We start from the raw sequence: 288358 nt of genomic DNA, 5'->3' as shown, positions 1-288358 counted from the left end.
GGTGGTTCAGAGTTTTTCTTGCTTAATCAAATCCAACTCCACTGTTTTTGCAAACTTTGCAGTTGGCCGTCAAACCACATTTTTTCACTGAACACTTTTGTGCCACAAGTTAAAAACACTCTACACAAATTATCCCATTCAATCGATCGCCTTTAGAGAAATTGTAGCCCCAATTCAACCAAAATGACACTGAGAGTTCCACTCCTTCGGATACACTGCATGAATGCTTATAGCCCTTTTTTTTTTTTACCTAACTACTGGATAGTATAAGGGGGACTCTATTTTTAGTGACACAAGGTTTTCTGTTTCAGCAGGGTCACAAAGATCATTACTGTGTAAGCATTCATTCCATAACGTCCCTATCCTCTTTCCATAAGATTAATAGAAAAATGTTTGCCGAACTGCACAATGCACGATGGCATGGATAGTTACACCAGGACAAGAAGAAAAGTAATTGGCTGCACGTCAGCTGACTGACCGGATGGAGAGCCCTTGCTGAGGGTGACTCACTTCTCCTCTGAGGTACTCCTACTGCCACTATTCCTACTGTCCTTTCCTTTCCTCTCCACTCCACCTACCCTAACTGCCGCCGCTACCACTACTGCTGCTTCCACCTTTCGGATTGCTATATTTGTGACTGTGCCCATTGATGTGGAAAAAGCCATCATCTGGGCCAGTAGATCTGGAAATAGAGTACTCGTCGAGGTCGGCCAGAGACAAGCCTTGTTCCTTGAGATCTCACCCAGCCAAGGGTGTAGGGGGCAATGAGTTCCAGCTTGGGAGAGCCGGAGGTCTCTGCTGGCTATTTTCTCGACATTCACTCTGGGGCCTGTAGTGTTCTGAAGCTAAGACAACACTTCCCACTGACTGAGGGCTGTTCGTGCCTTTAGGTGCCTGCGTCGCTGCACTGCTGTGAGACACGCTCAGAAACACAGCATGTTAGATGCTGCCTTCTGCCTGAAAATTTGAATTTCTAAATGATTAGGTGCAGTAGAAGCTGGAGGCTTGAATCAATAAAGCTGGCTGGATACAGGGCAGCCCAGCCAATTAGGCCAACTGGGATTTTTGACAAATAATATGAAGGCTTAAAAGGAAACAGAATGAGAAAGGTATGGGTGGTGGTGTGCTTTATTGGTTAGTGTGCTGTATTTGACGCGACCTAATGAAAATTGCAGTTCTCACTATTATTAAATCTCCCAAGCCTTTTCTTCTGCTCTCTTTGTAGTAATAAAATAAGGTCATGACCTCAATATACAGTATTTGAAACGTTTACAGCATATTAAACAGCAAGTATGACTCAAGAGGCAATAGAAACCAACAATCAAGTTCTCATTTTAAAAGCTATGGATGTGGTGAAACCTAATATTTTAAGAAGCAACATTAAATAACTGTTTTTGGACATGACAAATCAGCTAAGTAAATCATCTATCAGAGAGACAACTTTAGTTGCAGTTGCATCCAGTTTTTTAGATCAGAAAAATAGTTTAGCAGAGGGTCTCAACTTATAAGCCCTTATAAGATAAAAAATATAGTCATCCCTATTTTTCTACACTTCTCCTTATGTGAAAGAAGAACATGAAAAGTGTATTAGAAAGATATTATGTCAACACAGAATAGGCCTCATCATAACATACAGCATTTTAGCCTCAGATCCATTTTATTGAAGCCATATTGTAAGTGCTCCTCGTGGTACTTCTGTAGTTTGACCACCTCGACACCAGTACTGTAAATAAGAGTTGTTCTTAAAGACGTGCCATGCCTGGTTAAATAAATGTAAATATACAAGTTAAATAAAAAGAGATGGGTGACGTGTGTGACGCATGCTTGACTGGTGGGAGGAAGATTTATATATACATTTCCTACAAGAGTTCTTGGTAGAATGTAAACCATAAACTACTTAGATTTAAATATTATTTGTTGAGCTAAGAACCTTTTGTAAATAAAATAAAATACATATGTATTTTTTTTTATATTATGATAATTGAATTTATCTGAAAACTTTTCACGGACCCCCTGGCAGAGTTCAATGGACCCCAGTGACCCATAATTGAGAACCAATGATATATTTAAATGAATGTAATATTTTCAAATGCTACTACCAGGGATTTGCTTTTGGAGGTCCCTGCAGACAAAAGTGGTAGCATTTCCACCACCATAACTGCAAATTAGAAGATTAAAAATAAAATGATCCAAATAATATTCTTCTTTTTCCTGCTGTAACTTTGCCTGGAAAAACGTAAAAACAGGTTTGTTTCATCTGATTTCACAGAGACTCTGACGAGGTGGCAGACATTAGGAACAACTCCTCAGAACTCCTTAGAAACATGTAGGTCATGCAAAAGCATCAGTATTAAATTGAGAGTGTTTCATAACCAGTTGAAAACTCCTTGTTGTGGCTTTAAAACACATTGCATATTTTTCCTGCAATATAAATACACCATCATTGTCTAAACACCAGATTTTTTTCCATTTTCATAATTACAGGTATGTTTTAACCCAAGAGATTCATGGGATCACAGCACTTAGCTCATGGGGGAGTGAGCTAACCTCTCTCCTTCAACCCACTCTAAAATGGCCCTTAGGCCTATACTGTGGCATAGTTAATGGAGTGCGCCTACATGAATTATTAACAGTGCTTACGTTCCCTTTATACTTGCCATCCTATCGATATTCAACCCTTAGCATACCCATGGGTATGTGGGCGAATTTTTACACATTAGGATGAATTGCCCTTTTCACATACATGCTGGCCCCTCTCAGATAATGTGAATAAAACTATGTTGAATAAAACATCTAAACTGCAGAAAATAAAGTAAAAGAGAAAAAATACATCCTTCCCACAGTAACAGTCAACAGATCTGAATTTAAAGCGCCGGTGACAACAGTGAATTGTGGCAATGCACCGCTCTCAGTCCTCCACTTCTTTGGGTTTACACTGAAGGGACACCTTGAGGTGTACATTATTAAAGCATACTTGGATTTATAACATCATCTTCCATGGGGAGTAATCCAAGAGGTAAAATCAATGGCCAAAAAAAAACAGCATCCACAAACTATAAAACAGCTCCTCTCTTGCAAAGTGCTTGTAAACCTTTTCCGGCTATCATTGCAGGACTCGATGGGATAGCTCTGGGGAAATTCACATTAAGCAAAGAAAAAGAGGGGAAAAGCAACCTCCTTGAATTCTTATAAGGGACATGGGGGAGTCATAAGGGAGCTATTACATTGACTTTCCCTCCTGGTATGGATGACTAGATTGTTCCCAATGCAATGTAGTGCACTGGGATCTGGACCCAAATTCTAGGAGGGTCTTCCCAACGGTTAATAATGTTGGTAGCTCAACTATTGATTGTATGAGTGTGTGTGTGGAAGGGGTTGTTTGTGCACTTGAAAGATATAGAGACTCCAAAGCAGATGGCAACTCATTTACCACAGGCAAACTAGAGAGAAAGCCCTTAAGCTATTTCATGTAAACAGACAGTAAACAGCCATGAATTAATGCATTTGTGAAGGTGCAGTGTAGGGGTTTCAGTCTTTTATATCAGGTCTTGTTCTGTTCAGTCTGAATTTCCACCAGTTTGAAGCAACGCCACTTTGAGAGAACTAGGATGTAAGCAACATTAAAATAAATAAATCTCTACAAAGATAAGAAAATGTATGCACAGCAAACTTCAAGGAAGCAAGAGAGAAATGAGCACAAATGTATTCCCATATGTAATAATGGAAATTTGGTGATAATTGCAAAGGATTTTTTTCCCCCACATGTAACATTGTGATTGTGGTTGTTTGTGCACAGGGTAGATAGCATGGTGATAAAGTATGCTAACTATCCTGGCTTTAATAGCAGCTCCAAAATGATGAATGTGTGAAAATGTAAAATTAGTTAAAGCAGTTTCTCGTTCTCCCACAGCAGTCTCATTTTCTTCTCCACTTTTTTTTTCTCTCTGTTTCCTCCATTCGTTTTATCTCTTCATTTCTCCCTTTCCTTCACCCCACTCTTGCCCTTTCCTCCTGCCTTTCCAAACAGTCGTCTCTTTGTGCTGTCAGCCAATGTTTTCTCTCTCTTTCTGACTCAGTCGGCTCATCTCCCCCCTGAGGGCTCTGGGCATGCAGGTCCTCAGTCTCCTTAGCCTCTGTGGTTCCCTGTCTGACTGTATGAAAATGAATTTCTATGGCTTGTTAATGGACTGCCCACTCCTATACATCTCATCACTCTCTGCCATCATGAGCTGATTGCCCACAGTGACCACATTGGTCTTCAGTAACCCCTTCAGCAAAAGATCCCTTTTCTTCCTCATCAATTCTAACACCCCCTGACTCGAGGCACACAGGTTATTGGAAAGCCTATTGTTTCTCCAGGCACTCTTATACACATCTATCAATGATTCCATCCACAGTTTGGCTTACAAGCTCAGATAAAAGGGTTTACACTTGCAGGCATCTCTTTCTAAAATGCATTGTTATTATTATTGCTGTGCATTATTACTGGGATGCACTTCATTTTACAGTACATAACAAGAGGTTACAAGCTTTACTTAGTGTTGTAAATTACACAGAAAGTAGAAAATATGTTCTTTATTAGTCAGTAAATAAAAAACACAGCTATACCCTAATAAGACACCATATATAATGGTAGACAAATGAGACATACCAGGGGGTACTATGAATCAAATTAGACAAAAACTAGAAATAATATGTTCTAATTGGACAGCGTTAAACCTTTTATTAGACCCTTTCCAGACTTTGTTTGAGAATAAATCCTTACACATCACAACAGAACTGTACTGTAATGTTGTACTGTTCATTTGAGGGTAATTAGGAACACATTAGAACAGAAACTAAAGTGAATTAAAGTAAAGTGAGTGGAGCAAAACAGGACAAGGCTTTCTTCCTCAGATCAGTATAAACCCTAGGAAACAGGTAAGAAAAGCCACCTGGTGGAACAAAGCTGGAGACTGCTTTAGCTGTGTGTCAGGAGATTACAGAAGTATGTGGGGAGTTTAGCGAGCATGGCCTTGTACACAAAAATATACAAATGAAATTGTCTGCATAGATCATCATCACCAAACAAGCTAAAACGAGCCTTATTTCAAAAGTAAAAACCTATTGTTTCAGCTTCTTCGTAGTTTTCAATGTGTTCCAAATACTTAAGCACTTATATGATGATGCTTTTTCAACTGAGTCTCCATTTAAAATGAAAATATATATTTGTGTTAGCTGAGGATTAGATGCAGCTCACAAAAAAGTTCTGAATTTTGTTTTTACAGTACTATCTTTGCTATCTGAGGCTCATTTATCACTAATCTCAGAGAACGAACAACTGAGTAGGCCACTGTAAAGGTACAATTTAGCAATTTACAAGTCCATCCCAATGTTATCTGTAAATATTGAAAATATAATGGGTTCTGTATTCCAACCTTGAAAGACATTGTTGGAAATGTCTAAAAAAAAAAAAAAAAAAAGATTTAAGGCCATCTGTAAAAATAAAAAGAACATTGTGTGGTTTCTGTAAGATAATTCCTGAACCATTTTATACCTGTGTCCCCTATTCCAATACCACTTAATCTATTTAGCAATAATTCATGGTCTACAGAATCAAAGGCTTCTGGCAAATCCACAAATAATGCAGCACAGTAGCTACACAGGAGTCATTGGGTAACTTGCTGAGTTTATGACCTCTAGTGCAGTTAGAGGACAGTGTTAATAAACTAGATGATAGGTCAGGAGGCTCTGGACATATGGCACTCAGTGCTTAATCACTGTGATCTAACATTGCGTCCTCAGGGTTTTCTTTTTGCACTGCACACTTCATGAGCCCCTCTTTAATTACAGTCTTATACACAAGACTTGTGTTTGTAGTCCTTTACTGTTTAAATAACTGTACCAAATGAATGGTAATAATATGCATGGTGGAGAAAATGTGATACCATGCACTGCTATTAACATACTTCATCTTGATGAGCCATTAGAATATAAAAATCTATTTTGGTTACTGCGAAGTGCAGGAGGGGGATGGTTTTAACTGTGAAATTCATTGTAGCATTGCAATGATTTTCTTTTTCATTAGAAGAAAACGTGTGGCTTTCCCCTTTCTCATGAGTATAAACTGAGGTTTGGGCCCAAACTATTCTTAACCCTGGACCCAGCAGGGCACATTTGAGCTATTTCTGTTCTTATGCTAATTTGCCAGTAATTGTTGGAGCCACACACCGACATAGTAATTCAAGTGTCCATATTAATGTGCCCTTACAGTAACAATTTCTATTTCCAGCGTGTCAGCACCTCTTGGCAGAGATGGTATCTTTAAAAAGACCCTCTCACACTCATTATGGCACACAGAGAAGCTGAAATTGAACTTTTTTTTTTTGTTTTTTTGTTAAGCCAAAAGCCAAAAGCAACAGACCTACTAACAATGTTATTTGTCTTTGATGAAATATTGACACATTGTGTATAAAACTGTACTGCAAAGTAAACAGCTTTTGTCCAGCACACTCTGAATGGATCTTGACTTTCAGCAGATTTGAAAATGAGATTACATTGAGCGAGTATGACAAAAGACTTCAAACTTTTAAGCCCCAAGTTGTAAATTCAAGGTCAGCTGAAACTTACTACAATTACAATTAGAAACTTTATGACATTAGAAACCTCTTAAGTCCCACAGTGGTAATATCAGCTATAACAAAATGAGCTCTGTGTGAACTTTGGCACAGCACAATCTCAGGAGGACAGGCACATATTCTCTTTTTTACAGTGACAGGAAAGTTGCAATTGCAATTCAGTAAATATTCCACTCCTATCTTTGTATCCTCTCTTACAAAACCCACGTCAAACTTCTGCAAGGTGACTTAAATGTCCAACTACCATTGTCCTGAGGCAAGATAGTCAGTCAGCTGCTGATGCCTTAGATAGGCTTTCACCAGCTATGTCCATGTGGTCATTTTCAAAGTGATAGCATACACTGCAAATGATGTATGACTCATTACTTGGGTGAATGATGGGGGCAAGTTTGGGGCCCATAGGAATCATACTGCAAGCACTGGTACACTCACATAACGTACTGTAATGTTAGTGGTTTCGGAGCCTCCCTATGCACATCTGCACTGACACTGTGTATTTAAAGGTGCTGTGTGTGATATTTTCCTCCTTTTGGAGGTTGTAGTAGATCACCATTATCTCAGACCAAAAGAAATGCATCCTTCATTTCCTCATAAAGTTGGGGGGGGTTGTAATCTATACACAGACTACACACAAAACTCAGATCAAATTATCAAACTAGGCAGTGCTGATGAAATATGGATAAGCATTGTATCACTGTGTTGCTTTTTTTGTGCCTAAAATGTTCTCAGAAGCATATTTTAGTGCAATGTTTATCTGGAATACAGGAAATACTATAACCAGACGGCCGCCACTTTCACTCTGGTTTCTACCAAACTCCCAGTTGAACTGTGAAACCAGGCAGTGCTGATCAAATATGGATCAAGATTATGTTCTTGCCTATTTCTCACTTAAAATGTTTTCAGAAACTTATTTTAGTCCACTATTTAGCTGTAATATGAGATATTGTGGCCAGGTGGCTGACATTTTGGCTCTGGTTTCCAGCAAACACTCCTGAAACTCAGATCAACCTGTCAAACTAAGCAGTGTTGATCATAGATGAGTGAAGATTCTAATACAGTGTCGCTTATTTCTCTCTCAAAATGCTTCAGAATATTTCAGCACCATTTAGAGAAAGTTATTCATTAAGCTGCCATGTTAAGAATGGTCGAGTGTGAGACAGAGAGGGATTCGCATGTACATGAACATGAAAATGCACAGGAGGCTGTCCCAGATAAACAGACCAGCTTGGATAAAAACACATGTGCAGGGAATGTGGCTTTATTGTCCAGCCATGATGCTGTTACTCAGGCCTTTTCTGGGAGCAAAGTGCACAAGTTCTTTCTTACATTACAGTCCTGACAAAGTAATATGAACAAACTATGCAGCTTGGTTGCAAGTCTTTGTAGCACCGGCACTGAAGTTCTACCTATCAGTCAAAAAGCTGAGAATTAACTGTGCACAATGTCTGAATCCTATGACCTATCAACAGCACTCAGGGGGTACTTGGGATAGAGCCTTTATCTTTTTTTATCATCTATTAAAGTTGCTGCAGTGTTACATTTTGGTTTTGTTCACTATCTTTTAAAACGTTACATGACTGTAAAGCAAGGTACACCTTTTCAAATTCCCCAGCTTTTTTAACAGATTAAAGGCATCAAAGGATGCTTCAAACTTCATAACTCCAAAATTTGTTTGATTTTAGATCTTCGCTTGAGAACTGACAAAGGTGTTCGGTTGTCAAAGTGACCACTATTGCTTTTGGAGGACAAAGGCAGGAGAAAATGAATCAAAATTCTTATTCAATAACTGCATAGAAAGATGTGTGTTAATTTGATGATTTTCTTTGTGTGATATTTAATTTTCTCTCATGGTCAGGTCAGTTGTTACACACTGAAGTGCTAATAACAAACTGGAATAACATGCAGGGATGTAATCTAATTCATAGTTAAAAAAATGTAATTAAAAAAAGTTTTTGTTACATGAACATGTGTGAGAATTTAAGTTTAATTTTAAATTTAATTTCCAACTGTTGAAGCAGTATTCCTACAAATTAGTCAAAGTCAAAAAGTTTAATATAAAAAGTGGCAAAGACTTTACTGCTCTGTTGGATTTGTCCATCTTCTTCTTGTTACAGATTTACGACAGCACTTGCAGGCAGTAATATGCTGAAGTACGGTGGGATTTTCATCTCTATTTCTTTTATTCATACATAATTTTTGCTGATTGAGGATGCGGTCCTTCATGATGCTTGATGGTCTCTGTGTTTCAAATAAAACTGTTTTAGCCCCACAGTGGCATTGTTTCATAGGTAAGTTGTTTTCACACAAATGAAGCAATCATATTTCTTTTTGCCTGCGCTCTGTACACAACACAGTCTTGTTGATGCCACACCCGATCGTTTTTCAGATTTTTTCAATTTCCTGATCAGACATCAAACAGTACTTCTTGGAAGGTAAGAGGTCGATGAGTATGTAGTATGCATTTGTGTGTGTAAGTGTCAGGATGTGAAGATTTCATTGCAGCGTGTAAATTGTTGCTGCTGCTAATTACATAGAATGGTCTGTTCTGTGCTGCGAGAATCGGGGGAGGAATGTTTGCCAAGAGTTTTGTTTTACAGCTACAAAAATCTTGGAGGCCTGTTTTAACAAGGCACACCGTCATACACAGTATACCAAAGGTCTCCAGCATCCCACATTTTTTTTTACTTTTGTAAAAAGGAAAAATAATTGGGTAGCAAGTTCATTCCTCACAGCTTCCCGTAACTTGTCCAAAGCATTAAACAGTAACATGTAGACAAATGTAAAGCCTAATGAAACAGGTAGAGTTGGTCAAGCCACAGAAAGGCCATATTTGCACACATTGTTTATAATACTATGCTGACAGTTAGACAATTCATGGATGTTATTAGTAGCAGAGGTGTAGTGGAATTTTTTTAGGTAATAGAGAGCAAATATGAAAGTACATGCATGCGCATGTGTTACACCCTGAGAAAGGGATGAAATAATCACAAGAGTTATAAGAACAATGTTTTTACTGGAATGAACACATAAACTTTTCAAAAACACATCTACAGGTAATTAGATGGGTAGACAGTACACACCCTATTCAAGCCACAGTAATATTCACAGTATTTACCTGAGATTTATCTCACTATTCCTCATATTACCTCCAAGCAAAAGACAGTTTAACTTAGTTAAACCCTCTCACAATTTACCCAAAACTCATTTAAGTGCATTAAACATGTTAGTGCAAAAGGTATTACAACAAGTACATGTGAATTCAATTCAATATCAATACAAGGTGATGTATGAGCTCTGAAAGACGACAGGCTGCTTTGTTTCAGCATAATGGCACAATCTCAAATACACAGACTTAAATACTCTCCGCAAAGCTTCAGTAAGACTTTTTATAACCCACAACACATCTGAAAAAGGGATGAGAAAATCACGAGCGTCATAAGAGCAGTGTTTCCTCACAGAGCGTTTTTACTAGAATGACGAACGGATCGCGGCTTCCCCTGGGCAGTGGGTGGAGTCAAAAGCAATCAGAGTACCAGATTGAGACCACTGTGTAGATAACAAATCAACATCATTTCAGCTCAATAAGAGTAAAGGCAAACAATGTAAAATGATCTTTTATCGTTTTAACACTTTTTTTTAAGCCATGCAGCAGATTTAAACTGTTTTCAATGATTTTTACAGTTCTGATCACTCCTCATGAATTCTTGTGAATCCTTTTTATCCTCGCCACAGATTTAAACATTATGACAGAACATGATTTTGCAACTTTTTTAACTGTTGTGGCTTGTTTCAGGTTATATAACCACCATTCCTATGTGGCAAGTTTGCATACATTAGGCCGTATTCAGACACAATCAGGCATTGCAGTGAAAACGCCGGTTCATTCAGGCGGCAGTAGGGGACTTCTGAGGATGCTGACAAAACTTTTCAGCTTTTGGAGAAATGCAACCCAATGTCATGCTGTGGTGACCAATCACATGAGCCAATGATCAGACTGGTCAACTGTCAGCCTTCAGTATCACTGAGATCAGGGACCAAACAGTGATACTCTCCCAGGTGTGTCCTCACTTGGTTTATTTTGTGTACCCAGCTGCCACCTCTTCACCTGGCTTGCAGTTTATGCTGCAAAATAGTGATACCAAGAGGCTTCCTTTAGTTCTTGTCTATTTGTTTGAGAGTGAGCCCAGTGATGGTCAAGAGAGTTAGAGACTGAATGAAGCGATGGTAGCAAGAAAGCTGTAAAATCTGAGAAATAAATAATCTAGCCAGGGATGCTGGAAGTTAGTCACAGTTGGGGGTTCTGAGAGAAAGTCAGTCTATATAATAATGTCATATTAAATGGTGCACAATAGTAATGTTTTTTAAATTAATTTGATGAGCCATGATATCTTACGCATAACAGTTATTAACAACATCAACAACATCATAGTTTAAATAATGTAGCACAGCAGGGATACAGATGTTTCATAGAGGATACAACTTTATGTAAAATTGATCTGTCTTTTCCTAATGGGAACGGACAGATCGATCCACGTGACTCTAGTCTGCAGTGTAGTTCATACACTTTAAGATAAACTAGATTAAAATTAGGCTTTGTGATGAAAGAAAGTTTTTCTCTTTCTTTATCTCTCTCTCTGCTGAGAGTGTGAGTCTGCATCCCACTTTTTTATCAATTAAATGTCAAATGACAAGTTTGTTTTTATTGGCTCTCTCGCATGACAAATACTTAGTAATGATTAGATCTCCAAGGCAAGTGCTAAAACAATTGATTATAAAAACTGCAAATATTCTATTTCCCCACTTGGAGAAAACAATTGGCAAGGAATTGTTCCAGTGCACTCTGGGAGTGCTACAGGTCTATAGTTAATAGCTTTTGACTCACACTGGATCCTTTAAATTGCTGCTACTGCACTCCGTGATTGTTTGAGAAATCTCAAGGCTTACTTATGACTAATAGTTTGATCATTTTAGTATGCAGGGTTTAGATTCACTCCTAACCCCATCAGCTCACAATCTTCTGTCAGTGCTATTTTAGAACAAAAGTTATGACTTAAATGCTCTTAAAAATAGTTTTTGACAGGAAAAAGAAGCTTATTCACTTTCTTGAAGTTTAGCAAAAAGCCTGGAAACAGCTAGATTGGCTCTGTCCAGATGTAATAAAATCATTCTACCAGCACCTTTATCTCTCATTAGGATGTTATATCTTGCTTCCTTAACCTGTTAAAAAACTGGAGCGTCACTTAATGAGCTCTCATTATCACCTTGAGGTTGCCAAGCAGCCAACAGAGACTCCAGGAAGTGACTGTACCCAGCCAAGAAATATCCAGCATACAAGCACTATGTGTTGTTTTCACTCTTAAGTTTTTGGTGGCTTTCGTCACGGCCGGCCAAAGCTAGGTTTACTGTTTCCCCTGTTTCCAGTCTTTGCGCTAAGCTAAGCTAACCTGCTGTTGCTTCATATTTATTGTACAGACACGAGAGTGATATCAACCTAACTCTCAGCAAGAAAGCAACTTTTTCTTTAATTGGCCCGTCCTAAGTCCCACCTCTTTTTGTTCTGTTCACCATTAACAATTGAGCAATCTTGATACATCAGTCAGTGTTCTCCTGTTACTGTAAAGCAACACAGTACCAAATCTTAAGTGAGATAATGTTTGTAATACTTTGCAACAAGCTATGTTAATTGGCATGCTACCAAAATGCTAACTAACTAGCTAGATGATGATTGAAGTAGTTAAGCTTACTAGTTATCTAGTGTTTTACTAACGTTTAGATGCTAAATACTTACTTAAGACATGAATATATGTCACTTTTCCAGGTCCACCGATCCTCCAAGATTGGTGTTCTTTTCAACATAGACAGGCCAAGCACTTAAATACAGGAAACAAGAAATTAGAAAGTTGACCGAAATTCCAAGCTTGCTCAACTGTCATTGGAGCACAGAGCAAAAAGGGGTACTTGAGAAGGTCCAATGGCTTGTGTCTAAAATGTAGTTATACTAAAAATCGCCCTTGCCCTTCAGTAACTTAAGTTTTTCTCTTCCATGTTCTGTTATGCTTTGTTTCTCTGATTATTTTATAAATAATGTTCCAGGTAAAACTGCACTGAGTTGAGGATAGTGAGGATGAATTTTTAACAAAATGAAGACTTTTTTTTTGCTCACACCAGATAAGAAAAGAAGGCTATGTCTTCTGCTCACTGCTGACCGTTGTAAGCCCTTGAAAACAGATAAGACATAGGGACTGAAAAAACCTTCACAGAGATATTGCCCTTCAGACTGGTTATAAGCCTCTTTTAGCTGATAGCTCCTGAGGTGAACACTGTTTGAAATGCCCCTTCAGAAACTATCTCGATCTGAAAAGGGCACTGTGTGTAAAAGGGCAGACTTCTATCCCACCCTCACCAAATTACAACAATAATTCATAAAGAATACACTCATAAAAGGGAATGGGTTATTAATCAGCACCACCCACCCCCATCCCCCACCACCCCCACCGGAGTAGTACCTGCAGAAATTTTATTAACTTTATTTTGAGCACATTACTCTTCGATCACCTCTTTGGAATACACCATATTCAGAGGTACAACTTAATTGCCTCCATATTTCTACTTTGCCACAGAAAGACATTGATGAGGGGGTTTTAGTGGGTCTCTTAATAGAACACTTTCTTCTGTGCACTGCCATTTCCAGAGATTAACAGATTGGTTTGATACATTCATTACCTTACTGGCTCAGAGAAACACCGAACCTGCTATAGTGTTTTGCATGACAACCACACCAGACAAGTCTTTGGATACCATTGAAAACATTTAACTGGGGGAAATTGATGCTGTAAGCAGAGCCACTGTTGCCAGATGGCAATAGGGGAATGAAAAGCAGGTAGTAAAAGCCTCGGGTCATGATTAAGCGGACTGCTGGATAAAGCACACTGCTGCAAATGCATGTTGCATAGTGATCAACAAATGCCAGGCAGCTCAGGAAGCATCCGTTCCTTCCCAACAGGTTTCAGGTTAGTGTAGATAAATACTGAGGATTTGTAAGACATAATACATGTGTATTTGATGACTGCTGCAACCTAAGAGAAACAGGCTTTAAAGACAGCCTAGTAAATTCTGTAAGTACACATGCCAGTAATCTTTACCTTTGACCAGTGTGCTGGTAGATGCACTGAAGCTTTATCTCGCTTGGTAAAACACAAACACAGCTTGGCCTAGAGCAAACTGGAGTCATCCACTGCGAAGATACATTTCTAACATCTTCTAAGATGCAGAGCCTATTTCAGGCAGATGAATGACTGAGCACGAATGAAAGGAGACAGATTTCCAAACTAAGACAGAGTTTTCTTCTGCAAATATGTCATGCAGGTCAGCGCGGCTGCGACTCGTATTCCAATTGTTGCCAGGGAGCAAAAGAATACTTAGAAAGAGAAACAAGGGAGGTATTCTAATAGAAGCAGCAGAACTGCCCTTTGGGATACGGTGAGGTATGTCAAGTAATACATAACTCATAAATTATCACCATTCCTTAGACTGGAGTATGTGTGCGCCAGTATGTGTCTGGGCATGTGTGTTTGTGTGTGTGTGTGTGTGTGTGTGTGTGTGTGTGTGTGTGTGCACTGATGTTTGGATGACTCTGACTTTGGAATACAAGGGAGGAGAAAAAAAACCTGCTGGTCTCCTCCCATTCCTCGCCCTCCCTGCCCACACCAGCCCCCTGAGGAGGTGATCGGACGCGTCTGTTTCCCGGAGATAAAGGGCTGCTCACCACATCCCCAGAGCTGGGAGAAGTTGGCACTGAGCGCGCTGGCAGTCTGCTCATGTAACAGACCCTGTCAGTGACACTGAGAGAGAGACAGAGAGTGAGGGTGAGGGTGAGACGGACAGAGGGGTGGGTGAAAGGGGATGAATTAGAGTAGAAATCATAGGTGAGATGTTAAAAATGCGCAATTTGGCTCTGCACCCCCCCGCCCAAAAAAGACCCAAAATAAATAAAAATTATGGAAACAAAAATCAAACAAAACGCAGAATTTTCACACTGAAATTCCAATGGAAAAAGTGTTTTTCAAAAGGTATAAACTAGAACCAGAGTTCTTCAGCTTGTCCCCACAGGAGAACCCTTTTTGGTTCCTGGTACAACATCTTATTAAGTTTTCACCCGGAACCCAAAACAAAGGGTTATACCTAGAGCCATTTGTGATAGGGTCCATCTGGAATCTTCTGCAGAGAACCCTTCTGTGGCGTAACGGTTCAACCTAAAACCCTCTCCTGGGGTCCTTTTTTCAACCTTTCCACCTTCTATGGGTGCTAACAAGGCCCCACTGAGGGGGTTGTGCCAAGAACCCTTTTATATTCCAAGGGTTTCATACAGAACCCACTCACAATAAATTTTATAAGGGTTTCACCTATAACCCTTGTGCCTACCAAAGGTTCTGTGAAGAACCCTATTGCATTCTAAAGATGAGACAAAAAACATCGTCTGTCTTTTTAACAACCTATGTTACAATAACCAGTGTTTACATTGAGAAAACATCTGTCAACAAACCTTGAAGAGCTCTCTCAAATGGGTTATTAAGGCAACCCTTGGTCTCACTATGAACCTTGAATAAATTGAATCAAAAAAGTGTTCTTCAGAACCAAATAGTTCTGCACAGAACCTCGGCCCTTCAGGAAGAACCCTTTTGGAACCCTTATTTCTAAGAGTGTACTCAGAAATGTATATGCATGCTCTGTTGTACATATAAATAGCCTGTTTATGTGGACCACAGCCTGCAGGTACAAAATCAATGTGCCTTCAACGATAAAGTGTTTCCACTAGAGAAAGTTGAAGTTGTCATCCTGAATCGATTCCAACCCTTACAACGTCCATTAACTGTCATTTCAGATAATTCACTAAATTTGACAACACAGGGAAAGCTCAATAGCCTAACAAGTCCTCTTACCTCAACAACAAAATGGATGTCTGTCAGTGCCCCACAAAACAATCCATATGATTCACAAGACTTCCTTCACTGAAGTGCCACCTCCATGGTTAAGTTACTGTAAATTTCTATTTATTTCTATTTTATTTCGACCTCTTAGGAAATACACTTATTTGCTTTCTTGGTAAGAGATAGATGAGGCGACTGATACCGCTCTCATATCTGTACAATTTCAAATAATACCGCAACAGTCGCTACTCTGTAAAAGCACGCCTTGAAAAAGGCAGCGCTCCCAAACTAGCCACCCATCAGTCTCGTCTGCCTCATCTCTGAGTCACAAGCAAGACAGCGCAGTCTTTTGGGAAGGTCTAGGGAAATGATTATTAGTCCCACCTACTGTAAATCAAAATTTGATTGGTTAGTTCACCACTTTCAAAACAAACACACAGGCTGTGGCCTTCTGTCCCAGTGAGGAAGTCCTAACCAAATGAGTGAGCCAGATCTAATCTTTCTCTGCCTAGAAACTACAACAAAAAATCTGACTGGGTAACTTTGCTACTGTTTTCAGGACAGTAACCCTTTCACTTTAGAAGCAAACTTGATAGAAAATTAGGTTAAAATTAATATTAGAGGAGAATAGCCTAATGATTAGAAGGAGGAAATTAAATATAATTTATTTAGATTTAACATTTGAAATGCTGATATGTTTGGCCTTGTTTGGCCTAAAAGGCCCTCAGGATTCCCCTCTGCATTGGATTATTTATTGTGTGGTTGTATGAAGAAATTGAAAGTCAGTGCTTTATCTACAGCAGATGCCGGTCGACATACATCCTGTTAGCAGAGAGGAGCACCAGCACGGAAGCTAAGCAATGTACTGCTGTGGACGGAGTCAGCAACAAAAGATGTTTTATCCACTTAAGAAAAGGTCCACCAAATAAAATAGATATCAGTTTGTCGTGTAGGGTCTGCTGAATTTAATTTTACCTCTTTACCTTGCCATCCAAAAAGGCTTTGGGAAACTTCCAGCACATGAGCCAAATATTGCAAACCAACCAAAAGTCTGTGGGTGAAATCAGTGATTTTACTCTGCAGTCTGTTAGTTTGTTTGCATTATTGTGTGATTTTGGTGCTTTAAAAGAAAAGTTTGGATTCACCAACGTTACACAATACAAGATAGTACGTTTTGTGTGAAACTCCAGCATTTTTTTGCAGACTAACAAAATAAACCTGACCCTCAATCAGCAAGAGGGTGACTAGGTAATGACTGAATTTTCATCTTTGGATGAACTATTTCTTTAAGGTCAGGGAAACGTCTCCGTCATGGAAAAAAAATCAATATTAACTGCTGATAGGGAGAAAGACCAGTAACTATAGTCTGCACAAGGCTCGTATTTTAAATGTTTGAAAAAAAAAGTGCTTCTGGTGAAGAACGTCAGCAATAGACAATACTCAATGCAAAATTCAATAATAATTACTAAAATAAACTCTAGAAGGTTTAGCTTCAGCTTAATTTCAATGCATACTTAGTATTACACAAAATGTAATAGCATGAATCTTTTACTTAGTCTCTCATTTAAAGGCTTCTTAAATTACCTTGGATCTATCTTTAATACCTGCTTTCTAATTAATCCTTAGGTGAGCAATCTTTCCCATCTCTTCACACATCAATGCATGCTGCAGGCACATGCATCAAAATACAGGTGTACCTATGCCCTTGTGGCTTTTCACACAAACACACACAAGCACAAACCCACTGAGATCAAGCTCAATATCAGTGTGTGTACCAGCTTTCCACTACAGCTTCTCTGCTTTCATTTTCCCAAATGTAGGCTGTCCTATATGCTCCACCACAGGGAATATCAATAGACCAGCCATAGTATTCAAAGAGATCAATACAGTATAACATTGTCTTTCTCTCTGTCTTTGTCTCTTTCTTTCTCCTCAGTTCATTGGAGCTTTTTATATAGTGTCGCTGTGACATAAATTCTGCATGCTGCTTTTCCCCAAAACACTAAATTAGAAGTTTGGTGAGCAATGGTCTGTGTGACCCAAATAAGAAAGATGCCCTTGTATTTGGGTTGAGGCGGTTAGAGTTTGCAGATGAATGAAAAATGAATCCTCTTTGCAGTTGTGTACTGAGTGGCAATGGCTTACAAATCTTTTTAAGTAATTTGAGAGTTTGATTGTAGTTTTTAACTTTCTGATTCTGAGTGATTGGGTCCCATAACTGATCAGGTATTTAGAGGGAGAGACAAAATATGAGCTAATGATATGCTAATCAAAGCTACACAATAGTAGGACAATTTCTTATTTTAGTTGTCTTTTAGAAATGTCTTACCAGTTTGCACATAGAGGAGGCCTGTTTAATGTTTAACACTACATTAAGAAATATACAGCGTATTTTTGGAACAATTTGTGCATTTATTACAGCTTTTGTACACTGCTTACACACTTTATGCAGAATATGGCTCATTATGTCAAAACTCCACACACAAGCCAAATAAGACACAACACAATTAAAACCTAACAGTTCTTTTTCAAAATGGCATTTTTGCTGCAAAATTTTACACACAGGCACGATTTGAAGTGCTCTTTCAAAATAGCAGCAACACTCTGATGTGCTTTGTGCAAAACACTCCTGTCTTTAGGATTTTGCACATTGTTTTAATTTTCTCATACAGGCTTCTGTGAAAGATTGTCCCAGTGCATCTACTTAGATTTCAATGAACACAAGAATGGAAAGGCCATTTTTTGCCATTGCAGATTTTTACAATAACAAAAAATGCATATAAAAATGCTACTGCGGACTCAGGAACAAAAATAAATACAGTAAAATTACATCGTAAACAAACAAATGTGTTGTTTTCCAGCACAATACTGACGGTCAGTTCCTGTTTATGGATGAACAGACGCTGCCTTCCACCCTCAGGAGGTCATCTGTAGAAATTAAGAACATGATGTCAATGGTTCAATTTAATTTACATGCTGTAGACAGTAACATTCAAATTATATTACTATATTTACTACCTGGCACTGAGGAGCACAGACATACTGTAGGGACTACATTGTAACACACTGTGATACAGAAAGATGTGCAACAGTTACAGGTTCAGTTCTCCAGTGTACATTGCTTAGACAAAACCATCAAAACCCTAGACTTTTGTAATCATGTCTTAAACACAGACACCAAAAGTACAAACACATTTTCTGCTTTGCACTTTCCAAAACACTATACACTGTTCCTCACTTTAGACACTTTGAGACACTTCAAGACTGACATGTCTCAGTCATTAGGAAAACACCTCTATTCAAAATAGAATAAAATGCAAAACACACCTAAAACTGGCAACACACACACAGAAATTTCCATGCACTAATGCATTAATCGGTCTGAGTTTCCAAACAGACAAATAGACCTCAAGTAAGCTCACCTCTTTTGTGTGAACTTGGAGGCAGTGAGAGTGAGAAGCAGAGGAAGCAGAGGGGGGAGGAGGATGAGGACATCAGAAAAGAAAAGGACCAGGCAATAGAAGGAAATATGTAACAAACCTGACGATGAGCAGCAGCCATACTGCAGCGCAGACATTTAGACTGGAGACCAGGTATGTGTTCAACGTTCTGCATGAGACTGTACCATCACTCTGCATCACAGCACAATACAGTGCAGTCCTGCAGCTGGTCTGTGCTCCTCAGTGCTGTGAAGCACAAGTAACACAGTTTTGATGTGTACAGTGTGACAGTACAGCATGTACAAAGAACCTCATGTTCTTGTATTTTCTACAGAACTGTCAGGTGAGGGTGGAGGCAGCATCTACCCATGAAAAGGAACTGCACATTGTCAATATAGTGTCAGTAAAGTGTTTATTTGCCATGACACTGTATTTTTTTCTGTATTTATTTTGTTTCTGTGAGTTTACATATTGTAATGATTACAGTACAGTAATGGCAAAAAAAATGCATATTTTTTATGAAGCCTTTCTGGTTTCGTCTTTGTTGAAATGTGAGTAGATGTACTGCACTGCAACAGTCTTTCACAGATGAGAAAATAAAAAAAGGAATACAAAGGAGTAAAGATAGCGGTGTTTTGTGTGAAGAACATCGGTGTGATGTTCCTGCTTTGTGAATGAAAATCACATAGTGCATGTGTGTATCATTATGCTGCAAAAAAAGCAATTTTGAAAAAGGATTGTTGGGATTGTTGTTTTGATTTTAGAGTTTCATTTTGACGTAGAAGTGAGGTGTTTGTCTACAAGTGGTGCGGCATCTTATGTGGCTTTTGTGTCGAGTTTTGACACAGTGAGACAAATTCTGCTACAAATGTGTAAGCAATGAGTTAAAACTGTAATTTTCTAATCTTTGAAAGACGTACAGTAAATCTTGCATTTCAGTGAATCCCAAAACAGAAAGGCCTCAGAACAAAATATAGGAAAGGAAAGGAAATGAAAAACAAAGACAAGTAGAATTAAAATACAGTAATCAATACAGTATGCTACTGTGTAAAACAAAAATAATTCCAGCAAAATGACAGCGACATTGTAAAAAGAAAGGGTGTTGTTGGTTTATATTGGCAATACTGACAACTTCCAGCTCCTGTTCATGAGTAGATGTTTCCTTCCATCCTCAGGAGGATTTTGTTTGTTGTTCACTGAGGAATATACAGTAGATCTGCTCTAGGACTACATTTTACTGCGATGATGATGGTACAGTCTGGTGCAGAAAGTCAAAAAAATACCTGTTCTCAGCCTAAATGTCTGTTTTATTGATGCTATCATGTCACAACTCTCTGCTCATCCTCCTTCATCACCAGGCCATGATATAGTATGACATGATACACCATAGTGGCTCTGATGTCATCAATATGTGACTCCATCTATTGTTTGGTCCCCTTCTTTGTTTGTTTCCTTGTCATCTTTCTACTCTTCTTTCTCTTCCTCTTTACAATATGTTACTCTCACTGCCTCCAAGTTCTCACAAAAGAGGTGAGCCTCTCTGGTCTATTTGTAATGCCGCTGTAAGATGTACACTGATAGGTGCATAAGTGCAGAATTATTCTCATGTGTGTGTTTGTTGGCGTTCTCAGGTACGTTTTGCATTTGAGGCGTTTTCCCGATGATTGCAAGAGATTTCATTCTTGAACAAAGCGTCTAGTGTCAGGAACACTGAGTAGTGTGATGCAGATTGCAAACAAAGTGCAAAGCAGAAAATGTGTTTGTACTTTTGTCACAAAGGATGCTATACAGGGTTGATACAGTATAAATACACAATTTAAATTCTGTGTATGGCAGTGTGCACGAGGTCAACGAGAGTAACTTTGATATTTTTCAACCTGGACCCTATTTTACTATTTTGTGTCTAAGTAACTAATGAGGACAACAGAAACAAAACTAATACAGCGTAAACCCTCTGGGCAACTTTGCTCTGTCAAAGTATGTCCACTAAAAATGCTCAGATTGTTATTTTAAGTGTCTGACAACATTATGGAAAGGATCACTGAAGTGACAGATGTTTTATTAACAGTAAAATTCATCATGTTTAACCAGTATTTTTACTGCTCTCGCCAAACTAACCGTCTCCTTTTTCAAAATTCAAGTTTTAACACTGTCATCATCATCTTCATTCACACCTGTCACAAACAATAAAACTTACTAACAACATCTTGGCTTGTCTTTCGAAATACACAACGAATTCGCCGCATAAGATGTGAAAATATCAGGAGAGGAGTGTGAGTTAGGTCAGACATCAGAGATGCAGCGGGAACAAATAGATCCAGTATGTTTTTACATCTAACTTGGTGAATAAAGGGTTTATTTCTACCAAACCAGAGTTAGTGATTGTTGGAACAGTGGAAAGATGAACCAAGATGGTTTTGATGAGTTTTATTTTGCGTCTTGTCAGTAATGTTTTCATACACATATATTACCAATCTGAGCCTGTCTGTGGATGTACTTTGATGGTACACACTGTTGCCCAGACAGGTTAATCTGTAGCTTAGTTTTGCTTCTGTCAGCTGCAGCTCTCTTTCTCACTGTAATACTGGCCCAGTTTTAAAATGTGTTGTCCCCATTAGTCACTTTTATAAAAATTCAAATACAGACTGAACTCTGGAAGAAATCCACTACATAATCAGCAGAATAGCTGACAGGAGTGTTGTTTTTCTTTTTTTAAAAATATAATTTTAGCAGTACATATTTTTTCATGGTACTGTAATTTGTTCCAGTTATCTGAAACTAGAAAATATAGAAAACTATATTATTACTATACTATTATATTATATTGTTCTCATGTGACAAATGGACAAATTCTGTGTCCACTTTGTCCGGTGATCACATAATCTCATAATCCAGAGTGTTTTCTAATCCATATGTTCACATAATTCACCATATGGAATGTATGTCCTCCTTAAAATCACTAACGACCTCCTTCTCTCCTCTGACACCGGAAACCTCACCATCCTCATCCTCCTCGACCTCAGTGCTGCCTTCGACACCATCAACCACTCCATCCTTCTCACCCGACTTGAAACAGTCTTCAACATCACTAGCACTGCCCTAAAGTGGTTTAAGTCATATCTCTCTGACGGACTTCAATTCATCTCCATCAACAACTGCAAATCCCCCACTGCTCCCATCCCCCAAGGTGTCCCCCAAGGTTCCGTTCTCGGCCCCCTCCTCTTCATTCTGTACCCGTTCCCCCTTGGTCACATTATCTGTCGCCATAGTCTCCAGTTCCACTGCTTCGCCAATGATATCCAGCTCCTCATCTCCACCAAGACAGTCTCCACTGCCACCCATTCTACCCTGTTTAACTGCATCACTGAAATAAAATCCTGGCTTCAAATCAACTCCCTCAAGCTAAACTACGACAAATCCAAAATGATCATTATTGGATCAAAAGCACTCACCAAATACACCCATAACTTCACTCTCAACATTGACAGCTCCTCAGTACCATCCTCCCCTCACATCCATAATCTTGGCGTCATTTTTGATCAAACCCTCTCCTTCAACCAGCACATTAAACAAATCACCAAAACACCTTTCTTTCACCTCAAGAACATCACCGGTCTCCGTCCATCCCTCTCCTCCACAGCTGCAGAAACCTTCGTCCATACCTTCATCGCCTCCCGTCTGGACTACTGCAACAGTCTCCTCTATGGCTCACCGTCAAAAACCCTCAATAAGCTCCAGTACATCCAGAACTCTGCCGCCCGACTTCTCACCCACACCCGCACCCGTGACCACATCACCCCCATCCTCCACAAACTCCACTGGCTCCCCATCCCCCAGAGAATTCATTTCATAATCCTCCTCATCACATACAAAATCCTATATAACCTGGCTCCACCCTACCTGTCTGAACTTCTTCACCGACACACTCCCACCCGTGCTCTCCGCTCTGCTGATGCTAATCTCCTGTCCCCACCCATCCAGACCAAGTACAAATCCTGGGGGGGACAGGGCCTTCTCCATCGCTGCTCCCACCCTCTGGAAGTTACTCCCCAAAGCCATCCGAGACTCGCTCTCTCTCCCCATATTCAAAAAGTCGCTCAAGACTCACCCGTTCAACACTGCTTTCAAACATTGACAGTTTCTTCTCCTCATCCCTTGCTTGTTTGTTTTTCTTTTTGTTGTTTGCTATATTGCTGTATGTTGTTTCTACCTTTCTCTTTTCTTATTTTTGTCAAGCGTCTTTGAGTATTTTGAAAAGCGCTATATAAGTATAATGAATTATTATTATTATTATTATTATTATTATTATTATTATTATTATTATTATTATTATGTTTTAAATCTTGTTTGTTAGGTTAGAAATAAATGCATGAGATTACACTACGCATGTTTCAATCACCAAATGATATAATTACATCACTTGAATATTCAGCCATAAAGCCTAAATTAACTAAAACTGATGCAGTAACTAAACAATAAATAAATAAACATGTTAATTGTTAATTGAAATAAAAATGAAACTAATATTCATGTAAATTGTCATCTCTGGTATTTGGTCTGTAATCTGTGTACAATTAATTTTGAGAGTAATCATTCAATACACGGCAGATCAAAGGATCTCCGTGACGCCTCTGATACAAGGGATACACATCTCCCAGCTAATTATTGATTGGTTACAGCACTCTCTGTAAGCGCTTGTTGTTTGTGCAGAACAGCGATGATAGGCAAAGCATTGTTATCAGTGTGCAGTCATGCCCAGTTAATGACTTTGTTATGATATTTTTTTTGAGTTTGTTTGCTTCTTTTTTGTTTCCCTTCTTAAAATGTTCTTTCTAATGATGGGGCTAGTGTGCCAATCAGCCTTTAATCTGTCATGTCACAACTTCTAATTCAACTGGTTCCGATCAATACCTCATTATTTGAAGTTCATTAGGAACCTATTATTGTTTGACAGTACTCTCATTAAAATTGTGACCTGGGTGGCTAACTGAATGACATGCTTCTTACAAGCGATGTATGGAATCATATCTGTTTATTAATTCATGTTCCATAGCTGTGCTTGACGAAGGTTTTTAGAATATTATCAATGAGAACTTTTTGCTGTATTAATTTAAAAGTAGAAATTGAGCCACATTCCTATTGAGAATTGCTTTAGTTTTGTTATATTAGTATAACTTGAGGCTTTAAGAATTAAGACAAGATTTGTATTTATTTAACCACAGATGGGGAGATAATCAATTTCAGAGCCTCCACATTTGAGAATTACATGGTTTTAAATAGTTCCTAATGCCTTATGCTAATTATTCTTTATAACAAATGCTCCACATGTTTCTTTTCTCTCATTTTATTATATAGCCTTGTCTTGCTTGTTTTTTTTTTTTTAAAGTTGGAAACGCTTTTCTGTTTTTTAAAAATTACAATTACAAATTACAAATACAGTAATTGATAAATTCATGTACAATGTATGTTAAAAAATAAAAATGAATTAAAAAAAATGAGCAGCTTCCTCTATCTCATCTTAATCCGAGGACCTCAGGCAACTAGCGGTTAGTCTGGAAAGCGCTGTCCCTCCAGGACGTCTTGGGTCAGTCCCGGAGTCTCTTCACAGTCAGTCATGCCTGGAACACCTTCAAGGGAAGGTGCCCAGGGGTGCATCCTTCTCTGTCAATGTGAAGAAGCAACAGCTCCCCACCCTTGAATCTGCGCCTGTTGAATCTACAGTCTTTTTCAGACAGACAGCATCTGAATGAAGATCAACTTTGCTATGACTCAGCTATTTCCAGTTGACACCTGTTGTGACATAACTCGTCGAAAAAGAAATCCACCCGGATCAGCTGGGGTAGAGTCTTGTGCTAAATTACAAAAATGACATTTGTAGTTTTATTTTTCATTTTATATGTGATACAACATGTGAAAAATTCTGGCTTCACTAAAACTAGTACTTCGGTAACATTTTAATTCAAGAAATGTCGGTAAGACTCATTATACTGTCATAATCATGTAGTCATGAACATGAAGGAGCCTTTATGAATGTTTTTACTTGTTATTAAGTATCACTTGGTCAATTATGTCATTTCTAATGTACACTGAGTTTTCCGTGTTATGACATTAATCAAGCCAATAACATCCTTGATATGACATTAGTAGTGAGTAAACCAGCTGACCACTATCTGCCCATCAGCTAACTCTTTATGTTAAACACCTTGGTACTGTACTCTATTGTCGAGCTGACCTTATAACATATAATACCATCTTTATGACAAGTCAGAATGGTACCAGTGTAGTTGAAGTCCAGGGAATGATTAAAGATACTGTAATAAAACAACAGTTTCAACAACATAATACAACAGTAACCAAGTAATGTGACTGGACAAGAGATATTTCATGAGCAACAAAGTCATCTCAAAAATATTAACTTTGCATTAAAAAAGACATAATTGAACAAATGACACAGAATGTCAGCAGTCGTAAACATTCATTGAGACTCCCTCATGTTCATGATAGGTGTCATGACATGGTTATGACAGTGCAATGACTAATCTTGAGAACAGCCCTTCAAATAAAGAGGTACAGAGAAATTATGGACAATGGAAAACTTCTTTCCAATCACATAAGTGGTCTTATTGCTTGATATGCAGACTTAATGGCCGTTTTTATTACCACTCCTGTGTCAGTCAAATATTCCATAACCCTCCCTGCTCTCTGACTAATCACTCTTGATTGAAATATCTGGCTTCTCTGACATCACTTTTATAGGACACAGTTTGAGGATCCAGTTGAGTTATGAGGTTTAGTCACAAGCTCTTTTTAAATATTTTCTAAATGGTTAAATATTTTTAAAACCCACAGGCAGATGTAAAGGATGACCTATAGCACTGATTTACTTTTTATTTGACATCTCAAAGCAGGAAGAACACAGATGAACCAAATTTTCTTAACAATGCCTCACAACCCTTAAAGGTGCAGTTAACATTTGTGGAGAAATATAGTTGATTGTTGATTGGCCATCAAAGTACAGATGCTAATAAAATGCTAGAGCAAAGAGGAAGGGCAGAAGTCTAGTTCTCTCAGACGGCTTAAACTGCATTATGATTATAGGATATTATGAAACCTTTGCACAATGACATGAGCTATGACAGTGAGCCAGCATGCACAACAGAAGAGACTCACTTAAATGGAATCAAGTCATGTTTAATGTTATAAATTACAGCTGTGCTTTTTCTGCTATTTAAACTAAAATATCTGCTGCTTATATTGTATAATAAACTCACCTTTCATAAAGAAAAAGTGGATCAAGGTCCTTTTTCATTCGCATTCATTGTAATATCAAATGCAGTTTGTGATTATTAATTTGGAGCAGTGATTCATATGTTGACCGAAACTATTTTTAGATGTTCCAGCCTGTCTGACTTGGACAGCATTTGGAAAAGTAAAAATAACATTAGTCCTGCCCACATAGGCACTGATTGGCTGTGACTCCAACACAGCACAGCCATTCACAAGAGCAACAAGCAAACTATTTTAATCACTCAATAAAATTTAAATGTGGGGGTGATTCAGAGAAGCGGTGGCTGGTTTCACGTAGAGATTTCAGAAACATGATATATGCTGAACGTGGACAGGCTTTACTTAGATTTGGCTGGCTACATGTGTGCTGCACATCTTTACTGTACACACAAAGTACTTCTGAAGCAGACTGACATTTCCTCAGAAATCTTCCTAGAACTAATCAGTTCAAATCACACTGATTGCTCTCAGCAGAAAATTAATCTAATTTTCTGTCAAAGCGGCTGCCAGTTACTTAAGATCTGATCTCTTTCATTCTTTCTCTCTCTCATTTCTGCCCTCCCTCACTTTCCCACTCTCTTTAAGCCTTGGTTAATTAAAATGGAAAGGAAAGGATTTGCAGTCAGTAATTCAACTTATAGTGGAAGTTAATTATAGAGCCCAGTGAATCATATAAAGAACATTTTCAACTAGTGGCGAAAAAAAATCAAAAACCTGTTAGACGGACCAAAAACAACTAGACACATGTTCAAGCGCTTACAGCAGATGTTTAATATGTAGACACATTTAACTGACCAAATCTCAACAGTTCAACTGATTCTTCTACTTTTAATCATGTTTGGAAAATGTTGAGTAAAATATGCATGGTTTTTGAGCCCACAGAAATGTTGATAGATAGTTCCCTCTTGTCAAGCTTTCCATTCTCACACTGCACATACCCTGCAGTTTATTCAGTTCAGTTCATTTCTAGCTGACTACCGTGGATCTTGTCAGCTAAAATGATGACTGTCATGGGCAGAGGTATGGCTAGATAATGTAAGCTAATGATAATGCTTGATCTCCTTGAGTCAGGTGAGAAGTATGTTTCCAGCTGACACTTTGTTACTTATGGGCTGCACACATGTTATAAGTTAACATTAGTGCTAAAAGACTGAGGCTAAAACTACATACTAGCAAACATTGGTCGGATGGTGAAATACGACACGTATATGCATGCGATAGATGACAGAAATACGCACATTAATGTCGGAAAAGGTAGTGTCCAGACAGACCAAAAGAACAGTGATTGCTCCAGGAGTAGAGCCGGGATAAGGGGTAAGCTAACCTGGCTTAGACCTAAGAGAGCAAACCAGAGAGGGATGCATCATTTGTTGCTCACTTTAATTGTGCACTAGCCCACATCCTCCTCCTCAAATACCCCTCATGACAAATCCCAATGTAACCGCTGGGAATAAGCCACAAGTCCAATGCAGTGGTATCATCCAAAAGTTTGGCTGGGGGTCACATTAATGCAGCTACTAAGCCAGCTTTAGTTAGCCGGACTTCTTAATGTTCACAGCTTACATCAGAGTAAACAAGTTTAATCCATTCCTCACATGTGTGCTCTTGCATTTTACATTTTTGACTGGAAAAACAGACGCCACCATCTAAACTCAACAAACACAGCATCAACATGAACAGAAAAACAAAGCTTGACAGGGCTGCAGTTACCTAGTTACAGCTGCTGATCCATGATTTGACAGGTGGTTTTCACAGGAGGGGATTAGTGAAGGGTCAGTTCCTGAGACTTTCAAACCTCCCAACTCTACCCCACCCCCCAACATACAGCACCTCCACATTAACCATGAAGCTTTTTTGTTGCTAGGAGGCAGATATTACATTATTTTAATCAATAGAAAGCATAATGCATTTATAATTGGTTTAAATCCCAGTTCAATAGCAACAGATGATGAGTAATAGACGATAATGAAATCATGTCAATATAATTAGAAATGTTATATTCCCAGTGGAAACTTGTCTATATGATCAAGTCTGTGTTACTGATCTGTAGTCTGTGTGACTATACTGTTTTATCCTTACTGTGTGTGCTGTATGTATACATGTCTGTATAGTTATTTTTAAAGTTCCAGTAAAAATAATGATTTTATTTTCTATGCCAAAGACAGAAGTAAAAATCTGATTAAAAATGTTTTGTGGCTTGGTAAGTTACAATAATGTCCATGGGACTACCAAGCTATTTTACATTTAAAAGCAAAAAAAAAAAAAAAAACAGAAATGCAGGTAAAACACAAATTTACATTTTTCAAGGGAATATTAGTCAATTACAATTAACATCAACACATTTGACTATTTGGGAGCTTTCCAGAGTTTAGAAGCTATTTTCTGTTTTAATGATGCACAAGATAAAAGCAAAAACAACTACAAAATCCTAATTAAACCATAATAAAGGAGTCTACTTCTCTCCATGGACTTTTCAATCTCACTGGAGACAACTCAGAGACCGCCATTATCAAAACATGTTATTTTCATGAACTTCCACATTATACACCATTTTCAGTCAAACCAAAGTCAGGTGCATCTGAATTTATTTAAATACAACTGAGATAACCATTAACCTTAATTGTAGATCATCCAGTTCAAGTGCCTGGACCAGATCAGTTAGACAGTGACAAAGTAACCTAACTTGACAAAAGTCATGCTTTAGGGAAAACTATCCAACATTTACTGAACTGTCTGGGAATGAGACAGACAAAGACAGATTTGTTATTTGGAAGTAGCCAAAATATGGAACATCTAGCCAAAGTGAGCTCTGCAACATAGATCTCAGTCAGACACAGCAGAGTTTCTTACAAAAATCATAATAGTCATTATTATAAGCAAATTAGTTTGTAAAAAAAAAAAAAAAAAGGTCTGCCCTCGGAGCAGAGAATGGAGAAATATAGTGGCTGTAATGCATAGAGTCAAGAAACAGTAGATTAATGAGAGACATTGACTTGGTGCTACTGCGTATTTAGGCCAAACCCAAGACTTGGGTCTTATTGAAATTCTGTGAAGTTGTATTAAAGGCTCACACAACTTGGCAAAGATTAAGGAAGGAAAAATGTCCTAAAATCCCAAGCTCATAGCTCATGCAGATGCTACATTCATAAGGATTTGGCTCACATAAGTGCAATTAGTCAATGTTTATTGCACAGTGGCACCAAATGGCCATAAAGATATTATTACAATATTATTACACACAAAATAAAATTTCTTAATTTCAGAAAAATTTTGTTTTTTTTAGTGTTTTGGTGATGGTGTTTTTTAACACAGTGTTCCAAAATTTGCCTTACTGTGGATGTTCATCTGGACTGAAACCTTGTGACTGTCATATTGAAACATGACGGTTTGATATGTGATGGATCACACTTACTGAGAAAAAAACTGTAGGAAAAGGCTGTAGGCAAGAATTTCTGAGTATGCACGGCAAACTTATTGGACAAAGTCAATGACAGCAGGTGAACATGAAGCAGGAAATAATCAGGACCCTGGAGGACAAGTTACCACTGAGAGGAAAAATGAAGCCGCTCACATACTGCATATAATGTACTGTAAATATAAATATTGAACACTTATTTAACATTCGATCATTTTAATTTACTTGAAAATATCACCAGAAAATGTAACATTGTGTGGAAGAGGTTGTTGATTTACATTTGTGATAATAAATTTTCAGTCACCAGTAGCCCAGACTGGTTATGTAATGATGTCAGTCATGTGATGCAGAGAAGACGTATTGCTCGTGTGAGTGTGAGCAGTCAGTTGCAGCACATTGATTGAGTATCTAGTATGCAGCACAGAATGCCATTTCAAACACAGCATTGATCAGCTTCACAACATCAACAGCACTTCCTGACCTGTTTTGGCACATTTCTCATATGTGACTGAACTAACCAATCAGAAGCTAGGACTTGGACTTGGGTAAATATAATAGAACTGGAGGGTTGGATTTCACAGATTTATGTAACTGTTTTTTAAGGATGCAGATGTAAATATTTAAACATGTAAATATGTACATAATAACTGTGTTAATTTGTAAATAGTTAACTGTGTAAGCATTGTACATTAACATTTTAGGGGTGGCAGTAACTCAGTCTGTAAGGGCTTGGCTTGAGAACCAAAGGGTCACCGGTTCAAATCCCGCACAGAACAAAGTACGGAGCATGAACTGGGAGCTGCCAGTTCCACTGGCACTCACTGTTACCACTCATCGCTGTTGAGGTGCCCTTGAGCAAGGCACTGAGCCCTTAACTGCTCAGGGCACCTGACTATAAGTACATATATATATGTGTGTGTGCAGCCCCTTCACACTGACATCTCTCCGATGCAGGTCTATTGGTCCTGTTTGTGCATGTGTGTGTATTTCGGGTGTATGCCTACATCACTCAGAGAGTTGATGACGATGTTCCTGCCTCCAAAAGAATTATTGAATCGCCTATTTAGTTAGAAATCTACAATTTTATGTTTGAATACAAAGTCAAAATTTTCCACAGTGCCTTTTTTTTTTGCTCACTTTTTTTTCTTCTTCTATCACTACCATTTTGTTTGGCTGTCTTTAAATGTTTTTTTTTTTTTTTAAATCTAATCAAACAATGGGAATACAGAGACAAATGGTTATCATGCCTTCCAATGAGCATGAACTATTGTTAGCATATCACTGCAAATTTATGCCATTTCATGCTTCTTTTAGTAGACCTAGCCCTTAATCCCATTGTTCGCAGAACAAAATCCAATTTGCACCAATTTCATACACTGTTGCGCTGAATTTACACCAATCTACAGTATCTACCTTATTCATTTGAATAAAAGCTAACTGTATGTCCTACACCTTATACAGGAAGTCCTGTGGGCATTTTTTGTCTTTATTTTTTTAATCTATGTACATACTGTACAATTTTCACAGTTATCACACATGTATTTCTGATGAGTGTCTAAACCCAACCTGACAATGAGTGTTAATATTTCATTTGTCAGCTCAACATCCACATAAATTGGTCGCCTAACCACATTTTCATAATATGACATTGCACTGCTTTTTCCAATTATCAGAGCAACATAAGAGAATCAGATTGAATGTGAGAGCACGGAAAGAGAGAGGGAAAATATTAACACAGAAATATAATTAAATGCCAGTCACACAGACAAAAAAATAATATAACCACATAATTGTTACTGCAGAGAATCCAGTGGAGGAGCTGGTTTCAGATAGATTTATATGGCAGCAGCACTGACAAAAGATGATGTGTATCATCCAAATCATTCAAAGAGGCCTAATGAGTTTCCTTATTATTTCTGCATGCCACTGTTTCAACTTCTGTGCACTTGCATTATTGATGCGGCTGAAGTTATTCAGTAGATCATGTCTATGTGACATTTCATTATTTGATAACCCAAAAGCATTTGAATATTCTTTGTGCTACCATTCAGATAATCAGTGCAACCAACAAGCTTTATTGCCTTCTCTATGAGCTGCTGATACTAGCCCCAAATAGCAACATGGAAGTCAAGTATGAAAGATAAGCAGATGTGTGCGTCTCAAATAGAGGGGAAATAAATGTAAAAACATGTTTAACATTCATTCAGTCATTTGTGCGCTGGGATGAATGCTTGTTCCAATCCGATGACGCACTCTTTCAGCTTTCATTGATTCATTGAAGAAACTACTTCTGGATGCAGTCGGGGTCCATTAACTGTGATACTTTTCCAGGATGCTCGTTGTGTGGACCATTATTAAACCCAGTTAACAGCTGCCAAACAGAGCCAAACAGAGATTCTTTGTTCATGACACACTCCCATATCCCAGCACAGCAAGAGCACTAAGAGACTTTCTGCCATTGTGAGACATCTGCTTTCAAACATTAACAATGCTTCATAGCCTCTAATGGAGTCTCCAGGGTACATATGTCCATTTCTGAGAGGTGTTACATGCTAACTTCTCTAGATTTTATTCATTCTTTATTTTTGCTTTATTTTAGAGAATCTAAATACTTAGATTTTTTTGTATGTGCATGCTGTTGATGCTGGCTTATAGACTTTGTTTAAAAGGTAAAACACCAGCAACGCTAATTTTGAATAACTTTATTTACAGACCAGTTTGTTTTGGCCTTTCATTGGTGTCATCGTGTAGAGACAGAGAAACTTGTCAGGTACATAAAATTGTGTCCATCTCTTGTTTTTTGTTGCTCATGTGGCTTTCATTTAGCGAGTCGCTTCAGTAACATCACACGATGTATCTAATGTAACATAATTATTGTAACCCCAAACACTGTTGTAACCTAAATCTGCCCAGCCTACTCAAACTGTGAACTTCAGCGTGTGTCAAATTATTGGTTGGTCATGAGTTCGGATGAGAATACGTTAGGGGCATGTGGTGGCGCAGCTTCAAGCCAATCAGCGTCCCGAAATAGCAGAGAGGAAATGGGAGTGGCATGTAAATAGGGACACTGCAAAAAACCCTTTTTTTTGTTTGTTTTCTCACTCCATGTAGATCTCAAACCCTTAAATATAAAAGGACTTGTTGAAACTGGTTGAGAAATAAGTTATGCTTTTCATAAAAAAAAAAACGCAGCTCCCTTATTTTACGTGTATATGTTCACAGGTCAGCCTGACTAATATGGTGGCAACATTTACGTATCACACTAACAAACCGATAAACTGTCAATGTGCAATCAAAGGGTGGTACCAAATTTGTACAGGAGAGGCATTAACACAAAATGTGTCTATTGAATGTAGCATACTTCAGAAAAACAAGACAAAAAAAACCCATAAATTTACTAACTTATAAATTCTTGTACACAGTAGAGAAAGAGTAATGAGATATATCATAAAAGAATATATATATCTCAAATATACATGTACATACATATATATATTATACCCTTTTCCCCATCCATATACACTTTGGGAGCAGGTGAAGTGCCAGAAACCTTTACTCTGCTTATAAAGTTTGAGCAACAACATGAGGACAAAATACTGACGACAAAATGCTGATCATCTATCTGTCTTGAACTGTAATCCTTAACCAAAATGTGGAGTGACTACCAGTTTCTTCTGAGTATGATTTTCATTCTCCACTGTCAGATTCTGTTTTTCTCTCACAGTGCGCTTCAGACAAAAATACAATATTTCAATAATAAGGCAATATGTGCAATCATTTATATATCCACCAGCTCTGCCAGCAGTAAAAATCAATATTATCATGGCAGTACTGTGTTATCAGAACACATGTACAGAATCGCTCCCCATCTTATGGCTCCCTTTATTGCACGACCAGCACATGCTGAATCTCCCTGCAGTTACTAATACGGGATTTTTCTCATTACAGGCTTTGTGATCACAAGACAGAAGCGGGAGCTGTAAGTGGAAGAGGAAGAAAAACAGATGCAACACAGCAGATAAGGTGGTGTTGATCAATGGCTTCACATTCTAATAAGATTGACCCCCTTGGCAAATTGCATTGATCTGAAAAAAAAAAAAGATGCCAGAAATAAATGAGTGGACACAAGGCAGTGGTTACCCTCTGCATTAATGTTCCCTTCTAAGCAAAGGAATCATTTTGCATGGGAATGGGCGGAGATTCAGATTCAGATTGATTTTACTACACAGGATTCCTTCTGTATGACATGTCAAATATGTGGCATTACAAAGGCTATCAGGAGTGATAAAAGCATTCAACGAGGCCTAAAATTATCTTGTAAAATGAGGATTATATTGAGCATAATGCAATATTTGCAACAACTGATGTTCCTATAGCTTCCCTGAAGCACCATACTAGTATAATCAAACATTAAATAATGAGCAAAAGTCAGTCACTCCTTAGTAGGGGAGAGACCAGAGATGGTAGTGAGATTATTTGAGATTATTTGAGCATCAAACTCAAACGCCTACCCCATAAAATCACGTGAGATTGTGCTCTCTATCTGGTAGATAATCTGATATTATAGCGTAGTGTTTGATGTGCCACTATTTTGAAATCTTGTAGTATGTGTATATTTGAGATTAGAGAAAAGAGAATCTATGAAGTGTCTCCTGTGTGAAATGCAACCAGGTTTCCAAATTGGTGAGGATTTTAAAACACCAAGTAGTGTGGGGCTTAACCCGTTATGGAAACACTCCTTGGTCTCCCCTAAATTAAATACCAAATGCTACACACAAATCACCCCTGATTCATGTTTGCCCAACACATTTATAGAGTGTTTAAGAGTATAAAAGAAGCAGATGGAGTCATAGCTGTATGCAAATAAACAGATAGAACATGCTTTTATGACCTCTGTAACATTTCTTTTTTTCTAATTCAACAGGAAAAACTGCATGCACGCTCTAGATGAGGGAATTATGCATCAGTCAAATTCAGTGGATACATTTTGAGACTAACCTTTAAAGTCACCCTGTTCTGCACAGTTAATTACAGAGCTGGCAAACTCCAGTAGGGCCAATAATTCTCAAGATCAGGCCACAGGTCATTGGCTTCAAATAGTTGAGCCAGTGTACTTGATCATCACTTTATGGCTGACCTGTTAAGCTGCAGATGAATATGTTGCTCAGATCAGAAACTTTAAAGGCATGGAAAACAGGAAACTGAAGACACGGACATAAACACTCACAACCTCTGAAACCTCCTATATTATACAGCTTCAATTTATTTGTGTGGATGGATTGTTGGATGAAATGCCAGACTTGCTTGTTTACTGAGCAAAGGCATGAGACAGTGCTGTTTATTTCTTTCACTTCAAGTCTGGCCATCAGTTATAAATATTGTTCCTTACAGAGTGTTGAAAGTCATTTCTTGCAGCACAATGACCTGGTGTGACATATCGACGGATTGAAGTCAAGGAGTCAGACTGAAGATGAGCTTTAAACCATCTCTCTCCATTCTTTTGCCAGTGTTACATATAGACCTATATTGAAAAGCTTTCATTTAAAACAGCAGTGTTTTTCTTTATAAGATTGGCTTTATCTATCTGCCTCCTTGTGCTTTCTTTTTCTCTGTTATTTCAAGAAACCTTTCAACATCCTCTTGCACAAAAAGATAATACAACACCAATACATCGAGCCTGCCATAACGCTTTGTTCAACATTAATGTACCATAGTCTTTTAGTCTAACATGACCATATCATTTAATTGTATGCAGTATATAATCTATTCTAAATAGTTGCAATAAAACACAAGTATTCAAAGGTGTAAAGTGCCCCAGTCCTTGACAAGACAAGATACAACATTTAGACAACACATAAAACTCGGTGGAGCACTGGCTCGCTTTATAGTCTTCTCCTGAAAGCACCTCTGAGTGCAGTGGTGCCATAAACAATGACCATTATTTGAGCGAAAAGAAAGGATGGCATGGAAAAAGCAATGTCTCTCAGTGGCTGTGCGCACTTGGCTCATTTATGAATTTATTTTAGTATAGACGAAAGCCCTGGGGAGCAGAATGTTTTAAAAACCCATGATTAATGAAACATTAATCATGAATTTTGTAGGGGAACAGGAAGAGTTGTCACTCTCTATTTGGGCCCATTAGGAGTTGGATGGAAGGAGGAGACAGGCAAAGGGAATAAGGGTGGCAGATCTTGTGGTGGAAGAAGATGATTTGGGGGTGGATGTCAAGGAGTGGGAGGAGGGAGGGGGACCAGCGAATAAAAATGATGAGGAAAAGCTCTTTGGAATTCAACAGATGTCGACATAGAAAGAAGCCGTCGACGATCTTATAGGGTTGGACGCAGATCTCAGGGGGTGAGGTGGACAGACGTGAAGTTGTGCCCCCAGATAAATCATTTCTAAATACACTATGTAATTGAAAATATATATTTAATAGAAGCTGACTCCACTATTAAAATAAATAAACACAGAAACAAAACACTTTTTAAAGGTTTATTTCCCCCCATCTACCCTGGTCAGTGGTATGAACCATATACATCCTTTCTGGGGATGTTCTGGTGACTCTTAGACAAGTCAACTGGTCTTAAAGTAAGAAGACACTGAGACAGCCAGTTAAAATTGAGCATAATTGATTAAATCATAATGTTAAACACTGTCTGAAGAAAATGTTGCATGTATTAAGAGCCTTTTAAAGATGTTAATTACATTCTTCAATAACCAAGATGCATTTTAAATGCTGCTGAAATGCATGGCACATTGTTCCACGCATTATGAAAATTGCAAATTATCCTATAAAACATGACAACAACTCACAGTGTCTGCAGGTAAATGACGTTGTTTACCTGGAGCTGACATTGGCTGCCACGCAGTGTGGTTAACGTTAGCACCGGCAGCCTGCTCTCTCACAGGTTAACGTCCACTTGTCTGTCCTGAATGTGGTTACACATTGTTCCAGTGGAGTGGTTATATGCCAGTTTGTTCTGACACAGCTTACATTTAACCTTGTTTTAATTTCGAGATCAAGATACTGACAATGTTCACAAGGTGTCACCTGTCCCACTTTGCTGATCACCATCCATAGAAGGGGGGGGCTACAATGGCAAGTGGCTGTGTAATATCTTAGAGGCAACAGCTAACCGGTGTTGTACATCAATAAAACACTGACAAATAGTTTAAGCGACTAGTATTTCTGGTGCCGACTAGTAAGGGTGGTAACATTCAATCATTTAGCCGACTAATCACATACATCCCTAGTCCTTTCCTGTCATGGGCTGAAAACAAGAGCTGTAAAAGTATCAGACCAGTAAATTTGTGTACGTCTATGGCAAACAAATCATCACAAGTTAGATAATGGATATGCCCAATTTTCAGCACTGTAATGAGATCCTTGGCTGTAGGCCTTTATTTAAGCCCACATATATATTTGGGAGTAATATTAAGTGTACAAACAGCATACAAAAGTGCCAGATTTACCTTTGGACCACTGATGATGATTCAAGTTGATACAGTAAAAAAAAAAAAGAAAAAAAATCAATTTTGAATCCAATTAACTAACTGAATTATTGTTATTATACCATGTCACATCTCAATCTGGTGCCCATGCTGTTTCAAAACAATGAGGCACAAGGTCATAGTCTACATGGTAAAAATCAACTTGCTCTTACCCCAGAAAAAAAAAAACAAAAATACAAAAAACACTACACTTTAAATCACTTGTGTCAGCCTCTTCCTAAAATGAATTCGTTTTGGCATCCATGCCTTTGTGCTCTGTGTGTAATATATCCTCCCATGTGTATGTAAATCATGAGGCTTATAGAACTACAATAGCACTTGTCAATATTTGTGCCAGGTACAACAATCCCCTCTTGCCTAACCTTCCACAGAATGCTAAGTGCCCAAATCGAAGTGAGAGACAGCAGAAACAGACTTTTCAACAGTGATGCCTTTGAGGCAAACATTTCTGTGTAGAATAGATGGGTAGGGATGGGTGGAGTGAAGGGATACAATGAAATAAACATGGCAGCTGCTTCTGTTGTGAACTTCCAGTGATTTCACAGCTCTTGGAGTTTGACAGTGGCGGCACCATTGAGTGACTACTGATAACAGTGGTGGGGGCTTTGAGTGAACAACAAAACTCAGAGGTGTTAACCCTGCATACTAATTCAGCCTGCAGACAGCACGTTAGATCTTACTGAGGACTGGATGTAGATGATGCACTGTTTATGACACATTTAAACTGTATTTAAGAACTATCAAAAAGATTAGCTTATTATGTGGACAATATAACCATTAAAAAACACTTAACTCTAAAGTGGGTTATATTTAAACACAATAAAAGAGGTCTGACAGGCATCACTTTGGTAAATGAGTTTCCAAGCAACACAAGTCAAATAGAAAAAACATCATTAGCAAGTAACCTACAGGAATTTAATTGGCATGTAACATAACATTTTTGTAGCAGTGTTTGGTAAAATAGGTAATTTAAAGAGAAATATATAATATAAATCATGAAAAAAGAAGACATTAAGGAAGCATGCAAAGTTGAAACACTTGGCAATACTATGACAACAGTGTTACAGCCAGTATGTCCTCCTTGAAAAAATTTTTTGGTACTGTGTGGAACATCTGTTTTTGTGTTGGCCTGTGTGTTTCTAACCTGTTCTCGTCCCTATTTATCAAATACTGACATTTTGTCACACCCCTTCTGTGTCTCATACATCCACATAAGGTACCCTTAAGCATCTGTATGAGGCACACTGAGCGCCTCGTACAGATGCTTCAATATTAACCTGTTCTCATTCCAGCCCCTCAACTACTGACGCTGCTTTGTCAAGCCCTTCGCCGTCTCTTACAGATGCATAAGGTGCCCTTTAGTGGCTATGTGGAACCTTTATAGCCTTTTAAACAAGCTGTTAATGTTGTTGTAGTTTGGGTAAGGTTAGGTACAAAAACTACTTCAGGAGGTCAAGGAAACAAAAATATTTAAGCAGGCCGTGTTGGGAGTTACAATAAATAATATATGTTAAGTTACATACATCACATGACGTCACTGAAGTGACTTGCAAGACGAAAGTCCCCACCTGCTCTGCATGTGGTCTCTTAATACTATGTTGACAGCCTGGTGCGTCTCATACAGCTGTAGATGGGTTTACGCTGAAGCCACTAACAGGTACCATGCATCTGTATGAGTCACCAAGGGATGTGTGACAATACGTGGGAGTTGGGAATGAGACAGGCTGGTGATTCCACACACCGCCTGTTTCACATTTATTCACTTCACATGGAGCTAAGATAAATACTAAACAATGTTTAATGTTTTCTGAATGAGTAAGTGTCTGTTTATGGGTTGTATAAAATCATTAATAATCTTTTAGAGGGAGTAAATTTTTTCTAATGGTCAAATTAAGCAATATGTTAATGGCGTCTGGAAGGAAGTAAATCAGGCAGTCACTGTACTCCAACTCCAGTGGGCTTTTGTTTTCCAGATGATGGCTTGGCTTTACATTGACAGACAAAAGCTGGTCACACGCCACAGATGCCTACTAGTTCTGTTTATCCTTCTTTTTTTGAGTCCAATTGGTGGTCAGTGTTCCTGCAACCTGCCTGAGCTTCGACTCTGCGGAGGAGAAGGCAGGGAGAAAGAACTTGCTTCAATATTTCGAATATAGACTGCAGTACCATTTTTGAACACTACAATGTTACATTATTTATCTTTATGCTTTAGCTATTCCACATTGAAGGCCTTTTATGAATGTATACACGATTCTGTGTACCACCTGTACACAAAAATATACACATATCAAGGACAATGCGAGGATCAACAAGACAAGGAAATCAATGAACTGACAGATACCACATCACATAATTTATTGTTTAAAACATCAAATCAAAAATAGATAGCCATGTCTTATTACATTCAAATCATATTCAGAGTGACTCTAACAAATACACACACACACACACATATGGCCAATATCACCCTAGAAACGTGTTGTTTAGGGCCTCCACCTCATATCTGGTATGAAATTCAAATGTGTGAAAGTAGTCCTGATCTTGCAAATGAGAACGGGATAAGGTCCTGATTCATTACTTTCCTCTGACTGAGCTCAGCAGTGGTGTTGGGTGAAGGAGAGGACATGCCGGGCAACAGCGTGGATGGAACTAAAGGTGATCTAATGGTCTCGGGTAGCAATCAGGAGGTGCAGAAAGCCTTATGGAGGAAGGGATAGATGGGTGGTTGGTGGCATCTACCAGAGCAGAGTTTTTCTTTCTGTATTCCTGCCATCACTTGCCCTGGGGGACAGGGTACAAAGACGTACTGGGGCCAAGAGAGTCAAGTCATTTCCTCCCTCTGCACCAATCCAGCCCTTTGGCATAGCTCACGCCTGACACTGATCCCACATCTGTCAGAGGCTAAAACCTGCCTGGCTTTTGATAGCAAACCTCTCACACTCTTTGGCCTACCCCTGACTGCAGCTCCGGCCATCTGGGCCACGCATAGCTGAGCAACATCAAAGACACGACCAGACCAGTCCCCTCTACCAAACCCTAAAAGGAGTCAAATTATGAGCTGGCATGATTGTGGGTACGTTCTGTAAATACTTAATGTGATTTAACACTGATGTAGTTTTGAAGTTAATGTATCAGAAGTTAATAATCATAAATATAAACATTCGCGGACAGGAAAATGTCAGAGTGCTTGATCCATGATATATAGCAACTGAAGTGTTGTGCTGGTGTATCAAAGGCCTTCCTCATGTTTTATTAGAGGTGTTCACAGTCAGATGTGTGCCCCCTGTTCCCCCCCGCTCTCACTTTGCTCCATTTATCAAAAGCTGAAATAATGTGGCAGGGATTTATTAACTTATTCAGGAGCCAGGCTTCATTTGCACAACAGAGGCCACAATCCTCAATCTGGCATTGATTTCTTTTGATTTATGTGGAACAAGCGGTGTTAGGAGTGCATGTTCATTGAGCCTGGTGCCCCTCTAGTCTCCTTTGTTTACAGTGACACTGATATGGACGATGATGAAACATGGAAGCAAATCAACATAACTAGCTTTCCTGTGGATGAGCATTTAGGAATTATGTGACTCAATATAATTTTTTGGCACATTGCAAGCTCTACATGGTACACTACTTGAAAGTAGTATTGTGTATATGAATCTGCGTATTGGTATGTCACTATCAAAATGAGCATGTATCTGGGTGTATATCTCTGATACTGATGATGATGTACTTAAAATCATCCATATCAGCAGGTATAGGCTAGTGACAAAAAATGACTTGAAAAAGTTGTATTTATGTATATAAGATATCAATGTGCATGAACTGCAATTTTTTTTCAAATACTTGTGGAGACAGCAGAGCGACGGCTGCAGTTACACGGCAGAAAGGGCTGTCAGACGGCGAAGGAAAGTGGTGAAAATGTTCTAAATATAGCGTACGCTTAAACTGATATTGATTTGTGCGAGGTAAAATTACTGTTTGTGTCAAAGGATTCAGGAGCAACATAACAGCTTCAGCTCCTCGTTGCTGAATTTGCTTAGACTCAGGAGAAGCAGACGAAGCCAGTGGGAGAAGATAAGTTTTGTTTCACATGTTTGAGTGGCGTGACTCAGCAACTTGGATTTTTTTTATGATTGGTTCATGGAATTAATTGCATATTTTTCAGGAAAGGGAACAAAAACTTAAATTACTATATTTTAAATTTGGATTAAAAATAATTTCTAGCACTTTTGGTTTTATGTATATGAGACTCTAAATTGCACGTTAGAATTTTATTAATGATTGGAGTTACCAGGCTTTAACTAAAAAACAAAACAAACAAACAAAATTGTTAGTGTTTTAAATGCTCCAAAACAAGATAAATTTCATAAATATATACAATACACTATAAAGGCAAAAAATAAACAATAGAAAATATTAAGCCTGATGTTATATTGAGCAACAGTGAACTGGAATTGAATGCTCTTATTATAAAAAAAAAAAAAACACATTTACATAATGTCCTTATATTATGCATATCTTTAAATACACTATAAGTAAATATTATGTTGTGATAGAATTCAGCAAAAAGAAATTCAACAGTCTGACATATACATACTACATTATACATGACAACTATTTGATAAACGTCTTTTTCTTCTAACAAATGTGTGTATTTTATAGTAACGTCCTTTAAATAGTTCACTTTGTCCATAGAGATGTTAGCAGGTTTTTGTGGCTGGTATACTAACATGCTCACAATGACAATTCTAATATTCTGATGCAAATCAGGTAACGTGTTAAATATATTCTCTATCTATCAATCTATCTATCTATCTATTTGGTGTGTTAGCATGGTAGCAATTTCTAATTAGCATTAAACACAAAGTATTGTTGAGGAGGATGGGAACACAATATTTTACAAGTTTTGATGGTGGTGTTATATATTAGTGCAGCAGCAAGGTGGATGGCAAAAATAAATTAAAGTATCAGTAACAAACAAACAAACAAACAAACAAACAAAAAAAAGGAAGTGGTCAGGAAGTGATGTCAGAAGATAGGCAGCCTCACTCAGCCAACAGATGATTCATGCCACTGTAGAGGACAGTTAGAGTCCCACAGGCGCTCAAAATGGAACATACCATTATGTTCCATTATTAGTGTTAGTGCAGGCCAGGCAGCTCAGTCATTCTGCTCTCTGGAAGGATAAGCAATGTGATTTGGCCTTCTGTCTCAACTGATCTGAGGCATTACACAACTCACTTTGTGATTAAAACTAGATGTAGCAAGACTTCTTTGGGAAAATGTTTTTTGATGCGTATTGATCAAAATGGTTTTCCCTGATAAACAAGACTGTGTGATGTGAATATATTATGTGACATAACTAAAGTGTACATATTATGATTTCTAAGGTTGTCCTGAGTAAAAGGAAAAAAAATGTGCATTAGAGGGTTAAGATTATACAAACATTATTACACATTATACATTTCTAACATATCAAAAGTAATATCATCATAATATCTCACTGAGGTCCAGGTTAAAAATAATTTATCTATCTCTTCTTCTTCATGTCCACACAAATAGTTCAGTGTTTTCCACAATCAACCAGAGACTGTTTTACACGAGACACTGAGTTGAATTCAGTACAATGAATGTGCAAAACTAAATTCTTAACCCGTAGATGCATAAGTGAGTCAAAATGACCTGGCATGTCCATTGCCTTGCAGTATCTTTGCAATAAAAAGTAAAAAGTTTTACTGAAAAGCTAATATGTTTCAGTTTATGTTGATCATTGCCAACATTTATGTGGATTAGTGCCAATATGTCAGTCACAAATATCTTGAAAGAAATACAAAAGTGCTGTTTTAACTGATGTGAATGGTGAATTTATACCACCTTGCGTACAAATATACTAATATTGTGGAATTGATTTACATTTAGAAACACTTTCACCCACCACTTGGATCTCTTACAACTTTTAAATGTTATGGAGGAAACTTTTATTAGTAATAAGTATTTGTCCGATTTTCTGTTGTAAGGGTTCCTTCCTTTTTTATTGCCCATAATGTCTGAATTAAACAAGGCATTTTTGGTAGGATCAATTTTCAAAACTTTTCCCTTCAGTGATTCCAGAAGAGTTTTTTTTTTTTCTCTGTTATTCAGAACATATTGAGGACACAAAATCCGCTGAGTTTGTTTATGTTGCAATTTGAGGTTAACCCACACTTTTGGGTAAATTGCCTGTACTATTAGACCCCCGTGGAGGTGAAGTGAGGAGAGAGAAGAAATAGATAGCTGCACACAAACAAAGTGGTTAAATAGAGATGTGCAGGGCCTTTTCTGTTTTGGCAGAAATTCTAAAAACTTCCATCATTTAATGAATACAAGAAAGACCCTTTTTCCCTTCTACCTTAACACAACCCTGTAGCTGTCAAATGGATATTCAGAGGACAGCCTTCCAGCAGGGGCTCTAAATGTGGCTGATCGTAGTAACAACAGTGTCTCTATAACACCGGTGAACTGAATGCAACCGATCAGAAGAGGCAATTCTTCTCCCTTCTCGGTTTAATTTGAGGGTGTTTACATCTGCATTCAGTGAACCATGCAGAAATTGCTGCCCTTTTTGACAAACATACTCCCCAAGGGTAAAAAAAAAGGTCTGCAGCTCCTGCACTGTTCACCCAGAATGGATGTGAGCACCTGCTGAAAGTCAGCACTTTATCCTCACAGTCATTGTTTCACTTAAAATCCAGTGTGGTGGGAGAGAGCCAAAACAATGAAAAACGTATTACTGAACTGCAAAATGAATTGCATTGTATACGCCTAAAACCCTCTCTTCACTCTCATTGGATTTAGAATATTCAATAAAATCTCCATATATGCTATGCGAAACATATTAACTATAATATAAATTATCCCTTACAAACATATTTTGTCTTGCTTACTGTAATGCAGTATCAGTGGAAAAAAACAGCTTGGCTGTCAGCAGCAATAGTGTTTGTGTAGCTGATTTCTTCCCTTTTTTGTAAAACAGACTTCAGCGTGTGCGCCTATTAAAGCTTGTGAAGTCAGGGGTTAGAATAACAGGAGACGATTCTATAACTTGAACAATTGCTTTTGCTTGTTGAAGTCTGACTCTATTTGGATCTGGTAATCCTCTTGGTGCATGAGTGGGCGATGAGAAGTTGTTACACCTCATGTGAAGTGATGGGTAATCAAAGTTTGGACCAACTTGTTTTTTTCCTTGCAGGTCAAGAAGGTTTCTCTTACCCCATTGCCTTCCTCCTACTCTCCTCCACAGCAACAGCTGCGTCTATACTTGAGAGATCATACTGTACACATCCGTTAGTGGTAAATGTAATTTGATGCACTACTCACTCAGCATGACTTGTTAGTGTGTTGTTGACAATCGTATGCAGATTTAGACGCTATGTGTGGGGTTTGAATACAAAATTCATTAATTATACTGTAAGATAATCAATGATATACAGAGGGGATGTTGGAAGCAACTGCACACAGATCTTGAATCAAGACTATTGAACTTTTTATTGATTTGTGCTGATGCTGGTGGAGGCAAGCTGTTGAGGGCCATGTCTTTAATGGCTGTGTTTTCTTTTTTGTTGTTGTTTTTTTTTTGCCGTTGATTGAAATGCTAATATGTGTGGGCGGTGTTACTGTATATCAGTAAGTTGTAGAGTTAATGAGGTCAAAAAACAAAAATAGAAAAAAAATCTTTGCCTGCACAGTTTGACTTTTTATGATAGCTCATGATGCAAGAAGATTGCCAACTCGATATTGATCGCAGACCACATTTCCATTGTGCAATATGTAATGCAACAGCTGTTTACCATGCTGTAAAATAAGTTGTGAAAGATGGCATTAATTTGTCCCACCTCCGGCAGGTCATTGTTGATTGCAGTGCCAGATCTTAAGACAAGCCTATATAATTCCCTCACAGAGAAGATAGTGGACGTAGTGGACAAAGTACCTTAAAAACACCTTGAGGGAATTTCTTCAAACTTGGTGCAACTGACCACTTGGATTCAAATATGAACTGATCAGATTTTGGTTGTCAAAAACATTTTCGATCATTATTTAAGATTTGATATGATAATGATGACAAAATTTCACACACATATCTAATAATATAAAAAGATGTGGTGATATTATTTTATAGCATAGCACATTTCTCACTGGAAATTCACTAGGATGTATTATAATAACTACTATAACATTTGGCCAATAAATACACATAATATCTTATTAAATGAATAAACTGTTTCTTGACTGATTGGCAGAGGAATACAGCTGCTAGGAAGTAATTTTATTTTTTTTAATGGTCTGTTTGACAGCTGACTTCTAACTATTCTTAACTGGCTGCTAGGGGCTGCAAATGATCAACAACTGCTTCAGTTTGAAATCTTGTTTCAGGTGGTTATATTGATGTTGGCAGAACTTCTCCACTGGTTGGCAATTGTTATGGCAATTGCATTGCAGTAGGTGTTGCCTGGTAGGGATCTGCACCCTCCTGATTGCACTCTTTTAGTTTCTTTAAGATTTTAATTAAAAATAAGGCACTCTGCTGTTACTTTTACAGCAAGTACATGACAAAATAGTGATGTAGGCAGTGTGGCATGTCGTCAAAGGATCACCAGAATCAAAATATTTCTTCCACTTAAGAATCTAAATTTCTGCACCTTTTTGATCTGATTATTCCCACACAAGCATCTATTGATTTATAATTTTATCCATTTTATATATCCGTCTTACCTGTTCAGGTTTGCCGGAGGGCAATGGAATCCATCCCAGCATGATTTTGGCGAGAGGCAGGGAAACACCCTGGTGCACAGCAAATTTCATGGTAATGACAAACCAAGTGGCAATAGAGTCGAAGACCAGAGAACTGGGGCTTCATTTTTTAGATAAAGTGGAGCATCTGGCTGTATGTCTTAATATTATATCTTTTTCAGCCACACTTTTTCACCGGATGACGCAGTAATGGACATAGTTGTTTGTAAACCAAAAGAGAATAAGACATTTAATTGTGTTTCCGTTGTTTTGGGTTTTAAGTGGGCATTTTACTAAATAATAAGAGAAAAACTGGAGTAGCAAGATTTCATATTTGAATCTACTTTTTAAAAAAAGCATCCACAATTGTGTCGGTATAGCCTCATCCTCTAACCTCACACCACAGTTAATGTACTGGACCAGTCAGCCTAATTTTCATGCACATTCATGACTATCATGCTGAAGGACCTCTGTGATTCACACAATCTGAAAAACTGTGAAAAACTTTCTTTTTTTTTCAACTCCACATGGGCAACAGCCGTGGTCAGAGGCATTGAATTTTTGGTTCATCCCATTCTTTTGAAAAAAGAAATTTTCTCCTAACTTGGCACATGTGTCCACTTGGACTTAAGGATGAACTGCTTGGTATTTGGTGGTCAAAGGTCACTGAAACCTCACAAAACACTACTTGTTAACATGTAAAACTGTAACAGCAAACCCTCTTGATTTAAAGCTGCTGTAGGCAAAACCCGTACAAACCCATCTCTCTGAAAGACAATGATGCTGGGATGGTGTATTTTCATCGTCATCCCAGAAGCTAGCATTGCTCTGGTTCCCTCCACAAAAAACAGTGGGATTTTTCAGTTGGATTTTGGATTAATTTATAAAATAAGCTATGTGGCGAACAAAAGTTTACTTCCTATTTTTTTTCTGCAAGATAATCCTCACAAATGAACAATGAATAATGTTTGTAGAGACGATGTTTAAGGTCACCGACAACCTCTGCAGTTTTTTTTAGCCACTTGTTAGCAACCACCTTTCTTAAGACATGAAAAGCTTCAACGTTCATGAGTGTCATATTTACTGGCTTATTTCTCATTGTAGAAATTAAACCTCTTACGCTTGTGTTAACCACAGATCTTATTTCAGGGATCTGACCAAAAACCCATTCAGAAAAACCCACTGACTTCAAGATGGAAGTGCTAATATGCTGTTTCGCTATGCTAGTTATGCATTTTCGGGTTTTATGACTCTTTCCTACAGCAGTCCAGTTTCCCGTAACTTAACATATAAATTGTAGAAGTAAGACACACCATCTAACCTTTTTCTTGTTATATTTATATTCTGGAGTTGTTTTGTAGGTTATTTAAAATATATTAAACAATTAACTTAGTCAGGATCACTTGAATGTTCTGTGCTGTGTCGTTTGAAAAAGACTTCTCTATAATTACCACCCACATCTTTCCAGTGATATCACCCGGGTGCCTAAAGACACCACAGTGAATGCTATCTACCTGAGTATAAAGACTTGACATTTACAACTCCTCCCTTTCACTGCTGCGCACATAACAGATAAAAGAAGGTATTAAATTCACTGTGTCTTGCAATGTGGAGGCGAACCTAAAAGAGATTGTGTGAACTCCCTGCCACACCTCCCAATTCTATTCCTCCTCCTCCCCTATCTTCAAAGAAGGAACGAAACTACCAAGAACAGGGTTTAGGTCCCAGGAGACACTCAAAGAATGGGATTCTCTGACTGCTGCATGTAATATTTCACAATTTAACCTCCTCGGATGATAGTTGAAGGTGGATTAGAGCACATCATTATTAGAAAGATAGTGATTTTCGATTTAAATGTAAATCAGTCTCTTTTTTCAATTATTATTGTGCTGAATAACTTTAGGTGTGGGAGTGAGAATTGATAGGTCTCAAACTTAGAAAGGACTCCTGAAAAATTAAGATCAGTCTGTAAAGGATCATGTTGGGGATTCACTGACAACTTGTACTGATTAATGAGTCAGGATTTGCTGTACTGTAATCCTCAACTGACTTCTACACAGGCAGGGAAAAAAACTTAAAGATTATCAGTCATTTTTGCAACAAAAGTTGGACGCAGCAACAAGCACTCATAAAATCAAAAGATAGCAGTAACAAGCACTCATAAAATCAAAAGATATACTGATTCAGCACTAACGATCGAGTGTGGGTTTTTCAGAACACAATAAACTATCCAAACTTCTGTAAAACTAAATAAAGTCCACCATAGAGGATCAAACCTTCTGACAAGTTTCAGAGGTCTTGATGGGGAACTTAAAAAAGAGTTTTCTTGGCAATCTTCCTCCAATCAGTTCTGTTATCACATAGATGATTTTTCAGTGGAACTTCGATTGCTGTGCCAGGCAAGCAAGCCACTATTGTTGTGATGAACAATTCTGAGATGTTATCTTTGAATTGCCCACAGCGAAGCAGAGCCTGCTTGAGATGTGGTGGCCATTATACATATGGGAGCATCTGTCAGGAGTCAGAGTGTTCAGTGATGGAAGAGGTCCAAAAATACTTCATACTTGTTTTATGATTTCACAGCAGCAGTATAAAGTGGTTTGCTGTAGGGATCACCTGAAAATTCAATCAGACTTGTGTAAACACTGGCCAACACATTTTTGACTTCCCAGTCAGTAGAGGAAACGTATCTGTTCCAGTTTGCTCAATTGAGTTAACACAAACGGACTCCCTACCGCTCCCTGATGGTCCAGCCATATAACAAATCAGGCTTGATAGGGAAGGACTAATTGGACACACACACACACACACACACACACACACACACACACACACACACACACATACACACACATTTACCCAGTGTTTACACACACATGCACATCACTCAGTCAGACTGGGAGGGGGTTAGAGAGTATGATGAGGTGAGGAGTAGGAACTGATATTTTCCCCAAAATTATACATTTTCTATCCTGGGAACAGAAGCACACTTTCCTGATTATTATTGTTATTATTAATTACTGAAGCAGAAGAACGTCATTTCAACATTAATCAACATTATAATTAACATAATATAAACTGCTCATGCTGCATGCAGCCTGATCTTCGCTGCGGCTGCATGTGAGGATGAAATGCGAAGTTCAGCCTGTGATCTGTCACTGTCTAACTGAACAGGCTCATGGAGGTGATATTTTACGATTCTTCATACTTTAAACTAACTAAAAGTCATTAAAACAAGTCCTTTGGTCTTTTTACAGTCATGATATTGAGCTGAGACAGTTTCCCCGTTCCATTCGCGTTCGGAGGCTGCTGCTGCTGCTGAGCGTAGCAGATGGCTCACACCGTGAGCACTTCAACGTTCAACATAGTAGGCTTAATAAAGTTAATGATCACTTAAAGTTAAAAAGTAAAACTCTAAAAAAAGCCCTCGCTCACTTGGGGTGAGGCTTCGGATGGATTCTCTGGGAGGTTTTGGCATCTTTCTTCAGTTTGCCACAGCTAACTGTTTAAGGTAAATCCATCATATGTTACCTCATTTCACCCAGAACCATTCTGGATAAAGTATGAATCCAGTGTTCTTGAAGCTTAGTCCAGTGCGTTTTATCCCTCCAGTACAGCGCATAATTTACATCTTTTATTTGCACTTATTTATATTGACAGTACATGATGTTGTCTTATTTCATTCTTTTATTATTTATATTGACTTGACAACATCATGTCATGTCTCTGTAATCTCCCTTTATTTAATCCCTTTATTCTTAATGTCACATTTTTCTAGTTTTACTGTTCTTATCTTTTTTACTGTGTTATTATTATTATTATTATTATTATTATTATTATTATTACAGTTTAATATTTTGAAGGCATTACTGATCAGAGGTGTTTGAATTCAGTTTGTGCACTCGGTGTGTGCGGCTGGTAACATACAAGAGCTCCAACCTCAATTTTTTGGGGGCCCTGTAGATGACACCTATGCATAAGATGTACCAAAGAGATCTTTAAGCAATAGCTTATAACTTCAGTGAAGAAGACTTTATTATTTTAAAATATATACTGTATATTTCTTTAAATCAGCAACGACGTTATTAGTGAGTAAAATGTATAATCTGCACTTAAATGTGCTGTTAAAATGTTTTATGTGTCTAAATTTACGGATAGGTCACGTGTTTCCGGCTTGGGGCGCAATTCATGTGAATGCTGCTGGTTTACACATCGTCAACCTCTGGGTGGCAGCGGCGAGCGACTGGCTCGATCTACGTCTGATAATTAATACAGTAGAGTGAGATGCGTTGCTCGACTGAGGAGTTTAGCGCGTCAGCTGCTACAACGGAGACACACAATCCGCGAAGTCACGATAAACGACGTGTTTTGAGAGGAGAACGTTAGAAGAGAAGCTGCGAAAGAACCTGGTCATTCTGACATTATAAAGTAACAACAATCAGAGGAAGATGATGGTATCTGAGGAGAACATGGCGACAGTGGAACTCAGCCTCACTCTGGGACCAGGTGATCTTCAGACAGGTGAGCTGTGCTGGAGAAAGTATTCAAATCATTTACTTCAGTAAAAACACCAATACCACACTGTGAAAATACTCCACTACAAGTAAAAGTTCTGCATTTAGAACCTTACTCAAGTAAGGTTAAATGTTTTAAAAACTTTTACTTCACTTTACTTTTTTTTTTTTAAGTATGTAAACATTATCAGCTGTTATCAGTATGAAAAGTAAAAGTACTCACTGTACAGTAAAATGTTCCCTGTCGGTAACTAGTAACTGTACCTGTCAGGTAAATGTAGTGGAGTAAAAAAGTTACATACAACTAAAAAGTAATATAATATGGATGTAATTTGAAATTGGACTGAGGTAAAGTACTTGAGTAAATGTACTTAGTTACATTCCTCCACTGCAGATGACAGAAGTTGAATGTGTGGTGTTGGTCTTTTATAAACTTTTAAATAGTTGCTGTTTTATGCAGAAAAGTGTGACACACCTTAAAGTAGGTACTTTATATAAACCTGTCAAAGACATTTAACCACAGAGTCACTGAGACATTTACATCTCTCAGGGAGAATTTATGTACAGAAAGTCAATTTTAAGCCACAAGATGGCAATTTTTAATTAATTAATTAATTTATTTATTTTTAAATCTTGTTATTTTCTAATAGGTTTTAGTGTGTTTCTCATTTTTCCTCCTTTGAGGAGGAAAGGTTTGTGGTATCAGATTTCTGTCATACTTATTGAGGTACTTTTTGCTTACTTTAGTCTTTCAGCATAAATTGTAAAATAAAATATAATTATGATAAAGGATTAGCTATAGCCCCCCGCCCCCCCCCAGAGAAAAATTCACCATGATTTAAATATGAATTATTCTTGTGGCATATATCTGACCACAACTGATGGAAATGAAGTATTCTCATTCAGCAGATTCCCATGTACAAGTGAACAGAAGACAGAGATTGTAATATTCCTGCAGTACAATGTTGAGTTGAACTCATTTAAGTCTTTAAGTTTAAACGTCCAGGTTTAAATAAATGATAGTGTTTTATGTAAACATGTTAACATGAACAGTTATCCAATTAATTATGTTGTGAAAACTATTGACAGCCTTAGTTCTGCAGCAACTGCCACCTGCAGTGAAAACGGTTACACATGCTCAGATCACTTTTCAATGGGCGGGAGTCAAATCTCTACGCCAGAAATGAAGATTAGCTTTTCAAAAATACATCAAAACCGTAGACCTTTGTCACAGCAGCCATTTTGACATAAAATAAACACAGATGTTACCAAAGATACTAATATAGAGGTGAAGTCAATATGAATGGTAATTAATTTTTTTGAATCGTGCCTTGAATTACACATATGATATTTATTGATTTAATAACAATATAATCTTTTACATGTTAAAAATGTCACATTTTGTGGCAGGTTTGTCATAGTTTAGTCTTGTGTAAAACTGCAACAAGTTATCTTACCTTAAGTGTTTTATCCAACGACTCCTGGCCCTTTTATCACCTAGGAAGAGAAAGAACGAGCACATGTGAAGTTTTTCTAATACATTCACAGTCTGGTCTGCCTGCAGCGGCGAGACCTCACCTATTTAGTGGAGTCTGTTTTTGACAGATGCTGCGCTAATTTACACGGAGCAGATTGAGCTCGCAAGTCAGACACAGAATCAGCATGGAGAATCTGGTCATTTTCAAAATAAAAGACCCTATGCACACTCAGAGTCCTAAAAACCTACTCACACGTGGATGAAGGACAAAAAGCAAGGAAACAGAGCCAAATCAACAAAATCTGAGCAAATATTCACTACCAGACTGTTTCCCTGTGTTTGAGAAACCCACATATTAACACCAAGTTTCACTGCTGGACCTCACAGACTCATTTTTAAGAGGTTGTCATGAGCTTTGCTTTTCACTGAGAGAAAACTACTTACTCACGAGATCAACAGTTAGTAGGAGCAAAGTAAAATAAATAAATAAAATAGTTTTAAACTGTTTTCGATGTGATGTCATGTATCAAAATGAACACTTTAAGTGGACTAATTCATTACTATCAGTAAATTATTTAAAAAAATACATTTTGATTCTGTCCTGATACAGCTTGTTGTGTAACCAGGATCAGCATATGCGGTTTTCACCGCACTAACTCAATATTTTGAGATGCTATCTCATTAGTTTAAGAAAGTTTCTCGTTATTTTAAGATAGGCAGCTAATTATTTTCTGATACTAACTTATTATTTGAGATACTAACTCAATGTTTTGAGACAGAGAGATAATCAAGGTGTTCCTCTCAATCTGCAACAGGATGGTAAATCTTTTCCTTGCTGTCTGGCTGTTGAAACTGAAGTGAGCAGTAACTGGCAGACTGATTATAAATGACAGACAGTTGGGAATCATTCGCTTGTGGCAGGTGAACAAAAGAGCCGGGCTACTCTCCTCTCATCACTGGCACTGCAAATGCTAAATCTTATTGCGCTCTAGTTTATATAGCGTTAGGATACATATGGCCACAGTGCGTCAATGAGCTATGATTTCAGTCCCCCCCCCCCCGAAAAATCACAGAAACAGTCTCAATTCCACAATTCAGCACCACATAGTTCATTTTTTTCAAATGTTTTCAAACATGTATAATATGTGTAATGTGTTGAGAAGAAAATTTCCTTTACTTTAATTAGTACCAATGCTAACACCTCTGTTTACCCTGCTATTTTATTTCGGTATGGCTGCTGTGAAAAAGGTCTGTTTGACACGATTCAGTGTGCTATTTTCAAATCACGTTTAGAAACACAACAATTTAAAGAGTGCAAACTACATTCATCACTACCTCTTTATGACAAATTATGTCTGCATGCTGGCAAAAGCAGCACCGTTTCTGCTGCTTCTTACTGGCTGGTATGCACACAGCGGTTAAGTAAGTATTTCTTGCAGGCTGGTCAAGTATTGCCCGACATTTAGTTCAGACTAAATGGCCGGTCTGTTCACGCTAGTAGACAGAACAAAGACTGGCGTGTCAAATGAAAATGAGGGATCACACACAACCTGATTCTGTCACTCAAAACAACTCTCCCATTGTTCCAGAGCAGTTCACTGAACAAACTGTTACAATATGGAGCTTAATTGCGCTGAACATTTACAGTACAGTCACATTACCCTACAGAAACATTTTAAAGTGGCCATATCAGTATAACTTTCACTTAATCTTTAACTAGAAGCTAATGTTGATTTATAATGGCTTTAATATTCATTGGTACAAGTGGAAGCATGTTCAGTAGCAGGCGCTAATAGTGAGGCAAGTGGAGCAGGAATTCTTGCTGAGGAAAGCTGTCTGCATTAGTGGGCATTGTTGTTAAAGGTGACTTCTCTTACTTTGTTTCACTACTTTTACATCTTGTACATCTAAAATTATATGACAAATTTCTTATATACTGCTTATAATAAATCAGAAAATGACTGTGATATGTCATCAGGAATTAAGGAAACAAGCTAAGTTGAAATTCTGGTCTGACAACAACATTACAGCTGCGTTGTCCTCCTTTTAAGTTTCCATGCCGGGCTGGAATGGCCCCCATTTCATGTTAATTAGAGTCAAAATTAATATCTCATGTTTGCCAAATTAGTAAGCGTCTATTCATGAGTTGTAAGAAGTCATCAGTACCATTTTAGATGGAATAGTTGTTTGTAAAAGTTAAATTGATCAACATATTAATGAAGTCTGACAGACAGTAACTTCACATTAACAGGCATTTGACAGTTATGAACAGCTGATCAGCTTACAGTATTGGTTGATATAATGTTGCTCGTCTTGCACTAGTGTTCTGCAGCCTGCCCGAGCTTCAGGGCGGGGGGGGTAACTGCTCGCTATAACCATACATCGTATATTTAGTATGATTTTTTTGCTATTTGGACTGCAGGATTCATTTTGATGCACAAAATGTTACATATTGCTCCTTTAAATGCCTATTGACGGTTGCCAGTGTCACACTTTTCTGCCCAGATCTGCTTCGAACTACAAGATTTGGCCCGACAGAATCAAACATGTTTGAAAAAGCTGTGCTCGGCCAAACAGCTTTGAGTTTACAGTCTTGAGCAGAATCACACTGCAGCGTAATATGGTACAACAAACACTGAGCCCGGATTCGACAGCAACAATTATTGTAACACATTCTGAACAGCGCTCTGATTCACATGAGTGTGAATATGTGGCAACATTTAATCTTGTATTAGCTGTTTCTGTTATCCAAATTATGTTTGTCGCATACAATACAATATTTTTTCTTTAAACAAAGCCCCCTCCTAAAATGGTGCTTCAGCCTGTAGACCACAAGCCAATCATGGAGATCCTCTTTTCCGGTGTCGACATAAATTGTTAGATAATTTCGACGAATCTCTGGTTGTCTGATTACACTGTCATAACGCTGTGCCTACGTAATTTGGTTATCTGGGTCCACAGCGGCATCGCACTGAAGAGCACTGAATGGAATAGATGAGGGCCCCTGCGAGGGGCCTGGCAATTGAAGAAAGAGATGAACAAAATTAGAGGGCACATAAAGTGTTTCTGACACTGGAGAATCAGTTTTCCTCAGCAATTACAGCCAGATAGCTTTTATTTCATCCGGGGAGGGCAAGGAGGGGGGTGCAGCACTATACGGCTGTCAGCAAATACAAGCAAAATCTACAGCCTACAGTAAATCTGTTGGGTTTTTGAGGATATTTTAATGACCTGCCTTGTCCTTTACACGGCTCACAATCTGATTACTAGTAGTGGAGGACAAGAGGCTAATTGAATTGTGTCACTCAGCACTCAAGTGTCTTTCTTTTACCTTTTTGTGCTGAGAGAGGAGAATCATCTATTTGAATAAGTCATCAGCACTTGAAATATAGAGCTGGCCATTGATTATTTCCTAAAGGTGCATTCATAAAAAAAAAAAAAAAAAGATATACTCGAAAGCCGAACAGAGGGAACAACCGTCATGAATAAAAGGTGAAGAAGCACTGGAGTACTGGATAAAATCCATATTTCTGTGAAGGCCTATATTTTTTTCTTCTAATTATTTCAGCTTGAAAGGATAGCTCAGATTATTTGATGTTGGCTTGTATGAGGTATTTATCAGTCAGTGTATTATGGCTGTCAGGGTGCCCCCAGTCAGAAATAGCAACACAGAGAGGCTACGCGATGAACTGCTGTGGACAGGCTGAGCAGCAGAAGTCAGCTGAAAAAGGCCCACTTAAACAAAACAATATCAACGTGCACGCTATGTTTAAAATATTGCCACTGCTTCACTTTGCCGTCAGACAGCCTTTTCTGATGGGAAAACCTGTGTGTGTGTATATATAAACTCCACACGTGAAATAACAATAACAAGCTAACGGATCAGTGCAGCAGTAGATAATCAACTGCAACATGTTCTGCAAAATAGAAATACTGATTTTCACCTATAGAGTTTGGTTGGTTTGAAGAGAGTGATATTGGATTTCTATAATGGCAGATTCCTGTCAGAAAAGGCTGTCTGACAGCAAAGTAGAATGGTGAAAAAATTCTAAATATAGCATATTGATTTTTTTTTTTTTTGGTGGACCTTCATTAAGTGGTTAAAATACCTTTTGCTGCTGACCCTGTCCACAGCAGTTATCTTCCACACTGGTACTCCTCTCTGCTTTTCAAAGAGGTTGAATGCCTGACTGGCATCTACTGTAGCTAATTCACTGATGTTTTAATGTTCTTTTAACGTTTTATTTTACTGTATTTCCTTTCTTTTCTTGCTCTGGCTGTCAATAAGTACCTCATACAACCCCACATCAAATTATCTAAACTCAACCTGCACTTCACAATAGGTTTAACCAAAATGTAAAAATGTAAATAGCTGCTGCCTTTAAAAGGAAGTGTTAAAAAGTACCCTCACTCAATGCAAGCAAATCACCGGTATACATTACATAGATTTATTCAGCATTTCTATCCAACTAAAAACATTTTAGTGCCTTGTATGTTCAAGAGTGATCACCTATCATGCCATTTAGATGAAAAGACTTTTATTTGTGAGCTGTTAAGAAACAATAATTGCATTTATCAAACAATAAAGCCAACACTTTTTTCAAACATTGTTTATCATTATTATTATTATTATTATTATCAATAGGGGGTGGATATAGCGGGAGTAAAATAATGAACTGATTTTGTTCGGTCTCTGACAACGATGAACACCTTCTGTCTGGGGTCAGTGTGACACTCTCTGCGCCATTAATCAAGACTGCAGCAGAACAGCGGTGTTCAGAGGTTGTCAAAGGAAAACACATCTGACCCACATAAAGCTCTCATTCAACAAAAATAGCCCCATTATCGCCCTTAGGATTTGAATAAAGAAAAAAGTAACTGTTAAAAACTTAAGGTTGCAACTACTATAGTAACACAGACAATAATATGAAGTATACATCCCAATTGCTATTTATATAGTTGCATTTATTTTTGTTATAAAGACGAAGTAGCACTTAGTTTTGCAGCATAAGACACTGAAGAAATTGTCAGTACCAGTTATTGTTTGTATGACAAGTTGTTTGCTATTACATAAGTTAATCATTACCACATTAGGGCCAAAATGCTGGAAAATTATGCATCTTGTATGAATGACAATATTATTTATAGTATTTCTTTCCCTTATATTACTGTTGCACAGATAACCTCCTATGGACCAGTATCCAAACACCAGAGAAACCAATTACATTTTACGCATGAGCAGAAATGAATACTATTTACAATTTAGGCCATTGCCTCCCTCTCCCTCCCTTCAGTGCTGCTTAGTACATGGCTAAAGAGCAGCGATTTCAGTGTTGCCTTTCCTTAACTCCTGCATATTTTATTACACTGTTCAGGCATCTTTTCGGTGTTTTAGCATGCTTTATTGCAACTGGTTGAAAAAGTCAGCTGCAGGCTGCTCACTGTTTTTGTGCACTGCTGTACTGCGTTCTATTTATTCTATGCTATGAGGGCTGCTACAGCATAGAGTTTGCATACTGTCCGAATACTGTTAGCTGCTACAACTGACAATTTACCTTGGAGAATGAATACTTTTACTTTTTAAAAAGTGTGCACTGTGTGTGCCTGTATACCATTGAAAAATAAATGTTAAACAGCTGGATTTAGCCTGTTCTGAAGGGAAACTAATATACACGGCACTGGATGTATATGGACTCAGAGATAGCTCCAGATTGCTCTTTCCTTGTGCTTAAATCTTCTTGGCAGAAAAGCTTCATACTGGAAGCTGTACAAACAAAAGATAGATTTACTGGAAAAAGAGGTTAAGGTGTAACACAAACACCATCTCTAACAGGATTGTCCACACCTGCCAAAGAAACCTTTGGCATCCTTCAAACTGGAGAGAATGCCTTTACTTTGAAAATATGATTAACACAGTCACAGCATCAACAAAGACTTAAGCCAAAGCATAAGGACTTTTAAGTTTAAAAGCAAATACACTCGACTGCAGTTTTAGTGAGCAACTCTTAACATGAGCGAATGTAGGAATATAAACATAATTATGTGATTGTTAAAGAGTTTGCCAAGTTGGGACATTGTTGTGCAAAGTTCGCCCGTGGTGCATCACGTGCTTGTTTTAATTACTGTGAGAATTAAAGGCTTCCAATATTTTGAATCGTGTCCTGTACTAATTTATCTGCAGGGCTATTGATCTATTGTGGCGAGAGGGATTCAGACAGCCTCTCTAGTATGATCAAAACTTAGTTCAAATGCAGCTTTCAACCAACAGAAGCACTTAAAAAAATGTTCTCTCGTCATGAGTGGCAACCCTGTGCTGTCAAGAGGGGTGTAGTTATAGTGATGACTGAAGAAGCCTTCATTTCTTAACCATGCTGTTTTGGTATTGTTAGATTGTTTCGCCGACCAAACATCATGTGCTGTCAAGTGATTTGCAGTGTTGTAAGGGCATTTATATAGTCTTTTGCACAAATGTGTTATTCGATGTAAGTGTAATGTGATTTGTTGTCTGTTTTTCACTACATAGGACAACAGTTTACAAAATGAACAGAATTCTGAATTTAGGAAGAATTGAAACAAGTGATTGAGACCATAAACTCATTAGGAAACCATTTACTGAACTAATAAATCAAGTTAGAGTCATTTTTTCTCTCTCTGTACAATCTGACTTCTTTTTGCAACTAGTGGAGTCACCCCCTGCTGTCGACCATTAGTAAGAATCCAGGTTTAGAGCGCTTCTTCGTTGGCTTCTCTCAGACCCTGAGGCTACAGCCGCTTATTTTATCCAGTCTATGTGAGCATTTGAAGTCCTGTTCTGATGTTTCTTCCTTATAGTTTCAGAAAACCTGAATGGATATCGGTGCAGCCTCTGAGAAGGAGGAGTGAGAGTTTCTAGTGTAGGCCTATTTGTTGGACAGGTAAGCTAAAGTTTGCTGTTGATGCAACATAGCAAACAAGAATGATATTGCTTTTTCAAACATTCAGTGCTGCTTTTGTTGTTGTCCTTTGTGTTGCTGTTAGCATTTTTTCTCACGGATGTTGGCACGATTAATAAAGTTGCATCTGTGAAACGTATTAGGGAGAGCGTTTGCTAATTGGCAATACGTTGCAGAGGCATTGGCATTTGGTCAAAGATGCCCTCCAGACGATGTTTGGATGATGGATCAAAACTGTACAGCGCAGCCTCTCTACTGCTTCGATGACCTGTATATATTGGTTCATTCAGTCAGCAAATATCTCACTACCCATGGTCAAAATTAACGTGTATTTACCTAAAATGTGATAGGAATATGGCACTATGACAATAAAAAAACAACAAAATAGCTTCCTAATTTGGTGTGTGGATAAAATAAAGGCACACGTACGATTCCAGTTAACAATCATACGTTTATTTCGGGCTGCATCGTCAGAGGAGCTCCAGCACAGAAAAGATAAACAGAACAGAGACGGAACAGAAATGGAACAGAAAATGTGCAGGCGGCGGGTCAGGAGATGAACACGGGTAGGGTTGCTGGATTGCTGGGAGACTCACCAGCCTGCAAACATCACTGTGCCTTTTCTCTGGCCGTTCTGTCTGACCTTACAGACCCACCGTAGTTTATAAGGCATGTATAGCTAATAATATTAGCCCTGTGCTCTTTAGCTATTGAATGTGTTAAAAAAGCACCACAATAAGACCTCCATATAACCCACGCTTCATGCAGTGTCACAGGCAACAATGTTTTAAGCGCCGGTAGAAAGCATGAGTTGAAAACATGAACCGTGAAAAGTTTGTGTGTGTTGCTTTGCAGAGACGTGGTGCGGCCTGAAAGGACCGGCTTGACCGCAGATAGCTGCTGAACTGCGGCCAGCTCTTGAGGAGAGGCGGAGGCAGAGTGGAGCTTTTCGGTGAATATACACCACGAGTCACGATCCTGTTTGTATCCGATGTTCATTACGCACAGATGTACGGAGATGAAGCTGCGTGGAATATAGACTGGAGGGAGATGACAGAAACAACTGGAGGATGTGAAAACTTGCCAATTTAACATGCATAATTGTTGGTTGTAAAATATTAAATATGAATCAGGTTCATGGAGTTATGCTGGTGCATATTAATGCTAGTTTCAGAAACCTGAATAAGGCCTTATTGGTTTTGAGAATCCAGTTTTCAAGCTGGTTCGCTGTGATAAAAACCTGATTACACACGTATGTAACACCTTATCTGGGTTTTATTGTCTGCCATGAACACAAATGTATCCTCAGTCACATAGACGTTTGCTGTTCAATAAAACAATAAATAATTAGTTAATGCTAAGATGACCTGCAGTCATTAATGCTAATCTGGGAAATGAACCACAGACAGCTGAGAACTAACCGTGTGACCTGTTATGTCTGCACAGAAGTAAGAGCATATCTTTTCTTAGATGGCATGAGAATTTACAGTTTACAGTTGCTTTGTGGTTATTATTAGCCTTTAATAGCTCTATATGAATTTCATTGCACTAGTGTAATATTAGTTTTCGGTGTGCATGCTTTGTACGTCTGTACAACTAATTAAGAACCTTTTTGTTTAGACGTTAATGACCTCCTGTCAAGAGTGTACGTCTACATAACATCGTTGATTAAGACTTGAAAGTGCTGGTTTATAAGGTTGTGGAGTGTGCTGTGTTATCTGTATGCTAATGACTGATTATTGTGTGAATTTGTTGTTGGATCAGATGAACTTGTCTGTCTGAAATGATGATGTGTGAATGCTGGTAATTGGCCACAGCAAGTGACATCCCCACCACCCCAACTGTTGAGCATAGAGACCCCCCAGGAAGCCAGCTGGTGTGTAGTTCAGATACATGTCTTTCCTGTTCATTTACCAAGTCAGCGCAGTATTATTTGTGAGGCCCTTGGTCACCGTCTTATTGTTTGCCTCAAGAGAATCACTTTATTATGCCTCTGAAAACCCACCTGTGATGTCGTGCTGCAGTTTGAAATACATTTAAATTTAAAGCAACACTCCCTGTATATCATTTTCTTGTGGGTTTCACATTTTCTTAAGAGTAATTTGTGTTTGGTGATAAAGGCTTGGCTTTGGGCGTCTGGGATGCTCAGACGCTCAGGCTCATTCTGCAGTTAAGACCACTGGCAAAACACTTAGAGTAGGTTAACTGAATATTATTTGTGTAGGCTGGTAACGGGCTGAATCAGCATGTTATGCCGTGTTTTTTTTTTTCTGCATAACATCAGCATTTTACTTCCTTTTTGAAGAAATGCTCCATTCCCATGTTTGTGTTATCCCAGTTCAGCGCAACATATCCTCCATGGGGATGCTTCCGCTGGAGATTTACCTCAAGGCAAGTTAAATGTCTGCCTGGAATTAAAAAAAAAGGAAAATCATTCATTTGCAGGTTAGAGTCTGAGAAAACAAACATGGCCATGTTTTAACTTAAAAAAACATTTAAAAGAAGACATTTTAAATGAGATTTTTTAGGAATAATTCCAAATAGAATGTGAAGGATTAAGTTATTATGATTATTATTCATTTTATATTGTGTTTTATTTTATTCAAATTATTTTGTCCTGCGTCTGATTAATTTTCCTAAGTTACTTGTTTCCAAAATTGGACCTTTTAATCCTGGAGTTAGGACTACAGTGTCTTCCATTCATCATAGGAAGAACATTAATTACCTCTGTTCATAAATACAGACTGGTCTACAAAATGTGACTGGAATAACATACAAAGGTTTCGTTCTTTGGCTGATATTTTCCCTGCCGCTGATGTATTCAGTTCTCTTCAACTGACATATGCAGAGTCCTCCTCAAGCCCGAGGGCAAATCCATAGTTCAACACACTGCTTTTATTTACCGTGCACCATGTCAGGGAAGAGAAGCAGCAGGGGTAATGCATGCAATGAAGATGTCGATGGTCGATCTGTCAGATGTAAAACAACATGTACCCATTTCCTTCTCAAGAAGGGAATCCTTGACTTATGCAAAGCCCTGTGACCCCTGACAAGCTTTCTTGAGGTGCGTACTGCTGACCATTGCTCTTTACCTATCTCCAGATGAGCGCAGAAAACAAATCTATACCGCTACTTTGCATACCATGTAAAAACCTCAATTCCACGGTGCAATGAAAATGAAATTCAAATGGGGGAGAGTCAAATGACCTGGCCGCCCTGCAGCAGTGTGAACTTGACTGAGTCAGAGAAGAGCTGCGGGCTTTAGAAGGCTGTAGACTTGCTTTGGAAACAAAATTTGCTCAGTTTGCATGAACAAAAGGACATGTTTGCAAAGAAATGCTGCATTGACTTTGACGCGAACAGGCTTGCAAACTGTGACATGATGGGAGTCCTAGCACACCAAGTCCCAGTTTATGAACAAAATGTGTCAAACGTGTAGTCTAAAATACAGTGTGACCCACTCATAGTGATCACGTCTGTCAGAGTTAATTAGATCTATATAAACAGATGATTATTATACTTTCTCTTCTTAATCATGTAGTTTGCCATCTAATTTACATTTCTATATTTATAAAATGCAAACAAGTAATGAAACAGACAGCTTCACTATTTAATGAATTTTATTGTCTGACTGACAGTCCGGTTGTTTTAAATGCTTTTCAGATTACTCTACAAATTGATTTACTGTACTGTGTATAATTCAAATGCACTACTGCATCCATTCCCAAACTTGAGAATGCCACGGACCAATTTGAAATATGAAAATCTTCTATAACTCTCAGCTCTGAACAACACATGAGGTTAATCACACCAGTGACAAGATATGAGATATATTCCAGTGTTAATGTGACAGGTCACTACATACAGTGTTAACACCTGTTAAAATAGGTCAAATAAAAAAAAAAAAAAAAGTAGCTCTCTCACTTTCTTTTATTAGTTCGGATTACTTTTTTAAAATTAATCATGAATATTTTTTGGTAATATTTTTTTTCCTCATGTCCTCTCAAGGCCAGGGCTTTCACAGACCATCAGCGGACCATGGCCCACATTTTTGGAATTATTGCACTATAATACAGTCCAGCACTTTGTCTAAAATATAGCTTACTGTAGTTTTTCTGCTGCATCTCGTTGGCTCATTTTGGAAGTCTGTCATATGATTCGAGGAGGCTATGTCTTCATGTAACGTTGTAAAGGACTGGATGACATCTAAGTTTATTTATTCAGACATTTATTTATTCAGACATTGTTTGGAGTTTGATTATATCCATGATGGTGTTAATGCAGCAAGAGGAATAACACTGAACCTTATTGCCACACAAATGCCTCCCACAGAGAAGCCATAGAAACAAAAGAAGAAAAATTTAGTGCATGGTAGCATTTTAGTAGTATTTAGGAATTAAGAGGCTGATTAATAGAGATCAAATTGCAATTTATGTACATTTTTTTTATTCAGCAACCCATGTTAGTTTGATTAATTGTTGAGAAAGTCTGTAGCCCCAGCTTAGTTGTGCTCTTGCTCTTCTCTTGAACCCTGCAGTTTTCCTCTTTTAGTTCTTGCTGTGTAGCTTGAATTTCACTTCATTTCAGCGAATAATTATGTCTTGAGTTTATATCAGCAAAGTCAGCAGAGTGTCGTCCCAAGGAGGGCAAGTGATGTTGCATGTAGGTGAGACATCAGTAAAGCAAAAGCATTCAGATAAAGGAGCACAGTGCAGCAAATAGAACCATCCCTGAGGTTTTTATCTTGGCTTTATAAATGAAAACAGTACAAACTAGAAGTGTCAGGCAATGGATGGTGAAGCACCTACTGCAATGCTACCACAGCTGGCAGATGCGGTAGAGATCTGCAAAGTTGTGCCAATGCAAACATGACCTCCACATACATTGTCCCGAGCTGAAACAAGAGTTAAAGCCGGAGCATTTGCTGATTACTTGCAGCCCCTAGCAGGCGGTTAGGAAGAGCGAGTATTGAACAGATCAGTCAAAAAATAGAATTACTGCCTCGCAGTTATATGCCTTTGCCAACCAGGCAGGATACCATTTACATCCATGTCTGTCCAGACCAATATATCATATGTAGCGAAGACTTGGAAGGAATTCAAGATGTAAGTTACCACTGTATTGGCCTGTAACTATGACGGAATAATTATACATGTGTGATTCCAGGGAATATTTCCAGTGGGAAACATGCTTCACTTAGAGGCTATTTTTGCAAATTACCCTTAAGAAAATGCGAAATCCATAAGAAAGTGATATACAGGGAGTGTTGCTTTAAATTTTAATGTATTTCAAATTGCAGCACAACATCACAGGTGGTTTTCAGATGCATAATAAAGTGAGTCTCTTGAGGTAAACAATGAGATGGCGACTGAGGGCCTCACAAATAATACTGAACTGACTTAGTGAATGAACAGCAAAGACGTGTATCTCAACTATACGCTGGTGTTCCAGGAGTTCTCTGTGTTCAGAGGAGTACAGAAGACTGATAGAGAGCTGAACATTGGGATGGAGACGACCTTTAACCTTCTGGATATAAAATATCATCACCTTATCCAGTTAGATATTTGTGTGCAATTTTGCTGTAATTAGCGTATAAATTCTTGAGTTATGGCCAAAAATATGTTTAGTAAGGTCACTGTGACCTTGACCTATGACCTTTGACTACCAAAATCTAATCAGTTCATTCTTGAATCCAAGTGGCCATTTGTACCAAGTTTGAAGAAAGTCCCTCAAGGTGTTCTTGAGATATTGCCCTCACAGAATGGTATTTCCTGAAAACATAAAGGATCTGACCGTGGTTGTCACCACTGTGGAGGTATTAAAAAGGTTTGTGAAGGTTTTTCAAAAATTGTGAATCACAGAGGTCCTTCAGCATATAGTCATGAATGTTCACAAACAAAATCAGGCTGATCAGTCTGGCAGTATTTGAGATTAGCTGCGGACAAGCTGGTGGTCCACTGATCATGCATGTGTGCACACACAGAAGCGATCACATGATAATCATGTTGTCTATTGTTGTTGTTTTTTCTTTTTTTTAAAGGTGAGTGGCAGCCATCATTATTTTGATAGTCAGGGTCAGATCTTGTGAAGGAAGAAGCCTTAATTAGAAATCTAAATGTTAATCTATACCATAAATAAATTGAGATTACATAACGACAAATACATTCACATGGTTTTTTACTTAATACTAAATAAAATGTAAATGAAGAGCATGTCTCCATCACCCTGTTTCTCCCAACAAGGGAGAAAGTGCAGAGGATGAAAATGAGATATCGCCTCTTTCCCAGCTTCCTTCCAACACCTCGCCATACTGTTTAATTCCATTCATTTAGAGCCTCTGCTCTGCCACTTTGCAGACTTGATTAGAATGAGAATCTGAGGCATCGGGGCCAGACATACAGCATCTCTGGGGAATCATCTGACTGACAAAGATTGAGTGGATGTCCTTCATTGAAAGACAACTGGCTGATTTGCTAATTTCAAAATACAGATTGATTGTAGCACACATTTAACACACACATGCACACTGGGACACACACACGTCCACAGATAGCTGTGTTTCAGACCTTTCGGTGCCTCAACGGCGGATATGCAGGCCCAAGAGAAATAAACAGATATGTCACTTTCCATTTAGCTCAAAAACAGAGTGCCTGTCCATCAACTTAATGTGTCACTTTTTGTGTGTGAGAATGAGACTTTGCATTTCATCTTGTGAAGGAATGGGGAGGAGGCAAAAGATTTCACGGGTGCATGGAACAAGAAAGGCAAGCAGCGCAGCAGCTTCGACACTTCAAAAGTCTTTTTTTCCCCCCATGTCAGCCATATTGTTACAAAAGTTAGAATTTAATTCATTATTATTATTAGTTTGTTTTACTCTGTTTGGAGTATTAAATTCAACATAAACAATTTGACATTCAGTGTCATGAAGCATTACTCACGTCCTCCAAATTGCATTTCTTTTTCTCCCAGCTCTTAGTTTTGGATTGATTATCAATCTGTTCTTGGTCATTTTTAAGGCTTCAAGTTTCAAAGGTCACTTTGTAACCCAACCTAATTAATTAAATTAGTCGGGAGCCGCTGTTTTGCTGTGCAGTGCATGATGTGCTCCTTGAGCTTTGACATGCAGGGTTGAGAAAGTACTGAATAAATAAGATTTATTGCCATTTCTCACTTGAAGAAAAAACGCTGGCTGCCATGAATAATCTTGTGTTGTGAAAGTCAGACTAACATGAAAATCAATCTCTAATCCCCATGTCAGGACCCTCTGGCATACAGTAAGTATGATTATTTTAATAGACATGTATGTCTTTGTTGCACAGCTACATTAAATGATAAGGCATGGCTTGAAGGCTTTGGCTGCAAGTTAATGGAATAGTGGCTTTGTGCCTTATTAAATCCTGTAAAAACACTAAATATACAACATAGGGCTGTCTAGTATCTGTGCAAAGCAAACACACACATTTTTATTTTGTTTCTCAAGCAATGCTTCTTTTCCTCTCAGTTCTTGCCTTGTTTGTTTGTCATAAGTTTACAGGTCATGACACCCTAAAATGAATTTACACCGACCAGACCTCTGTAGTCCTCTCATAATCTCTGCTTGAAGAGAAAGGCTATTTAGCCGCTGCTAGCATAACACACCTAAAGCTGGTTAAGGTTGACTTGCATTGTGGGTAATGTAGGCACCAGGTTTTGACATAACTAGTGTGTGTTCTTATCTCAGCTCCTCACATACTGAGGATTTGTCACAACCTCTGATACTGAATCACAAGGTATTCTGCTATTAGAAAGATTTTTTTTAATCATGTGATCAACAAAGTGAAATACTGTCAGTTTGGGTAGGTTTATGTATCAAAAGTACCTGTTTAGGTTTATGATAATATCATGTTTGGGGTTACAGTAACTATGTTGCTACATAAGTTATGTGACGTCACTGAAGCCACATGAAGCTCACTCTGCTGGGTGAAAGTCCTGTGTTTGTTTGAGCCATTCATCCATCCCGTCTCCACCTGACACGGATTTCTCCCTCTTTATACTATGTCAGCAGCCTCGGGCGTCGCTAACAGGTACCGTGTGTCTGTATGAGTCGCTCAGGGGTGGTGACAAATCGTCGTAATATGACGAGTTGGCAATAAGACTGGGCTGACTAGGGATGCACCTGAATCTGAATACGTTTTTTGGAAGAGCACAAATAATGCTTTGGAAACATTTTTTCCATCTGAAGTTGCTTGTTATTATTTTGGGGGAAAAAAAATCTCCAAAACGTGATATTGAGAGTACTACTTTTGAATTTTATCTAAGTACATTTTTGCATGTTATATTAACATTCTAATTTTATAATAGTATAATAGTATTATAGTACAGTAAACTGCAACTGAAATTTACACTTCAACAAACATGAACATGATATCAAGGCAATTTATAATTACTCCCTTCAACTGAAGAATATTTGTCATAAATCATCTTGATGATTTGAAAGCAAAACACAAAAACACTGCCAATGAATATTAAGTTAGAAAACACATTTTCCCATTTGATGTGACTTCTAATGAAAACCATGCCCACTTCTGGTCTTCCATTCAAATACAGATCCAGAGATGGTTGAACAGACACAGATACAGATAATGAAATTTCAGCGCACTTTTAGTGTACATATCAGACAATTTGCCAAGAAATGTCAGCTGTGGATTTTGTATTATTTTTTTTATTCTTGGCCATTTCCCCATACGGGGTAGTGAATCTAGGAAGGAGGATACAGTATTTCTTATCAAACCAAATGTGTTCAAACTTAATGATCACAACGGAAGCCCAAAGCAGATAAAATTTAAATGTGCTTCTCCAGTCTTTAAAAGCAATACCCGTTACTAAATATAGCACGGGATGTATCTATGACACAGTTATCAATATGAGGGGAGAGCATCCTTGCGAAAGCAGCTTTTCTTGTGAATACATATGAATTACACATAAAGCGTGTTAAATCAACCATCAGTGCAGGATAGAATGACCAGGAGCTAACATTTATAACACCTCACTTCTGTAGAGATAACCTGAAAGAGTCAGTGCTGACCGATTAATGTTATATCTTCATCTTGTTTTAGGTCACTTTCACTTTCTTCTGAGCATGTCTTTTTTTTGCTGTGGATTATGGTCATAGCTTGGTATAAAGAGGCTCTTAAACTCACAGAAGAAGAGTTCCCTGTCTCCCGAGTCATTTAAGATTATGCCCCCTGTGGGTGCACTGTGGGTTTAACAGTGTATGAGCCCTTTACTAGACTTCCCATCTCTTAATGTTTCCCCACTGCCCGTGTAAGGACATTATAACACAATACATGTTGCTTTTTTTTTTTTTTTTTTTTTTTTTTTTTTCTTTTTCGGAGTGGTTGGAATTTGTGTGTTTGGTTTCTTGGAATTTGGCACTCACAATTCAGCTCATCATCCTCAAATGTGTCCAAATATTTCAGACATTAAGAAAAAAAATGTAATCCAGGCTAAGGGTTTAAGTAGAGGATTGTGGGTTGTGGACATATAAATTTGTTTGCCTGTTTACCTCGTTTACCCCCATTGCTCAACCTTCAAGCACATAAGCTCCATTGTTATTCTTTGCCCCTGCTCATCATGTTCTTAGGCAGAATGCAAATCTGTTATCCTCTGGTTCGGCCACAGCGGGGTTGTTTTTGTGTGTAGTTGTTAGTTGCACTGATGAAAAGACCACCTGTCATCCTCTGGCCCTTTGATTAGATTAGGAAGTCAAAGGGATGGATTAAATTGATAGGACGTAGACTAGGCCCTCATGCAGTGCTTACTGTGTCATTATCAGAGCTCTGATCTGGAGGTACTGGGCATTACTGTACATCTTGCATTAATAGAGGGTCTGTCCCTCTAGTGCAGGATTTGAATGCCAATCATTATTTACAAGAAAGAGAGAATTCTATTTATTTAGAAACTGGATATGTTAATGAAGTAACCTGGGTACTAGAATGTATAGATGTACTATGTCAAAGTGGAACTGTGCTGTTTGATCATGAAGATATTTTGACAGTAATTTATGAGGTTTTATATGTTCTAGATATTAAGAAGAAAAAGACAAATCCAGGTCTGATATATGATTTTCCCAAAATGGTGTAAAAGATGAGATGAAAATTTAAAATAATAATAATAATAATGAAGATAATAATAGTTATAACAAACATTCAAGAGTTTTCATTCACACAATGTTGTAAGCACATCAAACAGTGCTGTGAGCTAAATGCTTATGTCAGCATGCTAACATGCTCACAAAGGCAATGCTAATATGCTGATGTTTAGCAGGTATAATGTTTACAAATGTGCTGAAAAAATACAAATTTTGACCTAATGGTAGTGCTATATTAAAAGATAAAGAGAAAACTAACCACCTTTAATGTGAACGTCTGATCAGTTTTGATGGTAAATGTAGTCAACTGAAGCAATGAATTCCTCAGTGCAGGCGACATTGACCAAGACACCTGAGTCCTCCTTCTCATGGAGCCCTGCAGGTAATGCCTACATGTACCAGGATGCATTGCGCACAAGCTTCTGATGCATATGCCCATGTTGCTGTGTTATCACCAATAGCCAAGACTGTCACGGTATTAGATTTTCGCTGCAGCGAAGCTATTACTGCGATACTGATTGAGAATTTGGAGGAAAAAACAAAAAACAAAAACAGACAAACAATAACAAAAATCAGTCAAATTCAACTTTGGCTTTGCTTAGCTTTTTTGGCAAATTAATTAGGCTATATTCAAATTATGAGCGTAGGGAGGTGGAGAGAGTTTGTAACTACAAATGTACAAAAGCGCATGTAAACTGCAGTTGAAACCAAAGTGAAATACTGTGTGTTTGTGTGAGTGAAGGTGGGTTTAAGAGGCACCGGATTATTTACATGATATTATCATTTGTGTATTATTAACATTATATCAATACTCAATTTATATCAGGACTTCTGAACCTTTAGTTATTACTTTGTTGGCCAAAACATAGCATTATGTGACAAAAATACCAATCAAGTTCACCCCTCCTTCCACATACTGAGGGGTGGAGACTAGAAATCCAAGCTGATCCAAGTTTCCATAACACCACCTTCATCACTGTGACATCACTGTAACATCACTGGCTGTAGAAAGAACAACAGAGAACTCAACTTTCTCTGTCAATATAGCAAGCACTGAGGATTTGTTTGCTTCAATTAACTACCTTTACCATCAACACTTAGTGGACATTGGTATTTTCCCTTTAAAGAGTTGTTACAATTCAGCCAGAACAGGGCAAGAATGTCTGAACCAAACTTCATGGCAATCCATGGATAAGTTATCAAGACATGTGGATTTCACGGTGGCACAATAGAGAAAAAAGTTAGAGGATCATGAAACTCGGTGGGATTCCTCCTCTGGGGATTATGATCATTGCATCATCACAATCCATTCATCTATTGTTGAGATATTTTAGTCTGGATCAAAGTAGTGGTTCAACCAATTGTGCCATGCATGAAGTCATTCTGCTAGCATGACTAAAGCATTGAGCTGGACATTAGAAATTATTTTTGTTAATTTGATTTAAAAGAAGAAAAATCCCTGAAAATAAGAAGAGGAAAGTGTAATCAATAATAACAATTACAATATTAACCAAAAAATATAATATTTCAAAAATTATAAAATTGCAGATCTGGATTGTGTGTCTCATGTCATGAGGACAATTAAGGAGCTCCATAGCCACAACCTGAGACTTAATATGCTGTAATATGTAACAATATAACGTAATATGTATACATAATGTAATATGTGACATTTCCATATTAAATGTCAAGAAACACTAAGCATATGTTGCATATTTTGTTGAGCTGTGTACTTAGATTATTCCAAATTTTTCCAACAATGTTCAAACGCACAGAAATCCATAATTTAATCAAGGTGACGGTGCGTTTCCTACGAGCTGCTAGTTCCTATAACTTCTGGGACTAATTCACATTGTCATCTAACTGCGCCTTTCGTTATTGTTTCAAATTCTGAGATGGCCCCCTTGTGGCAAAACTTATATTGTGTTTAATTTATTAATGCTACAGTGATTTCAAGCTATTAATCTGGAAAAACAAATAAAAAGCTTTAGGCTAAAGTGTTCATTCAGAATTATGTAAGTGAGTAGATCCACTAACTTAATGGTACAAATTTTTAATTTGAGGTATTAATTATTAAGTTGTGTGCTTAAAGTATTAAATTAAATAGTAAATTTGCTCCCTTGAAACCTGCTGGACCCTTTGATTTCCTTAATGTACAGAAGAGCATATTGTTCTTATAGCACTAGACATGTGACACTTTCTTATAGGTGGACCTAGTCTGCCCTGGAGCATAACAGTGGGAAGAAATGCCCCTTTTTAAATATTTAACAGGCATAACCAGGAAAACTTGTTCGTAAGTATGCAGTGCATTTAGGCATTTTATGACATCTTGCATCATGGCTCCTTGAGTGAGTGACTATGAATCTAATTCAGCCCTGATCAAAATTGGATACGAATGAATACTACAGCTTTGGTTCTGAATGCTAATGTGGTCTTTATCCATTCTCAGGGAAGGCGGCTCACGGTTTTTCCTAAATTCACTGCCGTCCATAGAATTAAAAAAAAGGCAGCTAGGGGTCTTAACTAGGAGGAGGAGGAGGAGGAGGAGGAGGAGGAGGAGGGGGGTGAAATTGCACTTTTTGTTTTGTGGATGTCTGTGTTATTTGTAGCCGTGGAGGCCAAGTCGCTGCCATTCTCATTCTAATTGGAACTGCACCCTCTCTGTTTTCTCCCATGGCAGCTCTCGTTCCCAGAGTGAGGACCCGAGTCTCCCAGCCTCGCACTCCCAGCCACAGCCACCCAGACAGTCAGGCTGAGAGAGGGAGAGAGAGGGATGGAGGGGAGACGGAGGGAGAGGGAGGAGCTCTATCCCCTGACTGTGTCTGCTACGTGAGTGGTAGAGCAAGAGAGAGCATGAGAGAGAAAGAGAAGGAGGAGGAGGAGGGGGGCAAGTGAGGGCTGAAGAGACTGAGAATGGATGGGCGACGAGGAGCCGAGTGAGCGTGTGTGTGTGTGTGCGCTCAGAGTCAGCAGCGAAGACGCAGAAAGTCTCCAAGCTCACATCAACAAGAGAGCGTGTGTGAGGCGGCAGAGCTGTCCACCGGCAACTCCGAGAGAAGAGTGACACAGAGGGGGACAGAGACACAGGAAGAGCCAACAGAAGACAAGACTAGCAGCCTTCCACTGGTAAAAGGAGACACCACTGAATGAGGGACTGTAGCATCCGTCCCCCCCAGCAGCAGCACAGAGGAGCACTGTCTCATCTCGTGCATGTGTTTGTGCCTGCCAACTTCAATTTCACACTCGCCCACTGTTTTCTGTAGGTTTTGCCCTCTGCACTCCCCCAGTTATGATCCCTTGGGTCCTTCTTCTCCTGTGGATCTCCGGACATGGTAAGTTTTCCACGTTAAGTTGCTTATTCATCACATCTTGCGTGCTTGTGACTGCTATGTGACTTGCTGGCTGGGAAATGTGTCTCTGGATTCATCTTGCTGTGATGTGATGGCTGAGCTTGTCCTCCCATCTGTGTTTTTAAACGCTTATGATCTAGCACTCCCATGTGCGCTGTTATGTCTGATGTAAAAGGAGAAAAAGGAGGGTATGAGAGGGAAAAGTGTGTGCGTCTCTCCTGGACGTTAAGGAGCTACGGGTAGTTATAAGCCGGCACTTTTCTCCATCGGTCGTTTGTCATAGGTTTCATGACGGACAAGTTAAATACTTCCTATGCAGGGCTTGATATTCCTGTCACACGCAGATGCACACAAACAAAAACCCTCTAACCCCAGTCCAGTTCAGTCAAGCGTTCACTCCCGAGTCACATTGTTTTGAACTGACAGCCCTTCCCCATTGAGTGCAACTACGGGGGGTCTGCTGTGAAGGAAAGCGAGAGAAAAAGTTAACGGTGAAGTGTTTCAGAAGGCAGACTCATGAGTATAGCTTTTGGACAGTGTCTGCTGGTGTTATTTTTATTCCTAGACAGTCTGTTTGTGGACAGAATGAGGATGGATTAGTTGTTTCCCCTGCTTGCCACCAGGTGGTTGTCTTTGGAAAACAATAGAGGTTAAGAAAGTACAACACAACTCTACCTCTGTGGTGTCTGTGTGATGTGCGAACGCACATGGGGCTGAAGCAGACGGTGGATGTTTGTCAGCTCTTAGCAGCGTGCCCGGCCCACGGCGAGCGCCCCGGTTTACGCTCCGTGGGGTTGGGGTCAATAACATGACCAGGACCTCTTTTCAAAGTTTGACCCCGTCACATCAGAGGACATTCTAAGGAGGGCGCTGAGAAGAATGTGTGTGTTTGTGCCTCTATGTGTGTACAGTTGTTTCCCAGAGAGAGATGCAAGCTTTTGTTGTGAAACTGCAAAGAAAAGGCTAAATCCAGTCTCCTCCAATCTGAGATCTCAGCTTGTTCACGCGTTGTGCTGAAATTGACAGCTCAAAGTCGGTAACATGCTGCTGACGCAGCGGCAAACAAATGAAACTTGATAAACAAGATCATTTTCTACAGCACTGAATTCAGCTGTTCCACATGTTGATTTATAGCCTCAACAGAACAAGAAAAGGCACAAAAAACAGTGCTCATCAAATACAGCAATTTGCTGTGATTATACTTTTCTGACATCTCATTTTTCATGTAGAAGTGGGTAAAAAAAAATACTGATATTAGGGCAGAACAATTTGAAACTGAGCGGAGTGACGAAGCTTCTGATTCTCTCTTCTGGTATAGATCCCTTCCAGCGTGGGTGTCAGCTTTATCAGCGTATGTTTTCTTTATGACTGCATATGACATCTGCACCATCTGTGCTCACTGTGATGCAGAAATACATGATCAGGCATTTGTCTCTTCACCTCCACAACTGACTTCTGCTGTTTCTCTCCTTTCCTGTATTCTATTTATATTTCTTTCAGGTTGTGGAGCATGAATAACATCAGAATTATATTACATTAAAAATGCAGAGAGGCTTCGCTTTATTGACATGCAGCTCACTTTGTTTTGGACTTTTTATTCTGTTACCACCACATTTTCATTCACATACCATCACAGGCTTAGCCACAGTTCTAGGAACAACCAGCACCATATCTCAGATAGTAGCAGCTGGAATGGGGCGATTGCTTCAACTGGAATGAGATGGGATTGCTGTGCATTTCAGCACAGTTGGTTATTACCATAATATAAAATACTGCTTTCCCTGCCAGGTAAACAGGGGATAACAACCTACCTTCTCTATGCATGCCTCTGGGGAGAAAAAAGTGCTTCCCTGTAGCTTACTGTTGTTGTACAAATTACGGCTCTGTTTATGTGCCGAGCCGGTGTCAGCAGAAAGCTGCGGAAAACAATCTCGTTTTTATGAACAGGGGGACAGAGGGGAGTTGTGGCCGTAGCAGTCATATAGTTAGACACAGATATCCTGCGAGACAGCGGTAAAGAAAGAGAGCATGAAAATGAGAGAAGCCGAGAGAATAGTCAGTCCATATGCAGAGGCACCGAGCACCGAGTTTTTTTCTTCCTCTCAACTTTGAGAAATAAATGGTCCAGAGCGAGGAGGCTAGAGAGGCAGAATAAGGAGAAGGAAAGCTGCTGCGAGATGCTCTCCATCCTGACTGTGCTGTTGGCGCATGTAGGGCACCTTTTCTTTCGCTGTCACCTCTCCTGCCAGTGACAGATGACACAGCACCAGTCAGGAGGATTTGGGAGACAGTCTCCAGGAACACATTCACCTCAGGCCAAACTTGTCGAGGACCTCGTCCATCTCCTCGCACCACCTCCTCCTTCCTCCCATCCAATCTATACAGTGTCCAACGTCTCGCACATTGGTCTCTTGATTTCACTCCTCACCTTGCAGCGGCACATTTCTCCCTCTCTGACTAACCGTCCCTCTCTTCTTCTGTTTTTTTTTTTTTTTTTTTTTTTTTTTTTTTTAATTCTCTTCGCTGTGAGACACGGTGTGATTGAGAACCCTTGCCTCTGTTGGGGAAAGGGTGAAATATGTGAGAGCATGATGTCCTGATGGAGGAGGGGCAGTTTAAGAATAGTCTTGTACTGGATGTGCCAGGCTCTGAAGAAAATGTGCGAGAGAAAAATCACACATCCTCACTGTTAAGTGTACGGGCTCTGTCCCCTCCTCTCCCCCTCTGTCTCTTTGTCTCTTAATCTCTGTTTTTCTGTGAATGACACCTTGTGATATTGCTCGGTTTTTAGGCCACTTTCTCAGTAAAATTACATTTTCTTTTTGGGCTCTCCTTGCCTCACGGTTTTCCCACTAGGGGCAGTGCTGCTGCACAGGAATGAAATCCCAATCTTCTTAAAAAATCTCTGGCCCCTTCCTTCCCTCCCTCCAATCGCCTTCATTATCTCCCACCCCCCTCATATATCTCGTGTCAGAACTCCTGATTTCAGCACCCAGCCAGACTAAGCTGTTTCTTAGTCCTGGAAAGCATGTCTTAGTACCCCCAACAGCCCCTATTTCATTTACTGCTGTCTATTAACTGCTGTCTGACGACTCTAAATCCGCTTTTCATGGGCGGCAGGCTTTGATACATATTTCTCAACCAAAGTATAATTAAATGTCTTTCCAATGTCATGTCTGGATGTGTGGATTTTTTATAGACGAAGAAATCATTCTCCCTTCTCCAAAGAGGAGGGAAAAAAGAGAGAGAAATACAGCCCATTACATTGCACAACACTACTCAAACAGAAATACCAATTTTCAGCCTCATTATTATGAATAGTTATTTGTAAGCAAGACACACTGCTGTCTAATGCACGGATTATGACCATAATAACTCAGAGGTAATTAATTGATTTATCCCCATTCTATCGGAATGCTAAAACCAATATGCATTTTTCTTGCATGTTGTCATAAGCTTTGCTGCTCCAGAAGTCATATTTTAACACAAATAACTTGACTAACAACCGCAAAGCAGAATTTGCTGTGAGCTTTGTCTGTATTGTGATGTGAGTCTACTTAATATGCCTGATAAGAAACACAGACGCGTCCTTGTCCTGTTTGGATGACTTACCCGGCCACCATACATGACAGTTGGCTTGAGTAATGCTAACCCTGTCTGGATCATGCCATGCAAACAGGAGTGAGTGACAGATGATGTCATCAGTTTCTGATGGCGCCCAGTGGCATGCAGTTTGTTTTCTTGTTTGTGCTGCGTGTCCCATCAAGGCTAGCCAGCTTAAGTCACCTCAGCCGCTGTGACCCCTGCTCATTTCTGTGCCACGATAGATTAAGACCACTGTAATCCCTCTGAGCTGAGAGCCCTGTTGGATATTTATGGTAATAAGTAAACATATGAATAAATAATCTAAGAGGCTGCCGCTGGACAGCTGGAACTTGTAAGTCCCAGGGTTTGGTGGTGGTTGGGGTATTAACAGGAGATGCTATTCCAAGAAAAAAAAATCAGTTTTGGTTAAGTCCTGTATTTGGTTGTTATCCTGTAAGAAAGATTGAGTGTGATGGATGATGTGTTTAAACATCAGATAAACTGGCATATCAAGAATCCAAAAAACACAGAGATAAAGATAATATTACAGTGATACGCATGTATTTATCTAAAATTGCAAATGTTGCTGTTTCCAAGATAAATGAGTTTTGGCTAATATTTGTATTTAGTTGATATTCTATAGAAAAACATACAGATAAATATATTGAATTAATAGGCATGTGTTCATCTAAGAATGTCACTGTTTTCAGTTTTCGATAATATTTGTATTTGGTTGGTACCCTGTAAGAACAGTTGGAGTTTGATGGATGACTGTTCAAAGACTAAATAAATGTATCAACTAAACAAAAAGCAAAGAGATGGAAAAAATATTGAAGTGATAGGCATGTGTTTATCTAAGAATTTCTCAGATGTTGCTGTGTACAAGAAAATCAGTTTTGGCTAATATTTGTATTTGGTTGATATTCTGCTATTTAAAAGTTTGGTGGACAACTTCTCAAACAAATGATAAATATCAACCAAGCAAAAAACATTGAGATAGAGATAATATTAAAGTGATAGGCATGTGTTCCTCTGTGAATGTTGCAAATATCAGTTTTTCCAAGAAAAATCTGTTTTGGCTAAGACTTGTATTTGGTTGATATAAAAAAATGAGTTTGATGGATGACTGTTAAAACACCAAATAAGTATATCAACCAACCAAAAAGCATAGAGATAGAAAAAATATTGAAGTGATAGGCACGTGTTTATCTAAGAATGTCAAAAAATGTTGCTGTTTCCAAGAAAAATCTGTTTTGGCTAGGACCTGTATTTGGTTGATATCCTGTAAGAAAAGATGAAATTTGTTGGACAACTGTTCAAACACTAGTTAAATTAATATATCAACCAAAAACATAGAAATAGATATAATATTACAGTCACTGGGATGTGTTTGTCTAAGATTGTTGCAAATGTACCTGTTTCCAAGAAAAATCAGTTTTGGCTAAGACTTGTATTTGGTTTATATCCCATAAGTATTTAAGTGTTTACACACTAGATAAATATACAAAAACGTAGAGATAGAGATAATTTTAAAGTGATAGGCATGTATTCATCTTAGAACATGCAAATGTTCCCGCTGTTGGCAGTACCAAGATAAAAATGTGGAATGTAAGTAAGTGCAGAATATCCAATGACTGCAGTTTGGATGAAATCCTCATTTTGAATCTGTCAGGATTCAGGTCAGCCAGGGAAGGGAATATGATTAGTTTGGAGTGTTCTTGGAAAACCAGGCAATGATCTGCTTCCTCTCATGCAGTCAGTCAGCCAGTCAACAAAATCAAGCTGTTTACTGTTGGGCTTCATTATCCATCCAGAAGACTCTCTTCCCAGCCCCAACAGTTTTCTTTAGCACCAACCAATCAACTCCCAAGCCCCTCATCTCCTCTCCCCTCTCCCTGAGACGACTCTGCTGCCGCTGGATCTCATTCCTCGGGGATGAATTCATCCAGATTGGAGCACTCAGCAAAAGGGCATTATCCCGGATTACATGTCTGTTGGGCGGCAGTGTTAAGTAATTCAACCAGATGCTGTTGTGATCACGAGGTCACCTGTGAAGGCAGGGTTAGCATCTGCACTTCATCATTTAGCTCTTTTGTTGTTGCATCTCCATCCATCTGAGACTTTGTCCTGGAGGACAAGAAGAGCGATAGCTGGAGTTGGGTGATTTTTTTTTTTTTTTTTTTTCAAGAGCTTCATGCAATAATACTGTGAAATGTAGAGAAGTGTGTGGAAGCCCTCGCTAACCCCAGTCAGGATTTTATTTGGTGACAGATTATGGGATGGATTAATGGCTTCTAAATTGCAGTTTAATGCACAGGGAACAACAGGCTATGTTTTTCCCGCTAAAGCAACTAAAGGCAGCTCCTCAGGGCTGTGTGTGTGTTCAGTTGTGGTAGATCACACTGTGTTATTTTTTCCTTGGTGAGGAAAAAGCATCACTACAGCGCTGTGTCTTTGCACTGCTAATCCTTTCTTTACCTGGCAGAGGTTTTGATATATTATTTTTTAAACTTGCCACTGGGATCTGTGATTGCTTTTAGAAGATAGGTGGGTTCAAACAATGTGATAATACAAAGTTCATTCCCCTTTTTTTTGTTAAAATCCTGCATTCTAAATCTGAGGCATTAATAAGACTTTTGTTTAAGACATCCACACACTTATACTATAAATTTGTGTCACGTGAAGTCTTAACATACATGAATATTTTTTTTCCCCTTCCTTAGCTGAATGAAAGTTCTCACCACAGGGACGAGTGAACTCCCTCAAATACAGTTTTAGCTGGTACACTGAATGGAGCATTTAGTTGAGAAAACACAGGAAAGAGATCCATAAATTCAGAGTTTTAAGAAATACAGCGCACCTTGTTTACAGTGCCTGGGTGACACTACTGTGCTTGACTCAACATCTGTCATGGAAACAGGGGAGCAAAACAAGAACACAAGGTTGTGTGGGTGAAAATTTAAATGTGTGAACAAAAGAATGGTGAAAAGAATTGTCCTTTATCTGTTGCCTTATGCAAATAATTTCTTTTCTCATCTGTAGTTATTTTCTGTTCAGATTTACATTTCTGCTGGTACAGGTAACAGGCCAAAACTGTGTTTATAAGTTAAAATCTAAACTAAAGCTAAGAGATGTAATATGGGGCTGAGCAATATACTGATATAATCCATATAATGATACGAGACAAGATATTGTTTTCGAATTTGGACATTGTTATATGATATGGTGTAATTGTTGTCTTTTCGTGGTTTTAAAGGCTGTTGTGTTTATTCTATTATTTGCGTTTACCCACTTATGTAGTTATGATTGTTTAGCAAAAATGTCGTGTTAATATTTGCGACAACACATTTTCCCTACAAGTGAGTTATTTGGTGAAAAATGTCGAGATATTTGATTTTTTCCATATCACCAAGCCCTGCTGTAATGTAATCTACAACAATATGGTGCCTTTTGTGTTTGTAATAAATATAACCTTTGTATATCAGTTTGTATGGTTGTGTGTGGGCAGTTGAAGATGCTCCCCGTGAAAAGTTTCAATCAAGTTTGTGCGGTCAAACTTGTTAGCTTGTCATTACCAGATGACAAACTAAATACAATGGTGTTTTCATTGCATAGCAACAACAGGAAGGTGCAATTACCTGCTCTGGCATCTGTTATAACTAATCTCTTATGTATGTGCGGAAAGTTACAGATAGCGGCTTTAATATGACAGTTTAAGTAGACAAAAAGTCAGGTTTTGCTAATAATGCAAAATGCTTTAATTATTTAGTGTCGTATCGAATATATGCTGCCTAATTAAAATTGACAGCTGGGGCAGTGCAGTTTTAAGTCCAAAGGTTAAAGTTAAATTTATACATATGCATGTAGAGTGTTGTTGCTGAGTAGCTGAGTAGTATGCTGAGTGCATGTACACCTTATCTCATTTTGAAATACAGCCACTTACTATGTTGTTACATCTAAGAGGCTGATGCATGTTCAGTAATGTGCATGTAACCTATGCAGAGAGCTTTTGTGACCTACAAAAACCCGCATGCCATGCCAGGCAGACTAATTTGTATGTGAAAAATTATATATATAAATTGAGCGTGCTAGCCTGAATCCTGAAGTCTGTCCCATTTTTTTCTTTACGATGGTGCTGTCTGTGCAGATATACAGCTATAAGCTGAAATAAAGTAAATCACATGCAAGCGTCTGCACCCTGTGTCACACACGAAACTTTTGTGAGCAAACCAGCCAGCCAATGCATCGATGTGATTGTGAAAGGCTGTGTTAGGAAAGAGCCAAGAAGATGCATGTGGTGCTTCAGCACAGGAGGCACTTGAGGAATTGGGTTGCTGATCTGATAACGACTTCCCAGTGTTGGCGGGAAGTTTCTGGGACAGCTCAATATTACACCTGGATGAACTCACCCCTCTCTCCTCTAGCCTGTTTTCTCCCCGTCTCTCCCTCTCTGCCTCTCAGTGCTCCAACGTTCTCCTGCCAAAGATTCAGAACACAAAAGCTTATCATACTGTTCACGTCACATGCATTCTGTGTGCACGTATGTATGTGAGGTGCACACTCTTAAAGATGAAGCTGCTAACTAGAACTGTAACAGGTTCATTTATACTGGTTCCACTTGGAACCCTTTCAGAGACTTCTACCTAGAACACAACACAAAGAATTATACCTTGAACCATCTGTGAAAAGTTCAACCCAGAACCTCCTATGAGAGGTTCTAAAGGAGAACACTTCTAAGATGGAATGGTTTTACTGCAAACACTTTTATATTCCGTGGGTTTTATGTAGAGCCCATCCACTGAGAACCCTTTTAATTTGAAAGGGTTTTCCTCGAACCCACCCGGGTGAGAACTGTTCTATAATATGGTCCAAAGAACCCTTGATGAAAGAACGTTGTCTTCCAAAAAGGTTCTTCCTGGATCCCTTAGTCTTACAGTAAACCATTTATGAACCCTTTCTTCAAAAACAGGTTCTTCAGAAGAAAATGGTTCTGGGTAGAACCTCAACCCTTCCGGAAGAACCCTTTTGGAACCCTTACTTTTAAGAGCGTACATGGTGGTGTCTGTTCATTTGCTACTGTGCCACGACAATTACAGCTGCACGCCTTGAATGGCAATATAAATGCAAATCAGCCTTTTAACTTGTACAAGCTGAATCTGGGGATGGAGAAGCTTCTCACCTGTGGATGAATGTGGATGTATCTGTGTCTGCCATTACAGCCGCTGTGCATGTATTGAAAACGACAATGGCAATAGATAGCATGTACAGTGCCTTCATTTGTAAGCAAACCTTTAGGCTGTTGTATGTGTCTGGACTCCAGTATGATAACGTCCACTCTTGGGAACGGTTGTAAAACACCATGGTGTGGGACAGACACACGTGGTGCTGAGCCTCTGGCGGTACCTCCCTACTTGTGTGCTTCCATTTTAGTGGATACATCTAAATTGTGCTCAGTGGTGTTAAATGGAAGGGCTCGGTAGCTTCTATTTATTAAATGGATAGGAAAACAGCTCTCTCTGTGGTACCAAACACCAATGGTGAGAGGCATGGCTTTTTGAAAGGCTATTTGATCTGGCACTGATACCAAAAGATGTTTTATTCAACAAAGCACATCAGACACAAAAGCAGCACAAACTTGTTCTTGATCCAAGCCAAAACTTTTGAAATCTGCCAAGGGGGGATATGCAGCTTCGAGAATGAAAAATGTCTAATGCTGTCACCCTCCCCCAACACTCCCATGCACTGTGTAGATGTGCGTGTTTTGTTTTTTTCACCAGATGCCAAATGAGGCTCCGAGCCACCTGCCTGTCCCACTAAGACAATTAAGCAATTGGGAAGAAAGGGCCATTCACTAGTGGGGATCGCAATGTTAGCATCGGAGCCAGAAACTGCCCCGCATACCACCCCTTCCCCCACAAAAACTCTTTCAGCACCACTAACGTTGGCGCTGTGCCAACTCGGTTCCTATTTGTGTATTTGTTGAGGGAAATCCAGGAGCATTTGACACCAGTCTGAGGAAATCTGTGACACGGGATGCTCGGTTTGCATGTTGATAGAAAATCCCTCTATTGGTCTCCAGGCGAATTCAGTGTGAGGCCTGTGGCTCTTAGTCATTATAGTTGTTTACGAGGCAAAGCTTCATCTGGCACATCCATCCTACAGAAAGAGATGCAGTGAAAGACACACACACACACATACACACACACACACACACACTCTCACTTGCATTACCAAAGAGCAATCTGCCAGAGCACAATAATGGATGAGAAACCTTGGAGCATATGAGCACTGAGGGTTGAACAGTATTGGTGTGCTCTGGAACATGCTATAAATAAAGTTTTGTATTGATCCTCAAACGTTAATATATCCTAATATAAGAAAATAACTGTATTGATTGTAAGCTGGTGCCTCTGATGTTTCTTTAATATGGTGCTGCTGGGATTCAGTCTGCCCACTGTAATACGTGGCCTATTTTTATATGCCATAATAATGTGGTGTCACAAGCAGGATTTGCTAAAGGCAGTCCTTAGATATATTTGACTACTCTGGGTCTCTGCCACATAACACCTTTCAGCGCCTTTCATATTGTAAGTGCCTTCTTTATCAGCTTGGTTCTACAAGTGGATATCAGAAAGCTGATGGAGTAAACAAAGTGAATTAAAGTATAATTAATTTTTTAGAGGTCACTCCAGTATTCACTTCGCAGATTCAGGAGTTGAAGAGCTCTTGTCGCACTCTCTTTTTTTTATTTTATTTTATCAAGTGCAATTTAATATTGTGGGAGTCTGGCCCGGGCACTGAAAAAATGCTAATGCACGTTGGGGAGTTTAAATGATTTGCTATCCTTTCAAATCTGTTGGCAGGGGTTTCAATCTGGCTGGCGTCCTGGGGGAATTCACAGTGGTCATTGCTCAATCCCTGGGGGACATTAGTGCAAATCACAAAGGAGCACAGAAGTCATTTCAGTTTTCCTCTTTCCTTTGGCCACTGCCCAATGCTAAATGGCAGAGCACTGGGCTCACAATACCGGGCAGTGCAACCCCCTTTGCCTCTTCCGTCTCTTAACCTTTTAAACCTGATTTAATCAAATCAAAATACCACGGTGCAGACCCATTTGAGACAACCTGAAGACAAACCGTTGCGAAGGAACCTGAAGGCCTTGGGGTGAACCAAGGGCAAGGCCATCCATTACTTCCCTGTGCAACCGAGAGCACAGGGACACAGAAAATGCCTGCGGTGCGCGATGATGAACAGACTCCACATCAGAGATTGGATTAGAGTGGCAGGAGAGAGAACCCTAAAAGCCATGCACAGTTTATTGAAGCCTTATCTAAAGCGATAATGTTACCAGAGAAAGGCACATGTAATGACGGATGAGTGGACGACGCCCTGTAAGGAACTAACGTAGGGCGAAATGGGTATGGTGGATAGGCAGGTCCACCATGGTCAACTCATCTTCTTTTAAGAGCAGGAAGTAGGACCAGTGGATAGTTACTACAAAATGGACTGTCAATTGCTGGCACCCTGGTTACCCTGCAGTGTCATCATCACAGGCGTATCTAGTTTAGAGAGGCTCAGTGCTCAGGTTCACTGCAATTTAGGTCCCATTTCATCACTGATACCCATGAGGCATTTTGGGGAAAATGATAGCAGTGTTATTGCCGAGATTTGTAGTCTCCCTGAAAGCACTGCTGTCTGCACCAGTTGGGTTTGTGATATATGAAATCTATGTTTGACCATACGCTGTCTTTATATGTAAAATTATTTGTCTGAGGGGAATGGTCACCACTGACACAGAGAAAATAGATAAAGTAAGCTGAAAATAGAAAGTACATCTGAAGGATTTCATTGGGAGAAAGCAAAGTAGCATTTAGATAAAAGTCCTGTTCTCATTTTTTTTCAGGACGACCAGAGGATTTTCTTCCTGCTGGAAGGCAATGTTATCTAATAGTAGACGGATGATGGTAATGACAATACAATGCCTCCCAAGGTAAACAAATATATCCAGCGCTTGGGAATGGAAGTGAAAGGAGAAGAAAGGACAACAATAGGAAGAAAAAGAAAAAAAGAAATCTCAAAAGGAAGAGCATTCTTGTCACAAATTAAAACATATCTGCGTCTTGCAGCCCTAATCCTTAATGCCAGTGTATTTGTTGTCTGAGTAGAGTATTTGTGCGTATGTGCAAACAAGCGCCAAATGTGATTATTCCTCGCTTTCGTTGTATGCTAATTTTATTACTTCACATTGTTTGCCTATCTTGCTCTAAACAGCTTGGTTCAAACTACTTGTCAGTGTTTTTTTTTCTAAAGGACATCATGCTGTTTGTTTCCAGCAGAAACATAAGAGATTTATATTATTATTTTTAAAAATACCCTTGTGTGACTTTTAGCTTATGTTTCACTGTGATCTGCTTGGGAAAAGTCAATGTCTCTGTCCCAATCCGGTGTGACACTGGCACAGCAGGACATTAAAAATGCAGAAGGGCATCTAAAGATGATCGTGGCAGCACACAGTGGGATGTTCAGGGGTGTCACCAATCCCCCCGTCACCTCCAGTTCATGGCCCCTAAACTTTCCCCCAGGTTATGAGCGTAAATTATTAACAGGGCTTTCATAAAAAAAAATGCAATTTGCCCAGGGCCAGCTGCACAAACTCCAACACAGCCTTTTTTGAAATGTGCAGAAACTATCTCATAAATTTATGTTGGATCTCCTGCAGCCCAAAGAGTCTCCTCCAGATGGGTGTGCTCCACACTGAGTGGAGAGTTAATGGCTTGGAGTCTGATGTCAGTCCTTATCTGCGGGCTCTCTGTAACTGCTGCATGCTTTGATATTTTTGTTCAGTTTTTTCTTTGTGTCTTGAGATGTGTAGAATTAGTTAAAGGATTAATTAAATACAGTGTTTTATCGTGTATACATTGGACCTGATATATTTAGAAAACACCAAATGTAGCAGAAAGAGGCAGCTATAGTATATGTATATACACACACACACACACACACACATAGACAAACACATCTTGACAGCTCTTTGCCTTTACCCACTTAGTCATTATATCCTCATTGCCGATTATTATTTCTCAGAAATATTTCATGAAAGCACTAATAGTCATTCCTGCAATATTGTCACAATATTAATATTGTGTTTGGTCTGTATCGAGATTAGGCCCTGGCCGATATTGGGTTTTTGGGCGATACCAATATTAGGGAGTAAAAACATTCAGATATCAATATGTCGGCTGATATTCTCTGTTCATAATATCATATATAGAATATATAACAGATCATTAAAAACACATTTTTTTTGCAATGTTCCCTCAAAAGTGGTTTACACTTGTGAATATGATATGTACTGGTGACAAGATATTTTTCAGTTTAACAATGCTCTTATATCTTAATGTTCAGTGGTATTTTTAACAATTATAAATAAATTTAAATAAAAAAACAAATACAGAAAATCATGTATATATCAATCATCACAGCACAACAAAACATATATAACCTTATCAATAAAGACCAATATAGCTGTGATCAGCCAATATCAAGTTAACTGTTGTATCATATGGTTCTAATCGAGATATACTGTATATCGCTGAATGTCCTAAAAATATCTGGATATTATTTTTAACCCATATTGCCCCGCCCTTTGTTGAAACCTTTTAAGATGATCAGTATCTAAGGCATTTTCAAATACAGCAATAGTGATACCGTATGTCTGCTCTCTGGCATTAGCTGAAGGACAATCCTTAAAAGAGCCTTGTGTAGGTCTGGGGATTGGTATTGTTGTTGTTTACTCCAAAGCAGACATCTTTTTGCTTCTCCCTCAGCTCTGATCCTTTTGATCATCACCTCCATATTGGATATAACATGGAGAATGAACAGCTCTGCAATACAAGTGACTTTCAGAGTTGTGTGACTCTTTGAAGGCTGCCAAACAAGTGTCTTTCATCTCCAAAACCAGCAGCCGCCTTGCACAAAAGGAGAGCAGGACAAAATGAGAGAGAAAGGCAGTATCCAGGGCTTGGAAATGAAAAAGTGAAGATTGTGAGGTCTCTTTGTGATCGTATTTCCTCTAAGGCCTCCTGTGAAGGAAATGACATGTACTTCATACTTGCACTGATAGTCGGGCATCTGTCAAACATCCCGAGCCTGAGGAAGAAGTGTGAGGACAAGAGAAAACACTCCATTTAGCAGGCCATGCAGATTATTTGTTAATTCTCTCTATCGGTAATGAGGTGACAAACCAAGAATGTGTTGATGCGTGAATGGGCCTCAACAGTTAATGCAGAGTGAATCTCAGAGACATACTGATGCTATTGAAAGTCTGTCTCTAATTTGATTTATCTCCCTTTTTTGCTAAGAGCCGTGAAAGCCTCCTTTTACGTCAATATACAAGTGGTTTTTCAGCTTTGAAGTTTCTGGTATTGTTGGGTCGCTAATGCATGACATGCATCAGGTTGATTCGAACAACAATGATCCAGACCGTCTCTATGGAGAGCTGAATGGGGCCTGAACTGAAAAGAGAGAAGACGAACAAATGACTGAATTAGTAAGTTTTGTTGTGGAGCAGCTATATAATGGAAAAAAAAGAAAAAAGAGGCTAATACTTCCAGAATCTGTTATCCTTGAATTAATGATGGAACAGGAGCAGTAGCGTTCCCCCACTGAGACATGAACCAGATTTCAACCCAGAGCTCCCTGGAGGTGAGGGCCGGCATCTTTCTGACAGGACATCTGGTCCCTGAGCATGGCCACCAGGGGGTCGATGTCGCCACCTTAATTGTAATGTCTCCCTCTTCCTCCCCGTAAAAAACTAGGGCAGCTCTCCATAAAAGGAGAAGAGGAAGGGGGGAGCCACTATTTACTGGGCTGTGTCGGCATGCCACATCATTTAAGCTGACAGCTCTAATAAATTACAGCAACAGATCGCTGTGAACAAACAAAGCTTAATGGAAATAAAGTGAGAATTATCAGCCAAGAAATAAAAGGAAAAAAGAATTAAATTAGTGCAAAGACGGTGGATGAAAAGATGTCAGGCCCGCATAACACAGGCATTAAATGGGCAAATTGCCACTTTGAGAGATAGGAAATGTTTCGTTCTCATCATTGCTTCTGCTGAAAATGGAGAATAATGAGAGAATCCGTGAGCAGACCTAACACATGTCCTTTATCTGACTCCTCAAAATCTCCCCCCTCTATTGCTTTTCTCCTCCCTCTCTCCTTGTTTTGCCTTCCAGAAAAAAAAGGTCTGCAGATTGTTCTGCTCCGTAGGACCCTTGCTCCCTCCATCAATTCAGCCAGGCCAGAGAAAGCCTGGAAGCCTATGTCGTTAAAATGCTTAGGCATGTGGAAGAGAACGACAAGAGATGGGAGGAGGGTGAGGTGGTATGTCAGGGGAAATGTTTGTCAGGTGCTATCAGTATGAAAGCTGTCCATCTAGAGACCCTCGAAAGACAAGCAGGTCAGAGAGGCTCCAGATGGACTACTCCAACTTTATGACTGTGTAAGAAAACAAACTTTCTAGTAACCATCATTAATAAATGGTGAATTTCATCCAAAGAGTTTATTAAACTTTATTAAACTTTAGTTAGTAGTTATTTCACTACTACCAAACAATATCAAGTATGTGTTTATGTTTACCAAATAATTTGGAAATCTGTAAAAAAATAATTACATTGAGATGAAGCAGATATTTGTAACACCTTGTTAATGGTTAATGATTAGTGTGTAAACTTATAAAAATTATTTGGATGGCTATTATAAAGTCATAACTGATCATGTATATCAGTCATATATATATATAATAATGTATTAAAATAAACATACTCAAATAGTTTTGTTTCCTAAACCTAAGAAGGAAGTTGTTTTCTTGCATAAACCTACTAAAGTAGTTTTTGTGTGTGTATTTTGAACGTCTACCAAGAAAGTACATATTTGTTACTGATAACTTAACTGTGAAGTCCTGCACATGGCAAGCTGACACTAAAGCGTTATCTACAGTAAATAGTTAGGACACTAACCTATCTGCTGTATTTCACAAGTTGGAAGGGAGAACATAAACATTATCTGGATGGTTATTAAGTTGTGACTGATGTTTCTAAAACTTTAAAATTGCTTAATAAATGGTTTATAAAGAATATACACATACTTGAATGTTTGTTAACAGTAAAATAACTATTCACTAAGTAAAATTAACTATCAACTTATCATTTAGTAATTATGATTATTATAAAGTGTTACCAAAAAAAAAAAAAGAGCCAAGCACAAAAGTTAAGTACAACCAGCCAAAATGTAAAAGGCAAAAGAGCCCCAAAGTATGTAATGGCCCCATCAGAACATGAGCTGTCAGGTGCACAGTGAGTGTTGTTATACTTAATTTTAAATAATGAAAGCACCCAGCCTGGGCAAGTGAACACACTGCCTCTGAGAAAAGACAGGGATCAGAGTCACATCCCTGTGCTTTTTTCATTCACCGATGTTAGAGTCCCCTGTGACATGAGATTCAGGCTTCTTAAATCTTTAAAAATTTAAGTTTATTACATTGTATTACTAACATTTACATTAGTTTTAATTTTTTAAAAAGCTATCCTCAGCTGTGGAAACAATATCTGGCCTTTCCACAAAGGTTTTCTGTCTAATCAGCTCCCAGAAGATGACAGACTGAGGTGCTGAGATTGCCATTCGGCTTTTTCAGAAAATAGAAATCTTTTTTTAGTATTCAGCTTAAGTGGAGTGGTTGAAGATGCCACGGGGGTGCTGTTGTGTTGCTGAATTAAATAGAGAAACATCTGAGCCCTGCGGGGAGGTCCTTAACCATGGGCTGAAGTTTTCTCCAGCCCACTTTGTTAGCCAGAATGTATTGGACCTGAGCCAAGGTTAGCCGGCACCACGGACGTAGAATCCCATTGCTTTTATAATGAGCTCTGAAAAACAACTCAAGAGGTCAGACACCACGAGACTCTGATGAAAACTAATTGAGAATGTCACTCAACAACAATAAACCAATAAGCAGAACTGCTTCCTCTTTATGCATGGGAGCCGTTTGAATAAGCACTTAAAGTGGAATGAGGAGGGTAACTAGGGGAGAGGGGTGTGAGGCATAATACACGGGCCTGGGGAATACCGTGCATCCCGCTTTCAAGCCACATTTTGTGTGTATTCATTTCCTTGCATACTCTTGTGTCCGTGAGCGTTCCTGCACGCACCTGTGTGTGCGTCTGTGTGTGTGGCATGTTCTCGACAGAGTTTGTGCACTCAGGCCTCGTGTGTACGCTTGTGCGCGAGTGTGAAGAGACCACGGAGGGCCTTCCAACAGAGAGCACTGCATTTCGAAAGGTGCCAGAATGAGTTTGTCACAGAGAGCGTAAACTTGAGGAGAAAAGGGACTGCGGAGAGAGAGAGACTTTCCCCAGGCACCCCGAGTCTGTCAGACTGATTAAGTCACACGGCTGGAGTGAGAGTTGGGAAACCGAACCAGAGCATGCTAGGGGAGCGTGGGTATGACAGCAAAGAAATAAAGAAATAAATAGCAACATGTAAGTATTAACATGACTGCATGTCACATGTGCACTTACTTACACCTGACCCCAGAGACTCATGCTGGGGCGCTGCACACCAGCCTGCCTCCCATCATCCCACCCCGCAGCTTCCTCTTACCCTCTGGCGACATAAAGCAGGTCAGGGGCATCTTAAAGTTCAGGAAATGCAACATGACAGGACAACTCTAACATATGCCTGTGTGACAGTGGAGCAAATAGATGACTGATGGCAGAGCGCTGTGTCTTAAGGGGAAGAGAAAAAACACAGTATAAGGAACACTGACTTTATCCGTCTCTCATGTAAACCCCCCCTTACCCCCTTTCTGCTTTGAGTTTCTTCTCACGCACACAGAGGACAAAATGGGCCAAAGGATTCAAGTTTACATTTAGAATGTATGGGTCCACAGGTGGACTTGGGGGACGATTGTCATTGCCCCCTTTGGTGCACCCATGTTGGAAAATGCAGCAAAAGTGCCCCTTTGGATGCCTGTTTGGTAGCTAAAACATGATAAATGCTCTCTCGAGTGGCCCAATGTCCAAGACAATGTGATAAAGTGCCCTCTACAGTGCCCTTCAGTGGAGAAAATGCAGTGAAGTGCCCTCTAGAGTGCCCTTCGAGTGGACAAAACATGACATTGTGCTGTCTAGAGTGGCCTAATGTCCATGACAAATGATAAAGTGCCTTCTAGGGTATCTTCTAGTGGACAAAATGTAAGTACATCATGACTCCACACTCCACCACATACCGCTAGTGCTTTTTTTTTTTTTGCTCCTGCTCCTAGCTTCAGTCCTCCGCTGTATGGATCTATACTTATTTCTGAAAAATAAATGCACAAAAAACACCAGCCTACTCACAGGTTTGACCTGTCTGTCATCGCTGCTGTATATGTCAGAAATGCCGAGAACCTCCGAACCCTTTTAGAAGGAATGGCAGACTAACATACCATGTGGCCCTATCATCCACCAGACTAACAGATGAGCTCTTGTTCTTTGTTCCAGGGACCCTGGCTGCTCTGAAGTGCCCTACTTGGTCTCTATCTCTCGCTATCTGTCTCTCTGTGCCACACAGAGTAGCGCTGCAGACTTGTTGGTATATAGCAGAAGGGCAGCATCATTAACAATACTGAAGGCTACCCACATAGAAAACTTTGGCATGAAGTGCAAATGAGACAAGAGATAGAGAATCACTTCCAGTAATGCCCTCAGTAATGCCAGGTACATGGTGGATATTGCTCACTAGCTGGAAATGTAAAAAAGGCTGCCATCTCAACTTTGTCCTCCCACGACTGGCCACCCCCATACTGAAATTAACATCACTCGTCCTCTCCTCCACAGGCTCTACAGTCCCACTGCTATGCCAAAGCACAATCTATAGCACCTCTAGCATCGAATGCTAATTGCTCAGTGTTCGAAGAGAGAAAAGGGCTCCCTGAATTAAGAGTCATTTAGCAAGAGACTGAGTTCAGCGCAGCGCTGTGATGCCTACGAGCTAATGTCTCTGCAATCTTGCATAAAGCTCTAAAAGTGTAGTGCCGAGTGAAAACGCACTCTCTTCACATTATAATGCAAATTCAAACCTGTGCTTAGCTTCACCAGTAATTACTATGGCAGAACAAAACAGCGCAGTTAATAGGTTCAAAGTATTCCATCAAACAAGAAATAGGAAAACTACCTTTGTGAGAAAATATGGCTTTTGTCTGTGTTCAGGGCCCCAAAATCAATGTGTACTAAACAGCACTTTGGTCTTTGCACAGATTTTAATTTGTCAGACAAGAACTTGATTCGACTGTGTTTCTTTCAAAGGGAATTGAAACAAATAGATTTCTCGGTATTGAGGAGCACCGCAGGAAGTATTTTCCCCCCATACACTGGTGCAAACAATGGGGGCAGTGTGTGCCTTTGATCAAGGGCATGTCTATGTTGATGACAATGAGGAATCTGCAGGCTGTCCCAAGAGTGTTGTAACCCTACCTTCAAAGTACACTTGTTTTTCCTTCCCAACATCCTCTTTTCTGCAGCTGTCTTCACTGCGTTGAGTAAATCTTTTATTTGTCGAGATCAGTCGGCAACACCAACAAAGCATCACAGAACTGAAACTGCTGATTATAAATTTTGATGGCCCCTTGGACATGAAATGCAAATAAAAATAAACAGGTGAAAAAATCATTTGTTAAATATTCATACATGTTCTTTAATTATGTATCCCTAAAGAACTTTACAATAGCTTAATTCCTGTAATACAGTCACATAGTCTACTTCAACTACATTTGTCCTGTTATTATTTAACATTTTCTCTCTCTTACAAAATTATATCCTGATTCCCAGGAAATATGAATCGACTTTAAACACTGCACACTATCGTACAGTTGCACAGCTATTGTGCATGTTGTATCTGTAGATACTGGTGGTAATGGTAAATGTAGTTTGATGCTGTATTTCATAGAATTCTGGAGGCTGCAAAACAAACTACTGTCACTTTAATAAAGAGGGCAATAATTGTCCTTTGTCTATCATTCGGTAAGCAACTGTAATCTGACTTAATGCTGCACATGGCATGAGTCTGTGAATAGCCATTGAGTACCCAGGATAGTGAAAGGAGTTTGTTACCTTGCTGAAAAATTATTTGGAAGTGTGCAGCCTGTCACTTCCAGTTCTTCATCTAACAGCTAACTGTGGCTGTCCTGTGATTGTTTCATTACTCCTTACATTATTTATAACTATTCAGCTGTCAAACAATGACAAAAATGACTAATTTTGTTAATGCATTTTTGGTGAACGATAGCCGTAAGTGTGAAGCTCTCTGACGAACACACCATATTTCCTGTGACTATCTCAAAAGAAAAGTCATCTTGTGCTTCACCTGATGAATACTTTTAATATGAGGCGGCAACAATAGAAAATGTTCAGTTTGCATTAGCAATATATAAATACAGACACTTCTTCAGTGAATTTTGTAATACTGCAATGCTGAAATGCTGCAAATATATAAATATTGTAATACAGTGCCCATTCTGTGGGCTGCATGGTGAGCTTTGATGGGCCACATGTGGCCTGTGGGCCGCCAGTTGATGGTCGCTGGTCTACATAGTGTCATTTTCAATATTTCACGGCGAGTGTGTGCGTGGGTGTGTTTTTGGAGGAAATGCGATCAGCGTGAGAGGCCAGTTCCTCTTTCTGGACTATCCCCAGTTTTCTTGGGGCCATCAACTGACACTTCATTGTGCCCTGTGTCTGAGCTGGATCACCAAGATGGGCATAAAGACCAATCCTCTATGACTGAGACCGGCCACAGTGCTGTGGCTGGGTCAAGGTCTGGGCCACTGACAGCAGCTGGGTCCCTCTGCCACTTGTGATACACGCTCGGATAGCATCATACAACTACAGACAGCACATTGGGGTCATAGTGACAGACACTTGAAGACCACTGTGATGCTATCACAGTGCTCTCTGGACTCTCTATCTCCCTATCTGTCTTTGTGACTTTGTACCTAATTGGAAATCACCTCTAAGTGACGATAGCCTGATCACTCTAATTAGGCAGATAATGTGTATTGGTGTACTTGTCTTACAACCGAGCCTTGTGTTTTTAACATATAGAGGCTTAATTAGGAACCTTTCCAATGTGCCTGCCTTAAATAAGGCTTTAATTAGGACTCGCATTAGGCTCTAAGAGGTTGCAAATTAGTAGATACTCAAATATAAGGATATAGGTATTTGGACACTCAGACTTCATCGTGGCAGGCAAATATCATCACACGCAAGTTGTTTATTTGCACTACTGCATGAAAAATTATCGTACCAAGAAATTGACCAGAAAAATCTTTAACACACTTAACACCTACAGTACCCAGAGACAGCTATAAATGAGATGAAGTGATAATTAAGAGCTCTAGTTTGTTTACAAGCGACACTAAGTCTGGGCTCTTGTTGGAATGGATCGAACAACAAACTGATGATTGGACAGAGACAATCAAAATGGTTTTCCTTGTTTTGAGCATGAATGCGCTTCACCAACCCTTTCTCATCCCAAGATTAGAGATGGGGATTTGTGCCTAGGTAAGAAACTACTTGGGCAGGTGTAGGATAAGACTGGTTAAAAAAAAGTACATCACATTTCATATGTCATTTGATAACACTGAAGTAATTAGCAAGACAAAAGTCACATGATGAAAGTCACATGACGTTACCTTCCTAATTTTTATAATGATTAAGGACTGCTCTTTCTTACCACGTTGACAGCCCAGTGCGTCTCAAACGGCCGTGGATGGGTTTAGAATAAATAACTTAAAGCATGATGCATCACTTTCAGCTGCTAACAGGTACCGTGTGTGTCAGTATGAGTTGCCACGAGGTGCTGACAAATTGTATTTGACGAGCTAGGTCGGCTTCACATTGATGGAAATTTGCCTACTAGATTATGCAATCCATTAACTTGCTGGCTTAAAATTCTGGTTTAAGAAATGGTTGAAGAAAAGTCTAGGAGACATCAAAAACAGCAACTTGACAGTAGCTGTTGATGTACAGCGTATTGCTTTGGAACGATCAGACAGAAAAACTCACTGAAAAAACCAACAGAAAAACATTACTATTCTTTGCCTGGGGCAGAAGCAGTAGATGATGTTAGTACCAACCACATCTGAGGTCTTAAAACAGAAAGTCTAAATTCACAGATGACCATTGCTTATTCACATTTTGTAATTCTTAGGTATTTAAACTAAATTCTCAGTTAGGTTACTTGACAATTTCGATGTAGCATGCTAAAGAAAGAAAACCTCTGTCAGGCACGGTGCTGTATATTTACATGTTCAGTCTCACTGTCGGCTGGTCAATAAAACAATAAAACACAGCAGTGTAATGAAAAGAATATGCCCACTGAGCCAGACACGGAGCCACAGAGCCAGCTCAACTCTTTAATCCAGGCACCCCTTTTTCTTTCGCTTCTCCTTGCAGAGTGCTCTGAACCAGCTGCGAAATTGAATTTTCCACCCCTGCGTGTACGTGAACCAGCCAAGCACTGCATTGTCAGAGTACTCAATTAGCTCCCAAGGCGGAAGCCAAAATGTTTTCCAACAGCAAATGTATTCTTCACAGGGCAAGCTCTCATTAGCATAATGCTTCTATTCCTATATAGAGACAGAGTTAGAGTGCCTTCCCAAGGTTGAAAACAAAACCGGCAAAAACACCCTGAAGCTTTAATATCAGTGTCCCTCCATGCCATATCGTATCATACTTGGCTAGTGTAGCCTTCAGTGAAGGGAAATGTTAACCTCTGCTTAAAATGTCTCATTAGCATCAGTAAATATCCTGCCTGCTGTGTGCAGCACCTAGCAGAGGCATTCTAAAGGGCCTTCATTTCTTCCTCTGCTTCTCATGCTAAGGGTTTTATCTGAATTCACATGTTAAAGAGACCGCCCCTCCGAGTCTCTTATAACTCATGAAAACAGATGTTGAAATGCTCTTGTCCTAATTTGTCATCCGGAGGAGCAGAGAATGCAGAACACGGGTCCTGCAGATCTGCAGAACAAAAGAGATTCAAGCCTTTAAGACCTTATAATGCTCACTGAAAGTTGTTGTAAGTTTGCAGAAAATGAATCACGTTGTTTACGGAATGTGCTGACATTGAAACAGTTGGCTGAAGCATTAGAAATAATCTGCGCTGACAAGTAAGCTAAACAGTTCCCTGACAAAGTGACATTGAAGTCACAAAACTATGCACACTTTTTTTTTTCCTTTTTTTCCAGTTGAATGCCTGAAAGGAGGCAATAGAAAAGAAAGATGTGCAGACAAAAGGCAGACTATGCGAGACACTCTGTAGCAATTGCAACTACTCTTACTTTGATTCCATGCACTCACTTTTTGTTTGACTAAAGTGGCACTGTGGCAGTGGTACAGCGGATGCAGCACAGGTGGCCATACAGTTGGGGGGTTGTAATCTTGCCTGCCAGTGCCCTATAGTGCCAGCTCACTCTCATTATTAAGGTGCCACCGACACCAAATTTAGAGCCCCTGTGTTTGTCACCTGCCCTGGGCCTTGTATATCAGCCCTGACATACACACACACACACGCACACATACACACACACTTAACAGCTCCCATCACACAGACGGGGCATGGATATCAAATGGGATGTGGGGCTTTTTTGTTAATGGTTTGTGGTGGTGGGAGTCTCGCTCACACCCCTCACTGGTGTAAATGTGCCAGTGGGCTTTCTCATAGACGCTCCTGTCACAAAGATTGGGTAGATATCAAAAGTGAGACGGAGTGTCACTTCTGCCAAAGCAGCTTAATGTAAGTGGGACTGCAGGCAAGGCAAGGTGACATGGGTAATGGCGTTTCATGTGATTTTTTTTTTTTTTTTCTAATTTTCCCTTTTTAATTGAACCTTATCTTTCACTCACATAATTATTTAAATGTATTTGAAGGGAATCTAATAATGAACCTGCCAGTGGTTATAAAATGAGGAATCAGTTTTATTTTTCATGTACACGTGATGGCTGATGAAATTATCTGATGTGGTTACCACAAAAAAGTGTGGAGCAGACTGAAAAAAAAAAACATTTTTAATGATTTAAATTGATTTACTTCACAGTCCTGTAGCTATTCAATTTGAAGATGAAGTAATTAGAGGGAGGAAGGGATAAAAAAATGAATAAAACTGGCTGCTTTGGTCGTCGATGGATGGAAGGCAGAGTTGTAAGAACATGCATCAACCGAAATTTTAAGCAGAAAGAATGAAATTAGGAAAACGGACACAGGTGTAAGTGCACGTCTGTGTGTAGGCGCACACGTGTGTAGGCATGTCTTTCGAAGTGGGCATTTGTGTCTGCTGTAAAGCTTCTAAGTTAACCTTCCCAAGGCTTTTAATGGAGCACTTAGATTAGTGTGCCCTCTATAAGGCAGAGACAGCACCAGGATTAACCTTGTTTTAAATGTGCCGTTTGAGAAAGATTGGTTGACCTTACCGTGACCTAGGCTTTGGACAAACCATCGCACTTGATAGAAACTGGCTGTTAATGGACTTCACAGTGCCAAGAAACACCCTGACGACATATGCTCATGTTTGAGATTAATATCGTTTGCCTTCCAACGCTCACTACTTGCTATAGCTTCAAATTAATTTCCTTCTTTGGCAAGTCGTTTTGGCCCCTGTCCCTTGGCAGACCTCCTCTCAAGCAGATATTTTTTTTTTCTCTCAGAATGACTATGATCTAATTTTGTGATTTGCTCTGATCTCACCTGCCGTAGCCGGGAGTGGTTTAAATCTCTAGAGCCGGGAGTCGAAAGTTTCTACACCACTTGTGTCAAGTGTTTTCGATTCTATTTTAATAAGTGATGTATGTAGAGGTAAACAAATCCGATGAGACAAGTACAAGAGGTTTGCATGTCACAATGCGGCCATGAATAATGACTCCTGGACTGAAGATGGTTCTCGTCAGGTCATGAGAGGAAACGGAGGCACTGCAGAAACAGGGGAAGAGGTACCATTAATCCCTCCCCATTAACATAGTCCATTGCCTGGGATTGGGGCAGTTGGATTCTCTGTCTGAGATGAGCTGCACTTCCTGAGAAAATGAAACAGGATGATGGAGATCAGTGACAATACCGGCTGGATAATCGTGCCCAAATCACAGCAATCTGCTCTCAATCTCCACCCCGATCTACACGCACTACCGTCAATCCCTCCCCGCCAAATCCCTAAATCCCGACAATCTGTAGCACTCAGCTTAGAACCTCTGTTAATCCACCTAGCAAACCCACATTACTGGACAGGAAGGTACCAGATCCCCTCGGACCCTTCCTCCCTCTAGAAACCAAATTTGGTCCTTTTTGTCCTACTTCTGTGCTCCGCATCACTGATCCATTGCTGTTTACACCTCCTCTTAAAGTGAGGAGGTGTAAACTCATTCTTATGGGCTCATATCTACCCCAAAACATTAACAACAGAATATGTAAAGTCAGTTTTAGTCTCGAGTATCTATTTTTTCAACAACAACTGGAATATTAATTAAAATAGCAGCAATGCAGGCTGGAAATGCAAAATGAGAGGACTTACTGATAACTAGGAGATGCCTTGACAGCAAGCCTGATGTGGGTGGAATATGTTAGGTTTATGAAAAGATGCGTGTTTTTGGATGGTGTGATTCAAATACATATTGCCACCGGAGGGAAGGGAATGCTGTATTGCTACAACATAAACTACTGGTTTTTTTTTACCAGTAGCAGACAAAGTACAACCAATAATGTTGAGCCACAGTGAGTGAATGTGTTGCTTGTGCACTATTGGAAACAAAGGGTCTTAGCCTAGTGGTTAAAGGGCAATTTCAGGGACCTGAAATACCAATTGGCCCACTGTTGAGTTTGATAGGATGAGAAATCTTGATAAATGAAATGTACCTTGACTTTTCCTGATGAATCCACTGGGCTGCAAACCTCAAACCCAGAATCTATTACTGCCTGGAATCCCACTGTTTGTGACTCGTGTGACCGCCAGAGAGGTCAGCAAGCAATAATTTTCTGAGCATCAATACAGACGATGTTGGAAAGCAAACGATGTACTCGGAACTCTTGAAAAATAATGACGAAGGCTGACGCTGTTTCACCTTGACACAGAGCGTTAATTCTGATCTACAAACAAGAAACTACTTTCCACTGACTATTATTTCTTTGTACAGAAAAATGATGGAAAAAAAACACTTGTTTTGTATTTTTTGGTGATTTTCTGACAAGTAAATTTTTAATCTCTGTAATTTGGCACTTGTTTTTGCTGACCTTTCTTATTATGTTTTTTTTTTTTTTTTTATGCTTTTGCTTCAGTTGTGAATCATGCTCATGTAACAAGAGGCTGACTGCAGCATTCTGTAACTTTATCTTTCCTCCTGTGACCATGCGAAGGTCTTTCAGGCCGTATACATGCCATGGCAAGGGAAGAATTTCTTTTTACTCTCAATATATCTTTATTTTTTATCATTTTGTTAAGTATAGCACTGGGCAATATCGACAAAATCAAATATCACAATATTTTTAATCAAATGGCTTGATATTGATATTTATTGATATTGTGACAATATTTTAAGAGTGACTCTTGGTGGTTTCAAAGAATACTAACACCATGTGATTTTTGATAAATAATCAGCACTGACTTAAGGCCACTTAAGACCACCCTGAAAACTGCCAACCTTCATGAGCCTTTCCCTAAAATGCAAAGCGTTTTTAAAGGCGGTTGCTGCAGCTGCTTCGGTAAATGTCATATGTTGGTACAACCCATCCAAAAGTCCACAACTGGTATACTGGTTTGCTGTTTTTCTCCTGGTTGTTATCATAAATGGTTAGCGCTGTGTTGTAATGCTCCAGGTATTCAGATACCAGCATTATGAGCTTCTCTATACCTGCTGATTCTGTTTTGTTTTTGGGTTCTAGATAATATTTTCTTCCTCCTCTCTTGTCTAGTAATTGTTGTATTCTAGAGATTCTGACAGTTGTTTTGAAAAGCTTCATGTTGTCACATGTGGTCCAATGAGAGGCGATGAGTTTGCGAAACATTTTCACTCGATTTTCAAACGAGGGTCATTACAGCTTTTAAACATTGATCATAATTGAGTTAAATAGCATCTGTTTGAAACCACACTGTCAAGTGCCTCGGTTTTTCCCTTCACCAAATACTTAATATAAATTCATTATTGATTTGACATAGATGTATTATACATGTTTTAGTTTCATCATAATTTAATGCTTAGCCACAAGGAAAATGATGACCTCGTATAAAAAAACGTTCTCAGTTGAAACGTGAAGTTCTGATTTAGAGAGGTTTTGATCTGCATCCACAACTTCTTCTCTCTCCTTGGGGATCTCTATTTCATTTACACTTATAAACAGTTTGTGTATCAGCTTCATTTGATTTATTGCCTTGTTTATTCAGCTTAACTTCAAACATGCACACAGCTGAGCTGTGCCGACTGCAGACCTGCAGAAGATAGACGAGTTCTCGTCCTTGCTGAACAAAAGGACTGACCGTCTCATTGAGGCGAGCTTATATTCTTCACATCTTCTTTTGAGGCGGTGGAGTCTCAAAGAAACTGGCAAGCACCTCTGGTTTCCTTTCCAACAAAAGTACCCCAAGAGCATTGAACTTAAGTAGGATTAGACTTCAGAATGCAGTCATATTTGTTTATGTAAGTCATCTCGCTTTGTTCTGAATGGAAGTGTGCGTCCACCAGTGAAAGTCAAGGAAAGAGCTTCAAGGTCCTTTTGTCGCTGAATACATTCATTGCCATTTGACTTTCCTCACTGCTCGTATATTGGAATTTAATAAAAAAATCTGACATATGTATAACATATCCTTGGTATTTACCAACATTTTCAGCAAGCACTTGTGTAAACAGACGATCATTTGACCGTTTTGTAAGTCTTTTACTTTTTTCTGTTTTTCTTCCAAAATCTGAGAAAGACCATTTTATATTTCTGTCTTTTATGAGGTTCTTAATCTATTAAAAATATGGATAAAATTGTTCCTCCAGTATCAGTCTTGCAACAAAGGAATGCCATCATCCAAAAGGACTCCTTTAAATGTAACTCATTAAAAAAAAAAAAAGTCATGTTTATGAATCTTATTGTGTTTGCAAAGATGTTACTATCATTTTTCACCAGTGACCTATACAATAACTAATATCATATTCAAATATCACAAAATTTTAACTAAATAAATAAATAAACAAATAAATAAAAACCTAACCCAAGAATTTTGTAACTGACCAAGGACCCTGATCAACAAAGACTGGGTAGCCTGAGAAGTGAAACTCAATGAAAAGTTTTTCTACATTGGTCTTGAAACAGATTCACCATCTGAGTGACAGCAGGGATGAGTCAGTGATAACTCTGGAAGAAATCTTTTTAATGTGAGCCTGCCCTCAGACAAAGCTTTTTCACAATGCATTTTTAGTCTTTGTCTTGTCAACTTGCACTCTGTTACTCAAGTGGAAATCTGAAATGCTGCCATTTAATGTCCCCATCACTCTTTTTGAATTTGCCCAACTGTAACTCAGCTTTGAGTTCCGCAGTGCTAACCTGAGATGACAACCCGAGTTACCTCGTATCTTTTGTCAGTTTGTCCCTGCATGTTAGCTCCGCTTTTGATCATTCACTGTACATTTTTTTTCCCAGTTTAAAGTCTGTCATGAGTGTGCCCAAAAATACCATCTGCAACATCTGCACCGTATGTAAACAAACAGCAGCTGCCAACAACTGTGAAGGATTAGCCTTTGAAACACCCCAAATGCTATGTGACATAGCGCCGATTTTTAAGCTTCATAACTATTTGAGAAAATGACCACAGATGTCATATTTATCTAACCCTTTGTATTGAATAGAGAGGAGATGAAAAAGGAGATTTTTCCCCTCACATTAGTTATTGCTAGCTGCAGTTATACTGCTGTATGCAGCTTGAGGCTTTGCAGCCTTCACAACTGCATCTGGCAACAAGAGACAACTGGAGCTTGGTGTCTACACTATGTTTTAGGAATTATCTGGATAAATTCTTGCTTTTGCTCAGTAGATTGTCATACGCTTGTAGGGAGGATATGGAACCAAATAGCCTGGACTGAGAGACTTAAATGCGCAGACACAAAATCTTCACTGTGGGTTGGGAGTGCTTATAAATTGCTATGGCAATAAGTGAAGCAGGCATGTTGTTGGGGGAATTCAATGTGGGGCGCGATATGGATGACTAACATGCTGTGCTCAACCAGCTTTGTAGATGCAGAGATCATATCTTTATGCAAGATTGAGCCTCTTTCCATTTAGCGTGAGCTGGATTAGATGGGTGCACATACGTTCCCATTTGATGGCACTCGGGGGACGTTACATGGAACACTTTTTAAAAAAGCTGACAGCAAAACTATCTAATTCAGTTGTTTCCACTCAAGATTAATTGCTGTAGGTTTTATTTGCCAATTTTCACTGAAAAGTTTTTTTAGATTTTTAACGGGGGCAGATCGGTTTTAACCGCAGTTGTCTTACCTCCGGTAGTAGAAAGGGAAGATAAAAATGTGCTAAAAATGCTAATGAGTTAGTAAGTAAAATACTTTTGGGCTGGATTTTTCACTTGGACTATTCATTTGATTTCTTAAAATTGTTTGTTAATTTAGAAATGCACACATTTATCTAAAGCATGCCTCCCTTATGCATAATTTCAAAACCACCAAGAACACAATAAAGCTGAATAGCTTACTTACATTGATTAAAAGGAAAGTTATCATTGCACATTAAAGCCACTATAAGATGTTTTGAACTGGTTATGAGAGTCTCAGTTAAACAGCGATGCCTCCATATTACCCACATTAACAAATAAGACCATCCACAAGAGGATATGTCTGTATAGTTACTCTTAATGTCTGCCACTGGGTCGCATTCTCTGTTTCCCAGCCAAAGTTAAAGTGAGTAGTACCATAGCCAGTTAACATTAACAGCATTGATGGCAGTTTAAGCAAAAGCTGCATTCAATCACTTTTGCATCTAAATGAATTGCAAAAATATTTAATTTTCTTATCCTGTTCTTCTGGTGACAAGCCCAAGTATTTCTGACAAAAGTACAGAATGCTCTTGTTTCATAAATTGACTTTCATATTTACTGTTACGTGCAACATGCATTACATCATAGTTACAAAGGCAAGGTGAGCATTTGAAGTAGTGGGAACACCAACGACTGTTCTTGGGTGAAGATTATCTACAGCCGGCCCAAGAGCCATCCATTTAAGTGACTTTATCATTACCAGGCGCAGAGTATGGATCCACAGAGCGAAATGGAATAGCTGGGAAACTAATGGCACTTGACAGATACTGGTGTGAGATAGCATGCTTATCTTTGTATTATGTGAAAAGAAAGCATTTTCCCACATCACAGTGTGTGTGTGGTGGAATGTGGGGGTGGTGGGTTGGGGGAAGTTGTGGTGGGTGGCGGGCGTGGGGGTGGTGGAAGGAGGGGGTTGGTGAGGAGAAGGATATAACATTACGGAGCAACCCACTTTGTCACTTTCAAACTAGTAATTTGTAATGTCTGGTTAAATGTTATACTCGCTATCTGTTCTCAAGCTTCTCATGGAGGGAACACGAAACACACCAAAAATATGAGTTTTTGCTTCAGAAAATTGCACCAAATCATCTTTGTTACATTTCTCTCTTTCTCCAACACCTCGTCACTTGAAAGCAATCAAACCACCACTATGGTGCCCCACAGACCAGTAGATTTGTCTTTGTAATGCCGTGGGCGTGAACATGCCCGAATACCTTTAAAAATGGACAAAAAACATTTAAAGGAGGAATGTGTAATATATTCGCTGTACTAAATCATAAAATGCATGATATCTCACCACAGATCAAGGAAACATGCATAGTTGAAATACTGCCACAGCCAGCATGTTCTCCTTGGTCTTGGACGTTGTTATTTTTTGTTTCATGTTTACTGGAGCTCAAATTAATGCCGAATGTTCACTGAGTAAGTGTGCGTTTATGAGTGGTAAAAAACCCCATTAATAATGTTTTAGAAACAGTAGATGTTTACAATGGTTAAATTGAGAAGTATGTTAGTCTGGCAGTGTGTATTTTCAGGGCAGTGGGCTTTTGTTTTCAGGATAACAGGCTTAGCTTTACATCAAAAGACAATTGACAGGTATACACAGCTGATCAACTTATAGTGCAGGACTCATCGTTGCTTGCCATTGTCCAAGTATAATGTTTGACTTGTCTTGTGCTTGTGTAGATGCTTGCTTCAACCATAGATTGTATATAACAAAGGGATTCACCCTATTTAATATCGTTTATAGCCCCAACTTGCTATTTAGACTGCAGTACTCATTTTTGAACACTAGGGTCTTACATAATGCCCCTTTAAGGTAGATCACAGTTTCGGGGATTAGCAGACACTGCATTGTCTTAGGAATGGTGTCTACAGCCGCTGATTGCAGCTGATTTTATATGGGATGTGTCTTTGTTCCCAGAGCAATAAGTAACCGTATGCCTTATTAATTCCGCTACATGCATAAGGTGATTGATTCATTTTCCCTCTGAAGCCGGGCCTCTCGATTGACAAGCAGTAAAAGTGACAGCAGGGTTGTGAGCCTCCCCAACGATAGACGTACTGCTCTCTACAAGGTGGGTGGTTCCACCCTCTGATTGCTAATTACAATTAGTTACGATTCAATTACACAAGGTCAGTGACTAAATCAATCTTTGGCAGGCACAGTTCTGTGTCGGCCTATTGACTGAGGCGCACTACTCAACTCGCGCAGACCTGTAATTTTAATATTTCCTTGGTGTCTGAATCACCACATGAAAAAACTCACGCAACTGTCATAAATAGAAGTAGGAAGAAGGCAGTAATGCAGGCTCTGCTTTCCTCTCAGCGTCACCTCATGGGGCAGCCACTTTGTCATGAGTGATGGACGGGGGGAATGGCGGGGTGTGCCGCTCTCTCTCGCTGTCTCTCTCTCTTTTTTTTCCTCCGATCTGAGACTTGAGTGAGCAGCACCGGAGATTGCATTACCTCCCCATTGGCTGTTTACAAAGCCTAAGTGATAAGAGAAATGACTTCGTAAATAACTAAGACGTCCCTGTAAGCTCTCTTCTTCTGTGTGGGGGTGTGTGTTTGTGTGTGTGTGTTTGATACACTCATCTGCTAAACTGCTCTCAATTAACTAGGTGATTGTTTTCACCAGATTGGCCCCAGTGATTAGGCAGTGTGTCCCGAGCCCGAGTGTATTTGTGTGTGATTGTGTGTGTGTTTTTTAACAGTTTGAAGGCTGCTCTGATCAAGGTCATGCTGGAGGAGAGCTTGATTAGGCTTGTATAAGACGATATATAACATATCAGTATCTCTCCCCCCCGATGCTGTCAGTGTTGTCTACTGAACGCTGCCATTAAGGGGAAATCTGCTTGTTTTGATTCAATAAACTGTTTACTGAGGCATACTGATCTTACTTGGATATTGCTGATTATACACTGAAAAAGCTCATAAATCTTACATCGGTGTATGAGATGAGGTCATTTAAATGCATGGCAGGACATACTGCTAAACATCCCTATAGAAAATTCAGGCTCTCAATGTGTGTGATGCATAATGCAATTTCCACTACTACTGAAACCGCATGTTATTGGTTCTCTAATTTGAAGCTACCAACACTGACCATGGGTATCCAGAGAACATTTTTTTGACATTTGTTTAACTTGACAGAATAAATTTATTACATTTACAGTAATTATCATCCATTGCTTGTCTTTTTGCTACTACTGCAATGGCTTAAAGCAGTGGTCATCAACTGGCAGCCGTTGAGCCACATACAGTCCGCCAAAGCTGCACATCTGGCTGCAGAGTGGCCACTGATACTGCAGTAGTTATATATTTGAAGTATTACATTATTACAATATTCCTGGTAAGAAATTCTGTATTAAGAGACAGCTAATGCAAACCAAACATTTTTTATTGCTGCAGTTTCACATTAAAAGCATTTACCTGGTGTAAAATGAGATGACTTTTATTTTGAAGTAGTTAGAGTTTTCTTTGTCAGTGAGCTTTAGCACTTACCACTATCATTCATCAAAAATGCATATACAAAATCAGACAATGGTAATTTTTGTTATTGTTTGACAGCAGATCAGTTTTAAATATTGGAGGAAGTGATGAAACAAGAAGGGGGCAGTCACAGTTAGCTGTTAGACGAAGAGCTGCAAGCAACAGACCGCACATGTGCACGTAACTTCTCAGCAAGGTATCCAACTCCTTTCATTGTGTGCTGCTGATTACAAATTCATGCCATGTGCAACATAATATCAGATCATGGTTGCGCACTAAATGATGGAAAAAGTCCAATTATTGCAACAATATTTTGTTTTACTACCAGTGAATACAGGTGTCACATACACAGTAACACCAAAATCAGTTTAAGATGATTAATATTGCTTGCTAATCAGGGCTATATTCTCCACTTAACTTTCTAGAATTATAGGTTTTAACCATCACTCCTGAATGAACTGCCTCAATGATTTTTATCATCATGTGTCTCTTGACATTAATATAGGATAATAAAAATAATTATTTTGTAAGAAAGTGAAAATATTAAACAGTAATATGCTTATTGGGCCTAAATATCTAATTACCTTATTTATTTATTTATTCTTGAAAGTCCACCCCCCCAGTGTTCACTCCAAAACATGTGGCCCTTGGAAAAATGTAATTGATGATGCTTTAAAGTATCATAACTTGTATACAGCTGTAGTTTTGTTTACACCTGAATGTGATAGAGGAGTCCCACCCATCATTTTCCAATTCCACCTCTTCTGTTTCTTTTGCATTTAACAAGCAGCGCGGTAACACAGCCCCAAATCAAAGCTCACCCATTTCTCCTTGCTGCACAGATTAATCTGAGGCACTCAGCATGAAATTAAGAATTGATTATTGTAAGACGATTCTGCTTGGTTAACTCGATTCAGTGGCATTCGCTCATACAAACTGACACGCCATCCTGTCCCCCGGGTCCTGGCATTAATTCTCTTAAGTCTGTGCAGGTGACCTCACTGTTTAAAGATTTACTCTGGTGAGACTTTGCTCCCAGTGTCCTTGGCAATGACTGCCTCGGAGCTGGCGACTGACAGCCTTGGCTCTTTTGTTGCCATAACATATAAAGAACAGAGGAATCCGCCGTGCAGGCTCTCATACTTCTCTTCCACAATTACGGGTATGTACGCTGAGATGCACTGCTCTGTGGTGGCAGGCAGCCAATCAGTGACAGGTATGACAGCGATGTTCTCACAAGTAAAATTTTTAGGACAAAGCTGTTGTATCATTGATGAGTTGCGGTTCTTCCCTCGCCGCTGTGGCTCAAGCTCAGAATTTCTCAATAAAGCAGATGCCTCTGCCGTGATGAATTACTGCAATCAATGCAGCTTTTTTTTCCCCCCAAAAGCACAGCCAAACTTTGCCTGCCTATAAAGTACACCATGTCAGTGTGAATCTGCATGGGAACGTCTCTGATGCTGCAGCCCAAAAAAAACAGCAAATATCTCAGCATTGATAAGCCGTGGCTCTGTGTGTATGTGAGGCTGTGTGTGCATCCCGGTGTCCCTGACCTCATATGTCTATAGGAAAAAGATCATCCTCACACCTTGGTCGTAATCCGACACGACGTGTGGTCCAGACAGGGGCTAAAATCTTGAGATAAGTCTTTGGGGTTTATGGACATATACAGAGATCCATCCGGGGAGCCTGACTGGTATCCTTCTACTGCCTCTGTCCCCATTTCCTTATCCAACGTAGCCTTTCCTTAAATAGCCGTCTTTGAACTAATCTAAAGAAAATCTGTCCTGTGGATGATGATAATCAGGTTCTTCTCTTTCATAAGGCGAAGCAAATAAGTGCTGTCATGTTCATTATAAGACCTAAGAGGGTAGAGGGTACACTCAGGGACAAAAAGGTTTGCTGACAGCTATGTTTCCTCTTCTTAACTATGCTCCAGTTCAGTTGGGTAACATTATATAAAAATCATATAAAATAATCATTAATAAATGATAAAGTGATTTGTTTGTTAATTGTTATGTCACTGTTAACAAATATAGTAATAGAGTAATATACTATTTAATAATGTTAGAATTCATGTTATTTTGAGATTAGTTTGTCTGATAAAAAGTAAGTTTAGAAATTATATTTTTTTGACATAGCAAATTAGAGACAGTCACAAGTAATATTTAATTTTATCAGTAATTAATATTAAATATTTGTCAAGAATTATCAACTGATTTGTCAGCATTTAAGTGATGGTGCAGATATTTCTAATACTTTGTGTATTGATTAATGATTGTTAAACTGTCTATAAACATTATTGGGATGGCTATTAGGCTATAGAGTTGCAAGGCATTACTTAGGTTAACTTACATAAGTAACTACCACTACTTGTACCACTAGTCCTAACTTTGACCCAAAGCATGATCTTTTTCTAAACCTAAGCAAGTGGTTTTGTGGATGTTTTTAAAAGTCTATCATTATGTTGCATATGTATTATTGCTGTTGCAAACTGATGCTGGAGGAACACCCACAGTGGCATAGTTTGTCATGTAGAGCCACTGACCAAGCTGCTATATTTGATGAGTTGGGAGCGAGAAAGTCTATAAACATCATCTGGATGGTTATTGTAAAGTTTCAACTGATGTTTATAATAGTCTGTAAATGGTAAATAGATACTGTGTAGTGCATTTATAAATATTATTTGGATGGCCATATATAAAGTTGCAACTGATGTTTATAAATCTAAAGCATATGTACGCTATTAACTTACGTTTGATAAAGTATCAATTTGCTGGTTAATGCTGGTTCTTAAAAAATGTTCATTTATCCATTCAGACAAAGTTGCCTCAGTCCTAGTTTAGGTTGTTTTTAACATTCTGATCCAATGCTGTACCAAACTTAAACTATTTCATTGCAAAAAGTCATATCTAGGGGATAGCGTATCACTGACTAGGTGATTTTACCTCAAAGCATTCAAAGTTTGCCGCAGGTACACTAACTTTGCACACTTTCCACACCTACATGCTGTCAACCAATATCCAGCAGAAATGAAAGAAAGGAGGGTTTTGACACTTTAGACTTTCTCTTTCTAACGTAAGGCACTGCTTGCAGGGTCTAAGAGGGATTCAACCCACGATTTTCTTTTAGTCCTCATGTTTTTCTTGTCTTTTCTTTTCTTTTTTTTTTTTTTCCTAAGGTGAATAGTGGGTGGGGGGTTAGGGGGTCTCCCCGTGGATTCACAGATAATCAATAGCAGCTACAAATGGGTAGCTCATTGATGCTCTGTTTGCTCTTTACCGTCTCCTGCACCACATGATGGAAATCTCTGCTGATACTTTTTTTCATGTCTATTCCCTGTCTGATTTTTGCTCTGTCTGTCCCTGTGTCTGTATCATCTGTAGCCCCCACCTCCCAACCGCCTCTCTTTGTGTCTGTCTACTCTCCTCTGGCTCCACAGCTCAGCTCCACATTCAGGTGCAGATTTGCCTGTCGCCAAATGACCACCCGCTCACTATGCACCATGATACAATAATTCCACCCCATGCACCGGCCTGATATTTGTCAGCTTAAGGGCTATGAGGGGGCTCTGTCTATCATTTAGCATGACAGCAGTGCATACTTATTTGCCATTCTATTTTGAGGCTTGATTGACGGGCTGGCAGCCTTGACATTCTTGCAGGCGTTGTGGAGCCTGTTATTATGCATACATTAACATTCTGATAAACACATGGTTGGCCATTGAGGAAATAATTACATGCCATCACTCTACTGTCTGGAAAGAGTGCGCTTTGTTGTGTGCGTGTGTGTTTGTGTGTGTGTGTGTGTGTGTGTGTGTGTGTGTGCGCGCATGTGCGTGCGTGTGTGTGTGTGTGTGTGTGTGCGTGTGTGCGTGCATGTACACACATTTATCTGCCTGTTTCATCCCATAAATATGATCTCTGTTCTTCTTGTTCCTCCCCGTCCATTAATGAGTTCAACAGCAGCACCTCTCATTTGGAAAGCACTCTGCTGAAACTCATCGTGCACCGCATCTCTCAGAACCCACGCAAAAACTCTGATAGTTTTTTTGCATGGTAAACATACTTCCCAGCAAGATTTAAGATTTTATCTACGCAAATCACTCACTCTGTCATGTCTGATGCCCTTTGTATCTTTAACAGAGCAGTGGAGAAACAGCATGCCGGGTTGTTTGTAATACTTTACTGTGTGTCTCCAACAGTTTAGTTAAAGAGAAAAATTCGCATCCAAGTTTATGTATAGATTGTGTCTTGAGTAAATGTGCCATGAGTGTTTATGAATTCAGTCTTATGATAACCCTGAAAAGTTTTTCACCTACCAGAGTACAAAAGGTACAACATTTACAAAGTTTTAATGACTTAAAAATATTTCACATGAATAGACCATTTTCTCAAAAAGCCAGCAATCACAATGACTTGAACAGTGCTGCCATCAGTAAAACACATGATCTGAGTGAGAAATACTGCCCCACTTTGTGGAGGCAACCAAGTCTGGCCTCCACATCGTCCATTAATTCCTAACTGTGGACACCTCACAGGGCATTATCCTACATATGGCAAGGCCACCTGCCAAAGAAAGAAACATATGACCATAACTTAATATTTTCATGTTCTGCAATCAAAATCTAAACTTTGCCACAAGCTGTAACACTGTTATCGTAGTAACACCTGAGGGTTGGGCTAATACCTGGAACAATCATTACCATCCCATAAGGTTCTTTTGCAATTGAAATGTTTTTCATTACTCCAGTAAATTGAACGAATCTGGGTGGAAGGCAGATAATCCTATTCTGATTCTTTGGTAAATATAATTTGACAGTATATTTAGCAAGACTAGCTAGTGAGCCAGCCACCTCACTGTCTCCAAATCAAAATGATCCAAATCTCAATATTTTCATGAACAAATGTTGGAGCACGTGGTACTTTTGTCTGGAGATAGCAGCCTGAAGTAGTGAGTTCACTGGCAAACGAGTTGTGAGATGTTTGTTTATGTGTCAATATGTACCAAAGTATCATAATGTCAATTCAGGAGGTGGGGGAGAAAAAAAAATCTCCCTTTCTTTTAAATTTCTCTTTCTTCAGCTGCATCCCAGTCATCAGAGTTGTCATATTTTCCAAATAATTTAAGGTTAAAAGACGTGCTGAACTCAGTCATTGTTGTAAGTAGATGTAGCTTGTTAACACGTTGCATCATATTGTTGGCTAAATGAAGGCTTTGACTGCATCTCTGTAGCTTCAAACTTCTTAGCTGGTGTCCATTATCAGGAATTAAAGGACACCCTGAAGCCAATCAGAATCGAGTATTCACACAGGCCATGGTTTAATTTTTTAAAATGTCATGAAGTTGAATATTTTCTTGTCTATAACATATATAATACGCTATGACACCTTTGTCAAACCAGCACTTTTCAAATCTGACATTCACATTAAAGTTGACAATTGACTCACAATGTTACCTTGCCCCAGCACAAAGGACCCACTGGGCTAATTATAGTTTGGCAAGCAACATATTGACTAACTTCCCAGAGGCCCTCAGTCACCACCTAAATCGAATTCTGTTCACAGCACAATGACACAAAGTATCAATCAAGCAGCCTGTATCTCCCGACACCTCAGATCTGATTGATGGGTCATGGCAGTGAATGATCATCAGTGAGTGTCAGTGGGTTGTCCTGCCTAATCTGCAGAACTCTGACGTTGACTTCTGAATGTGAGCATATAAACAACTCATTTCATATAAACAAGAGCGGCATTGCAGTGCTTTGCAGTGCATTAGTCTTAAGACTAATATTATGTGTCGTGGTTATTACAGCCCCCCTCCTCTCCTCGCACCTTGATCTGCAGCCCTGACACTTTGTGAAATATACATGTGTCAGCAAATGCAGTATATGCAGCTCCCGCAGCTCTCCTAAAATACCTTTATAAAACCATGAAGCAAACAATAAAAAAAGGCTAAGAGTTGCAAGTCTGGCAGAAGGTGTCAGATTATGCTATAGTCAGCCAAGCTAATTTAGCGGTAACTCCTGAATTTTTTTGTGCACTTGCACCTGGTTCCATGTATGTGTGTACTGTATGTGTGGATGTTAAAAGGGATAGTTTGGATTATTTGATGTAGGGTTGCATGAGGTACCTATCCATAGTCACCTACAGCAGCAAGCATAATATTGCTCTTTCCAGACCAACACAACGCCATGGGCAAAATCAGAAAGTTTACCTTGCGGGAGTTACTGGTGTACCGCTGCCTTGATCTCTTAGATTGTTTGGGTCATTTTGTAACATCAGTGTTTCAAAAGGACAGTTTGAATTCACTAAAGTCACACAATAACACAAACAACAGATCAAGGCGACGATAGACCAGCAGCTCCTGTGTCCTGCAAGGACTGATTTTGCCTGTGAAGTCTGGTTGTTTTTTTTAGGACAGGAATATTTGGGTTGTTTAACAGTGGTTTCCAGTCTGGCTGTGCCGCTCTCTGCTTTTCCAAACTGGGAGCATGTTGATCTACTGTAGGTAACCATCGGTAAGTACCCCATACAACCCTATTTTATAAATACAGCTGTGTGTAGTTAGTGTGTTTGAGGGCCTTTTTGGTTTGGCTACAACTTGGGGTCAGATGACCCTCAGACCCAGCGTTTGTATTCTTGTGAAACCTGCAATACCAGTGGATTCTCACTTCATCTTCTTGCTGCTTCTGTCTTAGAAGAGAGCCCTCTAGAGGCCCCACAGGGAGGAAAACCCCCTTGGTAAAAGTGCAAATGGCAACATGAAGTATGTCAAGCTGACAAGTAGGACCCGCAGGTCCTGTGGGAGACTTGTCGGTTAACTGCTGTCTACTAAGCCCAGTATTTGGTGCAGTTTGACTCCCAAGCTCCTTTTATCTTATGGGGCCCCCATCAGTAAATCAAAGACTGCAAACACTATCTCCCCTTTGTACCTTGAATAGAGCTCAGGCACTCATGGGAGAAACTGAGCTTGCGTGAAAGAATACCTAATGCCTGTGTGCCAACGGGGGCTGCCCAGCACTAGAGCGGAAACCGACTGGAAAAGTGAAAGCAATGTGATGTGATCGTCAGGCTCTTTTAACACATAGTCCTAGCGAGAGTGGGGCTTTCAATTATTCAACCTTTTTCTTTGCCCTTGAAGTGTACATTAGTCTTGTTTCATTCCATGTGTGTTAACAAGTGATGTCTGGCCTGCTTCGGCAAGGATGTGGCTGTCACCACCATTTCACTTCATTGCTTTTTTGGGAGGGGTGGATAAAAGGCCAAAGTAGTGTTGCCGTCAGACATCAGCTAAAAGCAGCTGTGGTGACAAATAAATGGAACTGCAGTTTTTTATAACATGGTCTTCCAAATCATAATAACAGACACCTGAGTATACACACTCTTGAGGATGGAGACCATGGCCATGTGCTGTGATAATGGATTTAGCAGGCAGAGTGTGTGCACAGATGTAAATCTCTGCTAATGTACACCAACGTGGCGACTGAGGGTTTCTACACTGTTGGATTTTGAATTTGTAATAAACTGAACTGCCTCATTTTTCAGAAAAGTGAAGTGAAAAATTCTTCATATTCTGTTACAAAGGTGTTGCATCACTATGAAAAATGCACGTTTGTTGTTGTAGCCATTTTACACTTTCAAATCAAATTGATTTCTAAAACAAAGTCATTACTGAGCAGTGTCTTAATGTTGTTCATTACACTTAGAGCTTGCAGTCAGTCATTACTAAACACTCAAAGGACTTGAAAGGTTCAGTGGAAATTCTAAGGATTTAGTCTGAACCATGTCATTCTACTCTGTGCAGACATTTTGCTCTTATGATGTAAATGAAATTCACCTAAAACAGAAAATACAGTGACTATCAAAATGAGGAATTAAAAAAAGCTAAAGTACAGTAGAGCAAGCTGGCAAGAGATTACTCATAATATCCACACCACATGCTAGTCGAACAAATTGTCAGCTATTACATCAGATGAATTCTACATGTAGCCAAGAACTGCACTGCCAGTTTTCTTCATAATTTAATTATTTCAAACAAATAGGAAAAAAAGCTGGCAGTCTTGAAAAGTAATTCTGCGCCTAGGGCTCTATCCGATTCAGAATTTTATCAGTCGAATTGGATTTAGCTGTTCAATATGAAGATTCAGTGATTCTTTTCTTTTTGTTAGTTCAGTGTGCCACCCTAAATTCCTAAATCAGCCTACATGAGTATGTTTTTCCAGTAACACTTGCATGTGTTAATGTCTTTCTTCATCATCTGTGAAATGAAAACATCATATTTTCACACGGAGAAAGTCAGAGAAAGTAAAGTGAGCGTCCTCCTGCACATATTTCAGATATTAATTCCCAGCGCACCACAGATCAGCCACTGCAGTGCGTCACCTGCACTGCATGCACCGTGGGGCGATGGAGCGGCTGACAGCGCATCACCTGTGCTCTGTTTCTGTCTTTCTTCTCCACTGACATCACAGTTAGTTTTGTGGTTTGTGGAGAATTTAGAGGCTTGATTTGTAAAGCTTACATCACGCCATGGCTCTGTTTACAATGATGCAGCTAAAAAAGAACAGCGGAGACTTGTTTACCAACCACTTGTTTCTTTCATCAGTTAACCACCAGTGCATGTAACAGTATATTTAGAATTCTTTATGTACTTGGATTTCTTCTATCTATAATGCACACTAACTGAAAAAATGAGGAAAGAAAAAAAAGAAGAATCTCAGTCAACTGAGGGGTCTCTGACTAATAATTTGAATCTTTGACTTTAGGAGAACAGAACCTTGCTGTGAGTTTATTTATTACATTTTTGTATGCACATGAAATACCATATAGCAGTAACATACAGTTTTAACTACTGTTCAAAACAGCTTAGAGCTTACAGCAAAGTGATCTCCCCCTGACCTGGATTTCAACATTGTCTCAAGACTGGGTCTTCAACATGTGCCAGCCAGCACAGCTTGAGTGCTTATATTTAGACAGGACTGCCGTCTGCCCCAAAATTACTCATGCTGTGGCTCCCCTGGGATTCCTGTTAGCTCATCCACTGCTCCTTTCTTCAAAAAGGCAAAGGGGCTCTGACCTTTCCCTGCTGCCTGTGGTGTTTGTCCTTTGCATGGTGCCATACCTTGACCTTTTCAGTCCTTTTAGATTGCAGCAGGTAATCAATTAGCTGCTACTTAGATTATCACAGTCAAAGGTGAGTAAGGCCGCGGCGGTGTGCATTGTATGAAATATTGTTTTTAATGATTTCTCAGCTTCCCAAGTCTCTCGGGTATGTAAGGTGCATTGAGGTATGAAGTGCCTGTAACTTTCTTGTTGTGTGCGGAGAGTAGGTATGGTGTTGTGATGGGATTTGTCCTTGAAGACAATGGAAGGACATGGGAAAATATCTAGGGTGGTTTTTAGATTGTTAACGCTCAGACTCGGTTCTGTTTGTCTTTGCTAAGGGTTTAGGGAATGCAGGCAACAGGCAAAAGAGTCTGTAAAAATGATGGACCTTTCTTGATCTATGCAATGTTAATTAACTACACTATCAAAGTCTGATAATTCAGTGTGTCAGGCCTTATCTAATGAGCCCAGTTTTCCTCCCTGCGTAGAAAAACTAGCTTTGGACTTTTTAAAAAAAAAACACTTGATTGGACTGTTTTTCTATTTCTCCCCCTGACAATCTATCTCTTAATGAGTTTGTGGTGTGTCTTTAAAAAGATTTTAGGGTAAAGACCTTTAGCTTTTCCGCAGGATTAAAGCACGCCCTCCGATTGGGGATGTGAGCCTCCCTGGTGACCACAAAGCCTGTTTGGTGGAGCATCGACCTTCAACCTGTAAAAGGAGCCCAGTACTCTGCTGGGACGACGAAGCAGAAGCTCATGGCTGCCTCCTCTTGAGTGGGTGGGCTGGGTTAAGGATTTGCCAATGTTTGTCAAGTATGAAAGTTATTTGGCATCAATAACGGTATGTGTATACTTGATGCGAAGCTTGGAGGAGGAGGAAGCTCTGGGTGAGTCATAAACATTCAGGTTTGGCAGGAGGTAAAACAAAAGCTCTGCTGGAATCGATCGGATATGACAGGTAGGTGGAGACGTCAAGAGGGAACCAGCCTGTTCCTGTCTGAAATCATACAGATAAAATGGGCAGCCATTTCAGCTGACGCCTGTTGAGAGGCGTGATGACAGTGGGGTGGAAGGAAATGGCCTGGGCCGCTCAAGTCAGCAGCTATGTGATGGATATCCATGAAATTCTGTACAGACACATGGTTCCTCGAGGATGAACCCCAGAAAGCGACTTGCAAGGGGTTGAGGGGGCGCTTTTACCTGACTGAGGTTTATGCAAGTTAGAATCTGTGTCCTCGATCATGGATCTGAAGTATCGGTGTAGTATTCATAAATCCACGCCTCTCTCTGTGGTCCTGAAGTACAGATTTGTAATTGCAACTTTTTTCTGACTAGCACTTTTCTGTCAGTTCCGTCTTGAATCTGTAATATTCTTTAAACTGTATAGAACCAGCCACCATTCATGAGTCATTTCACTAGTCAGGTGAACAAAATGAACAAATCGCCCACTGATAAACCCAACTGATGATGCTGGTACTATTTGATTGCCATGAAATCATCTATCATGTACCCCTCAGGATGAATTGTACTGACATCAGTGATTCCCCTCTTCATGTATCATTATCATCAGGTCTGAATTATGTGTTTATTTTGTCCTTTGGTTCATTGGTAATTTGGTTTAGTTTATCGGTTTATAATACCTGCAAAACTGATGACATTCCCATCAAATGCAGCTTAGCATTCAGTAGCAGGTTTGCATGCTAACACCTTATGAAAACAAAACATTATACCTGCATAATGTCAACCTCTTAGCAGTGCTGCTCCTGTGCACCTTTTATGCCTTAGGTCAGGGGGTCCTCACTGTTTTTCAGGCCATGCATCCTTAGCTGTAAAGAGCAGGGACCACTACCTACTACAAATATTGCATTTAATATTTTTGGATCCTCTATCATTACCTTCTCACTTACCTGTAGCTGCTAAATGGGCAGCAGTCGTAGCATGGTGTTAGGTGTGTTAGCCTCACCCTCTACAGTTTGACCAGTGGTTTCCGAGGTTGAGGGTACGTTATAGTTTCCTCCTCATGAAGTTATAAAATGATCTATAAGAGTGTCTGTAGGCTTGGGATTAAAAATGCAGCTAACTGATTTAGTAGGTTAGCTAGCACACATGATTGCATGAGGATTGGTGCATGTCTTTATTTGTTTGTTTTGTTTTGTTTTTCTTGAATAGCTTGATTTATCTTTGCTAATAATATGTTGGATTCGTGTTGATTTGTATTTTCAGACATATTTTAAAAGAAAAATGATCAAACAGTCATTTAGCAGAATCCCTGCAGTGACTCTGAGGACCCCCTTGAAGACCCACACTCCAGGTATTAAAACTTGAACATGTTTATCAAATATTTTTTGCTGTTTTGTTTGTTTGGTTGTTTTTTTTTTTTTTTTTAATCATTAATAATAATTGAAAAGCATTTGTTTTCTCCTTAGCCTTTCATAACATGGTAACAGCACACACGACCATCACTATTAGACTCAATGTGCTGGCAAGAAGCAAAGGCTGAGTTTACACTTAAGTTCCCCTAACACTCATTCGTTCACTGCACACTGTTATTGATTGGATGCTCCCGACAAACACAAGCTTTGAGTTTCAAGGTTCAACACAAACAACACAATCCCTCACGTCCATACACAAACACACACTGCTCACATGCCTGGCTCCTCTTTCCCTCCCATTTCATTTTCTTTTTCTGTCTGTCTGTCCCTCTCCTTCTGTCTCTGCTTCTCTGCTCTCTCACATTTTCCTTCCCAAGGCTTCCCTTAAGGTGTACACACCCCACTTTATCACGCTGATGAATCTGGTGGGCTTCTCAAGGAGAGGCCGTCCGCCCGTAATGCAAAGACAAATGCCCCCTGTCCTCCGTCAGCCGCTTCTTATGTTTAAGGTGATGCAGAGAGACAGGTTGATTAAAAGAAGGTTAAGAGATGCGCTGGGGCCGTCACTCAGCCATCATGACGGATTGGTGACAAGCGGGTCAAGGGTGTTGCAGCCCAGACACGGAGGTAGAAGAATGAAAATGGTCCCCCAAGAACTCCCCCTCGCCTACATACACGCGCACACACACAAACCCTCCTCTCCTTCTCTCTCCGCTTGCTCTCGCTGTGCCACCACAGTTCAACTGGATTTACGATCGTACAGGTGTTCACTGAGAGACGTCTCCGCCGTGTTTTAATTAAGCCAGACATTTACTCAGGAACGGTGGCAAAGTCACCTAGAGGGGAATGGGACCTGAAGGGATGAAGATGTTGACCTTTTCTCGGTTTGTCTTACTGAATGATTCAAATTCACTGTGCTCCATAATTCATGCTAAATCATTTAGTGTGCAGCCTTTGCCTGCAGTTTGAGGATTTCGTGTGTCAGAGAAAAACTTAAAAAGATGTTTTTGTTTATGCAAGCTTGTGCAATCAGTGCGCAGACAACAAGAACACAGCATGTAGGAAAATTAGAAAATTATTAGAAACTGGTAATGAGATGCTTTATTATTATGCTGAAAAGTATGACTGCTTTCCAAGGTAGTTTGTTTGACCTTGAACATACCATAGCTGTGAAAAATAGCCTCAGTAAGAGAGAAAGGGAGAGGGAGAGTAATTCTCCCTGCAGCCATTCAACCATATCTGGACCAGGGATCCACGCTGTCGCTACAGAATTACGTGTGATGAGAGTCATACATGTGCACACAAACTTGTGTACCATATGAACATTTACTCGCTCATTCATATACATAACCGTCAGCAGCCGAGACAATTAAGAGCAGGATGACTGTCTGCTGAAGTGCCATATCTCAAATGGGCATAGTCTGAAACCCTGAGAAAATAAATTGGGTTGTGATTATTTTCAGGAAAGTGATTAAATATCAGGTTCAATTATGCTCAACTTGACTAAAACCAGACTAAGTAAAGAAACATCTAAAATTAATCTTTTTCTTCTTTTTTTTTCAAACAACTTGATGAAGCCATTGGAATATTAAGCAGCTTAAAGCCTCTGGAAATTTGGCTTGAAAAAGTAAAAATGCATATATGATATCAAAGTCGAGTATCTCATTAAGCATTCAGGAAATTCTGAGTGAAAATAAGTGTTCATAACTATTAGAAAACATAGCTCATAAAACAGCTCATTTTGATTTGTTTAGACCAGATTTCTCAAGACTGTGTGGGCACGGCAGGTCATATTTTGATTGACATCTCCCTGAAGAGTAACAACACAGAAGCTAAGCAATGTGCTACTGTGTTTTAACACATTGGTTTTGAGCCAGTTAACCAACTAACGTTACTGACTGTGGGTCGAGGCATCAGACCATAAACTCCCATGTTCTGCAAGGTGAAACAGCTGTTTTTGTCAAAGGAGTTTGGCACGACACAACAGCTTCAGTTCTTTGCTGTTGAGTTAGCTTTGACTCAAGGAGGCAAAAAAATGGGTCTTTGCAGCACCAAGCCAGGCTTTGCTGTGCTGATAGGCATTTCCATTACCACTTTTAAAACATAGAATCAAGCCCGAGATGGATCCTTGAAATCTCCTTTATTTTCGGTGTTTCATGTTCACTTTCAGCCATCAAGTTGAGTTATTGCTGATGAAAGCCAACATTTTGTTTGATTTTGCTGCTTCATAATAATAACATTCAAATAACAAAATAACAGGACTTATACTGTGAAACATTCATAGGAAATAAGGTGTTTAAAATGCCATTTCACAGCTGTTCCACTCAAGCTAAGCTTGTCTTCAGTTAAAGGACGCACTTTCAAGCAGTTAGCCCTCTTTAACAAAGATGTTGATTCCCCGCTGCGCTGTGCGAGTCAAGCCAAGCCGGGAGGTTGTAAGGAAAAAGGGGAATGGTGTGAGTAAAGATGTTTTTGTGCACCTGCTTGGGTGGGACAAATGATATGGATTATTGTATGGTTGGTTTGCAGAATTAACTGTGGAATTTATGTAATGAATGTGCAGAAGCACGCCCAATTCAAACCCAGTATCAGGAACATGTACAAAAACCTCCACTGTTGTGAATTGTGGTTTAACTTTATTGTCTATATGATATGATGAGTATATGGTAACTGGGAGTAACTGTGGCACTGGTACTGCAAGACATTCTCTGCTAATTTTTACAGTGTTTAACATAGTTTTGTCTCATATACACATGTACTGTAACTGGCTGAGATGCAGTGGGCAGATGCTGGCAGTCTGTAAAGGAAAATACTAGAAAAGCTCCAGTATGCAAAGTTAAACACTAAACTAAGGCTACTGTCACTGTGTTGTTTTTCCTTGCCGAAGCTAATGTTATTATTGTTGCTGATGTTCTGCAGCTGTCTCCTTCCAGCCTTCATAATGCATGAGCTAGACTGTGGGCCTGTTATTATTTCGGAAGCGTTGGCCTTGCAACATCAAACAGAGCGACTTAAGGGAGGAAGCAGGCAGTACATCCAACTAGTATAATCTTAGCAGCCATCTGTCTGTCACAGGGCCTTGGGGGGGGGGGGGGGGGGGGGAATCAAACCAGACAAAGATGGATTGTTACTTTTCTGGATTCCAATTCAGGTCTGTGCCGGTGCGCACACTCACATCCTTGTTTAGCACCTGAGAATTACACAGCAAAGCCGGCTTGTTGACTGAGAGGAGTTTATCTCAGATTTCCATCGCTTTTTTTTTCCCACTCTAATTTTATTTGCTTCTGAGTCTTGCTCAGGGATAATGCCTGAAGTTAAATTCTGAGGGAAGCTTCGAGTCTTTTGAAAAGTTGTATATGTGAGTGAGATTAAGGAGGCACCAGTCTGGCTCTCTCCGCCCCGTCTCGAATGACCACAACATCATTCGTTCCATGAGCCTGGCTCTGGCACCGGTAACGTGGAACAGACTGTCTGTGGATTTCCATGTATTACTCTGGGAGAAGTTCTCTCTTCATTTCAGTCTGAAATAAGGAAAGATGAGGAGAAGATCCATCTCTATTTTTTTCCCCTACCTTTCCCAGTGGCATCTGTGGTATGCTTATCTGAAGCAGCAGATGCACAGAGCTCATGGGACCTCATCAGAAAGGCTCTGTGAAGGCATACCTGCTGCCGGTGAACCGTTACCTCCATTCCTTCTCCATCCTTTTGAGCCCCCTAACCCCTTGCCTTCTGGGCTGAGGGACAGGCACACCAATTACTTAAACCAGGGAAGAAGCTAATGTCATATGTAGTGAAGTGACAACTTACCTCGCATGGGAAAGGGCCCATCTAGCCTCAATAAGTTTTTCCTCAAGAGCAAATGCATAGCAAGTGGTGCCTCGAGAGAACAGCAGCAGAATATACTAGGTGCTGATGAGCAGTGGAGATACTGAATGGTGCTGTGGAGCGCTGCTCCAGGTAGTGATTGCTTATACCAGCCACTTGTATACAACCCAAAACTCTCAATTAGGAGGAATCTTTTTGAAGGGTTTCAGGGTGGTAAATATTTTTTGTTCAAGTGTGATGTTTTTGGTACCACTTTTAATAAGATTACCCTTACAAATTATTTATAAATGGTTCATAATTAGGTTACTAATTATGTTGTAAACACTTCGTAAATCATGAATAAGCAGTTACAACACATTAAATTAAAAGTCCTCAAATCTGAGCCTACATTTTCTGTACTGGTAAGCCTCAAATCTTAATCAAAATCAGTTAAACCTTAATAGTCAGAAAGTGTCGTTTGGGATACCAAATGAACATACCAGACTCGTACTCTAAGGCACTGACAATATTGTTAACTGTTTTCAGCTCGCTACCAGCAGCCTTACTCCTTATTGTCACAGGTGTTGTTATGACATAAATCATTACAGTTTTCCTTGTTCACTTTGGCTCAGTTCCTGAATAAATTGAAATCACTGAAGAATTTGTTTGTTCACAGCAGGATTGAATTTCTCGTTCATTCGAGCAAATTGCACGTTTTGGCACGTGTGCAAGAGAGTAAGTGCAGTTATCTACAATTTCCATATGGCCACCTGATCAAAACGAGATGAGTTGTTTCTCAATGAAATTGTTCATTGTTTAAGCCATCACATTCAAAATGATCCATTCAATTATCAAAGCCTGCCAGACATACATATATATATTTAAAATGTGTATGTAAAATATATATATATATATATATATATATATATATATACAGTCATGGAAAAAATTATTAGACCACCCTTGTTTTCTTCAATTTCTTGTTAATTTTAATGCCTGGGTCAACTAAAGGTACATTTGTTTGGACAATTATAATGATAACAACAAAAATAGCTCATGAGAGTTTAATTTAAGAACTAAGAACTATTCATTTTCCATGGTTTTCTTGATAATAACCAAAATTACTTAAATTCTTACATCAATAGCTATGGCATTGTACCGCCCAAAACACTACTTTTAAGCATTCCATGTTTTCTTTTCTGTTTGCTTTAAACACATGATACACACAAGAGTTAATACTTGATTGCATAACCATTGTTTTTGATGACTGCAGCCATACGTCTTGGCATGCTCTCCACCAGCTTCTGACATTGTTCTGCTGTCACAGCAGCCCATTCCTGTTGGACAAATTCAAACAAATTTTCTTTGTTTTTGGGCTTGTGGTTCTCCATTTTGAGTTTGCCGATTTTCCACAGGTTTTCAATTGGATTAAGATCTGGTGATTGAGCAGGCCAAGGCATGGTGCGAATGTTGTGGTTCTCCATCCAGGCTTTAACTGACCTTGCCGTGTGGCAAGGGGCATTGTCTTGTTGGAAAATCCAGTCATTCGAGGCAGGAAAGAGTTTTCCAGCTGATGGAAGAAGACTGTGTGACTTCAAACCAGCTTCAACAAGTCGGTTTCGAACTGTCCTTGCCGAACAAGTCACATTTCTCGACAGTGCCCACTCATTTTTAAGGTCCCTGGAGGTCTGACGACGATTCCTGACACAGGAACGGATGAGTGCACGGTCATCTCGTGGGGTAGAAAGACGTTTCCTGCCACGGCCAGGTAGCACTTTGGTAGTGCCATGTTCAGCTTGTTTTTTTTTTGTTGTAATGAACGGCTGTCTTGGAGATCTTCAGTTTTTTCGCTACCTGTCTCTTACTCATGCCAATTTCCAGCAGTGCCAAGATGGCTGCCTTTGTGGCTTCACATAATTCTTTTGTTTTAGGCATTATGTGAGAGCTGACAACTTCTGAGTTGTGCTACGGATTGAATGTAAGCAGGAAACCACTCTAGGCCTTTGCATGTGCAGTGCTGCTTGTGACATGAAATGGCCTCTTATATACCCTGGGAATCAATTAAGCTTAAGAATGTCAAATAGGACATAAAGTATTATGTGACCAGCTGCATTTTTTGTTGTGTTCATTGTATTATACGTTTAGTGGTACCAGATATTAGCATTGAACAAGAAATTGAAGAAAACAAGGGTGGTCTAATAATTTTTTCCATGACTGTATATATATATATATATATACATATATATATATATATTTTAAAAAAAAGCATATATACACCGTGGATGAGTTTGCATTAAAGATCAGGGGTGAACTTACAATGCATGTAAGACAGTGCCATGCTGTGAACTTCTGTGTATATCCATTTTCTGTGTACTATAGTGCTGTACACTATTGATTTTTCCCAGTAAACTTTTACCTGCTATTGAAATCTGAATGTCAGTGTAGCATTCAACTTGACCAAAACTGACATTCTTGTACAGTGCAGTCAGCAGTCAGTGTCAACAAACAGAGATTTGTATAGAAAAAAACATGTCCAGGGTTGACATGGTGAAAAACATAAATAAATAAATAAAAAAAATAACATTTCAACATTGAGCAGTACAGCTCACATAATAAAAAAAAAAAAACAAGTTTTCATTTTGGTAGCAGTGGCCAATTTACAAATGTTTTGGATGAAATGTGCTGGGTGAGTTACTACCTTTTACAGACATACAATAGAGTTGTTATGACCCATTCAACAGTTGTTACAGTTGCACTTTCAGTTTAGAGAATATTAGGACTGTTCCGAAAAATGAGCCAAAGCGATCATGGATTTTACACTTTACAGTAAGGTTGCATTTTGCTAGATGTAAATGTTAGTAGCTCATTCATCAGATTAAAACGTGTTAAGCAGTTATTGGATTTTGCCAAAATAGTGAGCCTTTATCAATGTCTATAACTTGTTTATTTATGATTTATAAATTAATAACCTAATTATATGATAATTATTAATCATTTATGGGGGTGGTCTTACTGAAAAGTGGTACCTTTTTTGTATCACAGTAGAAATCACTCGGATCATGGTCTGTGTCAGTGGGAGACACCTGCGTTCACATTTGATCCTGAGCCAAAGTGCTCATTTAACTTGTGCAGTGTATCAAAAATGCATTCTAATGGGAAATGCAGATGTAGAATTTGTAATGCATTAAGAACTGCAATTATTTTTAAATGCACACTCCTCCATCTTATCGAATTAGGCTTAAACTAAACCCCCAAAATGGGTTAAAATGGTCTAGTAGGCATGTTGTTACATGCTGCTGAATTCTAGTGCCAGGGAGGTCATGGCTAAATTAGAGCACCAATCTGCTCAGAAACACAGCTTTAAGGGCGTAATCAGTTATTTCTTTCCAAGGAGAAACTTTGGAACATTCACCAACTACAAGATCCAGTATAAACTCGACATGTCAGGGACAAGCTTTATTATTTGCGCAGGATTATTTGATGGCCTTGAAATGACATTGCACCACACTCAAAACAGTAGATTAATGCGTTAGTTGGTGGTGTGTGTGCATTAATTGTTTATGTTTGGGTGCTGCTTTACAGAGGACAGATCTTCTGTGTAAATTGTGTTATATGACCATTGACCGTGAAGAGGACCAGGGGACTCCCAAGGTTAATTTTAGCCTTCATGGGTACAGGGATCACACACACATCAGCTCTAACTGGATTCTGTAAATTGCACTGTGTGTGAGAGAGAAAGCTTGTTTTTGTGTGTAACTGTCCTTGGCCATGTGTGCATGTATTGTACCTTTGTTTTATGTTTAATTCCTTAACTATTTTACATGCTAAGCATGTACTGAAATAACTCTCCGAATGGCCAGTGTGTAGGATTTCGCGGCATCTTGTGGTGAACTTGCAGATTGCAAATACCTCACATCACTCTCTGCTTCCCAAGCTGTTGTTGGTGGCTGCACAAGTTTCACAAAATGTGAAAGGCTGTATCTAAAGCCAGTGTTTGGTTTGTCTGTTGACATCCAACTAATAACAAGATCCTGACCATAAAACATTTGATTCAGACTAAAAAAAAAAAGATTGAAAAGTGGAAAAAAATGTACGATACTGTGTCCATAATTATTTTAAGAGTGAAGGAACTAGTTATCCCATAAACCATTGCGAACAACACAACTTCCTCTTAAATTCAAGTTTTGTCACTATTATAGTGTTTATATTGTCAGTAACAGTGTTATATTTTAGAGTTTGTGTTGTATGTTGTGCGCAGCATAACATCTTTATTAGAGCGATTCATGTAAGGTAATGTTAGCCACCTACCTAGCCAGTCTGCTAGCAGAACAACCTGTTCACGGTTTCAGTTAACATTTCCATGGTGACAGTGCCACGCTGTCGCACTTCTCCATGACATCACAAACAAAGTTGATGTCATACAGACTTCTGGTTTCTACAGGAGCATATAACATCATTTCACAGTCTCATAGCTTGTGGTAAATCTGACGTTATGGCTAATAATCTAAATCCTCTGTTCAGAATATGAATGGGATTTTCACTTCCAGAACCATTTCCCAGTAAATCTTATACAGTGGACCTTTAACTCTCTAAAAGCTCTGCACAGAAGGATATCATTTTCATTTCACCTGCCTTTCAACGGCCTCCTGTCTATCTTTCCTTTTTGGGTTTGCATTTTTAATTAACAAATCAAACAAGATCTCCAGATTATGACACTGCTTATATCACCCCACCAGGTTCTGTTGTGATGGGGAAACAGCGGCTTTTCCTCTTACTGCCATTATCACACTGGGAGCCGCTGTGTTCAGTAAATCTCTGAAATCTCTTTTCCCTTTATCAGGAAACTGCAGGTATACAGTTCACACCGTATGTCAGTACAGGCCTGAGAGTCTCTGAATGCTTGGGGGTGAAAACAATGTGTTTGCTGCAATTATCCAGCGTTTCTGCAGGACTTGTCCGCTCCGCAGCCCACAGCTACTGTAGGCGCAGCATGATAGCGATTGTTTAAAGGAAACTAACCTTTCCATTACCTTGAATCAAGGTGTTTTATAACAAAATCTGCCACATGTGAACAGAGATAATGGATCTGAAAACCAGGCATTATAAAATAAAGTGCGGGAAAATGACATTTTCATGATGTCACAGGAAGTGACCTTGGTTATTCATTTAGTGTACCACTGGAGCTAACGGTAACTGGAGCAAAAATCAGGTTTAAAAATCATCATGTGTTTGGAGATGTCCAGTATTATTTATAGATTTTTTTTTTTGTAGCAGAGAGAGCCGTTCCTACCTGCCGAGTGAGCATCCACTTTTCAGCAAAGGCTTACATTTATACCAGTTAAACACAGTCTGATTTGTCAGGTCTATCGTAGGTCAGCGAGTAGCTTTACCTGAGCAGTTCAGGGTTAAGTGCCCTGCTCCTGCTTTTCGCTACAAGTTACAGTTATTTTTTGAATAAGTCCAGTGTTTCTGAGTGTTACCGATTCACCTTCCCTGCCTAGTTTTCCCTCTTTCTCACTTGTAGAATTTGAAGCAGTGGCATTTATGATATAAACCAAACCGAAATGAAGGTTCTTATGAATGGTGTGTGTGTGTGTGTGTGTGTGTGTGTGTGTGTGTGTGTGTGTGTGTGTGTGTGTGTGTGTGTGTGTGTTGTGTGTGTGTGTGTTAAAAAGCTAACCAAGACAAGTAACAACACAACAGTCTCATTGGGACCCGAAGATGAAGTGAAAACAAGGGAATGCCAAGGCCGATTTCCAACCTTTAGACACTTGATTAGAATTGATCCCAGCGAGGTCTACAGTTGAAACATCTGCACTAGTAATTGTTTCCCTTCGTTTGTGTATGTGTTTGCGTATGTGTAAGTGTTCCCTGAAGGGCCATTTCCACTTAGTACAAGCAAGATTCTTAATTGCTGAAAATGTGGTGCTGCACTGAACAGGACTTGTTAAGACACTCTGCTTCTGGCAGGTGCTAATTGATCACTCTTTGAATGATTTTTGACTCCAAAGAAAGAAAAACTCATTACTGTTTGAAGCACAAACTTCTTTTAATTAAAATGTAACTTTTCTGGAACTTTGCCTTCATTAAGAGCAAATGGTGCTAAATTAGGAGTGCTAAATAATGGCATCCAATGCTTTTGTTGAGTTGAAGTGTCGATGGATTTTTTTTTCCCCAGCCTGAAACAGGCAATTTGACTACATTGAACCCCTGGGGAGTAAAGGCATGCAGAAGTAAGGAGCTATAGAAATGCACAGAATGTCATTCATTATTTTGTACAATGTAACAAAAAACTCTATTTATTCTACCTTGAGTAATAAAAGAAAAGCTTAGAAATACCATTTGCACTGGACGCGGATGCTGGAAGGGACAGAGGGGATGTTTGCCAACTTTCAGTGGAATTAACTAATCTTTTCTCATTAACATAACATAAATGTACAAGTTTTATTTATTCTAGTTAATTAAACTTAAGATTTCTTGTATTTATTTTCAGAACACTTCAGAACTCATAAAGGCAACTTGAAGTCTTTCGACTTGAAATGACCACAATAATGAACGTACTGTGCAGATTTTGATCAACTCATTAAATATAGTTTCTAAAGAGACGTGATCAGCATTCATTGTTTGAGAGTTGAAACTCTCCTTTGACCCATCTTTTTATAGTTTGAAGAAAACATATATGATGAAAACTTACTGTTTGAGTTATTGGTTCAACTTTAAATCATTACAAAATTACCCTAATTCAGTCAACTTAAAATTTTAAGGCAGCCAAGGAACTAACTTTTTAAAGTTAAAACAAATTGCTTATTATTACAGTGCAATAAATTATTTCTAAATAAATTTTAGAATTGAACTTAAATATTTAATGTAACCTGACTCCACTTTTGAAATAATTAACACATAACCGCAATATTTCACATATGCCACATATGTCACATTTCTGTCGGGTCAAAACCAGTGCTGTAAAAGTACCAGGCGAGTCAATATGTGTTTGTCTGTGCCTGTAGATGGAAGTAAATCGGAAAAGAGTCTTAGTGATGGTGTAACTAAAGGTTTTACTGCGAAACACCTGCTTTGGTTTAACAGTCTGTCCACTCGCCAGGAGCAGAGGCTATTTTAACATTAATAATTCACATAAATTGAACTGAACTACCTTTTCACAATGAACACTGTAAACAGCACAAAGTAACACAGGAGCTAAAATGGGCCTGTTTTGTTCTTCTCTCAGCTCCTAGTACAAGGTGGATTGATAAGCTCAAACTGCTATCAAAATAGAGACAGGGAGGATTTTGAAACAAATATAGGAGGGGTCTGTGGCTCCTCCACCACAAGAATTTGAGAAACAGGATTTCTTCTATTCAGTACTTCTGAAATTTGCAGGAAACAACATTTGGTGTAGCTGTAGCTTGTTGTCCAGGAGGAAACAGCTGACTTTTAGAGTTGTTGGGCTTACACACAGTGTACAGATGTCAGAAACAGGTTGTCATAACGAAAAGAAAAAAAGTGAAAATTTGACATAAATCAGGAGAATTGTGACTCTGGGAGGAAACTGGAGGAGGGTAATGAAAAATCCAGTTTAGTCCAATCTAGTCTCCACCACAGCTAAGTTATGATGACATCAGCACCCTTGTTATTTGCCTATTGGTTACCCAACATCTTAAGACAAGAAGCTGTCTCGCATCTTTAGTGAATGTGTTGATTTCTTCTCAATGATTTGTCCAACCTTACAGGTCACTTGACTCGACAACCTTTTGGGCCTGAAATTGTGACCCTCTGACTGTCGTTGCCTCCATTTAATCCAGCATGGAGTACATATTTTCGGAAACAACCAGGGGAATAACAAATCCAGCGCCTGCAAAGCCCTTGGAAGGTGGACCCGCAGAAGGTGAAGCTTAATGGAAGCTGGGGAAGGGGAAGTGGGAAAGCTGTACTTGAGATAGGGCCAAGGAGGAGTTGTCAGCTTTGATTTATTAAGTGCAGCTCCTGCTCTGACTGCTGGTAACTTGTCAGTCCCCACATAATGGATGGGGCTCACAGCTCACTGCTCAGTGATTGGCTTTTTTTTCCCCGGACCCTGTCCGTCGGGCCTCTCATCCATCGCTATCTTGCTCCCATTTCTAATTAATTTGTTATTCACAACCTCCACTACTTTTCCTGTTTGCCCTGGTACGGAGGAGCCAGCAGGCTGCTCTTTTTCTCACTTTCTCTACCCCCCTACACATCCCTCATTCAATATTCTCACTCGTGTTTGACAATGCTTCCCCGTGGTGTCAAAGTTGGCAAATGACTACTTCCCTCCCAATCCCATTCTTCTAACATGGTGTCAGTCCACAGCAATACAACTGCGCTCATCATTCACTCACCGGAGAAGCTTGGAAGCTTTTGTCTCTATCCTTCACCAGGGATTCAGAGTGATATCATAGGCTTAAAGCCACACAGAGCCCCTCTTACCAACCTTATCCTGTGAAGGTACGTTAGTCCAAAAAATGTGACAAGCTTCTTTAGCTCTTTTCTGCTCTAAATGTGCCCGGAGTGAATCGAATCCTTGGCCATTATCCCAAGAGCTCTCTATAATTTTCAAACGTGGACCTGAGGAATGAAATTCATATTGATGCTGAAGTACAAGAGAAGCATGGTGGCGGAAAAGGTAGAGGAAAAGAGATGATTGCATTGAAATAGCTTGGGTCCTTTCCAATTCCAGAGCCGGGCAATTCAGACAAGAACAGGCTTGAGTTTAGCCTTTCATACAAAATATAGCATGCAATGAACTAGTCATTGGCATGCTCATGGTCACAAGTCTTGTCAAGTCACATAACGGATGTTCATGAACATATATAAGTCATGTAAAAGGATGAGACAATGTAGCCCACTTTATTTGGAACAACATGAAACTGGAGCGATAGCAGCAACTGTTGAGGATGACTAACGTTGTTTGTCTTTTAAACAGTCAGCCACAGAAAATGGGCAAAAATATCTTTCATGCTTGGCAAAGCAATCGCAGCTCGGGGTGGTTTCAGCTTTTAAGGCAAACACCAATTCACCCTTCCACATACACAACAAAAAAAGACAAGCCACACGCACAAGATATAGAGTTTGAGGTAAGCCTGTGTGATGTTTGCGCCATGACCCCCGCACTGAGCTCATGATCAAAGCTGCACGCACACACATTTGCACACACAAACATCACGCCCAGCATGAGCCTAGCTGCCCCGCAGTGGGCCCATCCCCTGCCATCCCTCACATCGCCGTCCTCCGCGATTAGCTTTGTCTTTGGCCAGATGCAGTGCAGCGGGCCTGGAGGATCTAACACAGTGTGTGGAGCTATTACTCAAAAACAATCAGTCACAACCCACTCTGATTTTGTGTTTTTTTTTTTTCTCTCTCTATTCTTTGTACTTCAACCACTTCTCGAGATCTGAGCGCAGCAGGGTGGTTTCCTTTGAATCTACACGTTTTTTTCCCCCAACATAAAGACTAATTTGTTATTCTAAATGTCATGCTTTGGACCATTTATCAACTCCTGCTGACAGTTTAAGACAATGAGGCTTTTGCAGCAGTAAGCATCCTAGCCTCCGGTGCATTCATACTTTTTTGGGGGTATTTTACATTGAGATGACCAAACTAACACTGTCATGTCTGCGCACAAATGGCAAATGAAGCTCACAATTCAAGTTCTTGGCCTCACTGGTAAAGCAACCACTCATCCCAAAATCAAAAACACATTTTTCCTCTAACCTGTAGAAATATTTATCCATCTGGATAGTTTTGTGTGAACTGCTGAGTTTCGGAGATACCAGCATTATGATGTCGGCCTTCTCTCAAATATAATGGAACTAGAGGGTACTTGGCTTGTGATGCTCACAGTGCCCAAAAAAAACAAAAAAAAAAAACAACGAAAAACTACAGCAACAGCAATGTATCTTTGCAGAAATCATGAACTGATAAATCAAGATAATCCACAGACCTTGATGTGAGCAGTTCCAAGTAGGAACTATTTTCTTTCTGTGCAGAGGGAAGAATGCATCTCAGGGCTCACAATCAGGATTTCTGATTGGCTTGGGGCAAGTAAAATGCCATGTCGGGCTAGTACATTTAGCAACTAACTTGCCTGACCGGGCATGTGGTAAAAAAAAACAATTTTTACTGTCAATTAATTTTTAAAGGAATTTTTCACACAAAAATGTCAGACATGTTTTCAAAAATGGAATTTTCTGCTTTACTCTGTTTATTATTGTATTAAACTAAATATTTTTCATTATGGACCAACAAAATAAAACATCTGAAGAGACTTGGACTTTGGGAAACTGTATTGTTTATGACAGTTACCTTTGGTCTTTGTTGTTATTTGATAACCAGTAATAAGTAAGCCAGTTTATACAAGGACAAACAAAATTTGCCTTCCTGACCCACTTCTCTGACCAGACAAGAGAAAAAACATTAATTAAACATTAGTGTTGAACCCTGCATCTACTCATGAATGAGAGGTTACAGCTCAGTTGATGAGGACGCCACTAATGTTCACATGATACAGTTGGTATTTGTGAGAAAGAAAATAGTTTCAAGATTAAACTGGTCACTGGCAAGGTCTGTGGATTATCTTCAGTAACCGGGTCATGGTTTCTGAAAAGAGACTGCTGCTGAGTTTTTCAAACTAGAAGTATTTTCATAACTGATTTTACTTGATTAATTGCTGTGTCTATGTGTCTATGAGTTGTCAGAAAAAAAAAGTGAAAAATACAAGGTGTTGTTTTCACATTGGTTGTTTTAGCTGATTAATTTTATATTAATATCAAACAGCAAAAAGGTCATGTTGCACCTTTGATTTTTAAAAATGTTGATTAATTTCTGTCAATCACCTTAATTAATTACTTCAGCACTAAAAATATTGGATTTACAAAAACTGCAGTGAAAAAAGATACAGTTAACGAAATGGTTCAGCACTACAGCATTTGATGTTGCTTTCAAAGACCAAACAGCAGCCTCAGAGTTCAATGAGTCATGCACTTTCAGTCATTTGTAGCACACATGTACAGGGAAGGGTTCACAGCAGATATATGGAAGAGGGGGGGAAGTGTGATTAGAAAGTGACAAGGTAAACAAATAGAGGTGTCATTATCTGACAGGTCCGGACCTCAAGGGAAGGAGGTGGATTTCTTTTTACAAGACAGCGTTATTGATTTGAATAAGTCTACCCTACAACTAATGGGGTGCGTCATTTGGCGCTACCCCTGCGGCATCCACAATCCATCTCTTATCTGTCAAGCGTGGCATAGTGGTGCACACCATTATTTGTGTGATTTATGAAGAATTTCATGGAAGGGGCAGTTTGTCATTCACAAGCGTCCAGGATTCGCTACGTCGATAGATCGGCGGTGGCTTAAGTGGGAGAGGATGGGAGATGAAAGAGAGAATAGGAATGAGGGATGTTTGCGGAGAGAAAGTTCTGAGATGCCGACAAGGAAGCGAAAATCAATACTTTTTAATGCTGTCAGAGATGAAGGGCAAGTTAAAATGTAATGATTTTAAGTTAGCCCAGTAATGATTCAATCCACATGATTATTTTATCACTCACAGCTCACAGAAATCCACTTTTCCTAATTTAAATGACAAAAACAATTTCATTTCCTCCCCTCGCTCTCCGATCGGACTTTGTTTTTGTCAGAGTATGTTTAATAGTCAATGACAGCTGAAACCTAAGAAAAATAAACAAAAACACACCATGAATTTTCTCTGCCTCTCAGAGACACACACACACAGTGCAAGTGGAGCAGTGTTATTCTCTCTGATGTATGCCTATTTGACATGTGAAGGTCAATACACGAATTGCAAATCACACACTGGTTAGCAGCTTTTGAGGGCTGCCAGTAACTTGTTTGTTTGCTTTCTTTCATCCCCTGCAAAAAAAAAAAATAACTTCCTGTGAGCACACACGCAGAAACACACTCTCCAGCTTAGATAAGCTGGATTGTCAGTGTGTGTGTAGGTATTGCAAGGAAGCTGGTTGAACCAAAATTTTGTTCTCTCAAACAGCAGTAAGAGCATTCACCTTGACAGAATGGCAGTCACCGAGGGCATGTCTGCTTTTGACACCAATAAGCCTGCTGGCGTATGTTCAATTAGCACAAAAACACCTGTCGATGAACCTGTGGAATTTTGTTTTCCTGCTTCTTGTCTAATTAAATGCATGGCTGTAATGGATGCTTCATCCTCTTTGAGTGAATTCTACAAGATCAGGCATACAGTCAGTTTGCATTTGTCTAATATTAAACCCTCCTGTGGAGATAATGTACAGTATGTACTGTATGTTGCATATACTGGATATAGCAATCGTTATACCGCTAATAATTAAGCCACTTTGTCACTTTGCATTCTACATTACTGCCATTAGTACCTGCAGTTCTCGATAACATGCTAGACAGAAAGGCAGCAGCCTGTAGTTTAAACATCAAGTATGCTGGTTTTTCCGAGTGATATATAGGAAATGTCTGCAGTGAAGGCAGTCAAAGTGAGGGTCATATCACTATTGGATTAGTTTCAAAATGGGTCCTTACTTCAATGGGAGAGTATCACTGGGAGACATTTAAGGTGGTACAACATGTCTTTTCAGAAACCTTGAGATTGATTTTCTTCAAGCACAGAACTCAATATAGCATAAATGTGGCATTAAAATCTCTCCAACACTGCAAATAGGGCTGGATGATATGGCTTACAAATGATATCTTAATATTTGTAGGGTAGTGGGCAATAAACAATATATACTGATATTTGTGAATATTCCTGATCTATTTTCATATCAACATGATGCATATGGTTGTGGCGTAAGTACGGCAGTGTGTGTGCATGCGCACACAGTGGATATGAAAAAATGAGAGTGCCAATAGACGCGTCAAATGAGAAACTGACCGCTCCACTCCGCTCACATGCGCTAGCTCTGTAAATTAAAGGGACAGTCTGTGGAGCACACGCTGCTCTGCCTCTTGGTTACAAAATGCGTTTTCACGTTCTCAGTGCCTTTTTACTAGGCACCAACCTCGCATTGTCACGTGTATTGTCGAAAAACGTCAAATGCTTCATTACTGAGACATGCTTCATTACACCTATCCGATACAGCTGAGACATGAGACCCATGAAGCTGGTGCAGGCAGCTCCATAGATTCGAATGAGAGTTTTTCTGATGCGTGAGACACATAAGTGAAAAATGCATCTGACTGCCTTGCGGTCGAGACAGGTCGAGTTACAGTCAGCTACATATTATGAAATTCCCTCACAAACACCACAAAACAGACATGAAATACAAAATAGATCAAATCGACTATCTAGGCTTTAGCCAAATGTGAATATAATATAGTTTCTGTTCACATCTTCTGCTGTATGCAGTGCAGAGCTATAATACAAATCAGAAGTTTTATGTCACAGTTAATTTATCATCAAATATAAAAGATGACTTGGTGGAATTGATGGGCTAGAATTTTGCATTTCATGACTCATTGTAAGTTTTGTTGGAATGCAGCCAATGAGGCTCAGGCGGTATGCTAACTGATGAGCACCGTGCCTTAATGCATTTTTGAGAGACAGTTCCAAAAACCTAAGTAACAGTTTCTTCAAAAAAAAAAATAAAAAAATCTGTGCTTGGCCATCTGTCTCACTGAGTTATTGTTCAAGCGATGACTATCCTATATAAGATTAAGATCTAATAAAAAAGTTGAGTTCAAGTGAGAAGTTTGAGTAAAGTGTGATTAAAAAAATGAAAATACAAGCGGTACTGATCACCTGAGCTTTTCAGATACATGAGTAATTGCTGTGGGTCCTGTGGGCACACAGGTGCCAAGCAATGCAATGCAACATGATGCCATTTAAATCTAAATGAGTGTTTTTTTCTTGATGTTATTAATTCCCTATGCCTTCAAATGCCTCTTCATTTGCTCAAGGGCCCTACAATTTGATTAACACATGCCTCAGAAATTATTTCATATTATACAACTGCTCTTTATTGGCTATGAAAGCAAGTCTTCTGAAGGACTATTATCCCAGAAAAGCAGGATTTATTTCCCTGCCTTAAGTGGACTGTCCACTGACCATCGGTGTGAGACTGTTTGGTTCAGTGACCGGCAGAAGTGTGCTCAGGTTGTTCTTATTCACTCCCTCTTACAGTCCATTAAAGAAAGACAGATTCCCAAATCTGATTCTATAACTGTAAATGCACAATTCCTAGATTCGTACTTGGAATTCAATAAGCGCGGGTCCTTTTATATTGATTTTGCCATTACGAGGACCCCATTTTTCACGTCGGCCAGGCAAGCTCAAGATATGCAAGGTGTGGTAGATGCAATATCTGCAGCAGAATGAAGGATGAAAAAACAGCAGATACAAGCCATTGATGGCCAGGAGGTTAATCTCTGCACACTCAAACGGCTCTCCACGGGCCAGATTCCTGCAACCCTGGTAAAACTCCCATTAACATAGAGGTTGCTGATGACACTGTATCCAGTGTACAGCGCCGAGGACCTGGAATTAATCAGAGGGGGATAAAAGATTGTCCTATGTGTTATCGCTCAGTGCTTGTCCTTGACAAGACTTTCTGTTCTCTGTGATTGCCCTGTGTTTTCATCAGGCCTCTTTTTTTTATCACAGTAATTCAGTCGCATTTTCCCTGTACGGTCAGCAACTATCAGCACCTTAGTGGTGCACAGCAAATTATGTCCAAGTCCCCAAGAGTTTGGGTTTTGCTATGTTTTGCTGTTATCTCCATTATTGTAAAGGCAGTCTTGGAGATTTGTATGAGAATGCAAAGAAAGAGGGCATTCGGTTGTGTGTTTCTTAAACAACACATTAGTGCTTGCGAGAACATAGTTATGCTTTGTGTTTTTCAACAAATTGATATCCAACAGTTAGCAGAAACTTCACCATCACACCAACGTCAAAACATGTTTTAAGTGGTTAGGAAAAGGTCACATCCTATTGATGCAGAGGTGGGAGTAAATTGAATCCTTTTGACCACAATCAATACAAGATTGACTACAGTGAGTGAAATAGTCACTAAATAAACTTGCTTTGTCAGGACCAAGGACGTAGCTGTAGGTAAACCGGGATAATACGAAGCATTTCTGTCCTCTTCTTCCTCTGCATGCTTCCTCCTTGAACTCCTTCTCATCTCTCTTGCTCACTTATTTGCCAGCCCTCGTTTATCTCGACAATCCAATAATTTATACTTAGAAGCGACTGGGCCAAGGGAAGCAGCAGAGGGTGAGCCAAAAGAGCTAGCGATAGTGGCTAATTAGCTACAGCTGCTGATGGGACTGCTCCTCGCCGGCTGCCAGAGGAGCCTTGACAAAATTGTTATCAGATGCAATCAGAAAAGACGAGCCATTTTTCACCGCATTAAGATCCCGGGCAAATTGGAGATAGTGGATGGGAAAAGGATAGGATGACAAAAGGGTGTTCTGTGAGAACATATTTGTGTATAGGTATGTGTGAGTGAGTGCCTGCTAAAGAAAACAGGCTCATGAAATGAAGCATGGAGACAGAGGGAGGCACATGGGACCTATCTGTGTGTGAGCATATATGTGCTGCTAGTTTCACTGAACAGGTGAGCCATTTCTTACTAAATGAGGCTACAGAGTAGGGCAGCGACGAGCACCCAGGAGAACACTTTTCATCTTAGCGTCCCTGCACCGTGTCTGCTTCTACATTCGCCTCCTCGCCATGCTTGCATCATGAGTCGGTGTTACTGCAACAGATGGAGCATCATTCTATCTGCAACATGTGTGTGGGCCGAGTGCTATGTACAGCCTAGTCTGGTTAATGCTGCATAGGGTTGGCAGGGTTCATTCTGTGGCCACCAGATATTCCACGTAGGTGGCGCCCTGTGACCACCGAGCTTAATCCCCATATTGTGAGCCTTTGTGTCTTTTACTTCAACGGTGGACAGTAGTCATCAATGGCTAGCTATCAATACGTCAGGGCTTCTGAAGTCTGGGTTTACCTCCAACATGACCCTTAGAGAAGAACCAGAAACACAAATGAAGAGAACGAAACAGCAAACTTGTTTTTGGTTCTTAATGGTCCTTTATTCCGATTCACTGAGTGTTCTCCTGCATTCTTCACAGCAGAGTTGTGTGAAACTCTAACTACCACGTATATATTTCACCAGCAGAAACACTGAGTTAACCTTAATGACCATCTGAATATTTTGAGGTTTACTGAGGCTATTTTAATGTAACAATAGAGCATATTGTGTCTTTGTAAAGCATGCATGGCTTCAGCTTACATGTCTCGGTGCAGTCTAGCCATGACTGACTTTTTTTTTTATTTAATGTGCAAAGACAATTACAGAACAAGTGAAGACAAGTGTGTCTGCCATCTGACTATTTATGCAGCACAATACGTACGAAAACCTGTTGCACAGGTAAGAGTAGAGCCACTGTCTCTAGCAATATAATATAAAAGTATGTATATTTAAAGTTGGCATGAGGGAGACAGCAGGGGCTCAGTCCATTTTGTCCTGCCAGATGCCTGTAATGAGGCCGTGTGGAGGAACAGGACCACTGACCTGTCTGCTGCAATGACAGCAAGGTTCCTTCCTCTTCAGACCTGGCTATAAATAAAGTCTTTTCATACAGAGACGCAGACAGTGAAGTGAAACACACAGTGCGGTATCATAGATAGTGGCAGAATCAGCATGTTGCTACAGGATGTTGTGCTCCGAGATATAACAAGGTAACACTGCATGTGACAAAATGTATCAAGTAATTTATGCATCTACAGACAGTAGGTGTTACACCACTCATTTGTGGCTTTTGTGGTTGCGTTTTATGTTAACTGCGGTCAAATGGATTCTGCTCGCTCCCGCCCGCGACCTCAGTTATTCTAAAATCAAACTCGGGCAATTTGTTATAGCCGAGATCACACTCAAAGGTTGATTTTCAGGAATCTGTGCATGTTTGCATGTGTGGGTTTGTTGCATGCATGTATATGCATGAATTAGTGTGTGTGTGTGTGTGTGTGTGTGTGTGTGTGTGTGTGTGTGTGTGTGTATGTCTGTGGTGTCTTACCCAGGTGTTTACCCTGGCGTTAGGTCTTGGTCTAGGGAGGCTTGCGAAGGCCAGCCTGCTGGCAGCAGCTGGAGAGTGTCAGCAGATGTGAATTGTCAAGCGTTCTGTTTGGTTCATTAGCTGCTCTTCCACTTGCACCAAACACAGCTGTTGCCTGGCCCACAGAGCAAAGGGGAATGTGCCTGTGTGGGTCTCTCTGTGTGTGTGTGTGTGTGTGTGTGTGTGTGTGTGTGTGTGTGTGTGTGTGTGTGTGTGTGTAATAGTTCTCCGTTCATATTCATGTGTATTGTTGTACATGCACATGAGCATTTCAAGTCTGTCTGGCACCGGAGATGAACCAGTTCATGGCAGTGATTCATGTCGTTTTGGTTTTCTCCTCTCAGTCACCTCAGTGAGCTGTTGGATCCCGTCTTTACTTCTTTATATTGCTTCAACATTTCCCTGCCAACTTTTTGCTGGTTCTGCCAACTTACCAGCCAAAGTATAGATTCTGAGTTTGATTTTTTTGTTTCTCCATCTGTCAAAGAAAACTTCTGAAACTAAACAGGGCCACGTTTCCCAGTTTCGATGTACCGTAGCGTTCCATGAAGATTTCGAAGGTTTACCTCAGCAAAAGAAACTCAGCAGACTGTCCCTTAGCAGGTGCCCTTAAAGAAGAGCTACTAAGATACATTGTAAGCTGTAATCTGTCTTTCATCGCACTGCACACATTGCTTGATCACTTATAAAGGCTCGTAAATGATGTTTAATATAACAAGTGTTGCCATAATCGTTTTACCTCAATCTAATATTACAGAAAGGGAATCTATGTGTACTATGTACTATGTGTGTCCAGACCAGACCTTGTGATAGTTCCGACAAATACAAAACCTTTAGCTTATAAAAAATAAAACAGTTTGAATTGAAACATATAAGTAACAGTCTGAGACTTCTTGAAAGACCTGGATAAATGATAAAGCTGAATGGGTGAATGATTTTTTTCTCAATACAAAAAAAAGTCTAATACAAATTTGTTGTCATCACACAATAGGCACCTGTAGCAGCATATCGTATGTGTACCTCTGTCAGCGCTGAGCTCCTTTGCTGGTGGTGTTCAGCACTCAAGGTCAGTCTGGGCTACAGGCCACTATAGTCTAACCAGACAGTCAGAAAAGCTATATCCTCAGTTAGCTCCATTAAATTAATAAATAAATAAATAAAATTCCACGTTTTTTTCAAATGTATTGGATAAGTGTTAAAAAAACATAATGTTGGTCTAATTCAGCTAAACCTGACAGGATGAATGGATCCAGCGGTGTTTGGAGTGTGACTCCATATCTTAGATTTGTGCGAAGCCCATGAGCAAAGAACATAAAGGGACATTGACTGGGCTTTTTATGTATTTTTTCACAAAATGTTTCTTGCAAACAATGATCCATCGTAATATAATCCATTAAAATAACCACTGAGGTGTAGTTGTTTCTTGTTGTAGCAAGAAATACAGTCCATGCTTAGCTCCATCTACAAAAGTTGAGAAAACTGAAAATTTCAGGGCAAGTTACTACAATAGATTTGTATTTGTTTGTTTTGTGCTCAACTCAAACTCTTACATAAAAAAAAAAATACTAACTACTAGTCTTTTGTTGACATAATATACTTTTATTTTTTATAATCTTGAATCTTTGAGTTTTAGAAACCCCCAAATTTGTATTTAAAAAATTGATGAAACTCAATCAAGTGAATGATGTTTTCATTTAAAACCATTTCATTTTCAGGCACCAAAATAATGACAATTAAGGTTCACATTTTACTGTGACCAATTTGTGAATTATATTTTTTTTGTTGAGTTTCTAAAAATAAAGACAAAATTAAAAAACAAAAGTAAATTATCTCAACAAAAAACTATCTGTTATGATTGAAACTCTTTTTAGGTTACTCAAAAAAAAAAAAAACTCAACAATCTCTTGCTTTGATTTTGTATTTATTTTTTGTTTTGTTTTGTTTTGTTTTTACAGCATATAATACATACTGTAGTTTGATAGGACACTCATTTACTTATATTTATTTATTAGATTTATCACAGAGTTTCAGTGCATTTAGTGTGGTCTGATCCAAAACACCAAGTAAAATATTCACTCTGAAATAAATGTTTCTTTTTCTCTTTTTTTTTTCCATAATCTGTGCTTGTCACAGCTACAGTATCACATTTTTGCTCCAGTGGCTGAGCACTGTACACTTATAGAAGTGTCTTTGCATCTGTTTTTAGCAAATGTGGTCTGGTGGTAATTAAAAGCACTGTAATGCTCTACCCACACATCTCCATATAGCAAACTATTATTACTCTTGTCATTTTTTTTTTCTGATGTTGTTTACTCGTGGCATATCCGACCATTGTTCTGGCTGGCCAGGGCTCGGTTTGGTACAATATGCATGCAGATTGCTCTACCCTCTGAATAAATATTTATTCAGAGCCAAGGTCTGTTGTAATTAACAGGAAGGCGGCTGGAGAAATTCTATTATCCTTCTCCCTGGAGTCACCAACAGCTCTGCAAGTCTCAGGTCAGCTGGTCCGGTTACGGAGATGTCTCGTTTGCACATGTCTACACAGTGTGTGTGTGTGATGCGTGCTCATGAATATCTGTGTATCTGCTTGCATATGTGTGTCTGGAAATATTGGCAGAAACCAGATACAAAGCAAGTCAGTCAACAAATGTTATAACTGCATTTGGCTCGTATTTTCTCTGCCAGGAGTCTAATTAGAACATGAATTGTTGTTGCTTTTAGTAGATAATGCTCGAGATATAGAATCTATTATAAACATTAAGTCAGGCAATATTTGCATGTATGATGTAGATAAATACAGTGTGCACAGTAAACATAATGAATCTTAGTGACTGTCACTGCTGTATCTGGTATTCATTGCACTGATGAAAGCAAATAGCAACGCGTTATTCCCAAAAGATCGCAAGGATTGTTTTAAAAGACACATTGGCCCCAATGGCCCTCTAACCACAAACATCTACTGCAACTTTGAAATGTTACAATGCATCCAAGCACTTCTGACATATAAATGAATAAATAAAAGTAAGGACCTGACATTGTTAAGTTCAAGAACTGAAAAAGAGGGATGGAGAGGGAAGAGAGCGCACTGGGGCGGCAGTCTACTGTACAACAGTAGGTTCCTTAGCACTGCAGATGCAAGTAGAATGCTCCCCTCGCCCATGTTTTAGCGAAATCCCTCCAGCCTAATTAGGTGAAAAAGCACAAGATGTTTATGAAGCATTCTAGGCAGCCAATGACAGCCACTAAAGAGCCATCGACTGCAAAAGCGGCGACAGGGTGGATCGACATGCCCACAGAAGAATATGCCATCAGGGTATTTACCCTGAACCTGCAGAGCTTGCACAGATGACATCTTAATAAGCTGAGCACTATGATACATTTCTTAACAGAGCCGGTCGGTCTCTCCGGAGGACTGTGCACCAGTGCCCACATCTAATTGGGTTTCCCTTCTTCCAGCATCATTGTAGCGTTACATTATTGTTGTATAAAGTTATATCCTCATCCCCAAGTATTTTACTGAGGATTGTCCAGCCATGACACCTTTCTTTTTCTTCTCTCAACTTCATATATTTCTTTTGTATTACTTTTTTTTTTTTGTCAAAGTCTGGATGACATCACCTTCCAGGAGCGAAACTGAAGTGTAAGGCCTTCTTACTACTTACAGTTGGTTACAGTATTTCTAACCTAGCATCGGCCCATCACTGTGTAGTTTTTGTAGAAAAGGGACTGGGGTTTGTAATCTTACAGATGCATAAATGTTAACATGACATCCTGGCCTTGTGAATCTTTCATGTATTACAGCTAAACACTTAAATGTGTTTCTTAAAACATCTTTGGTGAAAAAGTAGTAACAGATCAGATGGTTTGATCTGAGTGTCAGGAGCCTGAGGCGTTGCACTACGTGGATTTGCCTACTGGATACATTCGGGCAGACCTGCAACCAAGCAGAGCAGTGAAATGTGTGACTTGTGATTTTTTGAAATTAGACTAGTATCTTTCCACTGTCGATCATCATATCGCCTCATACTAAATAAATTGTTGTTAGACGCATCCGAGGTTGATAGAATTCTATCTGAATGGAAGGAGGCACTGAAGTATTCACCTGTGCTTGGCAGACTTGTCTGTTTTTCAGGCTTTGTATATCACACTGTAAAACAACTTTTTTCAGACCATGGACCCCTCATCTACTATATACAGTATATTGCACTCTAGATTTTGGGGTTTTCGCTTGTTTGCACTTGCCTATAGCTGCTATAGCTGGTTAAGTCAGCAGCAGCTGTCTCATTTGACCTGAAATGACATTGCAAGCATCCTCCGGACTGTAACTGACTATATCCCTGTAAAGCAAGGGATTGTTTGTTCTGATATTTTTTAAATGCAGTAAAATGTCAGGTACCTGCAGTGTTGACTCAGACTTAAATTCTGACAGGAGCATTGGCTACATTTAACCACAAACAAAAATGCAACAAGTGGTCAACGGCTCCTATTTGAACGATCTTTTTCTGCACTGAGTAAGTAGGCTCCCTCTTCCTTCATGCACCACTTGTGTAGGAGTCAGTGTGACTTCAACAAAAGGTGTTGAGCAACAAATGAGGAGCTGGTCTCAGCATGAGGGAACAGAATAATAGCTCTTTCTCACTGGAGACATAAAATGCATGGCCTGTGTACATGTTTCAAGGACTTGCAACTCTCTTGCAACTATAAGAAATATTTTCTCACTTCCTTAAATCCTGAGGTGGGTTGAGCATTTCAGAAAATAGGTCTTTATTTGTACCAACAGGCAGCATTCAAGTGCTTCGGACATGTGCCAGAGCTGGCACTGCTGCCAGTGTCTCTCACCCAGCAAGCCACAATGAGGAGGAATACAGCTTTGATGTTTTTATTCACACAGCTTTTGTTTACATGCTTGCTGTTTCTGGCTGCACGCATCACGTCAAAAGACACTGCTGCGACCGTCTCCATCAAACACAGCAGAGGTCAACGGGACAGACAGCCAAGCAAAATATTAAAAAAATAATCAAAAACATTATTACCGGTCTTTTATAAGGCTAAGCAGCACAGTGGTGTTCTTGCAGCCTTCCCACAAATTGCCCACCTTCCGAGGCAGCGGTGTGGGAGTTGGATCTCTGGAGGCCTGGTGGTTTAGGCATGGAGGGGGAACCATGTTCAGCCTGCATGAGCTGCCAGTGAATCCGTTAATTAAGCATGCTAATGGTTGTAATTGTAGCTGGTGGTGAACCCAGCTGCTGAGGTAAATGCTAGGTTTAGCCCACTGGTTGTCAGGGTTCAACCTTATGTGTGTGCGTGCGTGTGTGTGTGCATTAAGTGTATGCACACGTATTTTTATGCATGAGTGAAGAAGGAAGCAGAGTCTACCTGGCTGCAGAGTGGGAAGGAGGTGAGAGGTGAGCAATAGGCTGGAGGGGTTAGAGGGGATGGAAAGCCTAGGGAAAAAGTTTTTTTTTTTTTTTTTTTCTTTAACCTCATGACTTTTCCTCCTCCATCCTGCATCAGCCGTCATTTTTGCAGCTGCTCCCAGCAAAATATCCAAGAGGTGTTTGCCCTCTGCCCAGGGATTAGGGTGCTGAGACGGGGCTAATGTCAGGCTAATGCTGATCTCACCCAAATACGCAGCAGGTGTGATAGTGACAGCTTCACAGACAGGTGTAGAGGTAATCTTTACCCTTGGTCAACTTGTTAAATGTTAACTGTCTAGCTCATGTTCTTATTTTCAGTTATTTAATGCACGTTTATTTATTTTTTTCGCTAGGATTGCTCAAGGGCAACAGGATGATGTAACCACATGAACTAATTCATAAACTCACAAAAGAATTCAATTGAGGGAACACTCGTCTTGTGTGTACCACGTATGTTCAGTGTTCTCTTTATCGTTCGTATTTGGAGCAGGTTGGGAGACTCCTCATGTCTGTTGGGGTGTACAGTATATTCACAAAAGAGAGAAATAATAGTACTACCAAGTGCAGACACTTGTCTCTTGACAGAAGAGTCCTCTTTCATAAAATATTCACAAAGGGTACAAAAGGGCCATTTGACGGGGCCAAGAGGGCAGTGCTCAAAGAATGAATCAGACTGGGAAAAAAACAGTTGGATTCAATTCACTCTTAACATAAAAAAAGACTGATGAAATGCAAGTCTTGGTACTTCTGCTATGACTGCCTTCATTTTGAGTGTGTCAACAGCAGTGATTTACAATCTTGAGGGGATTTAACGCTAACACTTGTAAAATTTATCTGGTTTTATGTTAGCAAATCTGGTCATTTTGTTGGACGTTACAACTGACACGTTTACCTAATCAGTATTTGTTACGTATCTAGTCTGAAAGCTCCCTTTCTAGCTACAATTCCAATTAAGTTTATTAAAATTGCATTGCATTTTTTTTTGCTGTTTAACATTAAAAATGTGTCACCTGTTCTGTAAAATGACAAGACAGAAGTGGAGGTGATGTTTTTAGGTTACAGTCTAGTCAGAACATTTTATCTAATGGTAAAGTAAATTGTGCTAGCCATGTGGTTACATCAACAAATTATATTAACCGAACTATAGCGGGTGAGGCAACATCTTGCCTATTGGTTTGTGGATTAACATTCTGGCATTATAAAGGTTGTCATCTTTGTTTTTTGTTGGACAATATGGACAAGACCACCTGCAACATGGCGGGTGCTTGGTTTTGGCTCGTTCGTTCAGCAGAAAATAATTACACTGCACTTAAATATATTTGTGAAAACATTTTAGGCAAGAAACTGATAATGTAGTAAGAATTTCGATCATCACATGAACATCATGTTGTATAGAAGACTTGAAACTAGTCATTATGACCGTAAATAAAAATCAAGTGAGAAGTAGAGTCATTTAGTGTGAAGACTTAATATAATCTGCCTTTGTTTTGCAGTCAGTGGAGTCACCCTGAGCTGGCCATCAGAAAAGATGCAGGTTTAAGGCACTTGGCTTATGGATAATATGCTCAAAATGATACATTTCAGCCTTAAATCCTATGTAGAAACAGTAAAACCTTTCCACAAATGTCTCTACTCCCTAAGTAATTCTGTTACTTCTGTCAGACTGCAATTAATACCGTCACAAGATGCTTGACGCTTTCTTGGTCTTGTTGGAAATTGGTCCAAAAGTGATCTTGCTCCGACAGCTGAAAAGAAACATGGTCTCGTTTACAGCCAGAGATGAATCAGTGTGAGTCCTGCTGTCTTGTCTTTGCTGCTCACTCTTTGATCGATGACTTAGTGGATGTACAGTAATTTACCATCAGTGTATCAAACATGCTAAACACAGTGAGGGTCGTCAGGGCATAAGGGTATGCAACATTTTGTAAACCTGCTGTGACCTGTGTCACTGCAGGATGCCAGGGCTAATAGTCTCAGAAACCTTTCTTGTCCTTAAGTTGGGCTGGAAAGTATTTATAAGTAGGAGCTCCGAGGTTTACAAAGCAATTTGGCTGTGTCATAACATGATAACAAAACATATCCTGTGGTACTGTTTTGCTTTGAGAAAACTAGTCATTACACTGTCATTAACATGAAGTCTTTATGAATGTTATCATCAAGTGTCATTTGGTCCACCGTCATTTTAACACAAAGTTGTCGTTGTTTAAGACGTCAGCATAACTAGACAGTATCAGACTTAAAGAAACTAGCATTTGGTAGTGTGGTAAAACTAAATGTAGCACTGTATATATGTCTTCTTCATGGCACACTTGTAATGGTCTTGTGATGGCTAGTGTCAAAACCAAAAAACATATGACATTATGTTATGTAACTAAACAGTATGATCATGTCAAGTTTTCATAACAAAGACACTGACTTTTGCTGTCTTGGTTAATGTCAGGCAAACACATTACTGGCTTGATTAATATCAAGTCACAAAGACATGTCAAACAATGTCAACTTGCATTAAAACAACATAAATGATTGAATGACAACAGCAATAAACAATAATAAATGCTCCTACGTGTCCATGACAGGTCTCATGGCGTTGCTATGACAGTGTAATGACAGTCTTATGCAAAGCCCTTCAAATAAAATGTAACCATAAAGCTTGTGGCTCAAACATATCATAGCACAACATTGCCTGGGCGCTGTTGTGTTTATCCTTGCACTTGTCAACACTCTGCTTGTAGTTTTGGCAGTGTAGGAACTATATAATTGAGGCTTGTTCATTTTTTTTTAGCTTATTGTTGTTGGATACATGTAGCACTGTAATGCTTAAAATTGAAATGCAAATGTACCCTGTAGCCTTTACTGTCATCAAAATGCATTCTGCTATTCTTATAGCCATGCTGTCATCTGCAGCACACTGTGCATATGCAAAATGGCAAATAATGAAATCAGGCACAGCGCAGTAAAAGCTTTCTTATTTTGCCAAAACCTGTGCATTGGCTGAAGCATAAACTTGTCAGAAAGCTGTTGCATGTGGAGGCCCTGGAGGAATGAGACATTGATGTTACAGATAACCTCCGTTCAAGTCAATAAGCAATTTTACGTTACTCGTCTGTTAATCACAGAGGAGTGATCGAGGCAGGGAAGGAGGAAAAGGCTGTGTGTGTTTAGCAGGGAGAGATGAGACTGTGGGTTTGTGTACGTAAGGTAAGAGAGACAGACATAATCTAGCACGCACAGATAGACAGATAGAGAGAGAGTTACACATACACACACACAGCATGTCCTTCCTCTGTCCTGTTGTCCGCTGGCCTGTTAGACCCTAATCCTTTTTATCTGTCTGCGCTGGGTTTGTGAGTCTTTGTGTTTGCACAGGCATACGTGTCTGTGTGTGTCTGTACGTGTGCAACTATGTGTTTGCGTGTCGCTGTTTGTGATGAAGATGTCAGAGGGAGCTGATTAGCCGCCTGTTACCTTCTCTCCCAGGAGATGGGGTCTCGCCACGGGCAGAGAGTGACAGATGCGGACCCATATCATTACTGTGGGAGAGAACTCTGGGTGGAATTTCTTCTTTTCCCAAAGATTTTTTTCAAGATACTTGTTCAGATTACCATTTTTGCATGTTTATGTCTTTCTTAAATGAGAAATATCTAATATATTTACTTTAATTCGTCATGATATGCCTTCAGACATTAACGAAACATGCTAAGTTAAAATACTCACTTCCTTGACAGCAGCGCTACAGCTGTGGGGTCCTTTTGAAATTTATATTCCAGCCCTGAATAACTGTTTTAGTTTGCCTGTTTCATGTTAATTAGAGTTTAAATTAATGCCAAATGTTTTCTGAATGAGTAAGTGTCTGTTTATGAGTTGTAAGAAATCATTAATAATCTTGTAGAGGGAGAGGATGTTTATAATGCTTAAATTGAGCACTATGTTTTGCCAGGCATTAAGACAGGCAGCCACTAAACTCCAACTCCAGAGTGTGTATTTTCAGAGCAGTGGGCTTTTCTTTTCAGGATAATGGGCTCAGCTTTACATTGACAGACAACTGACAATTATAAACAGCTGTTGCACTTACAGTGTGGGATTCATCCACACTTGATACTCTCAGTGATCACTGTTGCACTCATTTTGCACTCCTGCAGTGTTCCTGCAGCCTGTCTGAGCCTCTTTGCATTTGGGGAGGTCTGGGGGTGGGGAAACAACTCGCTTCAACCATAGGCTGTGTATTAAATAGGGATTCTACCTGTTTAATAAACCGTTTATGGCTCCAACTCGCTATTTGGACTGCAGTACTCATTTTTGGATGCACAGTTGCGACATATTGCTCCTTTAATATATATGATTATGGATGTATTATTGTGATGTAAAAGTAGCTCCAGGGACTGTTGCAAGATTCCCAAATATTCCACAAAAAAACTGGGCCACTGCATAGAAGGAGACGTGTAAAACATCCATGTGAACTTGTGACCTTGACAGAGCTATAAACCGAAGGTGGTTTATGCACTGGAGAGTCTCAAAGGTACTTAGGACCGCTGCAGAGAGCCTGAGGACACAGCAACAGTATGAGATCAGAATCTGTTTTCTTGGCTTTGGGATAGCTTCTGATATTGAGCTTGGAATTACTTTCATGTAATCCATTCATTCTCATAGCTGATTCCTGGAGGAACCACATTCTGATGATTACTCCGGTAATCTCTTCCAAAGGCTTTGGTCTGAGGATCAGTCAGTAGTGTACAGTACAGTAGTCTGGACATTTCTAAGTGGTGTCGAGGAAATAGACGACAACAACACCTGTAAAAGGTTAATCTTTTTTCAAATTTTTTAACCAACTATTATGTAAGCTGTTATTTAACTGGTAGTGAATTGTGTTTTCTCAGGCCCCAGTGATTTGATCACTCTTAAAACCTGCTGTGAAAATTTCATGATATTATAATAAATCAACAATTGCAATAATAGTAGCTCAAAGGTGTTTTGCTCCACTGCGACAGAGCTCTCAATAACACACTATTGAAGACTGTGTAAAGGAAAAGGAGTACAGCATTATGGAGTTGGACTGTTAAACTGTTGTTCCCCCTTTCCGTGTGCAGGATTTTTTGGTTGGACAGGAACTGTGGATCGGTGACAGAAAGGCGCCGTGTTCCCCTAACACATATAAGCCCTGCGTACTGACTCACAAATGTACAAATGTACCCCCAACCCCAACACTCCCCAGTGGTCAATCATGGACGTACATTAAGCAACTCTTTCAGTCCAAATCAGCTCAGCACATCACGTTCGCTTACACCAGTACCAACAACCAGACGCTTACGAAAAAAAAATAACATCCTGTTGCAGATCGATGGGTTGATAGGTCACTGTCCTCTGCCGCTGCTGGCTCGAATGTGTCTGGACAAGCCAAATAAAACAGCTAATTTTTTCATTATTTTCAGATCAAATTTCATATTCTTGTTGATTTATTTAATTTACTCAGGACATATTTATTATTGCTTTGCACAGACATCCTTTGCTTGAAGGAAGCTGTGGCTATCAATTCTCCAAAATCTAGCCCCAGCCAAACCTTCATTTCCTTGATGTATGCTCTGTCTGGAGGGCATGAGACAGGCACAGTAAGACAAGGAAAAAAATGTTTGCATATCACCTCGCTGACCCCTCCGGACACCTCACCACCACCAGCTCACAGAGCCGACCATCCCCCAGTGGTGTGTTTCAAATCAGTGAGAAAGAGCAAAAATGTGGGAGAGAAAGGAAGCTTCCCTGTTGCTGGTGCATCCTTTGACATCGATCTGTGCTATTACTCCTTTTGACACCTGGTTCCATGTGACTAGATGGCCTACAGGCTGGACAGCTAAGACAAGGAACAGGGGCAGCAGATACAAATGACCTCCCTCAGGCTGTTCCTTTCATTCTGTATGGGGGGGGGGGACAAAGCAGAGGGGGGGTAAGCCACAGAGAGGTTCAATAGGGTTACATTTTTGTACCGACATACCATGTGGAGGCTCTCCAGCAGAGATGGCCACAGAGTCTTGAATAAAAGCGCAGAGATGTGCTGACCTCTCTACCTGATAATGATGGACCTCGGGTACACAGAGAATGGTGGTTAAACTAAGGGCTGTTGTTACACAGGAATCCAATGATTACAGGACTGCATTCGCCAGTAGTTTCTTTGTTGGGCGTTCTTAGCAGCTTCACTTCTCTTAGTCTAGAATCTCAGTAAATAGCATTAGCACATAGCCCACTCGGAAGACATGTGAAAACATAAAATAGTGGCTCAAAAAGTTGCCTTCATCCTTTTGACTGAAGCCACCATCTGGAAGAAAACAGCAAGGCAACAGGTTGTGTTAGGGCCCATTAGTGGAAGAAACCTCGCCTTGGAATTGTTTGTTTCTTTTTTAAGGTTGTTTACAGTGGCAAGGTATAGTGGTAAGAGGTATTATTGATAGGGTTAAGATACATAGGCCTTTTATCGAGAGCTGGGTTTTCTCCCTGCGAGCCTGGCGAACGTCATTAGCTGCAGACGGAAAGTAACCTGCGCTGAAAGCCTGAGTGCAGATGAACCGGTGCAACGAGCACAGGTGGCAGCAATAAGAGTAGTGGGCTTTCAAGTGCCAAGCGACGGCTGGGCTATCATCATGTCACCTCTGTCCCTAAAAAAAGAAAAAAAAAAAAGACTGAACGGCCAATCTGCTTTTTCTCTCCACCCACGAAAGGTCATTTGCGGAAAGAGGCAGTGCTTTCAAACAAAATGTGGCAGGCTTTTCTTTCTGGTGGCCTTGGTTGGAAGAACAGAGGCTTCTGCATAGGTAAAATATTTATCCTGCAATTTATTTCCTCCAGTTAGTTTTCATTTTCATTTCACCAGCTTGTATAACTCTTTTTAAAATAACTTTGTTTGGAATGTGTGTGTGTGTGTGTGTGTGTGTGTGTGTGTGTGTGTGTGTGTGTGTGTGTGTGTGTGTGTGTGTGTGTGTCTATATCAGGTGTTCTTGTGCTGAAAACACTCCATGCAGCTCTACAGTCCAGCAGGGGAGGATGAGGAGACTGTGTGAGTGGGAGTGAGGAGAATTTGTGTTTTGTTATTTGCAATCCTGAATGCGATGATTGGGCAAGGGCACCCTGCAAATGAATAAACAAAAATGTTAACCTCATGCAGTGCAACCGGAGATATAATTCCACTCACTAAATTATAGTCACTCAAGCTTATATTTTCTTTCTCCTTCATTGTTGTAAGTAGAGTTGGGAAGTTTACTTTTAAAAAAAAAATGTATTCACAGACAATTACTAACCTATTAAAAAGTGAAGCCAGTAAAGAAATCCTTGTATCACAACATTAGAGTGAGGTACCTCAATTATTATTAATTACTTCTGGATTCTGCCTCATTATCAAGTATGATTAAATAATTAAATAATCCTGTTCGGTTTATTTTGTTCAGCTATTCGTCCTTTTGTTATTTGTAAATTCACATTTAGATTAATAGCAGTTACTATGCACATTTAAATGTAGTATGTTAAAGCTATAGAAACATTTAAGCATTAAAATATCTAATAACACAAGACCTATGCTTTTATTGAGTTGTGTATTTAGATTATCCCGAATGTTTCGGTGTTCAAATGTAGAGAAATCTGTAATTTATTCAAGGGAATGGTGCGTTTCCTGCTAGCTAGCTATTACAAAATTGTAATCCTGCTGATAAGATGTGTCTGTAATCTAATTACATATTTTTTCTGTAACACTTGTAGAATACAATCACTTTTATTTCAGTCCTCTTGACATAAGTCTGTTTTATGTAACCTGTTTCTCCCCAGTAGTACTGAATATCTTTACTCAATACCTTTATGGTATCAACTGAAATAACCCAACACCAAGTCCTACTGACACTTCTCCAGTCAGACGATAAATGCAATACATAGAAAAAAAACTAACAAAAAAACAATTTGTGTGATTTTGCTTGTACCCAATCACCACAAGTGTTTTTCAGTTTAAATCGGTGAGTGATCGGACCACTGCTGTAGCTACAGTTAGCAGCTACTTACAATATTTGGTTGTGATGTTGAGCATTGTGTATTTGACAGAGCTGGCAGCGTTAGAAACATTAGAAAATAAGGGCATTTTGAAAAGGTATTGAATGAAATACTCTTCTGGTATCTGTATCACTTCAAGGGTACCAATATTGGCACTGGTATAATGATTTTTTTAATGCTGCCCAGCCCTATTCCCCAGCCTGATTGTAAGTAAGACCAGCGTTTGGCTCTTAAAAGCATGCCCAATTCACGCCCCTATCCATATCTGACCTCCCAAATGATGATATTAAAAAAGAAAAAAATCCATTACCTCAGAGCTTGCTGACGGTGCATTATTGCAGATCAAAGTTGATTACGGTGAGACAAAAGCTTTCATTGTACTGAGTCGTGAGCCCACTCAGGAGGCTTTATGATGACCATTAGTTGATATGTCAATTAAGCATTCATTAGAGCACTCTGATCCCTTTTGAGGCTGCCCTCTATCTATATGTGAGGAACCTGATGGTAATTTTCTCTCACTGTTAGCTTATTAGATGATGTATGTGACAGGTTTTCTAATTCTAATCACTGTCCTGCCTTCCATTAGAGAGGTGCAAACACACACACTGTAGTGGGATGACTACAATAATCATCAGCCTTTATGTTGACCTTTATGTGAGGAATTGCATCGTGCTAGTCTCAGGCTGGTGTGGTGTTATTCCGCTGTGTGCGTGGCGGTGAAGTCACTGTATGAAGATGACTGACTGTCCTTAAGAGACATATTTGGTGGTGAACTGCAGCATAGACCCTTCTGCATGGGTCCAAATGTCTTAAATACATGAGGATGAGAAGAGAAGAGGATTTCTGTGGATAGCAAGGATGAGTGATTCAGAGAAAGACGGGGGCGTTTTTAATCCGGTATGTCGCCACTTAAATCCCAGTCACTTAATTTAACCTCCTTTTGTTTAATTAACCTCAGATTTCAGAGCTAATTAGGTTCAGGTATTAAAGACAGATTATTTTTTTCTTTCTCTAGCTGCTGGCAGAAGTGTGGATGTGGTCTCGCATTGCCTTAGATGAGATCTGATCTGGCGTTAGATTGAGCCTTTAGGGAAGATGGAATCCAGTGACGAGGAGTGAGCATGCCCATTTTGTGTGTGCGCGCGTCTGTCTGACAGTGAGTTAGGTCGTACAGGGTTCAAGTGTTATGACAATCCCATCATGTTGAAAGGCCGTGGTTTTTCGTGTTTGCATTCACTTAAGTTTATTACACCTTGAGATCCGCTACACAATGAACATTATCACACTTCAGAACAATGGTGAGTCAAAGAGAACAAAAGCTTATTTTTCATGTGCAGAAAAACTCATTAAAAACAGTAAAAAGGATCAAGGCTTTCTATTCTGTTTCTTTTCGGTTCTTTTATTTCTGACTCTGTGCCTGTAGATTGTTGAAAAGGAAGGTTCTAATTGAATTTGACAGTGTGCATTTTCTTTTAGGGGACCACACACACCCACAGACACACACATGCAAACTAAATTCCTCAACTTTCTCTTTTCGGTTTTAAGGACCTGATCTCATTGATGTCCACAAATGGCATGTTTGGGAAAAATTGATGCAACAGTGTCCTCATGGATGCCGCTGTGGTAGATAAAACATGATAAATGCTCTCTAGAGTGATCCAAAGTCCAGGAAAATGTAGCAGTGGACAAAACGCTCCCATGGTGCTCCACTACATACAGCTGGTGCTCTTTTTTTTTTCCACCCCTGCCCCTCAGACAGTCCGAATCCTGGACTGTCCACAAACATCATACCCCACTGTGAGTGGATGACCTCTGTGCTTTATACTGGTGCATAAACATTGAAATGTGCATCAGAACTGCTGTAAATGTTGACCCCTGCTTTTAATAAGGCCCTATAGCATGACAACAGCACAGCACTGAGGGGGGATTGGCACCAGTATGTACTGCTCAGTGACAGAACAGCCACAAGGAGCGTCCCCTGTTCACCCAATCACCAAAGCTGTCATGCCTTGCCTCATTAGCCTGATGGGAGATCCATGGCAAGCGTCCCCCGCACTAACCTCCCGCGGCCCACAAATCAATGCGTTCGCAGCAGGGTGTGGGAGGGAGGGGCGACAAGAGCATCCGTCCTGTCTCGTGGTCCACAATACGTGGGGTTAATTATTGAGGCGGTGATTGCAAATGGCCGGGCCACTTGTGCGAATGGAGCGTAAACAAAAGCAAATTGGAAACAGGTATTACACAGCTTCCATATTAGACCTCCCGGAGGGCTCCGTCTGATTACAACAATCACCACATGTGTCTCTGGGCAAGATAAGTGAGGCTCATGAAGTGGTTTTAAAGCACAAGCCTGCACATCTATCCCTCCATCCATCTATCCATCTATCGCTCCTGCTTGATCCTCTACTGCCACTTATCCATATTTGAAATTACAAAAGCCTCTCTTATGGGTGGCTTATCACCCATGCGATGACAAAGTTCAAATGTGAATCCATCTGCGCAGCTCAGGAAGCCATTGAAATCCTCTCTGAAAGGTGCTGGTGGCTACAGCAGCTGCTGTCAATTTACAAAGTACCTGGTGTCTAAACGGATTGAGATTTTGTAGCTGTAGACTGAAAATAAGTTCGAATTACTTGTGGACACAAGAGCTAAATAAATTTTAGAACAGAAAGCATTCTTTTTAGGAGGACTGACTGGTGGTGTTATTTTTTGAGTTACAGCACATTGAGTTTCAGTATATTCAGTTTGCATGAGAGTCTGTGAAGGTGTCCTTGTTGGGCACCTTTGTCTGCGTGGCTGCCCTATTTACCAAAAGTGATTTCTATTGATTTACACTTCTGTGCAAAACACTAAGAGTTATAGGGGGGAACATGAAGCATCACAGAGAAAATACATTTAAAAAGAGTTGGCACTTCCGAGTTAAATAAGAGAAATAGTTTCCACCTGTCTAGACTACATCTAAATGTGCTGGAATAAAGACGCAAGCCATGTCAGTGTCACACTTTTAAGCTGCATTAATCTACACTCAAATGTTTAAACATTCAAAAGAAACTGAAAGCACTTTCACTGAATTGCCAGATCTCACGCCTCTTTAGTTCCTGCTCGAAAAAGGGCCAGCATCATACATCTGTGTATATCAATACTCAGAGCTGCGAGAAAATGCCAAAGTCTGTAAATCATTTAGTATGTAGCTCGGTGCAGGTGACTTTTTCTTGAAAGGGACTCTTTTTGATTTCTCAGACTTTGCCTCCTCTCTCATCACAGCAGTACCTACCATTTCCCACATGCACATAAGGGCCCTGAAAATTCCCTTAAAACCTGCATGAAGAAAAGACGTCAATGCTTTTTTTTTTTTTTTTTTTTTTTGATCGAAGGTGTTTATATTTTCATGTAGTTTACTTTCATGCCCCACACTGCAAATCGAAAAGTGCATCCACACACACACACTCCCACACACACATACACCCCTTCATCTCCCTTACAGCCAGAACCCTGGAATAAATAAATCATCGGGATTGTCAAAGCTTTGCAGTTATCTTAGCAACTGAAGAATATTTAGCATTAGGTGATTCTCACTGTAGGATACTGCTGTGGTATTGATGTGTCTTAGCTTGCTTCTGAGTCAAAACCAACGAGGCAAACAGGCACACACACACAGACACACACACACACCACGAACTCAACACAGCACAACAACAACAGCAACACAATGAAGGGCCTCTCATCCAGGGCCTCAGTATAATTAACTGGAGAGGCTGAGTTTAGGGATTACTCCAGGAGGGGCGGTGAATTAAAGCTCAGCTAATGAGTTGAAGTTTCTTAATTTGTTCTCCCCCGTAATTCCAGAATGGATTAGCAGTAGCTTTAGTCGCCTCTTCCCACCGATTAGCATGGCTCGCTCGGTTTAGCATTTAACGGCGGGGAGGAGAGAGGAGAGGGGAGCAGTAGGGATGGTTACACAGCTTATGTGTCAACTTGTTCAGTGGTAAATGCGCATCAGTGTTTAGCAGATAAAGGCAGGCACCTACTCGGTAGACAGAGGCAATTAAATATGGTCCATTGTCTCAATTAAATCAGTATGATGGCGGTAAGAGGACGTTTAATATTTCAAGGCATAATATGCAACATTTCCCTTAAAAAATAATGTATAGATTCACATAAACATAATGCCTTTCAATGATCTCTTATGACCCACTAGACATGTGTGGTGGTGGCTGTATCTGCAGGGATCCTGCCCTATGTCTGTATCTCCTTATTTTCTCATTACGCTCGGGATGCTCCGGACCAGCACAAAATGTTGGCGTTTGACTTCCAGGCATCTTTCTGGTGTGTTTACGAACAGCTCAGACAAACACTGATTATCATTATGATTATTATTATAATTTTAATTCAACTGAATTTGAAAAGACAAGTTAAAGTAATATTGTAGAATAAACTAATTCATTTAGTTGAACTTGGGAAAACAAGTTTGATAAGCTATAGATATTAAGTTAAACCAACAACTAAATTCTGAACTTCATCATTTTTGCAGTGTTTTCATTATTGCTAAAAACAAGCAACCATTACTTATCTAAAAAGAAAGTTCATGGGACAGTTTCAAGTCTCAAACAATTCATGCTGGGAAGTCTGCTGATATAATGATAGAAACTTAATTTGATGAGTTGGTTGAACTCATCATTTCAAGTTCTTTGAGTTACAAAAACTCATGTTTAGAAGTTCTGATATTCTCTGAAAACAAAAACTAGAAATTTTAAGTTTGACTTGGACAAAACAAAAGTTGTATGTTAATGAGAAAATATTAGATAATTCCACTCAATTCCGTTATGATTTTTTTACAGTGTACGGAGACTGACTTTGTGTTTGTGTTGTAGTTGATTTTGTATTTGTATTACAAAAAGACTGAAACATATTAATTGTAAGAAAGTCTCAAATTTCATTAGGGGCACACAAAACATTCTTACTGTTTCTACTGTATCTATACAGTATCTTTATTTTACTCTTCCTCAGCCTCCCCTTCCCACCCCCCTCCCTGTCTGTCTCCTCGGCAGCACCAGGATAGTGGACTTAAGACTGTCAATTAGGGTTAAAAGGCTCAGAGGGTGGTGGAGAGCAGCCGAGCATGACGGCTGGACCTGGCACAGCACCTGATGCCTAATAATGAAAATTGACAGGGCTTGTTTTTAATTCTCCTGCTACTCGAGGCCATATTGCTCAGGACCACAATACAGCCGGAGGGTGGAGAGCCACACCTTCAGGCAGGTTTCTCCATTAGCCTTGTGCTCCCTCGCATGTATGCTGGAGTGCAAGTACATGTCAATAATATACAAACCTTGACTGCCAGTCAAAACCACCAGCTAATGAAAAATAACCCGCTCTGTCTTTCTGCTTTTCTCACAAAAACAAGTGGAGTAAGAAAATAGAATGGGATGTGATGTCATCTGAACTTCAGATAAGAAGTCACCTTGTATATTCTGCTCCTTTTCAAAACATACAGAAACATCTAATCAAAGCTTTAAAGGATTAACAGTGTTATCCTTGACAGCAAAGGACTGTGGCCTGCGCGGCGCATTTGACGGGTGCAGCACACTTTCCATTGATGCTTGGATGTAAGACACCGACAACAAACAGCATGAGAGACAAGATGAGTAGATTGCTCTGTGATGCTGTTTTTGCAGACCTGCAAAAGGCATATATTACTCTCTTGCATGATTCATCTACCTAAACCTGCCTTTTGTCTCTCTTACACTCCATTTACCTCAAAAATCAGTAAGTGCATGCTAATAATTCAACCTCATTTACCATAAACAACATGTCTATATGTTTATAACTTATTTTGAGATGCCAAAAGATGCACTGGACCATCTGTATGTATATTGTATGTTTTCTTGATTTGTAAAAGATAGATAAAATAATTAGTTTGCTGTGATCTCTTGAAGAAAATAAACTTACAACATCCCCACAATAAGCAGGCACAAAGTTACTTTAATAGATAGGGCTGGGTAACCTTTGATACGTTTATGGCACAGAATTAGAAACAAATTGCTTCAGTTCTACTTAGTACTGAAATTTGCCTCAGATCATGGGAGTTGTTTTATTCACTTTTAAACAACAACCGTAGTTCACTCGGGCAGAAATCATGTTCATGGACGGTGGGAAAGTTTTTCTCATGCTAGTCAGGTCCACAGACTTCCTTCCATTTTGAGACATTTTAAGGTGAACATGTTACATATAGCTGAACTTTGTGCAGCTTGTTAGCTTACTGGTGTGGCTAACCTGTTAGCTCATCAGTGAGTCCATTCACCACATCGTCCGCAGCCCATCATCTCCTCGTCACTGCAGCGATGGAAAACTTGGAGCCGAGGCAGAGAGTGTTTCAAAAAACAGTGTCTCCAGCTGTTTATGTCTTTGAAGAGCTTCCTCCTTTAAAGTGAGTAATTGTGCCATATGCGTGATGAAATTTTCTTTTTGTTGAAATTATAAAATTGGTATTATGCCTAGCCCTATACACAGAATAATAATGGCATTGAAGCATGCAGACTTTGCCTGATGACATGATTCAGTTGCTTTAGCGTTTTGTTGCACTATTTGGGAACAAACTGTGACTCAATGATAAAATGAAAAACCCTGCAAGGCCGCTGGCAGTATTTTGGCTCCCACACTGTCAAAACATCCAATAAAGTAGGTGAGAAGGTCCTGTAGCCAATTAGGGAGCAGTAAAAGACTGGGGCTCAGGAGAGGTTTTATTGTGAAACAGCTTCACTGCAACATCCTCAGATTATTTTTAGCCTCTGCCCCAGAGCAGAGGCTTGTGAAAGGTGTGTGAATATGCCCTTGCCTGGGAAATGTCACACCCGCACCAAAACATAAAGTGTTGAATTCAGTCTTAGCTCAAGGTATAAAGTCAAAACCACTCTCGTTCTAGAGCTGAACATGTGCACTCTCATTAGGATCTCTTGTACGTGTAGTGGGGGGAGAAAAGAAAGGAAATGTGCAGATTCTAAAGCTTACGGCTGACAAATTAGTGGGTAGATGCGCCGCTGTAAGCATGAACAGACTGTCTGACCGATTAGGGTGACGTAGGCATCTCATTGGTGGACAGCTTTCATCAGGAAACTCAATTGCCATGGCGACAGCCACATGACTCAGGATGGGAGCAGTGGGCGGGCTTGTGACATACTGTGTCATATTTGCAGGCACTTATATTGCTCATGCAGGCACTTACGCTGATATTGCTTTTGTTTATGATAGCTTGCTGTTGTTTCACCACGGATGGATTCTTTGTCTGAGTGAGTGCTGGTGAAGTGAGTGAATGGCCATTCACTAAAATGTGAGGGTCCTTTGGGTGTCACTACTTCACTAATTAGCAGTTTGTTAATTCAGGAGTTTTTTATCACATGCAGGGTAGCACAAGTTTATGAGACTACAAAATCTACTACACTGCAAACTATGTGTGCATTATGAGCTTGCACATGTACATTTTAGAGCCTGACTGATATATCAGTGGATTGATACTGTCAGCCCAATATTGGCCCATCACAGCTACATTGGTTTATATTGGTATCGGCATATGTTGTTTAATAGGTGTCTGTGTGAAAACTTTTTTTATAGCAGAACATGATACATATTATTTTTATTTGTTAGCTTCAGCTTGATCATTTTTCTTAATACATACTTAAGAATTTATTCCCTACAATTATTTCTAATTATTAACTTACCAGTGAAAGTTTACTGTTTCAGTGCCCTGATATCTTTTTGGACGATAACATTTATTGTTAAATTGTAAAATATCCTGCCTCCAGTATAGATCTTTGTCAGATCATTGTCTTTCTGTATTTATTCTTTATTTTCCATATTATATCCTGTATAATGAATATCAGTCGATGTATCAATGTAAAAAAAATTACTTCCTTATATCAGTATTGGCATTGGTGTTGGTCAGGCATTGATATGTATCACACATAGAAACGGAGTGAGGATCTGTGTAAACTATTGTATATTTCTAGGTCTCTATGATGGAATGGAAATGCACTCATGTCTGTATGTAAGTGAGAGCAAAACAGAGACCTCTGTTCATAGCATTAAATGGAGGGACCTGTTCTTTAGCCAAAGGGCCAGAGCACCACTGACCTCTGCTGTGACCACAGTCGTGTTGACAGCAGCTGCACTTCACACACGCTCCCCCAGGCCTGATGTGTCCACTATCTTTCAGAGATGAGACCAGACTATAGAAAGACTTATAGAGTGAAGCCCAGGCACTAAAACAACATCACAGAGTGGAGTGTCTTTCACTAACAAAGACCCAAACCGACAGAGCCTGCCTTTCACACACACTTTTTCATCTCAGCTGGTTTAGCCCACCTCTGTCGGAGAAGATATGAAACACGAGCAAACGCAGAAAAGAAGGAGGATATCCATGTGTAGAGTGCACAACCATCCATGTCGAAGTTAACTGAGGTGGAATTTGCTCTGCCTTCCTGTTTGTTCTGGATTTTGTGTCAGATTTTGTGGGTTTTGATGGGTAGGAAAACAGCATGTGCTCATTTTAGATTCAGTGCTGATTTATTATTTTCCTCCAAAGTGACATAATTAACTGTTCAATGAGTTGTTATAGTACTTGAGGTCTGACTCCAACTGAACTAATTGGTAAGAAGGAACCAAATGGGGAAACATGTAAACAAATACATCTAAAGTGTCATATTTCTCATATGTATTGGCTAGACTTTTAGTATTTGCCAAGGATTAATTTCTATATGGTAATTAAGCTTTGGGTAATCATATTGTGGAAGTATTCCTCATGGTCCAAAGTGAAGGTTTCCTGCTACTCATTTTATGTACATGTGCTTATGATGTAATGAATCTGGCACTTAATTTTATGCTAATCAAAGCCTCATTTTCTCAAGGTTACTCACAAAGTCATGTCTTTGTACTTTTTTTTGGCATTAAACTGAGTTGAAGTTGCTATCAGGGGTATCCGGGGTAATTGCAATAGTTCGGTACAGTGAAATTGTCCACAGGTGAGCCGATAATGGGGACAAAAGGCTATGTTCATTATGTTTCCAAGTCATCTCTTTTATAGAGTGGGTGGGATATCGCATGACTCATTTGACCATGAGTCTCTATGGGAAGAAAGGTCTTCCACAGCTCCCATTATACCATTCCATAATTCATCAAACGTGCTGAATTTTTCAAGAGGGATCTGTCATCAGCTTAGATTTTTATCGACAATAGGCTGCCTTGTAGTTGGCTGATTGGTTTTGCAGACAGGCTGAGCAGCAGATGAGAAATGAACATGAAAAGCTGCGTTAGGATACCTGTCAAGCCTGTCAGTTCCCCAAACCTTACGTGCGTGGCCCCTCCTTATGATGAATTAATGATTAATCAGGATTTTGGGAAATGTCTCCATGAATGATAGAAGAATAATGAGATTGTCTTTGATCAGTTTATCTTAACTCGTGTCAGTAATTTGTGGTAAGTCCTACTGAAATTCACTGTAAGCTGCAAGAACATTAAGCCAAAGTCTTCCTCAAAATCTTCCACTCCAATCAAAAAACCCGCCCATGAATCCAGGGATGGGAGGGTTACATTAAAAATGTATTCTCAAACAGCTGTAATGCAACTTGATTACTTTATGTTACTTTTGGATAACCTAAATGGCAAATATGGTAAAATTGCTATGTTTTTAATGATTTATGCTTTGTTCTTAGGTTTATTAGTTTGTCCAGCTATTCCTTCCTTTGTTATGCATGAATGGACATTTAGATTAATAGCTGTAATTATACATATTTAAATGTACTTTCTAAGTAGCTAGTCACACTTCATATCTCAAATTTCAGGTGAACTGACAAACTTTTTCTGGGGCTTGTGTTTTTACCCAACAAATGGTCAGTCACCAGCACCACCTACAGTCCAAAATAGTAGTATTGGTAGTATTGACAGGTCAGTTAACTTCTGTGTAACTAACGTTACCGGCTAATCCATGTAACTAAAGTTAGCAGTTGTTTTGTGTAGCTAACACAAATGGTTGGTCATTGTACCTAATGTTAGTGGTTGGTCTGTGTGTGGTCTTTGTAGCTAACATCAGCAGTTAGTCTGTATAGCTAATGGTGGCAGTTGTTTTGTGTAGCTAATGTAAGCTCTTCTTCTGACCTGTACATGTCTCCTTACCTGTAAATGTTCACTACATCTAATAGACAAAATAAACTTACAGAGTGTCTAGAAATTACATGTTATGACACTTATTTTCCATTTTAAACAGAGAAATACAACCATAAACCTCTCTTTTACCGAACTGAGACAACTTTAATTGGCTCGTTAATGCCTCAGAAAACATACTTAATTCAAACTCGACAGAAAAACATGTAAAACTCACCAAAACCGTCTTTGGCATTCTGTTCACTCTTCCAACAATCACCAACTCTGGTTTGGTCAAAATAAATCCTTAATTCACCGGGCGAAAAAGGGTGCAAAGAGTCTGACTTTGCAGGCTGTTTTTCTCTCACTCATCACCCAGCTTAGCTCACTCATAGTCGGCTAGGTGGGTGTAGAGGCTGTCACTCTGCAGACTATTACATTAGCAAAATAAAATGAAAATATCACCCTAAAAATTGGCCAAAACAAGCAAGTGGCGATGGATTCAGCTAATCGTCCAATCACCCAACCCTATAGTATAGCATTCTTTATTTTTAAAATTGTAATCCTGCTAATAATCCGGAGTTTTACAGGATGTATCTATAATCTGATAGTGCCTTTTTTCTGTTAATGTGATGGAATACAGTTACCTTTTTTTGTATCCTAATTATGTAATTCCGATACATGGATTCTGCTACTCCCCAAGCCAGTGCGAATCCCTGATATCCAGGAAGATTTGAGTTACAGCTCTCCTGCTTGGCAGCAGTCTCTCAGGCCGGCGCAGACATCCTATCCTCACTGTGGACAAACCATTATTATGTCCATGATTGGCCTCCCTGTGTGGGAATACCCGGCGCTCTCCTCTCTGACTGTGTGAGCCTAATGCTGTGTGGCAGGTCCGGCACTCCACTGCCTAAACACATCTGTCATGTTTTGTCATAGTGACACAGCAACCAGCCAACTCCCACCTCTGTGACAGGGTACACTATATCACACAGCAGATATATCTATGTGCATGAAAACGTGCAAAAGAGACAGACAGACAGAGGTTGAACTGTAGCGGTGATGTAACCTAACACTGAGTTATACTTGCACAGACAGCACAGGAAGTGACAGAGAGCAAACTGAAAAAATTGGGAGAGACGTTGGGGGAGAGTAAAACTGACTACAAGTGGATATATACCTACATAAACACACAAAATCAAGCAAACACTTGCATAAATACACCCCCGTATTGCATCATTTACATTTCAAAAGCTGCACATGTATTCGCAGCCTTAAAAGTTAAAACCTTGGGCGTCCTGCTGGCCCAGTGGTCTGATCCATATCACCTAACTAAACAGCTTCCTTAATGTGAATGTGAGCGGGGAGTTTTGTTCTCTTCCCATGTTTCCTCTCGCTGTGTACTGTGTTGTCTAATGAAGGCAAAATAGCAAAATATTAGCTCGTATTTGCCTCCACAACACACCACAGTAATATCCGAGAATCTATAAAATATGTGAAAATATCATAAAAAAGAACTTGCAGGTTCTTCATAAGCTTTCTTATCCCACTGAAACTGCTTATTTAACGCCCCTGCAAGACTATTCTCTTTGATTCACTTTTCTCTCAAGTTGCTCATCCAGTATTGATGATGGCGGGAATTGATTGAATAAAACCTAGACAAGTGAAACAAATCGGTAAGATGTCTTTTAGATAGCACAGCATGGTGTGTTCATCTGGGCCTCTGCTTACCCTTTAGCATCCAAGGTCCAGAATTGATTTATGGCATTAAATGATAAACAAGTGCCCAAGGAAAATTTTAAAGTTTTATGTGTCTGTGTTGTTTATCTGTTATGATACGCTCACTTTTGTTCTCGCCATTGCCTTGAAAACCCATACATTAAGACTCATATTAGAGCATTTTCTGAAATTAAAATGCACAATCGATAACATATATGCAAATTTGGTAAATAACACCGCTTTCTGAGCTTGAAAAATCAAAATCTGTATTTCTTTTTCTCTCAGTTTTCCTACCCCAAAGTATAAGTTCGTAAGCTGTAAAAAATTAAAGTACTGAATAAAACAAGTGGGAATGGGAGCAATGTAAAGATTTAGCGTGGTGAAGCTTCTTTAAGAGGAGCAATCCAGATATGGAAGACTACTTCTTTGTGGTCAAGGTTCCCTGCAGGGTGTTCGGCTGATTTGTGATAGGCAGAACCCCCGTGGATTATTTTAGCATGGCTACAGTTAGTATTGTATCTCTCTGGAGGCGGAAAAATGTTATTAGTGGCTCTTGACATGAGCAACACACACGTACATTTCTCTAAGGAAAGTGTGCGCCCACATGCTCCTTAAGCTATGCTAATTAACCCGTCACAGTGTGGAGGACAGAAATGTTAATAAATGAAGATGTCTGAGAGGACAGCATGTACGTACTAAGTGCACAGGTCAGACTGAAAATCTGAGGGCTGAAATTTGAATTAGATCTCAAATTAAAGTATTGTTGCGTCTGACAGCCGGATATTATGTCATTTGCAGAATGTTGTTTAGCCTTTGTGCAACACACTATGGGGGCATTTTTTAGTTGTAATTATGTTTACTTTTTTTGTTTCGTTTGATGGATTTTCTTTTTGAAAAAATGAGATTTGTGTTTTGTGCTTATTGGAGTACATGCAAATAATTTTTCCTACAGTCTCATAAAGATGCCATTTAGAACCATAATGGCTTCTTTGGCTCGTCCCCATAGGAGAACCTTTTTTTGCTTATTGGAAGGACCTTTAATAAAGTTTCCACTTGGAACCCTTTCAGAGAGTTTTACCGTGAACCATCTGTGAAAGAACCTACCAAGGGGGTTCTACCAGGAACCTTTTTATATTCCAAAGATTTTGCCTAGAACCCGTTCAGGGGGTTCTACCAATAACCCTTTTGTATTATACAACAACGGACCCTTCAACAATCCTTGAAGAACTCTTTCTCTCAAAAAAAAAGTTCTTTGGATGAAAACGGTTCTTGGAACTCTTAGTCTTATAAATAAGCCGTGCTGAATCCTTATTTCAAAAAAGGGTTCTTCAGAAGCAAGTGGTTCTGAGTAGAACCACAACCCTTCAGGAGGAACCTCTTTGAAACCCGTATTTCTAAGCGTGTGCTCTATAACTACATTTTAAATTGTGAAAGCAAACAAATTCACAGTTTTATTTGTGAAACGTATTTAGAGCTCTTAGACTGAAAAGATAAGGAATATGGACAATAACAGTAGTAACAATAGTAACAAGTAAGTAAGTCTGAGAGTGCAGATAAGTGTGTAAATTAAATTACAATATTGGTAAATAAATATAATATCTTTAGAAAAAAAATTACAAACAACAGGAATATGTAGTGAACAAGAATGGACTGTCATTGCCACAAGCAAAAAATCTGCATTTTTGAGAGACCGAGCTATTGTTTGTGCAGTATGCCAGTGGGCAAACACATTGTAGTCCCACAGGTACTGTGGCCCCCATGTTTTGATAGTGGACTTAAAATAACCCGTTTTAAGTGAGGAAGAGTAGTGATTTCAGTGGCACTGTTCAAACTGCAGGAAACAATGTGCTCGAAGCCAGAGAGAATCTGCTGGCAAAGGCTCTTTTGATCATTGCAACATGCATGAGGTCATTTCCTTACTGCACAGTAGCGTGTAGGCTGTCCGTTTTAATGCGAGCGTCAACCGCAGGGCTTCTGAGAAATGCTCATGGGTAGACATAATTCTTCGCTGTCAATGCCAAGCACTTACAGTACAGAGAAAACAAGCTAAGTTGAAACACTTGTTCCCAGTGGCCAGGCAGCGTGAATGACAGGGATGAAGGAATGAAAGCCACTGTCACTCAAGATTTTCTTGCCTGTCATCAAAAATGTGGTGCCTGTCATCACATGGAGAAGACGACGGGGCACAGGTGGAGCTAAAAGTGGGAACAGCTATGGAGGGAGTAAACTGTGACTGACAGGAAGAACAGAGCAATTTTCAGTACCTGCCAAGGGTTTTGAGTTCACTAGAGGTGAGGATAATTGAGAAGGCAACATGTACCTGTTCCTTTACGTCTTTCAATTTCAATTGCTGCACGTTTTTATTTCATATTCCCTGGTTCTGCATCTCAAGGAAAATGGTTCAATTATGCTTAATAATTACAAACTCTGACATTCATTGTTCTTTACAGTCTGTAAAGTAATTTATACCCAACATACTTTCAACAATTCTTTCTTGCAAGAAGGGTTCTTAATGGAACCCCTACTCTCACAAAGAACACTTAAGAACATCAGCCCTTCAGGAAGAACCTTTTGGAACTCTTATTTTTAAGAATGCAGAACTCTGCCATAGAAAACAGTGGTCTAGTTTTTTTTTTTGTTTGTTTGTTTTTTTCTGTGCAAAGGTTTCAGTCTAAAGAATGAAAAATAAGTCACTGAAGTCATTTGGTTGCAAAGGACTGTATTAACCCTCTGTGAATATGTAAAATACTGAATGACGAATTTCCGGCACTTCCCACACTGCTCTTCGTTAAACTGAAAGAATCAAGGGGTCACGTTTAGAGCAATGGCATCTCCAAGTGTACAGCCTCTCTAAACAGCAGGAGATAAACATGGCCCCTCTCCAGGAACACAAGATGGCAGAGGCAGATGGCCAATTACATCCCATAATGCCTAATTGTAAATGATGAGGCAGGTGTCAAATTAGGCCTACCTACAAATGAAGGGGAATTCATAACACAGCACCCGAGTGGAATAGATTCTGTAATCTGTAAGAGAAAGCTTAGATAGAGGTTATTACTATGAATTTATACATGTATAGACAGTTTCATGAAATAATCTCTTAGTGAGAAACATATAATATTTAAAATGCCCATTGCGTCAGCTCCTTTGTGAATGAAAGATGATGGTTGGTGCACATGCATGGTGCTCACTGAGGTTCATTTCACTCAGAAAGAGGTCAGGTGGCTCAGTGGGAGAAGTGAAATATCACACAAGAGTTCTTCAGAATCTTCAAAAGTTATTGACCTCTGCACACATGCAAATCAGGGAATCCGTACAATAAATCTCACATAAAATCAGTGATAATACCTCTAGAATTAGCCCGCTTACAGAGTTGAATATTTGTTTTTCAGAGCTTGATGATTTATTTATTACCTTTGTTCAGGTGTCGTGTGTAACTCGTATGTCTTTATAGAGGAAAAATGATGATGATATTGAGTTTTTTAGTTTAAGGTCCACACTTGAGGTCTCGTCAGCTGCAAATGTTCTCCAGAAGCAGAACTTTCAGACACTTTCATCCCCTTGTTCTCTAACATTTAAAGGGTCGATACACCAATTTTACACATAAAGGTCAGGTCACTCATCAAGGAGAGCACTAAACAGTTAAGTTGTTGTATAATGTCTTTTATAGCTCTAAAGCTTAAATAACTAAGGACATGGAGTCTAAAAGCAGGAACATTTAATTAAAGATGCTATTTAATTAAGTTACATTATGGGATAGGCCTATAAAACATCCAGAATTTAGGAAGCTTGACTAATGCTATGAAGTCAAAGTAAGGATATCTCAGATGGCATTGCTTTGAGTTTGACTATTCTTTATTATCTCTCTCAGGTGTAAGCCAGGAGATCATGCAGTCGGTCGTGTGTGTTTGTGACCAGTGGAGCGTGTCTGCAGCTCACATGTTACCGAACCCATCAGCCTACGATTTTTTGCGTACATTTATGACTGTATGCTCAAGGGCCTCTTGTGGTTGCAGTGATTCACCATTTCTGAAAAGCCTTGGAAAGCCTATATACAATCCATATATAACCTATACCAAACTGCTCCTCTTTACAAACTGGTAAGAACAAGTCATGAACAATTGCTACAATCTTTATTCTCAAAAGGTCAAACAAGACATTTTTGGCCAAAAAAAGGAGAAAAGTCGGGAGGCACAACTAAATTCTCTACTCCTTTTTTATTTTTTTTTTTGGATTTAGCATCCATAGCTAGCCTTGGGGGCCTTAAGACATAGGCTGTGATACATATTTTAGTTTACAAAATATGAAAACCTCTTTTCAATTTGGTGTATAGCTGAAGATGATATAGCAATTTAGGGAAGCAAGTAGTTACATGTAACTAGTTACATGTAATTAAATTACAAAATAAATGCAACTGCAGTCCATTACAGTTACTGAGAATAATAAGATGTAATTAAATTACAGCTACTAATTGAAATGTTGGTGATTACTAAAAGGGTGACATCCCTTTTGAATCCATATTTTAAATGCTGCTCTTTTCACTGAAAGCAAAGCATAATGAGTAGAAAAATGCACAACACTGATATTGTGCCAAAGACATAAAATGTACACTTGAATGGACAAAAAATCCATTCCAACAAACAGATCAACATGGCTCTGCAGCGAAGGTGTTTAGAGATCGATGAGTCACTCAAGGTCGTCGCTACAAGGCCTTAAGAGGGCACTTTGATTGTCTCAGTAAGTTAACCAAGTGTGCGACGCTTTCTCTCTATTTGCCCAGCGCTCTCCCCTCGCAGGTCACCGTGTCCCCATTCTCCTTCTCGTCCTCCCAAACCTGATTATTGCCTCTCCATCCAGACACAGTCACTTCTGTTAATTAGAACAAACCTTTTAGTCATTGGACATACATCTTCTTTCCACAGACCGGCCAAGACCGGAGCAGACTTGCCACAGACCATCATTAATTTGAAGTACTACCCTTTCTGTCTTTTCCCAACCCCTGCCACCTCTCTGTGGTGGCAGCACAGCTCCTGTCCAGAAGCACTGAGCTGCTAAATGGCCACAAGCAACCGTCCGGAACGACCCGGCAGTGAATATTAAAAATCCATCAGGCAGCAAATCAACAAGCCAGTACATGGCAAACACTATTATTTTCATATGGTGTTAGTGTCACCCTTGGCCCTCCATTAACGCTGCGGTGTTATAAAGAAAGTGAATCAGCTCCATTATTGCGTCTAAGAAGCAACAACCTATTAGAGACTTTTGACCCGCTGGTTCAACATTCTGTCACGGCCGTGTGACGACAACCGAAGAGAGAGAGTGTGTGGGAAAGAGTAAAAAACAGAGAGTACAGATCAACAAACTTCAGAAGGACACCCACAGCTGAGTGGAAAAAAAACACAGGAATTCTGAGAGCCTTGGACAAAGAAAAGATGTTGATTGCTTGTACTTCTAGCCAAAGGTTGTCCCTATAAAAGCTTGCCCTTTCCTGAGCAGCCTGGCCCCTCGCTCTTATGAGCACGCTCATATGCTTTTAACGATGCTCTCTACCATCTCTGAGCTCAGCCTTCGCCCCAGGAAGGCGCTATTCCATTACCCCCCCCCCCCACCCCCCACCTCCTCAGAGGAACACACAAACACATTTGATGAAGCTGTACAGTGTGTAGAGATCTGCTGGGGGTTCCTTGCTCAGCCAGGCCCTGTGCTGGGTGGGGTCACACAGGTGGAGCTCTGGGAATTTAGGTTGTACAGTGCAAATACACAGAGGTCAGAAAAAGATGGGAAACCGAAATAGAACCAATACTCTTTTGATGACCTCGGTGTCAAAATGCACTGCTGAAGACAGTAGAAAGAGACAAACAGAGGGACGGAGTGAGAATGATAAAAGACCAAAGACATATTTACACACAGATTTTGCTGCTATTCTAGAGCTCCTCTCTGTGATAATGTGTATCTGCCGAGCAAGATGAAGAGGAGGGGAGTGTTGAGGTGATGGTGGGCTCGGTGGAGAGCTGTATTATGGCGCTCGTAGACTAGGCTATGACACAAGTCAGTATACAAGCCCAATTCCAAAAATATTTAAAGTTCAAACTAATTAGCTTTGATGTTTTTTGTAAATATACACTAATTCTGAATTTGATGCCTTCAACATGTTCTGAAAAAGTTGAGACAGGGACATGTTTGCAACAGCGATACATCACTTTTTTTTTTGACAACACTCAGTAAGCGTTTGTGAACTGAAGACACTAATTTTTGAAGTTTTGAAAGTGAAATTCTTTGTCATCCTTGCTTGACACGACTACATTTGCTCAACAGTCCGGGGTCTCTGTTGTTATATTTTGTTCTTTATAAGGCACCACACATTTTCAGTGAGAGACAGGTCTGAGCTGCAGGCAGCCCAGTCTAGTACCTGCAATCTGTTACTAGGAATCCATGCTGTTGCAGAAGGTTGTCTTTGATCTTCTCTCACTGTGTGATGTAGGACCACCACCTTGGAGCCACGACCAAAGATATGTTTCTTTCACATTGGTCATCTTTTGTCCGGGACGGCCCAAAATCACAGTGTATATCTGGCTTTAGAAAGACAAGAAATGTCTCTCTAAAGAAGTAGGCTGTTTTGCAGCAGTTGGAAAGATGTGTTTCAACCTTGTTTAATTTAATGAGCTAATTTGACCAGTGACTGTTTTCATTGAAAACTACTCCCTATTACTCTGAAAAAGGAGTAATTTTTTATTATCTTTAACACATCTGTGAACATCTTTTGCATAGCAAGGACATTTGCTATGGAACCACTTGAGTCACCATGACAGCTTTAAAAAAAATTAATCTGGGAAGTAAATGAATGGAGTTTGTTCTTGAACGAAAATGAGAAAGGTCATTTTTTTTTATATTCACTGGGTGTATTCACATAAAGGTCTTGTGAGACAACTTTTACTGCTGCTTCTGCCATCTGCGTTCCTTGTTAACCTCTAAATTGGTGATATTTTGTGCATCTCTAGTATTTCTCCTCACTGTTTGGTTAATATGGGCTCCAGTAAGTTGCCAGCATACTCTCAATGCCAGGCACAACAAAGAAACAGAAAACCCCTGGGAAGCTAGCCCTGGGCAAAAGAGTATGTCCCCCTGACCCACTCCACATGGCCAGCTGAGTGTCCCACATTGCCTGCCCACTCCACAGCATATGGAAGAAAAGTGCTGCCAACGATGCAAATGGTGGTTTAGATCCATCTGAGCACAACTGTCACAGGGTGGCACCTGGGGCACAAGTCTCCTCGAACTAAACTCTGCAACAATCAGGCCACGGGTGTGCTGAAGAGAAACTGCTGCAATATACTGTGAGCTCTATCTTCCCTCCAGCAAACGTAATAAGTATTTCATCTCTCCCAATCTCCGAAACCATTTGCACAGACATCTATAAAAAAGTGAAATGATCACCCTGAATTGTGGGTAAATTTTGGTGTTATTGTTGATATATACTTCCAAGTCTCATAAAAGGACTAAATTGGATTTTGAAATTATTACTGTACATGTGTTTTGACACAGCATCCTTTTTTTCTTATGCAAATAAATGAACAGCGGCCGCTGTCTCTGATGCTCCCTCTCTCCCTGCCACAGGGCAGACATTAGTGTCACACTCTCTTCAATAGAGGCATGTCATAAAAGACACATCAATAACCAGAGACGTCTCGATGTTCTCCATTATTATTATTCTTTAATGCAAGCAGAGGCATGATTTAATGCCTCGCACATTTTTCTCTTGCCTGCCGTTGCTTATCTGCGGAGTTTCATTAGCATACAAAGCCCTGTTTTAGTGGGGGGTGGGGGGTGCTGGGGTGGGGGGGTTGTGGTAGATAGCAGCCAGCCAGTTAGCTCATCTTACTAACCCCCTTTGTGTGCATTTCTTGCTGCCAGGGCTAAAGATGATGGTTTTGTGGCACGTTTGGGAGGCTCTGTCACATTAATCCTTCCCACACATCGCTCTAAACCCAGCAGTGCACAATCCTGCTGCAGAGTTGCTCAGATGGCCCCAGATACTATAAGCAAGAGGGTCGAAGACAAACAGCATCTGGCAAGGGAAGAAAGGAGTTGGGCAAAGGTAAAAAGTCATTCAGGCATCTGTGCTTACTCAGCTGAGTTTCTGTGTATGTGAGAGCGAGAAAGATGCAGAGAGAATATAAACTCTGCTTAGATGGGCGGTTTTATTTTGGGGAAATCATTCCACGCCTTTCATAACAGGACTCATAAGGCATCTCCTCCTATTCCATCTGGGAGATGGTGCTGGCTTTTTTTGTATGCCACGCCTGTCATGCGTTTGGGGGCTGCAGTGTAAACTCGCTGCCAGGCTTAGCCTGAAAAACGCATCTCTATGCAGGGAGCTGCTGCCTTCAGCAGCCTGGCTGCTGTCTGCCCTCATCCTTCCAAGTATCTCCAGCATCTTCAAGCCCTTCCAGCTTTCTCTTACCTGAATGGACAGCATCTGCAATGTCAGAGGGAGACAGGAGCCGCAGACGCCCAGTCAACAAGCTATTCATTTCCCCTCAGCCATGCCTCCCAAACCGTGACGAGTTCTTTCACCCTAACAGAGACGAGACAGCACGCGCGCATACACACAAAATTATGGAGGGCCAAAAAAATATAGCAGAGTTTCTCAAATTCAGACTGGAGGCCCTCCAATGAGCAGAGGAGAGTTTAATTTATCATGAACAAGTCTGGCTCGATTTATTTTTCTGCCCCCTCTTGTTTACTGGATCAGCCCTCATGCCAATTGGTCAGCTCAAATCAACACAGCATCACTCTCTTAATGATTCTGTTTAACATGACTGCAAGTAACACTTTGCCATGGCAGACTGCTACACCTTTGACCTGCTATCACCACAGGAGTGAATCGTTGTCACTTTGATTTGCCCACATAGTAGCTGCTATGACACCACCATAAACTTAAAATGTCAGTTTGCACCAGGCGCTGTGATGTCAAGAGGATGCGTGTGTGTTATGTGTGTAAAGGGGGATATTGTAGATGTTTCAGAGTGCACTGGGAATAAAAAGGCATTCATTATAATGTGTTACCTAGCTCAGAGGAAGAAGCTATATGAGGTGTATAATGACATTTAGCACTCACACAGAATACTGGGAATATATCTAATCACCAGGCAAATCATCAAGGAGGCTGTGGGCTGCTTCAAAAAACATCGGCAAACACAGAAAAAGACAGAGGTCACTGAGGAGCCAGAATATTCAATTGCATGCAATATCTGCCTACATCAACACTGGATGTTTATGTCACTTCTGTACATTTCTGCACTCCTCACACCCAAACATGTGGAGCACACACTCGCACAAAAGGCTCCCCGTGGCTAATGCAGCTGTTTGCTTTAATAACTTGCATTAGAGTAAACACATCCCTGGAGGGTAGTGCTCCAAGATGAAGTCTAACGCTTCCATCTCCTTAGGTCGCAGCATCCTATCCTTCACACTGGCAAGCCAACACTTAGACATGGAGTAAATCTGGGGCACTGAGAGCTCATGTTTGATTTTATCACACTTGTGTAAATTTCCTTCAACGCTGTAAAGTTATGCCTTGGCTGGCTTAGGGCACGAGGTGAGTGTGTAGAAGTAGTCGCTGCACGGAGCGTGCGTGTGTGCATGTGGTCTTGATCTTCGCAGGAAATCTGACAGGCCAGTGTGCCTGCGGATTAGAGGGGCCTGTGTTTGGGTGGCTGCATAATTAGGACAACTCTGTTGACAGTGCTGCAAAGTGGCCTGCTTTTTCAACACCGCAATTTCCCCCGTCTCTGCTCTGTCGCTGAGCTGTATAGGCATCCCCGCATTAAGGCAGCCTTGAAACAAAACCCTGCCTAAATGAACTGATAATGATGGCAGGGATGTGCTAAAAATTCAGCTTTAAGTATGGCTAAGTGCAGAGAGGCAAGTCTTTTGCAAATTAAATTAATGAGCAGTATTGTTATGTGGGCTGGCATAGAGGCTATGTGATTACAGGAGAAACATGTAATAAATTTACTAAATTTATTAAATCTTAAAACAACCATGATATGTCATCAGAAATTAAAGAAACATGCTCTGATATTGAAAGCTGAAAGCTTCACTGACAACAATGCTACAATCAGTTTGTTTTTGTGTTCCCGTTTCACGTTTATTAGAATTTAAATTAATGTAGAATGTTCACTGAAGTTCTGGCTCCATGTTACTTCCCCTTTGTGTGTGTGTGTGTGTATGTGTGTGTGTGTGTGTGTGTGTATACGTGCAAGTCTTCTTCCAAAAGTCCACCTCAGATCAACTGGAAACTTTAAATTGTCCATAGCTGTCACTGCATTTGTTTGTTTACATGTGAACCCCGTTGTCGACTGACAAGCCATCAAGAGGTTCTTTCCACCTACTGCATGCTGAGATGGGCTTCAGCTCCCTGTGACCTTCAGTGGGAATAAGCAGATAGAAAATGGTGCTTGAATGGATCTGTGGATTCAGGGTTAAAATGCATTACCTTTGTAGATAGACAAAAAAAAGAAAATGTGGAGAGTTAAATAAAGACAGGCACTAGAGACTTTTTTCTCCTCTTTTTTTGACTTTGTTAAGCAAAAAACACCACCCTGCAAGGAGCCCAACATTTTGCTTTCATCTGGGCACAAAGCAAACATATCTCTTCAATCTATTTTTTTTTGCCTTTATGTTACTGGTATGTGTAGTTTTCATTTATCCTTCCCAGCTGCCCTCTTTTTTTCTTTTAAAGGCACTCAACAAAGAAACGAGACTATGACAATTCCACGGGGAAGAGTTGTCATACTTACTGTAAACTACAACAACGTGTCTAATTGAGCCACGCAGCTCAGTGCCATCCTCTTGCCAAAACCAGTCAGGAACTGCTCAGTTGAACTGTGAGAGGAGACCCGTGCGTTCATGTGCGTGCGTGTCTGTGTGGGTGGTTGGCTGGCTGTGAGACGAGGGATCCTGGCTGTGCTGGAATGCTCTGTGGCGAGGTCTGTCGGCCTGTTGTGCTCCAGGTAATAGCTGACATTTCTTCATTTGTGCACCTAATTGCTGATTTACACTGCCTCTAATGACATGTGAAGTCAGATCCAGACTCTGGTAATGGGCGAGGGAATCTAGCCAGAAGTGTCCAAACGGTTCACTCTCCCTCTCTGTCTCCTCTCCCCCCTCCTCTCTGTCTCTTCCACTCTCCCGTAGCTGGCTGACATCTTCTCTGCATCCTTTATTTATGCACTCTTTCATCAGTATGGCGTCCTCCTGGCAAAATGCCAAGTCAAATTGTCACTTAAGATCAGAGATGAGTTTATCTATCTCTCAGTCACTTCTTTTTTCTCCACGTCCTCGCATCTTTCCAATTCCTTCATGGGATGACTTGCGCAGTCCCTGCATGCGGAGTCTAACAAACGGTTTAGAGATCAGTTGACTGGAAAGAATGGAAAGCGGGCTGGCGGAAAGCGAGTCAATGGCTCAGCTTAAACTGACACTAAGCAGAAAAACATTGTACACCATTTTCCCCCTGCATTTAGTGAGGATTATGAATTTTCTGAAATAGGGCACAATATGTTTTGTTTATGATTAGGGAAGCAACGCAATACAAAATGAATATTTTCCGTATGAAATGCATTCCAATCAGCAGCATAATACAGTTACAACATTACTGCCTCGTACCATCTCCTTCCTTTTATATGTGGTTATGAGGTGGAGACAAAGAGATGGAGGGAGAGATCAACCATTTATTACAGCATAAGGCCCAAGTCATTTCCAGGAAATGAACATACACTGGGGTGTGATATATGGGATCCCCTCTTCCATGTAATGGCAATCTAAGCGTCCTTTATGATTTCATTCAAAATCCCTTGTCCTTGTGTGGTGCAACTAAACACATTAAGGCAAAATGACAGATGGTTCCTGCGAGTGTAAGGAAAGCGGATGGAGGATACAATATGTATGGGATGAGGGAATGGGAGACTTACTATTAATTATAGTGAAAGGATTTTGCCCCACTGCATATTGTTCAGGTCCACTGGATGAGCACTGCCATGGCTGCATGCATGTGCGTGTGTGTGATGGCTCAAGTGCCCCACTGTGGCATGCCAGTGTTGTACTAAACGAAGCTGACTTTAATGGCTGCCTTAATGAAATGCCCGGGCCCTAATTAAGCCCTCTCCACATTGGTGGGGACAAGTTAGATTCAGTGTCTCTCTCTCACACTGAGTTCCCTAAAGGCCTGTTCCATCTCTTCCTTTAGGACGTGTTGCCTTGACATCTAAAAGCTTCCTCTAATGGCTAAATTGTGTTGGCATGTATGTTTGTCTGTGCCAACATATGCTCGAGCAGTGGAGCTTTGATAACACAAAATCTACTGTCAGCTTCTTTCTTCTGGCAGTGCCTGAGCGCTGAGCCGGTACACGTTTCAGGGTTGTTTTTTGCTCATTGGGGAACTTTTTCACTCACTCTTAGAAATAAAGGCTTCCCTGTAGAACTTTTTACCCCTTTAGCCTTTCAGAAATTTCTACTCAGAACCCAACATAAATGGTTCTGTGAAAGGTTTCACCCACAACCCACTATGAGAGGTTATAAAGGAGAACCCCTTTACTCCAAGTGTTTTATCTAGAACTCACCCAGTGGGTTCTACCAACAAACCCTTTTATGTTCCAAGGGTTTTATCTAGAACCCACAGGGGTTCGACCAAAACCCATTCAAATTAGTGCAAAGCTTTGAAAATTTTTTCAAGGATTTCAACAATCCTTGAAGAGCTCTTTCGTTCAAAAAGGCTTTTTAATGGAACCCTTAGTCTTACAAAGAACCCTCGACAAACCCTTTCTTCTAAAAAGTGTTTTTCAGAAGCCAGTGGTTCTATGTAAAACCTCATCCCTTCAGGAAGAACCCTTCTGGGACACTTATTTCTTAGAGTGCTGATTGGAGTAAAATTAGGCCTGGTATTTTCTAAATGTCTTTGCTGCACTTGCAGAGGAACTCCTTTGTGAAACGGTGGGCTGAGAATCTTGTTTGTGAGTTTATAATTCGTAACATGTCTGTCTGTGACTCACGTGTTCAACCTTTTGATAAGGGAATGACTTTCCTGGACAGAACATCATGAATATGAGAAGCATGTCGAGTGAGAGCTGACCTTCTGAGTGTTCTTTAGCAATGTGACACAGCGTGGTGACATCCAGACAAAGTGACTCTTTGAGAAATTAAAGGTTTTGGACATGCGCACACCTTGCAGTGATTGATGGTCCCACATACCCAGCCAAGTCATGTTGAGGAAAACAATCATTCCCTGTCTCTTACATACACACACACACTGACAGTAAGATGGCATAATTAATTGCAAGAACACCTTAACGAATGTTTTGCTGTTTTACGGGCAGATCTTCCATAAATATAAAATAGTGTGATAAACAGTCTCTGTTTGCTTTTTTCCGTTTAATTGGCAGCTTTGACCTTCAGCTGTGTTGAAGTGCAAAGCAAATATTTGATAAAATCGGTCCACATATCTCGACTGCGCTGTTTCTTCTTCTCTGCTCTCCTCTATTTCATTTGGCTCGCTTTAATCATGTTTCTCTGCTAGCTGTCACAAGTAAATAATGAGTAGACTCAAGATGTCTTTGATTTGCAAGGCCTTAGCCGGGTCACAGCTCAATTGGCACAGACAAGAAAAAAATCAACCCATTTGCTGAGGGCTCATTAGGAGCCTTACAGCGTGAAGCGGGGGTCACTGGATGATATGGAGTCTTTTTATTCAAAACCCCTTGATCCTGGAGATCACGAAAATATGCTCCACCATGATGGCAGGAGCGAGGAGAACAATTTCTCCAGATGACAAATTACATGCTTTGGGCTCGGAGAAAGAGAGAGACAGAGGGCGAATGCAGACAGACAGAGGAGAGAAAGAGGGAGAGGACATAATCTATACCTATGTGGCTCCAAAGCCTGCAGATGAAAAGTCACATCATGTCAGAGCCAGTTTTGATGCATGCTGCCCACAGACGAGGCAGCTGGCAGATATACTGTGACTAAGAAGGCTATTCGATTAACATTTCCGGAGGGATATCAGCATCAGTGTTTGATAGTGCCCCATACAGATGAAAAATGTAAATAAATCATTTCTATCTCTCTGAGCCAACTGTGAGAGCGAATACAAACAGCCATTAGCTAAGCAGAAGTACAGTATCTGTCCTTGTTGTGCAGGATAACATTTGTAAAGCTCACATCTGCCATTTCTGTTCATGCCTGCTCCGTGCTCTGTATTTTATAATACAGATAGAATCATACCACTGATTAAGTTAGCATGGTTACTCTCATAAACATTGGCTTCAAGCAGCAATGTCTGTGCTATGGTTCCCTGTCTAGACTCCCCATGCTAATCTGATTCACACGGGCACTCAACGCATATCACTTCTCAAGGTTTGTTTTTGTCTGCCCTGGCACAAAACAAACAAGCTCAAAATCTGTGCACACATAGCCCACTGAGTGTGATTGTGTGTGTGCGTGCGCACAATTGTCTAACTATTTGTGGGGTCCAGTAGCTGTAAGCCTACTCGTGGGGTCCCACCAGCATTGTGGGGACCAAAATATAATGACTAATGAGTAATCTGCGACACCGAAAATTCAGTATTACTGGTCTGGTTTGGCTATCAAACTGAATACTGTTATACCACCAGCTATAACAAAACAAAAAACGATTTAGGGAATGCATTGTGTCAATGATGGGTCCCCACACACATATTAACACAAGTGTGTGTGTGTGTTCTGATGCATGTGCATGTAACATGGCTTATAGGAGTAATACTGATCAATGAATAGATCTGCAACGGGCTTAATACTGGAAATATGGTGACATTTGGTGCATCATTAGTCACATCATTCCAACAGCTGTAGAAGAAATCCTGCTGTGGCGGTCCAAAAGAAACACATTTTCATGCAATAGGTTGCTGTTTTTCCTTTTCCTGCTTATACTGTATTATGCAGAACTAGCATGTGCCTGAATAGTCAGGAGGATGGATTCTCATGGGCACAAATGTTTTCTATTCTCAGAGTTATTTTCAACTGAAGTGGAACTTAGTTGAGGGTGACTCCTATAAATAGTGCTCTTTTTAAGAATCATAGAAAGTGTCTTTTTCTCAAATTATCACCCTCTCCACAGAGCTTATTTTTCCAGTGGCCTCAGCCCCACATTATTCTGGCACATCCCTTCCCTCTCATCCCTCTCCCTGCCTGTTCTCTGCATGACGACTTCATTACCTTGGCGATGCAGGGATACCAGCAATAATTATTCATAAAAATATGCACCTGCAAATTAATGGAGAGGCATTATGCATACTGCTCTATCCTGGTAATGTATTTGAAGGTATTTTTAATGCAAAGAAAGACCGGCACACAGGTTAGGACCTGCAACCGATTATTCATATTCAGCACTATTTCACCCAAGGTTAAATGTGGGTATAAAAGAACAAAGTGGTAGTAATGGTGTCACTACAAGGGATATATGTTAATGCACACTGCTCATTTCACTCAGAATCCTCACTTATTATATATACAGCACTCAAGAATTTTCCTATCAGGCACACGCTCAGCCTTTGATTTATAAATTCTTTTTGTTATTTACCACAGCTTTGGCGGAAGCAATTTGCAATTCAGTGGCAAATTGTCCAGTGCTTAAAACTAAGCATAAATGGATGGACAACTTCATCATATGCATTTGAGCAACCATTAAAGCAACATTATGTAACATTTTACACCCATTTCAGACTGAAATTCACTTATACACCTTTGTTGTAAATATAGACAGCTTTCCATGCGCCTCTGTTTTGATTACATTTCTTACAATTTGGTCAAAAACTAGCGAGTTGACAACTTTGCTAACACATTAAGCAAGTGTGACAACACAAGGCACAGCCAGTCAGATAATACTACTTACTAGTCCAACGGCAAGAGGGCCACCTTGGAGAAGCTCTCTGTCCTGCAGCTTCTTGTTATATCACTCTTTTTTCTCTTCTTGGCTTCCTCTGTCAATGCCCTCTTCAGTCTCTTCACCTCTGCTATGATGTCTGTAGAGGCTGAGCCCTGTGCTGCCCTCTTGCCTGGGTTCGGTTCTGGCATAACACTCTGTCCATTAGCATTCCCCCTGCCCCAGGCCTGAAAATCTTCTTCTGCTGGCGATCCAAAGTTTTTATGCTACCACTTATCCAATGCTCTGAGCTTTGAATACAGGCACTAATGCCTAAAGTGACTAGCTAGCTGCAGTTTGCTTCACTGTCCATCAGGAAACTCTGTTAATCACAGCTGGAACAGGCGAATATCAGAGGGGAAACCAAAAAAACATTGTGCATAAAATATGATTGAGTTCAGTTGAGTTCACAATCAGTGTATAGTTGGTGGTGTCAGACTTCTGTTAAGCTTTAAAAATCCGTCAAGACCCAGTCATACAGTGCAGACACATAATTACATAGTGTGAGAACAGGTGTACCGGGTGCAGAGTGAGAATGACAGAAGCACAGTTCACCTATTACAAGTCAGTGGATAGCATCAAAATGATTTTTACACTGTTATTTGAAGGTAAGATAGTTATGTAATGTTGCTTCAATCTGTAGCTATGAACATGTTATTTTGTTTTGTGTACACTACCGAATGCAAGATATCACACCACGTGTGCGGCTTTACAGTCTTTGGTTGACCACGAGTCTATAATTTTAATTGGGAACAGTTATGACACCTGCTGTCAACCTGCACAGATTTAGTCGTGTCTATTCAGTTATCTGCGGGATGCATATGGCAGCAGTGGGAAAAAGCTGTGAAAAAGGTTGGGCTGCAGATAGAGAGACCGAGAGAAAGAAATTGAGACACTGGGAATCAGACGGAGTCAGAGGAAGCTCAGGACAGAAGGTTCGGGTTGTGACATGTTAATTGCTCCTCTGCAGCCAGGTGCAGGAGAGAGTTGTCATCCTGTAGGGTCTAAAACTGCCTTGGAGTCATATCTCCACTCTTCTTCATTCACACCTGAAGGGTAGCACCGACACAAACAAACACATCCACACACACACACACACACACACACACACAGCCACTGCCTGCAGTAGCATAACAGAATCTGATGTTTATCATCTCAAAGGGCATCACGTCACATCGCCAGTCCAGTCCAGTTCACTTCAACTGATTGCAACAAACTCACTATCTGAGATGTACTTGCAGCCTCACCTTCCCTTGCAACTGTCCATTTATAGGCCTTTTCAAACAGCAGGTGAAGTACTTGTGCAACTTTTCAGGTATCTGTGTGGGTTAAAGCTACTAGAAGGAGTTTTTAACTGGTTATGAAACGGTCTCAACTGATTACTGAGAAGCGGAAAAGGGTGATACACATGGAAGGTGGCGTGAGTCTAAACTCCTTTACTTTATGCAGATATTTACTTTACTGGTTGGGTTAAGTCTGGGGCAACTAATACAGACATTTGTGTTCACACATACAGCTGGGTAGTGTCTAGAAAAGTGCAGAGTTGCAGTGCATGCTCGAAAGGGGTTATTGTGCATGAAATATCAGGGTGGAGATTCTGGTGCTAGAATCTTTCTGGCTTTTTAACGCCTTGAGTCTGGCTGTTAGATCATATTTCTAATGATTGCATTCGTAGAGTACAAGTCTCCAGGCTGTGTAAATAAGGCATTGCCACAGAGATCATGCAAGGCAACAGGAGAGAAGTCACACTGTGAGGACTAGCTTACTAAAGGTCAGACTGTCAGTGCGGGGCAGCCACTCTAATCTCCCCTGACCTGACCTTCAACAGTGCAACATTATCTCCATTAGTGTCTACAAAAGCAGCACTCCGTTTCTATATGCGGGAACATCCATATTTGTATGTGTGTATGTTTGTGTGTGCATACCCGATAGTGTTCTTACACTGATGTGTGTCTGTGTTGTGAGAGCCTTGCAGAGTTTTCCAGCTTGGAACTGGCATCCTGCCCAGCAGTGGGACAAAGGCTCTGACAACCCAGGCAATGGCAGCCAAAGGTAATAGCCAAGGGTAACTATATGAGTGCTGGAGTCACAGAGGCAGTTCAGTGACCAGGCAAAAGCAAGTGCAGAAGAGCCTGTAAGTGCCCAGTAAAAACTGCAGAGGACCGTGGCTGCTTCTCATTGAGAGGGCCTTTAATTGGTTTAGAACCCATGTCATCACCACTTAGAGTGGTTTAAGATGTGCCTCCACAACCCAATAGCTACGTTCACTCTAAGTGGTGAGATGGTGAGGACCTACCCTGGATTATGAACAGGTTTAAATGGAAGATCGTTTGATATAATGAGGTATAGCTGGTCTCTGGAGAGAACTCTACAGTAGATGGCACAGTTTTATGACTGCTCTTCATGCTTGGCATTCTGGCTGTAACGGTCTATATTCCCAATGAGCTCTCAATAAGGCAAAGGCAGCCAAGGATTTTTCCCTACTCTAAAACCCATAGTAGTAATTCAGTCTTTTCTCTCTCTACATCTCTCTTTTGTATGCTGTGCCTTCTTATAGTAGAGCTAAACTGTGAGTAAGAGACATTGGCAGTAACCTGACTTTTTCCTCTAATGTCAATGCGATACAAAGTGCAAGAGGAACTATTCAGTCACACACTTCATCATCGCTTGTAAAGCCAGTGGGAGTCCGGTAGTGAACTCTACAGGTTTTTTTTAAAAAACTGACCTAATAATGTCCAACCTCCACTCTAAAACAGCTCAGCTTCCTCAGTAAACACTTCATGGTGGGAGCACCCCGTTGCAAAACCTTGTCACCGTCATTAGTCAAATCAACACCCAACTGAGTTAAAAGTGTGTAGGAGGCAAAGTTGTGAGGAGTGATTAGTGTTAATTTTGTATTTCTTTTCTTTTCTAAAACAAAAGGTTCGACTGCATTTCTCAAAGTGTTTCACCTGCACAGAAAATGAAAATTGGCAAAAGGAAAGCCGATATCAAATTAGAAAAATGGGAAAGAATAAAAAGGCAGAGACAATGTTGGGTGGGGGTGTTGAGGTAGCGATGGGAGGAGTGTGGGGGTTCAAAGCTCTTCCCCTATCGGGAGCTGAATTATGGCCCCAGGCAATGCTGTCGGCAAAAGAAAGTTCAAGAGGCGTGGAAAAAAGCAGAGGAGTAGTCTTGAAAAAAGGCTTTCTTGAGGCTTCACAGTCTAGTAACCAGGATGCTGAGTTGGATGTGGCGAAGTGCCCCGGGGGAGGCCAGGGGCGCTGAGAGACAGTAACCTGAGATGAGAGGTACCTGAGCCTCAGCATCAAACCACTCCTGTGATCCACTGAAGACTATGGTTTCTATGTTCGCTCTCTGATTCCCCTGCAATGGCCAGCAGGAGCAATTCTCACAACCCGGTCATTCTGGTCCTGCTGGTTGGGATAGACACCAATCAAGCTTAGTGATTTTAGACTTAGAAGTAGTGCTTCTTGGTTGAACTTCTTTAACAGATGTGCCTTTGGAATGACAAAGGCCTTGCTGCCTTTGCAAATGTATTATATTTTGTTTCATGGATTAAAAATGTTCCTTTTTTTATTTGCAAAGGAAGATTTATAGCATCTGTTGAAGGCAGACCGTTTCGTAAAAATATGTTTGCTTAAGGTGAAGTGCTTTCTCTTGAGTCAGGTGTATTTATTTCCATTTAAGTAAAGTAGTTTGATAAACAGCTCTTTAAATAAATGGATCTGTTTAGAATATTACGTGATTCCAAAGAGGAAATGCGAAAAGTAAAAGGGTGCATTTTCAATTAGTTTTTAGGCTTTTTGCCCACGGAGTTTCTGGCAAACCCTTTTCTATCATTACCCTCCCATTTATATTACTGCCTTAAGTCCCCTAAATCCTACAACTACTGCATCTCGCACAGCTGTGCACTTTTATGGCATTTGCTAATGTACTGTAAATGACATAAAATATGACAAGCTTAGTTTTCTGCCAGCTCTTGCTTTTATATCATTTTTACACCAATTTGAATTCCCATTTATTTATTTGAAGGCAGGTGTGATTTTATGTCCTCTCCATGGCTGTAAAGTGCTACTTTGAAATGCAAATGAAGCTTTGATTGAGAGATTTTCATGGAAAGGGTGTTGTGTACGGGATGACAGTGTGAAAGCAAGTCCGAGGGGGGATGTTTTGTGGTCCCGTTCGGTGCTTGGTGATGTATTGCTGAAGAACCACAAAGACTGGTAGAGGACACTGTAGGACATGCTGTTGAGCTCCTAACTCAAGTGCCATCCGTGACGCACCGTCCAGACTTTGCAGACAGTCATCAGGTCTGGTGTTCTCGCAGTAAACCACACCTCTTATAAAAGCTGAATTCTCATTCCAAACCCAGTAAAGCTTTCCACCCTTTTTCGCTACTTTAAAGACATTGCCTACAGCTTTCTGGAAATAATGTTTTTTGTCCATTTAAGGGTAGATTTCAAAGAAAGGCTTTGGGAATCCAAATGAAATTACAGGATAGAGTGTCTGCTTATTGCCTTATATGCACTTAAAGGTAGAGTGTATACTTGAAAGGTAATGGCTTTCTGCAGTCAAGTAGTATGGTGGCTCCCAAACTGAAATGGATCTCTTTACTCCTGTCTTGACAGAGTCCTCTTAGTGAAGGTGTGGCATAATGTAGTTCCGACTTAGGCCTCTTATCTCGTGTCAGTGGTATCCTGCACACCTTGATAAAGCCTCCCTTTCCTTGTCTTGTAACAACATTACACTCTGTCTGACAGGTACTGTAGCTAGCAGGAGCTGGCTTCTCATCTCTCTCCACACACACACGGTTTCTACACTTTCCCAAAAAGCTTTTTTCGCTAATGTAGCAGATAGCACTCGCAGCGATGGACATGCATTTGGTTGAACCCACAGTGTATTACACTCATCCTCATCACCTGCGTTTATATGTAGAGCTGCTGACAGCTTACAACGTGCTAACCAGACAGAGGTTATGTTAAATACTCTCTAATGGAACAGTGGAGACTGTCATTAGAGCCGTGTTATTGTTAGAAGGAAGCGACAATGATCCATCAGAATATCGAACCTCAGATGGGTTACTGTCTGCAGTTGTTTTGGAATTTGAACAAGGTAGACATGATGCAAGTGTAAGGGGGAAATAGGTCCAACATCTGAGGTTTTCCTTTGAAACAACTCCCTTTGAAAGTGACATAAAAGATCAGTAGCCTCCTCCTGAGTTCTTGACTTTTCTCAGTAAGCTGTCTTGCGTGGTGTGGTGGCCTTTGTGACATATGCAACCTCCTTTTTTCTTCTTTCAGCCCATTTGACAAATGCATAAGAGAGCCAGAATAAGTGTACCAGCGCATAGCTTAACTCTTCCTTGCACTGTCTGGACATAAAGGCAGACATCCTGGAACTCTACATTTACCCACTTTTAAACAATTCGACTGGGTTCCACCAACAGATTGATTTAATCTAAGATTAGTTCTAATTAGAGTTTAGCAAAGCTAGGTTTAAAACAAGTAAATCCAGAGTTAAACTTAGCTCTATCGCACAATGAAAACTAACCTCAGTTTAGTAAATCAAAGTTCATTGACATAAATTGAATTTAAGCAATATGGAGCTGCTTACTTCCAAACTTAAGAAAAAAAACAAAACATTAAAAATAAATTTGAGTGCTGTCAGGATCTAGTTCTAAGTATACAAAAGGGGGAAAAACTCTTTTGTGGCCGTTCTGTATTCCTTAATGTTGCATTGTTTGCGAGCTAGCTAAAAGGTTTTTTTTTTTTTTAAGTTACATTGTTTGCTAGCTAACTAAAAGGTTTAGAAATGTATTTATTATTTGCTACCTTGCTAAAAAAAAGTTTTTAAAAAGTTTTATATTGTTTGCTAGCTAGCTAAAAAGTTAACAGAATGTTACATTGTTTGTTAGCTAGCAAAAAAGTTAGTTAGCCGACCTATAAGGGCTTAGCAGAGAAGCCCTAATCTCTCCTTTGAGAAAATCCTGTTGACCAAAGCATCAGCTGGAGTGAAAGAACGAAGAGACATGTCATAACACTTGGTTGAGTTTGTCCTTTAACTTTCCTCAGTGAGCTTATTTTTTTTTTTTTTTTGCAGTCCATCTCAAAATTCCACCATTTTAAAAGTTAAACCTTCTCTAGGTTAAGTTTAAAGTGAACTCAAGTTTTGGTGCAACAGTATTAAATTTAATCTAAATTTAGAGTAAAAACTAAACTAAGTTGTTAAGAGACGTTTGCATTGATTTAATTTTAAGAGAGCTTAAAAGTTTGCTGCAATGTAATTTAAAGTTAAACCATGATTTAAGTGCATTTTAAAATTAATACTTGTTGGTGCAACTCAGCCTGTGTGATTTACATTCCATTCAATACAACACAGACATGTAATTACAGCTCACTTGACAAAAGACAAGGCAGGGATCATTACTGCAACATTTATGAGCGTTTATGGTAAGGCTGAATGCCTGTGTTGCCTGTAATGGCCGTGGCTGAGCCGCTCACGTTGTGATTTAACCTGGCACTTTGGCAGTGGCGAGCCGCTCCTCCAAATCAAGGCTAAGTGGTGGATTCATCAGTGCCCTGTCGAGATAAAACACTCGCCCGGTGGTGACACGGAGATGAGGCCCTGATTGGGACAAATACATCTCCCTCTGGTGTCAGCTCTCATTCACCGGTCTGAGCGCAGGCTGAAAGAAAGACAAATGTTTTGATTAGGGGTCTCTTTCAATGTCACAGCAGCCAGTGAAGAAGAATGAGATGAGGCTGTCTCCAAGGGAAGCAAATAGCTGAAGACGATGAGAGGAAAATGGATGTCTCCACTGTCTGGAGGGTGTCGAATGGGGATTTTATGAGTCAGAGAAAGCTTAGCGAGAGCATCTCTTTTAATGAGACCGCATTCCTTTTTCCAGAAGACCATTTCAATTCCTGCTTTGCGATTGTTAAAATTCAGGATATAATAAATCGAATTTTTCAGAAAAGATACAGTGACATACTCATGACATGTTATTCTTAAATAGGCAGCGGGCTATGGCTTTGTTCACATTGCAGTTAGAGAAGTGTTTCCAAGACAACAATGCTCATGAAAACATCCTGTTTAGCTACTAGTAAGCACTGACCTGCTATCATTAGCGCATTCCTTATCCCCTCATCCTTAGCGTCTTTGTTATTGTCACGGAATATGATTGTGAGTTGAGCCACATGAGTCTTTGTTGATATACTTCATCGCAGATAATTTTAAGACCATTAATCACTGGAAGTGGATAATTATAAATCCATCCTAACAGAAGACACGTGAGCATTAACTGCTGCGTCCCTTGAGAAATGGTAGTAGCTGAGCTCTCATCCTTCTTTCTGTATCATTCAACCATTCTTTCTAACCTAATCCATTGAAGCCTACAGGAAATGGGAAATGTTGTTTAATGTTGAATTAAGCCTCTCACAGGGGAATTTATATTCTTGAAAAAAGTTTAACAGTTTCTTCCCTTTGTGCAGTGTCTATCTATCTATCTATCTATCTATCTATCTATCTATCTATCTATCTATCTATCTCTTGCTGAGCCTATATTTTTCGGCACATCTCACACGATCATGCTGTACCTTTGTTCGTCCTGCCAGCCACGATACAGACATAACATGCTGTCTTTTGTAGCCAAATATTTCCTCATAAAGAACGACATCATGTTGCCTGCGTTCCGCAGCTTATGGTGAAAGCGGGAGTAAAAAAAAGATACAACATGGCTTTGGAAGAGAAACCTTGACAGATACGACATGCGTTTCAGTGGAATGCTGAAAACAGTAAACAATTTGAAGTGCCGTCACTGTTGTTGTGCTCTGAGAACTTCATCCTGGACAAAAGGATTCTGAGAGTGTGGCTTATTCATGGAGCCTCTTGCCACCCAGTTCACTTGTTCATGCTGTTTACTGTAATCATTTTATACAAAAAAAAAATTAAAGTAGCCTTGTTATGGCCATACCAAAAATGTGTGTATGTTTACAATAAACAAGTAATGCAGGGATATTATTCAAACATGCTGAAAGTTTTTGTTTTTATCCTGAATGGCAACAAATCTGATCTGAATAACCACCACCAATTTTTTAAAAGCATCGAGACTTGTTAGCGACTTGTTAAAACCTTTATGTGAATTGGACAGCTTTCCTAAACCGTCACGATGCACAGATATATCCCTTTTGGCTTTATTTTCCAAGGGCTTTGATCTACCTCTTGATTTAATCTCACTCAAAGAGACAAAAAAAAAGTGCTCTAGTCTTGAAAGTCAAGGTACACTTTTATCTTGTCAGCCCTACAAAATATGAGTTATGGCTGGACAAAAGGCAGCTTAATGTGGCTTTCTGTGCCTGTGACATATCATGTAATAGAAAAATGGGACTCTCCCTCAAAATATATGATATGCCCTGTTGGACTAAGGCCCTCTCTACACAGCATCCATCAAATCAGCCACCTGAGTCTGTTTCAAATGCTCATCATTCCCTAATGAAAATGATCAATCCCAATGTAGGCTCACTTTGAACATCTTTCAAGGTACCTCCCCTGCACAAACATATTCCCCTTGCAAATCATCAAGTGTCTTGACTCTGTAAACACTCAAGTGTTCATGTGTCAGCAAAGAGACAATAACAAGACTGGCCTTGAGCTCTGCAAACAAACATTCAGACAAATACTTCAGTGCCAGAGAGCACTGAAGAGGCAGGAGACGATGAAGTGGTGAAAGTTGACAAAGAGAGGGTGTAATGATGGGAGTAGAGAAACAGAAGGGACCTTTCCTATTCAATCAGGCCCCATCTGAACTCCCAAACTTCTCCTCTTCTCCATCTCCCTCACTCATTTGCATCTCTTTTGTGTCCCTGCTTGCCATTATGCAAACGTGTACGCTAAAAAAGTAGTCCGGTTTGCAAAGCGAGTCACTCTATTTCCCCACACTTTTTTAATCAATACCAGCCAGGGGAGGAGGGTTATGTGGTGTTCAGTCGCATTTATGCTAACTAGAATATTTGAACCGTTCTCTTTGAACTGTAGTTACCTTGGAAACCAACCCACAGGAGTTGCTGCTTTATAACAGTAATTACAATCAGTGGTCAGGCAGGGTCTTGTGTTTCCAGAACAAAGCTTATATATGTACAGGAAGTAGACTACTTTGTGTACATTGTTTGATTTCACACTGCTTGGACTGCTTCGATGCCAGCAACCTTGAAGACCTTTACACTTCATTTAAGCACTCCGTCTCACTTTAGCCATCATAGGAGATGTTAAAATACATTTGTTTGTTTACGGCCCTGGATTTTGGAGGAGAGTAAGAAACCATTCCACGGCTCATGATGCCTTGATGACCTTTGGACCTGACTGCATACGAACTGCCAAAAAAGATGGAGCCTAGAGAGATTTAATAAACCATTTGTGGCCCCTGATACTCCAGTTTCTGACGTCCATGAAATCTCACTTCTTCTGGCCGTGTAGCTGATGATAAAGCGAGTGCCTGCAAGGCCTTCCCGCTGTTGCCATTTGTAATTTTTAGAAGTCATCATCGGAGGCGATCCGTCTTGATTATGCCTTGGCAACTGTCATGCTCCACTAATGCACAGTGTGAGAGAGGGCATAAATACAACGTCTTCCGGCAGCCCTGATGTTTATCTTCCCTGCTTCATGAATTTGCATTCCCACAGACAAATTTTACTCATAATGGCAGCCATCACAGCAAAGATAGGCTTGGCATATTATCAGCCTGCATACAGTGTTTGTTTTACAAGTGGACAGGCAGGAAAAAAGGATTTGAACATTCTGATGAGGAAGACAGATTGATCGTAATACATGACTCCTCTAATGGGGTTGATAGAGCGTTATGAAATATTCATTATTGGTAACTATTGTTGTAACATTGCCAGCTGCATCTGAGGGATGACATTTTTGTATTAATGAAGTAGCCCATGTAACAAAAGTCTAGCTGCTCTGAGAAATAAGGCATTACATTTTGTGTTGAAACCTTGGAAAAGCAGGTTCTGAAATGTCAATAATTTTAGCATCCAAAGAGGAAAAGAAAAATCCCATTATTACAATGAATACCAGACATGTGCACCCAGAGAGGCCACGCATTGAACAATATTGCAAATATCTGAGGCCTTGTCATTGTGGCTGTTCGTTCACTCTCTCTGAAGGTACACGTTTCTTAATCTCCACTTCTCAGAACCCACCGAAGGCAGTTTCTCTCCGTGTTTGCGCGGTTCTCCTCTCTCTCTCACTCTGGCCTCCACCCACAGTCCGAAGACCTGCAGGTTAATTGGCGACTCTAAATTGCCCGGAGGTGTGAATGTGGGCATGGACGGTTCTTTGTCTCTACGTGCCGGCCATTTGATGAACTGGTGACCTGTCCAGGGTGTACCCCGCCTCTCGGCCTATGCCTGCTGGGATCTGTTCCAGCCCCCTGTGACCCTCCAAAGGATAAGTGGTTCCAGATAATGGATAGATGAATGGACTGAAGGCAATTTCTGTCAGAATGACTTGAATTTAAAAAAAAGAATGTGAACTTAAACCATTCTCTGTGCATTGTATGTGGATGTAGACCTCTTTCCTTTCCAACTACATGGTGTAAGAATCACGGGTTTGACTAATTTATTTCAGTAAGGTGAGCTATGATATTAATCTGCAGGGGTAGTGCCTGCATGCCCTCGTTGCCAACACTGAGATAAACATGCTGTGACATAGTGTGTCGAGTACCGTGTGTGTGTGTGTGTGTGTGTGTGTGGCAGAGTCCTGCATGGGTCCAGTTTTGCAAACCTGCCCCTGCCTGCATGTGAAAAGCTGGGAACCAGAACCGATCCAATGACTGTAAATTGTAACTAAGTGAAATCCTGCAACCCGTGATTAAACATATATACACAGTCAATCATTTGTTATTCACTTGTATTCCCAATTGGCACAGCACCTGTGCTCCTGCAGCTGTTGATGTGTTTCCATAGTGACAACAGGCCTAACTTGCGGCTATCATAGCTAATGCTTTTTGAAACTTTTTACAAGCAACAAAACCACTGTTTTTCTCACAGTGACACACTGATTGTATTGTACATGTGTATGTGTTATGATATTGTTCTCAACCTTTTGCCTGTGAGCAATTAATTAATTTTTACCCATGCCTGCACCCGTGACTCGTTCTTTCAACATTTATTTAATCTCGAGGAATCATTGAGGGAGTACCCAATCCGGTGCAGGACTTGAGTGTGTAGTGCATTGGTTCTATGTGTCAAGCATCAATATTTATTGTGTGCTAAACACATGTTATTAGAAATATTCAAGGTTATTTGATTAAAGTGCAAGATATCAAGAAAACAGCACTTTAATTGCCTTATTAAATTCTTACAAGCGTTAAATCAATCACAGCTAATCAGAATTATTGGGTGACCCATTGCTTCTGAATTTATATTGTGAATAAATTAGATTATAAAACATTTGATCGAAGTGTGAGTGTCAGTGGTAATTAGTTGGCTGTTTTCCTGCCAAGTTTGTGTCTCACATTTGCAGTAATGTTGCTTTAACACCTTTGAAATTGCATGCTTCCTTTTTCAAATTTGTCAGACAATTTTCAGACATTTTACAGAACACATTTATCATCAGTCTGAGACTGCGAGTCATATAACCACAGGCAAGATAGAGGCCGTTCTTTTGTGGTTTCCTTCCTTTAAATGGATTGAAGAATCTCAACAACAGCATGCCTCACTGGCAATGTCGACTTAATGATCATGCTGCAGATAATTAAAGTGCACAAATCATGACCATTAGACCTATGGTGAGATGAGAGAATGCATGCTGGAGTCGGGCGTATGACTAATCAGTGTTTGGTGACGAAGGACAAGAATGTGCGCAGAGGTGGGAGGCCTGGTGAAGAGAAGGGGAGGGGGTGTGTTGTAATAGGCGAATTTCAGTCGTTAGAGATAAAAATTTAGATCCATGTTGCAGTATTTGTGTTTATAAAGAACTACAGGCCAGAATTAAAGAAACAACTGGAGTCCTTTTACAAACATTAGGTTATAATTTACACAGGAAAGGCTGGAGAAATAGAAAGTCTGGTCATGTGCTGAGCAAATGGACTTTTCTGGTTCCTCCTCTTTGTGGTTTAAACAAATTGACCAGTAGGGGCACCTGCAGGGTGAAGAGGATGATATTTTTCATTTGACTCGGGTCCTGGTGGTCATTGCAATAAGAAAGTCTTGATTTAGTCTCTAAATTCACACCTTTATGAAAAGCGCCTAGCTCCTGTCACCTATGGCAACGCTACCAGTGGATTAGACAGAGATAAAAATAAATCTCTCCCCCTCAGTCCCCCCCACACTGTCTTCTCTCTCTAGTACCTCCACTTATATACCACTGAAAGCTACCAGCAACAAAAAAGAAACCATGGTCATTGGCTACCAAACTACAACACCTAGGACATAACTAACTCACCCGCTCCTCCATATTCCAAGGCCCTCCTGTGCCTCTAAATTGCTGGTATAAAATGCCCAGGCCAGAGGGGTAATAGTTTTTGATAATGATCCTGGGCTAAGCTTTGGTGCTGTGTGGCCACATGCCACACAGACAGCATGCTGATTATTTCTCTGAAGTGGGCTGGATGTGTGTCCGTAACGGTAATTTCCAGGCCTGATTGGCAAAGAGCGATGAAATTGGGGGCAGTTAGCACTGAGGGGAAAATAGTGCTGGAGTGTGTGGAAATGCAGGAACCGGCCAATGGTAAACAAATTATCTGAAGTGAAATGACAACATTAGGCCCGTCCACATTACGAATATGGCTCTGTGCACAGTCTTTAACTACCTGCTTTTCCCCCCCATCAGAATCAACCTGACAGTGCTTATCAAAGATCTCTGGCCTCACCTCTCTAAATGCAGGGCATTCAGTGATTTGATGCACATAAACATATCCAGTGAGGGGTAATGCAAAGACTAGTGGAGCACAGAGAAACCATTATCTTTATCTGTATCTGTATCTGTTCGACAGAAAATAATTATCTGCATCTATATTTGGATAGAAGACCAGAAGTGAATGCTATATACCAGAAGTCACATTAAAGGAGAAACCTGTAAAATATTTGCTGTAGTTTATCTAAAAATGGCACTGATATGCCACCAGAGATAACACAAACATGCGTAATTGAATCACTTTAAAAGGTAAAAAGTAGTGCTCTGAACATTGCTGTGTTACATTTTGGAAGCATTTTTTCTCCCAAATAATAACTCAAATAATAACGAGCAACTTTCTGTTTCCACTGCATTGTTTGTGCTTTCCCCGAATAATGTGTTCAAATTCAGGTACTTCCCTAGAAAAGACATTTGCAAGAGGAATCAGAACTACCATTTACTCACCTGAATATATAAATGATAAAAAATGTGGGTAAAGAAATGTAGAAAACGTTCTTGTATTTTCTGTGTGAGTGTGGATCACTACAGAGAATTCTTTTCTCTGTAATAACCTGAATTTATGATTTAATTTGTGATGAATGGCATGCAAAGTGCCAGGAGTGTCTGTTAAGGCCACGTGCATCGCAGCCTCGTGCTGACAAATGTAGTCTCTGTAATAAATTTTGCGATGAATCCCTTGTTGTCCTTGAAGGCACAGTTGCATTGTGATCATTGTTGACATGAAGTTGTCTTTCATATAACAATCAGACTGACATTATGCTAAGATAGACACACAAGTTACATTTCTTTTTCCCATCTAACTTGCTGACCCTCATTAAAGTACAGTATGTGATTACATAGCAAAAGCTGAGGAGTGTCTTTAAGTAAAGGTAGCTGTTAGATTATGTCTAGATAACCTCTGATGCATAATGCTCAATTTAGCAAATCCACCGTGCTGAAGTAAAAAACTTCTCTGTTACCGTCACTTATCTTCATAGACATTATATGAAAACAGCTGAATTAGTTAAATGTCTTTTTTGAAGTTTTATTCGTGGTGCAGGTTTGCCTTTTGCTGATTGTGGAAACCCACAGGGCTGTTGCTGTTGTCTCCAGCGCCAGACAAAAAGGTGTCTGTGTCTGCTCTGTGTGCCCACACATTTACAGAACCTAACCTCTGAAGTCAAGGCCCATTTGTCTCACAGCAAATTGGCATGTCTAGACTGTTTTGCATTTTATTATTTATGTTTTACCAAGCTTTCTAGTAAACCCCATTAGGATGCTTAATAAAGCATTATTAACGTGGATCTCCAGCTCTGCGGGCACCTGAGCACAATCACCCTCCTCCCCTCATATTACTGTCAGTGGTGAAGTCTAAAGTGATGTGCCTAAATCTTAATTGGGCATTTTAGTTGTAGTGAGAATTTTTTTTCATGAATAAGTGAGAGGGCAGGGTTGCCTTCACTCTGTTACATGTCATGCCTGGCACAGAATAAAGAAAGGATAGATTAGGGATCGACACGTCTTTTGCCAACACTGTGATGCCCAGTGAAGGATAAATCTGGCAGATGTGACAGAGATTTATTCGGTGCAGAGGGGATGGATGAATGAATGTAGCCACCTTGATGTAAGCCCCACTCCTCTCAAACACATCACCCCATTTCTTCTACCGCTGTGTCCCCATGAAGACACATTTGTTGCAAGACTCAGCCAGGCTTTAAATTGAATGAAGGAGGTCACTTTTTAACTGCTCAAGTGACAAGTACAAGCTGGTGTCAGTTAAGTCTTTGATTCTTTCTATCAGCGGTGTATTTTAATAGCCCTGCCAGGACATCAGTCTGGGAACAGAGTACAAACTTTAAGCAAAATATGCTTAAAGAATAGGCTACTTTTTTAATATAATACAGAGGTAGGACTAAAGTGCAAATTCAAGATGAGCACATCTGACATCACATTCAAGGCTGGGAACTTAAATTTAAAGTAGTAGTTTCTATTATGATGTAGGGTCGTGCTGTACGAGGCACTTCCCGATGTCATTGTATTACCTATAGTAGATTTATAATATGCCAGTTTGGAGAAGCAGAGAGAAGCAGCAGCATGGAAGCTAAGGAATGAACTGCTGTGGACAGGGACAGCAAAAAAATTTATTTTAGCCCCTTAAAAAAAAAAATAATAATAATAATTTAAGCCTATGCTATATTTAGAATGTTTTCAGTGTTTTAGTTTTTCTGATGGGAAGCCACTGTTATACGAGACAAATATCGCTCTCTCCATACCAACCAAACTCCATTGATAAAAGAAGTAATTTTACCTCGCAGAACACGGGAGTTGCTGGTCTAATGCTGCCTTGATATGTTACTTTGTTTGTGCAATTGTGTGACCTCAGTGCTTTAAAAGTATGGTTCAGATTCACTAAACTCACCCAGTAACACAAACTAACTAACAGATTGAAGCAGTGGTAGACCAGCAGCTCTTGTGTTCTGCCAGGTAAAATTATTGATTTCAGCTATGGAGTTTGGTTGGTTTGGAGAGGACAGTATTTTACTTGCATGAAGACCAGAAAAGGTTCTCTGATTGCAAAATAAGCAGTGAAAAAATTCTAAATATAACCTAGATAACAATAATCCAAATTACCCCTTTAAACCATGTGTTCTTCACCTGCAGCCCTTCTTTATTTAAGAACAGTCTTTTTGTGCTCAGTCTGAATTGTGTTGAGCTGGTTGTTGTTGTTGTTGTTGTTGTTGAATATACTACCTGCTAACTGTATCATGCATGCTCTGTTTCTATATTGTGTAGCGACCTTGATACTTATATCATTGTGTTGGTTTGGTTTGATGGTCTTTACAGGGTCATGCTAGTATTACACTTCTGCAAAGTAAGGGCTTAACTTTGAGATCCAAAAGCACTCAATGCTATGGTTCTCATAATGCAACTGAACTGTGTCATGTGTTAGATCCTTCCTGACAGGTAAATGTCTTTTATACTCTACAGCTCCAGTTTGAAACGTGGGCTTTTTATTAAGAATTTTCAATCCCCAAACCCAAGTTGATTACATCAGCAGGGTTATTTTTTTTAGACTTTGGAAAGCTCCCTCCAGAGCCACAGAAGACATTATACAACTGTCTTCACAGTGAGTAGTACTCCCTGTGATGAATAAACTGATCTTGATGTGCAAAATCAGTAGAGTGCCCCTTTTAAGTCATGCAGCTCAAGTTCAAGTGAAGCTACAAGTATAATGGCTCACATTTGTGCGAGAGACATCTAATTCAGCTGAGTACAATTAATTAATATTTTCGAGGGGGCTGTTTGAGGAGTCGGATATTTGTTTACAACAGTTTTAGGGCAAAGTGTGACTCAGAATTAGCATGAACTCCAACTGCAAATTGCGTGCTAAAAATCTGTCAGTGTGCAGACAATTTAAAACAACATATAAAATAGCTGGAAGTGTTTCTCACCTAATTGAATGCTGTAATCAAGCCGATACTGCGCTGCTTTGCCTGGTGAGCATTATAACGAGTAGGGGAGACTGGGGAGTGTTGCTTGCACCAGGGTGGTTGTAACATTGTCAGTTTGGGTAATTAGAAAATGATGATATCATCAGTATCATATACATTCATTTCACTGTGTCACTGAGCAACATTTTAGAATATTTGGCAAAAAAAAACAGATTTTAACATTTTTTTAAATTAAGATGTTTTTCCCTTGTTTTTCCCATGTTTTGATTTATACAGCCTAAATTAGCAGTTTTTGTAGTTTAATTAGTTGCTTTGCATGCTTCAGGCCCACTTGCCAAAACAGTTAGCTATGTCATAGTTGGGGTGGGGATAGTTGTAACAGTTCACTGAAGTATGAGAGTTGAACACTTTGAAAACTGAAGACACACAAAGTGCACAAGTAGACAAACATGGGTATCAAAGTTTGAGAGATTTAGCAAGAATAATAACTGTGTTACTGAAGCTCTAACAAAATGTGTTACTACCATCATGGGTCTCCCTTAGTGTAACTCTAAGACATAATCTCAAGGCTATTTTTTCCAGCATGACATGTGAGGCATGATGGGATCCAAAGAGGTAGGAAAGGACGATATAGGCGGGTTGTAGGAAGTATGCAGGCATGTTGCTGCCAAAAGAGAGATCTCTGCAATGTTAAATCAATTACAGCACAGGCTGAACTGTTTGATAATATCAGTCATGACTGTGCAGATACAAGATTCCCCGGCGTTTACAGTGTTTTTCCGGAGCATGCCAAGAGATCTGTTGAGGAGCTGTCTATATGTTGGCGCGCAGCTGACTGGGAAGCAGAGTACAGCTGAGATAAGCTCCTCATGTGGGAACACAGTCAGGGCTGAACAAAGCTGTCTAGGTTTGAAGGGCAATACATATGGTGAGATAAAGTCTCATCTAGCCAGCATCAGCCACAATATACATGCACATTTACGAAGGGCCTGGTTAGCCAGACAGAGTCTCAAGATGATGAAAAGCCCATTATATGCTTTGAGGTACAAGCACATTATTTTTTTTCCTGATGTTGGTTAAGCAATAGATCTATATTAAAATGAGGCAGTGTACAGGCTTGTGTATTTCTGTCTGCGTGACAGTGTACACGGGGAAGAGAGTGCATGAATCAATATGAAAACTTCTGCTTACATCTTTAACAAGCTATCCATCACATGGAATTCAGTTCAAGGCTAAAAAATGACTGGTGGGGATTCTAATGGCATTTTCAAACTAAATTAAAATCAGCTTCTTGTATGACAACAATCTTTTCTCTGATGTGGTTTGAAATCGTACAACAAAGTAAATCAATTTCCTCCCCTGCAATAGGATAAGTAATTTCCTTTGAATATAAAACCAAGCAGCCAAAAAAACCTGCAGTAGATGACTGTGATGTGATACAAAGATGTTGTAAGATGAAAACACGCTTTCACATTCTTTGCTGTCTCTGCTCTGCTTATTATTGTAATTCACTACATGCTATGTTTCTATCAGGGTTTTATATACACATGATTAAATAAATAAATGTTAAAAAAAGATGTGCGTGAGAGCCCATTTCAGCATAATAGGAGCACATGCTCGTGTTTGTATTTGTGTATATGTTACCATGTGTGTGCTTCTACACATGCAAAAAAGGAAGAAGGATATTAAAGCTGCTACAAGGAACTTTCATATTTTGTTGATTTTGGAGACCTCTGTGGACAAAAGCAGTAGTGTTTCCACCGTAATAACCTAGTAACATCAAAAATAAAGTTACCTCAATAAAAGTCCCGCATTGCTTCTTCTTAACTGGCTAACGTACTACTCACTTTAACTTTGCCTGTGAAAATGTAAACTTCAGCTCGTCTCAACTGATTTCAAGGAGAATCTGACTGCATAAAAATATATAGAAATAGCAAATCTGCTCGTGGACGGTCTTGTTAACTTATGTTGGTCAAGACATCGGTACTTAATCGAGACTGTTTCATAACCAGTTAAAAATTCCTATAAAGCAAGAGTTCACCCCAAAGTCAAAAATACATATTGTTCCTCTTACCTGTAATGCTGTTTATCTATCTAGATAGTTTTGATGTGAATTGCCTGCCTTCTCTCAAATGCCATGGGATTAAATGATACTCAGCTTGTGGTGCTAAACGAGCCAAAAAAAAAAAAAAAAAATCCATTAAAAAAATTCAACACCCATGTCTCTTTCCAGAAATCATTACCCGGTTACTCAAGATTATCCACAGAATTTGCACTGAGCGGTTTCATGTAGGAAGTGCTGTCGTTCTGCAGTAGAATCTACCAGAAGTAGTAATTCTTACATGATACTACTCCAAACAAGGTCTTCACTATAGGTAAGAGATGAAATAAGTATTTTTGATTGGGCGTGAGCTGTTCCTTTAAGAAGAAGGCAGACGTTCTGATCTGGGTGACTGAACTCTTGAAGTTTGACAATAAGAAGCTGCTGTGAACAAAACTGTCTCAGTAAAATGTGAGAGGGGAGGTGACACTTTCAAACCTTCGCCGCAGTTCATGCTCCCACATCAGACTGTGCCTATGACTGCATGTCAGTATGTGTGTGTGTGTGTGTGTGTGTAGGCTTTAGTTGATAGGCAGCCTGCCAGTGTTTCTAACTACACATCAGTACCACTCTGTACCCTCCACTCTGATCCACAACACTAACCCCCCTCTCCAGCACCATCGTACCCCTCCCCATTAACACACCCTCTGCCTCTAATGGAGTTCACTGCACACCACTTTCCGCCTGAGCACGCGGTGGAGGAGTGCAGCTAATAGCAGATGCACAGTTGGAATACATGGGTGTGAGCTTGAGTTAATGTATGCCACTAGAGCAGTGTTGGCAGACAAGATCGTGTTATCTACTGCGGTGTGTACGAGCCCAGCACATCTGTAGGGTGACATCCTTCATAAATGAACCAAGCTGAGCGGTGACGGCTGTCTCTTAGCCTGTGCTTCAGTCCCGGTGCTGTACTGACACCTCTGATGCATGTACAGTATCTTGTCTCCATATCAGGGACTGTAAAAGAATATCACCCTTTAGGGTTCTTTCAACACGACTCTGACAAGAGGTTTGAGTGAAATTGGTGGAAATGGGCATATGGCGCACTTCCCTTCGTTTTCCCTTCATTCAGCACTTGAAACATTGAAAGCAGGTGTTTGTAAAACCACACTTATCCCCCTCTTTGGTCTGGGAATTTCAGTGCCCTCTTCTCCTGATTGTAGCGGAATAACATGATTTAAATTGGCCAGACCTACACTCTTAGAAACAAGGGTTCCAAAGGTTTCTTCTTGAAGGGCTTAGCTTCTACCCAGAACATATTGTTTCTGAAGAACCCCTTTTGTGAAGAAAGGGTTTTTCACTCCTTTGTTTGTAGGACTAAGGGTTCCATTAAGAACCCTCTTCATCCAAAGAACCCTCTTTGAAAGAGAGAGTTCTTCAAGGATTGTTAAAATCTTTCATCAAGGGTTTCTCTGGGGTTCTTTGTACCATAACATAAAAGGGTCCTCAGTAGAACCAGCTGGGTTGGTTAAAGATAAAAACATTGGAATATAAAAAGGGTCTCGGTAGAACCCTCTGGGTAGGTACTGTTAACACCCGTAGAAGGTGAAGAGGTTCTTGATAGAACCCTCAGACAGACTTTTTCTACCAATATGGAACCAGCCTCGTTCTGGATCCCACTCCTAATCTTGAACCATTCTGAGCGTTTCCACCAAAAATATACTGGTTCAGAACCTGGAAAGTTGGTTCCCCGCTGCAACCAAAAATACAAAAGGATTTTTGGGAGACCCCCTTGGGTGGCTTCTTGTTAGCACCCTGACAAGGTGGAAAAGTTCTTGAAAAAAATACTCAGGGAGGGTTCAAAGTGGACAAATGACACCAGAAAAATTGTCTGTAAAACATCTCATTGGGAGTTCTGGATGCAATACAGAGAAAAAGGGTTCTCCCATGGATACAAGGCAACAAACCCTTTATGGTTCTAGTTAGCACCTTCATTTCTATGAGTGTAACCTTTGTCTTCTTCTTTTTTTCTGAAGGGATGGAGGCCATGTTTTCCCAGCAGCCACAGGACCTAGTGGTGGTGGCCGGCCAGCCTGTGACATTACCATGCACGATTCCCGGTTACCATGGCGTTGTCCTGTGGATCAAAGATGGCTTGGCGCTGGGAGTGGGCAGAGACCTCTCCGGTAAGGAACGACACTTATCCCCTTGAGCGTGTCACCCTGGATTCCTCCATCACCCTCAGTTCCCCCTGTTAATTAACACTCTCTAATAAAACTGTCATATTCAAATAGCTGCTTTTTGTCATCTAAAGCCCGTCCGTGTCAACATCCTACCCTCTGCCAAATATATCACTCCACAGACAGATAACCAAGGTCTCATAACAGTGTGCTACAAAAGAAGTATCACATTACAAGTGCTGCGTGAAACATCTATAATTATATCACTCAAAAATTCATTTCTGCCTCTGTGTTAGACCTAAATCTCTTATACTTTAGTTTTGGCAGAGAAGCAAAAAAAAAAAAAAAAAAAAAAAAATCCAAATGAAATGTGAAATCAATAGTGGCACTGGTCTTTCTCTGGTGCTTCAGGCTGCTAAATGGCTTTTTGAAGAGTAGCTGGCGTCCTCTAATTACACTGCACCTCATGTATAATTGCCTTAATTGTTTAATGTGGAGTAAAAGTGACTACTGCACTGTCATTTAGTAGCCTGTTGTTCCACCAATCAAGCCTTTATGTATATTCATGACTTTGATGAATTTCAAGGAAACATATCACCCCTCTAAATAAACATTTACAACCTCTTGAAGCACTGAGGTATTGACTGGGAAAATCCATAAAAGTGTAGTACGCCCGCATCATTTACTGAAATGATCATTAAATTTTTCCAAAACAGAGATCCATTTGAATCTGCACACAGGCACTCAGCACACAGCAGGATGTATGACTCTATAAAGGCACAGTCTTTATTTTAGAGCTTTCTAATTTGCCTCTCACGCCACCTCCGTGTGACCACTGAGAAATCAAAATAATTGCAATTCAAGGCACAGTGACTAAATATTCAACTGCAGCCATTTTAAAAAACACAAAAGTCTCTTGTGATCAGGGACGATTAAATATGTATTTCACTGGAGATTGGGGGTCTTCAACCCTCTGACCTTTAGCAAACGCTCTTAGAGCCCTTCCCTGTCGCCGATGTGGTCTGTAATTAAACCTCAGCAGCTGACAGAGCCCCAGTAAAGCCACCCTATTCCCTCTTCAGGTTCTTATCGGGCCCAGGGGAGCCTGAAGGGGCTGCAGTAAACAATGGTCCTGCAGTCTTTGAGTCTCCTTTAGAGGGAGAGGAGGCAGACAAGGAGAGTACTTATGATTGCTTGTGATAGGATAAGAGAGAGAAAGAGGGAAGGGAAGGAAGACAGAGCACAATTTTATTTAGGGTCAGAGTGAAGCGGAGATGTAGACTTTGTTTTATCCTCTTCTGTTTTTTATTGATTTAACAAGACAAGACAATCAAGATGAAATCTCATTTCACAAATGGCCAAAGACAGAAGAAGAAGTAGGACAGAGAAAACGCAGAGAACGTAAAGTCACAACACTAAAAGGAACTATAGTACATCAAACTTTAACACCAAATCTGTAAATAGTTGAACAGTCATGGACAAGATGCAGTAATCCTGACCTTGCCCTTCTCCAACAACAATTCTCCTCTTCTGATGTGGCTGCTGAATTGATGCCTGTTCTGTCCCGACAGACATACATAGACATAAATATACATGAAACAAGGGCGGATTTAGTCATTTTGGGACCTTAGGCAAACACAGGCATGGGGCCTTCCACATCCCTTGTTCTCTCACTTCAATTTATTCAATCCTTGAATAAATAAAAAGTCATGAAAATATTTTTTTTATTTATAGTGGAGTGTGGAGGAGGAATTGAGTAGTCTCACAGCCTCAGGAAAGAAGCTACTCCGTAGTCTGGTGTTAAGGCAGCAGATACTTCTGTATGTCTTGGCAGACGGCAACAGGCTGTGGCTGGGGTGGGTGTTTTCTTTTAGTATCTCTCCTTCCTGTTTTTTTTTTTTTTTTTTTTTTTTTTTTTTTTCTTTACTGCTTGGGTGGCTTCATTTGTCAACACTCTGTACACCATGTTGAGTTTTTTGTTTACACAAGTTGGATCCTATGTTTCTGAATCATTTCTGCAGAACATTGAATAGTCCAAGTTAATGGAATGAATTAAGACTTCTGATGTCATTGTAGGGTATGATTTTTTTTAAAAAAAAGACATAATCAATTAGTGAAAAGTTGAAAAAAAAAAAGATGTTTTATGGGGCCCTTGGTAACTTGGGGCTTATGGCAATTGCTGACATTTTCCTAATTGTAAGACTCCCCTAACTTGAAAATACCTGTCTAATACATATTAAGCAAAGTGTCCTGCACTTTGACATTATTGCAGTTTGACAAATAATCATGCAAAATCTTAAAAAATCCTACTGAAAATATAAGATTTTAGCCAGTCCCCACTTTTAACACTAAACTCCTACCATGAAATATGATAGAATCCCTCAGAAATCTTTTTTGTTTGTTTGTTTGTTTGTTTGGGTTTGTGTGTGTGTGTGTGTGTGTGTGTGTGTGTGTGTGTGTGTGTGTGTGTGTGTGTGTGTGTGTAACTATTTCCCATTTAGACATATGAATACATTTTCTCATCACACATTTATAATATGTTGGGTAAAATATACATTTTAGTTGCATCTCTGGGTTTTCACTCCGTCCTGTTATCCTGACACATTCCCTCCTTTACAATTTGGGACGTTACACAAGTCACATGCTCAACAAAAATGTGCATCATTTGAGTCTCCTGAAGGCCGTTGGAAGACCAAAAGTAAATTATCTTACTATATTTTCTGTATTTTTGACCATCTTCTATGTCTGAGAATGTCAATGTCAACATTCAGTCCTGTTACTTAAAGTTGTTTCTCAGGTGTCATTATTATTTTTTTTAAATAGTTTTGGTAAACCACTTGATGGTGCTAAGGATCCATGCCATTAGTACTCATATCATGTGGATACATTTCATTTAAAAACCTTGTAAGCAAATAAATAAAATGACCTGAGACTGACTATTAAACATTTTGATTAGTTAAACATATATGGTATTAAATACAATGCTGACAAAAAAATAATTTTGAGAAATTGCAACAAGCTAATGGCAGATTTGTCAGAATGGCCCATAGTCAGGGCCTGAGATCTAGAGAGAGGGTTTTGTATGAGGAGGAATAGCTGCCTGCCTGGAGAAGATAGGTAGAATCATCAGTGTGATACAGACAGAGGCTGAGTGCTGTCTGTTGAGAGGGATGACACTTTTTCAAAATAAAGCGCTCCACAGCTGTCCTTTTTATCACTCCTGCCTACATAAACAAGCAATGCATGCGGCAGTAAAAGAGTGATGGTACATCCACTGCAAGATGTACACAATGAAAGGAAAGTGGCAGCTGTATACATAAAAAGTGCGACGAATCAAATGTTGCATGGAGCATTTCAATAATATAGGTCTGCTCGGCTATTCATAGAAAGGAGCTGCGTCGGCAACGTTGCGCTCCGCCTGGGACCTGTTTCCATTCACAGGAGCAGTGATTAAACCGAGAGAACTCTTTCACCATTCAGCACGAGAAATCACAGCACAAAAGCCAATGATTCCTATCTGTCCCTGAATTTCCTATTCATTCCCTTTTGTGTCACGCTTTTCCACTCTAATTAAAGAAAAGTAAAGTAGCCCCACAGCAGCTCAGAACATACCAATCAATGTCATGAATATGCATGCCAGAGAACGTATCTGCCACACATGATGATGACAACAGACAAAGCAGCTATAAGTGAATTCTCCTGGTGCGCGCACAGTGGAGATGGAGGAAGGAGGGTTTGTGTACATTATGTACTGAGGATATAAGAGAATGCGCTCTTGAGAAGAGATGCATGTGTCACTCCTGCCTCTCAGGAGAGCAAATTAAACTCCGGTCACCTGTTCACAGCTTCAGCTAACCTTTTTTTCCTATCCCCCGGTGGTTACAGTGTGTGAAACATGTTCTAGGTGAGTGCTATAAATCACTAGGCCACGCCTCAAGTGTCTCTATACTTATGCACACACACATGCGCGTACTCCATTGATCCAGCCTCAAGACAAATCCATTTCCCCCTGATGGATTCATTACTCCTTAATGGGTCTATTTTACATTGTTTGCTTTGGGTAACACATTGTGTCTTTGAAATTCGCTGAGATCTAAGATCAATGGCCCGTTATGTACACATCAACATGTGCAGAGGTGATCAGTCTTCATGTGTGCCATTATAATTTTAGTCATATTGACAAACTGCATGATCAGGGTGCTTACGAGGTGGCAAAAACACATCACAGCATGTTTGTGTTCTTTGGAAATTAGATTATAAAATTCTTATCATTTACTGTCCGCCACAAATGCAAATGGCTTTTCCTTTTGGAACCAGCTAATGCACAGAGATGAAACTGGAACAGAGCCATATCCTCACACAGCAAAATTATTCTTAGTTTGCCAGAGGCACAGATGAGGTAATTGGCCAGATCATCTGTTTGTCTAACAGAAATTTACATGGCTTATACCTTGCTACAATTAAGACAAGCAAAACAAAAGTGCATTAGAAGTAAATTCTGTTTCGGGGGGAAGGTACAACCCGCACTCTCTAGGTGAACTGGAGTCAACTCAAGGTCACATCACTCAGAATTTGCAATGATCATTACCCTTGTGATCCGCAATTGCATTATTGCTTTGAATCTCATCAATGAACATAAAATTGAAGTAAAATGGTTCCCCAGGTGACCTTGTGCACATAATGGCGTGTCCTCTATTTTAGGCATCATTCTCAGCATGGAGAAGCAGAAAGCTCATTTTCGATCAGTGATTATCAATATAATTAATGGAAGCTTTTAGTTGTGTTCAGGTCTCTATTAATCCTGTTACATTTGCAAACTGTTTGACTGAAGCCCTGCAGTGTGGGACGTACTGTAGCACGTAATGTCAAATTCAAAGAAAGACGAGGACGAGGAGTGGACGTGTCCACCCAACTTGTGTTATGTTCACACACATACACAACAATTTTTGAAGTGTTTTGTTTATATCCTCCTCTGTCTATCCTGCCCAGTGGTCGGACCCGCATACGTCACTTTCATCTGATGAAAACAAGCGCTGTAGTGCTGGGCCAGTCAGTATGTGTATGCTGTCTTAGTCTGTGGCAAACATTTCATCACAGGTTAGTTAATGATGTCCCTGAATAAATGACATGTGCTGATTGTGCAGATCAAAGCAGCTTGGTTTAACGGTCTGCTCACTTGAAGGACTATTGGGAGTAGATGCTAAAGTGAACTGACCTAATAATTATTATTAATAATGAACCTTGCAAACAGCACAAAAGAGACCCCCCTCAACTTGTAATGAAGTCTACGCCCTTGCCTGTGTGACTAAATTTTTCACAAAATATGCAGTGGTGCAGCTTACATCTTTGTTTATTTTTTTAGCTAGCTTGAAACATGTTTTGCCTTCCTCTATTCATTTTCTCCACAGCTTTAATGTTTATGTTTAGGCGTTCTTTTGTCGCTCATCCTCCCACTGTATAGACCCTTAAGATTAAAGGCTACACGTAGGAGGACGGCTTAATCGGCTGTAACTCACCCCACTAGCATAAAATGAGGCTCACTTCATGCTCTATTAAGGGCAACTGGATTCAATGAAGCAACAGTCAGTAATTGGACTTTGAGCATGCGATGGGTTTTTGCAGTGGACTAATTCAAGGACTTAAAAGTTCTTATAAGGCTGTCCAGTCTGTTATGTTCCTTTTGGGTGTTGAAACATATAACCAGCCTGTAAAACCATTACAGTGGAAGACTGACGTGTTTGGGGAGCTCTGAAGTGAACATGAGTCATTGGCTAGCTGTTACTGAGAAATCAATTTTTTAATTCCCAACATTACTTGGCACTGGCCCAACCGCTGGATGGGAAGCAATAGACTTTTTGGAAAAGGAAATGTTAAGTGTGTGTGAATATGAAGTGTAGTTTTCTTTCTTCATAGCACAAAGTTAGCTTCGTTAACCGGAAAATTCTTAACATTTGTTGAAGTGCATTCTTTTATGAACAGACATTCTCATTTCATTCCACATACTATATCGCCAATAATTAGAAAGATGGAGTGGGAGCAAAAGAAAAAGAGATCTTCAGAGACGAGCAATTCCAAAAGCATGAGAAATACCCCATAAAGCTTCCCAGTCAAACACATTCTTCTTCATGCTTATTTGCCCCGGTGGAGGGATGCACTCCACAACACACTCTCAATGCATATTTTGATAATAGTTAAGGGGATATCTTTAAAACCCGTCTCGCTTGACTTGTGTAAAAAGCTCAGGTCTCTTGGATATTGCTCCGCTTTCTTGCATTATTAAACTATAAATCATTTCACAGAGTAATGCTGAAACAAGTCAAACTCTAACTATTCCTGTTTACAGTTGCAGTAAAACATCATTCTTCAGAATGCGGCAGCCTCCACAGCAGCTCATTAACATTGCCAGGAGTGCTATAAAAACATTTATACGATTCATGTTTTAACCTTGTATGAAAATGCATGAATAAATTAGCAAATGAGCAATCAAAAACTATACTCACATTATAATCTATAATACTCACCTACTGCCTCTTTGAATTATTATTATTATTATTATTAGAGCAACACAATTACAATTAGCATGCCCAAGCTACTGTGTATTGTAACATTCACATATTTAATTGCGTGTTTACCAGTTAAATTGCATTTGTCAATTAAAACTGACAACTCAATAATTAGCCTACTGTATACCTTGTCTTTTTTTTCTGTTTTGTTGTTTCTATAAGCTTTAAAGGTGCTAAATGACATTAAGTTCCCAAAGAGGTTGCAGTAGACCACCGCCATCTCAGACAAAAACAAATGTATGCTTTGTTTACTAAATAAAGTTGCGAAAAAAAAGTGCCATCTGCTCACTGATCAAACTGTCAAAATAGACAGTGCTGATAAAATACAGATCAAGCTTGCCTGTTTCTTGCTTAAAATGTTTTCAGCAACAATTTGTAGCGTACTGTTTAGCTAGATGAGTGAAACATTATTCTCTGGTATGATTGCCATAACTCTACTGTATCTTAAAATATAGTTGTGAGGCTGAATGTTGTGTATTGCATCTTTGAAATGGCAATTTACCTTCTCGCAGTTGGCAGGTGAGCAGTATTTTTATTTTGAAGGTGAATAAAACGAACAAATGTGTTTGCGCTGCAGGCTATCCTCGTTACACAGTGATTGGCGACCACGGTTCAGGAGAGCATCATCTGCGAATCCAGCGTGTCGAGCTGATGGATGATGCCGTGTTTGAGTGCCAGGCTGTCCAGGCTGCCATGAGGTCCCGTCCTGCCCGTCTCACTGTGCTGGGTGAGTCCGAATTAAACACACACGCACTCCAAACAACACCACCGCACTCGCCAACCACCTCCAATCACTGAGGTGCAAAGCCACTCATGGAAAAGGCTCCAATGGCGTCACTGGCTTCTCACACTCTCATTTGTTTTTCATGCTAGTTTGATGACAAAAATGACAAAATCACAGCAGCATCACCAAACTTGTCCTCTTCGCTATGTGAGTGGTATCTGACCTTTCATTACACTGTAAAAAAATCATACAGGAATTTGCTGGAATCAACTAATCTTTCTCATTGACTTAATTTACAGTGTAGAACAAATACTTCACAAGCAGTATTCTGCTTTTGTTTTGGATATTGTTTTAAAAAATAACAATAGCAAAACTGACATCAGTACCATTTTAGCTGATACAGATGCCAAAAGAATACTTAATTTGATGCCTTTTTTTTATGTCTGAAGTTTTCTTTGAGGTGAGGTGCTTCATCATGTTTGCCATATTTCTGTTTTATATATATATATACACACATATATATATATATACACACACGTATATATATATATATATATATATATATATATCAAACATCAGTGACATGGTTTATAGCCATATTTTAGAACGTTGTGGTGGCAAAACCATACAAGTAGGGGTTTTTTTTTCTACATATGCTCACAAAAAGGATCAAATTCAGGTATCGTTTGACTGGATAAGTTTTGATACTACTTGGTACTGGGTTATTTCAATCGATGCCTCACAGGTACTGAGTACCATTATCGAGACCAGGTGTCCCACTTTATGTGGGACTACAAAATAATTTAATCTCTTTCTCCCATCCCACACATTTAGATAATGCTCCACAATTCTCAATAGTCAATCTACTGCAGGACAGACGTCAACAGACTGTGGTAACTTGTATGCAACCTGCATACAAGTCATATTGTGCGATACTGAATCAATCAGAGGACACGGCATAGAGAAGTTACAAGCTTTTTTTTTTTTACCTTCCTTTCAGCATGGGTAACATGTCCCAAATTGTCCCACACGAACCAACACTTTGCCTCACATTTGTTTTGTTGGGATCTGGTCATCCTGACGTCCAGGTGTTCTGGAGGAGGACAAGGCAGCTGGCTCATGTGCATCATCCTAAATACTCAACCCAAATCTACACTCTTAAGCCAAAACAGTGGACAGAAGTACTACCACAGCTCAAGGGTGATTCACAACAAGTGGTGATTCACAACAATAAAAGCATGCAGCATGTGTCCTTGTTCGTCATTTTCTAATTACATGGAAAGCATAGACACAAATATAAGTATTCACATGCAGTCTCATTCAAACTATGATAAAAATCCTGAGAACAAAAAGACATTTTGTATTAAAACCATCAGAAAGGGATTAAATCAATGCTAATGTTTCCCAGTGTCAATATGACTAAACTTTTACAGACCCTTACATTTCCACTTCAATTTCCTTCCCTTGCATGTGGCCTCCATTTTCATTATTACCGTAAGCTTGAGAGGTTACTGGTTCTTAATTAAACTTTATTGGGTTATCATTCAGAGTTGCCATTTCTGCCTTATTGAGTAGCATGAGTGCAGACGGCAGCTAACGTCTCTTTCTAGGACCCTTCAAGCTTCCCGCTGCTTCCTGTCTCCTGCCTCTCACGACCTCCCTCACTGGAGGATTGCTGGAAAGATAGCCAGAGTCAATGACAGTGCAAAAGAGAACAAGGGAGAACGAATGAGGAGAAAAAAAGAGTTGAGGGAGAGAAAGGGAGAGGGGTGTCTGCCACGCAGTATCCCCGCCACGAGCGACTGATCCGCCTTATTGATCCAGCCTAATGAAAAGTGAAACTAACGATTTGTAGGGGAGAAGGCAGCAGGAGAAAAAGAGAGAGGGGAAGACAAATTGCGGCATAACGTTTCTCTGGCTGCCAAGCCCCCTGCAAATGGATATGAGTGAATAATTATGGATACTTCAACAGAGGGCTAAAAATGTCTGTTGCAACTGTACTTTCCTGCCTTCTATTACTGTCTTTCTTTTGCTAGGCTACTTGTTCAAGTCTCTCAAGGCTTAACTGCTCTGACATATTGTCATCTGATCACAGTGTCAAGTATTGAAAGAAAAGTCACTCACAATTCAAGATGCACATCCTTACACTGCAGCAAGGTCATTGACAATGGATTTGATCAATTCAGCAATTTGACTCAATTTTTTGTTTCAAAATATCATTTTTAATAGCAATTCCTCAGGGCTTCCAGCAAAATATAATCTACTTCTGTGCACACAAAAGTTTTCTCTCAAATTCACAAATTTGCTAAAATCCGTGTTTATGAGCACTTCTCCTTTGCCAAGATAATCCATCCACCTGACAGGTGTGGCATATAGAGATGCTCATTAAACAGCATGATTATGACACAGGTGTGCCTTAGACTGGTAACAATAAAATAACACTCTAAAATGTGCAGTTTGATCTAGAAAAAAGACATTAAAGACACTAAACTATGGCTTTTTCATATAGTGCTGCTGATTTTTAGATGGTGGTAGATGGTAGATGTTTGTTCGCACAAGGTGGCTACTGTCCTCCTGAATCATTTCCGCAGATGCACAATTAGATCACTAAATATTTTATAAGTTTGTGGCATTCTGATGCCATTTTATAGACAATTGCAAAGCCCCCCCCAACACACACACACACACACACACACACACACACACACACACACACACACACACAATTGGCATACCTTGATATTTCTCCCTGAACCCTAACCGAAGGCAATGAGTGGAAGGCAATCAATTATAAAAGTTTAGGTGCTCACTAACACAGATTTTGAACATTTATGACCAAAATTTGAGAGAAATAAACTCTTTTTCTGCATAGAAGAAGTAGTAGTAGATCTTTTACTTCAACTGCAACTCATGGAAAATGGAGCAAAAATAAAAGTGTAGTGTTATATATTATTATTATATTATATATTTTTGCCGAGTGTATATTCTTGGGAGCTTTTGTACATATGAAGCTGCCATTTCATTTGAAAACAGCCCTTGTAGGAGCGACCGTCTGCCATACACAGTGGATGCAAATACTTCTTGTTTTTTGTTTTAATCCCCTTGACACTGTGCTTTCTTGATTTGGCAAACCCTACGCTGACTACTCAGAGTAATTAAAACAAAGAAACAAATTATTTGCAAATGCTCGACTTTGGACCGCAAGCAACATACAGCAGCAGGCACTGCAGTGTAGTTGGCTGTAGTGTACTCACACAACTGATCAGCAACGAGAAAGGGGAAGCCTTTATTACCTATTTGGCTGATTGAGGGTGAGAGAGTTTATCATTCCTCCCCATAAGCCCGAATAGAAGGTGTTTGTTTAATCCCCCGCCGAGCTCGCTGACTCCTGAATGCACTGCCAGGGAGAACTCCAGGCTGACACACACACAAGGTAATGGAGGAAATATATGCAAGGCCTGTGTCACTGCAAACTCCAAGCTGTCAATTACTTGCCAGTGGTGACAGAGTGTGTCTATCGACTTGGAAGACAGCTACGGCCTCACACACCTATGCACGCACACACAAATACATAGGCATATACACAATATGCTTACACACACGCACGCATCCGCCAGTGCGCACGCACAGCCTCCCTTCTCTGAGCTGACAGCAGAATAAATCTAAAACTCTCCCTTCCATCTTTCATAACTCAATATCAGCCCAAACTCCTCCATGTGCCATATCACAGGAACTTCTCTCCTCTTGACTTTGATAGGCTCTGAAGTAACATAACATAAATATTTACTAACACATAGGGAAAGACCTTTATCACTGCCAAAGAGTAGATACTGCACTGTTTTATTTGCAGTTTTCTGCCTTTCCTCCTAATGATTTGCTGAGTTTGTCCTTGAAAGCCAGACATTTCATGTAAGACCTTTCCTGACCTGCCAATGCACAAGCAAATGTGTAATAAGCAGAAAAAACCTTTGTTTCACTTTTCATTCATTTCATCCAATGCTTCAAGTCCGAGAGTGATGCAGTTACACAGGAAAACAGTGAGCACATCAACATTTATAAACACTAATGAAGTTCCTTCATCAAAAAGCTCGGAGACCAAAACGGATGGTGAACTTAACCCATCAAGCGTTTGCATGGCTCGCAGGCTTCTCCTCAGATGCCAAAGGAGAATCAAGGTCTTGTGAATTAGTCATGAAGGAGGAGAACGGAGGGGTTTCAGGTCCAAAAAAGACCCTTGAGGCTAATTATATCCCTTGCAGTAAGTTGGCTCTGCTCCAGACCTTTGCTCTAATCTTTCTACCTCGGGTTGGGGACCACTAGAACAAAAGGAAGGGGAGATCACCGTTGTTTGATTAAGGTCTTTGGCTGAGAAACTCCTTAAGGGTGTTCTGTTTTTTTTTGTTGTTTTTTTTTTTTTTTGGCAAATCGGGAGTATGTCATAATGTCATAACGAAATGTGGTGCCATTTTATTGACTCATTGCTGACATTTTAATAAATCAGCCTCTGTCATGAATGTTTTTGTTTCTCTGTCTCTATCATCATCTCTCCCACTGTCTTATTTTCATGTATGACTCACTGAATCATTCCTAGTTAATGCAGAGCCATGGATTTCTTTTATTACTGAATCCTCTTAATTTAAAATACTGCATTAAAAGGATATACAAATAATGCAGCATCACTTTGTACACCCATGTAATCTCTGTTAATTGAAGTAGATTGCTAATCAGGTATTTACTTTACCAGTGTTGAACTCCAAAGATAACAAAGTGGCTGAGATCACTCTCGTGTTACTTGTTACAGCTGAACTACAATCAGTGTAGTTCCCATACAGGTTTTCGCACATAAACTCATTGACAGTCTTTTAGTTTTTGTCACTTATATCCTGATACTGAAAACATAGAAACTGTTAATTTTAAGCTGTAGCAAGGGTAAGCCAGGGTGATCAGCGTGTTTTACTTTCAGATACGGTTTTGACAAACATTTCATTATTATTTACCTTTGTGTTCCAGCTCTGCCCAGTGAAGGGCCATGAAGGACAGATTATTACTGAGATCAGGAAGACGTTGGAAAATGGTTTCAGAGGTTAACCTCACCCACCCATAGCGAACTCATGAAAGACTCCTTGGATTATGCATTTTTTTTTAGCTACATAGGTTCAAGAATATTACAGATACAAGGCTAAACAGACCGAAGGGTAGGAGTGAAAGAAAAAGATGCAATCAGAAATCTGTCTGCTGCTTCAGCACCATGAACAGCGCCATAAATTTATCAATACACAACACAGTTAGGCTTTTCTGATATTTCAGAATAAAGGATGAGTCGAATAAAGGATGAATGAGTCAGCCAGACTAGACTGACCTATTCAACTAAACAACCCCTCTGCCCCTGCGACAGCAGGTTAACAAGGGGAATGCATTTTGTTAACTTTACTTACAAGCGTGATGGTACCCCCCAACCCCCCTCAATTCACCTTCTGCATACAGTATAGATAAATCAGTATAATTCAACAAATCAAACATAGTATTTACATTTGAAATAGCTTTGCTCTCAAAAGAAGATTGAATAAATACTTAAAACTTTTATTTAGTTGTTATTTCCACAGCGTTGCATGACAGGGGAGAATACTGCAGTGTTGCATTTTGTATTTGTTTTCCAGTCCAGAAAAGCATAGGAACTCTAGAATATTATTGAAACAGTTGGACGACTGGGCTGTAAATATTCTAATCTACTCAATGATTGCCTGTGATTTGTCAGTCCTTCGTATGTTAAGCTGGTATTCACCTGTTAATTCCAGCTTGTACCCGGACTGTTTTACCAAGAAGCCACGCTGTTGTAACGCACGCTGAATGTGTGTTAGTGACGCACATGTTGCTGCTGAACCTGTATGTACCTCTCAGCAGTCTAGGCATTACTGTAGACACTGAAAGGGAAGTCATATTTTGAAGATAAGCTTCCAATTTCTTTTTTTTGCAGTGTTAGGTGATTTGTTATTTTCTTCTTTAACTGTTGCTCAGAGGTATCTTTCTCTCCTGCCTTCTCACTTGTCAGTGTAGTTGAACCATTGTACAGTGTTTTGTTCTCCATGTAAAAAACATTACTTTTTTTTCCCACAAACCCTTCATACAAAAAAACTTCCATTTGTAAGGAGGACTTTATAAAACCTATCAGCATGAAAAAGCATTCAAAAACATGAAGTAGTTCTCTCAGCCATCTGACTGCACTGAATCAAATTGTTTTGGCAGGAAATCTCAAACCTTTTGCGGAGGGGGGGTTGTTTGTTTTGTAACTGGGGTAGCATGTAGCAAAACATAGTACATCAAGCCAGTCAGTTATAATATTAAAACACACATTCCCCAAATGAACTGAGAACAGGAATGCAGTCATGTGAGTGTGTACCAGCAGATTTGTTCATTCATATATGTTACTGCCGCCGTGAGATCACAGCATGCTCTTCTGTTTGCTTTACAACTGAACCCATATCTGGTTCATTTATGAAAATGAAACATACATTCAGATGTTGCAGGGGGAGAAACTTTGAAGACCTTCCACAAGATCTTTCAAAATGACAGGCATTCATAAACACAGTATGATTCTGGTCTTCTGACAAACATAATTGATGCCATTTGAATGAGCCCATTGTGTGCAAGATATTTGTTTTCCCTTTCCTGCATTGTTAATGTTTTGGACCAGTGCTTTAGCAACAGTATTCATGTACACAAAAGCCCAAGGGTATCTTTTGTTATTGTTGTTTCCAACTGACAAAGCTGAATCAGCCATTTCATGTGGATAAGTCTGAATTCATTAGTTCTCAAGGATCATGCTGCCGTCCTTTTAGTAATGGAAGTGAACTTTGGAGGCAGAAACAAACAAAATGCTGCAGAAGAACTAAAAGTTTTAATGCTGAAACCAAGACGCACATGCTGTTCCACATAGTCCATGAATGAGAAGCCGCTGTCCGTGGTGCTAGCCCTGTTCTTTACTGCAAGTGTGTGAGCTGTTTGACTGTTAATTCAGCCGGTGAGGAACCACTGACCACCGATGGGTCTGTAATAAGAGACATATATATGACATATGTAACATCAAGTGCAATTTGGCTGCTGTTATTCTTGTTTCTTGGAGACAGGTTTATGCAAACAAGTATTTTTTCTGTTCTCTGTTTGTATTTCACCTATGCTATTATTTGTATTAATGGGGCATGTGCTATTTTGCATAAGCAGGGTAGCCTCTGTAGAGCCATGTGACAGCTCAGCATCGCTTGTACACTTGTACACTGTAAATATAAACTTTGTTTTAACCTAGGAAGGTTTTTGCTTCATTTAAGTTGACTGAATTGAAGGGAAACAAATAAACGTTATATTAAGTTTAATTAATTGTACATGAGAAATAATGTTCAGTATGCTTAAGATATTGAGTTAAACCAACAAATCTGCAGTCACACTGACAAATATTTATAACATTTATTCTAATTTATGAACTTTTAATGAACTAATTTCATACTAACCTTCATTATTGTATGCGGTATTTTCATTATTGTGAAAACAAGTAACCATGACTTGTCTTGAGGTGTATTAAAGGGACACAGCAAATTTCCGTCATACAGGTTTTCTTGAAACTCAGGGTCTCAGGAGACTTGTAACTCTCAAACAGTGTGTGCTAGGAAGTCAACTAATATGCTGATCATGTTTCTTTAGAAACTTGATTTAATGAGTTGATTGTGAATTAATAAAATAAATAATAGAAATAAATAAATAAATAAAACTAGTGTATTATACATTAAGTTAATGATTATAAAGAAAGGAAGGATTGGTTGATTCAGTTAAATTTCTGAATGATTTCTTACAGTGTATGTTTAGATGCACATGTGATTTTGTTTTCTGCATTTCATTCTTTGAGATAAGTGTAAAGGAGATATCCCACTGAGTGCTGCTGAAATTTTCTGTGTCTGCGTGTGTGAGCCAAGTTCCGAGACACTCAAACAAAAATTAGCAGCAGTCCAAAAGTAGAAGTACAATAAAAAAGCTTTTGAGCCTCCTGTGTAAGTAACCAATTTGTCTCTCACAGAAGTTAATTTAGGTCTAGCCGAGCATCTCGGTGGAAGTATAGGGAGAGATAAGGTGTCCCGAACAGCAGTCATTCTGGGAGAAAATATGACTGTAACATTTATATCACCCTGCCTTTCCTGCCATTTTGTCTGAAACGCGAGCCGGAATGATAACTACAGCTATGATATCAGAGAGGCTGTGAACAGGTGCGTGATTATGGTAGACAGACTGTATGTAGGATGTTTTTTTCTCTGCATTTCAACAGAAGGAGGAGAAATGACACGAATACATCTGTGCTCTGCAAAACAACAGTACCAACTGCGTACAGGTGCTGAGCTGATTTGAATTCACACTACATAGTAAATAGGTTTGCTTCAGCTAACTGTAATTGTTGTTAGCAAACTAATGATTGGCATGTAGAAAAATGTATAACGACGGGGGATAATAATTGGCAGAACCTTGCAATAAGTGTTTTTTTTTTATTTTTAATTCTGATTACTGAACCTGAATCCCAAATTCCTTGCCTCCCACCCTCAAACTCACACACACACACACACACACACGTATGCACACACGTCTACATAGCCGGGTGGTGAGCAGCGATGTCAGCACCCTCCCAATCTGTGGAGAGCAGCTTCTGGGGCTGCACATGGCGGAGCTGTGAAGGAGCAGGCACTGCACGTCTCTGACAGCTCTGGCATCTCCTTGCTCCTCATCTCATCTTCATCGTTCCTTGCCTTCTTTATATTTGGCACTGTTTATTTGATAGATCATGACACCAACACTACCAACAGATTGCTAAGAGTTTCTATCCCACACTTAAAATGTTAGTAAAAACATGTCTGTGTGTACCCCAGCCCTTGAGTCTTCTCTTTATTTTTGTTCCCTATTCCATTCATTTCCATCTGCTTTCTTCTTTTACCTCCCCCTCCCATGCTTTCTTCTTCTATCTTCTATTTGCCCTCACTGTTTATTATTCTTTACCATGTGGGAGCACACACTTTCCTGCAAATCAGTCCTCTGCTGCGTTTTTATTTGGTGTATACATTTTGTACAGTCTGCCATGCTGTTTGTGATTGCCATCTGTCATCCTGTTGTGAGAGTAAAATGCTTTTGTGTATTTCCCTCTCTTTCTTTTTCATTCATTCACTCATCTCGTCTTGAGGGTGTGCGTGCATGTGTGCATGTGTGCACACATGGCTGAGGATCTTCTGGCTTTCAAACAGATGTACAATGACAGCACTTGAAGAGGGCCGGTGATTTGGGCCAGTGAGCCACGCATGTCTCTTGTATCCACCTGTGCTGGGTATTCCTCTCCTATCCTTTTTGTCTTCTTTTTTTCCTGATCTATCTATCACAAACTCTGCAAGCTGTCGCAATGGGGTGACAGGCGGCCCGTGCAAGCGTTCCTCTCAAATAGACAGGCAAGTCAGGAAGCTCATTGTTGTTCAGGGCACGTCTGCTGGAGCACAGCGCTACAGCAGCTACACATCGCCGGCCTTCCCTCCCAGATGCCATCCAGCCTCCTTGTGAGGAGCCCTCCCTCATTCATTCGCCCCCAAATTGCTTTTTCTCCGTTGCCTGCGCACTTGGAAAGCTGGGGTGCTCACAGGATTTCACTGGCTGCTTTGGAGAAGCTCCCCTGAATATTAGTTTGGCTTGGAAAAACCAACAGGTTCACCATAAGCAACACCAGTACCCCTTTTATATACATGTGTGCTGACATGTCTTGATTCGCTTTGACTTTGTCACATCAGCCCAGTATGGTAAGTATTTACATCTCAATTACAAGAAGTCTATCCGCATGAGGGTGTGTCTTTATCTGAAGATGAGCTTAGTGCAAGTGAAGCAGCTATAAAACAGCAGATAAACACTTCAGAGACAGTAAATTAAAGCAGATACATGGAAGTACAAATAGCGAAGCAGGAAAGAAACTAAACTTAAAACCCCAGAGATTCAGTTAGAAGTTACAAAACTACTGAGAGCTGAACACAGACACTTTTAAAACCCTCTTTCCCTCTGCTGTCCTGCACAAACATGAGTAGAGTCTTGCAACACCTTTGTTTGAGGGGGAGGATGGGGGTTTGTCACGGGTTGGCCCTGGTATGTAAAAGGCCACTACAACCAGCTTAGAGGTGGTTCCAGCGCAACATTGCCGTACTACAGAGAAGGTCCATCTTGGGTGTGACTCAGCACAGCTCTTCACATCACGAGTGGTAATTGAAAATGCAAATCAGCACAGTTTGATTCAGTGCGGCCAGAAGTGCCAATGGTAAAGCCTGGCAGTTGTTACCAGACTGAAGAGGACTTTCCAGCCAACTCCAGCACATGTTACCAGCTTCTTCTCACATAAATTCAACTTTTATGTATTGTGTTTGGGGAATTTTATGTTCGGTGTTTGGAGAGTTCATATGTTTCACGGAACAAAGGCAGCTTTATGACCTCCAGGGTTTATTCAGGCCCCTCTTGGAGGTGACGGACTTACTGCTTTCTACTGCTGAGTTAATTACACATCAATATGCCTTGGTCTCATTTATGGATATCTTTGATTATGCAGTAAAAGTGAATGATCTCACTGAAGTCCAGGCTGTCTGACATCACTGTCTCTTTTCATTTTGATTGAGGTGTCCAAGGTGGGGTTTACAGTCAGATATGGCTAGCATTGGTAGATTCAAAGGAATACATAAGTAAATCCAAAGTCTTATCTCAGACTGGACAAGGTGATGGACCTCCATAAAATTTTAGCAGCCTTAAAACAAAATAATGGAAGTACCCATCTAGGGGATAGGTTAATGTAAGCTGTGAAAGACAAATTGGATTTCTCCCTCAAACAAAAAAAGAACTGCTTGGAGCTTTTAACCCACCATGACGCCTATGATCTAACAAAGCCATGGGTTAACACAGCTCCTTCAAATGATAAAAAATAATGAACTATCTGGGTCTCACAGCTATTTTAAATTCTTTAGTAGAAACCACATGTCTTACATCTTTGACTAATACAGACATGCACAAAAAACACTCACTCCGTCATTACTAATGTGCCATCAGTTATCTTTGATTTGTTTAAAACCTAAATTGTCTGTATGTGTGTAGGCAAGCAGACAGTGTCCATGTCTGTGCATGCACAGGAGAATGCAAATTTGTGAAAGTGTTGAAAGGAATTACATTATTAACCCCAAGAAAAAAGTAGCGAGTGGAGCAGAGTTTGCAGTGAGTCAGCCCTGTAATTAAAGAGGAGCGATCAATCTGTACCACTGACCACACTACTTATGCCAAGTCCATCGAATGGCTGCAGTAAAGAGCTAATTTAGAACCATTAGGGACTGCCGAGTTTGCAAACAGCCCAGTAATGATGATGGCTGATTCAAGTTCAAGGCTTGGCCTCTGAATAACTGTCAGACCTGGCAGTCATAAGGCAGGATCAGTGGAAGATCCCAGATGAAGACAAAGAGAGGGAGTATCTATTTAAATGATTTTTTTTTCCTAGCCGTCCATTTGTATTCCATGGATGTTGGGTTATTGGTCAAATCTCCCCATTTCTTCAGCAGGCATAAAGGCTTTCACATGCCAAGAAAAGGAGCACTGAAATTTCCTCTATTATACGACTATTGTGTAATCTAGTCTAACTGCCTTTTTTGCCTTGGTGAAAGGCTTTTTCAGTGCTCTTTTAGTGGTGGTGATTTCAAAAAAGATGCCAAAGGAGCACAAGCTAAGAGCGTAGCGCATGTGCTAGTTACACAGAAAACAATTTCAGGCCAGGCTGTCACAAACAGTCTCCACGTTGGCACCCTCTGCAAACAGTAAGACCTCAAACACAGTGGAGGACAGAAAGATATAAAGGTAGGGATGCAGGATGGAGGCAGCCAGCCATGTCCTTTTTCTCCTTGTCTGCTCACCATTCACCCTCAGCGTCTTGCTGGCAGGCAGCCCTCCAGGGGGACATGACCTGAAAGTGTAGCAGTGCTCTGTTTGGTCTGCCTGTGACCTCCTCTCTCCTATGTACCTGCACTATGCACAAAATCATGAACTCCTCTTGCACTGTACGCTTTGACATCCCTTAATGGAAAACATACAGCTGAATAAGGGTAGACAACTGAGACTATTAAAGGTCAAAGGGAGGCATATGGTGATAAACAGTCTATGAGGGTATAACCTTGTTCATTAGTGGTGTCACCCTCTGCCCCAGAAGAACCAATTTATAGACACGAGCTATACATGGACAGTATTTCTTCAGACCTAACTGAAATAATTCAGATTAGAAATTCCATTCATGCTAACTACACTCTTAGAGATAAAAGTACTAACTAGAACCATAACGGGTTCTTCGGCCTGTCCTTATAGGAGAACCCTCATTGGTTCCTGGTACAGCCTTTTAGAAAGATCCTCTTGGAACCCTTGCAGAAAGTTCCACCTAGAGCCTAACATAAAGGTTTCACCCAGAACCCCCTATGAGAGGTTCTACAGAGAACCCTCCTAGGGTGAAGTCAGGTAACATGGGACACCTTTTGGTAGATTACCAAAAAAATCACCTAAAATCATAACAACTCTTAAGTGTTAGTTTTATAACTTTTTATGGATCGTTGCTATATTTCTATGAAGATGATATGTTGCACAGTAAAATACTTTCGAAACGTTGGCCCTTCAAGCACTTCAAGATCGTCTATCTCACGCTGATGATGTGTTCAGGGAAAATAGGACAGCTGATAAGGTAAAAATGGGGCGGCCACTAATGATTGAAAAAGACATTAAACAATTCAGCTTAACTGAAGAACAATGGTAAATGGTAAAATCTCTTCAGTCATTAATTCATTAAATTAATGACAGGGTGACATACAGTTGCACAGTAACTACATGATTTTATGTCTTCTAGTAACCAAGAAAAATATACTGGTCTCACTTCAGAAAAATGTCCCATTTTATTTTATTTTATTTATTTATTTATTTGGTCCCATTTTACCTGAATGCATTAGATGCTAACTAATTCACTTTCCAATAAAAAGTAAAATACATTGTAAAAATAATTTGATTTTGGTTAGCCTAATTACCTCAAAGAGAAAATCCACATGCCACACAGCTCCCTGGGAAACTAATCATTGTTTCATGTAAAGGACATTTGCAGCAATGCAATAACAGTGGCTACTAGAATTTAAAGAGCCCAAGATGTAATACCTTATTTGTCCCATTTTACCTGATGTCCAAATTCCCTTACCATCACCTTCCCAGGGGGTTCTACTGAGAACCTTTTTATATTCCATGGGTTTTATTTAGAACCCACCGAGGGACGGAGTTTGCCAAGGATTGCAACAATCTTTGAGGAACTCAGAAAGAACCCTTATTTCTAAGAGGGTGAAGTGAAGTTCCCCAAAGCATTAATCAGAATATAACTTTTTTGACATGTGCAAACTGGTTTTGCAGCTGGAAATATAAGAAGTGGTTCTGGTTTGGTTATTTCCCTATTGAATGGATTATCAGAGGTTTATACCACACCTCTCATACCAATTAAAAATTCCTTTTGATCTGGCTGGATCAGTTCAGTCTCTTCTGATTGAGGCATTTACATGAAGCACTTTTATTCTGATTATTTGTGGAATATTAGGGTCCATGTAAATGCAGCTGCTGATGTGTGTTAATATGTGTAAATTTCGACTGAGGGAGAGCAACTCTCTCTGAGAGTTTTGAGCACTTGAGAGCAATCAAAGGAAAATCGCCTCACTTGAACGTACAGCGAATATTCACGTCTGAGTCCTATCAGTCACATACTGTCAGACTTTCCTTTCTAATCTCCCTCTCTCCATAAAAAAAAACTTTTATGGCTTCCTTATATGCTTGACATTTAATTAATGTTTCAGTCATGTGTGCAAGAGAGCACTGACAGCAAGCCAAGAACACTGGATCTTTGCAATCAGGTGTCACAGTGCTATCACCGAGCCTCGCATTTTGTTCATTTCTTTAATGACAAATGGGAGAGCAGTTAGAGAGTCCCGGCTCAAAGTGCTTTTCGCATGCTCCCTGTCTCATTTGCATACCATGCAGGGTAGCTCTATTCTTAGCATAAGAATAAACTAATGTGATCTTCTTGACCTTGTTTTCAATTGCTGATAAAGGACCAGAAGGTGACCATGTTCTCACAAAGATTCTTTCGTACTTGCCTAGATCAGCACACTGTTGTCTGATCTGCTAGTGCTGACCTGAGATTCCTCTACCTCTCCCAACCCTCTGCATATTAATGAAGACCAGATGAAAGGGAGCCAGCCAGAATTAACACTGCATTTCAAACTCAAATACACAATAGGAACGATGTGTGGGAATTGCCTTTGAAATAGCAGATTTACTGGTCCAGTTGGTCAGAGTTATTAGTCTGGTCTAGTCAGAGTCCAGACTTCATTGTTCCCCCACTAGTCTGATTCAGTCCTTACTCATTGTAAATGTGTGGTACTGATGGCTATCTGTCTGATAATTTGAACAAACAAACATGTTTTTTTTCAGTCAATAACCTTTTGTAATGCAAAAGCGTTAGTCATACTGTCAGAGCAAAAGACCAAAATTCCTCCCCCATGCACCAATCATTACAGCAGTGGAAGACTTGATGAGCTTGTCTGTGCCAAAGAAGTGGAGTGTGATGTTACTGTGGATGACTAGATTCAATATGCTGCTCCACTTGCTCTTTATGATGCCACGAATGATAAGTGACTGTTCGTGCAATAGCCTAAAATCTTAAAATTGTAATCCTTAAAGCCCCTGAAAATTTTGCTTTTAATGGTTAAAATTCATATATGATATCAAAGTTTAGTGTCTCATTTGCCATCAACAAAAAACAGTGAAACTAGACCTTCATAACTATTATAAATAATAGTTCCAAAAGCAGCACATTTTGCTATTTAGACCATGTCCGTAGATGTGGCAGATTACGTTTTGATTGACATTTTACCCCAGCATGGAACCTAAGCCGCTGCAGGCGGCTGTTATCAGGGGTTGAAGTAAAACGTATTTTAGTGCCCTAAAAACTTCACCACCTTAAAAACTCAATATGAGTTTAAGTGTACCACTTTATTTTGCTGTCAGGCAGCCCTTTTCTGATGGGGAACTGAAGCTGCCATCTGTACTCTTTTCAAAGCCACCAAGACTTTCAAGAGCTGCCAGATATTGTTATTATTGGTTAGTTTGTCCGTGGTCTTGTGTGACTTTGGTGTCTTGACATGTTAGTTTGGATCCAAACTAAAGTTTCTTGCTGTGGTATTCCAGAAACTCCCAGGTTCTGTGAGGTAAAATGACTGACTTTTTCAAAGGAGTCTTGGTGGCTTTGAAAAGAACATGGACAACAGCAGTCAGACAATGACAATATTTCGAAATGGGATTTAGTCCTAGTTGATTTGGCAACACATGTGGTTACTGTAGTTCAGCAATTGTCTTTTAATACTACAGGAAACACATGTTCATTTCTTGTCTTGTTGACATATTTTTTATTTGACAAACAAAGCAATTCCTGTCTTCACAATAAAAAACACTCCACATCTCACCACATGAATGCTTTTCATGTGAAGCAGCAACAGTAGGAAATGTTAAGTTCGCTTTGAATTAATGCAGCTCTGATGCAACATTAGGAGAGTGAACAATAAGCAGTATGACCCATATAGAATTCAAACACTAACACTGAGTAATGTGATGAATAATTTCATGTGAATCCTTTGTGCGTAGGATGGAAATTTTAATCTTGTGCGGATATGGCAAACTCTGCTACTAATGATAAAAAATAATATATAAAAGTAAACACATTCAAGAGCTTTTGCTTTAAAAAAATCGGACCATAAATAGCATCAAAAATGCAGTCTGATTTAATGAAAATCTTAAGGATTGTAACTTTGAAGTTAATGCCGTTATCTAGGTCTGAGATCAAACTGGAGATTTTGTTTGATCATTTAAAAAACACATTAAGAAACTTAAAACTAAAACTGAGTTAAATAAAGTGATAACAAAATTAGTAATTTCACTGAAGAGTGAGAAACATAAAATACTGTATGTTATCTTTTCTAGCACTATGCTCTAATTTATGTCTGCCATAAAAGAGTCCTTTTATACTTATTGTCATTAAATGTACAAAACAGTATCCCAAATTACATTTTTCTCTCTTTTCATCTCAGTGCGGTTTGACAGCATAAATCTAGCCCATAACAACCTTCCTTCCAATCATGATGCTTTTGCAGGGGAATATGGCAGCTGCCTGCAGCCTTTGATTTCATCTTGCCCCAGATCTGCATTGTAATGAGCACTCAGGTCAATCAATAATTCACTGCAGTTTCAGTTATAAAAAAAAGAAGAAAAAAACACAAACAGATCAGCTCATGGGTAAAACAGGAAAGAGACTTTGATCAGTGCCATCTACAGGCACATATAACCCTGGTGTGATGCTTTCTTCTCTCTGTTGTATTTGTCAGAGCTGAGAGAGGGTGAATACTGTGAACAAATGTACATCTGCGTGTCTGACGGGGGTTACACATAGACCGAATTACATTAAATGCTGACATTTATGTGTGTACTGTATGTATATTGCAGAAATCGCATCTGCTTTGACTGATGGCAGAGTTGATTGTTATTTACAGAGTCATGCTGTGACTTGTGTAAAGCTTTTTAAGCCTGAAACGTCACCATGTATTCCTGTTTTTTGGTGAAATATAGGATAAATCTGTTTCTCACTGTGAAGTCATTACCTTCTCTGTATGAGTAACCATAGGTGTGGCTTTTATTTCCTAGTAATAAATAATGTGTACGCAGTAAACCAATGTTGTGTCCCTTGTTGGTATTATAAGCACTCTCATTATATGGGAATTGATTGTGTGATGAGGTTAGGTGACATGCAGTCAAATTTTTGCATGTGCCATTTGTAGCTAGTATTGTGGAAAGGCAATATATCAGACCATAAACTGTATGTAAAAACAAAAATAGTGAAGCCATTATACACTAGTATGTCATTTTTCTGCATTAAACAAGATAATAATAATAGAAGCCGACCCAACTTATAAAAAAATTACAATATTAATTCAATCCCTGCAATCCGTTTTTTTGTTTGAATCACATATGTGACTTTCTTATCATGGGGTGAAAACACACACTGTAATGTGAAGTAGGCAGGAAATAGAGTATTTCTGTAGCAAACACTTCAGAGTCTTAATCATAGTGTAACTAAAGTTTTTATTAAAGTTTGGTTTAACAGTCTACCCACTGTGTTCACTGTTTACTCAGACTGCTGAGAGCATGCAGCATTTTAATGTTAATAATTCCCATAAATTGGGCTGCCTTCTATAAATAACCTTGTAAACAGCATAAAGTAATGACAGAAGAAGGGCTAAACCAGCGTTTCTCTGTGTCTCTGCCAATAGTTCCCCCAGAGGACCCAGTCATCAGTGGAGGGCCGGTGGTGAGCCTAAGGGCTGGTGACCCACTCAATCTGACCTGCCATGCTGACAACGCCAAGCCAGCGGCCTCAATCATCTGGATCCGCAATGGAGAGGTCCTTAATGGGGCCATGTACTCCAAGGTAAGCATAGAGGTGTGTGTCATACCAGGTTTGAAGACCGGCTGGGGACGGGGGGGTGAGGCTTGCATGATGACTGTGCTTTCATTCTCTAGACCGGTGTAATCTGACATGGGGAAGGAAAACACCTGTTACTTTCCATGTTTGCATGTCTTAGTTTGCTGTAAATAACTCCTACAAAAAGTGCTAAACATCCATGAAATGTTTCAGAGTGACTGCCTGAGTCATTGGTGGGCGTTTGCCTCAGCATCCAGACTGCTTTTTGAAATGAAATCCCTTGAAAATCCAGGTTGTGTTTTGATAACAAAAAGATGCCTGGCCTTTTTTTTTTCCCCGTATACAAATCAGCTCAGACAAGCAGATGGCGAGATCATGGAACCGTCAGTGACTTTACGTTTCACTCAGGTGTTTTGATCTCCTCCTTCATTGGCATTTGTCTCTCTTCATCTCCCCAACTTGCTATAAAATCTAGTATGTCACTTTCTTTGCTGGAATCTGCCTGAACCTTTAACAGCAAAGCATTATTCTTGCTGACAGACCGTGTTCACACTTTTGATAGTGTGGTACACACCAGCCACTGTTCTCACCAGCCTGGTGGTGTGATCACCTGACCCCACAGACTCTTGACATTCACCCTTAAGGCTAATCATGCAATCAACACCGTCATGTTCTGTTTCCATTTAAACAAAGGACAAAAAGAGACCAGGCACTTTAGAGCACTAACACCACCCCCGCCTCTTCTCTCTCCCTGCGCTGCCTCATCCCATTATCGGCTTTTTTCAAAGAGCAGATAAATGCCATTGATTGGACTGTGGTACGGCACCAGGCCGATTTGAATAAAGTGATTGCTGGAGGTGCTGCTTGCTAATGGTGGGCGGAGAGTCCGCTTCCTGCCTTCACTTCCTCTCAGAGCAAAGGCAGATATGAGGACACTCTGTGCTGTTAGCTGATGGATGCTCACATGCCTGCGCTGAGCCTTAGTATGTCCCCTTTCCCTCTTATCTCTATTGCCTACCATTAAAAAGCAATGGCTTCGATTAAAAGAAGATGACTCTTTTTTTGGGTTCGAAGAGCAGTAGGGGGACATTTCGTAAGGATAATCATCTGCTCTGATGGTCTTCTCATATTCCGCAGATGAAGAGGACTAATGTGAGCAGATGTGGTGGAGGATTCACAGAAATGGCTTTCCTGATGGTGTCATATCTAATGATAGTTCCGACCCAAAGATAATTTCCCACTAAGGCCTCCAAAACCTCATCTCTATGACCTCTTAGAAAACTATTTACTGGACCAGTGGTTAAAGAGAAAGTGTATGATTAAAGCCATCACTTAGTAAAAATGTTTGTTGGTTTTACCATGGAAGAGAGTCACTGAGTTGAGGCATTGCTTATAATTTAGGATAAAAAAAATAGTAAAAAAAAAGGAAGGCCAGTCTCTTTTACTATGAAGCCACACTGCTGTAACATGTGCAGAATGTGTCTTTGCATTGTCTTGCTGGAACAAGCAGGGACAACTCTGAAAAAGACGTCATCTGGATGGCAGCATGTGTTGCTCCAAAATGTGTATGTGCCTTTTTAATGGGGCCTTCACAGATGTGACAATTAGCCATGATGTCATTGGCACTACAGTAACACACTCCCCTACCAGCACAGATGTTGGCTTTTGAAGTTAGTGCTAGTACCAATCTGGATGGTCCTTTTCCTCTTTAGCCCAGAGGACAAACTTCCATGATTTCCAAAAACAATCTGAAATGTGGAACCATCCCTGTCAGTCGGTCTCAGATGAGCTTGGGAGATTGTAGATGCAACAATGAACAGTAGTCTTCCAGTAGCGTTCGCCGACCACGTTGTCCATTGTATGTTAGAGGGCACCCAAAATAATTAAGTGGCAGAGGCTTGTCACAGTAAGGTGAATGGTTCAAATATCAAGCCTAGCTGTGAAAATGTGGGCTGGAAATTAATGAATAAAATTCTCTCTTCCCTCAACATTCATCTCCCATCTGCTCCTGTGGAGCTGCTCAGTGGCAAACAGCAAAGGACTGTTTGTAATGTGCAGCCTCCAGGTCTGAGCTGTGGTTTGGAGGTGTGCACACTTGCTCTGTGATACTCTCGCACCGGAATGGTACAACAAATCATTTGAAAAACATGATGCATTCTCCTCCCCAATGCGCTACATATTTTTCTGAATGCTCTGGCGGCAAGCTGAGAGGTGAGCAGGAGTCTGGGGAGTTATCTCAGTGTTAGGAGGTTTAAAAAAATAAAAAAAAATAATGACATTTTTATGAGCTGTTCTTGCTGGCAAGAGCGGAATAGTGCTTTTTTATTGTATACCCTCTCAGCGTTGCAGTAAAATCGTGTTGCTGTTTAATATTACGTAGGTAAAATTGCTAAAGTTTACATGAAGCTGCTACTTTTGATGGATATCATTTTCAGCAGAAAAAACAATTATCCCTTTTCCAATCCTATTTTCTCTCTTATTTTTTTCCTCCCGTCTATCCTACAAGTGCTCAAGGCTGCTGCTTTGCTGCCCCTCACTTTCATTAGTTTTCTTCTATTCTTCGTCTGAGTTCTTTGTGTAATTACAGCGCTTTATTGCATTTTAATCATCACGCTCACTGAGTAATAGTAGGGGAAAATACTAACAAAGTAACCAATTAACATTTGAGTGGGCATTAAACATATCAACTTTTTTTTATTATGAGACAGGTGTAGTTTGCTGTGCAGTTGAGGAGAATATTGAGTCAAAGGGCTCTTTATGAACAACATTAATAAAATAAATTGTGCCAGCTCAAAGGACTTTAGCAAGCTAATTAACCTCACTTTTCAGCATTGAAATTGAAAGTGTGATCAGAAATATAGATCACTTCAATTAACTGTTCTTAACAATTTTTGAAATGATCTTTGTGGGGTGAGTAGTGAGTTAAGTTAAACAAAAGAAATCACTTTAACCTCACTGACCATTGTAAAAAAAAAAAAAAAGGTATATTTTATACCTCTGCGTAAATACATAGTACGATGTTAAAGCAATCAGCTGCTCTAGTGAAAAGACCCTTCTGTGGTCCAGAATTAAAAATGGCTGACTGAATATAACCCAGAGATACATTTGGTATCAAATCAAAGGCATGTTGGATGGCTTTGCAGAATATCAATGATGTATAAATTATTAGTTTTTGCTTACTTGGTAAATTCAGCACCGTCCCTGGGATGCTTCTTTCCCCTACGTCGGCTATTACTGACTCAATCAAGGCTTTCCCTGCATGCCTGCCAGGTCTCAGTGGGTCATTTTCATATGTGACTTAATGCTTTAGGTTTATGTTTCAGATGACTTCAGGGTTTGAATGAAATGCTCATAAAAAATGAGTAATAGCCATGCCCTAGTGGCTTCTATTAAATTGTATGCTCACCAAGTTAGAGAATTAAAGGTATATATGTGAAAATGCACTTCAAAATCAAGAAACGTGTTTGTAAGAATTACTATTTATATATAAATAAACACATTCATCAAGGCATTACCTTACTTACAGGAATTTATTGGAATGAAGGAAAAAGCAAACATGTTTTAATGAGTCTGTGAGGTAATCCTATAGTTTTTCCAATAAAATACATGTATTTCTGCATTTATTTTACTAGTATGATAGTATAATATACATTGCATTTTTAATCTGTAAATACATACTCTGTTACATATTCTACTTATAATATTCAAAACAGCTCACAGGATATGGTGCATACGTATATGATTCAAGGATGCAAGCCTGTTATTTCCTAAAAACATGTAATGATGGTGTGCTTTTAACCATACTCCTGACACAAGATCCTGTTTCCATTGCAACAATGGTTTTATGTTCACTAAATGTCTGTCCTTTAAATATTTTTCAAAAAGTCTGCCTTTTTAGACATCAAAAAAACAGGTTCATTTTTTTATGTTATTGGCCAGATACATTTTAAACTTTCATACATGGATTAAATAAATGCAGGTAGATATTGAAAGTGAACGCAGTGAAGGTTTAAGGCTATCAGTGAATTAGCTTGGCTGGCAGCACATCAAGTTTTATTTAGTAGATAATCCAATTGCTTCAGCTGTTTTTCTAATGAGATAATCCAGATGGCTAGACTTTTTGAAGTCACTGGCTGGGCTTCTACTGACAGGACAGACACCTTTCTGTTAATTTACAGCTCTAAAGCAGGTGCAGGTTTAAGTTAAGCCTGGTTAGGTATCGTCGGTGTATGTTGTTTCTATAGGCTAAGAGCTCATGTAGCTGTAGTGCTGTTTTTGTGCTGAAGATCTCCATCAAAATGTACATTTACCCCAGTATTATAAAACAAAATACAGTGGATGGAGGAGAGATGATGTAAATAAGCTAGGACTGCCCCTGACCAAACATTTTCCTCTTCAACCAGTAGTCATCAGTTCAAGCCATTCGTCGACTAGTCATCACATGTTTATGAAATGAATTTGATTATTTAATTGGATATTTTTGGGGCACGAAGCAAGCCACCTGCTAAATACCAACAGTAAAAAGGGTAACGACCCCATAAAGGTGGGAACAACTTACTTACAAATGAACTCAGTAAGTTACAAGTATGTCCTCCATAACCGCTTCATGCCTCCTGTCCCCGGATTCAGAGTCCTAGTCGGAGCCGCTGTAACATTAAATCACGTTGGTACTGTATTCCAAGTCATCAAACTAGCCTCAATCAGACTCGGAAGCTATTAACTATTAGCGGAACTATAAGCGCGGTCAGCGCTAAAACAAGCACAGCAAAACCAAGACACAAAGCCAGCAAATATTAGACCCTATCAACTCAATAAACAACAGGCTGGCTTGTTGTGTTGTGTGTTCTTTGTCTCTTTTACTCTGTAGTGGTCAGAAATCAACTAATGCATCTCTTAATATACATGGGGAAAGAAACCCTTTTTGTCTCAATCTTGTTACTTTTGCCACTCCTCTCCAAGCATGGTTAAAAGTATTCTTCACATAGGCTCCAGGCAGTGATATGAAAATTTATCAATTTGTAATGTGGCATGGTGTTGAATTCAATGCAGCAGCCAGCTAACCCCTTTTCTAAGATTAATGACTTCAGACAGGTCCAGAGCGACGAGGGAAACAATCCTGATTGTGTCAGAAAGGATATTACATTGACATATCCCGCATCTGACAGCTAATGCGTTCTGCTTTAGAAGTGACTCACGCGCAACTATGAATTTCATCGCATGGTTCTCCACATACAAATGGACCTCAATGAAACATGTATGGCATCTTTAATATCCTCATACTTTCAAATTGCTTATGAATACACAGAAGGAAAAGTGTTTTTTGTTCAGTCCAACACTACAGACGTTCTAATGCAACTTAAGAGGTACCTTGAGGTACTTGAACTATAAAGTGGTTAGATAAAAAGATTTCTATTGAAATGTCTTGCTGTCTAATCTGGCAAGTTCGATGACATTTTAATTATATTATTCAGAATATGGTATGTTCAACGAGAAGGAGACCACATACTAAGACTACAGTTTTATTACAAAAGAAACCTTTGCTTTAAAGTAGAGAATTGAGGAGATAATTACCACTGGTTTGTACTTTGACATATATGTATATGTATATGAATGCATATATTTCTTAGGAGACTTTAACATACAATTAAGTACCTTGCTAAATTTCAGTCATTAGAACTCAACTTGCCCTTTGTGCCTTCCTTTTACTTTTGCTTTATATTTAAACCTGTTGTATAGAAGTAAAAAGCCACGACATCTGGAGAACTGTTGGCTAAAATTGCATACAGATGTTGAGGTGTGACATGAATGTTTTTCCTTGCTGTATGAAATATCCGTGAAGCAATCCATACGTTTGTGAGGCTAATCCAAAGGAAGCGGTGCAGTAAAGCAAGTCTGCTGTGAGCTCCCTCTGGTCAACATCGTACTTCTGTTTCTATGTTAAGAAAATGTTTGATGTGCTTCACTATAGCAGGATCTTATTTTCTTCAAAAACACAAAGCAACAGTGAGCCAGGAGAGATGGCAGGGAAATGCATCTTGACTTTGTGGTTGACCACACTGTGCCCTGTTGCCCACGCAATTTGTTCTAGTCAGTGACTTTGTTCTGCCCCGCATTGGTTAACATAGACTCCCAGAGCCCTCCCCTGAGCGTTTTAGGGAGAGTGAGAGCTACTGAGCGCTACCAACCGATTCCAGATGGCTTCCACAATGTAGGGCTCAGAGGATGAGCGCTGAAAAGAAGATTGATTTCCTTTGTGGAGTATGACAAGCCATGCACTAGAGCGCAGCTCTCCAGACACACAAAAAAGGCTCAAAAAACATATTTCTACTTTTTTATTTTTTTTATATCAATCTGCTTTGCAGTAAAACTATAGGCGAGAGTGTTCTGATGGTTTGCCTCTGGTTCCCCAAGGGACAAGATGTGTGCATTCATGAATTCTTTTTCACAAATTTACACCTTCTCCATCAAAGCTTGTCTGCAGAACTGTTTGTTCCATCTTTCTTCTCTGTTTGTATCTCATTTAAAACACTTTAGAATCCCAACTTGAGGTTGAGCTATTGAAGATACAATCCAATATGTATTTGACTCTAAACTTTGGGTGTGCAATATTCACCACCAGGAATCCAAATAGTTGGAGATTCTCTTTATTGATTGCAAAACGCAAAATCCAAGGTTCCAGCATGGTGATCCTTGCCTGATATCAGACTGAACTGTAAACGTGTTCCAATCCATTTCCATATTCAGTCTGCCATTGCCTCCACTCTAACCAAGTGAGCGTGTGAGGGGTGGTTGCGTTAATTTAGTAAGCCATAAACTATGTAGATAACCTGTTGTATGGCAGAGCTGCAGAGCTGGAAGCCACAGGTAAAGTAACAAACATGATCAGATGATTGAGGTTAGCTCATAGCTGCTAATTAGCTAGCTCTGCTACTTTACAACCCTTGACAAGAGCTTTTTTTTTTTGCCTCTAGACTGGTGACAGCTGTAGCCAGAAATATTATGTTTTGGGGTTGTTCATACATCCTGTTCTTTTCGGGGTTAAAGTTCAAAGCTCAAGATCACTGTGACCTCATGTCTGTTCCATTTGTGAATGCAATATCTCAGGAAGGCTTGGAGGGAATTTCTTCAAATTTGGTACAAATGTCCACTTGGATGTCAAAGGTCATTTTTAGCCGTAACTCAAGAATTGATACGCTGGTTAAGATAAAATTCCACACAAATGTCTAATAGGATAAAATTAAGAAATTATGAAATTTTATGTCCAAAATATCCAGCATGTTTCTCATTGGAATTATTAATAATTAATTATTACTAATTATTATTCACTAGAATCACACATTAACATAGTGATACAATTGCATTTAATACCTTTTATTCAATTATTCCACCATCTGGACAAACATCAATGTTAAATGGCAACTTGTCCAGTTAATGGAGGGATACAACTGCAAGGTGGTAGTTCTAATTTATGCGAGAAACATGCCACATTGCCAGACCAGAGAAATAATACCCCAGTGGAGTGGGTGGATTCAAAGGTCTGGACCCAGGCAGTGCTGAACAATCCAGCCAACTTGGCATAGATTTAGAGGCCTGAAACATTTCATCCACACAACTGGCTGCACTGTTATTGTCAACTTCACTCAACTTTACTTTTACACTCTTTGCAGACCTTGCTCCGGGATGGCAGGAGAGAAAGCACTGTGAGCACGCTCTACCTATCGCCGTCCAACATCGAGACAGGTCAGCAGATCATCTGCAAGGCCTCCAACAAGGCAGTCCCCAACGGCAAGGAGACCAGTGTCACGATTGACATCCAGCGTAAGCTTATCACTTCTCCCTCTATGTGTCTATTTTTATTGCTTTCGGTGTCTTTCTCGTCCATCTTATTCTTTCATTTTTTTAAAGTTATTGTTTTTTTGACATCTTTTGCTTAGCAATCTGTAAAGATGGGGAAAAAAAGTCTACGTTTGACATGCACTTCTCGGTATTTGAGGTATTTCTCACATGTAGAGGCGTGAAACTGTCAGACAGGCATACGTGACTAACACTCTGTAAACATCTAGGATTCATTTTAGGCTCTGATGGATATTTATAATTGGTTTCCACTTTGCTTTCATACCATGTAGGTGGGTGGATGGATTGATGATGCATCACTTTTTTTTTGTTGGCTATGATGAAATATCAAAGGAGCTGTCCATCTGAAATGAATGGGATTGTCTTTTTTGGTCCAAGTACCTGCCTGCTGTGGCATTATACGCATACTGTCTCCACCTCTTTTATTTCCTTGCTCATGCCATCAATCTTTTTGATGAGAGCATGCACAATTCCCCTCTCAAATAGGCAAAGTAAGCCCAGCGTGTAAAACACATTCAGCCTCAATTGTCAGGGAATCTTTTTTCGATCAAGAACCATTCACAGTAAGAGAAGGGCTTTGAACAAAGGGATTTTGCATCACTCACAGCCCCTTCAACACCATTAAGTATGACTAATAAAGCAGAAAATGCTATTTAGAGAGCCAATATGACTGACGGCTCCATTCTTTTCATTATGTTCACCACAAGAGGCAAGTATGGCGAGAGCAGGCACAGCACGATCAGGCCAACTCAAGCGCAGGAGTAAAAATGATTAACAGTTGTTAGTGTTTGCAACCCTTGCAGTTTGTCCTCGTCATTTTTTGTCATGCAGTCGGAGAGGAAAGTCTGCCCACGTGTAAACTGATTTGTCATGATGTATAATGATGCGTCTGTGATAAATGCTCACCATCGTAGAATCATCCTCGCCTCTGAATGTATGATTTAACCCTGAAAAATGAGCGCAGCGCATTTCTAATTAGCATTCCAAAATGTGCTCTTTACACAATTAAAGCTCCTGACAACATTTTTCACAGTGTGAGATCAAACTGAGCGACAGCAGAGACTAATTGTCGAGATTCAAATTGTCTCCCAGAAGGCTTAGCCTCTCGTTTGCCTATCTCGCTCCCACCTTCTCTCTCGCTCCCCTGCCCTTTCCTCAGACTTGACAGGTAAAGTGTTCAGCACAGTTCAGCAGAGCCTCTGGAGTTTGTGCTAAGATCCACTTCCAAATTAAGCTGCTCCTGAAATGAAACATGCTGTAATTGAACTTTGATTCATTCATGTTGGGTATCAATTTGCTTAATTTCAATGCTGCCTAATTTGATTACAGGGTTCTTGGCTCAGCTAAAGCATCTGAAATACTTCGTGTTTTAAGAAATAAAATATAAGCTTTGGTACAGATACACACCATACCTGCGCTTTGAGCAAAACACTGAACTGTAAAGTCTTCAACAGACACATACAGTAAACATTGAATATATGTGCTTATTCAGATTACAGTTGCATTTAATGAATTGCAGGTTGGATATCTGGAAACCATTTAAATATGAATGCACCGTGTGCTGCAGACAAGGTGACAAGAGAGTAGCACCCAGTCTTTCTGGAACAATATAAACAGGTGCTGGATGAATAAATGATGGGACACTGGCAAGGGAATTGGAGCAGATGAAACTTGACCTCCACCCCCTTAAGGGCCGACACCTATGTAACTATTGATGGGAAGCTGCTGTTGTGAAACAGAGGGGGCAGCACACAAATTCATGTCCTACTTCAGGGGCTGCATCCTCGAAAAGATGCAGCCAATGAAGAGTGAGTGCTATTTGCCTCTGCATATTTACATGTTTCCTATAAAGACAGTCACCTATAAGGAGAGACCTGTCATGGATATTGATCGGTGTTTAAAATAGCCAGTAGCACTGGATGTGTGGCTGGGGGAGCTATGCAGCTTCCCAGACTGAGTTCCTCCAGTGTACACGGCCAGACTGGGACCGGACACAACTGCCGAAACTGTAAAAGAAGGCTTTCAATAGGGAATAAAGTACAGGTGGTTTCTTGTAAGATTTGGCTCCTGGCCCACCGGGGCTGACTCAGCTAACTTAGCTGCACGGCTAATCGAGATAACAGTTAGCAGTCAACTGGCTACTTTAGCAACAAGTAAAGCTCTCTTTCCATCTTTAAATGAGCTTGGTGCTATATTCTCTGCTAGTCCTGGAGACTTACAGGAAAACATGTATTTTATATTTAAATTCAAAGAATTAGATTTTTTTTGTGTTTCGTTTGGCATAAATGGTTAAAAAAGTACATAGTATGACTGGAGATGTAATCTAAAAGGGTTAGTTAGGCATTTTTCATTTAATTTCTACTTTAAAGGATCTGAAGGCCAGGCTGAACCAAAACAGATGATTTGATCATTTTAAGTATACTGTCAGAAAATTGTCCTTAAATTGCCAACAAAAGTTTCGATAAATGTGACACATACACAAGACAACACAAGCTTTCCTCAAATCTTCCCCAGCCAAATATTCCATTACCTGATGACTCCACAGCCAATGTAATGATCATTTTGTACCTCACAGTTCACATGGAAGACTTGATTTTTATTCGTTAATTAAATTTCTTCATTCCTGTTAATAATCACATTCAGAAAAAAAGCTCAATTATGTTGTCCAGACACACGAAAAATATTGACCTTGTTCTGTCATAACTGGTTTCTCACAAAATATAGTTTATTAAAAACTGATCTGTTGTTGGTGTACAATATAAAAATGTCTGTGTTCATTTATTATTTACTCCTGTATTCATGATGATAATACAATACCAAAAAATAGAGTCAAAGACCATTGCAATGCAATAAAGCGAGGCCAGGCAGAAGAGCTAGTATTGCCTCTTTTTGGAGCAGGAGAAACAGGACTGTACCTCTATTTTTTTCTGCCCACTATAATACTCTCTTAGTGAGCCTTTCTTAGAGAAGGTGAAAACCATCACCCTACCTATCAAAGCAATGGTTCCTTCAGGCACTCTGTGTCAGCTTGTGAAATAAATGTAACACTTGACCATCTCTTCTTTGCCATTGTGCTTGGGTGTCCCTTTATTCTACAGCAAGAACCAGTCATATGTCAGGATTTAACAATACTGGTTCATAATAGCTGGCAGTGTTAAATACTTCTTGAAGAAATATGTAGCCAGCAGCCCAGGCAGCACAGTCTGAGGTTCACCATGAACTGGGCCTTGTAAAGTCTGAATATCTTCAAACATTGCTAAATTTCCTGCTAGCTTCTATCAAACTGACATCTTTTTGGTAAATTTGGACTGGTGCCATTCAAGTTCACATATTCATCATTCAAAATAAGGGTGCTCTCATACACCGTAATAGGAAACGTTTTAAGCTTTCGGCCGTGAATGATGCTGCAGCTTAGTCGTAATTCATGTAATAACAGAAGCCCTTTCATCAAAGCAACTGGAGAGATGTAGTGCTGCATAGGAATGACATGTTCTGTTGCTGTGCACATATATGCTTTGTACTGCGCTGTATGTGTATCGTCCAAGGTTGTGCATAACTATGTGTTGCCTTCTGTGCATCTGTATTCCTTACTCAAGATAAGCATGCCACTGATAATGTGATTTCATAATTGGTACTGCAGATGATAATAAAATATCATTAGGAATAGTAAAAGTCCAAACCCGTACAAATTTATCACTTTTCGCATTGTGTCACTCACACAATACAGTTAATAAGTGCCATACACATAAGAGGAGCAGTCAAATTTATTGGCCATTTGTCAGAGCTAGAGACAAAATTTAGATTGTTAAGCGTAATGTAAATTTATGAATTAACTTACAACTTTAAAATGGTTGTTTTGATAGGAGATTACATTTTTTGGAGAAAAAAATACTGATGAAATCATGATCATCAGTGTTATCTTGGTCTAATATATATATTTTTGCCAGAACTCTATGATTAAATTCTCCACACAAAGGCTTATTAAAGGTCCACTATGTACGATTTAAAGGTAAAGGTTTCATTACCTTAGAATGACCCATTTATATTCATAAAAGGGGTGGGTCCTCAAGCTTGGACGGCGCCATGTCACACCGCTATGTTTCTACAATAGCTAGGAATGGACAATCCAATCAATGGCTCTTGATATGGCCTTATACATTTTATGCAAGTTTTGCGGTCACCATAGGTTCTCCTACATGCTTGGAGGGAAATACTGAGACAAAGTGTTTGCAGTCTCCAAACTTAATTTGCTGCCGTGTTTTGTGCAAATAATTAATTCCATTTCAAGTTCCTTTGCATGTGATGCACACCCATGTTTTACAAATGGTGCTGCAATGTCCTCCAGTAACCCATAATAAAGATGGAGGGATTAATGGAAGCCTCTGGTGAACGGTTGCTATTAGTCTAAGTGGGACCCTGGTGAGGGCCGGATACAGTAAGTCACTGGGAGTAGACTGCACACTACAACCACTTCTGTCCTTCCAAGATCTGGCTTAGTTACATTATAATTTGCTGGCCTAAAAGGCCCTTTGATCTTTGGGTAGAAGTTTTTGGCCAGAAGTATGAAGTCAAAAGTGGAAAGTGCGACCCAACTACTCTCAATTTGCTTTGCTAAAAATCCTACTTAGAAGTGATTTCAAAGCATTCAGTCTTGTGAACGCAACATGTGTGTTGACTGTCCTATGAGCTTCAACTTCAAGCAGCATTTTATTTCACTTTTCTAACTAGAAATCAGAAATTATGAGTTGATAGCTATTGAATACAGGGTTAATGCATTTTAAATATTTCTCCGACACTCTGTATTGCAGGCACAGAGATTAAATTGATATTGATGCTTTCATCTAACTCTCAGTAAGACAGTAAATAAGCAGATTTCTTCGAATGGAAGTGTATTCCCTGAAACTGCATAATGCCCACTGGGCGTTTACACTCTGTGAAATAAATGCTGCTATTTCCTATTTCGTGTCTTTTTGTGTGCAAGCCTTAATATTTAGAATAAAAAGTCTCATTTATTTTTCTGCCTGGAGTTATCTAATTGACCATGTTAGGGAGATAATATTAATGGCACAAAAGTAATTAAAATCTTCTCGGTCTGTCTGCCCCTCTCAACATTTCGTATTCTGGTCACCTCTAAGCTTAGTTGCCCTTTTCCCTCTCTGCTCCATCCTTAAAGCAATCCAAATGAGAGTAATCTAAACACAACCTGGCACATTGCTCTACAGCTTAAACCAGCCTAAAATCCAATGCATTTCACAACGATATTTTCTTTTATCGTCACTCTAATGCTCATGATTTACATCCACCTCAGCATTTTTATTCCCACAGAAGTTCATACAGAGTTATCTGACCTAGGGTTAGACAAATTAGCATCTAAATACAGTATGTACTGGCAATGTCGCCAAAATGAGAGGGATTTAGAGCCAACAGAGGTGATTCAGAACCCTGGATAGACTGCTGACTTCAGTTGTCCATACCAGTCCATTAGCAGACTGTAATTATTTGATAGCAGAGGGGTGGCTACCCCCTGATGCTGTTTTCCCCAGCAGCATGACTTAACTTGCATTATGCCCTTTGGACTTTAATCAGTAGACTCCCTTACCCCCCCTGCATAAAACCACTGCAGTGGAATGTGATTCTGATGCCACAGTTTCATGTCCCGCTGAATCCCCCTCATCACACAACTTAAAATATTCCTCAAATATTTTCTAGTCCAGCTGGATATCTGCAGAGCATTGCCCCACATAGAAATGCACACTTTCAAACACGTAGTCTGAAATGAATGCGCTAGGGACGAGCAAAGCCAAGGTTCTCTGTGTGTTTGCATTGCAAACAAGCTGAGCCATGTGGGAGGAAAATGAATGCCATTTGTTGAGACTAATTAATAAAGAACATGCAGATGTGCAATTGGGGAGGATTTGTTTTTGGTAGCAGCTACATGCTCTCCCTGCTTAATCAAGCAGATAATGGCAAATTCATCTGAAGGCAGATGACAGAATTTGAAAGTGAGAAGGGAAACAGTGTAGGGATATAGGGGCAATAAAATGATCAGAGTTTCTGTACATTAAATTAAGCTCGAATGATGCTGCAATAATACATTTATTCATGGGATCTTGTATGTTGGGCTGTGTGAAGACATGATTTACAAATATCACACTTCAAATGCCTTGATGCTGCATTTTTTGATTAGTATACTCTTAAAATTATTGTTATTCCTTTCTCCTACTTTCTGAAAGGGTGCTATAAGGCTCTTCCAGGAACCAAAAAGGATTCTCCTATGGGGGCACGCTGAAGAATCCATTATGGAGTGTAGCAAAACTTAAATGCTCATACACATATTTAGACACTTACATATGTGCTACAAGGAATGTAGCACTCCTTGTGTAAGCAGCTGTATGTAAAGCAGAACATCTGCCTTCATTAAACAAAGTAAATTAATTTCTGTTCCATGGTTGAATATCTCATAATCAATATGCTGGACCTCAGGTTCACAGTCAGTCTGTTCTTCCCTCAAGTATTCCACTCAGCCAGCCGTATGAAAATGTGTCCATATTGCTAAGGCTATAAGCCACAAGCGGATGGCCCAGAAACAGCTTTCCCATCCTTCAGAGGCAGCCATCACTCCTGGAGTTTGAGGCTGGTCCTACTGGAGAACAGCTGTCTACAGTGACCCGGAGAGATTGGAAATTGAGCTTTAAGAAAAGGGGAAAAACAATTTGTGTTGGCACTGTCTCCCGGAAAACAGAGAGAAGTTGGAAGATTGTTCCAAAAACACCATCTGGTCTCCACTTTGAACTAACTGATCAAAAGCTGTCGGCCAACTATAACACTGTCCCCCTCATTCATCCTGTTGTTTTCACTGGAGTTCTGATCAGTCCTGCTATCCCTCCTCTATCTGTCCATCCCTCCTCCTCCTCCATCTCTCGCTACTACTCTCTTGACAAATCTGAGGAATTAACAATCTTGCATATTGATGTGCCGTCGCATGATGCCTCAAATGCATTCCTTCAGCACCTCATGCATTTATACATCAAAGTGACAAATGGACTCCGTTATTAGGTAGATGTCTGTTATCTGAAGGTTCAAAGGTTAAACACATGACAGATTCAAAGCACAGGCCTTTGCTGGAAGATGTTTGATAGCTGCTGCCCCCATGACTGTCTTTGCTTGTGGTTCTTAAGCGAGATGGAACTATCAGAAGTGGGAAGAAACAAAGTGCTAATACTTTGTTACTGCAGCATCAGTTTTCAGGTATCTGTACTTTACTTGAGTATTTATTTTCCTGGCAAACGTTTTGCTTTTGCTCCCAACATTTTGACACAAATATCTGTACTTTCTACTCCTTATATTTTCAGAACAGGTTTGTTACATTACTCTGAAACATTTGAGGGGGATTTTTGATTATTTTTATTTTTGCCTCATTGTGCTCTGCCTCCCCAAAATCAAGTTTTCAACTTCAATGGATGGGACACTTACACATAGAAAAGACAATTCCTTGTTGTATCTACCCGTGCATATAAGGCACAACAAGGTGTAAAAATGGGAAACAGCTTAACAAGACAAAAAAAATGCAAAAGACACAAGTTTTACACAAGTATCTGTACTTCTACTTGAGTAAATAATGGGTATACTTTTGCCACCACTAGGAACTATACAAAAAAACCTTCTCTGACTTAGATAAAGATGTAAAGTTATCTTGACATTACCGCTTGCTGAGAGGGATTGAGGTCTTTTTTAAGGGAGGGTCAGTTTTTAGTCCTCAATCAACATTAATTAGTAGCCAGATTGACAGTAATGAGCATTTTTGTCCTTAGAAGTCTTTTGGCGGCAAGACCAGAGAAAAAGGTTGGCATGACTGAAAAGTAACATTATAGAAACACTTTTAGGAAAAAAGGCTTGTGAATCAGCTTCTACAATTAGCTTCTACACAGACCTCCAAATCTCCCCTGCTTCCTTCTTATGTCTGCCTCTCCCTTTACTCTCCTGCTTCTTGCTGGATTTTATTACCACTTTCGCTGTTGCCACATCTGTCATTCTGCCCCTGAGGTTCCCTGTGCCCACATTTTTGTCCCCGCAATTAACCACTTGCAATGGTAAAAAACACCTACTGGGCAGTTATCACTGCTGCTCAAGGCATGGATAGGTTTCCTGTTTCATTACGACACGCACCCACATGCCCTTTCATATGCACACTTACCTGCCTTTAACATGTGCCCACACATGCAAATACACAGACACACACAGCTGTCTGCTCAGTACCTGGAGAGACTCACTATTTCACTGGGGCCTTCAGTTTTCCAGGGTCCACAATGTTGTTGCTTTCTTTACTGGCCTGGGGAGAACTGGCACAGGTGGAGCTCATGGATTTGAAGGTGGTGGAGTGGTTGGTGGGGGGGGGGCAACTGTCTAGGAGGGAAATAAGTCTGCTGATGGGGAATATGGTGTGTGAGCAGGGAGGAATATGGCACCTGGACCACCCCCCTCTCTGGGGTTTTGTGGCAGCTGAGCCAGCCCAGAGCATCTGCACAGCCACAGGGTAAAAAGCAGTTTTCCTACACTTCGTGCCCACACACACACATTCGCACACAGAGTCACACTCCATAACTATACACAGTGTTGTTTGGCTTCATTACAGCAGTGTTTGTGTGCTTCCTTAATTCTGTGTGGATCTCCATGCCCACCACTGCTCTTCATCCACATCCAAACACAGTCCCTGGTTAGTACATTAGTATTATTGAACACACAGCAGATACACTAAGTACACCTTTGAAACAGATGGCTGCGCAAAACATCACACCCAGAACCAGCTTTTCCCCCCTGTGACTAATCTACTGTCCGTGATGCCTTACCAGTGTGCAACCATTACCACAAATGGCACACAGCTATGGCAGCTTATGGCACATAAGTATGAAAAGTGTTTTTTTTATTAATAGTATTTCCTGGTGTTAAAGCTGTAAAATGTAACTTTTTTGCATTGAAATGTCTTATCAATGTCATCTTATCAATCAAACACTATATCAATGTTATATATTTTGTTGACTTTTGTATTTACATTATCCCACATTTGTCCAACAATGGTCAAACCCAGAGAAATCCAATGTAACAATGTATTTCCCGTTAGCTGCTAGATGCTACAACTTCTGGGGAACACACGATATGTTACAGGGCGAGAAAGGGAAATGAGATGCTGCCAGAAAGCATTAGCATACATTACATTAGGTTATGTTGACTCATGCAACGTTATGTACCTTAAAACTTTCAATAATCGTTTGCTTTTCACATGGGGCACAAACTCTAGTCCCTTAAGTCAAAGTCCTGCATTTGTTTAAGCCGCCAACTATGTCGAAGACCACTGAGGACGGGTTTACATTGAAACCACTTGAAGGACAGGCGCGTCTCTTTCAGCGGCTAACAGTTCCCGTGTACATCCAAAGAAGTCACTGAGAGGCTGTGACAAAATGTCAATATTTGATGAGTTGGTGGTTGTTTAACAACAAAGACAACAACTCCCATGATCCCATGCTACTTCACAACATCTGCAATTTCTCAAAATCTTACTGTTATTGTTAGAACTAAAACATATTGTGCATGGAAATACCCAATTCACATTTAACCATACAGATGAAATTGTACTAACAGAAAGTATTCTGATAAACAGAGCATGAGACACTCATATTAGTCAGTCATACACAAAAATTTAGAAAGTTGAAGCGAGAAAAGTAAAACATGTTCCCATTAAACACAGTGTGTTGGACATCATTTGGTTTTCTTCACTCATAATGAGAGTATTGTTCTAATAGTGAGCACTCCATCCACGATTGTCCATTAACATTAGAAATACGCTTAAACAAGTGCTGGTCGGCCGCGGTGTGGGTCAGTTTGATCAGTTTTCCCTTGCTGCATTTGAAGCTCTCGACATAATGTAGCCAGTCTCTTTGCAGAAGCCCTGACAAAGCTTCACCTACTTGAAATTCATTGTCTGAGCCTGCGTGGTAAATAGCTGTTTGTTTCACATGGGACGGGATTGATATGGAAATTAACACGTATCTTCAAAAAGAATCCCACCTTTGTCAATTAGGATAAATTAAGTTGTTTATTGAATTTGCATAATCTGTATGCTTGTTATAGAACTGTTTTAATTGTAGTGTATCACTGAGGTTATTCATTGTTTTAATTGCAGTGGGTTGCACTATGGACTTCTTACTGTTTTCAAATTGCCATTTACTGAAACTCATTATCAAGTCAACTTTTCCTTTGATTTGTTACTATAACGTTGCTAATGAATATATGAAAGTAAAAATAGCATGTTCTCTCCCACACCTGTGAAACACACGACAGCAACTTGGCCCAGACTCCAGGTGGGTGGTAAGAAGATAACAAATAGGGCATCAAATTATTCAAGAGTAATTGCCTATTATTGGGCAGAAAATGCTACCACAAACTGTGAGAGTCATCAAAACTGTTGCCACAGTGTATTGTCAGATAATTCGAATAAAAAGGCTTTTACCTTGTGGTTTTAAGTGGAGCATATTTACCTGCGGTACTGTTTGTGTGGTACAGCTACATAAAAGACTGCCAAATCAGTTTTGGGTCACAAGAAAAAAAAAATAAAAATTTGGAAAATGTAGGTCCCTGAATTTTATTTTGCATGTCGGTGTATTTGGCTGTTGTTGTTTTTTTGTCTGATTTTTTTTTGGGGGGGGGAGGTTGCATGTTTTCTAAACTATTTATAAGGAGCCTGTTATGTCTTCTCTGCAAGAAAATGTGCCATATTTTCTTTCCTATTCTGCCACAGAAAATGTCAACAGCATAGTGTTTGTCTCAGGCTTACAGTTCACAACAGGATGTTTGATGAGTCTGCCAGCTCTGTAATTGGTTGTCTTTGTGTCTCTGCGCTTTTTTAGATCTCCCACTTGTCAATCTCTCAGTGGAGCCTCAGCCTGTTCTCGAGGGTAACCTTGTGAAATTCCACTGCTCTGCAAAGGCCAACCCTCCTGTCACGCTGTACAGGTAAGATGATACGAAACAAGTGTTTTTAGAGCACATGCACAAGTCATGAATACACAAAACATGAGTGATCCTGCAATTTAAAACAGACAGAAAACCTGGCAAAGTAACCTTTAAATGAGGTATTATCTAATCAATATTGCTGGTGGATGATACATGTTTGAATTAAGTCAATTTAACACTTTATTATTGATGGTATTAATCATTGTCAGACACTTTCTTATGATGCCATGACACCATTAGATCTGCCCACACTTTGGAATGAAGAGCAGAAAAAACAATGCAAGACTGTCATGCTGAAAAATTTAATGAAAATATACCGCAGAAGAATCATTTGGGAAACCTTGTCATGTTCCACTGGGTTGCAGCAAAGCAATACGGTGTTTTGTTGCATGGCTGTTTGCTTTGTGGTCACATCATCTCCCTTGAACATTAAATGTCCATCAGTGTGTTGGAGGAAAGCTGAAAACGTAATGTGCGTGACACCTGATGAAGCTGTCAAGATTACAGTTTTTCTGAGATTAGGTTGTGCTCCACACTATATAGTGTGTGTGGGGGGGGGGGTTGTTCCCCCCAGGGCTCTGCTTGTATTTTTATGTGTGTGCTGTGCAGTACTAGTTGAATATAGCCTGCTTACTGTAAGCTTGAGTTTAAGCTCATGCAGTTCTACATATCTGGTTTAACTGGTTATCATGCAGTCTTGATTAAGTCTATTAACTCTATTTTACCTACATATGGAAAAAAGTCTGTCAGCGTGAAAATCAGCTATTTCTATATAGCTGTTAATCACACCTGCCACCGGGTCGGATTCTCCCTGAAATCAGATGAAACAAGCCTTTGTTTACATTTTGCAATTACAGTGAGTGTTACATCATAAAAAGAAGCAGGAGGAGATTTTAATGTAGATAATTTTATTTTGTATGTTATATTTTCATCTTATTATCACAGTGGAGACACTACCACGTTTGTCCACAGGTGCCTCCAAAATGAACAAAATGTGAAAGTTCCTTGTAGTAGGTTTAGTCTGTGGGCTAATATTTAACATTTCTGTCTTTGCATTAAATCCACATTCCGTATATTCTGCAAATAATATACTATACCGGTGTAACAGTGTGTTTTGTGCTAGCTATTCTTTGCTAGCTGTGACAAAATCAAGCCCCAAGGAACAGCGTCAGGCTTTGTAATGATAATGTCACCTTACCATAAGCTTCCACTGTGAATGAAGCGGCTGTAAAACAGTGATGATTCATTTCAATATTAGGATATGATCCATTTAGTCTGATTACGTTTGGAAAGTCCAGAAGAACTACATGGTTAAAACATTTTGTCCCTTTTCAAGTTTGCAGAAGACTAAACAGAAAGCTAGCTGCTTGGCCAAAGGAAGTCTTTACTGTGCTTAAATTTAAGGCTACCACATGTGGCCCTTTGCTGCATGTTGTCGACCCAACTGTCTTTCTTTCCTGTCATGTCTTCAGATCATCAAATTACATCATTTGTTATTGCTTTAGTGTGAACCCCAGCAGCAGAACATACATATTGTGCATTTAAATGTTTACAAGAAAACATTATGCTCCATTATGAGGAGGGATGGAAACACAGCAGACAAAAAGGGCACATGACCAAGATGCCAAGACTCACTCTGAGGAAGATTAAAATATGCAGTAACAATAAAACATGAGGCAAAAGATAGTTAAATCTGATAAAAAGTTTAAATTACACGTCTCCCCTAAGATGAACCAAAAAAATAAAATAAAAAAGTGCTCTTGGAAATAACGTGGGCCCAGCTTATCACACATCATACCGTCTGTGAAGTGGTTTGAGGGACATTTGTGAGTGGTGGGGGACAGAGAGACCAAAGTCTGATTAGAACCATTATTGCCTTTTCTAAAGTTCGCCGACCACGGAGTGGAGAAATTACATGTTTGGGAAATCACCACCAAGATACAGTCGTTTTAGAACAAGAATGTGAAGGTTCTTCGGTGGTGTGGTGCAGCAATAGGAAAGGAATGAGATTACGCTTCATAATGTAGGTGAGCCCCATCCAGTCTTTGTTCAGCTTTCAATACAAGTTTCTAACAGCTCCGAGAAGATGTTTTCAGTTTGGCTGTTATGTGAAGGTTATTGAAAAGTCAGTTCAGTTCAACTTAAGATTGCAGCAGCAAAAAATATAGAACACATCAAGGAATTTCAGTGCTTTTTAAAAGCAGTTGTACAGATAAAACACATTTGCAGTTATCATAGATTACAGCAATGCATGTTTAGATGGCTCTCCATTTCATGCTTCAGCTAACCCGACAGAATCTTTACTTACAGTTAGTCAACAAATGATATTCAATAACAGAGGTTTTTCTTTTTGTAATTGTGTCTTTTCTGAAATGCTGACATTTAAAACCATTTCTTTTTACAATATTTGTGCTTAAGATTAATAAAAGATTCTACTTATGGTAAACTTTGTGTTTTCCCACATGAAAGTGTACACACCCATCCACCACCGCATCCCACCTTACTGAATAAATAGTTCACTACTACCTGCACTGGCCCAATATTCAATATAATGTTGAATTTTGCCACATTTAAATCATTATCATGTAAATGAGTTCCTGGAAATTGTGCTTGTATTCAAATAATTGCTCTGCAAATGATCTAATAATGGTTGACTCAAATACACAAAGCAGTCCTATTTCACATCTCCACTGAAAGCGCTGCTGTAGATGAAACATAACCTGGTACATGTCAAATCAAGTTTGAAAAAAAGGAAAAAAAAGGAAAAGAAAAGGACAACAAAATAAACAAATCGATAGACAAAATAGACCTCTTTGTGAAATACTTACCAGCATCTCACTGTTTGTCTCATTTTGCTAAACTTAAAGTACTACTGTTTTTCGACAGTATGTAATTCTACGTTCCTCTCACCCATTTCCTCTGTTTATTAAGCCTTATTGATAGGCACATTCACAGTTAGACTTATTAGAATGAATTCAGAATTTTTTTTTATTACGACATCGGTAATTCTGATGAAACTACAACACAGTAATTATTGTCATAAAATCTTCATATGGCCATCTAGAAGTAATACTGAAGTGATTTGTCAAGAAATGGTTTTCTGTGTGGGAGGTTTTAAAAACCCGGCAAAAAATAAATGGAATGAAATCGATAGCAAAGGGAATTGGCCGGCTCTGAATCTTGTAATGGTACTGGGAAATGAAATGGATGTACAACACACTCACAGGTGGCAAAACAGAGATGTTGCCTTTTTGATGGATTCTGCCCTTTTGAAAAAGAAAAGGAGGAGGGAGGGCAGTGATATTGTGGAAAACAAGGTTTGTATTTGATTGTGTAGGTGCACAGCATAGACAGGACGTCTACTGCACCTGCAAAGGGATTTCACCTCTATTGTTATGAGACTGGATCAATGCTCGAATCAGACTTCTCCCCAGGGTATCAGGAGCTAAGATGCAATGGTTGCTGAGATGACTTTTTCTTTTAGTTTGACAAACTACAGGATGAAAAAAGGTTGGAGGTTGAACTTTCCCTTTATGTAATTTATTTCTTTCCCTTTTCTCTCCTTTCTCAGTTTCTCTCGCCTGTCTGGCTCTCAGTCACTGACACAATCCGCTGTAAGATTAAATAATATCCACGCAGACTAATAATTTTTGATATTTCAAGGTTATTCTCTGCACCAGTTCTACAGTTTCATAGTCTCCCATTTAGATTTATCTGCAATTTATACAAGCGCTTCAGGAGTCCCGTGCACCATTAGCGTTCAGGACATGGTAGACGGGGGATTTTTGGGCCTCATAATGCTTGCCTGAGAGACTTTGACTAGGGAGAGCCCCCCACAAATTTCCCCTCTAGAGAGCAATATCACAGAGGAGAGCAGGAAGCTGGTCAAGCAGTGTGGGGCCATTTTTCAGTGCTAATACACTCTGTCTACCCCAGATCAGATACGGCACAAGGACAGAGTAGTTCTTAGACGGATGGCCTCTTTTCTATCCTCGAGAGAGCCATCCATTCCCAATATGCACTGCGCCACTTTGCCATCCTCCAATTCAATGGACACTTGAGACACAGACCCAAGATAGTGGGGACACTAGTCAAAGGCATGGTACTTTCTGCTGCGTACAACCCCTCATGATTGCCAGACTAGTTCAATAAATCTGACTTTAAACGTGGAAATGGAAATAAGATATATTTCTACAGATACCTGAACCTTTGCCAGAACACAGCTCAAGGGGAGAGTAAAGGGGGAGAAAGTCAGGGGATCAGAGAGGACTGGAGGTGTTGTCGGAGGTTAGAAGAGAAGATAAAAGTGGTGTTGAAAGTGTGAATGAAGTAAGAGTAATGGGCATGTGTTGCTGTTTGCTCTCAGGGAATCAACGCTCTCTGAGAGGGAAAGACGAGTGGGTCGGAACATCTTCATTACTGTTTATAATGGTAGGAGGGCTAACTGGCATACATCACAATCACTCAACCACCCTCTGATGAAGACACAGAGGGTTTTCTCTGATCCAAACAAGAACCCACCAGAGAGAAGAGAAAGAATAACAAACAAAGCAAATCAGGTCCCTCGTCTGCACATACAACCATGCACAGAGCGACAACAAAAACCCCCTCCTTTGCATGGCACTGCAGCAAATAACATCCCAATCCTCCATGCACTTACATTCTCACTGTTGTTGTTGTTGCTACTGCTGGATGGTTTGTTTGTTTTTGACTGGCACTACAATCACCATACCTTCTTCCTTTGTGAACCTTAGAGGTAGGTAATTGATACTGTACATGGCAATGTCTGTTTTTGGACAAGACTACTATTTCTCAGCCACATTCTTATGCCCACATTAGCCGCAGCCATGCATACTTAAAATATGTCAGAGAAAATAAAAGTGTGTGTCCTCCTATAGTTTAGTTTTAAAATCCCAGTGCACTGCAGAGCTTCTCCCCTCCAGAATGCTGACAGCATGTCACCTGCCTTGTGCACTCTGCACCCTTTCACGCCATGAATCAAGGGTTTATTTCAACTAAATCAGAGCTGGTGATTGTTGGAGCAGTGGGAAGACAAACCAAGACATTTTTGGTGTGTTTTTGTTTCTGTCGAGTTTGAATAAATCTGACGATGATGATGTTCAGATTACAGTTTTGCAAAGAGAGTCTGGTTAGTTTGGTGAGAGCAATAAATCAGCTGTTTCTGGTTAAACAAAATGTATGGGGTTAAGTGGCTGCCAGCACATCGCCTGAGCTGTGTTTCTATCACTTTTCTCCGCTTCTGTCACTGTTAGTATTTTGTCCTTTGTGGTGATTTTGAGCCTTGATTTGTAAAGTTTGCAACCTGCCATACTGTTGCATTGTTCTATGTACAAAGATGGAACTAAAAAACCAGAGCTGAAACTTTACCCACTGTTCATTTCACTCTCCCTCATCAGTTAATACCAGCACATGTTGGTTTTTGTGTTGCAGCTGGTATAAAACTATATTTATGATTCTCCTTATTTATAATTCCTCTTTGAAATGTTATCCCTGTGCCTTTTATCCTGTTTCTGTAATGCACACTGACTGACAAAGGAAAAAAAGTCGACTGAGGTGTCTACGACTGATGATTGAAAACTTTGACTTTCAGGGGGCAGCCCTATACTTCATAGTGTTTCTTTATTTACGAGGACATGAGCGCCTGGGTGCAACACCTAAAATGTATTTGGTTCAGTAATTGACAGCATAATTGCAAGATTATTGATAAATGTGCACCCTTGCAGCAACCGTACAAATCAATGCTGCCCTGACAGGATGGAAATTACCCTGAAGAGTTGGGAGTACACACAAAAAGTCTTTAATAACCATAAAACCTTTTGCATAACCCTGAGAAGTTAAGAAAATGTAAGAGATAACCAAGAAGTCAGATAAAAAGTTTCAGAGTATGTGTGAAAGGTGGTTATTCCTTACTTTTCAATGTTATTCCCAATACTTTGGCATTTAATGGCGTAGTCCACATGATTGTCTTTGTTTTCAAATAGATAATATATACATACAAGCACATATCTGTAGAATTTACTTTAAGTCCTTAGCAGAACATAGAATAGCTCTGTAGTTTATGTGCATGTCAAAATCACAGCATGCCATTACTAAAACCTGCATATTTATTTTATATTCCACTGAGAATTCAACAGTCATCACTTACAATATGCATGCAAGGGGGAACAGAACTGCACTGAGCTGTGCTTAACCATGCTGATAATAACTGTGGGGCCTGATTTACTGTGGGTCTTGATGCTGATGGCACAGATACCTGCCTAATTTAATTGTTACTGTTTTATTGCCTTAATCACATTCAGCAAATACAACCCCCACCCCCACCCTTGCACGTCTCCTTCATCTTCTGCTTCCATTAACTGCAGACCTGTTTATCTGTATAACAGTGTTAGCTTACGGACCTGTGCATGCGCAGAAACACACACTATGCGCGCACATGTGCTTGCACACGTAGACACACACACACTCCTAGTCTAACGTACCAGATTCACACCCTTTGTCTGAATCAAATCCCTGAATAGGATACAGCGGTGTAAAGTGAGTCAGCTATTGAGTAAGCTTGCACTGGCCCTTCTAACCTCCCAAAGGGAATGCAGGTGTTTGTGTTACCCTGGGCCAGCTATGTTTAGACATGAGTCTTGGACAAGGCCCAGCACTCCAACAGAGCTCCCATGCTCCCCGAGGACGACGGCATTCTGTCTCTGCCCCCTCTAACACTGTCAAGGGCTCCCAAACCTGGCAGCCACAACGTCCACACGGGAGCAGCCGGCTGCCCAAACATCTGTGCTTACCATGTTACAACTCCTACACTATGAGCTGCTAAAGTGTAGGTGGAAAGAATCATGCATCATTGTTGTTGTCATTATAATGGTCATGATTGTCACAGTCATCACTAGCACATGGCAGACCAAACTCTCCAAAAGGCCCTTGTAGTTCTGCAGGTGAAGCTGCTGGAGTTTGCAACTGTCATAGAAACACCAGATGTACAAAGTTCCTGTTTTTCTGAGCACTTTTTACTTTTTGTGATGTGATAAAAATGCTCCATAACAAATGGACCTTTTTGTCAGCTGCTGTTCCCAAGCGCGAGAATGACCTTTGAAAGTTATCTTTTAAGCCAAAATGAACAAGAAATCATCAAAATGCAACAGAAAGTTTGAAAATCTACATTTCCTTGAGAAGCAAAGTAACTCCATCTGCTGAAGAAGATCATGTTATATGACGAAAAGCTCCACAACGTGTGAATTTAACTAATAATTTCTTTCATAGTTTTGAAAACAAGACAATAACTAAATTAAAACTAATTTATGATGACAAACACTATGATAAAAGTTATTGAAAGAATTGCAAAAGAACAAATAAAAACAAGACAAGAAAGTGTTAGGGAGGAACGACAGGGGAAAAGATCTGTGACTGAATTCCAGACTCCTCTTCTTTCTCTTATTTGCCTCCAGTCTTTCTTCTTTTTCCGCCTCTCCTCTCAGAGCAGAATCCAATATGACTTGGGGTGTTTATTCCTACAGAAGCTCCGGCTCTGCCCCCAGCTGTCTCCTCCAAAGCTCCCTGGAGCTCAGCAGCTGTCTGTGGACAAGTGGTGGGTCTGTCCGTCCGCTCTGCCCGGTCCTGCCCACACAGCATTCTGCAAAGCCTTACCATTCACTCAATCTGCTGTAGATGCAAACTCTTTGCCTTTGGCGGAAACTAAAACAAATCAGACTAAATGGAGTTTTAGTCAAACTAAAATGAACACTGCTCTAGTTACTAAACAGACCTTGAGGAGAGTTTGTTTTGTCAACTGTTATTTCCGTGAGAGCGAGAATGAACTTTGAAACTCATCACCGGTGTAATTCATATCATGATCATCATCATCATTTTCATTGTTGTCATCATCGTTGTCATCAACATCATCATTCTCATCATCCTTATCACTGTTGTCACCGTCTTAATCATCGTCATTATTGTCCTCATCATGATTGCCACCACCGTCACCAGTGTAATTAATATCATCGTCGTCATCCACATCTTTATCACCATCGTCATATAAACAGCAGTGGAAACATTCATCATGATATTCACATTCAGAGACACACTGCTATAAGCAACAACAGTTATCACCATTAACATAATGGTTTCACTTTCTTTCAGCATGTAGCCTACACATGACTTCCTCTGCTGATACTTTGGGGATAAGATATTCTCCCTTTGAAAAAATGAGACTTTGCGGATATAAAAAGTGTGTGTATCCTGTTCTGTCCCAAGGCTATCTGGGGTATACATCTGTTCATACTCGCTGACATACACAGACACTGTAAGTACCTTCTACTAGTGGATCAGACAGGCCAAAAACACCCGTCTGCCCTATTTTCAACATTTTTGGAAACGCAGGTGTTGCAGAGCTCTTAGCTATATCCTTGTCACACAAGAACACAACAAGTCTGAAAAGATCTACTGCTGGAAAAAAAATCCCATGAAGCCCAATTAGAATTCTGCTTCACTTCACTTACTGATTGAATGAGGTAATCTGTTCTCATTTAAATGATAGCATTTCAGTCAAGCATGGGGCCAGCTTAGTCATGGAAAACAAATGAGTTCCCTATCCCGTGAAAACTGCTCCTCTCAGTACTGGCAGGAATGTAAAATGGAGACAGGCACTGGTTCCGTTGTCATTGTTTTCATTTGCCACATCAGCATGCAGCCACATCTCTATTGTGGAGGATGGCAACGTTTAGATGCATGATGCATTGTATGTCCCACTGCACCGTCTAAATTTCCCAAAGAGACCCGAGACGTCCGCAGATGCCTTCGCTTCACTTTTATAAATGGGCCTCATCTGTCGTGGCAGCGGAGAGCCATCCACGCCAAGCTGAGCGATACGCCGTTGCTTGTGACATCATAAAAGCCTCACCTAAACACGTGGGGAGTGTCTGTATCGCTGTCACCGAAGCTATCACTCACAAACACAAACAGATGTTCTTTATGTGATCCCGTGTCAATTTATTAACATCAGCTGTTGTGTGTAATACAGTGCGTGTCAACCAACGTCTTCATAGGTGGGGGAGCAACCCATTTGTCATTCTGTGATTTGTTTTTCTTAGCTGGCACTCTGTGCAGCACTCTCTGCCTGCCGTAATGAGGAACGTGCTGTCTGCTCCAAGTCGCCAGGGAGCTTGTCACAGCATGGAGGGCTGCCACAAAAATATGCTGAAGCCAGCACAGAAAACCTGCCCCAGAATGATGATTTATTCACACAAAAGAATGCTATTGACATAAGGAGGTGTGAAAGCCTGTCTTAATGCCTTTTCCCCTTTTCCGTCATTTTTCCATTTCTTACCATCTCTCCTTCCCGTGTCTTCTGATCCTCTCACCAGGTGGGCCAAAGGAGGAAGTATAATCAAGGAGGTCTCTGGAGACACGTATGAAGTTATTGTGGACCACTCCTTCTTTACTGAACCTGTTTCCTGTGAGGTTACCAACCCTCTTGGCAGCACCAACATCAGCCGCAATGTCGATGTCTACTGTGAGTGGCTCCTTAAGCAATACTGCATGCCTTTCGATGGTGCCAGCGACGTGATGATGCATGGTTATGGATTTTTACTGTCTTGTTTGTTTTGACACTGAGCTCCAGGAGCTGGTGCCATCATAGCTGACACTTAATTATGGATGGATTGTATGCAGTTAATGATGTTTGTTTTACCAGTTGGTCCTCGAATGGCTGCGGAGCCTCAGTCCTTACAGGTGGACCTTGGATCTGATGCTGTGTTCAACTGTGCCTGGACCGGAAATCCCTCTCTCACTATAGTGTGGATGAAGAGGGGATCTGGAGTGGTGAGTAAATTCATTTGCATTGCTACTGAGTACCGGTGGACTGGCAATTGTCCCCTCTTGTGAAAAAACACTGCAAAAGTGCTTTCTTGGCTGCATTTAGGGTAGATAAAAAATATTAAAGTGGTATACCTCCATGGGACAAAACATGATGAACTGCTCTCTTAGTCTGCCCATACGTGCCTCTAATGGCTAGCTGTTGCACTTTAAGTCCCATGATAAAACAGTTTGAATCTAAACCAGGGATTGAAAGTGTTTCACCATAAATGCATGACAACCTTCTGCATACACCTGGTGTCCTTTTTACATTTTTGCCCTCGCCCCTCAGACATCCTGAGTCTGCCTCTGCTACCAAGCATGTTTAATAAATAGTTACATTCTGTGGCAGGAGTTTACAAAAGCTGCTTGTCTCTGGTAAAGCCCATTTTAAAGATTTTCTCAAATACAGAGATGTCCATTAAATCTAAGATTTTGAGGACATTACGGTCCCAGCCTCTACGTGACTCGATCTCACATGAGATCTGTTGATTTGATCCCATATTCAGACTCATTCCACCTTTGCTTTTGTCAACATCAAAGGCCAAAGCCAACCCCTTTACTCCACTGAGCTCAGACCCTAAATTGGATTTTAATAATTGAGGAGAGGTGGCCTTTAAGGTATTAAATGGTCCATGTGCTGCTTTTCTTTTTTCCGTAATGCTGTCTTGTTGCTGTCTCAATGTGAAGGTGCGTTTGCTGTCATTGCATTTCATGATCTTTGTCTTCTTTGCTGCAGGTTCTTAGCAACGAGAACCTCCTGACACTGAAATCCGTGAGACAGGAGGATGCGGGAAAATATGTTTGCCGTGCTGTGGTCCCACGTGTAGGAGCAGGGGAGAAGGAGGTTTCTCTCACCGTCAATGGTAAGCTTTATTATTGATATGTCTTTCGCACAAATAGGTCCAGATGCACACCCACAAACTTATCAAATGCATACACATTCAAGTGCGAATCTCAAGGTCTGGGGTCACTGCAGCAAGAAGAAAGCAATTTGTCACAGGAGTCAGTATTCTGCTTCCTCTGTGGTTTACAGAAGCCCTCCGTCTGTAAAACTTCCAACAGAATATATAGCTTTATTTCTCTCCTGTACACTTCTGTTTAGTATAGCAGTCTCTTGGAGATAGAGTAAATTTTACCTGGCAGGTATAGAAACAAAACACAAGCCTTGACACAGACACACAGGCACAACACAAGGATATGGCACATAACGTGCCCATGCAAATTCATTTTCATGACAAAGGTAATGTGATAAAACAGAGGCTGCTTCATCGTCTGTCATCACTGTGAAGCCTTTAAATATAAAAAGCAATAAATATAGACTTGGTATTTTCAAGATATGGATGCACATTTCATAAACAGGTGAAATGTACTTAAACGCTAATTATATTCCACATGAGTCACAGAGAAGCTGCCTTTTCTGAGGCACTGACTGACTAATGAATACCAGCCTTGGTGGGAGACCTGGCAACTCTCAAACAAATGACTTCATTATCAGTGCTTGATATTCATGGAGCAAGCTTCGGTGTAGCAGAGTTGTGGAATTTACATGTCTCTTATTTTGCCCGTGTCCATCTGAAAGAAACCTCGGCCAAAAAGAGAAGAAAAAAAAAAGACAAAACAAAACAAGAGAGGGATTTAAGAAGCCGGCGAGATGATGTTGAGTTAATGCTGACAGTGTATCACAGCACATTTCCAAAGCTAACAAAGGCGTTTGCCTGTAAGCAACACTGGTGCTGATTTGGGGATGAAGATACATCAAGTAGCAAACAGTGTGTGTAAAGATTTTCTTTTCAGAACCCCGACGTTAGCTTTGCATATCAGAGAGAGTGGGATACCAGTATTCCCTCCAGCACAAGATCAAAACCATGACTTTCTATGAACCGCGATGAGCCCCCTCCTTCTCAAGCAGGAATTCAGTTGGAATCAAGGCAGAAGAGGCGTAAGGAAAAAAATCATGACTAATTCTATTGTCTCCCATTCTGTTGATAGCAACCTATGCTGGCATCCCCTCTGTAGCCTTAATATGTAAACAGAACACATAATATCCACCGCAGCAGTTTATTTTGATGCGTGTCTTTCTTGCTCATGTAACTATTGAGATGGTCTTGGTATGAGAGAATGAGAGAAGAAAGATGGATTGTTTTAATAAAGATTACAACACATAAACAACTCTGAGCACACTGGGAAACATAGAACAAAGCTGAAATGGCATGTTTATTTAGTCTCTGCAGACTTCATTCAAGCAAGGTCTGGATGTCTTGTAGTCTTTTTATTTGTGAATATTCTTCCACTCTCTCTTCTTTTGCGTCGTGCACCTCCCTGCCCGAATTGGTATTTGACATTCAAAAGCCTTCTTCCTTTTTACCCTTCTGAATAATTGAAATTCATCTTCTTTTTTCCAAACCACATGAGGAATTCTGAGTCATTTCTTACCCGGTCCTTGAGGCGAATCAGATTGTCAAACTTGTGTGCAAAGTGCCAACACTGCGGTTGAAGTGGTGGCATGTGTGTGTGTGGGGGCTCTCTCTCGAGGTTCATTGATTGGCCTATGCCACTGTCTCTAACTGCAAATGAATGTGAGCGCTCTTTACCTGTCATTAGCTTATACAGCCAGCATCAGTGACAGTCTGCTGAACTCTGACAATTCTGACAAAGAATAACTAACATAACAGATGAGCAAACTTTTGGGTAGGACTGCTGTTCAAAAAAACATTGCAGAATTTCTCTCTTGAATGCTCTTATGGTAGATAAAACATGATAAAGGGCCCATCCTGTAAATGAAACATACTGAAATGCCCTCTAGGGTGCCCTTTCAGTGGACAAAATATTATGAACTGCCCTCTGGGGTGCTCTTCCAATAGAGAAAATATGATCAAATACCTTTAAGGGTGCCCTTCCATTGGACAAAACAAGATAACATGTAGTCTACAGTGTCCTTCCAAGATAGAAAACATGATAACATACCCTATGGTGCCCTTGCAGTAGACAAAACATAATGAACTGCCCTCTAAGGCTCCCTTCCAGCACAGGAAAAAATGATAAAACACCCTATAGCCCTTCCAGTGGATCAAATGTGGAGAAGTATCCCACAGGGTCCCTTTCCAGTGGACAAAGAACCCTCTAAATGCTAATAGACCAAAATGATAAAGTGCCCTTGAGGTGACTGTCCAGTGGACAAAATATGATAAAATACTCTCAAGGGTCACTTTCCAGTGAAGAAGACATGACATAATCCCCTCTACGGTGACTTTTGATTTAAAAAATTAGTTGGTGTCTATAAATGTTAATAGTTCCCTGTGTGTTTTTAACTCCAGTGGTGTAGTAGATGATGCAGTAAAACTCACATAATAAAACAATTTGGATATAACCACTGACTGAAACTGTTTCACCGCGAATGCATCACAACTTTCGGCATGCTGGTGGCCTTTTTATTTTTTTTTTACCACTCCTGCCCCTCAGACAGCCTGAGTCCGCCACTAGGTAGGACGAGCATGATACAGTAAATATCAGGCAGTGTTGTGCATATTTAGAGTATTCATGATGCGACAGTGTCTGCTGCACATCTGAATGTTTCTTTGCTGTTTGTTTTCCCTGCAGTTATCCCCTGATTCCTTAATGCCATCATTTAAATTACATGTGTTTATAATTTGTCATTCCCTCTGTCTCTCTTCTCTCTGCCGTTGTGTGTCACTGGCTCCCACTGTGGCATACCACATAGACATGAGGATTCCTGCTTTCCCTGGGGAAGAATGTAATTTAATTATAATCAAACAGCTAGCAGGGGAGGAAGTTTGTGTTTAAGGCACTAATGGATACATATTGCTTACTCTAGTCAAACATTTTCAGAATGGAAAGCTCCGCGGCATTTCATATGCGGCTGTCGTGTGGCCGCATGTATGAAAGGGGGGCTGTGCACGTCATCCATGCATGTGATCATTTATATAGCATACAATATATATGCATGATATATATGCATGGCTTTTTCCACAGTCCTGCAGAAGTTGGAATTGAGAGAAGCTATCTGACATGCTTGGAAGGATTTAGCTTGTGTATACTTAAGAACCATATATTCACGCAATACATATTAATTAAAATATCCACAAGTGTGAGTAGGTCTGTACAGCCATTTGTGTTTGTTTGTATATGTGTGTGTGTTTCTGGGCGAAGCAGTGTGTATAATGACACACGCACAGTACTCGGGCAGCCTAGGGAGAGAAAGCCCATTACCACAGTAAGGGAGAGGGAGGGCCAGAGAATCCCACAATATCCCACAGAGCACTGGGTTGTTATAGATCTTTTTTTTTCATGCTGTTTCTCTTTCTAGACAGCCTTTATGTGCCTAGTTAATTAGCATTCCAGCCTCTTTTAAACTGGCAATAACACCGTATAAGAAAGAAAAGTGCAAATTAATGAAGGAGAAAGCTGGATTTAAGATACAGCAGAGTTTATCTGACCAGATAAATTCAAGCATACTAAGATATGATCTGCAATGCTTTCTGCAGGACTTTGAACTGACTTTTCCCTTCATTTGTACCTGTCACATGAGCTGTCTCTACTCAGCTCAGCTGCACATTTTTTATACGTGAAAAATATCTTGGATTTATTCATCCACCGTTTTTAAAAGCAAGATGGGGGTGTAAGTTTTCTAATAGGATGGATCATTCAGAGGTTTAGATTTTTTGGAGGGCAACAGCTTTGAGGTCAACAGCTCCAAGGTGTCCTCTGTCTGTTTAGGAAGGGCATAATGGTTGAGAAATTCTCCTTGGTACAGGCAATGAAGTGGAAAGGAAGTCTATAAATAAACAGCCAGCACATTAGAAGTCACTTCCCACTGATAGTAATTAGTGGGTTTCAACTTGGATTGTCATCTGGTCAAATAATTAATGATAAATATTGTAAGACATTTTTGTCAATTGCTTTCTTTTGTATTAATTTTTTCCTTGAAGATATTGTGTCTTTGCATGGTCTTGTGTGCAGCTTCATTGACTTGCTAGTGAGAACTAAGATCCTTTATAATCTTTTATCAAGCAATCTCATCTTCATTCTTAACATGTTATTCTCTACGAGAACACAAGTAGTCTAGTGGGAGGAATATGTTTTTTAAGGACCTTAATGGTGTCTAGTTAAAATTTTTTTGATGTTGCCAAGGTGAATTAATGTCCCACTGGGTTCATTTAGCCTCCATCTTGAATTGATGTCCATGCAAATGGTGGAAAACACACATTTTCATAACACCTGAACCAGACAACATACAAAGACAAATGAACCAAATTTTTTCATGTATGTTTGACACCAGGAATCAAATAAAAAGGTCACTGACATGGTGCACACTCTTTAGCAATGAAAAGGCTAATAACCTTAAGGCTTATAACAATGTAACTTTTGGTTTTACAGTAGCTCCCTGTAATAGCCAAATGAAACTAGTTTATTTTTATTCAGCAATGAAAATGTAATTAACTAGATGGCAATAAAGTATATAGCATGCAAGTGATAGAATGTGGAAAAATTTATTAATTAAGATAAAGTATTAATTTTGAATTATCACTTCAAGACCACTATTTCTAAACATGGATAGTTGTAGGCATAATGCAAGCAAGATGCTCTCTTTTTGAGGCAGATCCAGATTTTTTATGATCTTATTTTGTGTTAATGTGCCCATACTGCCTAAACCCAAGACTGTTTACAAATACTGACTGAAATCATGCTTTCAGCATCCTCCAAACGTTGCAAATTTGGATAAAGCCCTAATTGTGGCTACGGAATGAAGCGATGAGTGTTGGTGGCCTGTGCCATCTGCACTGAGTTATTGCTGTAAATGTATTTCACAGTGTGAAGTGAAGACAGTATGGCTCACACTGCATGCAGGAAAGGAGACAGGGAGAAAATGCGTTCTGGTCCCTGTTGTAAAGGCATACTGAGCCAAAGCAGGCGAATGCGGTAAAGCTGTCAGAGCGTTCAGCGTAGTAAATGGTGTATTTTTGCATAACTTAAACATGATGGCTGCCTCAGCTGACCAATTAGAGATGAAGTTGAAATTATTTGTGATTACAACTCCACATCCACTCAAACTTGCTCCTGTTAATATAGCACAGCTGAAATAAAACAGCAGGAAGATTACCCCGATATTGCTTTGGTCTAGCACTGTACATAACAAGCCACTTATAAACAATATACTCACTCTCACTATTTAAATTGTATCGGGATCACTCTTTTCTCTAATGTGCGAACACACAGTGGGCCTGTAATGTGTGAAAGAAACAAAGTTTTGAGTTTAAAGGGATATTTCGGATTGTTTGATGTGGATTTGTATGAAGTACTTATCAGTAGTTAGTGTATAAGCTAGAGTAGGGGCTTGTTGGCACATTCCCAGCTAGGATTAGCAGAGAGGGGCACCAGCAAGGAAGCTGAGCAACCAACTGCTGTGACAGGGTCAGCAGCAAATTGTATTTTTGCCCCTAAAAAAAGACCCACCTTAAAAAAAAAAAAAAGATATCAGTTCACGCTACATTTAGAATATTTTCACTGCTTTATGTTGATGTTACTGATGCATTTTATGAGCCAGATGTCGCTCTCTCCAAACCAACCAAACTCCATAGGTGAAATCACTAATTTTATGTTGCAGATCACTATCCTGTTAAAACACAGAAGTTGCACAGGAGCACAAACTAACCAGTTGAGGCAGTGGTAGACCAGCAACTCACATTTAATTTGGAGTTTGGTAGGTTTGGAGCGAGTGATATCTGGTTTATGTAACAGTGGTTTCCTGTTAGAGAAGGCTGTCTGACGACACAGTAAAGCAGTGAAAATATCCCAAACTGATATTACGTTGTGGACCTTTCTTAAGTGGTTGAAAAACCTTTTGTTGATGACCCTGTCTACAGCAGGTCATTGTTTAGCTTCCATGCTGGTACTCCTCTCTGCCTCTCCTAACTGGAGGCGTGCCGATTTGTATCCACTGTAGCTAATATGCAGACTATCAATAAGTACTTCATAGAACTCTGTAACAAATCTGAAAATCCCTTTAATATTTAAAATCGCCACTGGAACAATCCTCTTATGGACATGGAAATGTATTTGCATATCTTTTATGAATATACATTAAACACTGAAGTTGTTATATTCAGTTTAACGCAACTTTTCAAATATTAACAACAAGAACTGACTCTGGTTGGCAGCTTCAACATATAGACAGGCTCTCCTCGCCATGGATTTCTCTCAAAGGAAAATGTGGCCACCAGTGACCACACTAGACATTTCTCCTTTGTTTCAGCTGCCCTGTAGCTGTTTTGTGCTCTCTTTTATCACAAAGAAAACAGAGAAATCAAAAGAGCGGCATCGAGGTAGTGAGGAAATGTCAAGCTTTTGTTCAAAGCGGATGCCTCAGTTTAGGAAGGAAATGTAAGCCCTGGCCTTTCGACACCCACACCGATATTGTGTAATCACATTGCAATGTCCACTCCAGAGTAAACACCTCCTCAAATGAATGAGTGAAACATTGCACCCAACATTTTGATTACCTCCCTGCTGCTAACATTGATGTTGTAGTGCCACCCACCTCCCCGCTACAGACATGTTTGTGCTCTGATCACATAGTCAGAGTAGCAAACACGTACTCATACACACACAGGCGTGCACACGCTCACACTTTCAACCCAGGCTGAGCCAGTGAGATAAAGCTATCTAATTATATTCCTCATTTGCCGTTCTGATCCATAGAATAGATGATCCTCACACGACCACCGGCCTTTTGCAGCCGGCAATTGATCTTGTTTTGACAGTGTAGCTCATACGAACCACATACATCGTAATAACATGTTAATGCATGCACACTGCATATAAACACTGTCCTTACATGAACTATAGCACATGCATGCTGCACTAATACCGTCAATTCATGTTGGAAAACCAGTGAAAGAAGAGAAAAAGAGCTTTCAATACATTTTTCTTAAATCGTCTGCAGCATTCATTTTGCAGCAGTAGCAGCCTTCCAGCATCCTCCAGTAGCATACCAAGACGCCATCTGGCAAAGTCTCATTAAAATGCTAATTCATTTTAATAAGAGACAGGTAATAAACTGCAATTATGTATCGTCAGAGAGATGGCAGAGAGCGGGAGTTTGAGGGAAGTTGGCGGAGAAGCGAGTTGTCTCACTAATCAAGGAGCTGCCTCACTTGCCACCCCCTTAAACCCACATTCTTAACCTTAACCATCACAAGAGACATGCTAAATCTTTGATTTTAACAGCTTTTTAAGGGCCTTGTAAAAATGGAAACCTTTCCGTGTCTTGTTTTTGTGGAAGCATCTCTTTTTGAACCAAGCTTAATATATGAATTTAAATTAACAAGCCATGTCAGCTTGTTTGTGTATAATTTTAAAGTGAATTATGTCCACAATGCATTTCAAGGGCTCCAAAGAAAATTCAGTAAAGGAAGACCTCATTCAGGATGTGGTGATCCTGTAATGTGAACAAACTTACAATAATGCTGCTGAATGATTTTATTCAGACATGATTAATGATGTATGAGCCTGGTTGGGCTTCTGTTGCGTGCAGAGGTCCAAAATTTGACATCTTTGAGTGAAGTAAGAACAGCCAATCAAGAACAGAGAAAAAATCCACATAAGCCCTCTCTCTCATTCTCTGCTGCAGCTGTGATTTTGCATCTCACTTTTCCCATCAATTAAATGTCAATAAGATAACTTTGACCATTCAATCATTCTCCTGTCTCTCCTTTAAAACAGGAAGCTCCCAAGGTGCATTAGCGGTGCACAAAGGCTTACTGCATATAGAGAACAATTGGAAAAAAAGACACCTCTCTCTGCAAAAATTTATGTGATGATTTGATCTTTGAGAGCTTGGCATATGTGAACAGCAAATATTCCATAGCCTCACTCTGCCTCCAGCAGCACTAAAATGATGGATCCTGCAACATATTTTAAGACAAAACACTAATGGCTCAAATGAAGACAATGTGTGGGTGTTTAATCAACAATTTGAAAAAGTTAATTTATTGTAAGAAATAATTAGTGATGATGCATGTGGTGTAGAAACAGCAAAGATATTACAGACCTTTTGCATTTGTTTTCACCGTGATGTTTGAGGTGGCTGTTTGGCTTTGTTGAATGTTTAGTTGCTGCACATCTTTCAATTAAATGAATTCAGTTTATTTTGCCATAGACACTGGTGCTGTGATTCACCTATCTTGCAATGTCAAGAAAGTGAAAAATAGTTGATGTATCTTCCCAATCTGCTTCAAAATTTTATATGTTCCTCCTTGGTCCATGCTACACCCATCCACCGAATTTCATGATAAATCAGGTCATTAGTTTTTCTGTAATCCTGCTGACAGACAAGCCCACATACAAATAAACAGCCCCAAAAACGTAACCTCCTCTGTTTAGGTAAATATGCACAGATCACATACAAAATTCCTCCCCAGTATTTACTCTTGTTCTGTAATTGCACCTGTTTACATATAAAATCACTTCAAACCATTGCCTCTATGCTTTGCTTTTCTAGAATTGTATTTACAGTGAGCTCTTCAGGACCAAAGGGAAAATAGACTTGAAAGACAGAATTGGGTCATGTGTGACATCTTGTCTTCATATTAGTGCTGTCACCTGGCGTGAACAGCCTCCAGCCCAGATGGCAAGCAGACCAGTCGTTTAGGCTGAGCTGCCCTTGTCAGGCAAGATCTTGTAGCCTGACCAAGGTTTAACACATGCTGGCTCCAAGTCCACTCCATACCTGCCGCTCCTAATGGCTGAACTAATCATGATTACATAGTTTGTAATTCCAATAAAACAGGTAATTTGATCAAACTTATTTTGGGAACGTGACCATGTTTTAGAGGTTAGAAAAGGTTTATTTATAATTACAACATGAGCAATGAATGTTCTTTATTTGATAGTAAGAGATCCTTTATTAGCACATCATTAGACTTTATAGAGGATAGTCAGGGATACATTACAACAAAATTGTACTGTAAACTACAGTGTATTATTTCCCACTGTTGGACCCTTATTAGATTTTATTAGATGGTACACAGCTGTAGTATAAACTAGCTTATTAGTTTACCTTTGGGTGTAAAGAACATATTATTTCTAGTTTGTGTGTAATTTGATACAAAGTAGCTTGTTACATCTCATTAGTTAAGTGTGATCAAATATTCAGAGAGCGTTTTGATGGATGTTTTGTCTTTCATTCAAGTCATTATTGAATTGTGTCTTAGAGTTGGGGCTTAATATCTGGTTATTTCCTAACCTATTGGTTCAGGGGTTAAATGTGCAGCAAGCAAATTGATTGAGTTGACAAGTGTGTTATCGCCCCACAATGTGGGTTTTTTTTTTTTTCCCCTTTCCATCTGTGTAGTCCTGAATACGCTCCAAAGAACTGCTGTAGCACTCTCCAGCAATGTTTATCTCTGTGGGAGAAATCAAGCCAGCCATAAATCAACAATTTCTTGATCCAGAATGAGGTCCGGGCCCCCACTCATGCCCTTCATTCAGTCCTGGCGTGTCCTTGGTTAGATTGTACCGAGGGAGGGATGAGACATGTTCATATCACACCACAGTGCAATCTTCCTCAGGAGTCCCAAATTACCAAACACTTCAGGTGTTAGTGCTCGAAGCAGGAGAGCAATTAGAATAAAATGTACCTCAAAAACTCGATTGAGCACAATTGTCATATGACCTGAAAGTGAAAATGAATTTAATTATTCATGTTTCAATTTCTGTGACTCATCTTCAGACTTTTTATGGTTGTTCTTTTTTCAGGGCCACCTACCATCTCCAGTACACAGACTCAGCAGGCTTTACATGGAGAAAAAGGACAAATCAAATGTTTCATTCGAAGTACGCCTCCTCCAGACCGCATTGTAAGTACATCTGGACTTGTTTTTTTTTCTGATCTCATCTTTGTATCAGCTCTGCCAGACTTTATTGCAAGGACACATTGAAAGCTGTAGTTATAAAGAGGTATTTTATGGAACCATGGCACCTGAACAATGCAGATTAAATATTGTAGTGACCAGTCTGTCATTATATTTGTTTGAGATATCATGCCTGACTAAACTATTGATCTGTTAACTAGACATGGACAGCACACAAAAGTAAAGATAAGTTGAATATTTTAAAGAATTAACTTCATTATTTGTTTTAAGGTGGACATGAAGCTACAGTTTGAACCCTCGGTTTCTCATTTAATGCACACATATGCTCTGTTAGCACTGATCCCATTAAGATTTATGGACCTTATATAAACAGCCGTGAGCTCGCTTTGCACTTATTAATTTGGTGTGTGCGTGTGTGAATGTGTGCGTGCATGTTTGCATAGTATGCGTGCGGTTAATTGCTATACTTTGTCATCTAGTGTGTGTTTTTATTATATGGATGTCCAACATTAACAAGCAACATAATTAATATCAGATTTATTTGCGAGCAGTGCCTTTAGAGGCCGTGCTGCTGCATCTTCAGTGTTTATCCTGGATTCCAGGATATTATTTTAATTATCAGTCCAGCTTTCTTTTCTTGTGTTTTTCTTCATGTTTACAGACGTTGCATAAAAGTTACACTGTAAATGATTTCCTTGCATATTTGCAATAAGTTACTGGCAGCATGATTGCCAGCACATTGCCAATCTGGTTGTTGTATTTTAATTTACAATAAACTACTATAAATGTATTATAATGCAATTTTCAGTATATAGAACAAAACTGTATTACTACAAAACAGCATATGCTGCACTTTTACTGTATTTTCTTACGCTGTATTTTACTGTAATATCTGATGTTGAAATATTACTGCTCATAATTACTAATAATAGTCATTACTACTAATGATAATATCATATAATACTATAATTATCTAATGTAAAGTTACCAATATTATAATGTTACTATACCTTACCATAACGTTACAAGTCAAAAGGCGATCCAAACAGTGTTCCTAAAAAAGATTTATTCAACTTTAAAAACCTTTTTTTTCTTATTTTTTTGGAAAAGTTTCATAAGCGTTTTATTACAGTGTTTGACAACATGGCAAATGTGTTAACATCAGCGTGTTTGTGTGATCAGCCACATTCCTGTGTACTTTTAAACGTGTAGTGAAAGGACTTAAGAGAGTGGTTGAGAATTAGCACAAAGATCGGACACCTCACTGATGAAGGGGATGATGAAACTCAGATCCCACACTGTAAGAAAGACAACACACTCATAGAGACAAGTAGGACGAAACCTGTTACATGTGGTTAATGTTAATTTCAGTTCAGTTTGCTTCAGAGGGCCTGAAAGTCTTTTAAACATACACATCCTTGACCTCACTAGGCAAAAACTCCACAAAAGATTTTAAGATTAAAGGCAAAGAAAGGAACGCTCTCCACATTTTGTATCCCAAAAATCAACTGACAGCTTTCTCCCACTTGAGAATAAATTGAAAGCACTTGAGCCAAGGCAAAATTTGTAACATTGTTACACTGCATTTCACAACTCTATTTAGCCAAATGTCCATTATTGCAAGTTTGAACTTGAATGTGCTGTTTATCCTCTGAATTTGTCTTTCTTGCTCTTTATCCAGAATAATTGATTCCCTCGTTTCTTAGTTAAAAATCAGCACAAATGCATAATGAAATTCTCACCATAGTCACCCAAAACAAGTCTGCACTAAGACGCCTTGAAAAAAAAGCAGCCACTAAATGGCACGTGTTATAGCACTGCATAAATAAATACAGTATAATCAAATATCTATTGTTTTCCTACGTTTCTCTCACCACAAGTGTCAATGCCACCTCACTTCAGACCATCCTTAGACCCAACACTTCTTTATACCTACTGCAGTGTGCTTTGGGAAAAATAAAAAAAAAGCTTCTTCAGTATTAGGGCATTTTATGTTGCTATTATTTTGAAATACATTTGTTCAAGACATTCTGTTTGAGTTACTGTCTAGAAACCAAATGTTAATTTAGTAGTAGATAAATTTGAATGTATATGTAACAGAGTTTGCACAAGGAACTGGCCTGAGAAGGAGCTGAAAATTACTCACATCCACAAACAAACCATAACTGATATCCAGCGCTGTACTTAATAATTGTGAAGAGTCCGCCTTAAAGCCTTAGAATATGGTCTGTCTTATGAAGGTACAGTGAAAAAGTTAGATTTAGTAAGTTGTTACAGATGAAACAGGCAGTTATTGATAGAATATTGTGTTTTTCAATGAACCAAGAACATTCTTAATAACATCACATACATCCTTTAAATATTTTTGTAATGATTTCAAAATGTTTCAAAAGTCAAAGGGTCGCAGCAGAGGTGTTGCTGTACGATCATAGTGTGTAGGAAGAGAAAAATAATTGTGCTTCTTAAGAAAAACTGAAATAATTTAAAGCTGTAATATGTAATATTTCTTAGAATGTTCAAACCCAGAGAAATTGATTATTCATTCAAGGTAATGGTGCATTTCCTACTAGCCATCGCAACTTGCTATTATTTTCTATTTATTTTAAATATATCTCTACCTGAGTCATATCAGATAGAGTTTCATTGGCTATGGTGGTTATTTAACATGCACATAACAACTCCCATGATCCTACACTACTTCACATCATCATCAAAATGCATCTTTTGTTATTGTTTTAATGTGAGAAAGACCCCTTGTGACAGAACTTACATATCATGCATTTAAAATAAATTAAAAGTTATGTTATTGTTATTAAGGTGTAGTCTTTATTTTCATTTCAGAACATTTTTTAATCTTCTTCTTTGTCCATCATAATTATTTACTGCATTCAAAATAATGCACAGTATCTCTTGCCCTACATTCTTATATTGATCTACTTCACAGCATACCATGCTCTACAAATGGCTGTTCGACATCTTTCAACAGCCAAATCCAAAAAGCACAGTAATTCAAACACTGCGGTGAGAAGAGATCTGCCTAGAGTACATGCAATTTGCAATTATCCATCAGACATTAGCTCAGTGTGCAGATGCCGGAGATATCTCAGTGAGCTGGCAGCCAGTCAAACAGAGATGAACAGCAGCAAATGGACAGTTAACAAACACATTTTAACCACAACATTTTGAACCGTAGGACAGCTTTCCAAAGTGCTTTAACCAGTCAAAAGATATAACATCATCTGAGTATTCTCATAGATTAATTTCCCATTGATACTTCTCTGAAAAGATAAACTAACATCCATGCATTGACACCAGTAACACATACTACCTATAACAGAAGACCATATAACAATCCCTTTCCTACTGAGTGAGAGATTACTGATTACTATCATCCTGTGTCTCCATGGAGATGTGCAATATGAACAACAAAAAGGTGCCTGCCATAGTACAAGAATCATCCAAGAACATGCAGGTGAAATAACATAATGACACATCATGCACCAGTGAACACCTTCTGATGAAAAGATTCACAGATTAACACTGGGTAGTTGTGTAAACCATAGATGTGTGGTGGTTTGGTCAGCTTTAACACCTGAATGCTGCAGTTCCCTTGTTTGGTTGTAATCAGGGTCGGAGTTGGCTTAGGGTGGTGTTGGACAAGTTTATGTTCTTCTGGTCACTGACCATTTTAAGGGTACGTTCACACTGCAGGCAAAAGTGGATTTTGTTTGCTCCTATGTGACTCAGATCAGATTTTTTTCAAGTCAAGTTTTTCATATCCAAAATCAGATACAGGTGGGATTTTTTGTTTGAACAGTCATAGTTCATTTGACTTTTACATCACTCCTGTCTTGTAAGTAAGTGTCTTGTAAGACTCTCATTGCTGACAGGTAAATTTAAAAGTAGCCCCTTGACGTCCTGAAATTTTGAATGAAAGATGTGTCTATGAAGCCATTCACATCAGTCTCACCAATCTCGGCTCAGACACATCTGTAGAGAAGTAGCAAACCTATCATTATCTTCTTCTCACAAATTTGATGGCTTCCACTACACATAAACGTATAAATTAAACTGTAAAGGCTGACTTTGGTGGCCTCCATGTTTACTTTCATATGACAGCATACTGCGTGGGAAGTCTTTGTTGTTGTTCATTTCCAAGTTCACATTGGAATCTGATTTGGGCCACATTTTGAAGATAAACAGACAGCCAGAATCCAAGCAATAAATCAGAATTTAGCGCTAAGACTTGTGTTAATTTTCTCACAATGGAAAGGCTAAAATGGCATTTAACATGTAAGTTTGTCATCTAGTTTAGCGTCATTAGTTTAGTCATAACAAATATACATTTTTACCTGCGGGTGATGCTCAACTGCTGGGGTCTCTAAACTATCAAAATTCATCTTAGGGGGACATGAATGTCAGCACGATTCAAGTCCACCCAATAGTTTTTGAGATATTAGTGTGGACCAAAATGGCAGACCAGTTAGCATGGCTAAAAAGCTTTTATTAAATGCATCCAAAGTCTTCTTCTCTTTTACTGGCAGTTATTCCCTTCTCCTATCATATCCCTCCTGTGCATATGCATGTTCCTTATGTTCTTGTACTTGCAAATCCCTTGAAGAACTCGAGATACAACCAATACAGAGACATGTAGCAGCATAAATGGTGAAAAAATAAACACAACCTACCACCTCTTCACCCTGTTTTCTCAGGCCTGGTCCTGGAAGGAAACCGTGTTGGAGTCTGGAACATCTGGCCGCTACACCGTGGAGACCGTAACCACAGAAGAAGGAGTAATCTCCACACTGACCATGAGCAACATTGTGCCGGCTGACTTCCAGACCATCTACAACTGCACAGCGTGGAACAGCTTTGGCTCTGACACTGAGATCATACGCCTTAAGGAACAAGGTGGGAGCCAAGGTTCGACAAGTTCCACCTTCCTCTTCTTCAAGTCACGTGACTGTGGTTTTAGATTGTAGTGTCTCTGAGCTTACGTGTCTGGGTTAGTGTGTGGATGTGCCTTTGTGTATGCATGCGTGTATTCGTGAGACAGGATATCCTGATAAAATAGTCATCTATAAACAATGTTCATTCAATTTTAGATGTGTAAAATTGAGAGACACAGATTTTAGTATATCATATGGTAAATGTTTGCTTTGCTACAGCGTATAAACACCATTAGAGATTTTTTTTTTTTCTATTTTATCATAAATAAGTTCAAAAATTGGAATTTTACCCATTTGGAACTGCAATATGCTAATACAAAGATACCCTGCATGGCCTAAATTCCGAACCGTTTGATGTACAGTACTGTAAATGTGATGATGACACAGATAAATTTCCAACAAATTAGTTTTCCGGGTTAACATAAAGCAGAACTCTCGGGTAATTTGAACTGGTGACCCTTTAACATATTCCCCGCCATGCATATAAAAGACACTGTGTTTCCTGCTCTCTTTATGTGAAAGAGAAACTTAAAACACTCTCCATTTCTTTAGCCTCAAAAAATGAATACTTTTTTTATCTGCTGACCTTTTCCCCTCTACCGGAGGGGAAACTGTGTTTTCTATCCACTTATCGCAAATGATAAATTATAAGCTGCTTATGCGAAAGTGACATTGATCAATGAAGACATTAAATAGGCTTTAATGGTGTAGGGAGAGCACTTGGTTGTTTTGCATTTGTTTAAAATGTGAGAAGGTCATAAACGTGGGTTGGTAACTCAGATCATTAAAGTGCGCTTTAATGAGGACCTTTAATGTCGGAGAAGCATATAGATGCAGGTTTAATCTCCTCCTAGTGGCAAATGCAACATCCTTTGCAGAAACACACAGACATGATTATGCTTACAAACTAATGCACACACTCCTGCTCTCTGCTCAATGAGAATAAAAGCCCTCTGTAAAAGTCTTATATGAGCCTAAATGAGTGTAAATTAAAAGTTATTAGACAATAGGATAATGAGACAATATTAGCGAGAAAATGTTTACCCATGCTGATAACAAAAGGTTTAGTAATTAGTTTTTGTTTGGATATAAAGTACAGATTTTTTTTATTTTTTTCCTGTGGCATCGTGCCTGTGTGATTTTATTGCATGGCCTTGTGCCTAAGGGATAATGTCAAAGTCACTTAGAGGGATAAAATATAGCACATCTCCCCTTAGTTCCTGTTTGCTGCAGAGACAGAAGAGAGATGAGGAGAACTGGTGCATGTGTGTGCCTGAAAGAGAAAGGTGGCCTCTACATTATGACTGTGTGCTGTTGTTTTCTCTCTGTGTATATTTGAGTTTTTAGTATGTAACTATAGGAGGACGTTTCTCCGTTTTTGCTCTCTGCAGAGTCTCTCCCGGTGGCTGTGATCATTGGCATTGCTGTGGGAGCTTTTGTGGCCCTCATCGTCCTCATGGGCACCATTGGAGCATTCTGTTGCACCCGTTCCCAGAGAAGTACGTGTCCTCCTCTTCGTCCACTGAAGCATGCATGTCAAAGCACTGTATCGCCCCCAGGCACACAAGAAAAATGTCCATCTATTCATATGTAGATATTGTTTTCATTAAAAATCTGCCCCCAAAAGTTAAGCCATTTGGTTGTACAAAAAAAAGTCTGGACTTGAGGTTTCTTAAAGGGGCAGTTCACCCAAAAATCAAATATACTTTTTTTTTAATGTAATGGTATTCATCCATCTTGATTGTTTTGGTGTGAGTTTTGGAAATATCAGTCATACAGATGTCTGTCTTCTCCTGAATGTAATGAAACTAAATGGCAATGCTCAAAGCAGCAAACATAAACATTTAAAAAAAATTTAAAACCAGTATTTCTTTCCAAAAATAATGACTCTGTTACTCAAGATAATCCACAGACCTTTTGTTGTGAGCAGTTTCATGTAGGAACCTCTTTCTTTCTATTAGAAAGACAGCAATTCCAATAAAATCTACTACAGAAAGAAAATAATTATTTTAAGAAACTGCTCACAACAAGGTCTGTGGATTATTTTGAGCTATGAGGTCATGATTCCGTTGCTGTTGATTTTTTCAAATGTATTTCTTGGTACTTTGAGCACCACAGGATAAATGCCATCTAGTTCCATTATACTGGAGAGAAAGCAGGAATCTCTATGCCCAGTATCTCCACAACTAGGCAGCTCAGACCAAAACAATATCAATGGATAAATAGAACTACGGGCCAAAGAAAAAAAAATGTATTTTTGATTTCAGGGTGCACTGTCCCTTTAAATATGAGACATTTATGAAAAAAATTACAAAACATTAGTTTAAAAAAAAATATGAGACAGGATGAATGTCTGGAACATAGTGTCACACTTAATACAAGATGAAATCACTCATTGAGATGGACATCTTTTTGTGGTGCAGAGATAGCCAGATTGTAAAAAGGGCTCATTTCATGCAATCTCAGTCTGGCTGCATTCGCTTCTGAGGCTATTTACATCCTGCGTTATGCTCATTGCCACCCACCCATGTACCAAGTGACTCAGGTTAGAGACAGTCAGCCGCTGTCTCTATCCAAGAACCAATTTGTGCTACTGGTCCCTTCAGCATGTCTATTGTCTGTATACTACAGAGGAAGCGCACCTGGTTATGCCCTCACTGCCCGTCTCCATCTGTGCTCACCAGAGAGAACTTGCAAGCAAAATTAAGACAGAAAGTAAGACCTTGTTATATGACAGTATCATCAGCATTGTCCCAAACTGAATGAGCCACCGTGAAAAGGCTGTGTGAGATTGCATATGTATGCAGAAAAAGATAATCTTGTGTTGGCAGGAAACAAATGATTAATAATACTTTGTATTGTTTTCTGGAAATGGGGAAGCTCTCACAGACCAAACCCAGGGATCTTTGCTAAATTCTGTAATACTGCAAACTGCACTGGGGGAAATTATAAAGTCAACAAATACAGAATGGTGTTTATCCAGCTTATTGAGATATATGTGTCATCTGTTTCTGCCAGATCTGAAAGGAGTCGTGTCGGCGAAAAACGACATCCGGGTGGAGATCGTGCACAAAGACCACAATGCAGCACGAGAAAATGAAGAACACACCTCCATGAAACAACTGATGGTGAGTGTGAGTGTCGCAACATACTACTTTCCAATTCTTATTGCTGTTTGTGATTGTAAATTTTTGCATGCCCTTCTTAAAGGAGAATTATGTAATATATTTACTGCACAAAATCCATGTCTGTTATGTTATCAGATATTAAGAGATTAAGAAAATCGAAATTTCAACTTCTCTGGCAACACAGCCAGTATGCTCCACTTTGAAATATCCATTGCACTGCAGTTTTTGTTCATTCAGAATTTGCTGAGTGAAATCATTAAATCATTAATAATCTGTTAGAGGGAGCAGATGTTTATAACAGTTATATTGAACAATATGTTTATGGCGGTCATTGAATTCCAACTCCAGGGTGTGTAGTTTCAGAGCAGTGGGCTTTTGTTTTTGTGACAATGTACTAAGCTATACACTGACATTGAAAATTGACAGATATAAATAGCTGATCAACTTACAGTGTAGGATTCGTCACTGCTTGTCATTGTCCAGGTATAACCTGGGAACCAATTTGCTTCAACCATTGATCGTATATTAAAACTACTATGAGAAGTTTTTAACTGGCTATGAAACAGTCTTGATTTATTACTGCTGCCTCTATAAATGAATGACATTGACTACAAGAAGACTGGCTATGTCTATAGGTGTTCTTAATACCTGCCACTGGGTTGGATTCTCTGTGAAATACGATGAAACAAACCTGTGTGTACATTTTTCCAGACCAAGTTACAGTGAGTATTATGTCAGTCAGTTAAAATTAAGCAGGAGGAGATTTTAGTTTAGATCATTTTAATTTTACATTATATTTTGTGGTTTTTACAGTGGAAACATTGTCCACTGTCCAGAATCAAGACGATATAAAGGTTGCTTGAAGTAGCTTTAAATGGGGATTCAGTCGATTTAATATACTGCCTGTGGCTCCAACTAAACATTTCGACTGCAGTACTCATCTTTGAACACTTGTGTCTTACATATTGCTCTTTTAAGCAATATCTTTAACATAATGAATGCACTTTTCCGTTGGCATTTGTGTTACCTAATGGGAGAACAGAAAGGCATGTAGATCGCGTATTGTGCTGTAAGGCACGGGAGCTATATTTGCCTATATGATGCCGCTAGCATACCCATTGTATCTATGGGGATGCTGATGCATACTGGGTAATCCTACAGTGGGTGTACTTCTGTATCTACATGCCTTCTAGACACACAAAGAACTGTTTCCTCTTTGGAACAGTACCAGTGTTTTGGTTTTCATGCAGCTTGCTCCAGGGCTGGGCTATTTGCAGTGTGAGGTTTTGGATTAAATTTTCTTGAGGAAAAAAAGAAAAAAAAAAAAAAAACACTTAATACAGATGGTACTTGATGTTAGTGCAAGGAAATGAGCTTAGCTACCTTACAAATCTGCATTTTGTTAAGATAAATAAAAGATATTCACTGATACATTATTAATACTCCCTGCCAGCCGTGAGTGAAGGTGAAACATGTCTGACTGATATTAAAAAAGACGAACAGGTGATAAAAGTGAAATTTGCCCGTCTCAGAACGTCTTTCCGCTCTGAGTGGGAGAGTTTCAGAAGCTACACAGAGTCTCAGTATACTCTGCTTGATTTCTGTGCAGGTTGAACGAGGAGAGTTCCAGCAGGAGTCTGTTCTGAAGCAGCTGGAGGTATTACAAGAGGAAGAGAAGGAGTATCAGCACATTAAGGTACGACTCGCAAATGACGAAGGCATGAAGGCGAGAACATGGGAGAATGAGGGTAGAGAGTGGTGAGAGAAAGAACTCCTTTAGGGCAGAGGGTGGTCTTCAACTCTGGGACCAAAAATAGCTGAAAAGCATTAATCCCTCTCCTGCTACACATGATTTTCCAAGGAGAGGTCCCGAGGCAAAATGACTCCTGTTAGAGGTCTGATTCTTATTAATTAGTCTCTCATCAAAGGTGGTTCAAGAAATCAGAAGCTGTTTGGCCCCTAAGCTGTTATTTAAGATACTTAAGGTGTTAATTATACCATATAGACGAGTCTTAAAGAACATTTTGGACCAGGAGGAATGGTGCACTGTAAAAAAAAAAAAAAAACATGCAAGAATGCAATTGAATCAACTCATCTTTTCTCATTAACTTAATGTAAATAAAGTTTTATTTATTTGAATTAATTAAATTTTAAATGTAAATTTTCAGAACACATTTAACCTCATAAACCTCCGTTATACAGACAATTCACTCATTTTAAAGTTTGCAACGATGGATATTTGGATAAATAGAAATGTGGAAGGCAGTGTTACATTTTGCCTTGGCTCAGGTGTTTTCAGTTTACTCTCAAGCATAAGAAAGCTGTCAACTGTCCTTTAAGATACAAAATGACCATAGAGAGCTGTCCGTACCTTTAATTTTAAACTGTTTTGTGAAGTTTTTCCTTACCGGAATTGAGGATGTCTTATATTAAAAAGACCAACAGGCCTTCTTAGACAAATTTGTGGCTGATGCTGATGTTACATAACAACAGCTCATGTTTCACATTTGTCATTTCTGTAGACATAAAGCAAAAGAAAAGAAAGCTAGACTGATAATTTAAAAGAGTTTCACTAGAAACTTACACAGGAATTTGCTAGAATCAACTAATCTTTTCTTATTAATTAAACATGATTATACCAGTTTTATTCAAGTTAATTAAACTGGCATGTCTAGAACGCTCCAGAAAACACTTCAGCACATACAAATACAAGTTCTTCTAACATGAAGTCTTTTGACCTGAAATGATACGTTGAATAAACCGTACTGTACACAGTTCAATCAGTTGACAGATTTCCCAGCATGTGTTGATGGAGAGTCAAAACCCTTCTTTTTTATAAACATATATGATAAAAACTTGAGTGAAGAGTTGTTGGGTTAATAACTTAAGCTTGTTTAATACATTTTTTCTTCTACCAGTGAATTAATATTAAGTTTATTTGACTAGGAAAGTTAAAGTTAAAACAGTTTCTTTTTACAGTGTGAGTATTTCTTAGACATGCTGATTCTGCTCTCTCTGCACTCATTTCTAAACCCTTCAAATGATGTCATGTATTATTATTCAATACTCAATTTAGAATATTCTTATCTTTTTCATGTAACATGTTCTATAAAGCGACGTTCTGTTCCCATTAATTTGTTATCTGTCATATCAACACCACTGGGACCTGCAGATAAACTTCCCCACAGCCTATTTAACACAGTCTGTATATCTCATCCAGAGACACATTCTGAACCGTCCTCTTGTCCAAACCAATGTTGGCGTTGGCTCCCTGCAGTGTGTTTCTGTTGTGTTTGCCTGCTTACCTGCTCCCTCTGGGGCTGGATTTTTTGATCCTAGTTAATGACAGCGAGCATGAGGCGAGAGCAGAGGGGGAATGAACACGAGATAAAGGCCAGACGCAAACAATCTCCCCGTCTGCTGTCTGATAATGACAACCATAACGAGGATCCTCTCAGGTTGTCTCTCTCATTTTCCCATTATGAGCATTCTCCTTTTGGGATTTGCCACCATGCTCACTATGCTTGACATTCACATCCATTCACACGGGAACATGAAAAAACACACACACACACACACGCCTTAACCGGACCCTTAGCAACAGCACGCTGCCTGCAGCCAAGCAGACAAACAAGTGGCACGGTTGTAGCCTCAGAAGCCAATTCAGTGCATACATGAAGTCACAGACACTACGATCCGGTTAGGTCCAATTAAAGCTGGTATGTGAGTGAACTTTGCCAGGCCACATTAGATGCCAAACTATGAATCATTAAGTTCCGTTTAATTAGCAAGAAACATGTTTTTAGGGTTAGCACGGGGGCTGACTAAATCACTGCTCTGTTTTTCTCATGATGTACACGGCAGCCCGTTTCCTTATTTATTCAGATATTTGAATGGTAATTACCACCAGAATGACCTTGGCTCCCATTGAGCTTTGAGAGGAATACATGTAAATGCATATAAACAAAGGAGAGCAGTGGTCAAATGCCTTTAACTTTTATTTTTAGACTTTGCTGACTTATTATTTACATGTTTTAAATTATTATTTGCAATTTTCATTTGCAGTTTGATTATGTTTGGGAAAGAAAACTACTCAATTCTGTTTAGGAAAAGCAATGTTATGCTATATATATCAGGGTATACATAGCCATATTAGCTAATCCACCCGGGTGCAAATAGCATCATAATGCTAATAATTTTTCTTTCTTGTGTTTTTATTATCATTATCATCATCATTATTATAATTATCTTTGTTGTTGTTGTTGTTGTTGTTGTGTTTGTTGTTAATAAGAACAACAACAACATCAGTTTTCAGTCACAGTTCAGGCTACAGAATGTCTTGGTTGTGTCTAGGAAAAGAAGAAAAGAAGATGGTTTGTTTCTGTCATGCAGGCATAAATAGTCACATTGGCTATTTACACTCTGGGTGCAAATAGTATTGTTAGCTATGGACATCTGCTTGTTTATGCCATGCTAGGTTATATACGCCAGGGTGTAAATAGCCACATTGGCTATTTTACTCTGGCTACAAATAGCATTTGCCATAATAATAATAATCTTTCTTTCCTGTGTTTTCAACAGGACCCTACAAATGGCTACTACAGTGTCAACACCTTTAAGGAGCACCACACACCTACCATGGCTGGGAACCAGTCCACTGAGGTGAGGAACCCTACCAACACGGGTACTCTGGGCAAGCAGCGGGTACCGACGGGCATGTCCTTCACCAACATCTACTCCACTCTAGGGGCAGGTCCCAACCGTCTGTATGACTACAGCCAACGCTTTGTGCTGGGCATGGGCAGCAGCTCCATCGAGCTGTGCGAGCGGGAGTTCCAGCGCGGTTCACTCAGCGACTCCAGCTCTTTTATCGACACACAGTGTGACAGCAGCGTCAGCAGCTACAGTAAGCCAGACGGCTACGTGCAGTTCGACAAAGACAGCAAAGCGTCGGCCTCTTCCTCCTCCCACTATTCCCAGTCCTCCTCACAGAACTCAGACCTCACCCGGCCGCTCCAGAAGCGCATGCAGACCCACGTCTGACCACCAGGGAGGGAGGGTGTTTGAACGGGGTGTAACAAGCAGCCAGGATTGTAAAACTGTGACAGAAGCAGCTCCCAGGAGCCCCTGAAGTAACAAAGTTACTGTTTCCTCTGGATGGCCGGAGAAGATGCAGGGGCTGGTTGGCTTTAACACACTGTGTGACTTGTTCAGACTTCTCAAAGTCCCAAAAAGTGGATCAAGAAGCCTTATATCTCCCTCCTGCTTAACCCATCAACCACCTCCTTTTTTAACCCATAATCAGAATTGTGCCACAGAGAGGTTATTTGCCAACACAGAGACAACACAAGTTTCCGTACTTGGATTTTGCAGTGGGATTGTTAGCAGAGGGCATGGACACCACAAATGCTTTGTGTGACAATCAGCTCCCTTGGCAAAGACCACTTTTGCCTTTTGATGATTGTCATTCATAAAAACTCAGCATGAACGGCACGATAATGAGTGCGAGCCAACGTCCTACTGCTCTCTTGTAGTTTGAAGCACAAAAATGAATGTGCATGTGGTTTTTAGTTGTTAAAACGATAACTCTTCCCTCCCCCAAACTCCCCTTCAAACACTGTATGTTAATCATTCTTGTTGAAACTGGTCTCCTGTGTAGGTGGAAGAAAACTTTCTCCGTGTGCCCACAGACGTCTTGAACGTTTCTAAAAGAGCGGCTGTTTTTCTCTCCGCAGTGGTATCTGGGCCACAGAGCCAGGCAGATAAAGAGGGGCTGAGATCTCATTTTAAATCCCTGAGTCATTATTTTACTGTGACACTCTGCGATAAAGAATATCAGTGTACATATGTGACTGTAATTTCTTTTCTATCGTCTAATTTCCGACTCTATTTTTTCTCACGGAGGACTCTAAATGAGACATGAGCGCCTCTTCTTGTCCATATCTACTTTGCCTTGAGGGTACGTTTGAACTGTGTCAATACAAACTTTGACTAAGCGAGATAGGCATACACTATCAGCTCCTCTGTTGATGGATAGCTGGATCCTCCATGGTGTTACCACACCAAAATCCAGCCCCAAGGCATACAGCAGGAAAACCCACAAACTGCAACATATGTTGTACTTGTGAGTTTCTCCTGCTAACGCCGCAGATCATCAGCCATAAACTTGAGGGTACCTGTTCAATGAAATGTAAACATATTTTAGCTGAGCTTTTTATTGTGTGGTTATCCCATTGCTATTGTCAATATCACTGTTGACACTGGAGCTTAGTGCATCCTGACTGCATACCTACCTGTGATCGTGCTGGTCATCAAGGGACACGAAAAGCAAATTTAGACGATGTATTCTATTTTGCTGTCTGCTGTTCATTTTTTTTTTTTTTCTTTTGGCTACTGTGGAGCTGATGGTGGCGCACTGACTCTTTTCAAGTGCATCATTTTATTTTGTTCTGGTCTGCACTGTGTGTGACATATATGAAATTGGATTTATTATTTAATCACTGACACTATATTTGTTTTAGTTGAGAGTAGAGACAGAGAGTAGTGATTTAACTTGCAGCTACACCAACACTCATACTCGACGTGAAAATTTCAAAGTGAGCCTCATTGTCAAGAGTGTCGTAGTCATGCGTCGTGCATGTTTTGTGGCAGAAACACAAAGTAATGACTGGGGAGTTTTCCGTTTTTTTTGCAGCACGGGGACACTGGGAATCCTAATGCAGATTTTTGCATAGTGCAGATACAATACAACAAAAATATTTTCCATTTATTGTAACCTTGATGGTACCACGCAGCACACGATTATGTGTGATCGAAACTCATTTTGGTCTCCTGAAGCCGTGTTAAAGCAGGCTTTTACTGACTGAAGGGCAAACCTCTACAGTAAACGTGGATCATTTCTGTAATAGCTGTGGTTACATCATCATCATTATATCACATTTGATTTTAGCCATCAAAAGCCTCATATGTCTGTTGGCTTTCAAAGTCTGTTCCAGCCATACTTTATAGAATCAGCTTCTTTGTTATTTGATCAGTTATCTGAAGGGTAAAGAGGAGTTCCAGGAAAACAACAATAATAGCAGATTGTTGTAAAAAAAAAAAAAAGGAAAAAAAATCTGAATCAGTGGCTCACAATGTCAGTGTCACTTTTGGTTTGTCAAATCAAACAAAAACTCGACAGAAATTGTATTAGGTTACAGCATATCTTATCTAATTATGTAGTTTTTCAGCATCGTCCATAGTGAAGCAGTCAACTGGGATGAAGTGAGCCTGAAACTATGAAATCTGCTTCTAAACCCATGAAAAACTACGATATTTCCAACAAAAGCAAGTTGTTGTTGTAAGCACTTTACATATGATTATATTCAAAGCATTTGAATGGGGTTTTTCACTTGAGTGGCAGTGGTTTGGACTCTAATTTTACAAATGGATTGGCGCCCATTGTACAGCTTAAGACAAAAAGCTCTGTTTCAACGCTGATAATCCAGCTTGGCACTTAGCAGACTGTATATAAATCTCTAATGCTGTCTTTCTCTGTATATAATTTTTCCTGGCTTTTCTTTCTTTCTCAGTCAGATTTCATTATATTAGAGCTCAACAAATCCACATGGCATCAAAAACCTGTACGACAGACAATCATTTTCTCTTTGTTTCCCTTCCAAAAATTTCATCAACCTTACTTGTTTCTCATAAATTACATGAAAGGCCTGTGCGAGCAGTTTCTCTTCCCCAGGATCTCATGGGGAAAACTCTGTACACCGAGCACACGGGAGGCTATAGGATGAGAAGCCGAGCTTAGCTGGTACAGCTTTGAAGTGAGCTGCAGTAAGAGGTTATTATACCTTCAGCCCTTCTGAGAGATGCCCAGATGCCCAGCAATATATTGCATTTGGCACCATGATGACTGTCAAGTAAGCCTGTGCTATTTTTTAATTTATTTTTCTCAACTTTTATGAATGCAGGATGAAATTCTGACCTTGATATGGGCTGCAGTCAATTACAGTGTGATCTAGTTTGCATGGGACAAAATACAGTTTTCATTTCTGTTATCATTTGGGTAACACTTTACAATGTGGGGCCGTGAATTAACATTAGTTTGTGCAGGAATAAGCCTTAATAATGGTTAATTAATAGTTAACTAATGTGTCTACTAATCATTTACTAATGGTATTCATGTTAACTTTCCATATTAATATTATTCAGTAATTTATAAATATGCTATTAACATTAAGTAATACCGTAATAAGCATTAACTAACAGTTAATTAGCAGAATAAAAAGCATTAAGTAACTGTAAACAAATATCTCTCCTAAACATATTTTAGACTACTAAGTAATATTGGTATACTAATGATAAAAATGTTGATTAAGATGTATATCATGTTCAAGTTCACAGCTAAGCCATTTCATTAAGAGAAAATGCTGTTATAAATATTTATTTAAGGGTCCAACCTCCAACTGATGCCTTTGGTAAAGATTGAGATCAGTGGACACAGTCCATGATCTACACGTAGAGGTTTGCTTGTACATGTTGTTAGTATCCTAATTGACATTTAAACCTTAAATGTTAGCAAGAGACACTTGTTAATGTTACTTAATGATTTTTATAGTGCTAATTAACAGTTGGTTAATGCTTATTATGGAATGTCATATCACCTATATAAATTATTAAATAATGTGTGAATTAATAGCATATTTAACATGAACACCATTAGCTAATTACTACTAGATACATTAGTTTATTAATTAACTGTTATTGATGCTTATTACTTAACTATACTTAACTATATTGTAAAGTGTTATCATTATGCATCATTTTACATCCACCACAACCTCAGAACAGTCAAAACTTATCATAACACAGACAGCAGCATGTCTCTACCTAAAAACAAAACAAATTTGCTTCCCGGTCCAAAGGGTCCAGTTGCACTTATCTGATGCAGCTCTCACACTGATGCAAACATAATGCGTTTTCCCAGTCCAGAGAATCTGCACGCTGCACAGCAAACAGATAAATATTTGATAGGCAAGCCTTCTGTCCCATCCCCCCGTGGCAGCAGCTACAGGACCACAGGATGTGAGTGCCATGTCAGTCTCTGGGAATCAAAGCCCATGTGGGGACAAAGTCTGCCCCGCTCACCTGCGGACGCCTCTCCGGCTGGTGCTGGCGGCGCCTGTTTGCCTGGCTAAGAGCACTGCGCAGATGCCAGGGCATAACAGATGAATAAACACAAAGAGCCAGAACAATTACAAGGGGTTGCTGCCCTTTCCCTAATAAAACAAAGCAACCCTTTCATAGTGGAGGATGCAGGGCAGTCCATTATTCAGAGACGTTAGAGACTAGCCTGTAGTGCACTGGATATTTCTAAAGTGACAGACAGAGGTGAAGTAAAGACTGTTTGTAATGGCTTCTCTGCCCTTTGGCAGTTTGTTTATTGCACAAAACTTTTTGCTTGGCCTGAAGAAACTGGAAAAAAATTAATTGCTGATCATTAGTGCCGCCAATATCTCTCTCATGCCTGCAAAGGGTGGTTTACGTGAGGTTATTTGAAGACTCCCTCATTGTTTGATAGGTGTTACTGTCAGCGATGGAACACTTTAGAGAAGGTGCCATTTGAAACATTGAATCGGTCATAATAACCTTTTTCTTTACTGTGTAAATGCTTTCTATCACTTTTTCTCTCTTCCTCTCTGACTTCTTTTCTTTTCTACCAATCAATACCTTGTTAGTACTTTAATAACAAACAACTATAAGGAGAAAGGCCTGGACTATGTAGTATTTGCAAATAAATCTCAGAGTTCACTTCAGCCTACAGGGCACATCAGGAATCAGCGTGGTTTGGTTTGCAGCATCCAGTGTACGAGAAGTCACAGACAGTTGGAATAATCACAGAGAGGCATTTGAAAGTCAAATGAGTACGCTTCTCTGTGATTGGTTGAATTGCTCTGTACTCCAAATAACGCAAACTAGTTTGCAAATACTACATGACCCAGACCTGAAAAAGTACTTAACGTAGAAGGTCATCTCAAGAGTTTGTATAAATAGTGAACCATAAGCATAATTGTAATGAAAAAACAACATGTAAATTCTACTGGGTAAACCACTATTTTCAGGCAGTGGCCCTCTCTGTATCTAAGAAAAAAAAAAAGAAAAATGGTTGTATTTTAACTGTACTGGTCTGTGAATCTATGATGCTTTTGCTCTGTATATTTGGAGAATAAAAATGATGTTTGAGTTTGTGTTTATGTTGCACTCTTGTCTGTCAGTGAGAATGATAATTGGAGCGTGATATTCACATGGGATTCTTTTACTGGCAGATGAACATCAGAGGTTCAGCAGGATATTTGTGGAGTCAAAGGGCTGTAAGCCTTAACAATCAATTATAGGTAATACTGCTTTTATAAATTTTAAATGTTAGTTATGCAAATAGCTTCATTATGCACTCAGTAATTCAGTAGTATCTTTGCAGCAATGGTTATTCTCTCTAATGACTAGCCATCAGTTAAAAAAACATTGCTTAACAATTAAAATGAACTCAAAATGAAAGGATCATAAATATTACAAGCAAATATACAATGTTGAGGAGAAAAATGTGAATTATTAATAGCTATTGAGAGACATTCTACAACACCTAAGAGAAGGAAACAAGGACAGAAAATATGTGGTTGCAGACACTGCACCATGTACATGATAACAATACTAAGATTATGAACAAATAATCCAAGAACTAAGATCTACAAATAACAACCATAATGAACTGACTTTCTCCAATTGTGTCTCAGCTTCCCTGCCTCTTTTTTTACACATAGTTATGCATGTATAGAAACTTAGGCATTTCCGTATACCATTATTCTGTGCTGCTTTTGGCTTTTTTGTGTGTCTTGAGAGTTAGTGCTGCCCATTATAATTACAAAATCTGTACTTTGTGAATCTTGACTAATCTTTTAAAACACTGAAGTCACACACTAACACAAATCGTCTAACCAGTCGAGCCAGAGGTAGACAAGCAACTCCCGTGTTCTGCGAGGTAAAATCACTGATTTTGATATTGTGAAGTCAAAGGGTTGCATTTGCACACCAGGCCTCCCAATCAGTTTTGGAAGATACTTTTGTGAATTTTAAATGCTGTGTTTGTTATGCAAATCGCTTCATTATGCAGTTTCAGTTTTAGTCTGCACATTCTCTATAACAGTGGCCGTTCTGTGTAATGACCAGCCCTCATTGAAGAAAACAATTAAAGCAAACTTAAACTGAAAGTACTATAAATATTGAACAAAAATATACAATATTCAGGGAAAACATATGAATTATTAATACTTATCGTGAGACATTCTACAACACCTGTCAAGAGACGGAAGCAAGGACAGAAAATGTGATTTCAACTGCTTTAATCACTTACATGAAAACAATAGCAAAAGTAAAAATAAACATGCGGGAAACAGCTGCGACCACATATATGCAGGCACCACGAGTGCCTACATTCACACACATACACACACAACCTCACAAATGCTTGACCTAACTGGCTTAAGTAAAAGGTTCATGGCTACAACAAGCAGTTCAGTTGCTAATGTAAAGAGGTGTAAAGAGGTGGGGCAACTTGTCACCAATGAAAAATTAACTCTTAACAAAGTTCAAAAGGGGCCATGGTTGAAGTATCAACCTGTTCTCTTCCCAACTAGTCAGATACCAATGCTCTGTCATGACCTCTCAGCGTCTCGTACAAATGCACAAGGTACACTTAGCGTCTGATTGATGCATGGCCAGAAAGCCTTTTTACCACATTGCCTTTTTTCACATTGTGAAATGGTCACACTTTGGGGAGGGAAGATTACTTGGATAAGTTTAGGATAAAACCATGTTTGGGTTTACAGTAAGTATGTTCGTACTTTACGCGATAAAGTACTTTACAAGTTTTAATAAAAAAAAAAGGTTTGGTTTCACATGGAACACAAACCCTGGTCACTTGGATGACAGCCCTGTGTTTGTTTGAGCCAATCCATCCACCCCACCTTGTCCAAATGAGGACTTCTTCCTCTTTGTACTACACTGAGAGTCTGGTGTGTCTCATACAATTGTAGATGAGTCTATATTGAAGTCACTTGAAAGTCAGGTGCCTCTCTTTCAGTTGCTGAAGTGTACCATGTATGTCTCTACATCAGTGTTTGACAAGTGTGGAATGAGAAGAGGCTGATTGGTGGTGAGCCTAACTGACACCAATGAGAAAGGAACTCCCAGTGAGATCAGTGATAGCTTCCACAAGAGTCTATGACAAATGTTAAATGAGTTTGGTCATGGTGTGTGATTGAGTTTAGAAGTTATCTGTCTTTTAGTTATAGGCCACACATTACCATGCCCTTTTATCCAACTGACCATTCCGTATTCCCGCCCCTTTTTCTATGTGCTCCAGTATCAGTTGGGTAACTCAACTCAGTTTTCTCCTTTTCCTGTGACAGCAACATATAGGTTCACATCTTAAGTTAGCTAATGATAAAAACATTAACTAGCCAGCTAATATTGGCAAAATGCTAGCAAGATAGCTAACTAATAATTGTGTTTCGCTAACATTAACTAACTTTGTCTTTAAAATTTGTTTTTATTTACAGCATAGACAAACCTAGCACATATCTAGGTATAGGACACAGGAAAGGAGAAAATTGACCAAGGTATTGGAATACAGAGCAAAAAGGGGCGGGATTTAGGAAGGGTCAATCAAAAAGGATGGGGAAATTTTTGTAGACCAACTGAAGAAACCAACTGACAGAGCTGGTGTGTATAAATTCAGGCCTTTTCATGTGTTATGCTGGTTTTTGTTGTAAAATTTAAACAAATATGCCTTGTGACCACTAATGTAATGCAGCACAGAACAGCTTTTTGTGATTTGCACTACATCATATTAGCAGGAGTCAGTGAGGAAGAAACTAAACGGGTGCTAAATAATGGGGTGTAGAATTGCAGGTTATTCACAGCAACAGCCTACAGGTGTAGCAGCACAAGAATAGAGAAAATTACATAGTAACATGCCTGATTCACCCATCACATCCTCATTGTTGTACAGTCGGCCACTGATCAGTCACTCTGAGTATTTAGAGCCTGTCTCAAGCACACTTTTACAGTATTTGTTACGAGTGGGCAGACTGCTGTTTATTTACTTCCCCCTTTTGATATTTTCCTCAGCAGTCAGCAGATTCACATCATTACATTTACAAGCAGCCCTTTAATCCATTAATAGGACGGTTGCAGTCTTACTCCAAATTAAATGAACTCACATAAACACCTTAGCTAGTCTCAAGTACTGGCTCCAATCCTACAGAACTGAAACTTAAAAGTGATTTGAATTCCCTCATGCATAGAGTCAATACAATGCAAGGGCAATTACTCTTTAGCTGGATTAATCCACTTGCAGCTTGCATGGAAACATAGTATTCTTGAAGTCCAGCATCACAGACAATTCTCTGATTTGTGAACGCCGTGTGGCTTAGAAGGAAAAAAGTAAGCGTTTCACTGCTACACATCAAACTAGCACCCAGACAGACAAGTAGCCGCTGTGCCTACATAAGGTTACCTCAAAGCAAGTGCTATAACCAGCCTGGTCTTGATATTGAGAATCCATCTGCCAGCAACATGATTTCCCTGGAAAAGGCTCCCATACTGAATTAAAAAATGTTTTGCAAACATTATACAAATAGCGCCATTTGTGATGGATTTGACTAATCATAGAGATCCAACTCATTACTAAACAGATCTAGGCCAGACATTTGCTTACAGTATCACTTTAAACACTCTCCTTGGAACTAGTTATTGGAAGGCACTAATCATTCATGCCTGCCTCTCCTGACAAAGTAGAAAGCTTGCCGTGCTCCCCATGGGCCTCACCTCGTCCAAGAGATACAGTATTGTTCCAAAATTACACATAAATGACTCTGCATCCTTTCAAATGAGCAGTTATGGCAGGTTACTCTGTCATGAATTACCTTGGCAGATAATTGCATTTGGAATCCAATTTAACAAAGGCACAAATTTAGAGCGAATGGCAGACTAAGCGTTTGGTGCGCCGACGCAGTCTATTACAAAATTGTCTGCGGGCAGGTATTTGCATGGTGTGAGACAAAAAAGTGGTAGGGGATACAGTGGCTCAACAACACATGTGAAGTGACTGAAATGGATCCAACAATGTTTGTGCTTAGGTCATTAGATTGATGCATATTATCCAACATTTACATTTATATTAAATTGTCTTGTTTTATCTTTGTGTTGACAGTCTCATTGGATTGTCAGTCAAACCTTAAAGCCTCCAAACTGTAAACCATATGGTCTGATAGCGAGTTGAAATGTGAGTTGAGTGACATGTTGAAGTAAAACTCCACTCTGCTGCTTCCTTGATGCAATTGCCTATGAAATGCTTCCTTTATAGTCGTTTGTTTATTAAGGACAGCTGTTTCAGTGGAAAACTCACTCAAACAGCATCTGTCTGTTGGAGAAACATGGAATCTTTAAGACTGAATATAAAATTTCATCCACAAACTACAGATCGGGTAGGAGGAGAGGAATGTGCAAAGAAAACACTATCAAAATTTGTTCTTATTTCAAGGTATTGCGCTTTGGAAAATCTAGTTTCCACATCACGCCTGGACATGGCTTTGATTGGCGACTCAGTAAATCTTTCAGACCGGGCAGGTTTGTAGCGTTTGAGCCCACATATCCTCTGGATGCCTTCTCTCAGCAGGGCTGCATTATTTAAATCAGAGGAGGTGGTTCTGTCTGTGAATCAGTCACATCCAGTCCTATGAGCACTGCACATGTGAAATGCCCAGCTAAGGAAATGACAGATATTTGAAAACATTACAGAGCATGTTCTTTTTCAGAGACATTTATTTATAAAACTAAATACATAAATCATGACAAGGGGTGTTATTAAATAAAACAGCTTCTTCCACCGACTCTACAGACACATCATGTGAAGGGGAGACTAGGGGCAATTGTAACAGGGGGCAATAGTAACACACTCTATTCCTCAGATTAGAAACAAGCTAGATGTGTGATTAGTGGATGAATTTTTTATTCCTTCTTTAAGATTCCATGTTTCTGTAAAAGACAGATGCTTTCTGAGTGAGTTTCCCACTGAAACAACTTCCCTTAATGAACAATTAGCTATAAAGGAAGCATTTCACAGGCAATTACATCAAGGAAGCTGCAGTTGTAGCAAGCCTAAAGAATTTGATCATGGCTGCAAGATACTGTGTTCACCACATTTAAATGTAAAATTACTTTAAACTCAATTTAAGTAATTACTGTATAGTTACTACCAGAATAGTCGCCTTGTTTTCTGCAAAAATAGAGAGCGACTTTTTCTTTGAGTGGATAAAATGCCTGACATCTAAAAGAATTTGAGGGATGTAGTGTAAGTGTGTTTTAAGCTGAGATAGCCTAAAGTGAGTTAATATGAATTATTCCTTCAACATTAGAACTGGTTGCCCCCAAATACTGTTATTAGTGCCCCTTCCAAGGGGACAACTTTAACACTCAAACTTAAATATTAATTATAATTCACTGTATCATTAATTAATGCACATATATATGTTTCATATAGGAAAAGATAACCAGTGTATTTCAAGTTGCCTGTCAATGAAATAGCAATGAAAGTGTAAAAAATGTTACAATTGCCCCGGTCTCCCCTATAGCACAGAAAGGCCCAGAGATTAACCACTTTTTTTTCATCTTGCTATGAAAATTTATCAGAGTAAAATCATTGACATGTTTTCATGAGGATAACCTGCAGGTATACACTTGAAACATGAAGTTTGAGGAACTTCCCTGCTATAAATATACTTTCATCCTTGGTTTTGTCCTTATCTTTTTCTTCCTTTTTTCTTCTTCTTCTTCTTTTCTTGGACAAAGTTTCCTTAATAGATGCTTAGTCCAGAGTTGAAGTATTATTAAAAGAGCTTCTCCTTGCCAGCTCCTGGGGGGTAAATAAAACAGAAAATCTTGTGGCCTTGTGAGGGCACTGAAAATCGACCGAGGTGGCACAATGTTTTTTCTTTCCCTGGGAATGTGGATTTAAAGTTGGTTAAGATAAATAAATCTCCCCTCCTGATTACAAGGCAACTGCAGAGTCAATCCCAGGGAGCATCTTAAATGAATTATTGATCCTATGACCTTTCCCTGTGTTAAGGTTTGCTCTTGTTTGTTCCAGCGCTGTTGACTGGACTCGCACGATGAGCGGTCTGGATTGATCAAATGTTAGCTTTCCATATTAGACTGTTAATTATTCTGGCTCCATTTGCACAGTATTATAACAGGTGAAGCATGGGGCTGTGGGCATGTATCATTAAACACGCCTCAGTACACACAGACGTGTGTGTGCCTGAGCTCTCACTTTTTGATTTATAGTCAAATTGATTGAGAGAACGTTTTCAGCAACATAATTGCACGGTGTCCCTGACATTTGAACACAAACAAAAGTCAAACAAAGTCAACATGCAATCTTTTAGAGCACTTTGGGGGGAAAATGTGTTACAGATATTTGATTTAATAATATTCTCCATCATGCATGTGTATTTGA

At 39.7% G+C, this 288358-nt stretch overlaps 1 protein-coding gene across 11 annotated transcripts; it reads left to right on the top strand.

Annotated features, from left to right (window-relative positions):
• Positions 1–71855: 71855 nt before the first annotated feature.
• On the top strand, positions 71856–278550 carry kirrel3b (kirre like nephrin family adhesion molecule 3b). Of its 11 annotated transcripts, XM_084717201.1 has the most exons (17): positions 71856–72139; positions 72277–72345; positions 199092–199241; positions 206376–206525; positions 223940–224109; positions 231759–231909; positions 242847–242952; positions 252336–252484; positions 252665–252792; positions 253565–253691; positions 263602–263702; positions 268430–268640; positions 270058–270165; positions 271298–271381; positions 271685–271800; positions 273404–273490; positions 276376–278550. In XM_084717201.1, exons 2-17 carry the CDS (start codon positions 72303–72305, stop codon positions 276835–276837), a joined length of 2343 nt encoding a protein of 780 aa, XP_084573327.1. In that variant the 5' UTR covers positions 71856–72139; positions 72277–72302; the 3' UTR covers positions 276838–278550. The 11 variants fall into 11 exon arrangements, with proteins under 11 accessions (XP_084573327.1, XP_084573325.1, XP_084573329.1 ...); XM_084717199.1 differs by having other exon boundaries at positions 71856–72345; positions 223940–224097; XM_084717203.1 differs by having other exon boundaries at positions 71856–72345; positions 268430–268628.
• Positions 278551–288358: the final 9808 nt, after the last annotated feature.

This window comes from Lutjanus erythropterus, chromosome 4, assembly GCF_056507025.1.
Source record: "Lutjanus erythropterus isolate fLutEry1 chromosome 4, fLutEry1.hap2, whole genome shotgun sequence".
In the NCBI taxonomy this organism is placed as follows: Eukaryota; Metazoa; Chordata; class Actinopteri; order Lutjaniformes; family Lutjanidae; genus Lutjanus; species Lutjanus erythropterus.
The sequence above is the reverse complement of the archived record's forward strand: the minus strand, read 5'-3'. Positions and strand labels throughout refer to the sequence as shown.

Excerpts from the sequence above, each read along its gene's own strand:
- kirrel3b (XM_084717201.1), top strand. The coding sequence starts at position 72,303 with ATGATCCCTTGGGTCCTTCTTCTCCTGTGGATCTCCGGACATG. Across the intron at positions 206,526-223,939 it reads TGCCCGTCTCACTGTGCTGG|TTCCCCCAGAGGACCCAGTC; the intron begins GTGAGTCCGAAT and ends CTCTGCCAATAG. Across the intron at positions 270,166-271,297 it reads TTGCACCCGTTCCCAGAGAA|AGGAAGCGCACCTGGTTATG; the intron begins GTACGTGTCCTC and ends TGTATACTACAG.